General features: G+C 36.2%; 23 protein-coding genes and 5 long non-coding RNA genes across 59 annotated transcripts; 11 read left to right on the forward strand and 17 right to left on the reverse strand.

The window, feature by feature from the left end:
- Positions 1-340: 340 nt before the first annotated feature.
- Positions 341-14,924, reverse strand: LOC140032832 (uncharacterized). 5 transcript variants are annotated; one of them, XR_011836721.1, is made up of 4 exons: positions 13,706-14,924; positions 10,527-13,569; positions 2,289-2,997; positions 341-698 (listed from the first exon to the last, which is right to left on the reverse strand). It is a non-coding gene; the product is annotated as an uncharacterized lncRNA (long non-coding RNA). The 5 variants fall into 5 exon arrangements; XR_011836720.1 differs by lacking the exon at positions 341-698 and adding an exon at positions 1,427-1,850 and having other exon boundaries at positions 13,706-14,923; XR_011836723.1 differs by lacking the exon at positions 341-698 and having other exon boundaries at positions 1,427-2,582; positions 2,756-2,997; positions 13,706-14,919.
- A 2,904-nt stretch (positions 14,925-17,828) lies between these two features.
- On the reverse strand, positions 17,829-20,767 carry LOC113717615 (uncharacterized). The gene is made up of 4 exons (XM_027242381.2): positions 20,442-20,767; positions 19,482-19,940; positions 18,931-19,335; positions 17,829-18,241 (listed from the first exon to the last, which is right to left on the reverse strand). Exons 1-4 carry the CDS (start codon positions 20,760-20,762, stop codon positions 17,912-17,914), a joined length of 1,515 nt encoding a protein of 504 aa, XP_027098182.2. The 5' UTR covers positions 20,763-20,767; the 3' UTR covers positions 17,829-17,911.
- A 2,318-nt stretch (positions 20,768-23,085) lies between these two features.
- Positions 23,086-25,373, reverse strand: LOC113718822 (zinc finger CCCH domain-containing protein 15-like). Of its 2 annotated transcripts, none has more exons than XM_027243737.2 (3): positions 25,299-25,373; positions 24,454-25,153; positions 23,086-23,873 (listed from the first exon to the last, which is right to left on the reverse strand). In XM_027243737.2, exons 2-3 carry the CDS (start codon positions 25,120-25,122, stop codon positions 23,544-23,546), a joined length of 999 nt encoding a protein of 332 aa, XP_027099538.1. In that variant the 5' UTR covers positions 25,123-25,153; positions 25,299-25,373; the 3' UTR covers positions 23,086-23,543. The 2 variants fall into 2 exon arrangements, with proteins under 2 accessions (XP_027099538.1, XP_027099537.1); XM_027243736.2 differs by having other exon boundaries at positions 24,421-25,153.
- Positions 25,374-27,816: 2,443 nt separating this feature from the next.
- LOC113719623 (putative zinc finger protein At1g68190) lies at positions 27,817-33,529 on the reverse strand. 3 transcript variants are annotated; one of them, XM_027244872.2, is made up of 6 exons: positions 33,307-33,529; positions 32,120-32,721; positions 30,508-30,825; positions 29,306-29,533; positions 28,225-28,511; positions 27,817-28,145 (listed from the first exon to the last, which is right to left on the reverse strand). In XM_027244872.2, the coding sequence occupies exons 2-6, from the start codon at positions 32,636-32,638 to the stop codon at positions 28,019-28,021; spliced, it is 1,479 nt and encodes a 492-aa protein (XP_027100673.1). In that variant the 5' UTR covers positions 32,639-32,721; positions 33,307-33,529; the 3' UTR covers positions 27,817-28,018. The 3 variants fall into 3 exon arrangements, with proteins under 3 accessions (XP_027100673.1, XP_071929716.1, XP_027100672.1); XM_072073615.1 differs by having other exon boundaries at positions 32,120-33,219; XM_027244871.2 differs by having other exon boundaries at positions 32,959-33,529.
- Positions 33,530-35,461: 1,932 nt separating this feature from the next.
- Positions 35,462-39,656, forward strand: LOC140032830 (uncharacterized). Its single transcript, XM_072073611.1, has 5 exons — positions 35,462-35,594; positions 35,729-35,866; positions 36,188-36,264; positions 38,856-38,978; positions 39,252-39,656. The coding sequence occupies exons 1-5, from the start codon at positions 35,477-35,479 to the stop codon at positions 39,342-39,344; spliced, it is 549 nt and encodes a 182-aa protein (XP_071929712.1). The 5' UTR covers positions 35,462-35,476; the 3' UTR covers positions 39,345-39,656.
- A 3,755-nt stretch (positions 39,657-43,411) lies between these two features.
- On the forward strand, positions 43,412-44,251 carry LOC113718592 (mitogen-activated protein kinase kinase kinase 20-like). The gene has a single exon (XM_027243485.2). The coding sequence runs from the start codon at positions 43,412-43,414 to the stop codon at positions 44,249-44,251; it is 840 nt and encodes a 279-aa protein (XP_027099286.2).
- Positions 44,252-45,446: 1,195 nt separating this feature from the next.
- LOC113717833 (uncharacterized) lies at positions 45,447-48,977 on the reverse strand. Of its 3 annotated transcripts, XR_011836726.1 has the most exons (8): positions 48,741-48,977; positions 48,571-48,646; positions 48,417-48,478; positions 48,138-48,292; positions 47,432-47,672; positions 46,557-46,729; positions 45,896-45,988; positions 45,447-45,712 (listed from the first exon to the last, which is right to left on the reverse strand). XR_011836726.1 is itself a non-coding variant. In XM_027242650.2 (7 exons), the coding sequence occupies exons 1-6, from the start codon at positions 48,741-48,743 to the stop codon at positions 46,562-46,564; spliced, it is 705 nt and encodes a 234-aa protein (XP_027098451.1). In that variant the 5' UTR covers positions 48,744-48,977; the 3' UTR covers positions 45,447-45,712; position 46,561. The 3 variants fall into 3 exon arrangements, 2 of the variants coding, with proteins under 2 accessions (XP_027098451.1, XP_027098450.1); XM_027242650.2 differs by lacking the exon at positions 45,896-45,988 and having other exon boundaries at positions 46,561-46,729; XM_027242649.2 differs by lacking the exon at positions 45,896-45,988 and having other exon boundaries at positions 48,741-48,975.
- A 9,387-nt stretch (positions 48,978-58,364) lies between these two features.
- On the reverse strand, positions 58,365-67,360 carry LOC113719708 (amino-acid permease BAT1 homolog). Of its 3 annotated transcripts, none has more exons than XM_027244994.2 (8): positions 66,945-67,360; positions 65,844-66,104; positions 60,702-60,720; positions 60,368-60,587; positions 60,106-60,287; positions 59,344-59,633; positions 59,129-59,258; positions 58,365-58,862 (listed from the first exon to the last, which is right to left on the reverse strand). In XM_027244994.2, exons 1-8 carry the CDS (start codon positions 67,109-67,111, stop codon positions 58,515-58,517), a joined length of 1,617 nt encoding a protein of 538 aa, XP_027100795.1. In that variant the 5' UTR covers positions 67,112-67,360; the 3' UTR covers positions 58,365-58,514. The 3 variants fall into 3 exon arrangements, with proteins under 3 accessions (XP_027100795.1, XP_027100796.1, XP_027100797.1); XM_027244995.2 differs by lacking the exons at positions 65,844-66,104; positions 66,945-67,360 and adding exons at positions 61,497-61,757; positions 61,875-62,373; XM_027244996.2 differs by lacking the exons at positions 65,844-66,104; positions 66,945-67,360 and adding an exon at positions 61,875-62,379.
- A 16,046-nt stretch (positions 67,361-83,406) lies between these two features.
- On the reverse strand, positions 83,407-89,246 carry LOC113718254 (lipid phosphate phosphatase 2-like). Its single transcript, XM_027243170.2, has 8 exons — positions 89,099-89,246; positions 87,872-88,093; positions 87,649-87,736; positions 87,431-87,540; positions 87,262-87,355; positions 85,688-85,876; positions 85,533-85,592; positions 83,407-83,849 (listed from the first exon to the last, which is right to left on the reverse strand). The coding sequence occupies exons 2-8, from the start codon at positions 88,085-88,087 to the stop codon at positions 83,641-83,643; spliced, it is 966 nt and encodes a 321-aa protein (XP_027098971.1). The 5' UTR covers positions 88,088-88,093; positions 89,099-89,246; the 3' UTR covers positions 83,407-83,640.
- Positions 89,247-90,382: 1,136 nt separating this feature from the next.
- LOC113717559 (lipid phosphate phosphatase 2) lies at positions 90,383-95,473 on the reverse strand. Its single transcript, XM_027242306.2, has 9 exons — positions 94,751-95,473; positions 94,568-94,653; positions 93,297-93,521; positions 92,706-92,793; positions 92,421-92,530; positions 91,968-92,058; positions 91,680-91,868; positions 91,502-91,561; positions 90,383-90,824 (listed from the first exon to the last, which is right to left on the reverse strand). The coding sequence occupies exons 2-9, from the start codon at positions 94,616-94,618 to the stop codon at positions 90,625-90,627; spliced, it is 1,014 nt and encodes a 337-aa protein (XP_027098107.1). The 5' UTR covers positions 94,619-94,653; positions 94,751-95,473; the 3' UTR covers positions 90,383-90,624.
- Positions 95,474-118,742: 23,269 nt separating this feature from the next.
- LOC113719058 (uncharacterized) lies at positions 118,743-121,543 on the forward strand. The gene is made up of 2 exons (XM_027244055.2): positions 118,743-120,195; positions 120,422-121,543. Exons 1-2 carry the CDS (start codon positions 118,823-118,825, stop codon positions 121,269-121,271), a joined length of 2,223 nt encoding a protein of 740 aa, XP_027099856.1. The 5' UTR covers positions 118,743-118,822; the 3' UTR covers positions 121,272-121,543.
- Positions 121,544-126,969: 5,426 nt separating this feature from the next.
- Positions 126,970-133,231, reverse strand: LOC113719024 (elongator complex protein 2). Of its 3 annotated transcripts, XM_027244003.2 has the most exons (10): positions 132,884-133,231; positions 132,710-132,797; positions 132,449-132,534; positions 131,251-131,404; positions 130,679-130,839; positions 129,935-130,588; positions 129,160-129,481; positions 128,624-128,841; positions 127,640-127,817; positions 126,970-127,552 (listed from the first exon to the last, which is right to left on the reverse strand). In XM_027244003.2, the coding sequence occupies exons 1-10, from the start codon at positions 133,034-133,036 to the stop codon at positions 127,062-127,064; spliced, it is 2,505 nt and encodes an 834-aa protein (XP_027099804.2). In that variant the 5' UTR covers positions 133,037-133,231; the 3' UTR covers positions 126,970-127,061. The 3 variants fall into 3 exon arrangements, with proteins under 3 accessions (XP_027099804.2, XP_071929711.1, XP_071929710.1); XM_072073610.1 differs by lacking the exons at positions 132,710-132,797; positions 132,884-133,231 and having other exon boundaries at positions 131,251-131,423; positions 132,449-132,536; XM_072073609.1 differs by lacking the exons at positions 132,710-132,797; positions 132,884-133,231 and having other exon boundaries at positions 131,251-131,489.
- Positions 133,232-135,060: 1,829 nt separating this feature from the next.
- On the forward strand, positions 135,061-139,012 carry LOC113719028 (uncharacterized). 2 transcript variants are annotated; one of them, XR_003454714.2, is made up of 10 exons: positions 135,061-135,503; positions 135,628-135,705; positions 136,475-137,152; positions 137,287-137,389; positions 137,619-137,719; positions 137,810-137,984; positions 138,073-138,243; positions 138,323-138,423; positions 138,521-138,690; positions 138,802-139,012. XR_003454714.2 is itself a non-coding variant. In XM_027244007.2 (9 exons), the coding sequence occupies exons 1-9, from the start codon at positions 135,183-135,185 to the stop codon at positions 138,572-138,574; spliced, it is 1,782 nt and encodes a 593-aa protein (XP_027099808.2). In that variant the 5' UTR covers positions 135,061-135,182; the 3' UTR covers positions 138,575-139,012. The 2 variants fall into 2 exon arrangements, 1 of the variants encoding a protein (XP_027099808.2); XM_027244007.2 differs by having other exon boundaries at positions 138,521-139,012.
- Positions 139,013-139,217: 205 nt separating this feature from the next.
- LOC113719031 (uncharacterized) lies at positions 139,218-141,426 on the reverse strand. The gene is made up of 5 exons (XM_027244011.2): positions 140,763-141,426; positions 140,516-140,668; positions 140,350-140,424; positions 140,091-140,246; positions 139,218-139,576 (listed from the first exon to the last, which is right to left on the reverse strand). Exons 1-5 carry the CDS (start codon positions 141,231-141,233, stop codon positions 139,442-139,444), a joined length of 990 nt encoding a protein of 329 aa, XP_027099812.1. The 5' UTR covers positions 141,234-141,426; the 3' UTR covers positions 139,218-139,441.
- Positions 141,427-143,281: 1,855 nt separating this feature from the next.
- Positions 143,282-145,315, forward strand: LOC113719032 (auxin-responsive protein IAA32-like). Of its 2 annotated transcripts, none has more exons than XM_027244013.2 (4): positions 143,282-143,770; positions 144,200-144,436; positions 144,516-144,624; positions 144,797-145,315. In XM_027244013.2, exons 1-4 carry the CDS (start codon positions 143,626-143,628, stop codon positions 144,885-144,887), a joined length of 582 nt encoding a protein of 193 aa, XP_027099814.1. In that variant the 5' UTR covers positions 143,282-143,625; the 3' UTR covers positions 144,888-145,315. The 2 variants fall into 2 exon arrangements, with proteins under 2 accessions (XP_027099814.1, XP_027099813.1); XM_027244012.2 differs by having other exon boundaries at positions 143,288-143,770; positions 144,197-144,436.
- Positions 145,316-148,812: 3,497 nt separating this feature from the next.
- On the reverse strand, positions 148,813-151,547 carry LOC113719025 (receptor protein kinase-like protein ZAR1). Its single transcript, XM_027244004.2, has 2 exons — positions 149,939-151,547; positions 148,813-149,825 (listed from the first exon to the last, which is right to left on the reverse strand). Exons 1-2 carry the CDS (start codon positions 151,407-151,409, stop codon positions 149,155-149,157), a joined length of 2,142 nt encoding a protein of 713 aa, XP_027099805.1. The 5' UTR covers positions 151,410-151,547; the 3' UTR covers positions 148,813-149,154.
- Positions 151,548-156,262: 4,715 nt separating this feature from the next.
- On the forward strand, positions 156,263-156,628 carry LOC140032834 (uncharacterized). Its single transcript, XR_011836725.1, has 3 exons — positions 156,263-156,320; positions 156,420-156,492; positions 156,571-156,628. It is a non-coding gene; the product is annotated as an uncharacterized lncRNA (long non-coding RNA).
- A 2,124-nt stretch (positions 156,629-158,752) lies between these two features.
- LOC113718594 (uncharacterized) lies at positions 158,753-159,205 on the forward strand. The gene has a single exon (XM_027243488.1). It carries the CDS (start codon positions 158,753-158,755, stop codon positions 159,203-159,205), a length of 453 nt encoding a protein of 150 aa, XP_027099289.1.
- Positions 159,206-161,991: 2,786 nt separating this feature from the next.
- On the forward strand, positions 161,992-162,560 carry LOC113719035 (uncharacterized). Its single transcript, XR_011836724.1, has 3 exons — positions 161,992-162,075; positions 162,178-162,307; positions 162,409-162,560. It is a non-coding gene; the product is annotated as an uncharacterized lncRNA (long non-coding RNA).
- Positions 162,561-164,544: 1,984 nt separating this feature from the next.
- LOC113719030 (uncharacterized) lies at positions 164,545-169,505 on the forward strand. 3 transcript variants are annotated; one of them, XM_072073616.1, is made up of 12 exons: positions 164,732-164,868; positions 164,978-165,062; positions 165,360-165,425; positions 165,534-165,603; positions 165,701-165,761; positions 165,841-165,894; positions 166,681-166,837; positions 167,072-167,162; positions 167,452-167,561; positions 168,138-168,244; positions 168,925-169,035; positions 169,127-169,456. In XM_072073616.1, exons 3-12 carry the CDS (start codon positions 165,401-165,403, stop codon positions 169,241-169,243), a joined length of 903 nt encoding a protein of 300 aa, XP_071929717.1. In that variant the 5' UTR covers positions 164,732-164,868; positions 164,978-165,062; positions 165,360-165,400; the 3' UTR covers positions 169,244-169,456. The 3 variants fall into 3 exon arrangements, with proteins under 3 accessions (XP_027099810.1, XP_071929717.1, XP_071929718.1); XM_027244009.2 differs by lacking the exon at positions 165,360-165,425 and having other exon boundaries at positions 164,545-164,868; positions 169,127-169,505; XM_072073617.1 differs by lacking the exons at positions 164,732-164,868; positions 164,978-165,062 and having other exon boundaries at positions 165,259-165,425.
- A 97-nt stretch (positions 169,506-169,602) lies between these two features.
- Positions 169,603-170,020, reverse strand: LOC113719037 (uncharacterized). The gene is made up of 2 exons (XR_003454717.2): positions 169,883-170,020; positions 169,603-169,790 (listed from the first exon to the last, which is right to left on the reverse strand). It is a non-coding gene; the product is annotated as an uncharacterized lncRNA (long non-coding RNA).
- Positions 170,021-176,314: 6,294 nt separating this feature from the next.
- On the reverse strand, positions 176,315-199,193 carry LOC140032837 (uncharacterized). The gene is made up of 6 exons (XM_072073626.1): positions 198,196-199,193; positions 197,790-198,090; positions 196,286-197,696; positions 195,401-196,150; positions 187,382-188,114; positions 176,315-178,667 (listed from the first exon to the last, which is right to left on the reverse strand). Exons 1-6 carry the CDS (start codon positions 199,146-199,148, stop codon positions 176,315-176,317), a joined length of 6,501 nt encoding a protein of 2,166 aa, XP_071929727.1. The 5' UTR covers positions 199,149-199,193.
- Positions 199,194-202,577: 3,384 nt separating this feature from the next.
- LOC113719518 (reticulon-like protein B9) lies at positions 202,578-204,843 on the reverse strand. Its single transcript, XM_027244734.2, has 5 exons — positions 204,526-204,843; positions 203,587-203,767; positions 203,336-203,465; positions 203,147-203,216; positions 202,578-203,032 (listed from the first exon to the last, which is right to left on the reverse strand). Exons 1-5 carry the CDS (start codon positions 204,623-204,625, stop codon positions 202,863-202,865), a joined length of 651 nt encoding a protein of 216 aa, XP_027100535.1. The 5' UTR covers positions 204,626-204,843; the 3' UTR covers positions 202,578-202,862.
- Positions 204,844-209,939: 5,096 nt separating this feature from the next.
- LOC113717824 (non-specific lipid-transfer protein 2) lies at positions 209,940-210,580 on the forward strand. Its single transcript, XM_027242638.2, has one exon. It carries the CDS (start codon positions 210,031-210,033, stop codon positions 210,301-210,303), a length of 273 nt encoding a protein of 90 aa, XP_027098439.1. The 5' UTR covers positions 209,940-210,030; the 3' UTR covers positions 210,304-210,580.
- Positions 210,581-211,500: 920 nt separating this feature from the next.
- On the reverse strand, positions 211,501-214,717 carry LOC113719365 (uncharacterized). Its single transcript, XM_027244580.2, has 3 exons — positions 214,195-214,717; positions 213,882-214,087; positions 211,501-211,981 (listed from the first exon to the last, which is right to left on the reverse strand). Exons 1-3 carry the CDS (start codon positions 214,285-214,287, stop codon positions 211,693-211,695), a joined length of 588 nt encoding a protein of 195 aa, XP_027100381.1. The 5' UTR covers positions 214,288-214,717; the 3' UTR covers positions 211,501-211,692.
- A 3,406-nt stretch (positions 214,718-218,123) lies between these two features.
- Positions 218,124-228,292, reverse strand: LOC113719217 (pentatricopeptide repeat-containing protein At1g77360, mitochondrial-like). 15 transcript variants are annotated; one of them, XR_011836710.1, is made up of 10 exons: positions 227,928-228,292; positions 226,659-226,765; positions 225,737-225,846; positions 224,707-224,800; positions 224,552-224,583; positions 222,599-222,819; positions 220,679-222,514; positions 218,723-220,338; positions 218,421-218,474; positions 218,124-218,344 (listed from the first exon to the last, which is right to left on the reverse strand). XR_011836710.1 is itself a non-coding variant. In XM_072073612.1 (7 exons), exons 6-7 carry the CDS (start codon positions 220,715-220,717, stop codon positions 218,857-218,859), a joined length of 1,521 nt encoding a protein of 506 aa, XP_071929713.1. In that variant the 5' UTR covers positions 220,718-222,514; positions 222,599-222,819; positions 224,552-224,603; positions 224,707-224,800; positions 226,659-226,765; positions 227,928-228,292; the 3' UTR covers positions 218,651-218,856. The 15 variants fall into 15 exon arrangements, 1 of the variants encoding a protein (XP_071929713.1); XR_011836709.1 differs by having other exon boundaries at positions 224,552-224,603; XR_011836707.1 differs by lacking the exon at positions 225,737-225,846.
- A 21-nt stretch (positions 228,293-228,313) lies between these two features.
- On the forward strand, positions 228,314-231,723 carry LOC113719218 (uncharacterized). The gene is made up of 3 exons (XM_027244365.2): positions 228,314-228,726; positions 231,206-231,328; positions 231,433-231,723. Exons 1-3 carry the CDS (start codon positions 228,486-228,488, stop codon positions 231,456-231,458), a joined length of 390 nt encoding a protein of 129 aa, XP_027100166.1. The 5' UTR covers positions 228,314-228,485; the 3' UTR covers positions 231,459-231,723.
- A 944-nt stretch (positions 231,724-232,667) lies between these two features.
- LOC140032831 (uncharacterized) lies at positions 232,668-233,851 on the reverse strand. The gene is made up of 2 exons (XR_011836718.1): positions 233,145-233,851; positions 232,668-232,980 (listed from the first exon to the last, which is right to left on the reverse strand). It is a non-coding gene; the product is annotated as an uncharacterized lncRNA (long non-coding RNA).
- Positions 233,852-259,292: the final 25,441 nt, after the last annotated feature.

The raw sequence follows: 259,292 nt of genomic DNA on the forward strand, positions 1-259,292 counted from the left end.
TTAAGCGTCAAGTTTCGACAATGATGACAAAATAAATGTTAATAGAATGAGAATGCATGCAATACTGCCGCCGCGAACGGAGAAATAGCTCGTAGAGGGTTTTGTGAAGAAGATAGAGCAAAATTACTTACTGTATTCTTGATTTTGATCCGTTAGATCACCAAACCGCTGAGAGAGCTTTTAACGACTTATTTAGACCTTTGGATCATCGAATAAATATTTTGAGTTCTCGTGTTTTAGTAATTAAATGCTTTTGGGTGTATGGGTTCTCTTGTGTTTGAGTAATTAATAGTGTGTTTGGATTGCATTTTTCATGATTTTTCATGGAAAAATTACTGTAGCGATTTGATGTATGTGAGGGAAAAAGATAATAGGAAAATGTGATCACGAAAAATGACGTAAATGCTTTTGGGTCTAGAAACACTTTTTTAAAGCTTTTATACTCTGTTCATGGTGAAATTCTACTACTCTTCCTTCACTGCTCTGCTTTACGGTGAAATTCTACTCCTCTTTCGTGGTAAATCCCATAATCTGGCGTCTGTTCTCGTTGATCATAGTTTTCTAGAGAATGCAACTACATAAACAGCAATGCATTGCTCAGAGCATGATCAGCACAGCTTTGTGCTCTCCAAGAGATTAATCTTCCCCGATTTTCAATTGTTGAAGCCTTGCAGTGTATTTAATTTACCAGCAGCTACCTATGCAGACTCGTGCATGTTAAAAAGAATACATATGGTTACTTTATTATGCACTTTCCAGGAAAAGAAAGCGGCGTGCATTTAGAATAGGTACAAAAGTTAATATTATATTATTTTCTTTTGGTAGAATAGTTTCAAGATACTTGCTGCAAAATGTCCTTTGTGATGTGCTAATGCAAATGAAACACCTTGTTAAAATTCGTTTCTAAAAGAAAACAGAAATGCTTTATGATGGACTCACTTAAGAAGAATGCATATACTCCCAGACCAAGAACTTCGCAGTAAAGAATATTCTATTTGAAATCCATGTTACCTTGAAATCCTTAAACTAGGTAACCATTCCTGTGTATCTCTTTGATGCAGGTTTTGGTTCCCTAGGGTTGCATCAGAATTTGGTAATAGTATATGAGGATGTTAAAAAAATTTCGTGGTCATATTATTATTTTTCTTGGCCAAGTTTTAGCCTCCGGATGCAAGCCTAGAAGGCAGCTCCATCTTACAGGATCTTGATCTTCCAGGCCAGGCCAATCCAAGTGTTTCACATCTTGATAAACTATATGTGAACGTTGGAACACAATGCAAGAAAAAATTTATTTGAGTTAACTAATTTCATTCCAGATTGGGTCGTTTTGTGGTAATCTAATTGTTGAGAACCAAAACGTGTTATTGTCGTTAATCTTGGCTTAGATTTCCATTTCTGTCTTCCATCAAAACCAAAGCCAAATTCATTGACTGTGTTAAATAGTTTATTTTATTGTCTTCAAAAACAGATGAGAAAGGATTGCGGATTAACTGGATTCATATGCCCATTTGAGCATCAAGCTCAGGTTTACTGTTTGATATCGCTGCTGTTTTGCAAATTGGCTAGATAGGCCTATAGATAGCAGGTCAACTGATCCTAGAGACCCTCCCCCCCAAAACACCCACCAAAAAAAAAACCCAGTACCAAGCAGTAATGCTTCTATACCATTCAAAAAAAATACAAAAACCACCAAAATAAAGTTGACAAAATCTTTTATGGGGCTTCAGTTATTTTATGCAATCCTTGTAGTGCTCCTTTGATCTGATGAGAGATCACATCTAGAATCAGTAGAATGTAAGAGTTGCAACTTCCTCAATCATGGAGAGGAGGAGCCATTAGTCCCTGGTAGGCTGGTACAGGATATCATAAATCAATTCTGGAACAGTGCCTTTCTAAAAATTTTTGGAGATAAAAGATAGGACATATTGGTTTTTTTTTTTAATAATTTCTTTCTTGGTGCTACGATATCTAACTTATCTATTCCATGTTAAAATGAGCCAGGAGATTCCAATGTTCTGGGATGCAGAATTTTCATTATTATCCCTATACTCATGGTGGCAAGTCACATAAAAGATCATGTTTGGTTGCATGGTGAACACATTTCCAGATTTTAGAATGAGTATCCCCAAGATCCAAGCCTCCATAGCCCTTTTCGGCTAGATCCATGGCCAGGAAATATGATGATAAAAAAGTTTTGCATAAAACATATCTAAGCAGCATAAAACTACTCTACTAAGTAGTAATTGATCAGGGGACAAGAAGGCAGAGCAAAGAGAGACTACTACTACCTTATGACTTAGTAAGCAATTACTAAGTTCTGAATCCGAGAGAGATCTGAGCCTGAGAATAAGTTGTGGAAGAGGAGAATCCACAGGAAATCACTGGGATGGAAGACTGAGGCGGATCAAGATTTGATCGCTCAAAACATAAAATGACCAAAGATTTACCTCAAGTCTTCCCCAGTCTCCCACCCCACTAATTTCCTGAAGATTAAGCTCCCTTTCCCTCTCATTCCTCTTCTTGCGATACAAATATGATCATCGACTACTCTCTCTCTTTTTTTTCCTTTTCCTTTTCCTTTCCTGCACAGAATTTTATGAACAAGTGATGGGGTGTAGTAAGAGTAGAAAAAGGAAAGGAAGAAACTCTCGAAACCCATAGGAATGGGAGGACAGGGAAAGAAAAGCCGAATAAAAAACAAAAAGGATTATTCATATTCTAGTTTATTTTAGCTGCTTTTCTTGCCAAACCTCACATTTCCTCTGGATTTTCCAAGGCATCTTCCTTTCCTCCTACCCCTAATCACTTCTGCCGACTCGAGGCCAGAGGGGAATGCTTTGTCATATTCATTATCTGGAGGTGTCTGCAAAGTCCTTCACAAATCAGAGGCCCCCACCATTTCCATTGAATAATAGTCATTGTCGGCCGGCAGGTGTAAAGAAAGAGAGAAACCACGACGTGACTTCCATGTGCTGTCCTATTGTATTGCCTTGCTGCCTACCGAAGAAAAGCATCCAAGAATTGATAAAACCATTTTGTAAAATTATACTACTATGAGATTTATGGACATAATTCAAAATCATTCAACAATAAGTTTCTAACATTCCTCAACAAAAAAAATAGAAAATTAATATTAATTTCTCTTCATATCTGGTTTTTATGTCTTTTTCTTTTTCCTGTATTTATAAAATGCCAACGAAACTAACAAAAAAGGCATATATTCTAAAAAGGCTCATTGTCAAGGTGGTGGGGCAGCCTAAAAGCGCGTTGCGTAGCTTCAAGGCTGAAAAAAGTCGACCAAACAAATGGTGATGGAAAGGCCTGTGCGCACCTCGTGAGCTCCTGGTTCGTTGAATTAAATACACCGACGCAAGTCTGAGTCATCCGTCTAGATTCATTTGTACAGTCATTCAACCTCTAGTTTTACTTTCTTTTTTTTTAGTAATTATATAGATTTATCTTGTCTTGATTGTTTAAAGGGATAATTGCAGAAACCTCATGGGAGATTTCTAATACTAGCATTCACTGCCCTTGTGATTTAGAAAATAACACTTATCACTCTTGAACTTAAGGTTTGTGTTGCAGATTCAGTTCATGCCAGAAAAATTAACATTAAATTTTTTTTTTAAGGACTGAGATGAAAAATTTGTACCATATTTGCCTTCTATGCTGCTTGCCAAGTTATATTAACAGAGTAATGACAATATACGAAAAGCTATTAACAATTAGCAAAATTCAAGGGGTGTAAGTGCAATTGAATGAGATTTACCAACAATACATGAAACAACGTGGATACTAATGCTAGTTAAATGACTATATATCCAAGTTCTTGCAACAAAGTTTATAAAAAATATACGTTACTTTTAAATCTCTCTACTAGTAATATGAATAGCTATTGGTAGGGGTAACACAACTGTTTATGTTGTCAGCACCAATCATATACAAAATAAAATATCGCTCAACAATCAGCTAATTAATAGCATACTTAAACATCACTAAAAGTTACTGAGTATGAGATAAATCTAGTTACAAGTAATTAGAAGTGCATACTAATAAGATAAAATTGTCTTTAGTAAATGAAAGTACAGTAAATGTATTAGAACCACGTACTCAAACTACTGCTGCTGCTACTGATATTTCCAGATTATAGGGTTATAACCATATTAATGGGGTAGCAACTTGAGAAGTAGTAGTAGGCTGAACTAGAAAAGGTTTTGAAATAAAAATGACTTAAGCAGATATATTTGTGCAAGTTTTTTTTATACATACTTTAGTAAAAGCTCTAGAATTGCTTACTGGTCTTCCTCTATGTAGTTATATAAAAATAGACTTAAATTGTTTGGTTTGAAGAACATAATATATAATAAACATGTACGCCGTTTTTTCCTCTTAATTGGCACCGTTCCTTAGTTTGCTTACAATGGCTAATGATGCTAAAGCTCATAGGTAATCTAGTTTAATTAGTCACTCAATTTATAGACAAAAAATAATTTTTCTTTTCTAAAAGTCTTTCATTAAGTTTCTATAATTAGTTAGGGTATAAAAGTAAAATCATACAATTTATTGTTAGTAATAGGTCCAATTTCCTCCTAGGGGAGGTTAGTGCAATTTTAGAAATCATAGGGGAGATGAGTGCTAGTGTCAGAAACCTCAGGGGAGGTTTCTGCAATTATCCCTTGTTTACATATTGAAAATCTTCTTATATTCAGTGAAATCTTTTCATCCAATGGGCAAATTGAATTAGTTATATTTTTTTAGCTGCAAAGTTGTTTAAAGTATTCAAACATATTTGAGTTTTTTTTAGCTCGGGCTCTTTTAAACTCGACTTATTTATGTCATTTTGTTAAGCTCGAACTCAAATTTGAACTTGAAATTATTTTAATAAGCTAAACTCGAACACAATTTTTGACTCGTTACAATAAATTCAACTCAATAACTTGAAAGCTAAAAACTCAATTAAGCTCGACTCATTCAATAAGTCTTAAATTGTACCTTTAATATAATATAAGCTAGTCTAAGAGGAGTACCTTTAATACACTTTAAACTAGTCTTAGAGTACCACTAATATTATATGTAAGAATACATGCCTTGAACGTTGTATGTTTCGTCTTTCGAGACTTCTTTATTGTAACATGGTTTTTATTTTTATTTTTTTTAAAAAACCTACTAGGCTGTACAGAATTTTATGAACAAGTGATGGGTTGTAAGAGTAGAAAAAAGGAAAGGAAAAAACTCTAGAAATGCATAGGAATGGGAAGACTGGGAAAGAAAAGCGAAAAAAAAAAGGATTCAAATTCTAGTTTAGTTCAGTTGCTTTTCTTGGCATTCTTGCCAAACCTCCAAGGCTTCTTTCTTTTCTCCTACCCTTAATCACTTCTGCTGACTTGGGACCGGAAAGGAACACGTTGTTACTATGCATTATAGGGATAATTTCAAAAACATCCCTTGAGGTTTCAAATAATTTCACTTGGCTCCCTTCAGGTTTAAGAAATTACACTTACTTCCCCTGATATAGTAAAGTACCAAAGATACCCTTCACTTAGTAGACAATTCTCAATTTAAAGCAATAGATTTACAAAACCCAAAAAATTCTATTTTTCTATCTCTTGTCTACTTTTGCTCTTTTTTTTTTCTAGTTAATATACTACTATACCTTTTTTCGTTATCTTCAATTTTATGGATATTAGCAAATTGAAATTGCAAAATTAACAAAGGAAGCAAATTATGTGTCAAACTAGAAGGAAATGAAAAGACTGGCAGTAATAGAGAAATAAATAATAAAATTGATTATTGAAATAGGAAGAAGAAGCAAAGATGTGAAATTTGTTATATTTTGCTTGTTGTCAAGAAGCATATTTGTAAAATGTCAATAATTGCATAAGAATTTCTTTCATTGGACTATAAATTTTTTGCTATGATTTTATTGTGAATGTAGAATTTATTATCTACTTTTGAGATATTAATATTTTTAAGGTAATAAGAGAGTTGTAATGTTGGTTTTATGCTAGATTTACTTGTATTGAAAAGGTATTTGAGTGTTGAGATTTAATTTTAGAATATAAAATTAGTTGTCAATGATATGTGTGTGTGTTTGCCTATTTTTTGTATTTGTATTTTTTTTGTATGATAAACATTGATGCTGTATATGCAATTTGAGATCTTTTAGACAATTACTTAGATTTGGAACTTGTGATTGGATGGTTGCTAGAGATTAGGTTTGTCAATTTATGCAAAGTGTGGAAGAAAATGATTGAATATACTATGTTTTTCTTTTTTAGTTTTGTTAGAAAAGTGTCATTTAGGATTTTTGAGAGAAAATCTACTTTGTTGGACCTACATTGTTGTATATAAATATAAAAGTAGAGAAGGTCAATATAATTTTTAAAACTTGAGAGGAGCTCTCTGTAATTATTAAAAATCTTAGGAGTGATTTATGAAATTATCCCTTCATTATATAGAGATGCGTGCAAAGTGCATCATAAAGCAGAGGGCCCATCTGTCGTACCTTTGAATAGGAGTTTATTTGAAATAATTATTATAGCAAATTTTGTGATATGATATATATGAGATAAAAAATTAATTAAAAAATTAAAAAAAATATTAAAATTTGGGAAGTAAATTATTATTATTTTTTTCAATTCATCCCAATCCAAACACGCTAATCATCCCAATCCCAATCCAAAAAGAGAGAACCCACGATGTGACTTCCCCGTGCTATCCTATTGTATTGTCTTGCTGCCTGCAGAAGACAAGCATCCAAGAATTTTTTTTTTTGAAAATAATTACAATTGTGTAACCTATTTTATTTTAAACTACAAAGAAACGGAGTCCAAAGAGGCTTGTATTAGGAATTAGTATGTACACAAATCTTATTAGATCAAAAAGGATGCTTTGACATCATCCTTAAATTTTTTTTGTTGCAGCTAAATTTTGGACCCTCGCCTACAGCCAATCCAATCCACTGAGCCAAGCTCAGTGGTTAGAAAAACATCCAAGAATCGATAAAACCATTTTGTAAATTATACGAGAGTTATGGACATAATTCAAAATCATTTATCATTAAGTTTCTAACATTCATAAAAAAAATAAAAAAAAAGAAAGAAAGAAAGAAAGCAAGTTTCTAACACTTAACTCGAGCTAACATTCATTTCTCTTCATATCTGGGAAGATAGGTGTTTTAAGTCTAAATCAAATTATTTGATTTTTGCCTGGTTTTTAAGGCTGAAGTAATTAGTCTACCGGATGCTCATTCATCTTGAATTTTATAGGTTTCACTAAAGCAACAAAATTAAAGACATGTTAAAGTTGATTTGTGAAAGTTGCCATACAAAAGCTTAAAAAAAAAATGCCAAATTGGACCACATGTTTGTATGTCTTGGTAAATCCGTAAATGGTAACCTCAGGACCACATGGTTAGTAGCAATTAATTTTTTATGTGTTTAGTTGTATCTTTATTTTTTAAAATTTTTTGATTTTTTTTTTAGTTTGAGCAATTAGATTTATATTTTTATAATAAAATTTTAACTTTTTCAAGTTAAGTTGATGAAATTGTGAAGGTGGTGTTGTTGCTTATTATGGCATTGATGGAAGTTTGTTATTTAAATGGTTTGTCTTGAATATGAGTCAGACTCTTTGATGGACTTTTTTAAAGATTGTAAAAGAATTTCAATATTTATTTTATTTATTTTTGTGTTTTTATTTGTGATAATTGATGAACATTTGGATTGTATCTATTCATGTTTGTAATGAATTTATGAAAACTTGTGGTGAATTATGATATTTTAATTATGTTTATCATTCCAGGTTTTATGTATAACTTTTAGGAAATTTGTTATTATCTCAATTTAAATTTAGTTATGTTGGTGAATGCATTTTAAAAACTTAAATTATCACTAACCATGTTAAATTGGACATTAGGTGTCAAGTTCAAGTGTAGAATGAAAACCTGTGAAATACTTAACACTTAAGTTGCAAAAAAAAACAAAAAAACCAGAAAACAGGTGAACCGGCCGGGCGAACCGATCAGACTGCGAACTGGACCTCTCTCCGGTTGGCTGACCGGTTCGAGTTTAAAAACATTAATATGATGTATGTGCATTAAAAGCACGATGCGACTTCCCAGTGCTCTCTTACTGTTGGGGATGTAATCCAACCGAATTAGCCTCCAATATCTCGACTCGACTTGCAAGGAGGAGAGCTCGAGTTAAGGAGAGCTCGAGTTTCATTGCTCTTAGAACTTGAGCTTGACTCGCATGGATTCAAGTCAAAACGAACCTTATCGAGCTCGAGTCATAAAGATTTGAGGATTTCTTTTTTCTTGACAAATTTTAAGCCAAAAGATATTGTCGCCCTTCAAAAAATTTCAACCACTCTTATGAGTACAAGAGTAATTTCATAATAATAGTATATTAAAAAAATAAAATTTTAAAACTCGAAAAGGTTTGATGAACTTTTGAGTTTTGCTATCGAATACTTGAACTCGACTTATTTGGCCCGATCGAGCTACTCGAATTCAATCGAGTCGAGTTTTTGATCGCGTTACTCGCAAGCAACATGTGAATAGTTTGATTCGATTACAACTCTACTATTCTATTGTATTGTTGCCTATAGAAGAAAAGCATCCAAGAAGTGATAAACCATTTTGTAAATTATATGAGAGTTATGGACATAATTCAAAATCATTCATCAGTAAGTCTCTAACATTCCTCAAAAAAAAAAGTAAGTTTCTAACACTTAGTTTTATCAAGGTCGAACTCTAACTTAATATCGACGAGCTGCAAATCTAAAACTCAAACTCGAGCTCTCGAGCTTGAACTCGAGGGCAAGCAGCAGCAGCTGAAGCTCAAGTGGCTGAAGCTCAAGCACTTGAAGCTCGAGCACGAGCAGCTTGACCTCGAGTGCAAGCAGCTGCAGCTCCAGAATGAGCAGCTAAAGCTCGAGCTCGAGTGCTTAAATAAATAAAAAATTAAATGCTTCTGGGTCTATGAGTTCCCGTGTTTTAGTAATTAAATGCTTTTGGGTCTGGAAACAATTTTCTAAAGCTTTTATACTCTGTTTCATGGTGAAATTCTACTCTTCCTTCACTGCTCTACTTTGTGGTGAAATTCTACTCCTCTTTCGTGGTAAATCCCATAATCCGGCGTCTGTTCTCGTTGATCTTAGTTTTCTAGAGAATGCAACTACATAAACAGCAATGCATTGCCCAGAACATGATCAGCACAGCTTTGTGCTCTCCAAGAGATTAATCTTCCCCGATTTTCAATTGTTGAAGCCTTGCAGGGTATTTAATTTACCAGCAGATACCTATGTAGATTCATGCATGTTAAAAAGAATACATGGTTACTTTATTATGCATTTTCCAGGAAAGAAAGCGGCATCCGTTTAGAATAGGCACAAAAGTTAATTATTATTTTTTCTTTTGGTAAAATAGTTTCAAGATATACTAATGCAAATGAAACACCTCGTTAAAATTCGTTTCTAGAAGAAAACAGAAATGCTTTATGATGGACACACTTAAGAATGCATATATTCCCAGACCAAGAACTACGCAGTAAAGAATTTCCTATTTGAAATCCATGTTAGCTTGAAATCCTTAAACTAGGTAACCATTCCTGCGTATCTCTTTGATGCAGCTTTTGGTCCTCTAGGGTTGCATCAGAATTTGGTAATAGTATATGAGGATGTTAAAAAAATTTCGTGGTCATATAAACATTTAGTATAGTTAGGCAAGAATATGCATTTCCTGGGCAAGTTTTAGTCTCCGAATGCAAGACTAGAAAGCGTGTCCATCTTACAGGATCTTGATCTTCCAGACCATAAACTATTAATGCAAGAAAAATTTTATTTAATTAATTTCATTTGTGATTGGGTCGTTTTGTTGTAATCTAATTGTTAGATAACCAAATTTTCGAAGTGAAGCGTACAAACGTTGTTATTGTTGTTAATCTTGGCTTAGATTTCCATTTCTGTCTACCATCAAAATCAAAGCCAAATTCTTTGAATTTGTTAATAGTTCATTTTATTGCCTTCAAAAACGGACGAGAAAGAATTGCGGATTAACTGGATTTTGTCGTTTCATATGCCCATTTGATCATCAAGCTCGGGTTTACTGTTTGATATCGCTACTGTTCTGCAAATTGGCCAGATTAGCCTATGGCTAGCAGGTCAATTGGCTTAGATTTCTTTCTTGGTGCTACGGTATCTAACACATCTGTTTCATGTCTAATGAGCTAGGAGACTCCAATGTTCTGGGATGCAGATTTTCATTCTTATTCCTATACTCATGGTGGCAAGTCACATAAAAGATCATGTTTGGTTGCATGGTGAACACATTTCCAGATTTTAGGAGGAGTATCCCCAAGATCCAAGCCTCCATTGCCCTTTTCGGCTAGAACCATGGTCAGGAAATATGATGATGAGAAAGTTTTGCATAAAACATATCTAAGCAGCATAAATGATAAAACTACTACGCTAAGCAGTAATTGATCAAGTGACAAGAAGGCAGAGCAAAGAGAGACTACTACTACCTCATGACTTAGTAAGCAATTACTGAGTTCTGAATCCGAGACCGAGAGATCTGGGCCTGCAGAATAAGTTGTGGAAGAGGAGAATCCACAGGAAATCACCGGGATGGGAGGACTAGGGAAGACCAAGATTTGGTCCCTCAAAAACAAAAAATGACCAAAGATTTACCTCAAATCTTCCCCGGTCACCCATCCCACTAATTTCCTGCAGATTAAGCTCCCTTTCCCCCTCATTCCTCCTCTTGTCTTGCTATACAAATATGATCATCCACTGCTCTCTCCTTTTTTTTTTTTTTTTTCTTTTCCTTAATTTTCTGCACAGAATTTTATGAACAAGTGATGGGTTGTAGTAAGAGTAGAAAAAGGAAAGGAAGAAACTCTAGAAACCCATAGGAATGGGAGGACTGGGAAAGAAAAGCCGAAGAAAAACCAAGAAAAGATTCGCACTCTGTAGTTTAGTTGAGCTGCTTTTCTTACCAAACCTCCCATTTCCTCCGGATTTTCCAAGGCATCTTCCTTTTCTCCTACCCCTAATCACTTCTGCCGACCCGAGACCAGAGTGGAATGCTTTGTCACTATTCATTATATAGAGATGTCTGCAAAGTCCTTCACAAATCAGAGGCCCCCACCATTTCCATTGAATAATAGTCATTGTCGGCCGGCAGCTGGAAAGAGAGAAACCACGACGTGACTTCCATGTGCTGTCCTATTGTATTGCCTTGCTGCCTACCGAAGAAAAGCATCCAAGAATTGATAAACCCATTTTGTAAATTATACTACTATGAGATTTATGGGCATAATTCAAAATCATTCATCAATAAGTTTCTAACATTCCTCAACAGAAAAAAAAAAGAAAGAAAAATAATATTAATTTCTCTTCATATCTGGTTTTTTGTTTAAGTCTTTTTCCTTTTTCCAGTATTCATAAAATGCCAACGAAACTAATAACAAAAAAGGCATATATTCTAAAGGTGGTGGGGCAGCGTAAAAGCGCGTTGCGTAGCTTCGAGGCTGCAAAAAGTTGACCAGACAAATGGTAATGGAAAGACCCGTGCGCACCTCGTGAGCTCCTGGTTCGTTGAATTAAATACACCGACGCAAGTCTGAGTCATCCGTCTAGATTCATTTGTACATTCATTCAACCTCTAGTTTTACTATTTTTTTTTAGTAATTATATATAGATTTATCTTGTCTTGATTGTTTAAATTTTTATTTTGTTTAAATATTGAAAATCTTCTTATATTCCATGAAATCTTTTCATTCAATAGGCAAACTAAATTAGTTATATTTTTTTAGTTGCAAAGATGATCAGAGTATTCAAGCATATTTGAGTTTTTTCAGCTCGGGCTCTTTTAAATTCGACTTATTTATGTCATATTGTTAAGATCGAACTCAAATTTGAACTTGAGATAATTTTAATAAGTTAAACTCGAACACAATTTTTGACTCATTACAATAAGTTTAACTTGATAACTTGATGAATGGAACTGAAAAACTAAAAACTCAATTCAACTCGGCTCATTGAATAAGTCTTAGGGTCTGTTTGATAACATAAAAAAGTGTTGAATCTGAATTTTTCAGACATTCAGATGTTTTGAGTGTTTGATAAATGAAAATCTATTTGCTGAACTTGTTAAGTAGTTCTGAACTTGTGTGTATTTTTTTCAGCACAAGAATCCTAACTGAATGTTTAATTCTGATAGAAATCAATAGAATTACTTCAATTATCTTATCTTATCTATCAAATCTACCTTTGTTTGTTAATTATGTTCAAAATTCTTATCTAATTAAATAATCTAATATCCTCTATCTAATGATTTTCTATTTCTTTTTTCTCCCTTTTGAATGATTTTCACATCTTCTCTATACTCCTCATATAATATATTTCATCTTTTATATTAATTTGATTTAAAAATAAATATTATCATTTTCATACCTAACATTTTTAACTAATTAAATCATAGGTTCTATTTCTTTTTTGGATGAAAAGATATAAAGGCAAATTTATCAAATTTAACTTATTAAGCATTCAGTTATAAATGTTTATTAAACAGTATAAATAAGTTTAACATTAAAATTCAGACATTCATATATTTTTTTTCAGTACTTAAAATTCAGCAAATTAATTGTTTCAGTATTCAGATTTCAAAATTCAAAATTCAGACTTCAGAATTCAGATTCAGTACAGAACCTTAAATTGTACCTTTAATATAATACAAGCTAGTCTAAGAACAGTACCTTTAATACACTTTAAACTAGTCTTAGAGTACCATTAATATTATAAATTAGTGTCAGAATACGTGCCTTGAACGTTGCATGTTTTCGTTTTTCGAGACTTTTTTATTATTATTGTAACATAGTTTTTATTTGTATTTTTTTTTAAAAAAAAAACCTACTCGGCTGAATGAAAAATTATCTATCTCTTTATACATCTATTTAGTTTTATGTTTTGGCCTAGGTACAGGGCACTTTTTTCTTATGTTTGCTTCTAATTTTTTTTTAGTCTACGTTTGATACTTCATTTTGGTATTACTCAAGGACCATGCAAGAGGTAAATTGAACCTCTTGAATCACTACCTTTAATACAAATTACTCAAATATTACTGGGAGTTAAAATCACAAGACTTGGGTAAATACTCAAACTGGACTTTTTTTATTTTGCAGTTCATGATCTCATCTTTTTGCAGTCAACTCTGTTCATCTTGTTTTGGCTTTGTTCACAGGGGTGCTGTGGAAGGGTGTTTTTGGTTGATTTCATTACAAACCGGAAGAAATTTTTGTTTACTCTATCACATGGGATTTCTTCTTTTACCTCTACTCTATAAACCTCACGTGGTACTAGAGGAATATATATCACTCTTTGCCTTGGAAAAATTCAAAGCTCAAACAACTTTTTTGCCAGACGAATAACACAACTAAAATGAAAAACAAATTTCGAAGCTTTGAAGTTCACCAACTCAATGAATGAACTGAAATCATCTAACAGCCAATCAAGCATATCCTTTGATTTACTGGTCCCTGAAGAAGAACTCAAGTAACATGTAATCTGCAAAAAAAAAAAAGGAAAAAGGACAACCACAGCTCAAATCACATGGTTTATCTGACCATAAAATCATACTCTAGCATAAACATAGATCTGAATATAGAAAGGCAGAGATGATAAGATAACTGAAAGGTTTTACCATTGCAGAATATATGCAGAGCAACCTGAGATCTAAAAGAACAAGTTTGGGAAAGGGAGGGAACCCAAGAAATCACCGGCATGGGAGGCCTGGGAAAGGATATCATCTCCAACCTTCCAAATTTCTTTAACGCTTGGGCAAAAAAAAGTTAATTCAAGAAAACGGTTTTTTCAAGCGTATTCTTTCCAAGACCCCCACGCCAGCAATTTCTTGCAGAGATCCATCTGCCTTTCCCTCTTCGTCCTATCTTTCGACCATTGAACATATGTGAAGGGCATGAAGGGAACTGGAGAAACCTCAGGAAGAGACCATTGGGCTCGGGGGGGTTTGGTAACAGCCAATCTGTGCTATGAGTATTGCCTCCAAGGTTTAATATATAGCTGTAGCAGTTACCAATCCACCGACCCCCAAAAGCTTTTCCTCCACTTCCATCCTATCCAGTTCTTTCTAGATCTAGAGTGTGGTATACTTGGCTTTTTAGTACTGATTCGGATTGTAAGAAAGAAATGGTGGCTGAAGTTTGTTTGGTGCGGTCCTGGAGTAGGGTGGTCCAAAACCTACTCGGAAGTCTGGTACCAAATAAAAGAACAAAGGAGTCTAAAATAGCCGCCCACCGAGAAGAATTTTTTAGAAAAATGAAAATTAAGAAATATAATAATCGTATTGACATCGTATGGATCACGGGTATGGTTTTGGATCTCAAAAATCTTGTACTGCTCATGTTAGATGTTTCTAGTTGGATGAAAAGAACGCTCCTAAATAAATAAGGCCTCTCCTTACAATTCAACAACAACAGTGAAGAAATTATACAGTTCCATTCAAACTCATCAGTGTCAAAAGGGATGCAAATGATTTTCTGAAGAAGCTGCGGTATAACGTCTCAACAGGGTCACAGCCATACCCTTTTTTGGCTGTGAATTACTGAATTTATTAGTTTTAGAGTATGGTCTAATAACATTTAATACTTTTAACAAGCTGTGGTAAAACATCTGAGCACAGTGAACCCATATAATGAATGGACTTCCTGCTCGTTTGAGAGCCCAGAAAAAATGCTATTGGTGTGATGAGAAAGGTTTCTTTGAGAGCCTCTATTTCTTTCAATTGGGCTCAACGAAGTGCTCATATTTTCCAGCACCAATCTAAAGCCCACCAGCAAATCAACAATGCTGTCAAGCGGAAGTTAGCATATACTTCACTTTTGCTCAAGTCAAGTACAGAGATGTTCTTGACCCTTGGGAGATGCATTCAACTTGATTATTGCTACCTTTTTTTTTTTAATGGATAATATATAGTTCTCTTCTCTACATAGGCAAGCTTTTTAAATCCAACATTATATATACTTTTTGGCCTGTTTTACTTGTTTTATACTACTGAAATTCTTACCTCTCCTATCCTCCAGTTGTTTTAGACATCATTAGAAACAAACATCTACTTCGTAATTTTTTCCCCTCTTATTAATGCAGCTTGCCTTCCCCCAAAAAATGTCGTGATTTTCTACTGGCTTTCAAGATAGCCATCCAGAAAGAGACCCCTGATTTTTGTAAGAAAGTGGAGTCAAATGCATGTCAAAAGTACATATAACTTGTTTTGCTTTGTGACGGGTAATACAAGCGAAAATCAACCTTTCAGCGTTATTCGCTGGTTTCATTAGCTGGCCAGTCTCGATTTAATACTCCGCATTGGATTCTCTGCTTGAGTATCAATTGCAAGTTGCAAAGAAAAGTGAATCTTCTCTTTAGCTTCTGAGTAAGAACCGCAAGTCAGATCGATGCTCAGGGGAAACTCTTTTCCTTATCTTGATTTAGGACTCTCATATTTAATTATTTATCTTAAATAATTTGTATTTTCAACCTCAGAAAACCTCCCAACATATATCACTTTGCTTCCCTAAAAGGGGGAAGATGAAAAACGGGAAAGAACCAAAGAGAAACTGGAGAACAAAATAATTTTGGCCTTCATGATGATATCATGCCAATTGGACTGGACTCAGTTCTCTGAACCGGAGCTAACTATTGATCTTAGGTGAGAATCGAAAACAAATTCTGTCACCATGATTTTGGATAAATTCTTTCTCATCTCCGCTAATCTTCCACCATTTGGTACACAGAGTATTTTCTCCCTTCTGCCTATCCAAACTCGAAGGTCGAAGGCGTTTTGCGAGACAACAAAGCACCATTAAAGTAAATTGGAAAACTTTGAAGCCGAATTTTTCACTCAATTAACCAAACATATGCCTAACTCAAAATCGTTCACCAACTCAATATTTAACATGAAAAATCTGACGGCTAATCAAGCATCATTTGATTTACGGGTCCCCCAAGCAAAACGTAGAAGCGTATAATCTGCAAACATTAAAATAACTAAACCCCAAATCCAATGGTTTACCTGACCAGAAAATCAGCAGAAAATCAAATTTTTTTTTTTTTTGTAAATAATCAGCAGAAAATCATAACCTAGCACAAACATAAATCTGAATATAAATAGTCAGATGTTAAGATAACTGAAAGATTTTACCATATCTGCAGACCAGTCTGAGATCTAAAAGAACAAGGTTGGGAAAGGCAGGGATCCCAAGAAATCATCGGTATGGGTGGATTGGGAAAGGATACAATCTTCAACCCCTCAAAATTTTTTTGACTTTCTTTTTTTCTTTCTAAGCAAAGGGTTTTTGACTTTTTTCATGCATATCCTCTCCCACACACCCACACCAACAATTTCTTGCAAAAATCCATCTGCCTTTCCCTCTTCGTCCCATCTTTCGACCAGTTCACATATGTAAAGGGTATGAAGGGAATCGGAGAAACCTCAGGAAGGCCATTGGACTCGGTGGGCTTGGTAACACAGCCAATCTGTGCCACCAGTATTGTCTCCGAAGTTTAACAGACAGCAGCAGCTGTTGCCAACCCACAGATTTCCAAAAGCTTTCCCTAGCTATTCCTCCATTTCCATCCTATCCTATCCTTTCCTTTAATTTCTTTCTAGATCTAAAGTGGTGTCCTTTGGCTTTTTGGTACTGATTCTGATCGTGAGAAATGGCGGCTGAAGTTTATTAGTGAGGTCTTGGAGTAGTGGAGTGGAAAACCTACTGAGAGAGTCTGGTATTCTTCACACCATATAAATATAAATATAAATAAGAGGTCTGAATTAGCCCATTGGGTAGGAATCTTAACAATTTTGAAAGTGTCTATAGTCTTGCAGTGTACCATTCATAATCACCATAGCCAAAGCAGGCCCAAAGTTCCCCCAGCCTTAAAGCATACCTTGGGCTATTGGGGTGAATAAACCATTCTATAGTAGCCAGCTTGCAAAGCTGCCCAAGTTCTGCAGCGGATACTCCTCAAAATTAGATTGGAGCGTTACGACACTCTTCTCTGTTTCCTTAAACCAGGGGAAAATGTTGAAAAGCCCAAGTACCTTTAAACTATTTTTTGCAAGCGGCCTGTCCTTTCTTAACCTTCTATCAAATTCTGCTAATTCTGATCATCTTCAAAGTGACGTATCTAAAAGTTTCTTCCAAAAACATATAACGAAATCGAATACTTAGCCTGATAGTTGATACAAGAGAGGCAGAATGCATCTTAAAGGCTTTCATTTTTAAACTATCTATTTTGTGATTTTGGGTTTTCTGTGTCTGCAGTTAAAGTAATGCATCACCTTAGTTACTAATAGTATCAGATCAGACGCCGAGTCATTGAGCAATTCCTCTGTAACTTCATGAGTTCTCTAGTCATCACTCCTAATATTGTAAAACAGTGATAAAACGAGGTCCGTCACTAAAGTAAGCTCACATCTGGTTTACACCCTATCCAGAAAATGAAGAAGAACAAAACCAACGTAGAATGTCAAATATTTGCAATTTCAAGGAAATGCTTACATAGTTACATAGCCGTGTGCATATCACAATCCAAAAAGATCTCTATCATTTGCTTCTTATTGCTCCTTCGTTTCATGAACTAAAAACAACCACGTAAACAGTGCACACTAACTCATCAAAGGTGCACTGCCGAGAAATGTTACCTTTAATCTCCTTGACTACGGATCATACAGTTTTATTTTTAATCAAGCAGTTAGTATTATCACATCAGTGGACCTTAGCCTTATTGCCTATTAATCTTTTGCTTACTTTGAAGAACAAAAACACCGTTGCATACCAGCCAAGACTTCTGCAGTTGTCTAACATCATTGAGGGGAGTTATAATCATGGACCTAACGATTGAGTGGCTTTAGAGGCCTGATGTTCATGGATCTGATGAGCTTCTCCTCATCAGTGAGGGTGTGGCGGAAGTGGCATCGGTGTCCATAAGGGCAGTGATCACCGCTCAACACCATGCGGCATACCTCAGTCTTGTACCTTGGGTGGCGAAGTACAGGGCGCAGCTCCTTAATTCCATGAGCAAATTGGCAGTTCTCTCCATAGGGACATTCCCCGGTCTCTTGCCATTTGTTACACAACTCGGTTTTGAACATTCCCTGATTGTAGACCTCCAGCTCAACAGTTTGCTTCTCCTTTTCGCTTCCTGGAACGTACACCCTTTGCTGCACTCACACCATCAAACACGTTAGCTAACAATCATACGATCAGGGCATTGGCTAAAACTGGATGATGCTCAGCAAAAACACCAGACATTTCCTAGAGTCCTTCGTTTTGCCTTTAGTATAAAATATATTCCATGCAACAAACTTGGCAATCCCCAGTCTCATAAAGAAAGTAGTGGGAAAGCATAAACAAAATAAATCTCAAATGGAAATTAGCATTTGATGAATTCTAAAGAAAATAAACCTGGAAAAGAGATTCACCTTTGTATTGCGATAACAATTCACTTAACTGATCAAAACAACACTCAGTAAGTTTTCATGTCTCTTAGTGAAATCTAAACAGCTTCATCAAAATAATGAATTAACACATCGAGAAGTCAGGCCAAATGGTTTACAGATGCCCTCAATAAGACAATCAATGTCACCTAATATTAGAATATAGTATAAAAATTTCCTGAATTGAGGCAGTGTTAAGCACTTAAGCTTTAGTTCTGTAGACCTATTGACACAACCCTGTCAACATATCGACCACTATGATCACAGTGGACTTTCTGGTTTAACGAAAACAGAATCAGGGACAACTAATTAATGTACTACTGTACCCCAAATCCCAATTTAGCCAATAGAAATGTTTCAACAATTAACAAATTTACTTCTTTATAGCTGTATTTTTTATGGGATCCAGTTACCTTATATATCTGCCCTTCGCTGCTTCCACCAGTTTGAACAGTCTTCAATTTCCTATCAGACCGAACAGAGATACTTTTTGGCAAGGAAACCCGATTCACTTCATCATTCTCACTTCCTTCAGCCAGATCCGTATCCACCATAGTGTCCTGACTGGTATTCTCCCCAGCACCCTCCACATCATCTCCCCTGTTTCTCCTGTCTTCGTTAACCCCGTCCCCCAAACTCATCTTGTCCAATCCATGCAACACTGAACTCATATCAGAACCCGGACCAAGCCCCAGACCCGACAACTCAACAGACGCAGCATACTCCGAAGTTGCTCTCAGCAATAGGCTCAGTCGATTCGTCAACTCGGCATTGATCATTTTTAGACTGATATTCTCTTGGCCAGGGACGGAGCCAGAAATTTATTTTTGGGGGGCTGAAGTGTATTAAAAATTTTTTTTTGTGACGAAATAAATATATTTAATAAGTAAAATTTAGAATCAATAATTATAAAAATAATAAAAACATATAATTATACATACCCAAAAATTTGTTATTGATTAACATTTGAAGTATTGGTAGTTGTTGCACTCGAATAACGAAGAGGAGGCAATTGCATTCTGCGAGTCTTCATCCGTTGAAAACGCTGCAATATTTGCTCATTTTCAATTGTTGCAAAAATATCCTTCTCGATGTATACAACCAGACAGTCATTCATCCACTCGTCTCCCATTTTGTTGCGCAAATCAGTCTTGACAATATTCATTGCAGAAAATACTCTTTCAACAGAAGCAGTCGCAACTGGTAGAACTAATGCCAACTGGATCAGACGATAAACCAATGGAAAAACTGTATTTTTACCAGTTTTAACCATTTGTTGAGCAAGACTTCCCAAATCTCCAACTTCTGAAAATTGAGGATCGCGTTGCACATTATAAATATAATTTCGAAGTTGAGACTCAAGATATAAATAATCGTTACTTGAGAAGTCTTCAGGATATAAATCAGCAAGACGGAGTAGTTTCTGCACATTGAATTGAGAGAAAGAACTTTTTGGATCAAGACATGCTATGCAAATAAGGGGGAAAAAAACATCGATGGCTGCTGTAAGATAATTTTTTCCCCCACAATAAATCTCCATGTAAAATATTTTATCTTGTTCTCCTGCTCCAGCTTAGCCTATTATTTAGCAAGCAGTAATAAATGACGTTGAAGAATTGAAGATTATTCATCTACCACTATGTAAAACAACAAATACCACTACATATGCAACCTGGAAATCTTACACAAAGACAAAGATAGACCCAATCTCAACAACCTCTGAGAAAGAAAGGGAGGAGCGAGGGAAAGTGGGATCGGGAAGAAGGAAGGGGAAGTCAGATTAAATACATAGAAACATGTTGTTAGAGGGAATACTGTTGGCTTAGAAAACATTCTTGTACATGCTGGCCGCCGGAATCCCCTATATATAGGGGGTTTTCCGGCGGCTTGGGGGGGGGCTTAAGCCCCCACCAGCCCCCCCTTAAATCCGTGGCTGCTCTTGGCGCAACGCTTGTGCTTCCTTGGCGGTCTCTTCCATGTAAGAAAGCACCGTGTACTGGCGGTCTATGAGTTCCTGATGGTGGTGCAGGTCCGTTAACATGTCAGAGTGACGCAACCGTGACATCATCATCCTAATTTCCAGTTCCGACAGCCGGTAAGGGGCCAAGCCTATGTCACCGGGGTAATTTATGAATGGTAACGGTGGCGACGCTGGTGGTAGCGGAATGTTGTTGAAGCTCACGTCATTCCTCGCTGTTCTGCCACCTCTTTGCCCAGTTTTTGAGATTTCTTTCTCCATTTCCATGATTTCTCAACAGATTTCTATGAAATTTAGCTGCAGCAATTTTAAAAAAATGAATTTTCTTGGAAACTAAGTAATATATGTCACATGAACAGAAAAAATCCTACATACTAATGTTAGATGAAAAAATAGGAACAACTAATGCAATTGAACACAACCGGATCTCCGAGACGCTTATTCTGATTTTCCGCGTAATTATTGAGCAAATATGAATAAATGCATATAAGTTTATCTATATCTATAGTTAAAACCTGATTCTCGTGTCTCGCTATATTCTTCTCTGTAAAACTTAAGCATACGACCATAAGTAGGTATATGCATATTCATCTATGTGCATATTGCATAAATTCTGTTCATATTCATCTTCGAACGGAAAAGATTGCAAATTTCATTTAATTTCCTGGAAAGATCACGAAATTGAAGCTTCATTCGAGCTTCTGGTTAACATTAATGAATTTACAACGAAACATCGAAGATCATCCAAAAGCTAGAATTTACACATAAACAGCGTTCGATTGGAGTAATAAAAATGACGATTACGTATAGTCTAAATTAACTTAAAAAATTAGTTAAAGCTGAAATTAACAGGAGAATTAATCAACCAAAAGAACAGGAAATAAACTCAAAATTGAATTAATTACTACTTCTATAAACGAAGACCTCTAAGAAAAGAGTAATGAATTGATTAATTACCTGAAAACAAGAACAAAAATGAGTTAAGCAGCAGCGGAAGTGAACTTCAGCTGTATAGAGAGAAATGAGCGAGTTTTAGAGAGAGAAACTGAGTCTGGAAAATGGAACTGGAGAAGAAGGCAGAAAGGTTTTATAGTAGTAGTTGTGACTTGACAGGGGTAGTTTGGGAAAAGATGATGATATACACTAACTGCTTCGTTTGTTTTGCAGCTCTCTTCCAAGATTTGGTCTAAATTCCGCTCTTCAAAGGGTATAAAGGTAATTGTGACTATAGTGGAGTCGGTTACGTATTTGTCAAGGCCTGATCCCTGATAGGATTTTGAGCGGGAAAAGTGACGACTTAGGCATTATGAATGAGCTTGTCACGGGTATACCCTTGATGAACTGTTAATTTACGAAAATGTCATCATCCTACATGCGCTTGTTCCCCTTTTTCATTTCAGGGTATAACACTTATTCCACATTTCTACTCCACTAGTTTTTAAAACATTATTAGTAATTACAAAATTCTGTCTCTTTGATGTTAAAAGAAAATTTGGCAATATTCCTTTTCTCTTTGACATAATTTTATCATGAAAATGGCTATAAGTTTATAGTATGACAAAGAGTGTTAACAATCGATCACTTATTTAAACAAAAATTATATCTGCATGACTAAGAAAAATATGATTGTCAATTATGTTTTCGAGTACAAAAAACTCTAACTTGTTATCTTCAACTAGTGGGTGAGGCACTAATTAGTGAGGGAAAAATAAAAAGAAAAATATAGAATAACAAATTAGTTAGTTGCAGAAAAGGAATTAATTACAGAGTAGTGGGAATTTCTATATAAACGTGAAAGTATGAAGCATGAGTAGTAGATAAGTATAGTAGGAGCAATTATATGAATATGGGAGTAGGAAATACGAGATGGTTATACATTACTTCATCATGCCAAAATAAAATCGAAATAACAAATAATGACATCTTGTTTTAACACCAAACCCATTGCTCACGCATTATATATATAGAAAGTTATAGTGAATTATGAAGTAAAACAACGGTCCAATAGAGCCTTGACCAAGTGAGTTAAGTGACTTTTTCCGGTCTCTTTCCATGCTGCGGTTAGTGAGGGCTGTTTGATTGCTAATATCGCTTGTATTGAAAGCTTATAGTTGGTGATAGTTGGTTTAGGAGAGTTCATGTTTTGGGTCATTGGAATCTAACTTGATTAGGACATTCTTTCATTTGGTAGGGATGCCATGATGGATACTTGAGAGAGTTTGCTTCACTGCTACAACTTTAACTAACTAGTTCCACTCGTTTCCAATCAAAAGGATGTCATTTGTTTGATGAATGCCATGATCCTCACAACTTTGCCCAAAACAAAGGACTTGTTTTTGGTTGTTAAGCGACCTGGTTTTCTAGTATCTCTTACTTGAACCATTAACCGTATAATAATGTTTGATCTTCCTCCTCTTTTTACATCTAGGCCATTCTCTACACAAATTCCAAATGCACGTCAATAGTTTTTGGTAGATAGGAACGCGCCCATAAGATTACCTTGCTTTTCCATTTCAATCATAATCAACAGAAACTGATAGGTGAAGTTGTGAACTAGGGCAACAAATGAACAATGGACAATGTTTTACAATAAAGTTGAACTCCAGCCAATTGATTGCAAAAATCAGAAACGCTTATTACTTGGGGCATATTTAGATTACATGATGAAGTAGAGGAGCTTTTTTAACCTATCTTGCCATGCTTCTTCTATTTTATGGGCTAAGAAAGAATAATCTTTACTTGACAAATGCCAAAAGCCTATTTTTACAAACAGATAGACGAGAAAATAATACAGATCACCCAACTTGCCTAGAGACTGACTGTCATTCTGATGCTTTCAAGTTTCAGCTTCTAGCATATATTCTCTTTCACTTCTGATCCTGATGATACAGATACGCCGAGTGCTTCACTGTGCATTTATTTCCTTTTGCAATTTACTAATTAATGAATTATTTTAAGGATTATAAACAGCTCTTCACATTCATTTACATTTCCGTGATCAGTAAACCATTATCACCACGAGTTTGATAAACAATGAATAATCACAAGCTACCGATTTAGCACCTTGAGAGACCTTATGTTGATGGACCTGATGACTTTTTCCTGGTCAGTGAGAGTATGGCGGAAGTGGCAGCGATGTCCGTAAGGGCAGTGGTCACCATTCAGCACCATGCGACACACCTCTGTCTTGTACCGTGGGTGGCGAATTACAGGGCGAAGCTCCTGAATTCCATGAGCAAATTGGCAGTGGTCTCCATATGGGCATGCCCCAGTTTCTTGCCATTTGTTGCAGAGTTCAGTCTTGAACATGCCTTGATTGTAGACCTCCAGTTCAAGTGGCTGCTCTTCCTTTTTCCCTCCTCGCACGAAGACCTTATGCTACATTCATATTGTCACTGAAATACATCAGTTTACTAATTAAGAACCACCCTGCAGACAATAAGCAGTCGCGGTATATGATGGGGTCCTTTGTGCTCATGACCATGACATAAATCCTCATCATATGTGTAAAGAAAAAGAGGCAAACAAAACCAGTGCACCTATCTTTCACAAGTCCAAGAAGCAGAAAAAAGAGCTAAATTTTCTCTTGCACACGTTAAATTTGGACCACATAAGGCATAAAGAAGATTGCACATCGTCTTTGATAGCCATGTCCCCTAATACAAGGGAGAGATAACCAAGAAGGAACAAGAGAAAGATCAGAAAAGAAAAGCCAAAAGTATCTTACTGAAGCTCCCAAGTCCTAAGGAACTCGAGTAATGCAATTCAATTAATTAGCTCTAGTTAAGATTGATCTCTTGACCGCAGATGCTAATCCCAAGATTTAATTCGAGAGACTTGCAAGAATGGCAATAAGTAATTATCAAAGCATAGCAGAGTAGAGAAACGCTGGGATAAAATCAGTAAACCAGACAGCAAAATTTACCGTGTCATCCCAGATTTTGCTACGGTTCTGTACCTTATTTACCTTCCCGCCACCATTCCCACCAGGTTGAACCGGCTTCAAGTATCCAGTGGACCGAATCGATATGCTCTTGGGCAACAGAATCCTGCCCGGGGTCCCTTCCCCACTCCCTTCTACTCCACCAGATTCCATCACACTCGTCGGACTCGGACTGTCCCCATCAGCCGCCGGGCCACTCCAAACATTCCCCTCATTAACTCCAGCTCCATCCGCCAAACTCATCCTACTCAACCCATTCAACAAAGAATCCACATTCAAACCCGGGTCCACACCCGAGAACCCGAACGATGCGGCGTACTCCGACGTGGCTTTGATCAACAATCCCAACCGATTGGTCAACTCAGCATTGACCATTTTCAGATTAATGTTCTCTTGCCGGAGTGCTTGGGCTTGCTTGGCGGCCTCTTTCATGTAAGAAAGCACGGTGTTTTGGCGGTCCACGAGGTCCTGATGGTGGTGCAGGTCTGTTAGCAAATCAGATTGATGCAAGCGTGACGCCATCATTATTTCCTTTTCGTACGTCGTGAACTCTCCGCCGTCTGATTCGTAATTGAGAAATGACGGCGATGGTGATGGCGATCGGGAAATGTCGTTGTAGCTTAAGTTCCTCCTGATATTGCTTGTTCCTCCATGAACCGATGTTTTCGAGCTTTCTTTCTCCATCTTCCTCTCCCCCCTCTCTCTCTCTCTCTAGCTGCAGGATGAAGAAAACAGATTAAAATTTCCGAAAATTGCAATTTCCAGCAAATCATAAAGGAAATAATTGTGCTTAATTTTGAAGCCTACACATGTGGAGGCGGATTAAGTATTAGAGCGAGGAAGATTATTGGATGTATTACCTGATAAAAAACAGTAATTGGTTGAGGTTTTAGCTGGTCTAGAGAGAGAAAGGAGAACTGTAGAGAGAGAAACTGAGACTGGAAATTAATGGAGAAGATGATCAGAGAGACTTTTATAGATAAATGCTTCTGGTTTAAGGGGTAGTTTCGGAAATTTGCGCGACCGTTTAGTTTGTTACTTTGTTTCCCGCACTACTAACTAACTTTTGGGAAGGTTCAAAAAGAAAATGTAAAATCTGAGCTTTGGGTTCTTCTGACCGAATTTGCCCTTCATAAATTCGAGTCTTGCTGGAGTTTGTGAGGGTATTCCGGTAATTATGAGTTGATGCTTGTCAAGCCCTCTGTTGATGCCTTTATTTTTTTTCTCTCTTAAATATAAGAGTTGGATATCCCCAATACTGAGCTTTTGAATATTGAAATTCAAATAATTCAGTTGACGCCGTAAATATGAGAGTTGGATGTTCCTAACAATTTAATTTTTTGGTGTTAAGAGTCCTTGAAAATTCAAATCATAATCAAAACGATTTTGAGGGGCAAAATTTTCTTCTTGCAATGATAGAAAGGAATGACTTATGCTTAAAGGGTTATACTCTTCCCTTGAATTGATTCTTTTAAGTATTAAATTAGATTTCCGTTCTGATTCTTTTAGTTTGAACTTTTGCTAAAAATACCAATTCTAACATATTATTTTCATACAAAATTTTTAGGTTAGGTCATATTATCACATACTGAATTGATAGGGTTATGTGTCACTTTAGACCCAAAATGAATCCTAATCCCCGCCCAAACAAAAAATAAAGGTATCAAACCAAAATGGACCAAAAATATTTTCCTGTAGTATTTGTGACTTTTTCTTTTTTGCGGAAAGTGGATGAATTGAAAATTTTTTACTCATAATCTTCCACCTTACCATCCAATCTAATCCTACTATCTGTGACTCAGACACTCAATGCTGCTCAAATTTCCAGTATGTATAACAGTCAAATCAAAATGTCCCATTTTTTAGATCTCAAATCAACTTGCAAGCCTTCACACCCCAAAAAAAACCAAAAACAAAAAGAAAAAAGATCAGAACTCTTGCTCCGTAATTTCAATGCTGCATTTGCGGTTAGTGACACACTACTATTTGATAACTGTAGTTGCGTAGTTGAGAAGTTTTTTGTTTTTTTTTTTGTGGGGGAGGGGGGGGGGGGGTTATGGTGATGGTGGTGGTTTTGGGCGTTCCCAATTTCTCTGTCATTGGAAAATTCAATCTATTTTTATCTTGAAATTGATTAAGACATGTGTCATTTGGAAAGAGAATGTTGATGATGGCTTTGTAGTGTTTGCTTCTTTGTTACACCTTTTAACTAACTTGTTCCTCTAATATTCTTCCAATCAAAACTTAAATCATATACGTTTGGTAAAACCCATGATCCCACAATCCCACATTTGGCTTAAGCAATCACTTCTTTCTTGGTATGTCATAGCTGTTAAGCTTAGCTAGCAATGTATTACTTTTCACTGACCTTTACATTAAAGTTTTATCTTCCTTCCCTTTCTGTTAGACTATCTCAACAATCAAGTGTCTAATTTAGTCACAGATCTATGTTGATTTTGCATCTATGGTATTTCCATTTCAGTATGATATACAAGTTGATTAGTTTCTTGAAATCCAGGAATAAGGGCAAGATGAATATGGCCTCCTCTCAGCACATACAATTGGCTGTCTCTTGTGAGATGCACTTCAAACTACAGATTTTATAGTTGTAATTAGATAACTTAATCAAAATGGTTATCAATTTCCTTTTCTTGTCTTTCCAGTTTGCTCCTTGTCCTTTTCTTGATGGCCATTCCAAGACCAGCAGACAAAGAACTGTGACAATGTCTACGTATTGAATTTACATGAGACCATAAACAGGGCACTTAAACAGATGAGTATAATGCCTGCAGGATCAGATTTTCTTCAGGTGAAACTTATACTGGATAGCTCTAATACCTATGAAGTGGGATAAGGATGTGCAACCTCAACCAACAGCAGAGCAGAATGGGTACTAGGTCACTATCTGAACTGTAAATTCATCAGTGTTTTAATAGTTATCAAATCAACAGTCTATGGATCACAAAAGTTCAGGCATCCACTACACAAACTGCAGGGCTTCTATTACCGTTAAAAGAATTGAAACTTCCATGCTAGAAGCAGCTTCCACGCATCCCAAAATTGTTTATCTCATAGAATTAAGAAATCATCAAACAACTGTACTTTCTCAGGATTTTCTTTTTATTCTTGTATCGCCTGTGCGGTCGATCTGACAGAGGGAAGGTTATTTTGCACACCTGTTTTTTCTGCTTTTTTTCATCTTGTATTTTATTGCGAAAAGTACTCTCTTGATATCTTTGCACCAAACGAAAGACTAGTACTGTCACAATTTGCTTTCTTTAACAAATGGGCTAATAGTTCTTGATCTACACAAGGAATCAAGTCAAACATCATTCAGGAAATAATTTGCAGCAGGAGTAAACTGCAATAACAATTGGGTACAGGAAAGCTGAAATATTAGATATATGTCATGTTCTGTGAGGACATAATTACAGGCTTTACAAGTTTAAGATTGCGGAAATATCGGGGATGCAGGCAAGCAAATTCAAACAATGTGTCAAACATTCTTGTGTTGCTCCGAGAAATGCAAAGAGTAAAACGTCAGGGCATCTTGAAAATGGACACGCAAAAATTTAGTTCTTCAGAAGCTCCGACTAAAATTCACAGAATCAGATTCACATCCACGTATCTTCACAAATTGATCCCTCACCAGTTTTTTAACATCAGATTTAGCTTTTCGAGGTGAATACCGAGATTGCTTGTCCACACTTCAGGTGAAGAAAATGTAGTCAGTAACCAAAAACAAAAGAAAGAGGTAGAGAGATGGCAAGAAAGAGCAAGGCTTACCTTCGTGCCTTCTTCTTTTCTTTATATCTTGTCATGTTATTTTCTTTACATTCTAATTGTGCATTCTCCAAATCAGACAAGTTGCTGGAAAGTTGTTGTCTCTTAAAACTGGAACACGGTTCACTGTCCACACATTCAGCACTGAGCCTTGAAAGAGAAAGGGACAATGCTGAATAAGACGGTTGAATTGAAGGATGTTCCTTGGTTGTAGTGAAGTCAGAAGAGCCAACATCATTGTCAACATTGGCTGAATAAGAGATGCAAACTGAAGAAGATGCTGAGACATCCTGTAATGGATAAAGAGAGGCAAGGAGGAAAAAATTAAAAATGAAAAAAAAAGGATTAGCATCCACTCCGGTCTTCGACCTTCGGCCCCAGAATACCTGATGACTAGATCAATACAATGGATACTGCTCAAACAATCATTTGCATATACTAAAAAAATATGATTGTGCCTGTCTGATTGTGTTCATTCAATTCTACAGCTCTAAGAAATACACATTTTCTTTTTGTTTTTCTTTGATATTGTACTTTTTTCAACCCTCACAAAGTTCTGTACAACTTCAAATCGACTGCACATAAATGCTTTGACAGCATGTATTGACAAATGATTTTTACTGTAAGCGGCTTTCTTGTCACTGACTTATCTTCATTATTGTCGCTAATTTTCATTTATTACATCTATATGCAGCTTAGACACGTAGCCATATCTGTAATTGTTCTGCTCATTATTTCTTACATTCATTATCTGAATAACATAATCTTTCTTTTTTTTGACTCTCAAAACACTCTTAAGTTGTATATAATTTCATCCTCTTTGGACTTTACAAGGTGTACTTTTCTGTATGTCAGCCTGGGGGAAGGAGAAGCATCGCAGAGTACAAAAAAGGTGGGCTATTACTTTAAATGAAAGAAAATTTCAACTGTCAAGTAGCATATCTAGTCTTCAAGATGTATTCTTGATAATTTTGTTACCAGGGAATAATCCTAAATGAACTATTTCCATATCACTGGAGTTTCTATATTCTGATTCTGTAAGGAGGATACGCTGATAATGAGTCCAGACAAAAATAATTTGTACCTCAACTGATCGTTCATAACCATTGTCTGATTTATTAATAGACATATCCTTCTCTACAGAGGAGCATGTCGTATAATTGTCATCAAGCAGAGCTCTAGCTAGCTCTTGCTCGCCTCCAAAGAGCTCTTCGATGTTTTTGAATGTTGAATCCACATCAGGCATGGTAAAATCATCAGAACATCCTAGCTCATCACAAACTCCTAGGTCTTGCATATTTTGAGTCCAAAGCTGCAAATTTTAAGTTTAAGAAAATGTACATGGCGTTTGAAGAATAAACATGTAATTCATTGACAATTAGCATCATGCTTTTGATACTGTTGTATCATACTCATTAACAAACTTAGTAACTAAACAGAAGTATGAATTGCATTTTGGCATCATTAAATTTGTTGAAATGGAAAATCAAGAACCATAAGTTCAGCAACATTCAGTTGTCATTTGGATGGACAAAAAATTTGCGGGAAAATGCTTATCATATAAAACTAAAAGAAAACTTTGGATCAGCTTTGTGGTGCCTGGACATCCATTTGAACTTCGTGTCCCAAATGAAACACTAGTATGGCATTTAGTTCCACAAATAAGTGACATACTAACAAGGTCATCATGAATAACTGAAGGTGGTATATGATTATGTTCAGAAGCTGTGATATAGGTAATAAGCCACCAAATCTGTCTCATCATGCAGCAGGAGAAAGGGAAGGCATTATTGGAGGTAAATAAGCTACTAAATCTGTCTCATCCTATAGCAGGAGAAAGAAAAGGGAAGGATGGGAGGGAAACTAGAGTAGAATGAGAAAGTACTATGCTATGAAGAATGCAAACTAACGATTTTCAAGAACTGTATTAGGTTATAAATCTGATTCTGGCACTTAAAAATATTAAAAAGAAGAATACATTAACTGGTCTTGCTTACCTTAAATTTCTTAGTTTGCAATGTGTAGTAACTTAATTTTCCTAAAACTAGGACATGTTGATTTACAAAAGGTTTTTCTTATTTTATAAGAAAAAAAGTATTGATGTGTAAGAAGGACCGCATTTTATCGGAAATAACTGAGAATATCCTTCTCTGTGGTATAGTAAAAAGAGGCACTCCAGTGCACATTAGTGTGGAGTGCGCATTAGTTCCATCATGTTGAATTCATATATGAAACTGAATTTACTTCTTAAGTCATCTTAATGACTCGAAAGAAAGATAAAAAAACCTGGCCACTCTGTACTGGACTTTTACACTGCCAGAAGGAGTCCCCGTCCATCTGTGAGAAAGCAAGTTGAAAAGGTTCAGTAGTTGGATTCTCGTGATGACTGCCGTGAAGATCAGAACCAAGATCAAGAGCATGCTGCAAATGTTGATCAAGATTTTCATGCATCTTCCTTTTTGCGTCGAACTTAAATGAAGACATATCAATTTCCCCTTGGCTTCTCATAAAAGAAAATTTTCCATCTCCCTGAGTCAGTTGAAGCCTTTTTAAGTCATTAATCTGTTCCAGTACATGGAAAATATTCTTCCTGTGGACAGCAGCCTGCAAAGTTACACATGTAAGTAATCAATCAGCCTACATTCCTTCATCAATCCTTAGAAACAACATGTATAAAGCTTATGTTATCTTATATTAGCGTACCAAGCTCTCAAAAGTTTGAAGAAGGATAATGGTAAACCAACAGCAAGAAACAGATATTATCTACAATGGAGTGGTTAATGTTGACAGCACTAATCTTATAATGTTAATCAAACTCTACTAAGGCAAACCATGGTATAACTTCGACCAAAAGCTAGGAATAAGTAATTTATTTGGAACCTGAATCATTTCAGCAGGATGCATAAAATAGATGTTATGGCATAACTGAAGTAAGATGTACCTGTTTTCCAAATAAAATTTGAGCAGGATAAAAAAGACAACTACAAATTGATCATACTGAAGTAGTTATACTTGTTATCTCATGGTTCACTTAGGAACTTTCTCAGAGATACCACATAAATGTTTCAATAATCAGTTCATACAAATCTCGAGCATTGGTTGGGGTCCAATCTAACCTGGTAAAGATGCATGTAAGATGCATCTTTGTGTGGTACAGAGTAGTGAAGCGTGGACAGCAATTATATTTAGTGATATTGCTGGTTGCACCACTCCTTTTTCTTTAGGAAAATTTCTTTCCTGTGTCTCTTTTCTCTCCAAGCTAAATAAAACCTCTTGGTTTGCATCCCCTTAATGTTACTCTTTTAGCAGGTAGAATGATTTCAGAAACCATACAGTCCACAAACAATGAAGAATACTGCAAAGGGCTTGAGAATGACCCCAGCAGCTGCACCATGAAGGAGAAGAAATTTGTTTGGGGAGCAAAGGTAATGAAATGCTTGCTCAGGCGTAGTGAATGACAACCATTTGACATAATTGAATCAGCTGTTTCTTTGCTACGTGTTACTTTTTGAACTAGGCAACAGAGAGGTCATTTCATTGTTGAAGTACCATTAGAGGCATAAAAATAATTGCAAATCATAGATCATGCATACTGCAAAATCAAACCATAAATTCAGGAAAAGTATGAGAGGAGAAAAAGCATCTCCTTTTGCAGCAGAAGATAGTGACAACAATTGACATGACATCAGATGTAGGAGTGAACCATCTTCTTTAGACTTTGCCCCTTCCTGGTTATCAAATAGGCTAGTAAATTGTATGAAAATGGTCACTATGTACTTTTCTCTTCAACAAATAAGAAAGCTGTGCAAACTGAACTCAACATGAAATGCCTAAATGCCAGTAACAAGTTCAAGGACCTAAATTGACATGAGCTTCTATTCACAGTTGCCGCATATACCTTAGTGTCTTTGCCTCTTGATCGGACTTTGGGTAACTTACTGGTGGTGGAAGCCACATCAAATACTGATGAAATGCCTGCCACTGAGCAAGACTGTCTTGAATTGTTGAAAGTGAGCACCCCTGTACTTACCGCTGCACTTGACGTGGGAAGAGATTGATATTCAGATTTACTATCATTATCCAATTCATTCAAGTCAAGACCCCAGAGTGCCGCAAAATCTTTAGCAGAAGGGCATCCTGTATAACAACTCATCAGTTTTCTCTGGTGTTGCGAAGAGAGATCATGTTGGTTGCGGTCACAAGCGCGGCACATAAACATCTGATGATCTGAACACTGAACATAAGATGGGCGGTATCTGCACGACTCACAAACAATGGCGCGTGTATGCCGGTTGGAAAGAGCATTAGCTGAATGAACCTTGGCATCACAGGATAGGCAAAGATGTGCTGCATCTGCCTTACAGTACACAATTGGTCTTAGGATCAAACAGAATTCACAAGTTTTTTCCATCTCCATGTCACCAGGGGAACATAATACGAACAGCTAACCGTTCACATGCATTCAAGTCCAAGATAAACAGAATTCTGCAGGAATTCCTCCTAGATCCAACCCCAACCAGCAATCAAAAGCGACAAAACAGCATAAGAAAGTCAAATTTTCATTTCATATCTTACCAGACACTAATTTCATCCTTCCATCAAACGTTTAACAGGCGAAACATAACTCAAAAGACTATAGGATATAAATTGCCACCGAGAGATAGGAAAGAAAGAAATGCCATGCAAACAGAGCTAGATCGAACTTAAGGTCACTGGTGAAGGATTAAAGTATTATACCTTTGCAGAATCAAGATAAACTCACGATTTTATCAGGATATTACTTTAGACTCCAAGTCATTAAGTACCACAGCAGTCTACTGCTCAAATTCCATATCAGAATCAAGTGAATTTCACCAAAACACTACCTCCTCTTTCCATCTTTGATCAAATACTACTAATTGCAAATGGGATTTGCTTGAAAACAACGGAAACAACTCGATTAGCTTGACTGGTTCAACTTCACTCAAGAAAGAGCTGCTAAACTTGACTTGCTATAAACTAAAATGAAAGGGCAAAAACTTTCAGGAAATTCCACAATCAACAACTTGAGTCTTGAGCATTAACTGTAACCAACCATTAACTAACCTCAACTTGCTCCTCAAGCAGTTGGACTCTCCTGAATCAGAGCGGAAAACCCTTTTTTGTCAGCTGACAGAAACGAAAAAAGAGAGAAAACAGTTGAGCAGAAGTCACAGGAATTAGCATGTGTAGCAGAATTCATTCATCATCAGCAATAGCTTTGAGCTTTGAGTTTTCTTTTTCTCTCTCTTTTTTTTTTTTTTTGGTTAACTTGTTGTCAACTTGTCATCATATCATAACATTTGTTATCTACTTTTTATGGGTGGGTTCTCTATCTTGAACTTTTTGGTATGACGTGGCAGTTCAAGGGAGCAGGCTGTCCTACGTGGACAGAGACACGTAAGCTATGTGTGGCCCCACTTGCGTTATCTCTGTTGCATGTTAAGTTCCTCGTGTGATCCAACAGTTGGTTCCTCAAACCAATGAAAAGGCGACACGTTAGTGCGCAGGTTAGAGATGACGGCTGCTAATAAATATGGAAAACTAACCTTAACGAGTTAAGGGAAGCTTCGTGTCCGAGGAAGTGGGACTTTTTTTTTTTTTTTTTTTTGGGTGGAAAGTGAATGATTTTTATTTTATTTTTATGTTTCCTTATATTTTATTTACTGAAATCAAATGTGATGTGGATATACAATGCCACGTACTCGATTGAAAATCCTTGATTCTTGTCTTAATTTTGATGACTTGTACTTTCACAAGTGAATTTAGGATAATAACGTTTGCATTGACAACTGTTTCAAAATATATTATAAAATTATCTATTGAAAATTTTAAATCACTTTGAATACAACATAAATTTATAATAGTTTTTTATGGACCAACACATCAGCGTTTGTTTGGATTGATCATTATTTCCCCAATTTTATTTGCTTACATCATCATTACAATTTCCAATACATCTTTTTATCTTCTCAATTACCTTTTTATCTCACATACATCAGGTCACAAAAAGTGCTACAGTAAAAATATCTCAAATAACTTACAATTCAAACAAACCTATTCTTGAATTGTAAAAATGTTTTCAATTTCAATATTTGGTCCATCTAGGCTATTAATTGCTTTTCCTCCTCCTTACAGCCCATTAAATTGACCATTTCAATTCTTACAGACCATTTTTGGAAAAAAGAATTTTTTTTTACGGTCCATTATTTTCCTATTGCTTCTTTTCTGCATCCAAATATCCAATACCTCGCTGTAACTCAAAAAATTTAAAAAAAAATCTTTTCGATTACTCCCCGACCCCAAAAAAAAAAAAGAACTTGAGAATGTGCATGAGATCACCTAGGTGGGAATCGATCAAATCTACATATGTTGCATATGATTGGACTTTAGTATACTTTGTTAATGTTATTTGGCTATGATACCTAATTTCTTGATGTTGGACAACTTAAAGTACTCTAGTTTTATGGAACATGGATAAAGCCCCACACTACGTGTAGATAAAACCGCCTGAATCCCCATTTGATAGAAGAAATAAGAACTAGCCGACAAACAAAATTCACGAACTTGCTCTATGGCGAAGCATTAAAACGGATGCGATTTTAGATGAAAATTTGGTTGGAAGAGTATCATTTCCTCCATAAAATTGATCTGAAGATTTTTATTACAGGTAAAGGACTTGGAATAATGCAGACAAACAACAATGGTGAAGAAAAGCGTATTTTTCTTTTCATCAAATTAAGTAGAGTTAATATCAGTGTAACATAGTTTTGATTATCTCATGAAAATTTTAAATGGTATACCTGTTATTTTTTATGGGTTACCCAATTCTAAATTCGTTTATACCATCAAATACACTCATATTTTCAAAATAGCCCTACCCTTGTGATTGAAATTCAAAGAACATTTTCGTTCTAAACTCATTCTTATACAGTGTAAGGATAAGGATAAGGATATTATGTTTGCATAGTTCTTCACACAAAATAAGAGAGAGACACAAAACCTAGACGTTCTAAACGGCCCTTTAGAAATTGAAACTTGGGCTCACTTGCAGCTATTGCCCAACGAGAAGACCATGGGCCAGTCTACGTGTTATTAGAACATCTGCATTGGACTTAAACGTGATAAATCTGCGGACACCATGCTCCAGGGTCTATATATTTCTCAATAGTCCTTCACGCAGAAGCCATTGCTTCGAATCCCAGCCGTCTCTCACTTCTTCCGTTCAACCCTCCCCATGCAGGGTCTGCAGCTTCAATGTCCTCCTGTTGCTCCACCTCCTCTTCCTCTTGCTTTGAGGAGGACGGCATCCAATTACCATGCTTTTGTTTCATTCGCATCTATTCGAAACTCAGGTATTGGATTCCAAGTATTGCTTCGAGCTATATGCTTTAGAATTCGCTTCCGTCTTTTTTTTTTTTCAAAAAAAAAATTTCTCCTATTATGGACAGTTATCTTTCTTTTTTTTTTTTTTTTTTGGTTTTCTTAGCCCTGCCGGTGCCTCGTACTTGGATTAAATCCACCACCCGCCGTTCTCTGTATGTCATTCGTGGTCGTGGTGTTCTAACTACCCTCAGTTCAGGAAGCTCTTGTCTACCTTGTGACTCAGGGAACTCCTCCCCGTCTGGTACGTCTAGGTTTGCTAGTGTAAACTGCTTCAACATAATAACTAGCATTATATCCTGTGCTAGGGAATTACAAATAGTTAAAAGAATGCAAAATTTTTTGAGCAAAATAAAAAAAAAATAATTTGGAATAAAGTATTTAGCAATTTTAGTATCATAGAAAACTATCTAAAATCTTTACAATTATATGCAATTCAGTGATTAATTTATGATAGGAACCCTTCTGGAGATGTAGACTGGTAAATAGTATATAGTATGGATATTAATAATAACAATCATATATTTTTTTAAATACGGTTAATGTACATGTCACCCTTTTGAAGGTGAAATCGAGCTGGATCGGACAACTAAGATTTACGAATTTTTATTGCCAAAATTGGACGGTTTTGTATCACACATGGTAAGTGTCTTGCCTTTATTCTCATTCGTATTTTTATGGCCTTTTTATGGTTATGTAATTTATTTTCTATGCTGTCAAAATTAAAGTACTCTAACTAGCATTCTAAAGCTTTAATAACATAAGACAAAGTTGTAAAAAATTACAAGCAATTTTGCTTTTTTGCAAAAATTATTTTAGAATTCGAGTAAAAAATAGTTTGATTCGGTGTTGAAATAAGAAAATATAGTAAAAGTTCACAAATATAAATCCCTTCAAAGTTAGATGGTAAGAAAAATAATGAATTAGAATAAGAAAAAATTCTTACAAAAAAGGAATAGTTGTTTAAGAAATTAATACTTGAAGATTGAAAATATAATAAAATATTTCTAAAAAATAAAAAAAAAACTTGCCTCGGAGTAAAGGATTTGGGATATCAGAGAAACAAAAGTGCGATACAATAATATTTCAGATTGTGTTTATACAATGTCTATTTGATTTTTTCTTTTATTGATGTATTTACCTTAGTAGGGCAAGAGGCCGGTATGCCTTAGGAAAGATTTAAAGAGGAATGTCAAAGAAGATGATTAATCAATTGCTAAATCACATTTAGAGGGACAAGATTAGTGAAAATTTGTTAAAAAAGTATAGAAATAATTGTTTAAGTCATTAATACCTAAAAATTGAAAACATAATAAAAAAATCTCTAAAAAAATAATAATAAGACTTGCGCGCCCCGGAGTAAAGGATTTTGGAGGTCATAGAAACAAAGCTCTCTAAAACAAATTGTGTTTATACAATGGTAGTTTGTCTTGTTACTGGATGTAATACCTTAGTCAATAGAGCAAGAGGTTGGTATAACTTAGTAAAGTTATATAAAGACGAGTGTTAAAGGTAGTGATTAATTAATTGATACTAACATCCATAGGGACAAAATGAGTGAAATTTTGTTAAGTTATTATAAATAGATATACTTAAACCTGGCTTTTAAAAAGTTTTGGGGGGCTCCTGCCCCTCTTTGCCCTCCCTTGTCTGCGTACACCTACTATGACCTTAGATTCCTAAGACTTTTTGGGAATCGGATTGTATATTTGGTCTTCATTATGGAAGGTAGGGTTATGGGTAAGACAAAAATAGTGATGATACATCATTGATACTGAAATTGTAAAGGCTCTAACATTTTTTTTTTTAAATTTCATTTTAAACTAATAGTTCATAAGAACTAATTGCATCTACATTCTAGTTCTATTCGTTCGTTTAATATCTCTTTGGTTTCATTGACGTAATGAATATCCTTACTAGTCTATATTTCTGTCTTTTGTAAAGTTCTAGATTCTAGAATCATGAGATATATAATGATCTAGAATAGAAATAAGGAAAATATTTTGTGATGAGTTTTCAATTTCTTTTCTACTAGGTAATCTATGCATAGGGATATAAAATACTAGGTCTGTTTATGAAGTTTTAAAATAGAAATTAGTAGTAATTTTGAAGCATGAATTATTCATAGGGAACATACGCATTAATCACACGATACCATTAGTTGTTAAACAGTTAGGATTACAATTGAATTTTTACATATACGTATCCTATAATATTTTAGTATCAGAATTCTGATGATATGTATAGTATGATGTAATATTTGATCTGCTCTACATTTTATGGATTGAAATTTTTGTTATCTGCATTCTCAGATATCCAAGATATCGGATATCTGCACTTAGCAGTTCGGGTGGGCTGGATATCCGTATCCGAGAAAAATTAGAGCACGTGTATTCAATACATGTGGCAAACAGAACCCCATATGCTTAATAAATTTGGCTTTCATGTGGTCTGAAATTATCTCTTCAACAATTATTTCTTCCAACTGCATTCATTGCTAATGATGATGCAGTTGGAGTCAAAGTGTAATAGACAATAGAAGTCATGACTTGTTCCTAGTGCAGATGGTACAATTAATAGCCATGCTTTGTAGAATCCATAAATATTTCTTAAAGACGTAGATTGAAAGAACTGAGAAGCTCGATTTTGAGAAATTTTGGAGCCTTGAGAAATTAATGAGATGATAGAGAGTTTCAAGAGGTCAAAAAGTGAATAGTGATGGAGTTGTGTGGTGGTGATTGGTAAGACATGGAAGCGTGAAATGGAGGAGTGTTCGATTGGATCATGTTTTTTATTCAAAAAATCAATTTGATCAAATGTCCAAATTTTTTTCCCCCACAATGCTTTTTGTTAAAATAAATTATCAGAGGGAAAGTGGGTAAAATATTAAACGGGAAGTTATCGAAGGAAAGTAAAAAGTATAATAGATTAAAAAAAAAAAGCTACGATATGATTACTTTTGAATAGATGTATTAATGTATCATTTTGGAATTCATAAGATTTGTCATTCAAACCCTTTTTTTTTTTTGTATTTTTTTGGAATTCATAATTTTTTTAGCATATTACTGTTGCTTGCATGCAAATTGTAAATGTGTTATTATTTTGTTTAAGCAATGTGGCTTTTGTAAATAAGCATTACTTGGTAAAAGTTGGAAGTGTAAAAAAAAAAAAAAAGAAAGAAAAATGTTGGGGCTTGGTTAGTATATCACTTATATCATGTCTTTGGATTTCAGGTTACGACTTGTTTCATACTTTTAGCAGTTTGGTTCTATTTGCGAATTGGGCTGCCCCTTCCATTTGTCCCTATAGGAATCGTGAAGCTTGCTTATATACTCCACTATATTCCAACAATGATGGTATGCATATTTTTATTTTAATTATTGTGATTAGCAGCAAGCTATCATATTTAATAATGATTAACCTTTTTTAATAGTGATTATGTAAAATTTTTTTAGCATATTACTGTTGTTTGTCATGTCATAGAGGATGGATGACATTTTAATAAAAATTACAAGCATGAGCATGAATTAATTTGGCTGAATAATATTGTGTGGTTGGCTAATTTTGTTTGATTTTGAATCAATAATAAAAATTTGCTTGATTTTGTCTTGGTCTTTTTTGGTTTGCAGGGACTTTTGACCTATGTAGTGGTTGATAATGCTTATGCTCAGCACCTGAAGAAAAAACAAAGGACAAGGAATAAGAAGAGGGGAAGCACCTGAAGAATAAGAAAGGATAAGGAATAAGGAGAGGGGAAGCTTACCAACTAGTTTTGTCTTTGTCGCTTTATGTTGGCATGGCATAGTTGACTTGGATTTAGTTAATCTTCATAATCTCCCATTTTTTTTGCAAAAATTCGTTTTGATATGGTATGTGCAGGTGTTATTTTTCAAAAGATATGTTGACTTCGATCATCTTTTAGGGGATTTCACGAGAATTGTTTCTTCAATGTAATGACTTGCACGGTAGTTTCTAGGAATAGATAATTTCCCAAGGTCTTGTTCAAAGCTGAAGAAGACCATTTAGGTTTTGTACTCTTGAATGGGGTTTTGCTTCATGGGATTTTCGTCAATTTCTTCTTTAATATGAAGGCATTATGGTGAATGTGATTGGTGGATACAAAGGCTTTGTGGTACTGGAATACTAGATTCGTGTACTTCTTCATCATTTATCCGTACCAACTTAATTTCTTCAGTGACGGATGTTATGCAGGACACAGTGGAGTTTTGAAAAGCTCTAGTTGTTCTGCAGTTGTAATGAACGCATATCATTTTGCATGATATTTGATAGGAAGGTGCTGCTTTTTGCTTCCTGCAAACAACAAATTTTAATTTCTTTAAATTATGGTCCATGGGCAGACTTTAGATTACGGTTCATGGTAGTAACTTTAATCAGCGCAAAGATCTTCCATATCAGCCGTTTTCAAGTCTTCTTGTTATAGAATTGCAGGTCACTATGAAATTTGTGTATATTTGATGGATTTAACTGTACTCAATTGCCTTTTTGCCTGACAGAATATCTTTTTTCAAAGAGCAAGCATGATGTTGAAAATTTTAAATTCTATTATTCTGTTTTACTTTTTTTTTGAGCATTTCGAGTACGACTTAACTGCTGTTGGCTTTGTGCATCAGTAAAGTCTATACATGGCCATACTCATTAATGATATTTCACTTCAGTTTTTCATAATTTGTTTCATAGAGTGATGATGGTAGATGCAAGAAGCTGATTGAACATCATGATCAAAATTGTATCGGCAAGCATTTCTTTTGTTGACACTACTACAATGGATCTGTGTTTCCGGTAGTGGCAATTAAGCTTTCAACTTTTTGATTCACCTTGAAGTCATCTTGCAATTGTGGCAATTAATCTGTTTATATAGTCCCCTTTTATTCCCTTGACCCAAGTAAAACTAGAGGTGTCAAAATGAGTGACTCGAGCGAGTTTGGACTGATCATAATTGGGTAACAGGTATAATTGGGCCAATACATTTATACCCATTTTTTATCCATTCAATAAATGGATCAAAATTAGTCAATTTATTCATATCCATACGTCCAATTACTTATTTATGACTCACTTGAGATTATACTTATCTTTAAAATTATTTTGCATGTTTTTTGACAAGAAGTAACGACGTTTTATTGTTATTAGATTACTAGAAAACTCATATTTATCTGCTTAACATTCATTGAAAATTAAGTTTAAATACATAATTATTTTTAAATAGATATAAATGGATGAATCGAGTCAATTCACTACCAACCAATTAAATGGGTTTAATTAGATACCCATTTAGACCCATTCAAAATTTATCCAAATTCACTTATTAGTGAGCAAATTTGGGCGAATTAACATCATTAGACAATAGGTTGACACCTCTGGTTAAAACCGACGATGAATGAGAAAGCATAATAATCAGACTATGCAGTTACCGATTAGAAATCATTCCTACAATTTTGTGATGAGAAGAGTTCACTTGTAAAAAGAGCAGCTATCAGAACATGAGATACCACCATAAGTGTACAATTCAATAGTTCCTTCAGCTCTGAGATACCACCATAAGTGTACAATTCAGTTCCAGTAGAAATTTTTCTGCAGGGTAGCTAGCAGAAAGTTGATGTTAATGAGCAAATACAATTTTTACCTAATAGAGTACATTAGACAGTGCTAGACTTGGCACAAAGAACTGGTTCAAAGAAGAGGATGGTTTACCTAATTATCGAAAGTATGACTTTGCTTTTAATTGTTGGTAATTTACGAAGTACTTACTTTTGTATATTCATTACATCACTTGCCTAGTTATTTACACAATCATAGCCCACTTGAGGATTATGGCAACTTCGATCACGTTACATTACAAGGTTGCTCGATGTCAGTCATGGTTCAGCAATGATATTCAAAAGTAGAAACTGAAAGTCTGAAATTAATAAATTTCTAAGTCTCAAAGTCTCGAGGGTGGCATTATATCACCAGATAGCTGACAAACTTTAATGTTGAGTACTGCACATTCTGTTCATGACCAATCGCGTCCACTTTATTATTATTATTGGATTACCATGGCCGAAATTTGGAACATGTCCATTAAATTAGTTTTTTTTTTAAAACCCCCAAAAGGCATCTTTTTTTTTAATTTTTTTCCCAAAAAGCGCCCTTAAACTATATATTAGTCATCAAGTGGAAGATTTGACATTAGTTTTGAATATTGAGAAGCCAATGCAGTTTTTTTCTCCTATGATATGGGTAGTTTAATTGTTTTTAATTAGAGGTGGCAACAGTCAAACGATGGACTTGAGTTTAATCGATCTAGAGCTCTTACTTATCATACTCCGTTATCGAGTCGAACTCAACTCTGAAGTATTCTACTTGAAAGCTTGTCAAACATTATGTATATAATCAACAGCCGTTGGAGCTGTTGGTCAGCCTCACCTAGTAGACCAAAATTCGAACCTGATTGTCGGGTTTGGAGGTAGGGTTGGGAGGATTAAGGAAGGGTAAAGGTTGAAAAGAAAAAGCTTTATATATACAAATTTTTAATTTTTTATACTTGTTAACGTACCTAAAGGTCTGTACTCTTAGGACAAATTAGCTGTTCGTCATTTGAACTCAAGCAACTCGACTTGAGATTGGCCTCACTCTCGATCTCAATTTGCAACTTCAATAAATTCGAGCTCAATCTTGAGCTCTACACATTTTATATGAGTTGACGTGGGACTTTCAAATTAGATGTTCATCGAGTTCGAGTTGAAAGAAACTAATATTTGGATTCGATTTGACTTTTTAGCATCCCAAACTTTAACCAATTGTTTACACTTATTCTTATTTAGGTTAGAATTATTTAAAAACTCCGCTTAAAACTATCTACATGTTTTCGGCTTTGTCCTCCTGATTGTTGAATGTAAGAAGCAATCCACATCCCAAGGCTTTCAAAGTTGCCCATGCAATCATAAATTCGTATGATTTCATTGTCTAACATGCATATGTTACAAGAGTAGCATGCGTAAAAAAGAAATTTAAATTGGCTTTAAAAAATTGTTACAAGAGAAATATAAGTATAAACCATAATGAGATTAATGTTCTGGCCATATATATAGGAAAACAAAATGGCCAAATAAAAGGGCCAGAATCTAAAAGGACCATGCATAGGCCTAAAATAAACTTGGGTTTTACAATTTGAAAAACGATTGCCAATTGCGTCAATGATTTTCTTTTTCTTTTTAAATTTGTTTGGGGTGGAAAATCAAATTTAAACATGTCATATACAGATAAGCTTCATCCCCAAAATAATTTTCGACCTATTTCGACTAGGAAAAGGAGAAGATAGAAGGATAAAAAATTTCCTGACCGTTATTCAAGTTGGCCACTGCCTTGGAATCACTGACCACCCTCCGCTTATATACATCATCAGGTATGGAATGAACCCTATTGCGTAATCTTGTTGCCGCAGATATAAACCATCTTCTAGTTCTTGACCTAAGATCCACGCAGCTAAATACCATCTTTTCTGTTTCTTTCTACTTTCTTCGTCTAGGAAAACAACTCAGGGTTTCAGCAAGCAATCGTAGCTTAAAAAGTAACCTAAAGAGTCATGAAAGTGAAGCTAAGGATTCGGGGATATCAAGAACCCGACAACCAAGTTCAAGAAACTGTTCATCAAAGAGTCATGGAGAATACATACGGACATGGGGTTGCATGGAGGAGAGGTCCGATGCTAGGGAAAGGAAGTTTTGGCTCTGTATATCTGGCAACTGCAAAGAATCCATCAATCCATTATAGGTGCCTTCCGTTGGTCATGGCTGTGAAATCAGCAGAGGTTTCGGTTTCAAGTTCGCTTCAGAAGGAGAGAGAAGTATTAAGTTATCTCAGTGGCTGTCCGGATATCATTCAGTGCGTCGGCGATGAAACAACAATCGGCAGCGATGGCAGAATGGTTTACAACTTGCTGTTGGAGTATGGTTCTGGTGGGACGCTTGCAGATAGGATCAAGAAATCGGGCTACAGGGGATTGCCCTTACGCGAGGTAAGGTGTTTTACTAAATCTATTCTTAAAGGGTTAAGTTACATTCATGAAGTTGGTTTCGTACATTGTGATTTGAAACCTGAAAATATCTTGCTTGTGCCCAAATCAAGAAAAACAAATACAGAATTTATTGCGAAAATTTGTGATTTCGGGCTTGCTAGAAGAGTTCAGAAGAGCAAGAAGAGGAAACTAGAGCGCTACTTTAATGGCACTCCTATGTATCTGTCGCCTGAGGCCGTGAGGGATGGTGTGCAAGGAACCCCTTGTGATATCTGGTCACTTGGATGTGTTGTGCTGGAGATGTTAACTGGAAAGCCTGCATGGGATGAAGGGATGGATGAGGAGAGTGCCTTGAACAAGATTGGTAAAGGGACTGCAGTTCCTAAAAAACCAAGAAATTTGTGCCAAAGTGCCAAGAGTTTTCTCAACTGTTGTCTCAAAAGAATGGTTAAGGGTAGACTGTCGGCTAAAACATTGTTACACCATCCATTCGTGAACGGATTGAACGATGATGATGATGATTATGATTATGATAATGATAATGGAGTGCATGAAGAAGAAGATATTGATGATATGGATGAAGATTGCAGCTGTTTATCTGCAGAGCACTGAGCAGACGTCTCCTATCAGTTGGGAGATAATCCAATGGTGATTGATGGGAATAGCTAAAAGAATTGTATTGCACTTGATTGCATGAGGAACAAAGTTGGAGTGTACAGTACAGATTCCACATGTAGTCAAGTACTTGAAAGTTGTGTATAGCTAAAAGAATTGTATTGCAGATTATGACAAGTTCTTGTAGGCAACAATCGGAGTACTGTTTACAAACCGAACATAAAGTATAAAGATTGTAGATTTGGTTTGATCCATTGAATCATCATAACCTGCACATTATAAACACGCAGATGAATGAAATATTGAAAGGTTTATTTAGTTAATTATATTGACTATTGTTTAGTGCTCAAGGTTTTTCACTTGTCTTGCCTTTAAATCACAGTTTTTGTCTTTTCGAATGTTCATAGTTCATTATACTAGTTCATCTGGCAATGGTTTATGAATATGCCCGTAGGGGCTCTCTTTCAAGAGAAGGTGCAGAGGAGGTCAAAAGTGAAAATTTTCATACACGTTCGTAGGAAGTTTAATTTGTTTTAATCTGAAATAGCAGTTACTTACTTCAATTTAGATTGAAATCAGCAAAAAATCAATCGCACGATTCTGCATTTTTATCTTGTCTATAATCTCATCCGCCAGGCAAACTCCTTACCGTCCGCCAGATGTTGCCTAAAAAGATCATGCTTACCATAGAGAGAGGGACAGAGGGAGGAATGGTTTGATAAAGAAATCATGCTTCGTAGTTTGTAGGAAACGAAGGGATGAAACATGAAAGAGAAACTTCGTTTGAAACGTTTGAAAATCAGAAAACAAAAGCTCCAAAAAAAAAAAAAAGAGTAGAAATTTATACGAAAGTTGAATGAATCAAAAGCTAACTAAAACAAGACGGTTTTTAAGCGTTTTGTTTTCAGCTGTTTACTATGTTCCTATTGGCCCGTGTTTGGTTAGTTGTATGATTGGTGTACAATCTAGCTGAAAATATTGATGAGGCTTTCAGAACGTTGCTCAAACGGCAGCTCTAAATTGATGAGGCTTTCAGGACATTAAGTTTATCATCAAAATGCACTATAACCGAGAAAAAAAAATGAAGCAATATCTTTCCCAAAGTGATGGGATCAAGTTTGGCGACGACGGAGGAAGACAGAGTACAACATTCCTCTTGCAATATTGCATGTCAATGAACTAGCGCTGCATATGCTCAAAACAAAAGTCTAAATTCATTTGCACTTAGAAACTGATACGCGATCAACAATCTTTCATCAAGTAGGATGAAACAAACAAAATAGTGGAGATGTTTGACCACAAAAGAATCAAACCTCTGAAAGCTACCTTCGCCAATCAAAGTTTTCTCTAAGATTTCAGTCATTTCCTAAGAGAAATTCTTTACTATACAGTTGCAGACAAAAGGAAAGTTCCATGAAGCAAAAAGGTCTTCAACACCGAAGTCAGTCTGCCACCACCCTGAAATAGGAAAAGAAAGATTACAATTTCATGACAAAAGCAAGAGGAAGAAGGGAAAAGGGGAGAGTTGGTAGTCGCTAAGACTAAGGATGTCAACAGTAACAAAGGTCCAAAAGTGATAAGATGGGCTTTCTGGTCTGTAATGTAACTGTTGGGGAGAAGGTAAAGCAAAGAAAAGAAGACCTTTAGCATCATGAAATTGCAGAGAGAGCTCTATGTCATTTCTACAAATTTGCTATTTTCACCTTTGGAATCCATCCAGATTGTTTCAAACTTCTATTAAGAGATGCGCAAACACGTAAATCAGCAAACACATTTTGCAGCAGGATATAGCAGCAATTCTTGAACTGGGACATACTGGGTGAAGTTAAACTTCAGCTTTCCCAACTTTCTATAATTATTATAGCAACAGTGTGGACGTTAGTCCTGCCTCTTCTTGTAAAAGTAAAATCCCAACAAAATGACCAACTAATGCTGGCATGAAGGCGGTTGACTAGTAATATCAATGGGTCTGAAAGTATTCATTGCCGTTGCGAATCTATAATAACTGTTTAACTTCTCTAGCTGGTAAAAATTTTGACAGCTTCTGGATATGTATAGCATTTTGCTTTACACATGAGCAAGCCAAGCATTAACAGATATAATATTCCAGTAGCTGCATGAGACAAGCCAAAGACAGCTCATTTCCCCTACAAGTTCCAATAGTGATTGCTCTCTCATGTAGACTTAACAGTTTCAGGTCTGTTCGACACAATCATTTTTGTCCATAAACTCTCCTTTGGTTTTCCCCCTTGATAATGAAGCTAAAATAGATAGACTAGAGCATCTGGTGAAAGACAATTACCTACATCATTTTCTTTTCACATACACCTCAATGATGTCATTCTCCTCCATTTCAAGCCCAGCAGGGGTGGCAGTAGGACTAATTTTATCTCCATCAAAACAAAAAACTAGATTCTGCAAATCAAGCTTGACCTTTTCAGCATACATCTTGAAGAGTCTCTCAAATTTATCATCCTACAAAAATGAAGAGATTCTTGATTACAAATCATGAACAAACAAGTACCATTGGATATCATAGAAGAGAATATTTTACAGTTGTTTGTCATCATTGACATTCCAAAAGAAGCCTTTTGACACCCAAGTTTGTGAAGGGCTATCCATCAATCCATATAAGTTGTACTTCTGAAAGGACCATACTACTGCGCCAAAAGATGAAAGGAAAAAGAAGCAGTAGACAATCAAGTAGGACATGGTCTTGCGGATTGAAGAGATTTTCCATACTGAGTGCAAGGCCTAAGTTAGTGATAGATAAGGTAGATCCCACCCAGGATGGTTGGCCGAACTAAGATTTAGCAGTTCTGCTATATTGTGAAAGAGTTTCTTGCCTGCGACAAAGATTGATCTACTTGATATTCCTAATTGAAACTGGAGCTGTTACTGAATTTACTTTTCAGAAATTCTCAAGTATAAAAGTACTTTTACCTGTTATCCAGAGACTTGGCAATTTCCAAAATTCCAATTTTTAGGAATAAATAACATAGAGCTGATTTTTCTTCTTTATACTTATGCTCAACAGTTGAGCTCCCAAGTAGATTAAAGTCCAGACATACAAAATCTTTCAGATCTTATCTAGTCATATATCACCATATCTATGTGTTACCAGGCTAACGAGTTTCACAAACTTGTACTGCAAAACAATTGCAAGCGATTGAATACCATGAAAACTCTAAATTGCTTGGGTCCATCCTTGTCCTGGATCGTAATAACTATCTTTGCTCTCTCCTGGCAAGTATCTGATGGCTGTTCTGCAACACCTCTTGTAGGAGATTGTGATGATGCATTAAAGTGGCTTTTCATAGATTCTGCAGCAGCAAACTCTTGTCTCACAGATTCCTCAACAGCTTTCAATGCATCCTTTGCTGATTGGGCTAGCGAAGCCAATTCCTGCCTTTTCAGCCTACAAGTGAAAAAAAATCACACACTATTAGAAACCCAAAGACAGCAAAATAACAGGATAACTTAATTGTTGAACACAATTGGAGATTTTCCTTCTGTTAGTCCACTACATTTGATATCTTCCTCTGCTTCAGCTTTGACATTCAAAATAACCATACAATCTCATTTTCTGATTAGCAAATAAATTACTAAACAACATTAATAGGCAGCCATCACGACTACTGAAGGATAAATTCATTACCTACCAAATTTAAAAGTAAGAACTACTTATAGCAAGAACATGGCTCCCTAACCAGAAATATTCTGATAAGCAAAAACCTGAACTTTTCATGACAATTAAATTAAAGCATTCTTTAAGAGAAACCTCCAAAGCTTTCACGAGAATTGACAAACATTGAAATTACACAGGCTAAACAACAAATATATCAAGAAAAGAATACAAGAGCACAAGAAGATAGAAAACTACCTCAGCTCCTTTATGGTAGAATCTTCATTGAGCTTTGATGTATCATTGGTCATTTTAGGTGGAGGAGGCAACCAGTCTTCTTCTTCTTCTTCTTCTTCATTTTCATCACAATCAATTACTTGAACCACTTTCCCCTTATTATCATTCTCTTCGACCTATCCAATTCAAAATTACCATAAAAAACCCACCTCAGAGTATATTTAATTCAATCAATAATTCACGAGTACAGAAAGAACCAATCTTTAACACCTAAAGTTCAATAAAAGACTAGAAACTTACAGCAGAATCAGCTGTTTTTCGCTTTTTCTTACAACCCACTGGGGGAGCGTCCAAAGGATCATCTATTAATTCAAAATGAAAGTAATAAAACAAAATCAGTCAACAAAGAATAAAAGCCCAAAAAATAAAAGAGAGACCAAGAAAAAGAGCATACCATCAACAATGACGACGTTGAAGGGCTGAACGCGCCTATAATCGAAAAGGGGTTCTAGTTCTTCCATAGAATCAGCCTAAAAACATCAAAAAATGAAAATTAAAAGGTCGAATTCAAAAACCCACAACTTATATGTTGGATAAAATGGGGGGAATTGATTTTATTCTTACCATCGATGGAATTTGAATCGGGATTGCCTATTTATCCTGTCTACTTTTTCGGCGCTTTTCGTTTTCTCGTTCAAATTTGTATTACAAAAATGGAAAAAAATCACGACGGGTGCGCGGATTTGGGCCAGGGTAGCCTTTAAGGTAATTCTCAATGGGCTTCTGGATTTCTACATTATTCAATTTTATAACCCTCTCCTTTCTCATAATTACTCTGCTTCCTCTAGAGTTAGAATGAATGTACTAGGAAGTAGGAAGCCTCCCTTCTTATGAATTTGGTCTATTAAGGGTACTTTTCAGATACCTTATATTGGAAAAGGCCTTTGATGGAAACCTAATAGAGTTAATAGGATAGTAAAATGAAGATAGGTATGGGGAAATGGATTATTGTGCTAATCAGCAAGAGAGAAAATATGAAAGTTTTTGAACTTCTTGAAAGTTTAAAAAGCATTTTAGTGGTATACCAAACTATTAAAAGCTGTTAGTAACTTATTATTAGTATATTGGAGCATCCAGTTGCTAACATTATTGTCAATGAAATTGAGTAAATTATTATGCCAATTTATTGTAGAGAAAAGCTCCACAGTGAAAATTTTACACATCATTATTTTGATATTTTCAAATAGATTAGCTCCGCCTTCTTTGAGTTGGCAGAATTGATGAGTTTTAATGAGCATGTTGCTTATTTCAATTTTTGAATTAGAATGTACTTGAGAAAGATTGAAAAGTATTACAAGATGTAGTTGGAGGATGGTAGTTATTTGGTATAAATATGTAGAAAATATTTATCATGGTATGTATCCCTTTCTTTGTACAAACTAACTCAAGTGATGTTTGGTTGATCAATATTTGCTCAAGGAATGGTTTCAAATTCAATCACGTCAAATACATGATGTGTGTTTGACATGAGTCGGATGAGTTAACAGGAATGATAAGTCTCTTCTATGGGTTTACTGATTAACTGCACTAGAAAGTCATCTTAAGTTATTCAGTTTAATCTAAAAATGAGAAGGAAAAAATGTATGACACCATCTTAGTATTAAAAAAAATAATAAAAAAAAACTTCTCTACTTTATTACTATTGCTCTTTCGTTGGCTCACCACTGCCCTCCAGCGCTCTTTTGCCACTCACCTCTTTTTTCACCTTTTTTTATCGATTTGATCTTTCACCTCATCCTTTATAGATGTATCTGTGTATCTCAGTATTGAAAATTAATTTTTGTGATGGGGTAGCATGGTGATAGTTTTGGCATGACAAAAATAAAAGAGCCACAACTAATTAAGATGGGATAATTCCTCAAAGAAATATGTTCATAAGTAAATAACATGATAAGAGAATATTTTCATGCATTTGTTGAAATTATTGTATGGAGAATTGACAAATTGTATCTGATTTCGATTGAAACTAGAGGTCTTTTAGATTTGGGGATTGTTATTGTATTTAAGGAAATACAATAATTGTTTGGATAGTTTGGAAACCCATTGTTTATGCTGTTTGGAAAATGTTTTGGTAATCAGTAGCCGCCGGTGTTTGCCAGTAGTAGTGGAGGATACGTGGCTCAGGAACGAGAGAGAGAGAAGGTGAGTGAGTGAGAGAGAGAGAAAGCAAAAAGAAAATACATCACACTATAACTATTCCTATTACTAACACTATTTGGTTTTCATCAAAATCCATTTCCATTAACTAGTTTATTACACTGATGGTAATAATAATAATAATGATTATGAAATTCATACCAAACAGCAATTCAATAACTATGGCAAGACTTTGGAATGCGTCGTAATTTGAAATGTGAAGTACAAATATGAAAAGGTTCTGAATGAAAAAAGAAAATGAATAAAAATGGAAAACTAAGAGAATTGAGACGGGCTTTAATAGCCCTTAATGATATTTTTGGACTTCAATCTTGATTTGGGTTACAATCTAATTACTTTCGTGAGTTGAGTCCAATAGTTAATATATCACATTGAGATAACAAAATAGGCTAATTTTTTATATATTGTCAATGTATGATTTTTTTTCCACTAGTAGATTTAGATCATGTTATAAAATATGAATTCAAACTTTAAATTCAAATCATGTACATATGACATATATCCAACTGTTAGTGTAAAGAAAAATTACTACACTATCAGCGTATAATAGGGTTGAAAACGAGTCGAGTCGAATTGAATTTTAACTTAATCAAGTCGAGTCTCGATTTAGTTTTATCAAACTCAAACTCCAACTCGAGCTTGACAAGCTCTTGATGTAGCAGCTCGAGTTCAAGCTCGATTCAAATTCGAGTCGAGTTCAGGCTCGAGCTCGAGATTAAAAAATATAAAAAATAATTATTTTATTTTTTAAAATGAATAAACTAATATTTTTGCTTAACAAATAATATATATATTAGGGATATATATATATGCTTACTATTAAAATAAGTATATATATATATAATCGAGTCGACTCCCGAATTAACCAGTTGAATATTTTTAAACTCGAACTCAAGTCCAGCTTTGATTCGAGCCGCTCGCGAGTAGCTGGATTCATTTGCAGCCATAGTGCATAATCCAATGAAGTAACGGAAGAGTTTTGATTAGTGCTTGTCAGGTTGTGCTATGTGCAATGTGATATCATTCCTTATTCTACAATTAAAGTTTACCATATTAACATGGTAACTTAATCATCTAAACTGGTCCACAAAATTTTTTTTCGGTTTACCATATTTGCATGTCGTTCTTGTATTCAACATGGTAACTTAATCATCTAAATTGGTCCACAAAATTATTATCCAGGGCCACATTACCATAAAAAGGTACAATTAAAAATATGCGGTCTAATTTGAGTAATAAAACATTCAAACACAATGGAGATGCAAAATGCCTAAAAAATACGGTTCAATTAAATATTTATGAGATGAAATTTTTGACGTGGCACTACTATTCCCATTTTGTGACCATGATTAAAACTTTTACTTAGACTTTAATTGATTTAGGTGTTCTATCACAAAAACTAAAAAAAAATTACAAAAATAGCAAGTATAACTCAAAACAAGTGAAAACTATAGCTACAATTTTTTTCTTTATTGGTAAAATAAATAGGCATTGTAACATTATAAGTTTATAACCATAAAAATAATTTTGATTTCACCAAATTTATTAAAAAAAGTGCTTATATATACTTACAAATACACACACAAGCACACACGCATATTTATAAGGTGATATTTTTATCTATTTGAAAAATTATTATAGAAACTAAGATCTATTTGCTCCAAAAACATCCATCTTTAAAGATGGAAAACCTCTACCATTATATTGGCTTTATGAAAACCCTCTAAGAATTAGGGTTATAATACGTCTCAAATTCAAGAGAATGTTGGAAAAATTCTTAATGACATGTCAATATTCTCAATTTGCTTTTCATAAATGGAAAACCCAAAGAAAGCTTGCTAGCATTGTCGAAAATGGTATATCTTTTTGGTCCAAAAATATGTAATTTTATATAGAGAAAATCTCTTAAATCATTTTTTCTTGACAAGACCTTCCAACAGTTAGGGTTACAAGGCATCTCAAGTTAAAAAGAATTCTACAACAATAATTAATGATGTTTTGATATTCTCAATATGCTTTTAGTAAATGAAAAGTCTTTTTTACTTTTCAAACTAGAGAAAGCTTAACAATTCCATTTTTTTTAGCGGAGAAAATGTGAGATTTAAGAGACTGGGAGGGAGAGAGAAATTGGAATCTATGACCTTTAAATTTTAAAACCTTAACCTTTATCACTAGACCAAAGTCCTCTTGACTTAGCAGTTCCAGTTCTTCATTTGATAAACCAATTATTTCAACATGGGAGAATAAATAAGGGAGACGAACTAAAGTTCACTTTTATAAATATTAAAATAGCAAAATCCATATTTGATTGCCGATTTTTAAGAGAGGTATCAAAATGAATTAGAGTACTAGTTATTTCGAAAGAACAATTAAAAAATAATATCAAGAAACAAAGTTTTTTTTATATAAAATCATTTATAGCAACTAGAAAAAAGTATATGTATATTGCATTTCATATTTCATGCATTGACTGCATAGGGTATGAATTATTTTAGCCTTTTGTGAAAACATGAAAGAAATGAACAAGTAACCGATAACAAACGATTAAGTTCTGATACACAAGATAGTATGAACCTACGCCTTGATGTTATATTCTTCGAGAGTTTTAACTATTTTGATTAATTACTTAATGTGTAGTGATGTTTCATGATGCAGCAACAATCTACGAAAAGAATAATAACCATGCAGAAATAAGGATTTTTTTTTTCTCTAAACAAAAAAAATTATGTTTCTTTATATTATAAGACATCTTTCAACATGCCATGAAGGCTGAAAAACAGGCTATTGTTGATGTGAAGAAAGATTTACAAGTAATTTAACTTTAGACAGAAAATATGGATATTCATGATGCTGTATTTTCTTGCTATGATAATTTCACTTCGTAATTTTGGAAATGATATTGAAAGAAACACAACTTCCTGTGTTACTTATCTATAATCTCTTTCTAAATCAAATTAAAGGAAATATATAGGCACTACAAATCATGTTCCAGAAGTTCATGTCATGTACAATAGTCAGTAAAACTTGTACTAGACGAACATGTACAACAACATTTTTGAATACACCAAGGGATATATGAAAACGTGAAAAGGTCAAAAAATAGTGGGTAGTCCAATTGGTTAAAAAACATTACAAAAGTAATCAAATACATTCCCTTCCTTTGGGCAATTTGTAAATTTTCGAAGAAATAATGAAGAGAAAAGTAAATTGCAGACTACAATTTCATATACAAACATCATACACATGTGTATGATAGCTAATGAATTCCACTCTCTCTTTTCTTATTTGGACCTTCCTTCATCATAATTGTATGGGGCCACAGCAGTAAATCTCCTATCTGGCTGCTGGAGAAATACCTACAAGATCACATTTATCTAAAAGATTTTGAGTTTTGTACATTTTTGTCTATTCTCTTTTTTTTTTTTAGCTTCAATTGTATGCACATGTTGAGGTCTTGGGTGCTTGGTCTAGGCCCTGGACGTCTGTATATCATTGCCCTTAAGAGTATATCAGCATAGGAATGCTCAAGTATACATTCCCATTCATATATCTTTAATCTTTTATCTCTATCCATCTCATTTTTGTAATCTCAACCAACTTCTTCTTTCTTTTCTGTTTGTTATTAAAGTCCATTTTCAGAGTTATAAAATTGTTTTCGTTCCATTTCCTGAGCTGTTCGCTTCTTCTGAAAAAAAAAGAATGGATGTTAGTAGTCCTGGAGGTGGTCTCATTCCAAAGGCAGCTAAGGGTCTTCAAATTTTGTTGGTTGATGATGATACAGATTGTCTCGCAAACATGTCATCTGTGCTTCGAGAACACTCCTACGAAGGTCAATCTTTATGAAATTTCTCTATATTTGTAACCCCTCTTTTTTTTTTCCATTTAATTATTTGCATATCTTTAATAATTCTCCTCTGAACTTAGTCTATCTACCACAGGCCTCAACAAATTTATAGAAAAAGAACTTGATTGTTTTGTGGGTTTATGTATTCTTTTTGCTTGTTTATTGGTGGTACATTTTTTTTCGATCTTCTTTAATGCTAGGCTTCAAATGAAATAGGCTTTTGTGTGGACTAGTTGCTGTTGAACGAGGACCGAGGGGATTGATGCTGGTTTCCTAGATTTTTCATTGATTTTTTTGCACTACTAGAAATGGTATCTTAAGATGATTTTAATCATGTTACTTAAAAAATCATACATGTTTTATTCCTTTAGATGAAGCCTTTGATCTCTTAAATTCGGAACTTTAAAATTCCAATGCCAAATAAAGAGTAAAAACTTCAGTCCATTTATTCTGCAGGTTTAACTTTAGAAATATCGAGTGCTAGTTCAATTTTAGAAAATCAAATTTGTTTAAATAAATTGATCAACATTTATTTATAAGAACTAGTTTTGAGATGAGTTTATCTTTATGAAGCTTCTGCTAAAAAATTTAAGTATGAAAAAAAAATGAAAATAATTCGATTATGGACTGCATATCTTGGTTTAGAAAACAGCTCTCATAGGAAAACTTAAGGCTTCTCTTTAGACGTAATCCTATACAAATCTCTAAGATTGCATTTCCAAAACTGCTTCTTTTTTTTTAAAAAAAAGAAAAAAAAATTTTGGGTCTAGAAACAGACTGCCAGTCTTTTCAAACTTTTTTCTTTTGGACAATTGTCTCCACTGTGTCCAAATTGGTCCAATATTTTTTATAAATATTCATCATTACAGTAATTAATTCACTAATTCTAATTTGACTTTGCTTCTTTCATAGTGAGATAGACCTGAGTATCTACTGTTATCCCCACTATGTCCAAATCTATCATATAAATAGTTACGTACAAAAAAATTACTATTCATTACGTCAATTGATCTAATATTTTCATGCAAATTTAATTTTTCTAGTTCTTTTATGACTTGAATTTTGACTAACCTTGTTCATTTTACCTTACTAGTTACCACCACGAAATGGGCAATAATTGCACTATCCTTAATCCGGCAAAGAAGATCCTTCTTTGATCTTGTGATTACTGAAATGGACATGCCTGGGTTCGATGGCTTCACAATGCTCAATCAAATTTTGCTTATCAAGAAAGACATTCCCGTCATTTGTAAGTTTGAACACTCGATACTTCTGGTTTCAAATCTATACATGCATTGATGTAACAATTTTCTTTTTTTTTGTTTTTGGGGGGGTCTAGTGATGTCTTCAAATAGAGATGCAGACATGGCCAAGAAAGCCCTTGATGAAGGGGCATGTTTTTTCTTCTTTAAGCCAGTGCACACTCCAGATTTGATCACAGTTTGGCAGCATGTGTTTCGCAAGAGAGGCAACAGAAAAGGGCTCTTGAAGGAGGTTGAGGATAATGGAGATCGAACAGCTCAAACCGAGAGACCTAGTGGTGTTAATGAAGAAAATGTTGCAGACCAACCCTTAATCCGTGACCCAAGGAAAGGCAAGGCTCCTTGTTCAGATGATGATGGTCATGGAAGCAAAAGGCCAAAGAATGTGGGCGATGATGCAAGGCAGGCTAACAAGGATAAACTGATAATAGGTGGTAATGATAAACAAGCCAGAGATAAAGATGTTGGCAAAAGAAAGAAAATGGAGAAAAGAAAGAAAAGAAAATATCGTAAGAAGAGTAGCAGGTCTGCAGAGAAACAGCCACGCCTGGTTTGGACGCCTGAGCTGCATGAAATTTTCTTGAATGCAATTGCTGCATTGGGTGAACGCGGTAATAATTCTCTCCCAAACTTCTCATTCAATTGCTATCAGCATCATGTTCTTTTACCCTTATATTACCTGCATTCATACACCAAAATATTAGATAGTTGCTCTCATGCATTCATGAACATGAACATAGTTATTGAAAAATTCAAAGCACATGAATTCACATGCTTATGAATTTTTAGACAATTACATGGACTTTCTCTTTTGAATTTAGAACATTTGCGATTATTCTTTTTTTGGTTACCTTTCCTAATTCAGATGCTCATCCGACGGCAATACAGAAGGAGATGGACATTCCAGAATTGTCACATCGCCACATTGCCAGTCATTTACAGGTAAAATAATCTTTGGTCAGCTAGTGAAAGTGCTAGCATTTTTGCTTGACTCAGTTATTGTTTCTTTCTTTTTTTTAATTAATGAGTTGAATAATTAAGTGTTGCTGTAAAAGCTAGAAAAGAATTTTTTTTTTTTTTTTTTGGTTTTTGGCTTAATTACAATTAGATTGGTTGATATCATCATTGATTCATTACCATTCATGCAATCGTCTTAGAGGCTGTCTAAATTTGTTAGGAATGTAAGAGTCTTGCCCATTTTTAACTTGCTATAGCTAGCTATTCTTGCTGTTCATAATTCTGAAGTTCCACATTTATTATTTCTTGGTTTTGAATTTCTATATAGTAATCCTTTCACCCATATCGTTCACTTTTATAATTTTTTTCTACTATTTTCTTTTTTTGTCCAGAAACACAGGAAGCATATAAATAAAGCAAGAGAAGTATTGGTTAGAAATCCACCTATTTTTGAACCCAACGTGAGTAGATATCCATCCCTGAGTGAGAGAAAAAAACCATCTTTCTTTGAATCCAATATGACTAGATATCTAACCCCTCAACCTACAACCATGAGGACGAGAAAAATACCTAGTATTTTCGACACCCTGATGGGAACAAATCCAACTGAACATAGTCAAAGCCCCTATACTCCTAGTTTTGCTCCTTCTCAATTTACACACCCAAAAACTTACCTTAGTGAGGGCACAGCTTATAACCAAATGGACGCACTCAATCAGCTGCTTGCTAATCCCAGTAACAACCCGCCAATGACCAGCAATCATCAAAATTCATATGCAAATTTTGGAAATCAAGAATCTTCCCAATTGAACCATGTTCAGTACTCAGCTGATCAGGGCAAAGGAAAACAAGTTTTGTCTTCCTTTGGAGGATATAATGACAATCATGTTGCTCCAGCTGATGATTTATGCAAGACCAACGTGGATGCTCTGATTGAAGCAATTAAAAAGGAATTGGCAGATGCTCTTGGAGCTGATGCCAATTTGCGTCAAGATATGAAGTTCTTGGCCAGGTACAATAATGTTGTTCCTCAACAAAGCTCACACCAAACACCATCCGAGGTGTTTTCTGCAGCTTGTAAAGACTTATTGGCACCAGCAGAGACAGATTTCGACATTGGGGAACAGATGACTTACACTTATAAAGATCTTGCAATGATTTTGAATGACTTGAATGCTGGTAGTGAAGGCATTTCACGGTCAAGCTCAGACCAAGAACCGCCCGTGGAGTTTTCTACAGCTTGTGAAGACTTGGCACCAGCAGAGACAGATTTCGACATTGGGGAACAGATGACTTACCGTTATGAAGATGTTGCAATGATTTTGGATGACTCGAGTGTTGGTAATGGAAACAAAACAGGATCAAGCTCAGAGTCCCCAGACCCGCCATTGCCAGACAATGTTGCTGATGACGATCATGATTTCACTGAACGGCTCAACATAGAAGATTTTTCTGAGCTTTTTGAAATCTTTCCAGACATTCAAGATGGAGCTCCTTAGTTGGGCTTGCTTCTGAATTAAACGAGAAGAATAGCTGGCTATCTTTTAGTTTGTTTTTAAGACATTAGAAGAAGTCTAAGTTCTAAACATTGAGCAAAATATAGAAATGGACCTTTATCCAATGGAGAGTTGCATTGAAGTATGGTTTATAATGATTTATAGGAAAGATGCCATCTTTTGTTCGAAAAGTATAGGAAATGACGCAGAACACCTTCTCAAAAACAATATCTAAAAGGTGAAAAAAATAAGATACTACTGGTATACCGTTCGTGTGTGCCTTTTGTTTGATCTACCAGACCAACAACAAAAACATCGGAATGAAATTGATGACAACAACAGTCATTGCAACGGTTTTCACGATTTTGAGTGCTAGGCATACGTCTGAAAATGTTAACAAGAAAAAGATACATGCGAAGCTTATTGCTTGGACCTTTGTTCGTTTAAGATGAGATGTGCTCAATGCCCAAAATGAGAAAATTCTACGACACCTTAGATTACAATTTAATGATACCAATCTTGGTCGAAGTAAGAATAAAGTTGCAATAATCAAGAAAAGGAACTTCCTATATGATATTATACCTTTCATGTACAGGAACTAGTTATACATCCATGGCCTATTTTAGTCGTCTATATTGGTTATAGGGCCTTTAAACCAATACCTAGCACTAAAGACCCAAGCAGTGACAGTAAGAATAAATAGGCCACCAACAGCAACTGGCGTATAGTTGAGAGTTTGATCGGTAACGGGATAGGCAACGGGCAAGGAGAACAGCACAGAGATGGTTGCAACCCACACCACAGCAATCCAACCAACAAGGACCCCAAAACTTCCCAAATTGAAAGGCCCTGGGGTGAAAGATTTTCGTGCCAAAGTCACCCTAAAGAAGATAGGTAGGGCATAGGCAATGTACAGTCCAATAGTTGCTATGGATACCATGGCCTGAAATGCGACCAAGCTCCCAAGAGACTGCCCAAAAAAAAAAAAATGTAGAGCGTGCGATATTCAGTTAAAGGAATGATGAATAAAAACGAACAGTGGGTGCTCATCTTAATTGGTAATAGCTAAAGTAAATGCACATATGCAAGTAAACTCACACTGCATTTTAAAGGTTCTTAAAATTCAATAGAAAGAGAATTTGCACTTCATTTTAAAGATTCTTAAAATCTGACGTGCACTCAAAGTCTTGTGGTTCCCCTGGTCTACAGGAAAATGCAGAAAAGAGAGGTTCATACCGTAAGTGCCATGCAGAATGCAATAAAAGCTGAAAGCCAAACTGCATTTATGGGAACCTCTTGCTTGTTTACTTTGTGCCACAAGGATGACAAAGGCATAGCTCCATCCCTTGAGAATGCATAGGCCATCCTGAGAATGTATATCAATTTGACCGTTAATGGAAATCTTGCTACACATGAAGAAACCAGCAGAAAAAATTAAAAAGAATGGTTACCTTGAATTGCTAGTTATTGAGCTCATGCCGCAGAAAAATATGGCAACAGCAACAATACACAAGCACACAATTCCACCAGCTCCACTCCCATATCTACTTTTGAACACTTGGTAGAAAATTTCAGCGATGGCATAACCACCAGCATCATTGTCCTTGCTCAAAAGATTTGGGATGTTCGTAACTGAAAATGTGATACCAAGTATATAACCCCATCCAACAATTATAGATATCCCGATGGAACTTATTATTCCCTTAGGGCCATTCTTATCTGCACTCTTGGTTTCCTCTGACTAGCAGCAGAAGTAATAATGTAAGAGAAATTATCTAACAAAATTTGTTTGGTTAAGAATAAGATAAATGACTTAAAAACTGGAGAACAAGCTCTCAAAATGTGAGATCTGAATTTCTTGCAGAGCACATAGCAGATAAGCTAGATGCCTAGATGATTAATCGAAAATGAAACCAAATATCTGGTAATCAGTTTTGTAATCTAAAGTACCTTTTAGCTGCTGGTTGCTCAATTGTTCCATTCTGATATGAATGTTGTTCTTACATCAGACAGTGCTAGTATATGAGCATGACAGTACTTAATCCTTGAGATTCTTTATCTCATAGATTTTATTTAAGAATGTGATAGCATAATCAAACTCCAGAAAGGATAAGGGCAATACATAGAGATAGATGTAATTTTTATTGTATTTGCGTCATCAAAGTCCCAACACAAAAAATGAATAAGCGCAATAAATTAGAGATGAAACTTACCATGTGGGCAGATGCATCATACCCAGTCAGCGTATACTGGCTCATAAGAAGCCCGAGTATAAATATGTACAATTTACTGTTGACGCCTACCCCATTTTCAGTGTTGAAATGAGTAAACACAAACTTAGCACTGGCTCTTTCAGTTGCAACTGTAGGAATCACAATCATGAGTATAAAGACTCCTGAAACCAAAAGAGTATCTTGTAAGACAATCAGGTGAGAATTGAAACGGACTTATAGAACAGTTTTGTCGTCAGTCTACCTAGTACATTCCATGCAGCAGCAAGCTGTCCAAAGAATGATAACCACGAGATAGGAAGACTGTTTAAGACAGCATGTGAGAGCAAAATTGCAGCATGGATGGCAATAACTACATACTTAGAGGCCTCATATCCCCCTCCAGAGGTTCCACCAGTACTCAGAAGGATGATCACCTGAATCAGCTGTGCAAGTGAAAAATCCACGCTTGTTGTAACTGCCCACTGGAAAGAGAAATTTCTTTACTAGTTAAACATAATTGTGGTGTCACCAAGCATGAAGAGGATTGACAGAAATAGAGTGAAGAATCTTGAACTGCAGACTAAAAGTTTAAATACCTGACCAACAATGTTGAACCTGTAAAGCCAAAACAAGAAAAACAAAAAATAAGTACTCAGCCTCTACCAATGGATTTATAGCAAGACATAGCTGGCGATAGTTTATCAAACAGATTGCTGCCTATAGAAACCAAACTCTACATAGTAAGAGGGTGATCCAGATGAAGATGGTCCATTATGCCACTACCCAAGAACTCAGAGAAAATGGAGTACAAGAACTTCGTCTTGATTCATTCGAGCAAAAACTAAATGACCAATATAATAGGCTTCTCAGAACTATATAAGTTAACTACACATCACCAGAATCTCATCCATTTATGGCAAAACACCAAACGTCCACAAAAGTCAGTAATTCATGAAATTTCTTATAATAGTACTTTTTGCAAAGGTAGGACAGCATCGTGTATTTAAGTAAAATTTACTTCAGTTACAGAAGAAATGAAGTCCAATAATGGAACTAAAGCAAAAGGTGAGCTTATAGAACTAACACCTTACATGGGAAACAATGTCTAGGTCCAAATTTCATCTGTTCCTAAAATTGCTAATCTTATGGAAGATAAATTCTAACGTCTAACTTTCAAAGAACAATACAAGACCAACGAAACATAGGCAACTAATTGGCGCTGACCTCAAAAAAATTTTAAAAAAATACCAACTGTTATAAATAGGTTGGGCTCCCTGAATTGCAAATTGAAATAAATGACAGCCACTGGTAGACCCCTAGCAATTGAAACAGAGAAGAATACCCTCAATTAAATGTCATTAATTATTCAAACAAGCAAGATTTTCAATTACCAGCCAGTGATCCAGGATGCAAAGGGTGCCCAACTAGGGCCAGCAAGCTTAGCACTCCAATAATAGAGTCCTCCAGAAGTAGGATAAGAAGAACATATCTCAGCCATGGATAATCCCACAACCATAGTAAAACAACCAGCAATTATCCATCCATACACCAAAGAAACAGGCCCACCAAAATTCAACCCCGTATTATACAGTGTAGTCACACCAGTCAACACTGATATAATTGAAAATGAAAATGCAAAATTCGAAAAAACCCTGCACCAAAAAATCCCAAAAAAAAAACACAAGAACCAAAACAAAAAATATCAAATACCCACATCAGAAATCAGATAAAAAACAATATTCCGAATGAGTTATGGATTGAATAATTACGAGAGGTCTCGCTTGAGTTCTTGCTTGTATCCTAGCTCATGCAAGCGTGCATGGCCTGAATCAATGGATGATGTGCCATTGCTTTGTTGAACACGTTGTGGAAGCACTTCGCTCTTATCTTCACGATTCCACACCATTTTTTTGAAATTCAAGTGATCAAAGAGAGAGATGAGGGAGGTGTGTACTCTTATTCAAGATATGAAACCTTGAATTGTGCTTTAGTTATCAATACACACCCTTTTATCTCTCTCTTTCTGTCCGAGTAGCTGAGAGTTTTCTTGAGAACTTCCAGCTACTGTTTGTTCATGGAAATGATGATGGATTTAATATAGATTCCGTGAGAGGAATATTCACTGAACCATCATCAAAACCGTGCTTTTTCCTCTGCGGACACTTTTCGGAATCAAAACCGTGCTTAATTAGTCTGTTGGGGGTAATTATTTTGGTGGAGGAAGCAAATGTGATGGTCAACCAAAGCTGTGGGAAAGTCAAAGAGACAACTGGGGTTAGTTGGGTTGCCTTTTCTTTATTAATTTATTTTCTTGATTTTGTGATATATATTTTTTTATTTTTTCAGATTTATGGGAAAGAGAAATAAAGGAATCTCTTATTGAGATGAGCACTTTAAAAAATTGGCTTTTGCTCAGCATACCAAAGATTAGGTAATCGTACCATCTCTTAGGCCATCCTAAGGACAATTGATCGATTTGTACATTGCTTTTGACAGTGACTAATTTGGGGTTGCGGTCCCGGGATGCGAAGGAGGGGGGGGGGGGGGGAAGGGATATTTTAATGACAATAGATATTTTATTGGGTTACGTTGAATTTAATTTTATTTATAAAAATTATATTTATATAAAATAAAAAAAGATTAAAAATATATTTACGAAGAATGTCATAATTTTTTTGTCGAAGAAAACTACAATCGAAGTAAGTTACCATTTCTTTTGCAATCGCTGACTTAATTATTCTAAACAATTTGAATTTTAAAAGCTTGAAATGTTGATGAGATTATACCATTTCTCTTATATGAATGACAACGGTACCGACGACATATTTTTCTTCTTGACATGGTAAGATTTTCAGGGGAAAAAAAAGGTTTTCTCACCTCATTTTACTTCATAAGATCTAAACTAAAATCTTAAATTATTTAAATACAAAAGAAACGAGTCAAGAAGAAACATGTGAACACCGTGTAGTCATTTTACATTACAGGTGTGTAGGACAGAAAACGATGAAATGGTAGGGAGCAAATGTGGCAGCTTGAGAAGAAGAAAACAAAACAAATAGCGAGAAGAACAAAAGGAGGAGAAAAGACAAATTTGTGTAGCTCATCCTAAATGCTAAATTTATGTGACAAAAGAAGCAAGGAACAAATAGAGTTCATATCATAGTCATTGTTAGTCTTTTATTTTTTTTTTTGGTCGACATGATAACTTTTAATTTAGACCTACTCCTACGTTACAACAAGGGAAAGGATTGGATTCCAAGGAACCGATGAAAAATTCAGAGGAGACTAAATCGCTATCGGATCAGACGGATGTCATTGCACTCGCTGATAAATTTTTTCAGAAAATCCTGCAGAAGAATGCAAGTCAAGAAATTTGATCTCTTGATCTACATCCAATGAGAGCTTTAAACCTCTTCTAGTGGCCAACTACTCTATAAATAGTTGGTACAGTCATTGTAAGTCGATTCTCTTCTTTTCAATGTTCAAAACAAAGTTAAAATTGTCGAAGACTTGAGAGCCGTTTAGGTTTTATGGCCGGAACTGGGCAGCAGAGTGATTTGCATTACAATTTTTGCATGTGAACAAATCAACTGAGAATCTAATATTCAAATGGAAAAAGATGAAGAACCAAAGAATGCGGCTACTGCATCTCACGTGCGAAAATGTGGCCTCCAAGAAATCCAGTAAATGGCTTGATTGTGTTTGGATAGGTATTACTATTGAGTAAATCTTAAATTCAAATGAGTTGTCAATATATTCACAGTGATTGTGTATACACTGTTATTGTATAAATGATTAATTTATTGTTAATTTTTAAGAAATTATTTGCTTACATCACAAATATATTTTTTAATACACATTTTGATCTTTTCAATTACCTTTTATTTTACATATATCACATCACGAAAAGTGTTATAATAATTATTCCAAATAGTATTTCAAATTTGTCATTTGTTGCAATAAACTAGGTACTCCAGAAAATATTCCCAAAAAAAATAATAACATAGAATGAGCAAACGTGCAAGTATTTTTTTGCTCAAATTTCATACATATAAAATTATCTTTATGTTGTTAGTCATGAAAATAAAATGGAAAGGGTTAAATCCTAAATATGTTTTCTACCTTTCATTTTTTCTTAAAGAAACGTTAAGAACCTAACATCATGCATGTGGATACTTACAATTTCTTTTTTTTTTTAATTATCTTTTTGGATTAAATTCCATTCTTTTGGAGCAAGGTGTTTCAATATTTTGACTAAGCTGAAAAGCAAATATAGATTTACTATTTTTTTTATTCTTATAAAAGTGCAAGATAATATTAGTGCTATTATCTCAAATCGCAATCGGACCAAGGCAACCCATCATATCCAATGTTGTTGCTAACCATTATGGTCCGTAAACAGACTGAAATATTGCGAAAACAGCACCGACTAATTTGAACCGAAAAATGATTGGAGAATTGTCCATTGACCCAGACCCATACAAGAAAACAATCCTTCTAATTGGTATTATTGCATCTAAAGTCTACAAACGCTGCAGTTTTACTTGAATTAATTGGCGATTGCGTAACTAACCGATTAGCTAGCTGATTATTTCAAGTTATACACCAGCTCTTTTTTTTTTCTTCTTATTTTGTCTTATTAATGGGGCTTGCTATGGGTCAAGTAATGTGGACAACAAATCATTTATTTTGGGTAGAAAAATTGTCAGAATTCAGTCCGCTTCAATTCTGAAAGCGATCCTGCTCAAACAGTTTATGAAGTTGAATTTCTTTCTCTAAATATTTTATCTAGACAAGGACGAAAGAATGAATCAAATTACTTGATATTCGAAACGAACTTGGTCCTGTTAAAACTAGTTTGAACTTTATTTTTCAACTAATCAAACTAAACACGAATAGTATTTCGTGTTCGATAAAATTTGAAAGTAGACTATGAACTCAGCTCAATTAGCTTAAAGATTGAAACTTGAAAATTAAGTGAAAAAAACTCAAAACTAATTAATGCGAGATCGGCTTGATAAAAGGTTGTCGAGAGTTTGGCTCGGTTTCGAAGTTGTTAAAATAAACAGAGAAATTTGAACAATGGAGTGTTCTACTTTATTAGACTCATTCACACTTCTATCTAGCCATAGTCCTAAAAAACTCAAATTCTTCATGGAAATAAATTTGGAGAGAATTAATTTCTTGTTAACAGCCAAAGTTCTCTTTCAATTGAGGCTTAGGGTGGCAACGGGTGGAGTTGAGTTTGAACACTAATCTATTCGAACTCGATCTTGAAGTATATTTGTTTGAGTTTGACAAACCTTCAATTTCGAAACTCGAGCACGACTAGTGAGAAGTATGAAGTGTCTGAGATCAAGTTCAAAAAGTCACTTGCTCAAGTTCAAGTTACTCGAGTTCAAGTGATAAAAAATGTAATTTGTTATAAGAAAATAGGTTCTGTTTATGAGCTACTTGATTTGTTTGCCACTGCTAATAAAATAGCTATTGCTTTCAACACTTGGATTCGAACTTTAGGTGAACTTTACCTAGGGCCCGAGGTTCATGAAAATCAATTCGAATATGGGCCCAATAGCAGCAGATATATTCGTTGAGACACAATGCAGATTATCAATTAAGGACAAAGGTTTCAACAATCTACACAGCGTCAAAATGCAAAAAATATTTGTGTTAATATGATTTTGCGGAAGCACAAAAATAAGAAGACAAACAATACTGATGGTAGTTTGATTACGTACCAGCCAGTGAGCCAAGATGCGAATGGGCTCCATCCGTTACCACAGAGTATAGCACTCCAAAAATATAGCCCAGCAGAAGTCGGGTAAGCAGAGCAGATCTCAGCCATTGACAGGCCCACAATCATCGTCATTAAACTAACAATAGGCCACCCGTAAACCATAGCAATGGGCCCACCAAACGACAGGCCCTGATTGTATAGTGTTGTTATTCCCGTCATGACTGATAATATTGAAAAAGTGACCGAAAAATTGGCCAGGAACCTTCATACACCAAAAACACAATAATGAAAACGAAAATTTACAAGTCATTGATCTTCATAAAATTTACTAAACCAGGTAGTTAGAACTGGCGTTTATTTTCTTTTCTTTTGAAGTAGAAAAATGTCGTTAATGTAAAAATCATAAGACTTGTAGAATTGACCCCATATAAAGTAACAGTAGTATCTAAAATAAACACTCATTAGGTACACCGAATATTCACATATGTTCAGTGCCCTCCTAAAATGTCCCTCCAAGAATGCTGTGAGTGTGTTTGGATAGGATATTATTTGGGATAATTTTTTGAAAAAAATACTATAACATTTTTTTAACGTGATGTATGTGAACTAAAAAGATGGTTCAAGGTATGTATATGATATAAGCAAATAAAATTATACAAAGAATAAAATTCTCTCTCAAAAAACAAGGAAATGTAATTGTTTTTGGTCCATTTGATACTAAATAGTACAATAAAAATATCTAACAAAAGATTACTCCCTGCCCCCCTGAAGTGGAGTCAAATCATAGATTACTGATTTAACGAAAGAATTAATGAATTGGAAGACAATAGCATAAACAAAACTTGAAGGGTTGCCTTTTCTTTTGCAAATTTCTTTTTCAACAACTGTTCAAAATAGATACCATGTTTCCTATGAAATAAACAAGTTTTAGTGGACCAACGTGTCTTGTTTATCTGAACCATCCAAGGTGCTTCCCTTCTTTATCACAATTAACCAAGTAAACCTTTAGATTCCACTAGCTAGATTGTCATGCAATGTTGCAGTGATGAAGTAAATTAAGGTGGATTTCAAGAACTTTGAAGCAGAAATATATGCTGCTTACGAAAGGCCACGGCCGAGCTCTTGCTTGTATCCCAGCTGCTTCAACCGCGTTGAATCCTCAGAAATACGATCAATACCAACGTTTTCAGCGTCAAATTCACCAAGCGGATAATAGAGACCAGCTGCTTGATTGCCATTATGCAATCTTGATTCATCAGCAAATTCCATTCTGCAAATAAATCCCAAGTGTCAACACAAGCCCTCTTCAGCTATCCTATGGCAGATGCCACTTCTGTTATACTTCCGGATATCTAAGAGTCTAAAGCGTAGCAACCTAATCTGATTTGTTGGTTTCTTTTACTCTTTTATGGTGTCTGAGAAGAAAACTAAAGGAGGTTGAAGAAGGGTGAGGAGTGAAGAGTTGTGGCAAAGCTATAAATTCAGAGTTGAGATTTTTGCTTATTTATTAAGCATGCAATGATTCGTGCACGCAAGAGGGGAAATGAGGCAATTATATGCGTAGAAAGGCTTGGGTGATTACATTTGCATGATGTGACAGCTGCCTAAAAATTGACAACATGGGACGAAGTTCTTGAAGCCCACATGAAAATATCAAGCAAGTACTAGATTTTGATTGGGATTCTGTTGAATACTTTTCTGATTGAGAATATTCATCTGGCTAGTTAAGGCAAATGTGTGACTTGGTGCATGTGATATGCAGTAAATTGAGAAGGATTTTCGAATTTGCTCGGACAAGAAAAGTTCAAGAAGATGAGAAAATATAAGCAATATTAGTGTTTGAGACCAAGGGTTAATTAATGTGCCTAAAGGCCTTAAACTAGGCTACTAGATGATTTGAAGAATTAATAATTGACGATTCAAAAATGATTGACAAATCCCATTAATATATATGGATTATTCAGCAAAGGAAAGGAAAATGAAAGGGAAAAAACAAATTATATGGATCTCCTATACTGCCGAATCGCGGAACGAGGAGCTATTAGGCTGAAATTGGGCATTCTCGATATGGGCTCCGGTTCTCCCACATTGATTTTCAATGGTCTAGCATATGCAGGTATATCATGGTAACGGCAAATATTGACGTTGTTAGCTTACTGAAAATGCATATCAATCTATCTCGTAATGGAAAATTTTACATTTACACACAAAAAATGTGCATTTTGCATTCGGTTAAATTATTGTGAAATTACTACATTACCTTTGTTGGCATCGAGAAATTTTGACCATATGACCTCAAAATAATCAATCAAAACCATCAAATATTTGTCTTTCTTGCATGAATCAAATTATTTTTAGTTAGATCTTCATAAAGGGAAGGTTAATTAGGAAGAGTGTATAGATGTAAAGAAGAGTAATAATTGTTAATGTGTCCGAATTTTAGAAAGAAAAGGTTAATTAGGAAAAGTGTAAAATTGTAAGGAAGAGTAATAATTGTTAATGTGCACATATATATGGTAGGTTAGATGGAATTTAGGTGTATTAGCGAAGATGTTGGTTAGAAAAAAACTATGAAGAAAACCCTTCTTTTTATATGGGGTTTCAATTAATTGCGGTATCATCTCAAAAATATCTTATTAGGTTATTTTTTTGGTACTGGGAGAGATACATTTGAGTCTAAATCAACGCATTATTGAATAGAATCCCCTAACTAACTAAAACAAAGCCAAACTCACTAAGGTTAAAAAAAATCATTAAGGTTTTTCCTTTATTATTTGAGTAGCTTTACTTAGAATCTTTTCTCTCGAGGGCATACAAGAGCCCTTCCTCTCTTCTTCCACTTAGGTTTTTATTTTCTTTTCTTAGGTTTGTTAAACAAGTAACCTATAGGCACATATTGGGACTTAATTGTTACCTTTTTGAAAAGATTAAGTTAAATCAAGAAAGCATCTAAATGTAACAAGCACAATAAATGTAAATTTGAAATGTGTAAATGGTAATCACCAAATTTAAGTGCACTAATCATCCATCAGTGCCTAATTTCTTTCTTTTTCATTCCTTGTGCAATTGATAGCTTTTATATGGCAATATTATTTCCATAACTTGTGGTGCTACCCGTAAACTACCCTAACTTACACTTTAAATAAGGGCATCAAAGCATTGAGATTCACCTTTGCCTTCTCTGCAACACCTTTGCTTTCTTGCTAATTTGACTCAACAATGGGTAACTTGTTTTGCAAGAAGACAGGTGAAGGGAACGGGGACAATGGTTGTTTGACGTGTTTTGGAGTGCAGCAGCCTATGGAGACAATTCGTGTTGAGAAAGAGCTTAGAATGAAATCCACGATCACACACCGTTTTCCTGCGGGTTCCAACACCAGTTATGGCCGTTTTCCCACGGGTTACAACAACAATTATGGTTCACAAAGTAGATATGTAAACACCTAAACTCGGACAACATGGCTTGATAAGTACTTTGGTCAGATTAGTTGCTTTAACAGTCTAGTATTGCGTGAGAATTATCTATTCTTAATTATCACTATGTTACTTGGTTTGTTAGGGAAGGATTAATATTAAGGTTTAATAGTTGTTTTACTTTTGTTCTTTGTCTCCTCATAAGTCATGGACTTATATTGTGTTGGCAAAGCCTTTTGACTATGAATATTTGGGATATGGATTATTTTCTTAAAGTTGATTAGCGATCCTTGGAGTTATATTATGCGAATGGCTTGATTCCCTTGAAGTTGATATTTTGTGTTAAAAATCTGGTGAATTGCTAGACTGCTTGGGAGGCTGATCATCCCTAATCTTTATTCTTGTTAGGGTGTTCTCTCTTTTTTTTTTTTTTTTTGGGTTCTTGTTTGAATGATAAAGAAGGTTAATAAAATTGTGTACAACACAACGTAAACACACACGTAGTAAGCAGACTTCGACAAGGCCAACTTTACAAAAAAAAATTGAATAAAATGAATCGCTCAAATATCAAGTCAGTTTATTAGATATGACCGACCTTTGATGCAGTAATTGGTGACAAAGAATTGGCAAAATTTGAATACGAATTGGTTGGTATTTTGCAACTCTTTTGGCTCCATTCTTAACATGGGGAAACCTCTTGGTGCGTGTCATTGGACCAATATATGCTTCATGAAACTTTACTACCAACTTCAAAGGTGTTCTAATGTTGGAAACCGAATTGTGAACGTTCTTGATTTCAAATTCGTTTTTTTTACTTCTTTGGCTCCCCAGACGAGCAATTTTCAGCTTCCTCTTCATTTTAATTGCATCTTCGAGTCTTTGATATCTCTTTCTCCACAAATACCTCTTTAATCCATCAAAGCATCCCAAAGGAAGAATATCCACTTAGTGTTTTGGTTGAGAAAGAGAGAGAGACCCGGAAAGTTGTGTTGCATGAAGATTAATTTGAATAGGGCACTATATAATCTGATAAATGTCAACCAAAATAAAAAGTTTGACAAAGAAAATGTCAAAATTGGCATGGAATTGAATCTAGTATGTACCTATGCTGAGTTCAATATTATTATAGCATAACTAAATATTGACGGATTCCAACTCAAGTTACCTATGTTGCTGCTGATTCAGGAAACGGGCTAGCCAGAAATTATACACAAAACAAAAGAGGCAAATAGGAAAAATAAACAAAATTACTAGCCGGGCTTATTTTAGTTCAGATCAATGAGAATGGTGCTTGTAACTTTTGCTATAACTATGAGTCAAAATTTGAATCGGTACAGAAAAATAAAAAAGAAACACATTTGACATTTTCAACTTTTACAAACCGCAAAAGGTGAAAAAAAAATTTTTTGGTCAAGGCATCTTGACAAAAATTTTTAAATAGAGAAGAATAGGATAAGCTATGCTTATTCTTACGGTCCTTCTTGAGGACTAGATAACCTATGACAGTTGGTATGGGTACTCAAAACCCCATTAAATTGAACTGTATCAACATCCATTATTAGAAATATTGGATCATCATGGCCTATTGAATGAATTGATGATTTTATATTTATTTGGTAATCGCAGTTATTTTAGTCATTTAGTTCAACATTTGTGCATGATTTATGTAGTTTAAAAAGGGTGAGGGAACTTTAAAGAGTAAGATTCGACCTTCTGATTGAATGTTCTAATTCATTTGTAATACCTGTTTCTACCCATACCCATGCATGAAAATATATACATTGCATTATCTCCAATGCTCAATAAATTACGTCTATCTAGCTAGGTGGATTAAGAGTTTAAGATGGTTATGAAACCCGGAATGCAAGAAATGTTATTCTCAAAAAAAAAGGGGATGCAATAAACCTGTATAAGTTGTTACATAAAATTGGACATCAGTTACAAGGGAAGCATAAGTTAGACACTAGTTAAACCCAAGAAACCCATGCCATTTGAGTCCTTAGGGTGAATTTGCAAACTGCGGCAAGTTCGTCTCCTTTTGATCACTAGTTAAACCCAAGAAACCCTCTGAACATGTTTGGGACTTCTTTGCATTTGGTTACCAAAGGTGTAGCCTTAATTGTTTTCAACATTCTGGAATAGGCCGAGGCAGTAATTTACGGTTTTTCAAAAAAGCATGTCCTATTTTAGAAATTTTTCTCCTTTTTGTAAAGCACGAAAACTTCGTTCAAGTACTGTATTTTATTTTTCATTTGTTATTGTCAAATTACGATTAAGATTCCTCAAATCAAGTGAATGAAAATTCTAGATTGATTGGAAATGATGGTCATGATTTTGGAGATTATTAACAACAAGGGTATGTTTCCATGTGTAAATTATAGCACGTAGACTTGTTTTGCTTGCTTGTTTTACAACCTTATAAAATATTAATTAATATTTTATACACTGACAGTATATATACTTTCATCATTAGATATATGACACATAATCTAAATTTGAATTTAAAACCTAAATTTTATATGAGTTAATCTTATATACACTGATAGTGTATATAAGATTATAAAATCTTATCAGTGTTGAATGAATGACAATTATATAAAATTTGAATTTGAATTTGAAATTCAACTTTTGTACACATGTCATGAATCAAACGGTGATAGTGTATATACACTTTCAGTATAGAAATGATTAATCCATTTTGTATATATGTCGTGCATCCAACTGTGATAGTGTATACATCGTCAGTATATATAATATTTACTCATAAAATATTGTTAAAGTTCTCAATCCATGACTAAGAATTGAGAGAACATAAAACTGAATTTCTGTTAACCTCCCCAAAGACTTGTAACTCACACTTCTGCCATATATAGTTTTTGGTTTTCCTTTTTTATCCCTTGTTTGAAAGATGTAGTTAGCCGACCGATCTTTTTGTATCCTTATTTTTATTCAGGGTGCAATTCACGAAAGAATCTCCTAATTCTCATTCTTGAAATAAGGGATTGAAAAGAGATTTCCTCAACATTTTCTGCGCATGAGCAATGGGTAGAGCAACATGTTGTTAAAGAATTTATGTTTTGGGGGGGGGGGGAATGCTCATTTCTGAATTTGCAATTTATTGTAATCTAACACTTGTACAATTTGGTTAGGCAAGAATTGCTCGGATGTTAGCCTAAATTGTCCGATTATTAAAAAATATGGACAAAATTATACTGTTGGCTAAATTATCTTATGTGCAAGCCAAATTAGCTCATGTCCAATATTTATATGCATTGATGCATAAAATAAAGGTCACAGATATAGAAACAACAACAACCAAACACGAGGCAGCTACAATAACATGACTATGGTTCTTTTGAATGAGATACTTACCAATAGTAGGGTTAGGAACAAGGCACAGGTAAATATTGACCTTATCTGCCATTTCCCCCACTTCAGCTTCATTGGTTTCACAAGATGACCTGCCAAATTTGCCAAGAGGACAACCACAAGACAGCAGAACACATACAATCCCCACGGTGTCAAGGGTTCGGAGAAAGAAGCTACAGGAGGATTTGTAAAAATCCCAAATGTCGTCCTCATGGATTGGGTTTGATAGGCCAACCTTTGGTAGACATAGAGGACAGGAGGCAAATGACGATGCCGTGGGAGATAGAAATAGGGAGGATGGAACAAGGTAACGGGCGGGGGCAGAGGCGGACCGGGGACAGGACGACTGAACTACTTACGACCACCATGGAGGATTACGGCTTGCGTTGTGATTTTCTCCTCTAATTAAGAATATGTTTTGATTTTTATGTTTTTTTTTTTTTTTATTTTCCCTTCATTTATATTTAGCTTTGCCTCCCTGAACTTAGGCCCTTGTAACACTTTACCTTCCAACCTCCAAATATATACATTTCACCCCTTATGGTCAACTTTTTGATTGGGTTGAAATGAAGTTATATTTTTCATGACCAAAATATTCCTGCCTAATTCTTAAACACACATAATAATTGTAACAAAATAAATACCTATTTCTTTAATAGTTGTTAAATGCATCTAAATACAATTACACTATCCATTTCAAATTTTTTAGCAGTAAAATGAATTAGATAATTCACCAAAAAAAGCCTAAGAAATTCAATGTATTTATCTCAACACTCATAGCAATACTTATTTTAAATGAAATAAAATTAATTAGTGCATTTAGAATGAAATAATTTTGCTTTATTCTTTTATTGTAGCATTTTTTATTGTGTTTTGTATGAGATAAAAATGATTAAAAATAAAAATTTATTGAAAAATGTATTTAGAAAATTTTTAGCTTTTTTAAATATACTATTCAAATAAAATAAAAAGCAAGATGTGATGCAGTATAAAATTACCAAATAGCATCTTATTGACTCGTGAAAATCTTGTGACAGTTGCAAATTAAATGAAAATTATCAAAAATAATCCGTTTACAATTTAAAGGAAGAAAGATAAGTGATGGAAAACTTGTACAGATGTTTTAGGAATTTTTAAATTCTTTTTTTCTCCACAATACAATTTTTCAATTCTTTGGTATTATACCATCTTTTATTTTTAATTTTTTAAATCATGTAACTTTGTGCTTTGTCTAATAAGATGTTTCATATTCCGATTAAAAGTATAATATTAGTATATAATTATTATGTAAGGGAATTAATGTGATTTTGTTAAAATTTTGGATGGAGAATTCATCATTGACGACTAGCCAATGAAAAGGATAAAGTATGTTTAGGGGGGTAAAGTGTTATAAAGGGTTGAATTTAGGGGGGCAAACTGTAATTAATCCTTATATTTATTTATCTATTATCTATTATTATATAATATAATGATGTTGCTTCCTTTTTATAATTTCTAATTTACCCTTCACCTAAAGTCATATCATCATATTTACTTATAATCATTTCAAGTTCTTTGGTTTTGTTAAGTGGCCTCATCAACATTTATGTTTCTGTTAAGCAGTAATTAAGATATAGGAGTTTAGAATCCATAAAGAGCTATTTAGGGTGGTGCTTTCCGAATTTGTGTGATTGATGGCTTCAACGTATTATGGAGGAGTTTGGTGTGAAAACGGAAATTGGAAATCCCAGCAAGAATGCTCTCTGGTTGATATATATATAGACTTGGTCTCCTCATTTCTTTACCATTTTGTGCTTGCTGCTGCATGAATTTGACTATATAACACTCATAAAAAGCAGACTTTGAAGTGTTATCTAATTACTACAGTATTCCTTAGTTGCTTTTTTTTTCTTAGCTTCTTGGAACACTATTGAACATTTCGTTTTTTGATGTTTCCGTCGACTCTCAATAGGAATGTGAATTAGTCCTCAAGTGGCCGCCATATTCTCTTTAGTTCACAAAAGTACTCAACAATTGCCCCAGTAAGCTGGCCTGAGTTAAATTTGAACATATAGTCTGAATCAGTACTTGACTGTAAAAGGGCAATAAAGAACTCAGTTGCCGGCAAATATGAGGAAAAGTTTATTATAGTTGATGGGGCTTCATTCCTTCTCAAGGATGATACGATTTACAAGAACTGTAGAGAAGAATAAAGGCTGCATCTTTAGGTGCATTCACGAGGAGTGAAATAGTACAAACAATGAATTAAACTTGGAGAGTAGGGGATTGAAAAGAAGAGTTACTCGTTCATGCAAGACTCTGAATGCCATCGATCCAATGTCATGGCGTAGACAGTCAAGAATAAAAGATGAGGAGAAAATAATTGATTATTCACCATCAAAGACAATTTGATCAGTAAAGTTCTGGGATGAGGGATGATTGCTGATCACGTGTAGAAACCACTCTTTTGTAGATTTCCACCACAGCTCGACTGTCAACCATTTCATTGGTTGGTCCCGACACCATTGGAATTGGTTTGCATTTTGCAGCTCTTTTGGCTTCATTGCTAACATGGTCAATTCTTTTGGTGCCTGCCAAACGTATCATTGCATCCATATATGCTTCATGAAGCCTTGCTACCAGCTTCACGGGTGTAATAATCTTGAACCTGAATTTCTCAACTTTCTTGATCTTCACTTCCTTTTGGCTGTTTCTCTTGCTCCCTAGCCTTGCAATCTTCAGCTTCCTTTTCATCTTAATTGAATCATCCAATCTTTGGTATCTCCTCCTCCTCCAGCACCTCTTTAATCCGTCCAAGTATCCAAAAGGAAGGATATCCATTTTCCTTTTTTTTTCGAATGTGTGTACTAGAACGTGTTTTTGTGAGCTAGATAGAAAAGGAATTCTTGTGTTACATGAAGATTAATTTGATCAGGGCTATATATAGTTGTGATAAACCCAAGTTTGACCACCGAAAGAGATCGTGGAGAATGACTGGAAGTTAGTGTATGGTATGCTAAGTCAAATATTTGTATATTCGTGCTCTGGACGTACCTAATTATTGACTAATTCCTACTTATATTGCCTACAAATTAATTATTGTGCAAAATTTGAATTGATATCAATGAGAATGATTCACGGTTGCTGAATCAGCACTAGTCAAAATTTTGCTACTTTGACATACCCCAGACTATACTATTAATGTTGAAAGCGAAAGTATAGAACTGAAAATGTACAAAGTGGACTAATTCGTCACTCAAGATGTAGTCAAGACTTTAAATCTCCTTAACATTTTTTATTGAGTAAAAAGTTCCTTGGGCCTTCCCATAGAATAGATTCCCCCCTCCCTCGCCCCCGTAGGAATGGGAGTAAGAGTAGGCTAGACATGTGCCGTAACGACAAAAAAAAAAAACAAAGAACTGAACTTGGAAATTCTTCTGTACAAGGTATCCTTATGAGACCTTCTAAACTAATTGCACATGAAAAATATTTTATACCTGATGCATATAGCCAAAAAAAAAAAAAAAATTTTGAGAGATACACGAGAAACAAGCTGAGCAGCCTGATGCTGAATATTGTGGGACTTGATAGCCTACACAAAGAACGAAGCAAAAATGCCTCGGCATATTTCAGAATCTTTAAGCAATGAACACTTTTAAGACAAGTAAATCTTACTGTTCATGAGTGTATATCCAAAGGAGTCCTAAATAACGCTTTCTTTTTTGGATTAATCTTCTATACAATGACAGTGTATATACTTTTATCATTGGATGCATGACACATAATTCAAAGTTTGCATATATATTATGCATCCAGTCGTATGAATAGATATACTGTCAGTGTATATAAAATTTACTCGTCTTTTTGCCTTTCCTCTTCTTAGATATCTTTTGCTCAAATGTTTCATGTTTGACTTCTTTAGGAAGAATTATTTATGAGCCTTTTTTTTTATTCTACCTCCTACCAAGATGTTCATAAATCATAATTGGCTGTAAACATCATTCATTGAACAAATCAAACTCGAAACTCTCTTTTCCCAACAGGGATTTCATCATAAACCTTAAATTTGTCAAGTAGACTGATTTACTGAAGAAATTCATGCAACAAAAATGCCAGTCTCACCCTTGGTGGTGCTTGGCTGTTATATTTATTTTGTTAGGCTACCTGACAAAATACTACTCTTCTAATATATCCTCGGGCAATTCGTGCATCAACCATATATGCCACCCTTACTTTAATGCTGCTGACCAACTATTAGGCTACCCGACAAGTGCTTCTGGCCAAAGCACTGTTTTTGTCGAATAAGTCATCTTAAATCTCAATCTTCTCATGCTTTATAGTTAAAATTGCACTGCATCAAATTGTCCCATGATTTTTCTTTTCTACAGATTATGCGCCTGATCTGACAATCTGAGTGAGCCCCAATGGCAAGAAATCCTATGGTAATTACTGCTTCTAGTCATGCCTTGATATTGACTTGTGCCTTTCTAGTTTGTAGCATTGGAAAGCTTTGGTGCTTGGTTGTATACTAATTTGAATAGAACAATCACAAAAAGAGAAAGTGACCCCGTGATTGTTAGAATACATTATTGTTAGTGATTGCCCAATTGTCGCTTTAGTTTCTTTGGCAGAATATGATTTGATTGTGGAAGATTTTATCAGGCTCAATATTTATTATGTAAATTTTTCCTTCCAGAAAATAAATTTTTTAAAAAAAAGTAAAATCGCCATGTGTATTAAATTCTAAATACGAGCCCTAAAGGCCACCTAAAAATTTTTTGAAAAAATTAAAGGCAAATGATATTTGCACTCCAAAATAATTCTCTCGCATTCTACTTCCTTTCACGTAATAACATGTTAGAGTAGATTGTTAGGAAGTATTCTTAAAATGCAAATATCACTTGCCTTATTGAAAATGTTGATTTACACCTATTAAGCTTCATAATTACACTCGGAGGAGTGAACGAAAAGACTTAGAAAGAATCCGAAAGGGCAAAAGGAAGTCTAATGCAGTTAAACTAATATGAGTTATTAAATCATTGTATAAAGCGTGGAGAAAATAAAAATTATAAGAAAAAGTTAACTAGGATAGCTTATATATTATATATATAATTACAATAATACAGCGCTTGCGGAGTTAACTTGATGTTAATTTGATATTAACTTTATTCATTAATCCTTAATTATCAAGATAACTACCAATTGACATAACTATCAAAATAATTATCAATTCATTGAAAAAAAATTCATAAAAATTAATTTATTCTTAAATCGCACGTACATGAGTGTACCTTTAACACTAGTATATGTAATTGCACGTTGCTAGCTTGGAACGGTTCACAAATCGTTAACGGGCTGTTTTCGAGATGTCCCCTTTTTCTCTTTTTCACTTCCTATTTTTATTTCTTTTTTTGGTGCTGGGGGAATGACTCTTATGAGTATTGAAGTTTGAGCTGTGTATATGAAAGAGGCTTCTTTCTCCATTGAAGTACCCAAATTCAAAGGCATTGTCCCGAAGAACTCTACGACCATCTACATCATCAATTGATGTTGATATTCATCAAAAGCATCTATCATCAAACTAATTCTAAGCCAAAGCCGAGCATTGGTAATAATCACACAGCAGACAAAGTCAAACATTGCTAGTGCTCTAACGAAGAAAATAAGGAACCTGATTCATTGTATCGCTTCCAGACATATCTATCTGTATGACTGTATCTGTTGTGACTCTACACTTCTACACTCTTGGCTTTTTTTTAGTCTTTTTTTTTTTTGTTTTCAGGATCATTAGCATCTTACATCTACCATCTAACCTAAATTCAGTATCTTCTCCCCCGCTCCAAGTCATCCAGGATTGAGCTTGTAACCTGGGTAATGACTTCCGATGTTTCCACTGCTTGGTCGGGTCGACTGTATACCGTCCCACTTTCAGCTTGTCGCACGGTAAGACTGTTCATGGCATTTGATTCAGACTGACCACCGTTTCGTGACTCGGACAACATCTGGAAATATGCGTGAGGTCCCCAACCTGTAAATCCAATATGAAACGTCTTTTATGAACAAATCTCACATCATAAAAGTACTTCGGGACAACTTCCCTGCCTTCAAATCACAATATGCCTGAATGTGTATATCAGGAATGATTACTTTTGAAACACCAACAGCTAGAGTAGCAAAAGAAGACCGACGTCTACCAACAAGACGTGATGTAAACAAAAAAATGAACTTAAAGCACCAGTCTGTGCATCATCTATGCAACCAAGTGCAACCAAAATGAAGGTAATGGGAAAAACTAATAGAAAGAAAACACAGACAAGAAGAAAGACAATGACAGTGTGGCATACAATATCACAGGATTAGGTGAATAACCAAATAGAATTGGCAATTAAGCGTTTGGACCGCTCAAGAATTGTCATGAACAAGCACAGATGAGACAAGAGCCACAATCCTGGGGAATGGATTAAAACGGGCTGTGGCCTGTCGAAGAAAATAATGGCCAAAAAAAAAAAAAAGAATTTTGTCACAACATGTAAGAGATCGGAAGGATCTGATAGATAAAGCCAAGGTAGCATGTCACCACTCAGGATCCCAGCGAAGCAGAAGCATAACCGTTGCTAAATCCACAATAACAGCATACAGGGAAAGGTGGGCCAAAGTGACCGTCAAGGTGAAACATCAAAATGGGAGTCGTAACTAACTAAAACTCAATATATCGATCTAATAGGCCTCAAAGCAATCTGCCATTTTTGACAGAGGGCCTTTCATTATATGCCAAAGGACATTTGTCCAGCCAGGACCCAGAAAATGCATGAGCAGCAAAAATCCGAGATAAGCATTGTTCATGTCAATTGTCAAGTCCATGAAAATTTTGTAACACATTTTTACTTGGCCATTCTTAACTTCCAATCTGGTGTTATATATTTTGAAAATCTAGAAAAGAAAATTGAAAGGTCCAAATTCAAGTAGAAAAACTACTAGGTGACAATATCCATCTTGAAAATACAAACTTTACTGTCTGTCTTGTTTCCTTCCTCTATATTCCTAATAATCGCAAACTGAATACAACATAATTGTTAGTAGGGGTGCAAACGAATCGAGCCCCTCGCGAGCGGCTCGATTCAAGCTCGACTCGAGCTCGATCAATATCGAGCTCGAGCTCAAAACGTTAAGTTCGTTAGCTCGCGAGCTCGAGTATATATATATTTATTTTTTTTATTTTTACGCGAGCTCGAGTATATATATATTTATTTTTTTATTTTTATTTTTAATAGTAAAATTACATAAATATCCTTAATATTTTATTATTTATTAAGAAAAAAATTATTTTATTTATTTTTTATTTTTTTCGAGCTCGAGCTTGAAAATTACCAGCTCGTCGAGCTCGAGCTCGAGTTCGAGTTCAATGACATTAAGTCAAGGCTCGACTCGATAAGGCCAAAACTCGACTCGGCTCGGCTCGTTTGCAGCCCTAATTGTTAGCATCAGAGACAAATGATCTCGTGATAGCATAGATTGAGTACTCGTTCATGCAAGACTCTGAATGCCATCGATCCAATGTCATGGCGTAGACAGTCAAGAATAAAAGATGAGGAGAAAATAATTGATTATTCACCATCAAAGACAATTTGATCAGTAAAGTTCTGGGATGAGGGATGATTGCTGATCACGTGTAGAAACCACTCTTTTGTAGATTTCCACCACAGCTCGACTGTCAACCATTTCATTGGTTGGTCCCGACACCATTGGAATTGGTTTGCATTTTGCAGCTCTTTTGGCTTCATTGCTAACATGGTCAATTCTTTTGGTGCCTGCCAAACGTATCATTGCATCCATATATGCTTCATGAAGCCTTGCTACCAGCTTCACGGGTGTAATAATCTTGAACCTGAATTTCTCAACTTTCTTGATCTTCACTTCCTTTTGGCTGTTTCTCTTGCTCCCTAGCCTTGCAATCTTCAGCTTCCTTTTCATCTTAATTGAATCATCCAATCTTTGGTATCTCCTCCTCCTCCAGCACCTCTTTAATCCGTCCAAGTATCCAAAAGGAAGGATATCCATTTTCCTTTTTTTTTCGAATGTGTGTACTAGAACGTGTTTTTGTGAGCTAGATAGAAAAGGAATTCTTGTGTTACATGAAGATTAATTTGATCAGGGCTATATATAGTTGTGATAAACCCAAGTTTGACCACCGAAAGAGATCGTGGAGAATGACTGGAAGTTAGTGTATGGTATGCTAAGTCAAATATTTGTATATTCGTGCTCTGGACGTACCTAATTATTGACTAATTCCTACTTATATTGCCTACAAATTAATTATTGTGCAAAATTTGAATTGATATCAATGAGAATGATTCACGGTTGCTGAATCAGCACTAGTCAAAATTTTGCTACTTTGACATACCCCAGACTATACTATTAATGTTGAAAGCGAAAGTATAGAACTGAAAATGTACAAAGTGGACTAATTCGTCACTCAAGATGTAGTCAAGACTTTAAATCTCCTTAACATTTTTTATTGAGTAAAAAGTTCCTTGGGCCTTCCCATAGAATAGATTCCCCCCTCCCTCGCCCCCGTAGGAATGGGAGTAAGAGTAGGCTAGACATGTGCCGTAACGACAAAAAAAAAAAACAAAGAACTGAACTTGGAAATTCTTCTGTACAAGGTATCCTTATGAGACCTTCTAAACTAATTGCACATGAAAAATATTTTATACCTGATGCATATAGCCAAAAAAAAAAAAAAAATTTTGAGAGATACACGAGAAACAAGCTGAGCAGCCTGATGCTGAATATTGTGGGACTTGATAGCCTACACAAAGAACGAAGCAAAAATGCCTCGGCATATTTCAGAATCTTTAAGCAATGAACACTTTTAAGACAAGTAAATCTTACTGTTCATGAGTGTATATCCAAAGGAGTCCTAAATAACGCTTTCTTTTTTGGATTAATCTTCTATACAATGACAGTGTATATACTTTTATCATTGGATGCATGACACATAATTCAAAGTTTGCATATATATTATGCATCCAGTCGTATGAATAGATATACTGTCAGTGTATATAAAATTTACTCGTCTTTTTGCCTTTCCTCTTCTTAGATATCTTTTGCTCAAATGTTTCATGTTTGACTTCTTTAGGAAGAATTATTTATGAGCCTTTTTTTTTATTCTACCTCCTACCAAGATGTTCATAAATCATAATTGGCTGTAAACATCATTCATTGAACAAATCAAACTCGAAACTCTCTTTTCCCAACAGGGATTTCATCATAAACCTTAAATTTGTCAAGTAGACTGATTTACTGAAGAAATTCATGCAACAAAAATGCCAGTCTCACCCTTGGTGGTGCTTGGCTGTTATATTTATTTTGTTAGGCTACCTGACAAAATACTACTCTTCTAATATATCCTCGGGCAATTCGTGCATCAACCATATATGCCACCCTTACTTTAATGCTGCTGACCAACTATTAGGCTACCCGACAAGTGCTTCTGGCCAAAGCACTGTTTTTGTCGAATAAGTCATCTTAAATCTCAATCTTCTCATGCTTTATAGTTAAAATTGCACTGCATCAAATTGTCCCATGATTTTTCTTTTCTACAGATTATGCGCCTGATCTGACAATCTGAGTGAGCCCCAATGGCAAGAAATCCTATGGTAATTACTGCTTCTAGTCATGCCTTGATATTGACTTGTGCCTTTCTAGTTTGTAGCATTGGAAAGCTTTGGTGCTTGGTTGTATACTAATTTGAATAGAACAATCACAAAAAGAGAAAGTGACCCCGTGATTGTTAGAATACATTATTGTTAGTGATTGCCCAATTGTCGCTTTAGTTTCTTTGGCAGAATATGATTTGATTGTGGAAGATTTTATCAGGCTCAATATTTATTATGTAAATTTTTCCTTCCAGAAAATAAATTTTTTAAAAAAAAGTAAAATCGCCATGTGTATTAAATTCTAAATACGAGCCCTAAAGGCCACCTAAAAATTTTTTGAAAAAATTAAAGGCAAATGATATTTGCACTCCAAAATAATTCTCTCGCATTCTACTTCCTTTCACGTAATAACATGTTAGAGTAGATTGTTAGGAAGTATTCTTAAAATGCAAATATCACTTGCCTTATTGAAAATGTTGATTTACACCTATTAAGCTTCATAATTACACTCGGAGGAGTGAACGAAAAGACTTAGAAAGAATCCGAAAGGGCAAAAGGAAGTCTAATGCAGTTAAACTAATATGAGTTATTAAATCATTGTATAAAGCGTGGAGAAAATAAAAATTATAAGAAAAAGTTAACTAGGATAGCTTATATATTATATATATAATTACAATAATACAGCGCTTGCGGAGTTAACTTGATGTTAATTTGATATTAACTTTATTCATTAATCCTTAATTATCAAGATAACTACCAATTGACATAACTATCAAAATAATTATCAATTCATTGAAAAAAAATTCATAAAAATTAATTTATTCTTAAATCGCACGTACATGAGTGTACCTTTAACACTAGTATATGTAATTGCACGTTGCTAGCTTGGAACGGTTCACAAATCGTTAACGGGCTGTTTTCGAGATGTCCCCTTTTTCTCTTTTTCACTTCCTATTTTTATTTCTTTTTTTGGTGCTGGGGGAATGACTCTTATGAGTATTGAAGTTTGAGCTGTGTATATGAAAGAGGCTTCTTTCTCCATTGAAGTACCCAAATTCAAAGGCATTGTCCCGAAGAACTCTACGACCATCTACATCATCAATTGATGTTGATATTCATCAAAAGCATCTATCATCAAACTAATTCTAAGCCAAAGCCGAGCATTGGTAATAATCACACAGCAGACAAAGTCAAACATTGCTAGTGCTCTAACGAAGAAAATAAGGAACCTGATTCATTGTATCGCTTCCAGACATATCTATCTGTATGACTGTATCTGTTGTGACTCTACACTTCTACACTCTTGGCTTTTTTTTAGTCTTTTTTTTTTTTGTTTTCAGGATCATTAGCATCTTACATCTACCATCTAACCTAAATTCAGTATCTTCTCCCCCGCTCCAAGTCATCCAGGATTGAGCTTGTAACCTGGGTAATGACTTCCGATGTTTCCACTGCTTGGTCGGGTCGACTGTATACCGTCCCACTTTCAGCTTGTCGCACGGTAAGACTGTTCATGGCATTTGATTCAGACTGACCACCGTTTCGTGACTCGGACAACATCTGGAAATATGCGTGAGGTCCCCAACCTGTAAATCCAATATGAAACGTCTTTTATGAACAAATCTCACATCATAAAAGTACTTCGGGACAACTTCCCTGCCTTCAAATCACAATATGCCTGAATGTGTATATCAGGAATGATTACTTTTGAAACACCAACAGCTAGAGTAGCAAAAGAAGACCGACGTCTACCAACAAGACGTGATGTAAACAAAAAAATGAACTTAAAGCACCAGTCTGTGCATCATCTATGCAACCAAGTGCAACCAAAATGAAGGTAATGGGAAAAACTAATAGAAAGAAAACACAGACAAGAAGAAAGACAATGACAGTGTGGCATACAATATCACAGGATTAGGTGAATAACCAAATAGAATTGGCAATTAAGCGTTTGGACCGCTCAAGAATTGTCATGAACAAGCACAGATGAGACAAGAGCCACAATCCTGGGGAATGGATTAAAACGGGCTGTGGCCTGTCGAAGAAAATAATGGCCAAAAAAAAAAAAAAGAATTTTGTCACAACATGTAAGAGATCGGAAGGATCTGATAGATAAAGCCAAGGTAGCATGTCACCACTCAGGATCCCAGCGAAGCAGAAGCATAACCGTTGCTAAATCCACAATAACAGCATACAGGGAAAGGTGGGCCAAAGTGACCGTCAAGGTGAAACATCAAAATGGGAGTCGTAACTAACTAAAACTCAATATATCGATCTAATAGGCCTCAAAGCAATCTGCCATTTTTGACAGAGGGCCTTTCATTATATGCCAAAGGACATTTGTCCAGCCAGGACCCAGAAAATGCATGAGCAGCAAAAATCCGAGATAAGCATTGTTCATGTCAATTGTCAAGTCCATGAAAATTTTGTAACACATTTTTACTTGGCCATTCTTAACTTCCAATCTGGTGTTATATATTTTGAAAATCTAGAAAAGAAAATTGAAAGGTCCAAATTCAAGTAGAAAAACTACTAGGTGACAATATCCATCTTGAAAATACAAACTTTACTGTCTGTCTTGTTTCCTTCCTCTATATTCCTAATAATCGCAAACTGAATACAACATAATTGTTAGTAGGGGTGCAAACGAATCGAGCCCCTCGCGAGCGGCTCGATTCAAGCTCGACTCGAGCTCGATCAATATCGAGCTCGAGCTCAAAACGTTAAGTTCGTTAGCTCGCGAGCTCGAGTATATATATATTTATTTTTTTTATTTTTACGCGAGCTCGAGTATATATATATTTATTTTTTTATTTTTATTTTTAATAGTAAAATTACATAAATATCCTTAATATTTTATTATTTATTAAGAAAAAAATTATTTTATTTATTTTTTATTTTTTTCGAGCTCGAGCTTGAAAATTACCAGCTCGTCGAGCTCGAGCTCGAGTTCGAGTTCAATGACATTAAGTCAAGGCTCGACTCGATAAGGCCAAAACTCGACTCGGCTCGGCTCGTTTGCAGCCCTAATTGTTAGCATCAGAGACAAATGATCTCGTGATAGCATAGATTGAGTACAAATAGGCTGACAAAAAGATGAAGAGGTTCTTCTCAATCTAGTATTTTCTTTTATTTTCTTAGATGCATGTAAGTTACAATAAGATTGAAAATGTTTCAATAACAACACATCACATACAAAGCATGAGAAAGCACAAATATCAAAGTGCCCTTTTTTATTAATGAAAGTAAGAAAGGAACATAGAGGATACCATCTATATCATATGGTGGTGGAAAAAATTGCAGGTAACAGAATGAAGCAACTGTAATTCCTGCACAGAAAATGACAGACAGAAAAAGAGATAAACATACACAGTAGTGAAAAGCACAGTAAAGAACCATGAATATAGATTGCTTTGATGTTGACCTAAAAGACCTCCAGCAAATACATCCTGCCAATGGTGCCAATAATCATCAACTCGAGAAACTCCGACTAATGCTGCAAGAAGTAATGGCAGGAAAACGATGCAGAGCTTCGCGATATGGCCCTGTCGATCAAATGCTCTAAGTTTCCCTGACAAATACAATGCCAGGAAACCAAGACCAGCAAAGGACCCTAAAATGTGAAACCAAAACCACAAAAGGTAGTTATTTAAAAAACTTCAATCCGTCACATGCCACCAATCATCCTCCACACTAATCATCCTCAATAAAGAAAAGTGTCAACATCTATGTGCCTAAAGTATCTGCTTTCTAACTGGAATACAAAATTAGACCATCAGAACTACATATTATATAGATAAATGAAATCCGGTACTTACTGCTTTACTACTTACTGGGACATTATACAGGTATATATACCAAAAACACCAGATAGACTTTCATGAATTGCACATACAGAAACTACAACATATTCCAGCCAACTCATCCTCAGAGATCCAATTGAGTCATATTAAGAGACACATAGAACCTCTAAAGAACACTGACGGTAAATGAAGATTAAGACAGTAAGCAAAGAGCAAAAATAATTAGTGTCCCCTGCTCTAAAAGTTTTGAAATCTTCCAATACAAGAAATGCACATTAAAAAAAGTACATTCTTGGTCTTTGTATGAGCATTGTCATGCTAATTTATGGATCAAATCTTCTGAAAAGAAATCAGACATCATTTGGCTGGGTTTTCCCAATATCAACAATGAAAAGCAAGTCTAAGGGACTTCTTTGCCATTTCATGAAAACTGATGATCAGCGATCATTTTTCATCTTACGATCGATAACTATTTGAGAGCATTGCATTTGTCCCAGTTAAATAACGTGACTCGTGCAGGTAGTAAAGTCTTCATTATGACCATCAGATATGTTACACCATAAAGAACGTAAAGAAGAATTATGCATTATGCCTCTTACACTTTTTTAGGCAAAAAAAAAAATGTAAAGACTTGAGGACTCATTAAATGCAGTCATAATAATCCTTTAGAAGTTAACAAAATCAAAACAATTGAAAAATGAAAATCACAAAAAAGGCCTTATACTTTATTTTTAAAACAGCAGTAACACCCAAAAATTGCTTCAAGAAATCACCTTTAGGCTACTAAAACAAGCATGCACTTTTCGGAATTATGACATACAACAGGTTGCCAAACCACAAAATATAGATCAAAATGAAGAAGTATCTACAATCTGAAGGTTGCTCAAAGGGCCAATGATTATTATGTGATAATGCAGTTTGTTTTTATGTTTTGAACTTGTTAATCGAAGAAAAAGTAAATCATGCGGACAGCCAATTGTACATTCAATGTGATAACATAGGTCACTCGATACAATTAAGTCAATGAAACATTGTTAAAGAGAGTGAACTCTAAAATCATTACAGCACCACAAGAGGAAAAACCATAAGCATACATAAACACCAACATGTTAAAATTATCAGAATCCAAGGACATGGCAAACCAGAAATTAATGATAAAGAAAACATCCATACTACATGAAATTTCAGAACGTACAAGAAGTGTGACCACTGGGGAAACTTTTGTGCCCTTCTTTAATGACACTCTTGAGTCCAGTGCATCGGACATCGCCTGTGATAGGATGAAACACCTGGAAATGTGCATATTTAGCCAATTGTAAAAAATAAGACATCAAGGTAAATAAAGACATTTCATCAGCACTTACCCCTTTTCCATCAGGGAAACATCGCCAAAAGAAATCAGGACGAGGCCGCCCAACAGCATCTTTTATGGCATCAGTTATAACTGCTGTGATCAGAACAGAAAACAAAAGACCTGGATATGCAAAAACAGTTAATCAACATTAAATTGGTTAGAGACCTGTTGATGGAATAATTACAAATGAGAAACAGAAAGGGAATACTCCAGGGACAAGAAAATTACCCAAAACACCTTGGTGCAGATCATAGACATTCTTTCTAATGAAATAAAATACAATGATCACAATAAGAGGCATTATGATTGCAATGATCTGTTCAACATGGGAAAAAGGTATAATTGAGTATTAGAAGTGCACCATATAAATGTCAAGTTGAACGAAAACCATAAAATCTATCTGGATAAAATAAGCTTTTATAGGGATCATATTCTAAACAAAGAAACATACCGGGACAGCCCAGAGAGGGATAGTATTATCTTTCAATGGGTATTTCAGATCCGTCATCATATCGGCACCAACAAAACGGTGGAATGGCTCTATCACATTTAACCCTATCTCTATTGCCACCAGCAGCAAAAGAATTAGCCAATCACGCATGTGAAACCTAGCTACTTGAGCTCCATGGGTTCGAATTGTTTGAGCACCCAACTGAATTTCTGGCATCTTTCACTAATGAACAGATATAAAATACTTATTAGTTGCAATTGAACAAAACGTAACTCTCCAAAAAGTTTGCAAGTGATAACTAAAATGTAAAACATTATGTATAAGTTTCAAATTACTACACCCTTAATAATCAACATGCACTAGGAGTTACAATCACCACTGGCTAGAATTTAAGACCTAGATGGCAGATTATCATCTAATTAAGAGCTTCAAATGACTATACATCCCCTGTCAGAGTACTCTACGCACAAAATCAAGATAACAGTCTCTGCCTAAGCAAGAACCAAGAATCTCAAGGACTTGTGCATTTTGATCAAGTAAACAACGGACAACAAACACATGGAAAAAGGGTTTTGATAACAACATACTATCCTAGGATGCCTATTCCCTATCTCACCTGAAAAAGCTACTTCCTAGCTTCTAAACCTTAATACAGCCTCGTAGTTAGACATAATGCTTTAAAAAACCACGCCTTTGCAAGCAAACCTTGACACTGCTAGTAAAATTGCATGATATTACAAACACTAACATAAGTCATAGAATTGGAAGATATAATATACGAATCCAAAAAAAAAAAAAATACTAGTTCTTTACCACTTAAATTTCAACAAAAGTAAAACTACAAATATTTCATTGCTTACTACAAATTATTACATTTTGCTCAATCAACTTATGCACGATTGTTTCTCATCATTTGCTAACTGTTTCTACACAATGAAACCACAAAAAATAAGAAAAAAAAAAGATATAAATGAGTGAGAATTTCAAGTTACTTTCGATCATTTGTATAGATTTTTATCACTAACAGGAAAAAAGAAAGTAAATAAACAGCATTTTCCTAATTCCGAATTTCAAGAGAAATGTAACAAGCATGAATTATACCAAATACATTGCACGGTATATATCTGCAAAATGCCGAACCTTTTGCTATTTCTAATGATAATTTCAAACTAATTAAAACGCAAAAAAAAAAATGAAGGTACGTAAATAATCAGAACTCGAAGTTACCTCAAAAAATGCGACAAAATGTCACCGTTTGCTTGTGCTCGAGTCAGAAAGCCAGTGCGTGACTGTGTGTGATTTTTGAAACGCTTCACTACTGAGTACTGAGTTGAGAGAGAGTGTGAGCTTTCAACTTCTTTTTTTTTTTAACTCTAATTTTTCCTTGTTTTTGGATAAGGAGAGGGTATTAATTTAGTAAAGTTAAAAACCAAAAAAAAAAAAAAAACAGAAATAATCAATTACTACTACGGAAGCTGCGGCCAGGGGGTTTCTTCAATTCTTCTCAAGTCAAAAGGCAAAGAAGAATGTCCAGCTGATGGTGACAGAAAGCGTAGGGAATTTTGATTGTTTTATACTGGAAGCAAAACAAAAAAGCATATGAATTATTATGCTGCTATGTCCCTTACTTTTTGGATAATTACATCTGTTTCTCATGTTCGTTTTCGACATTACACTAACATCCCTTTGCCTTTTTATATTTATGAAATTCTCGTTTATGGTTTTAGATAAGTCCTAATAACAACTTTTAACATAATTAATTACTTTTGTGAAAGCACAATGTTCAATCACAACAAGTGTTAATGTTGATCTTCAATTTTATCAAAAATTCTTGTTTGTTGTTTTAGATAAGTTTTGATAACAATTTTTAACATGATTAATTATTTTCATGAAAGCACGTGTTTATACCGCACGTGACTTATAAGCTTAATTGGTATTTATTAATTAATCGGGCACTGTCAATTATCGATAACTTTTTATTTCCCTTGGAAAGGCAAATAGTTATAGATTATGACTACTAAAAAATTTTCGCACCTTCAAAACCTTGACGAACTATACCTTTGAAGACAATTTCCATGCTTTCAAGCTTTCGGCTGGAACCTGAAAGTACCAAGCGACAGACAAGCCCAACAGCTGTATTTTACCCAATTAATTAATTTAATCAATCCAAATTCTCTATCTTTTAATTACTTTTTTGTTTGGATTAGTTGATAGCAGTATAAGATAATAACTTGAATGTCCTTTCTTGCATATGTGAGTTGTTAACCATGTGGGAAGGCATAGAACTAGAGGCACAGTTTCATGATACTTGGAGTTGGCATTAATTACAGGTAATACCCATCAGTCCCCACATGGAACCAGAATTCGAACAAATTATTGTTCAACAAAAGTAACAGGAGTTGATGAATGTTTGTCCTGAGACCAAGTATTGAGTTTTTGCTTACAGTGCAGAGATGGTAACACAAATCAAACAAAGAATATGATCATGTGTACAGATAATTTAGCCAAGAATGCTAAAAACCATACTGCATTTCTAGCTTTACAACAGCAGTCAAGAATTCAGGATGAACAAGTTCCAACAAGTGCATGCAGATATACAACCTAAACATTCACAAGAAGTTAAAGCTACAGAAACATACATGGAGCTGCAAAGACAGGACTTTTGAGTAAAAGTGTAGCAAGTGAACTAGCTTGCTTGTATTCAAACTAACTAGAACCCAAAAACTTGGAGAAAGGGAATTGCATATGAAGGTCTAATTTCTGCCCTGCTCCAGATCAATCGTATGTAAGTTTGGATCTTGTTCTTTAGATGGATTTTGACTTAAGCTTTGTCGATCCACAACTTGCACCTCCATGCTTTGCGTATTGAATACAGGAGGTGGAGGAGATAAGTGTGATGGATTTGTACGGGACGACTCATCCACAGCTCGGAAATATGCATAAGTTCCCCATCCTGTAATCAGCATACACCCGGGCAAACAATTAGATACCTCAAAGTGACATTCGAGGAAAATAGAGAAAATGATCTGGCAGCATTGTAGCAGAAATTCCCTAAAAGAAAGACATGTCAATCCAAGAAGCTTCTCTTTTAGATTGCAAAATAAACAAAACAATATAGTGCATTCCTTAGCGGAGGATGCAGCTGCATAAACACCTAGTGCAAGAAAGGTCAACAAAAATCTTTAGAATTTCTAAATCCTAGAGCTGTTCCATATAAAATCAGCTTGCAATTCCTAGTACGGCAAAATTTTAGAAATAGAGCGTATATTTAAGTCAGCCGTTGCTTTAAATGTTAGTTTATATAAAGCTTTGGCCATTGTGAACTCTTGCAAATGTAGCCAACACTAGAGCAAGTTAATTCTTTCTTTCTCCTAACTACTCGTGTTCGTGGAATTTCACCATCTGTAGCCAAGAAAATGTTGACTTGATCACCTTAAAGTAGCTATAAAGCCATTTTACACAATGTCTGCAGTTGAATAATTGTCCACATATTTTCTCAAACAAACAGAAACACCCTGAGTTATAGGAAGATACTATGTTATTCCTGGTGTTTATGTGAAGCAGTGTATTGCAAGTAAAAAAATCTATTTAATGCATAAAAGCAGTTGAAAGCACAAACAAACGCGTTACCTTGTAGGTGATATGGAGGTGGAAAGAACTGCAGATAGCAAAAGAATGCAACTACAAGGCCTGAAAAAGTAAATCACATAGAATCCAAGTCATTCCCACCAGTTTTTTTTTTTTGTTTTTGGGGGGGAAGCAGAAACTTATTGGCCTTTTTAATACCACAAGGCACTGGAAAACAAACCTATGAGACCTCCAGTAAACACATCTTGCCAATGGTGCCAGTAGTCATCCACACGAGAAACGGCAACAAGAGCTGCAGCAAGAAGGGGAAGAAAGACAATGCACAGTTTTGCAACATGCCCTTTACGATCAAATGCTTTAATTTTTCCTGCTAAGTACAACGACAGGAAGCCCAGACCTGCAAAAGACCCTGCAAACCATTCTACTTAAGAAGGTGCACTGCTAAGAATTTTCAAATGTCAGTCTTCCTTATTTTTCCAAATTTATATCAGGTAAATCAAGTCCTTACATGAAGTGTGGCCACTAGGGAAACTCTTATGTCCTTCCCTAATATCGCCTGGGTCACCATGGCAAATTACATTGCCCCATTTATCATATTTCTGGGGGAAAAAGTGGAAATATCAATCAAGTATCCTACTGAAATCGGATATTGAATTACAAAATTAAAATACTAAACTTCTTGGAATATCTTTTACTCTGATCATAGCACAGAAACATATTCAACAAGACTAAAGAATATTGGAAAAGAAAAGGTACTATAATAGTGAAGTTGAGAATTTACATTGATAAAAAGTTTAAACTAGCCATTCCAATGTACTATCCATTCTAGACACACATATTTGAGGTGGAATATAAGAACAGAAACTAGCAGTGCATTGCCCGTGCAAAAGTTAGATCATCATGACAAGTAATCTATTGAAGAAGCCTTTTGAGTAAATCTCATAAACAAAGATGTGATTACTTGTGCTCCGTCTGGAAAACACCGCCAGAAGAAGTCCGGTCGAGGTCGGCCTGTTGCATCTTTTATTGCATCGGTGATTACAGCAGTTATTAGAACAGCAAATAACAGCCCTGCAATTAGCCAATAAAAATGCTTTTCTTTGATGAAGAAATAGATACAGTTGGCAAAACAAAGGAGACTAACAAAGTCACAGGAAGGAAGAGAGCGTAGAACCATAGAAGTGAATAATGTTCCATCAATTTTTTAGGAAGTGAAAGAAACAAGAAAACTTGAAAACGTCATTACCGAGGATACTGTGGTGCAGATCATAAACATCTCTCCTGCGAAGATAGATGACAAGAAAAATGGCAATAGGCAGCAACACTGCATACAACTGATTTAACAAAGACAAACATTTGCATTAGTTCCACTGGCAAAGAGATGAGAAACTACTTGTCACATAAAACAAGCCTTGCTACCAATCAAAACCAAACAATTTGTTCTAGGGCTTATCTAAATGCACGAATTAGCAACATAGGCTATCTAAAATAAGATATAGTGTGGTAATGCTAATTTAGTGCAATGTACTAGCTGATTAAGGACATAAGAATCTTTTAAAAAGCAGAATTTTCAAGACTAAGAGCATCATCCAGAACTCCTGATATGCTAATACTCATTTTTACTAAGACTTCTGCAGAACTAGAAAAAAATACACTTCTTAAAAGATCGGCACATTTTGGTGAACAATTTTCCTGATATTTTAATACTTATTTTTACTAAGACTTCTGCAGAATCAGAAAAAAGTACACCTCTTAAAACATCGGCACATTTTGGTGAATAATTTCCTTATCATATTCACGTCCCATAATTAAATACGCAGGCTGATCAGATACTCACAGGAACAGCCCATATAGGGACTGTGTTTTCCTTCATGGGGTACTTAAGATCAGTCAACATATCCTGCCCGACAAAGCGATAGAACGGGTGTATGATATTTAGAACAATCTCCAATATGATGAGCAGCAACAATATAAGCCAATCATGCTTGTGGCTCTTTGCAACCGTAGCTCCATGAGACTTTATGGTATGTGTGCATCCAAGCTGAGCCTCACCTTCTCTGCCCTGTTTGATATTGTATGATCAATTAAAAGTGTATTAATAAAGAACAGCAAGTTAACAAATAAAGATGCCAGAAAGCAAAATTAGCAAATAGAGCCTACATATCTTTTTAGTTTAGAACTTTTTTTTCATCATATTTCAAGTGATAACCTCAAAGAAATTATTAAAGCTGCAATACAGCTCATACAGTTAAAGATCAGAATGCTAATGAACACAGCATTAGATCATAATCACTCCAAGGATGATGTCTAGGCAGTTGAATTAAAGCTTTCACTCCCGCATTCTTATTCTTAAGTCACGGCTTTGAGCAGCATCGAACTACAACATAAAATTCGCATAAATCCCTAAAACATGCATGAGATTCAAGGCTGTGCCAGGACAACATTAGAGAATGTTGCTCGAGTTGTGTTCCAAAGACAAGGTTATTCGTGGAAGCATATATAATTCGACAGTGAAAAAATAAACTAGCCTTCATTTGAAACTGTCCTACTAAGCGGTAACATGCCCAGCTTCAAATTACCCCGACCATTTCCACGTAAATATTCCAAAAACAAGTTCTTCTAACGAGAAACAATTTTCATCCTTCTCTGCTGACCAAATTTGCTGTTTAACTAAACTTCCTCCACTGACTAGGAGATATTCACCAAATGTAAAGTATAACCGAAGCAGCATTCCAAAATTTGATAACATACCATTCTCTTCTCTCTCTGTGAACACATTCCAAAAGTAGCACTCTAATTCTGAGTATGTACAACTCACACTGTCCTAGTAGATGATCCATAAATAGGATTAAAAATTTAAAACTTACACTTAATTCTTTTTATTAAGTAATTATTTAAATGTCTTCCGCCGGGGAAAAAGGACAACTTTTGGAATATCCACGTATTCCAAGAAGAAAGACAGGTCTATGAATATAGTCAACGCCTTATCTGCATATATATATATAAGCAAATCTCCAGAAGAAAATGCTTTGTTGGCATAATTTTGATCTCATTAGGAAAAAGAACCCAAAAAATTTTTGGAAGAGAAAAAGAGAAGGACAAACAAACCTGTAACAAACTCCCAATTGAACCAAAGGATATCACATTTCTCCAAGCCATGACGAACCCCAGAAGCCTACAGATTCTGAGAATCTCTGCAAGAATTCAGACACACACAAACGTAGAGTCAGATTGCAAATCTGCTAGCAACTTTGCTTTTAAGGTAACAGAGACTGTAAAACAAGTACTCACATGAGGAAAGAGACAAAATTCTATCCCTGAATGTTTAATGAATCAAAAACAAGAGAGCAAAAAGCTTTCAAGGATCTAAAGCGATTATAAGGCAATAAGCAAAATAGTTAGTGCTCTATTTCCTTTTGGCAGATATTTTTTTGGTGGGGCGATCAAGAAACTGTTCTAATGGGACCCAAACAGCGAACCAACAAAAATTTCTGTTTCCAACTGATAATTATGTTGAAAACTTGAAACAGTTGGAACACAACAATCTTAGTTGAGAATTGAGATAAGAATGAAAGAGAATTTAAAGGAAATGAATTTAGCGGGCTACTGGGGTAAGAGGGGAGGATACTATAAAAGCGAGAGCTTTTTGATTATCTGATAATGTCAAACTGATCTCAGCCGTTGCGTCTGTTGAAGCTGAACTCAAAATTTGCACGACGGTTTGATTTTTGATTTCGAATGAGGAGAAACTGTTTCTTTTTTTTTAATTTCTTTTATTGAGAAGACGACGTCGTGGCATGATTTGAAAAATATTAAGACATATAGATGACGAGGATCTTTGACTAGAAAAGGAAAAAAGTTCAGAATTACTACTTTTTTTGGGAAGAAAAAAAGGGAATAAAAGAGCTTGGACTTTGTATGAGAATTTGGGGCAATGCTTTCGCGGAAAGGGGGTCTGCTGAGAAACCGATGCAGGCTTTTTCTTGGAAGGATTGATGTGTGTGTGTTGAAGCTCAACTGGGGAAGGCAGATATCCGAAATCATTTATTTTGGTCTTATGAGCAATTGGATCGTTACTTACGCGGCTAAAGTAAGCATTTAATGGACATTTGGTGTAGGATGAACTAGCTACATTCACACCACTCTATTTCAAATTTATATATTGATGCATTAATGCTTTAGCTAAGTTTTTATATCACCGTGCCCACGGTGTTGGTCCAGTGGTAGCAGCGATCTCTTGGAATACAAAGATTCTGGGATCGAAACTGTTCCTGAAGCATTCTGTGATTCATTCAGGTAAATGTTGCGTCGCAGTGTTGCCCTCCGATTTGGTGTGTTAGCTCGGGTCCAAAGGGTTTGGATCGAAATATGTTCTAGATTACTAAAAAAAAGAAAAAAAAGGTTTGTATCACCCATAATGAAGGTGTGAAGCTATATAAAGTATGGATATAGAATGCAAGAATCTAAAATAATGTTTTAAATTTAAATATTGGTCAGATATTTGAGTAAAAGTAAGTACTATAAAAAGTTTGATCTTAAATAACTTTTCTTTAGTGTAAGTGAAAGATTTTAAATCTTGAACCTCTAATATACAGTCTCTCATCCCGTATCATTCAAATTCATATCTCCCCTAATCTGAACAATTTATTTCTATGTGAAGCTGCTTTTATTTTTCGTTTTTGGCTAATAACTTGAGATCTTAATGCTTGGCAAAAAAGTCAGAGAGAGTATTTTATCGAAAAAAGATTTGTTCTTGACAACTAATACATTGCGAGCGACTTATTTGACTAATAACAAGTAATGATTAAGAAAGTTGATATGATGGATTAGCTAGCAAACAAAGGCAGAAAGAAAAGGAAATAGGAATCGAGGCACTAGAATAAGCAACAAGATTAGTCATAACTCTCGATTAAACAACCCGTATGGTAAACCTGCACACCGAGTTTATTGGGCATCTTCAAATGGTCACTCTTGACATAAATGGAGCATGAAGACTTGAAGAGTCCAAGACCTGGTCTTATTTCCACACAGAAAAATGTCGTGTGGATGACTAGCTAGTTTGAGAATTTCTTGCACCGTGTTTGGCGCAGAATTATCAAGTCACAAACCAATGCAAATTTCAGTCTGAACTTCCAGGTGAGAATCAAATTTACCTTCGTTGAAAAGGGTGGCTCTTGGTGTATTTTAAAGAATTACTTCGTTTCCAAGCTAGCTGGTAGTTGGTCAAGACTTGAGCCTGTTTTTGTCTTTAACAAGTTTTTCCTAGACTCTTTCGTTTACAAAAATCTGAACCAACCAACTATTCGTGCAGTGCTTCAACGAACACCCTACAAATAACCCAGAAACTTAAGTGGAAAAAAGAACAACATGCTTGGAAGTTGGAGAGAAATAGAACAAAAGCTTTAAAAATTAGTGAAAGAAAGAGAAGGGGAAAAAAGAGAAAAGAAAAAGAAAACATCTGAAGATTTTCACATTATATTTTTCTCGCTAAGAATGATCATATGAGTGGAGGTAATTTGTGATTTTCATTTCTTAACCTTGGGAAGATGAACCATTGGGTTTCACAAACAAAAGTTGATTCTCTCATTTCTCTTTTTCCTCTTCCCGCTCGCATGTCAAAACTGCTAAACACTTTTTCTTTTTCTTTTTTTTTTTTAGAAAATGTTTACCGACACGTTATTAGAATTAATTCATTTTTAGAATGAAAACAAAAAGGTGCATTTGCTCTCAAGAAAACTTCAGAAGCAAAGTATTGTACTTGAGGGTGACGCTTTCATTTGCTACTGAAGAAGATTTACTTGAGGGTGGCGCTTTCATATGGGGTGTGTTTGTATTTTGAAAAATTGTTACGTTTTGCGTGGACACATTTTTCAATCATTTTTTTACCTCACATATATTAAATTGCTATAACATTTTTTTTATAAAAAGTTCAAAAAAATACAATCCAAACTAAACCTTATTAGTACTTTGGGGAACTCTACGAGTGATATCAAAGCTATGATGAAGTATTCTACTTCAGTCGCGATTGCACGGGTGGATAAAAGGGCAAATAAATTTTCTTTTTCATAAATGAGGGATTTTGAATTTAAAATTTTTTATTTATAATTCATTCACCTTATCATTCAACTCAACTCTTTCCCAAAAGAGTAAATACAGTTGCTCACGATCTTGTAAAAAAGCCTAGTTTTTAACAAGTGAGACGGAGTTGGATGGCTGATCCACCTTACTTTGTAAGTTACCCCAGGCAGGCTGATTTTCAGTCTAGTCATTGATAATATTTCTTGTTTTCTCAAAAAAGAAAGAAAAAAAAAAAAAAAGATGAGTGCTAAAGATGGTGACCATCAGGTGCCAAGTTAGCAAGACACTTGTACCCCAAAAAAAGAAAAAGTAAATAACAATGAAGAAGGATCTGCCGACACTTTTAACATTTGGCAGTCCAAAAATTTAGTCAAAATCCATCAATCAATTAGAACGATCACTGCATTGGTTAAAGCCTCAGCTGGGTTCAGCTGATTGCTTTGTCAACTTATTTCGACCTGTAGAGCGAAGCTATGCAGAAGTAACATGTACCTTTATGTACAAAAACCTCAATGCAATAGGATTTTCATCTTTTATTTGGTCATTTGCGTTAGCAAAATAAACAAAACCTCGGAAAAATTAGGTCGAAATGGCCCAAATGGCATACACTCCATAAGTACTTCAAAGTTAGGAATCTGTCTTCATGCATTGGAAACTATTCAATCATTGTTTTACGATTTCAGGTGAAGAAAAATTCTTGTCGGCGCATTTTGTGCTGGCTAAACTTGTTCTGTTAACTTCTATCTTCCTTCTTCGGAGAGAATTCTATTGATGACTCAAATACTCGAGATACAAGTGGAGCCAACCTTAATTTGTATTGCAGGCAATATATTTCTATCAGCAGCATCTATATCCATCATATTATTAGTTGATTTTTTAACAGTGTTCTACGGTGTTTGACTTCTCCGGAGACACCACAAAACTTAATCAAAGCATCTTAAAGTTGGATGATGGCCTAGCAATTGTCCCAAAAAATCTACGGTTTAGATTCAACCAATAATACAAATTTTGAAAATATATGGTCATGGTCACGACACGTAATTCTGATCTAACTGACATGTACAACCCCACGTGAACAGTATAGTTGGTTATAACATGACTGTTACTAAGGCGTACAAATAGAAATAATCGTTAGTGGTGGCACATGCCCCCGCTACCCCCAAATAATCCTACTATTATCCAAGTAATTTTCAGAATTTTTTAGTTGTGCCCTATTATGCTCCATGCAATTATGAGAAATTTTCAATTATGCTGCTATTATGTTGTTTAGAAGTAAACGTAAATATAATTACTTTTATAACTCAATGAAAATGAAATGTTACACAATTCAAAACAATGGCTTCCTACATCAATAAAATGAATTTTGTTAATTTTTTCAACAAAAATAAAAATATAGAGTGGTTGTGATGCTTAGTTAAAATAAAGTAAGTCTAATTTTTTTCTAATAAAATGGAGGTGACTTTCTTAATAAAACAAGAAATTTTATGTTCTTACGTGATTTCATGTGATACCACTCATTAAATGAAGATTTTTATTTCGGTACGAAACAATTATTTTGCAAGCCTAATAATTACTCCAACGTCAATCAAAGAGTTTCACATGAACATACAAGGAACCCACTAAATAGATATGTCAATATTGTTGGTACGTACTGCTTTAAGTAAAGATAATGAAAAAATTTTGATAAGTATTAATTTTTGCCCCCACTAACGATTATTTCTGCCTCTGCTACTGATTGAAATGCCACCAACTTACAAGTTCTGGCTCTCGTATTCTTTGAAGTTATCAGCATCCATAAGAAAAGATTTCTGATGGGACTTACAGGGCACAGCCCACCATGTTGTGCAACACAAAATCAAAACAATCTCCACGTGATCCATTAATCCAAGAATTAGGTGTGCGATGACAAATTAATTTACTGCAATTCAACGTTCTACTTCTTTTTTCCCCCCACGGGGTGGGGGGGGGGGGGGGGGGTTGCTCAAATAAGATTCTATGCTATTACGGGTTGAAATCTTTAATAATAAACTGCTATAATTCATTCATCTGTACAAGCAAAATTTATTATCTTCTGTTAGGTATCAATGAGTTCATGATCAAGAGTGTTGAAAGCAGTTTTATGTTAATCTTACTAAGAAGGGATGAACCTATGTGAGGCACGTTTACAGTTGCCGATGATTTTAATTGGTTGAGCAGTGCCATACCGACCATTTTTCCTAATGAATTACTGCAGGTGACTACTTACCACAATCATAAATTTTGTGACACACCAACGCTACTTCTCCCTTCATTCCTTTTGATTCATTTGGAGTTTTACTCTCCTCTGCAAATTTGGTTGGTTTGGGAGGTAGGAATAGGAAGCTTTGTTAGCTTACCAATAAAATTAGGCACAGGCCTGAGATAAGAACTACTTACTTCTTCCTTGCTTAAAACAAGTTTGGCATATACAACACAGCAATGCTACAGTAATACACAAATAAAAAATAAACTCAAAAACACTAAAAACAATCTCATCTACAGTAAAAGTTTTTCACTTACGTTGTTATAGTAAAATATTTTAAAAACACCCCAAAAACAACTAATTCAAACGGAACCATAGTTTTTGAAGCTTTTGAGCATTAAGTGGCATCCGCTTTACACTTTATAGTCTTTTAAGTGTATACCAATAACTAAACTAATCAGAAAAAACATATAACCATCAAGGGGAAAAAAAGACTGATTTTTTTTTTTTGTTGGTTCCTTCCTTCAAGAAAGAAGAACTTTTCCACCCCCTCATGATGGGGAACAAATTATCTTTCATTTCATGGGGCTTTTTTTGGGTCAAAAGTACATTTTCTGAGTTCAAGTTCGTTTGACTTCTTCTTCTTCTTTTCTTCTCTCTTTCCCCCTAAAAGTTAAATATCAGCCAAGATTGGTGGTAGGATTTTTATTGCATTAGATATTGAAAGTTATCAAATTTTTGGGGCTGAAATTTACAAAAAAAAAAAAGAAGGAAAATTTTTTTGGGGCTGAGCTGAAATTCGACTTCTTTGTTCATATTTCTGACTAACAATTTGTTTTCCAACTAGTCAGCGATTTCTAAAATGAGGTATTTTTTAAGTTTAAGCAGAACAGGCTCATCTGGGGACAGGCCTTCAAACTTAAACTTGGCCCACTTTGATACCTTTTTATTGGTCCACAAAGGCCCGCAATAGAGTCAAAAATCCATTTGTGGCATTCTTTTGAATCTTTGAGTTCCTCTTTGCAAATTGATTTCCAATTGCACTCCATTAAGAAGATATCTAGACAATGAAGCTCAGAAATTATATGAGTGCATAAGCGTGTCTCTAATAATCATAGTCGCGATCGTTTAAGAGTCTTTGTTAGAAATGATTGAAATGTGCGTAAGACGTGTTCATCAAAACCTAACTTACCTAGGGCTCTGTTTGGATTGTAAATTATTTGAGATATTTTTACTGTAGTACTTTTTGTGATGTAATGTATGTGAGATAAAAAGGTAATTGGAAAAATAAAAAAAGGTGTGTTGAAAATTGTAATGGTGATGTAAGCAAATAAATTTTGACAAATAATCCTCTATCCAAACAAACCCTAGTTTAACTAGATGACCGCATAATCGCTAATTCGATTTTCAATCTTTCTTTTTATCCCCTTCTTCTTTACAAGTGTTGAAGTATTCTTTTTTTTTTTTGTCAAAAGTGTTGAAGTATTCTCTCGAGCCAAAAGCATATAGTATAAAATGTCTGAATACAGTTGTATTGTCAACATTTCATGTGTCCTTGAAATAAACTTCGAGTCGAGAAGGTAAATTGATCATTTGAAGTATATTTACGTTTTAAAACACCACTTAAATTAAATGTTAAAGTAAAAAGTCATCTCATCTTTCTGCGCCCAACAAGAAACGCTTACCTGGGAAAAATAAAAATTTTCTAACAGAGTTGACAAGAAAACTATAAGTTGTCCATCAGCCACTTCTCTAGAGTCAAAGATAATTCCCAACACTTATCTATAAAGATATTCGGCCTCTTTCTCTAAGTCCGAAGTCCTATTTATATCCGCCACATAATTTGTAGATGAACATGCTGTTCTATTGCCGAGAAACTGAACCCCAAAAAAAACAAAAAAAAAAAAAATCAGAAACATATGCTGGGAATATTTGGTTTATCTGGTTATCTTCCACCTCTGAAAGGTCCCTGCAATATCCTGAGCTCCATCATTCACATCCAACCAAGTGCACGTATGATACAACGATACAAGATGCTAGTGCTGATAAACGGCTTGACAGAAAATTGGCATTCTTTTTCAACTCGAAGGAATCTGATTTCGTCAGCCAGAGTACTTTTCCCTCAACTTTGCATTTGCGCCTACCTATTCATAAAGCTCTTCCTGTCGGAAAGAAAGAATCTTGTTGGGTTCAACATCTCAAAATAGGAGCAGCTTATCAATATCAGCCCATCATCTTTCTCAGGATATGTATATATAATTTGCTTCAGTGCCAATGTGCCATGTGGTCAGGGATTTATGTGGATTTGGTAGAGTCTCTTCTATTGGACAATTGACATTGGATTCTCCGTATAATAACTCAACAAGAACTCACCAAAAAGAAAGAGATATCTTGAATATTGACTATCCATTAATTTGCCACAACGAGATGAAATGAGAGTTAGTCTAAAGATTATGGTGGTCCTCAAATCTGGAAACGAATAGAATGTTTTAATAAAGATGCCGAATTCAGTTTTTACGTAAAGCTAGTTGAAAACAAAATTCTGACTTGCAACAAAGGTAGATTGGTCAACTCGCTTTAGTCTTTGCCCAAAAAAAATGCGTTAATAGTCAAATACAAACTGCGGAGCAACATTAGACGTTGAGCCTTTAAACATTAGAAGGTGAGAGAAGAAAAAAGAGGATTGGATAATCGAACTAAGAACATTAATGTATGAATTTTTTTTTTTTTTAAGCAATCGTTTCTTTATTTTACATATATCAAATGGCAACAGTACAATTTTTTTTTTTTTTTTACAAAAACTTCGGAAAATAGACGGATTTTAAGATTAATCAACTAATGTTCCTTATAGCTAATTAATCTGGGTCATTCAGACAAGAAAAGGTTTTGTACTCTCAAAAGCCTTCCTTTTGTTGTTCAAATTTAGTGGGCATGCAAATCAAAAAGGCAATTAACTACATGGGAATTAGAAGAACACCTTTGAAGCAGTGCAATGAAAAAAAAAATTCTACGGTACCTTCTCAAGTTTAAAAAAAGGAGTGACATGTCGGATTAAGGTGAAGAACTTGCCAAATTGGCAAGAAAAGCTGAAGAAAAACAGAAAAGCTGGCAAGGGTGTCCGCAGCTGTGACATGGAAGATTGGAGTAGAACCCAAGATAGAGATAGATGGTGCAGCAGGCAATGATTCACTTGACATAATTTTGACGACAGTTGGGGTTCTTCAAAGTTGAAACCTGAAAACAGAATGCTCAAATTCCTAAGAAGGAAGGACAATTAGCTGTTTCTTTTCTTTTCTGGCTTCTAAAGTGGTTTGTGTCTCCGAGGAGGGCCATTAGCTGTTTCCATTTTTCTAAACGAGGAATTGAGTGGGTTCCACCGGTTGCACGGCCTTCACCTTCTTTCCCGCCGGCTCGCCGCTCGCAAGTCGCAATTTCCATTGCATTTTTTGGTGTGCCAATTATCTTCTGACTTCTGAAGTTCAATTTTATTGATTGGATAATATCTCTTTCGCTACAAATTGTTTGTCACATTTCGAGATTCAACATTTTAAAAATATTGGTTTGACGGTGATATTGATGAGTTTATTTTTAAAATTACTTTCAAAAAATTAAATTTTAAATTTGAATTTAATATGAAATATATATAAAGAGGAGGATAACAATGCAAAAAAAAAAGTGATCAAAAGCAATTTTGATTTTAGTAAGATAACAAATATTTTTGGAACAATACTTTCATCATCCTAAATTGTAATTCACTTTCCAATTAAATACTAGTATGGTTAACTTTTACCTTCTTTGAAATGCCCGTATTTAATGTAAGTTGTTACTTAGTATAACCAAATTTATTTAATGAAGGTTGTTATTGAATGATGCAACTTTCCATCAATATTATTGCTGCAATTAATGTAAGCTAATTAGTCATACTCCATTTCACGTAAGGATATTAGTAAATTAACCAACTTTTCTTAAATTATGTGAAAATAAAAATCATATTATCAAAATAAGACGAAGAGAGTATAAATGAAAATTGCCAGATTTTTGTTTGAGATATGGTGACCAGGAGATTTATCAATTAAAGGAATGAGATACAAATAAGGAAGCATGGAGGAAATTTAATTTATGTTTTTAGTGATGCAAGAGTAAGCTCTGGAATGAGCTTATATTTATTTTTCTTTTTTAAAAAGAGATGGAATCATTTGTTTGACTAAAATGGGCTTCTTGAAAACTTTTAATTAGTTGTGACACTTTAACCAAAATCATAAGAGGGTTATATATAAGTTTTTAAATTATAAAGGAATTATATGGTGAAGTACTAAACTATAAGGGATAAAAGGTAATTTAGCCAATGTAGTTCATTCCCATGCAAATCAAAAAAGGATTGTGATTCTATTGATTGTTCGATTAGAGATAAACTTGAATAAAATGAGTAGATTTATCAGCGTATCAACTTGAATATATTGTCCAACACGTAATCAATGTAGGCCACCTACAAGAAACTAGAGCTTTGCAGATGCAATATGAGGCAAGGTTTCCACATTCGTGAACGAATAGCATAAATTTTCAATTTTTTTCCCTTAAGGATGATTTATGAATGTTGTGTGTATTTTATCAATTTCGATATATGAAAAAAAAGTGTTACTTGTCTTCCATCATGTATTAAAGCAGTCAGCAAATTGACAAATCAGCATGTCATCTATTAAGTTTGTTTTACTTCTAATTTAGCCAATTTAACTACACCCCTTAAACATGGAGTTCAAATTTTCATTATCTAAGTCTAAAAAACTTGATCAGGGTTCATTTTTATATCTATAGAAGATTCATTTGTAAAAAAAACTATTTTCTTTCCCTTCTCTCTATAACTCTTCCATTAAGATCTTTTTCATCTCTCTCATTGGAGAGAGACCAAATCTGGTCTTTCCCCGTGGAAAAAAGTACTTTTTATAGTTTTTAGTTTCTTTTATTCAAATAAAAAATCTCATAAGGTTTCCTAATGAGAGATTCTTCTCTCCTAAGATCTCCTAGTGAGAGTTTCTTCTCTCTTAGATTGTTCTAGTGAGAGTTTTATTTTCTTATGGGTTTTTTCTTGTGAGAATCTTTTAGGTTTCTATCTTTGTAAATTTGAGATTTTGTAGATCTAGAATCTAGTTTCTCAGATCTGCAATTTCTCTATTATTGTCATATTTAAATTTCTCTTTGAACTTGAATTAGTTTTAAATAGATCTGATTGTTAGCAGACATGCACCGATATATTGGACTATAGTGATACATTCGGATGAAAAATATATCGGATTTGTATTATTTTTTTAGATTTGTTATATTTATTGATTTCAGATTTATACGTATTTGTGTCATATTTATTTGATGTATTTTCTACAATTAATGCAGATTTGTTTGAATAAAATGATCTTTTCTATCAAAAAAATCTGAAAAACTTGATCGATTAAATTGTTTCTTAATGAAGAACCAGATTAAATAATGGAATTTGTTTTAAAACATACAATTTTCTAAACTTTTTATTCAGGTACCATTTGGATTGAGGGAATGAGATGGAAAGGAAAGGAGAGGAATTTGAGAGATTTAATTTTTATTGTTTGGATTGAGTTTTGAGAAGGGTAAGAAAAGGATGGGGAGGAAAATGATATAATTGTTTTATTGAGTTATGGTTTCTTTTCCTTTCATATTTAATCCAAATAAGATTGATAAAAACTAATTTTTCTCTATTTTCCTTTCATGTCTTTTACACTGGTATTCTTTCCTTTCCTCTCCCTTCCTTTCTTTCAATCCAAATGAGGCCTCAAATTATATAGGGGTCACATTCACTCAAAACTCCAAGATTACTTAAATAAACATGACATTACGTTATTGATTTTAAGTTAGCTAGATGGATGATTTCACCTTCGCACATAGAATTTGACTAGCAATTTCCAAAATATATGTCCTTTTCTGGCTATATTCTAATTCTTTTTGTTTCCCCCATGCTTGAATATAAAACACCTCTAATAATTTGACACGACTGCTCCTTGCCAATTTTACAAATCCCTCCTCCATAAGCGTTAAAACATGTTCGTCTTAATCTCCATTACCTCAGTTTTTTGCATGACCTCACACGCTTTTCCTCTCATCCCATGATCCATTATGTGTAATCAGCTGTAATTAACCAAAAGGGACCTAAACAATTATGTGAAATAAGTTCAGATTTATAGCTCTACGATGATAATAAGCAAGTAGCTTATTAGCTTGATTACTTTGTTTAAGTGGATGGACTAAGCGAATTTGGACAAACTACTTTTTCGTCAGCACCAGCACAGTTCTCTATCGTCTCATCCTCGAGTCAAATGCAAAATTAGTGGCCTATCTTATCCTAAGGATGAGAAAGAATTTGCCCAAAAAACAAAATTGATAAGACATAAAATTCAAGGCCCACCAATGTTTGTTTCCTGGGTTTGTTATTTACTCTTTTTGAGATTTGAATGCACACGTTTGGTAATGGAAGAAGGACAACAATTGGGCAACACTTTATCAAAAAATGGAAAAATGAATTGGACCAACAGTCCTAATATAGTAAATATTTTGCTAGCAGCCTGGCTGGTTAGCACTCTGCTATTTCAGGGAGAATTTTAAAACAAGGTACTCCAAAAAAAAGGGGAAAAAATAATAGGACGTTTGATTTGTGATCTTTTCTTATGTAATTTGGAGCAAGCAAAAGAATTTGTAATCTATCCTTAATTCTTCAAAAAAAAAAAAAAGAAAAAAAGAAGAGGAATACAGACAAGAATGAGGAACCGGAAGACGGATATTTATGCAAGAGGGTGGTGGGCCTAAGAAATATTACTTTTCATGGAAATACTTGTACTAGTTCAAAACTGCAATAAAGAAATAATGAACATGTACTCAAAAAATCTGACTTTCTGGGGCCATAATGAACTGCAATAGAGTTATTGATCTATTGGTACTTATTTTCAAGAATATGGGACGCCGCGGGCGCTAATGTTGGTCTCCATGCCAGCCTGTTGAAAACAATAGATTAAAGTATTTGAGGATGAAGATGAATAAATGTTCAATATTAGTATAGTACTTTTTTTTCTTTTATACTCTTCCAATTACTATAATGTATGATGGCCCCTGTGATGAAAGTCAACCATAATTGGCTAAGATGTAGGTGCAAATGCAATGAATGTACACACTACTACTGATAGTGCGTACACTATTATGATTGAATGGGCAACATATAAATAAATTTTAAATTTTAAATTTAAATTCAAATGAATTATCATGCATCAACAGCGATAATGTACACAATAAAGATTAATCCATTAAATTATAAAAATTTTGAAGTCCAATGGAAATTAAAGCAATGGATACTGTCTTTTCTGATCAAGACATAAAAAAAAATCTTAAAAACAAAAGATCAATCGTGATTCCAACTCACTTTTTTTTGATGATTCAAACTCATAACCTCTCAATCAATCAATCGTAAAGTTTAAGCGTTTTACCGACTAGATAGCACTTCATCGTCAAAACTTACAACACACCTTGGTTAACCATTCTATAGCGTCCTATGACAGCTCTAGGAAAGCAAGTGTATTAATTGTGTTCCATGAATTCAAGAATCGCTAACCGCTTTAACTTGAAACTCTACTTTTCAAGATAATTTGCCTTTTTTCCAAAAACATCTATTAGCTACCAGCCTGTTAACACCACCATTATCTGGGAAGGTGTCATTTCATCTTGGGTAAATTATTAGTTGTTAAAGAGGCTTTCGCCTAGGTAAACTCTGTCCATTTCTGTCACAATCAAATACTTTGTAATTAACGGTGACTGTAATTTACAAGAATGTCATCATGTTGCATGATGAAATGAGTTGTCTAACGAGGTACTGGGACCATTATCCGTGGAAAAATAGCTTAGGCTCGAGAGTTGCTGTACTCGGTAAAAACTACAGGACAACAACTTTTGATCATCTGCTGGATGCAAATGAATTATCCCACTAGAAAATGGAATCAGTTTGTCCAAAACAAATGGTAATAAATAAATAAAACGTAGATATGCAGGAATCAGAGGGTTTTTCTTCAGTTCAGCTATGGCCTGCTTGAAAGTCTTGAAATCAACATTTTAGAAATTTTTGAAAGAATCCTTGAGTTTTTAGCCTTGTTAGACTCTTTGAACAAAACCCTTAAATGAAAAAAGAAGAAGAAGAAGAATTGACTTTCAAAGGATCTTCAAGTTATGCTAACGAACGGAATCTAATGTGAACAAATATTAGGAACGCCAGATGTCTTAAGGATTCCTTCTTGTTGAAAATAAAAACAATGAGTCCTAACTCCTAAGTTCTTTTATGTTGGACAGAATTTTCTTCAGCACTGGCATTAAATTATACACCTAAGATGCAATCCACAATTCCTGAAAATACTTTCGTGGAGTTCTAAAGATTTCTGTTATTTCTTAATATCTTAAAGTGTTAAAATTCCAAGCCAAAACTGATTTTTTTTTTTTTTGAAACATGTTTGAAACAAATCTCGTATGGTTTCTTGTTTATGAATGTCTCTACATATCTGAGATGCAATCCAAATGGGCCCTTATGTATTTGGAGAAGATCTCCATAGCAAAGTTAAAAATCACGTTAGTTTTTAAGAAGCCTTCTTAGTATAACGTACACATCAAGGTACATTCTTAGTCTATAAACTAGGAATGAAATTTTTATTTTTAGTTCTTTCATAATTGAGCATTGAACCAAATAATTTCTTTTATGCAAACTCACACATATTTCATAGGCCATTACATTTAATTTATGTAGATATGAGCATTGTATGATCATCGTGCAGCATTCTTCTCGATAGTGTGTTTGGATAAGATGTGATATATATGAAATAAAAAAGTGATTGAAAAATGTATTTATGATGCGAACACATAAATTTGTGTAAATAATTTGCTATCCAAATACAGATTTCTTACTGAGAAAATATTTAACAATTTGACCCACATTATTTAAACGAGACAGGAAATGTATGACAATTCTTTTTGTCATAATTATTTCACAAAAGCCAATTTAAATTTGTTATTAAATTCACGCATGCTTAGTAAATCTTATTGGCCTCTTCTTTGAAAAAGTGAAAGCCCTAAAATAAAAACGTTAGATAAGTCGAAGACTTTGAAGTTTTTCAAACACGTTTTACATAAATTTTATGTTAAAATAAACTCTAATTAAGCATTAGCAAAGCAGAAATGATTTTCCAATGAAACCTCATATTCCATTTCATCCTCTTTTATGTTTTATGATCCATGGGGAGGGGATTGTTAGAGGATAAAAGCGAAGTCCAAAACCTCTTTATCTAGTTAGTGTAATAGAAAAATTAAAGAAATACATTGAATAGACAAAAAAAAGGACAATAAATATAAATGCGAATATTTAATGTACCTGTTAGCAAATCCTTGTCGCATAAATATTTTTAATTATGAGAACACACAATTTAATCTTATACAAAAGAAATAAAAATTAAAAGTTTTGGGTTACTTTATCTGAATTCTTTTGTCTAGTCTATCACCTTATTCATTTATATGTATGAGAATGATATTGGACATTCGATAAAAGGGAATTTAAGTGTTGGTTTTTAAAAATGTCTTATTAGTATTCCTTAGAAAAACCCATGTACGAATCATACTCCATCTTTCTTCTAGTTGGAACTCAATTGAAAAGATTTAGAAAAATCTTTCCTTCCCTCATTTAGTGGATAGAAATAAGTCTCGGCTGAAATATTCAGTGGGGGGAAAACAAAAATCTCTCTTCTTAATAAGTATCTACTAGGAAAATTACATCAATTCAATCATGTTGCATTAAACCTATTAAAATTTATTCTCTCTCACTATGAGAGCCCTTTTCTCTCTACTCTAGAGAGAGAACTCTCCCCCCTGTGGGAGTCGTGCTTCGTTAACAACTTTTCAAAAAATTCCGCATCTCAAAATAACAGATCTTCTTCATCGAATCGTCTTTCCTTTTTTGGCATCCTTTCCATTTTGGTCACTTCGATTAAATCTATCATTCTTCTGTAGCATTAGTCCTTCCTTTTCAGTTGATAGCCATATAATTCATTAGTCTGTTCGCCGGTGGTTTTCTTCACTTTCGCCGTGGAGATTTCCTCTTTACATTTGGTCTTTGTGTCTTCTGTTTGTCTGGTGTTTTTTCAGGTTCTCAGCTCGATCGATCTAGGGGAATAGCTGTGTGGTCTAGGAGGCGAGGCTTGGAAGGGTGGAAAACGGTGACGGTTTCTGGAGCTGAGCTGGCTCTGCAACAATCTGGAATTGGTGGCAGGGTGGACTGTGGAATCTTCGAAGATGGAGCACATTGAAGAGGTAATGAGGAAATTTACTTTATCTGAGAATTAGAGGGAGGGAGTTTTCTTGGGAAATGAGGATTTGGAAAAAGGCGTGAAGGAGTGCAGATTGAGTCTGATAGGGAGAGTTTGGGGGGAAAAAACTGCTAATATATCTGGCATGAGGAGTTTTGCTACTAATGTGTGGCCTCAGTTGAAAAACATAAAAATTACTGAGATTAAGGTAAATATGTTTCAGTTTGTTTTTGAGTCCAGGAAGGATATTGACATAGTGCTTAGCAAAAGACCTTGGATCTACGATGGCCAGCCTTTGGTTTTACTGGAATGGCAGGTGGATTTAGAGGAAAAGGAGAAGGAGTTTAGTAGGACTTTAGTGTGGGTCCAAATCTGGAATCTACCACTTCACTGGGTAACCAAGGAAGCTGGGCGTAAAATAGGTGGAATATTTGCAGGAGTAAGGGAGGTCATTGTTCCTCAGGGAGGGGGTAAGGAAGGCAAACACCTTAAAATTTTAGCTGATATAAACCTTAAGGAGCCTCTGCCTAGAGGTACTATGGTAAAAAGTAATGGAGGAACTAGATGGATTGAATTTAAGTATGAAAAATGCCCTGATTTTTGCTTCTGTTGTGGCTTGATTGGGCATAATGAGCGAATTTGTAATAGGAAAGAGGTTAAAGTGGATAGGGAGAACCAGTATGGCAACTGGCTTCGAGCCAGTTTTCCTAGGAGTCCAAGGAGGAAAGGCAGGAATGAGGGGGATCAGGGATCATCAGGGAATGAGAGGTATAGAGATCAGAGTTCAGAGTTCAGATGGGGAAACAGGGGGTCTGCTGTATCCTTTGCTCACCTATACTAAAGAATTTCATAGGGGACAGGGGAATCCAGATTTTAAACCCAACGAGAAGGAGAATTGGGGAACAACAGTTAGGGGGGGCCAAGGAGACGAGTGGAGTGGGGGGCAGCAGGGAGAGGGGAATGGTAAGGTTGTGGTAGGAGGGCAAAGGGGTGTGCATGGAGGGCAGGTTCCTGAGGTGGTAAAGGAGGTGGCGGAAGTAGTTACGGGAGGGGACTCGCTGATACTCAAGGCAGAGGATGAAGGGAGTGTAGAGGGGGGAGGGAATGGTAAGGACAAGAAGTGGGTTGATAGTGAGAACAACCACTGTGTGCACGAGGGTGGGAGTGTGAAGGTGGGGGATAAGGTTGGGAGGGAAGATCAGAAGGAAGGCCAGGATTATAAAGCTAGCAAAGGGAAGCATAGGGTCAGCAAGACCTGGAAAAGGCTGGTGCAAGAGGTGAGTAAAAGGAAGCCTCTGTCTGAGATTGCAGTTGTACAGAATGACACGAAGATAGGGAAGAGAAGACAGGGAATAGGTGGGGGTGAGCTGGACAGGAATCAGAGGGAGGATGAGGGTAAGAAGAAAGCCAGGCTGGATGCAGGGATTGAGGATGAGGTGATGCTGACTGAGGTGGTGGAGTCCTCCCTTAATGGGGCTCCCACCCCTCAATGAGAGTTCTGGTGTGGAACTGTCGAGATGTGGGGAGCCCCTTGACAGTTCCCCAACTTAAGGAACTGGTACATGTCCACTCTCCATCTCTGATATTCTTATCAGAGACAAAAAAGAAAAAGACCTTTATAAATAGTGTTAAGCAATGGGTAAGGTTTGATGAGCTGTTTGTAGTAGACCCTGTGGGGATTGCAGGTGGTTTAGCTGTAATATGGAAGAGGGATATTCAGGTGAAAAGTATTCTGTTTACTAGTTTTACTATAGAATTACTTATAGGGGATCAGGGAGGTGGTAGGGATTGGTGGTGTGTGTGTGCCTACACCAGTTCAGATGATAGGATTAGGGAGCAGCAATGGAGGGTGCTAGAGAGGAGAACGCATATTTGGGGTGATTGCTGGGCATTAATGGGAGACTTGAATGACATCACATCTAATGGGGAGAAGTGGGGGGGTAGAATCAGGCCTGCCAGCAGTTTTGACTGTTTCACTGGTTTCATTAATAGGACTGGTCTGATAGATATTGGTTTTGAGGGAGTGCCGTGGACCTGGTGTAATAATAGGGACAATGAAGGATTGATTAAGGAAAGGATTGATAGAGTGATGGGTACTAAGCAGTGGTGTGGAAACTTTGAAAAGGCTAAAGTTACTCATACTGAAACTGAAGCCTCTGATCATTGTGCCTTGGTCCTAGATTTGACTCCTGTAGACGTACCAAGGAAGAAGAGATTTGTCTTTGATAAGAGGTGGATTATGCAGGAGGGGGTTGGGGAGGTGATCAAGGAGGCATGGGGGAAGGAGCAGCAGGGGTCTAGGTTGTATAGAATGAAGAACAAAATTAAGCAAGTTCGTATGAATCTTCTGCATTGGAGCAAACAACTTAATCTGAACTCAAAGAAGCAGATAGAGCAGATCAAAAAGGAAATTAAAGAGGTAAGGGAAAGTCAGGACAGAGAGGATAGAACAAAGCTTATAGGACTAAAGAGGAAGCTGGTGGAGGCTTACAAGAGAGAGGAGGTGTATTGGAGTCAGAAGGCAAGAGTCAAATGGCTCCAAGAGGGTGACAAAAACACTAGCTTTTTCCATGCTAGTGTTATGAGTAGGAGGAAGCAGAATAGGATTAATGGGCTGAAAAGGAGAAGTGGGGAGTGGTGTAGGAATGAGGAGGAGGTGAGGGAGGAAATAGTGGACTATTTCCAGCAGTTATTCACTTCTGATGATCCAACTGACTTCAGTGCTATTTTGGAGGAGATTCCACAGTCTATAACTGCAGAAATGAACAGAAAGTTGACAAGGCCAGTCTCGGACCAAGAAATCAGTCATGCTGTTAATTCCATGCATCCAAGTAAGTCTCCTGGTCCAGATGGTATGCCCCCTATCTTTTTTCAAAAATTTTGGCATGTTGTCAAAAGTGATGTTATTAGCGCAGTTCAAAGCTTTTTTCATTCTGGTCATATCCTAAAGTCTATCAATGAGACTTTGATTACCCTTATCCCTAAAATTGATTCACCTAATCTGATTACTGAGTTTAGACCTATCAGTTTGTGTAATGTCACTTACAAGATTATCTCAAAAGTTCTTGTCAATAGATTTAAAACTGTGCTAGACTGCTGCATTAGCTCCTCTCAGTCTGCCTTTGTGCCTAACAGGCAGATTCTGGATAATGTAATAGTGGCACATGAGAGTATTCATTTCTTAAATAATAGGAGAACTGGCAAAGATGGTTATATGGCTGTCAAGCTTGATATGTCTAAGGCTTATGATAGGGTTGAGTGGGTGTTTTTGGATAAGATGATGCAAAAAATGGGGTTCTGTCCAGTTTGGATTCAGTGGATTTTGGAATGCATTACTAGTGTCACGTATTCTGTGAATGTTAATGGGGAAAAAAAGGGGTTTATCAAGCCTGCTAGAGGCTTAAGGCAGGGGGATCCTCTATCCCCCTACCTTTTTCTGATATGTGCAGAAGGATTTTCTGCTCTGCTCAGAAAGGCTAATAGACAAGGCAAGATGTCTGGAATGAAGATTGCTAATGAAGCTCCTAGCTTGTCTCACCTTTTCTTTGCAGATGATTCACTAATTTTCTGCAGAGCTAAGGCTGGGGAGGCTGTGCAGCTTATGCAGGTGCTGGAAGAGTATGGGCGAGCTTCTGGTCAGCTGATCAACAAAGACAAATCCTCCATCTTTTTTAGCAAGAATGTCAAAGGAAGGAGGAAGGAGGAGGTGCTTAGGGAGCTGGAAGGCATGAGGGAGGTTCATCAGAGCAAGTATCTTGGGCTTCCTATGGTTATAGGAAGATCCAAGAGACAAGTATTCGAGTTCATTAGACAGAAAGCAGTTAAAAGACTGGGGGGATGGAAGGAAAAACTTCTCAGTCAAGCAGGCAAGGAGACTCTATTGAAGTCTGTCATTTTAGCTCTTCCTGCATATGTGATGTCTTGTTGTAGATTGCCAAAGGCATTGTGCCAGAATGTGTGTTCTGAAATGGCTAAATTCTGGTGGGGACAGATAAAGGATGAGAAGAAAATTCACTGGATAAAATGGAGTAGAATGACAGATTTAAAAGCTGAAGGGGGCCTGGGATTTAGAGATTTGCAGGATTTCAACTTAGCATTATTGGGGAAACAGCTATGGAGAATTTTGATGCAGCCTAATTTGCTGATGAGTAGAGTTTTGAAAGCAAGGTACTTTGGTAGGAAATCTATATGGGATATACATCCAAAAGGCTCAGATTCTTGGTGCTGGAAGAGCCTATTGAGTGCCAGGGAAGTGTTAGAGGCAGGACTTAGGAGGAGGGTGGGAGATGGGGAATCTATTAAAATCTGGGAAGATAGGTGGATACCAGGGGTAGAGGATGGGAAGATAAGATCTCAGAGGAAGGTTGATAGTAAGATCCAGAGGGTGAGTGAATTGATCAGGGATGGCCAGTGGGATAGGGAGCTGTTGAGGCTGGAATTTGAGGAGCAGGACTGGTTGCAAATACTTAGGATACCACTGAGCTTGGGGAAGGTAATGGATAGGTTCTATTGGGCAGGAGCAAGTTCTGGTGTGTATTCTGTAAAGACGGGCTATAAACTGATCAAGGACTTGAAGAGGAAACAGTGTCAGCATGGAGGCCCTTCTGAACCAAGTAGTAGTAGGATGTTCAAGTCTCAAAACTGGAGCTTTTTGTGGGGGTTGAGCATGCCTAACAAACTTAAACACTTCATTTGGAAATGTTTGCAAGGAATATTGCCAACTAATGCATTGGTAAAGGGAAAATGTGGTAAGGGGGATTACGTGTGCAAGTGCTGTGGTAATAGCTCTGAGACATTAGAGCATATGTTGTTTCTGTGCTGTAACGCTAGAGCAATCTGGAAGGTGGCACCATTGAGGTGGGATGGTTTGGAGGAGTTTAGGAATAATTTTTGGCTCTGGTGGGAAGAGCTTAGGGGGGCAGTGGTTCGAGAGCAAGGGAGGGAACACATAACTCTCACGGTTAACATTTTGTGGCAGATTTGGAAATCTAGGAATAATATACAGTTCAACAATAGGAGCAGTGAGCCTCTAGGGGTGGTTAATAAGGCATTAAGGGAATGGAATGAGTTCCAGCTGGCACAAGAGGGAGGGGCAAAACATGTTAATTTGGCAATGGGTGAGCAGGTGAAGGGTAGGAGATGGGAAGTACCGCAAGCTGGCTGGATCAAGCTCAATACTGATGCAGCTTTGGACCAGAAATGCAACAAGGCAGGTGATAGGGCATAATTTGTTGTTAATTTTATGATTAATTTCCCTCTTTGTCCTTGCCAAATATTGTTTTAATTGTTGAAATGTACATATATTTGGTATTTGGCCCTAATTACAGGAAGTGGAGCAAACAAGTGCTAAAAAGGAGACTTTATTGAGAAAAACACTCCACACATGGGAAGTTCTAAAAAGAAATACAAGCCGGGCTCCACAGGATGCTACAAAAAGGGGATTTCCTATCTTTATGCTGAAAATGGTGGACTTGTACTAGGAGTCTTACGGGAAACTAAAAACAAGGACTTTGGCAAAACTCCAATTCTTTTGGCCCTTGGACTCTCAATTCAGTGGGGACCACTAGAGATAGCATTAGACTTTCTTTTGGCTTTAAAAAGGGAGAAACGTACAGGAGGTTTTCGAATCAATAGTTTTAGCTTAGTTTTTAGCATAGTTTAGTTTTATTCTTTCTTGGTTTCTCTTATGGCCTGGACCTCAATTAAATTACGTGGAGATTTTCTCATGAGGCGTGGCTAAGTTTCTCATCTAGTCGAGGAACAACAAAGGACTTGGTTCTACTAAATTTGTGAGATCGAATTAGTTTTTATTTATTTCCTATTATCTTCTGGTATTCGTCTATCTTCTGCTTTATGTTCATATGGTTGTTTTATTATTCGATTATCCAGGGCCCGGATTCTAGATTAATTCAATAACCTGAAGCCAATTAGGGTAGCTAAATCCGTAATTGTTTAATTATTCTAAACTGGTGGCAACTGGCATGATTGGGTTTGTGTCAGGGAGATAGGCAGGCTAACTTAAAGAGACCCTCGTAGCGTGTTGATTGGTTAGAATTAGGCTCTTCTAATTATTCATGCACTTAGGGAATTGAACTTCTATGGTCGTACCTAGGGTTATTTCCTGATTAGAGAAATAGTCAACGGTCGTACCTTGGCTATCGACAAATTGAGGAAGAGTTGGTTGTTTATCGCGTGTATGACAACTATAACTAATTTATCAGATAGTAACTGGAATAATCCTTGCATCTGTGATCGAATTAAGTGAACCATCTCCGAAATTGTCTCTTGACTAGAGTTCGTCCATTATTATTTTTATTGTGATAATTAGTTATTTGAGTTGTAGTTATTTTATTTTATTTTAATTTATCCCAAGTAATTTAGTTACTATCATTTTCAAAAAACCCCCCATATCTGGAACTTGAGAAGAAATTAGATTATCCCCAGTCCCTGTGGATTCGACCATGCTTACCGCTTTATACAGAATTTGTATTTTATTTAAGCAGGTATTTATTATTGCACAGGTTCGACACCCTGTCAGCAGGATGGGGTATAGTTGCCAGAAATAGTTTAGGGGAATTGGTTGGCTCTTGGGCGAGACCAAAGGAAGGTTGTGCTGAGGCGCAGGTGGAGGAAGCTCTAGCAATACTAGAAGCTATGGTTATAGCTAAACGAATGGGATGGAGGAAAGTGGTGCTGGAATCGGATTGCAAGATAGTTGTGGACAAAATCAATGCAAAGGAGGAGGTAGCCAGTATAGCCACAATTCAGTTGGATATCTGGAGGTTGATGAAAGATTTTTATAAATGTTGCTGTTCCTTTACTAGAAGGAGCAACAACTATGTAAGTCATTACTTAGCAAAGTTTGCTATAACTCTAATTGATGTAGCTGAATGGAAGTCTAGCTTCCCAGCGTGGTTGCTTGAGTTAGTTCAAGCGGATGTACAGGAGCAGTTGCTCTGATTTGGGACCTGGTTTTGTTTAATGCAATGTTATCGTTTGGAAAAAAAAAAAAATCATGTTGCATTAATTTAATTCATTCTTGTCCAAGAATATGAATCGATTAACATTCACCCGACTGAGGATTAGGAATACTGAAAACTAGTTTTTGCTGGAGTGACAATAAAAAAGAAAATTTGAACTGCTACAAAAGGACACCAAATGGAAAGTTGAATCAAATGGAACTTTGCTCAACAGATATCGCCAGAATTTGTTTCAGATATTTGGCCTTTACAGATCCTTTAGCCACACTTGTTCAAGCAATCAATCTCTTTAAAAATAAGAAAGAAATAAAAGGAAATATACACCAACAAGTGTAACCAACCAACCATACCAAACTGACAAAGCCAAAACTCCATTGAATTGTAGCTTTACTGCATTTTCAACTTTTGGACGATGATACATTGCTACTAGTGCCCTTTTTGAAAGATAGACTAGCCTATCAATGATACACTAGCCACCAAAAAACAACTAAATCCCTCTTTGAATTATGGGTCGTCGATTCGAACTCCATCTGCAATGAAAAAAATTTAAAGAAGGTGCTAGAATATTCCTTTAATCTAGTCAGAATATTTTATCTACTAACCCCTTATATACATTCTCTTTAAACTTCCCTTCCTCTAAATTAGGATAAATTAGGCTTTATTTGAACTGTATTTTTCTGAATTTTTTATAAAAAATTATTATAATGATTAGATATATATAAGATAAAAAAATAATTAAAAAATATATACATAATAAAAAAATTACAATTCAAACACACCCTTAGATTATAGAAATGTCGCGTTGTCGTAAAAAAAAAAAAGACAATAATGTAGATGATGACCAGAGCTCATGACTTGGCAGTGACCCAAAGTGACCACAATTTACACAGACGCGCACGCTTTGATACCTCAGGCACCCAATCGCCCATCTAGCTGTCAACCCACATGCCTCCCACAGTTACAGCTTTCAAGTCCTTGCCAATACCATCCTCATCAAATTCAAATAATAATAATAATAATAATAATAATGAGGAGAGCAATTTAAAATTTAGCAAAAAAAAAAAAGGGCAAAAAACTCCAAACACTCCCTCCAATAAAGAAAAACCCACTTTCAAATTGCGACCGTTCATAATGAGGTGAGATACATTGGATCTTTTTAAAAAAAAAAATAAAAAGAAGAGGATAATTCTCACCAATTCTTTTTTAGGAGTTTAATATATATCCACGTAGAAACTTATCTAATAAGGCAAAATGGAAATGAATTTATGGAATCTCAGTAATAAATAGAAATGATGATCATCTATGACCTTAACCTGTGCATATCAGAAAAATGTCAAAATCTCAATCATTAAAAATAAAAAACTGTTTAAGAAGATGCTCTCCTCATTTTACCCCCTCCCTCTTGACCTTCTTTTCACCCATGCAAATCGAGGAGAAAAATCACTGCATAAAAATCCAAACCAAAAACAGAAAACATTTATTAGTAATTCCTTTTGATTAAAGCAATCTTTTTTCACTGGAGTGTACAGTTACTAAAATAATCTTAAAATAGTGAAAAGGGTAAGAATAAAGGTTAATTTTTTAAGAATCCCAATACAACTATTTGGAAATGAACAGCTGGAATTGTATACCGTGGAAATATAGAGAATAACTTATAAAGAACATCCTACTCTTCCATTGCACGCCCCCTTCTCTCTCCCATTTTCACTCACTCTCTCTCCAACCCTCTTTTCCCCTCCAAATGGAGCCCCCACCACTTTCTGCTCCACCCATCGCCACCGGAGCACCACCAGCTCCTCCACAAACTACCACCGTCACTAGCTATGCCGATTCAGTTGAGTCCTCTCCTCGCTCCCGAAACACAGACTCCTGGGATGAACCCCCATATGGCCCCACAGCCACTACGAACACCAACACCACTGCCGCTCATCCCACATCCACCGCAACCGCCGCCGCAAAGCTCCGGTTCATGTGTAGCTACGGCGGACACATAGTTCCCCGCCCACACGACAAGTCACTCTGCTATGTCGGCGGCGATACCCGAATCATCCTCGTCGACAGGCAAACCACCCTCTCCGACCTCTGCCTCCGCCTATCTAAAACCCTCCTCTCCGGGAAATCATTTTCGCTCAAGTACCAACTCCCAAATGAAGACCTCGACTCCCTCATCTCCGTCACAACCGATGAAGACCTCGAGAACATGGTGGATGAATACGACCGCCTCAATTCTTCCGCCAATCCGGCTTCCAAAACCTCCCGTCTTCGTCTGTTCATATTTCCGTGCAATTTAGACTCAGAAACGTCGTCCTCCATTGAATCCCTACTGGAAAATAGTTCGAAATCGAACGAGTGGTTTTTCAATGCTCTAAATTGGAATACCACCGCATCGTGTAAAGTACGCGGATTCTCCGAAACCTCGTCGGTTAATTGTTTGCTGGGTTTGGATGATGCCGCTGCAAGCGTGGAAAATCATTCAGCTGTCAAAGATGTAGGTGACGCCCAGCTGGATGCATCGTTGAGTGGCAAAAGTGAAGGTGGGAGAAGTGGAAAAGGAATTAATAATAATAATAACAATAATTTAACCAGTAATGTTACTAATAATAGTAATGTTGGGCAAGATGTGCACTCGGTGCCGGATTCTCCGATGCTGGAAACGTCGTCGTCTTTTGGGTCGACGTCGTCGTCGCCGTCGATGGCGAATTTGCCGCCGATAAAGGTTCACTCGGAGGAGGGGATTAATCAAAAAGGGGTGGTGGGGTTGGGAATTGAGGAGCAGTTTTCTCAATTGAATGTTGGGGTTGGGTTGAATAATGTCCAGAAGCAGGAGGAAGGGGGTTTTGTGGCGGGGGTGGCGACTGTGCCTCCGGCGGTGGCTGCGCCGGGAACGGTGCTTTCCGGATTGCCGGTAATGGTTGGTGGAGAGTATCCCAACAGGGTTATTTCGGACGATGAGAGATCGGAGCAGGGCGTGCCTGTTGGGTTCAGAAAGGCACCTCAGGTACAACAATACCAGCAGCAAGTACCTCAGTTACAGCCGCAGCCGCAGACTACCCAGTTTCAACAGAGTAAAGCAATTGGTGTTGTTGATTTGCCTTCACCGGATTCAGTCTCAAGGTACCCCAATTTTCTACTAAATTCCACAAAAGTAGTAATCTTTTGCGTCTAAGTATGCTGTTATATGTATCCTGCAGATTTTGTGCAAAGTTACTTCTGTTATTATGTGGTGGAATTAGTTTATACGTGAGCTGTTAAGGAAATTTGTGCTCTTGGTATTGTTATGATGATTATTTTTGCAGTGACAATTATCTGAATGGGGATGTTGGTGATTTGATTTGTGCAGTGATGGTAGCGTTACAAATCCATTGTCTCGGCAGAAGCCAATGATGCATCATGAACCGATGGTACAAATTCAACCTGGAAATGGTAGAAATCCATGTAATCAGATTGATCTTAAAGCTGGTGATTTCAATGGCAGAGTTCCGATGCCACAGCATTTACAGGACTCTGGTTATGTATTGCAAAGTCAATTTGATCAATATCAACAATTGCATCAACAGCAGCAATTTGTTCCTACCAGTAATCAATACATGCACCATCATCCTGGGGCAGTGCCAATGTATTATTACTCCATTTACCCTCCTCAGCAGTTAGGTCATACTCCTGGATTGGAGCATCAGTACCCATTACATTTCATGCCTTCTAGACAACCCCAAGCTTATAATTTGCCTCTGCAGCAACCAAGCTATAGTGAGCCTACACCTAGCGCCCCTTCTAGCCGACCCCAAACACCTCCTGCTGCTATGGTGCCTCCAACTGCTTTCAACCCTGCTTCAAATGCTACTACTGCTTCTAAACCTGAAATGACTGCAGGTGTGTACAGAACACCTGCTCCTGCTGCACCACATATGGTACAGGTCCCTTCCAGCCAAACTCCACAATATGCTGGCTATTCTCAGATTCATCATCCTTCACAATCAATTGCACCTTCTTCAGCTGCCACTGGCAATTATTCTTATGAATTTGCTGATCCTACGCATGCACAAATATATTATACTCAGCCTCTGGCTCCCCAGCTGGCTTCTGCCCAGTATCAAACGATGACATCAGCCGCTCAAGTGAAGTTTTCTGAAGCTTCTGCGCAGCTACCCACAGAGAGCATCAAACAACAAGTTAGAACAACTCAGCCGTGATAGGTGAGTTGGGCGTGGAGGAACAATTTTGCAGTGACGGGATTGGTTTATCAGGACATCTTTTTCAATTATAGTTTGCTTGTCAATTTATTGGTTGTGGTTTGTATTTGTGATAGTTGATATGAAACTCCTGATTTATTTTTTTCTTAATTTTCTTGGATGCTGTTTGTTCTTGTCGATAAAGATGGAAGTGATCAGAAATTTATACTGTAAAAGCTCAAACTCCTACATTGCTGTTCAGTCTATATATAATTAAAGAATAAATTGTAAGATATGGATTGGCAGATTTTTTTGAGATGTTTGTTGTAAATATTGATGATTATAGATACTGGTTCCTTGCTCTTTTCCTACTTATGCACATGAAATGGACACCGCGAGTGTGCCATCTTGCTCTTGGCTTTTGAAATATACTTTGTATGGCAAAAACTTTCTATTGGTATGACGCAACAGAGTGGAAGTCCAGGACTCAACTATTAGCTGGTTAAATCCATTATGACAGTTTGTAAGACCACAAATTGTGCGAAATAGAAAAATTAGGCTTTATCTCCAGTGCTTAAGATACTGAAATCTTTCCTCAAACGAAATGAAACACAAGCAGGGCAGCTTCCCAGGTCATGAGATTCCAAGACACTTCTGTCTGCTGTGTTTCTAATTTACCTGGTTCTGGCTTTCTTGATATGGTAAATTTGCCAGATCATGCTTATTGTGGTTTAGCTTGCGAGTTTTGGATCAATATGCATCCTTTCTTTGGTTAATTTCTGTGTGTTTTGAAGTTTGATTGAGAGGTAAAAGCTCACTTTCTCATGATGAATTGGGTGGTAAGGGCCTAAGGGGAGGGAGTTCGGAACTTCTTACACCCAAAAAAAAAAAAAAATGGAGAGAGAGGGAAAGAAGAAAAACCCTTTTCAGGATGAAAATGTGAAACCCCCTCCGGATGCGTGGAGTTTTGCTTGAAGCTCCAAAGCAGCTTATTCTCATCTCAATCTATGAGCTCTTTTTTCTTTTTTATTTTTTTAATGAAATATTTAATTTCAAATTTATTAACTCGGTAGATTTCTGTCTTATCTTGTGGAATTTTGTGAGAGATAAACCCATTAGTCATAATCAACTCAAAACAAGTTTTTCTGCATTTAATATTCCATATTAGTCAGTAGGCGGGTCAACAAGTTAGTTTATTGTCGTTTTTTTCCCTCTTAACAAATCACTGGTTTTTTTTTAAATTAATAATAAATTACAGGTTTGTTCTTGAGTTGGTGTCTTTGCATCAATGCATCAGCCTTTATATTACACTTGCAACAAAAGTGATGGCATGCTTTACTCTTGCCTCATTTCCCAACTTTCCTTGGCTTTCTTTTTGACTTGTTTTAATCTTAGAAGAATTCTTTGATTCTAGGGAGAATTGCAATTCTGATCACTAATGTTTGGCCTGTGTGTCAAATTGATCCCTAATATTTTAATCAAAACAAATTTAACTTCCCGTTTGGATTGTTATTTTTTGAAGTTTTTTTTAATATAAAAATGTATTGGAACTGTTTGATATATGTGAAATAAAAAGATAATTAACAAATATATTCACGCAAATAGTAGAAATTTGTTGAAAAAAAATGGCTTTTCAAACAAGACTCGTGACAAGAAACAATAATTTATTGCGAACTAGATTTATATTGACCGAAACATTGAGAACCAATTTGGCAACATTGGACACTAAAATTGCAATTCTTCCTCTACTCTAAACTTCAAATGTACACTAATCCTTCATTTTTATTCTTAAAGGGGTACCTTTCCGACAACGAGAAGTAAAAAGCCAGAAGATAGGGATACACTTAACGTATGTGTCCCTTTTTTTTTTTTTTTTTTTTTCAATCCTAGTAATTAGTAAAGGTTTTAAATTTTGTATTAACAATAAATATTGTTGCATAAAAATGTGATATGTGATCATCATTTTATAAATCATCCTTTAAAGAATTTTGTTTGGAAAAAGTTGGGATAGTCAGGCAGCTATTTAACGACTAATGTTTCGTAACGTTTCTGATTTTTTAAGAAATTTGGTTTGCCTATTTAGGATTGTGAATTCAAAATAGGCTAAAAAAAGGTAGGATTGTCAATATTCTGACGGCTAGTTGTCTGTCAAATTATATAATGTCTTTGAAATGTTTCAGACTTCAAAAAAGGCAGCGATTTGATATATTTCTTGGCACACCACATGTCTTTATTGCGAAAATATTGATGTTCTTTGGTACTTTAAAAGGACCATTATTATGGTATAAAATATAAATAATGATGGACAAAAAAAAAGGAGATCTTGGTAATTTGAAACTAAATAAAAAGCCAATTTACAATTTTCATTACTTTAAGTATCGTTGGAACTTTCTCAAATTTTAAAAGGTAAAGTTCTATGTCCCTTCCACCATATATAATCATTTTCAGATTATATTTAATGAAATGCTTTTATTTAACAAAACTAAATAAAGAAAAATTTTAGTGTATAACACAGAGTTTTATTTCATAATGTTTTTAAGACCCGTATGAGGTTACGGTGCATTTATATTAAAAAAAAAAAGTACTTTTAAGCGCTAAAAGTACTTATAAAATATTTGATAAATACTTGTGTCCGAAGTAATTTTTTATATGTCAGTACTGTGATGTAATCTCAAACGAAATGAGGCCTTGACAATCCATCGTATGGCTCGCATGAACTTTGCCGTCATTAGCGGAACATGTCATCCTTCCCTGATTACAAAAAATTGTACTGCTAATACGCCCACGGCTTTCCACTCTTCTTGTTTCCTACCTCTTTCTTTCACGCTCTGGTGCCAATAGAGCAAGTTGATGCCATTTCCTGTTAATTCTTGGCCGCTATATCATGATCCTCAATCCCAATTCACATGTCCACCAGAATCCATGCCTTTCTTGAAGAGCATCAAGGGGCTATTCATTATGCAACGATTTCCCATCACTGGTTCTCATGTGACTTTACAGAAACAAAGTGCTTTTCAATCTGTGTTTAATGCTTTGTATTATTGTTGTTGTAATTACGTGTTCAGAACAGATTAAAATATGATTAGAGTGTACGAGGTTTAGGTAAATTTAATGAAGATTAGGTGGCTAACTCTGATGGAAATGATATTATAAATCATCCTGAAAATCTATGGCTGCCATGCATTACGCATCATGCATGCCAAACCTGAGAAAATTCTTAGTGCCTGGTGAATCCTCATCTAGTCACAGCCAACGCTATTTATTTTGTCCTTGTTTTGACGCCATTTACTTGTCCCAAGTTCTCTATTACTGACAATAGGCTGAAGTAGGATGGCTGCCTTGTAATTGCGAATATTCAAATCTTGTTGCTGCCTTTGTTTGTATTATTTCCTTTTGGAAGCATCGCTGATTCAAGGCCAGGGCTGGATTTTGGAGCACTTGTTTCTGCATAAATTTTAGTGTGATCAATGAGTAACACGATAAAAGAACTAATAAGGCCATGATAGCTCAATCTCCACCTGACCTAGCTGTTCTTGCTTAGAACAACTCAAGGGAATGGAAACAAAGCAACTTACTTTTAGTAATCTTCAATATCATAATCTGTCAATAATATTAGAAAAGGAAAAAAGAGAAGAATTGTAGGAAGTGTGTGCATAGCTAAACTTTTTCAAATAGTATTTCGCTTGCATCACTTACTGTATTATCTACTTTCGATTGTGATTGATAAGACTGAAACCTTTTGACAGATTTCTTTTATTTTCCAGTAGAACTTAGTAAAACATATACTATCTTGCTTACATAAGGAGTAGTCCATCTAAATTTCCTTTCATTTATTTGATTGGTTCCGTTCATTTCCTAGCAAAAGCCATGAAATAAAAATTTCCTTTTGGTTTTAACATTATATTTACTTAAACCATTCCAAATTTTCCATCTCTCCTCCACAATCTTTAGTTGTACCACGTCCATTTTTGTTCGGATTGTCATTTTTAGAATTTTTTTTTTAAAAAAACATATATTATAATGATTTGATATATATAAAATAAAATAAAAAAGTGATTGAAAATTTTGTTCTATAATACACGCAAAATCTTGACCAAGCAAAAAACAACAATCCAAGGCAACAACAACTTCAATCTAACTGAGACTGGTCACAGGCAATGGTCACTTTTCCAACTAGGAAAAAACGTAATCCATTACCTAGGGTGGAGGCAACATGGTAACAAAGGATAGCGAGTGCCTCGTACTTAACAATCTTGATGCATCCACGCTTGGGTGTTATTATATCTGCAACATGCAGACACATCTCATGTGTAAAATACTGCCAACCAAGGATACAAGAAAACAAAGGACGACCCACTTTTCTATTTAGTATTTGGGATCAGTGCCTGTATGGGTTGTGGGGCTACATATTGAAGGGCATAGGAATATGGGATCAAAACCTAGGTGGGTTCAATCAATCTCGATCAACGAGGCAATCAAAAAGATTAATCACCTCAGGAATGTTTTTTAATTTTCAAATGGGCTGAGGCGAACGTATGAAGTGGGAGGTTAAAACTACTCAGGTCTGATTAAACTGGTTGGTAATAGGCATTATTGTCTGATTTTTTGGCCTGTAGGGCCTGAATTTTTCGTCCCTTTGTTTCCTTTGTCAACGCAGGCTTCCAACTAGAGTTAAAATACTCAGCGTTTGGAGCTTTTACTTTTGAGTTGATGCTGAAATATATCCTAGTAGCATGACAAGATCATCAGTTCATATTAGAGACTGAATTGGAAAAATATATGGAGTTCTTTTGTTTACTTTTGAAATTAATAGATAATAAAGTCTGCACTGGGCTATTTTCTTTTTTCTTATTTGATGGTTTATATGGCATGGGGACATGGTGGCGCTTTGTACATTTTTCCCACCTAAATTTGGTCCCAGCATTCAATCAAAATAATTATTTTTTGGGTAAGAAAATTTCAAATTGCTGATATTTTAAAGTTCAGATATCGCTTTCTAACTTCAAATTTTCTTGTTAGTGGAAAAAATGACTTCTTCTAGAGAGCAAGGCTCAAAATCGCTTTGATTGGAGCAGCTCAAGAAAATAGCATGGCTCCAGTAGAGCAAGAAACCCAAGTAGCAGAGACGTGATTCCCACTACCAAAGCAAATCAGGGCCTCAGGACCACTTCCAACAATTGACAAACAATTCAGTCATTCTCCTACATTGCTGCTGGTCAAAATATGCACTGTTTTTGACACCTAACATCAATGGAAACTGACTTCACGGAACATTGGCTGCTGTTTAAAGTGCATAGTACCGTAGTCTCCATCGCCCTTTCTTGACTAAGCAAATCTTGCTTTCTACTCAATAAACCGAATGCAAGTTTGTGACCACCCTACAAGGGCAAATGATAAAGCAATCATCATCATCATCAATAAGCTCATGAAAAAGTGTGACTCTCATGAAGGATCTTCATCCACTTGTATCTGTACTTGTCAAGAATCCTTGTGCTATGCTGCCGACAAAGATTTTAGGATTTACAAGAAAGAAAAAACACAAATGGACGGGTGAAGATCTGTTAAATATAGCACCAAAGATCTTTGAGCAGCATTTGCAAAGGACCAGCTGTAAGCTCAGATATTTGAAATGAACATCGACAAGCAAACAAATTTTCATGATCCTATGTTTATATGTGATTCTACTCGACCGTTTAGAAGACAAGGTTGGCATGAAAAATTACCAAAATCTTAAAAAAAATATATATATATACACTCAAATATAATTTGCAAACAGACAACAGATATACAGTTGGATGTCTTGTCATATTCCTAAAGAAAATCTATATTGAACACTCTTACACAATGGTCAGCTCCACAAGATGCAAGCTGAATGACCTTAGAATCTGGAATTTTTTCAGAATGTCTCCATGTTAACCGGTTAACCGGGGAAGCATGGCACAAGAAAGGATCAAACTGAACAACACAAGTTGCATTTGGCACCATTAAATTCCCATTGTCAGACCTTTCACAAGAAAGACTCCACAATTCGATCAACCCGCTTTCCATTCCTACAGCAAGAAATCCATGATTGCTCTGGCGACCAAGGCCTACCCAGGATAGTGCAGTGACACTGCTCTTGAAAGATGGCAGCGTCATAAGCTGCTTAATGGTAGATGCATTCTCCACTGCCCAGATCTTGACGGTCTTATCCCTAGAACCTGTGGCAAATTCATGACCAAACGGGTTCCATGAACATGCCCATATTATTCTTTTGTGCGCCTCCTGCCTCACCATCAGCTCATGATTAATTTCATCTGCTCCTGGAAAATCCAAGACATGTCAAAAGATGTCTATGGGGAACAACAAAACAGCTAACAGATATGATAACATAAGCTAAGAAAGTATACCAGCATCTTTGATTGAGAAAACAGAGAAGTGGCGATCCCTAGAGACTACCAAAAGATATTTGTCATCATGAGAGAACTCCATTTGTGTCACTGTTAAACTGTGAGAATGCAACCGGCCAACGGACTTCCAAGAACCAACTTGCCAAAGCCACACTTCTGCCACTGATGCTGATTGAGCCTACAACAGACGAGTGTAAAGCCATGTACAAGTGCAGGTAACTCCACCATGCAATCCCCACCCAAAGAAAATGGAAGACAGAAGAAGTGATCAACAAAATAATTGGCAACCACAATTATCAAACACATAATATCCGAATGAAGATACACAAAATTACACCTCATGGTTTATGTCGTGGTTATGGCATTACTGTTCATACAATCATGCAAACAAGACATGGTGTGCTCCATGTATGCTGCACCAGCTTAAAAAACCACTGCTCTCAAATCTCAAAGCCTTGTGGTACATCCACTAATCATCTACACATTATTTTTCAGGAAAATGGCATCCCAATTAGAAGTATATTTCCAATAAATCAAGATAGTTGCGGCACTTTTACTGCATAGAATACAGAGAATGCCACAGTCAATTTTTGTGCAGAATGGCAATGTCACTTTAAATTTAAAAACTTTAAAATGGAAAAGAAACTGCTTAAAATGGATAGAATGGTCCCAATAGAGATTCAAATGGGTTCAGAAATCTTCACTTGCTACTACACATGGGATAAGCACAGGAATGCGTATCCTAGGTGATTTCTCTAGTCAAGCCACATGACTTGGAAGATTTTCTCTTGGTTGACAAATGGAGTGAGGAACAAAGCGCTTGTGTAACCTGAGACTGGGTTCATTTAAAATACACACGCACACACATATGTATGTATATGTGTATATATATACGTGTATTTATAAAAAGGATGCATATATATACGTGTATATATATACATGAAGCTATCATTTGTAATTGCAAGTAAAAAATATTTTACAAACCTTGCAAGATGAAGCAACAAGTTTTCCACTGTGATCACAACACAAAGAGTATAATTCATTCCCGTGACCATATAGCTTGTGGGACTCTGGCCATAGTGTGTTCCACGCTAGCTGTTCTTCAATAGGTGGTTCTGTAAATTCAACTGGAACAGCTTCTGGGACAGTTTCTAGTGTGTCTAGACCATCAGTATTACTTCTGTTGGTTGTCTCGGGTGAAACTGAAAGGAAGCAGCTCTCACATTATTCCGAATTCTATTATAGAAATTGTTTTAGATCTTACAAGAAAAAATTGCGCTGTCAGATGCCAACCTTCCCAAACAAAGTAAAGACACAAGAAAACAATGGGCCCAGAACCCCAAAAAAAAAGAATATGAAAGGAGTCCACTGGACCATCCATTAAGAAAAATAAACTGAAAATGCAGGTTCAGTGAGAAAGAAGGATGGACCAAATGCTCAAAAGATGCAGCATAACAAGTATCTTTTATCAATCTTTGTCAGGACAAAAAGATAAACATAAGAAATGAGATCAAGCTCACCTTGACTGTAAATGGGTTTCTGTGACAGCCCCAAAGCAGACATATTTGCACCCAAAATCTGCACTTCAGCTTGAAGATCATCAAGCAAACTGGAGTCTCCTGAGGTTGCATGCCTTAAAGTTCTTAAAAAGGACAGTGGTGCTTCAAAAACTCTAGCAACTTTCTCCTCAGCCCCACTTACAAACCGATGGTTCCCTTTTCCTTGGATAATGGTAACACAGTTTATATCATGGCCATGAACTTGAGGCCGCGCAATTTCATGCCAATTGTCTTCATTTTCTAAACAAGAGTTTTTAGGCCAAGGTGCGTATATTCTACTCGTCTGTGAAATTAAAAGCTTGTAAGAGAAATTTCTAACCTGAATATGCAGCAGAAAGCAGGGAAAATAAAGAATGGAAAGTTATGTGTGCAAGGTTTTGTTTAATCTGACTCAAAGATTCTGAAGTGCATTTACTGTATAATCATTTGTTGGTTCATTTACCCAGGGATGTGCAACTTTTAGCAGCATGCATTTTTACAAGCTAACATAAACAAACCAAGTCATTTTCCAATTACATTACTGCACTGTTATTGATCTGCAAGTGTTAGCATATAATACTACTATAGCACACGAAAAAATAAGCTTGCACAGAACTTTCTTCTCTGTGAAACAAGAGGTCAACTTAATCACCAAATTATGTGGATATCTCAGGAAAACACATGCATGCATGCTCAGACATGGAAAGAGAAGAGAGAGAGAGAGATTCTTGAGACACCAAATTGGGAAACTGATTACCTGATCATGACTTCCAGACAATATGTACTCCCCCTGTCTAGCCCACGCAATGTCGGACACTGCAGCAAAATGTCCAGAGGGAACTTTCTGAGGCTTCCAATCATCAGAAGCAACACCAACATCTTTCCATAGATGGAAAGATCCACCATATCCATGAGCCAAAATTGAATCTGCTTTTGGGCTCCAATGCCCTCCATAAAATCCTAAAGCACAATGACTTAGTTCCCCAACAGTTACCACATTGATCCAGATACCAGTAGTCTTTTCAGGTTTCCAGATCATCATTGTCTTATCCATGGATGCCGATAGTAAGCTTTGAGGTTGATAACATTCATTGCCATTGATGATGGATGGAGGCTGCCATTCCACGGAGTACACCCAATCGTCATGGCCAATGAGCAGAGATTCCATAGAAACCTGATACGAGTTTGAGCCAGCCACAAACACTGGACCTTTGATGTAGGAAGCCAAGCTGATTTCTTCTTTCTTAGTATCCAAAGAATCATGGAAAGCTATCTTCCATATGCGAATACCTTTGTCTTGAGACGAAGTTACAAGTAAAATAAACGTTTCACCAATTCCAAGTATAGGTAAGGAGAAATCCAAACTCCGTATCCAGTCAGTATGTCCTTTCAACTGGCAGGCAGGAACAAACTGGCACAAATAACAAATAAGAAACAAAGAACCTAACTGATAACACAAATTGAAAAGTTTAAAAGCATAGGTATGTCAAGCACTACATACTTTTCCAGTCCTCTGACCACAATACAGATGAATCTTGTTATCCAATCCCCCCATAGCCAAAGCTAGATGTCCAGAATTTCCAGGCAACTCTGCTAGTGAAAGAGCGACCATAGACTTTGAACCAATAGAAAGGGTTTCCACACATGATAATTTACAGTCACCTGCACAGAGAAATTGAATAACTACCAAATGTGAATTAACTACAGATTAATAAGTCACAACATAACACTATGCTGGTGATGCATTGACATAGAATGAACTATATAAAGATCGTTCCCTTGCTCTATCTGAAAAACTAAAAGTATAGGTAACATATTCTCACATATGACAAAAATGTGACATCAAATTCTGTTTGAGATTACTAGTACAAGGTAAATTTCTTATCCTCTTCACACCAAAGAGTGGAAACACATAGAAAATCAATATAAAGAAATTGACTAATTAAAAGAATGCAGGAAAGTGAATGAAGACAGCTGAAACATTAAGAGAAGTTATCTCCACATGACTAGAATAATAATCGATCCAAAAATTCAAAGCATGGACATGAAACAGTTCAGATAGCTATTGCTCACCTTCACTAGTGCATGGAAACACCAACTCCCAGACATTCACAGTGCCATCTGAGGAGGTTGATGCAAATACTGCATCTTTCTGTGACATCATGATCCCACAGATACAAGTAACACCTTTTATATGTGGTTGTGGTACTTGTAACACATGCCTCCACTGTCAACAAGATTACCAGCTAAGATAACAGGGTAATAACTCGGGAGTGTGAGCTTCCAATAAAATCATCAGCAGAAGAGCCAGTCTAAATGATCCAACTAAGAAATATTTCAATATTAAGAAAATGGAGGGAAGCATAACTCTTATAGCTGGACACTGACGGTGCAATGAAGTGGAACTAAACTAGCCTCACACATACACTAGAATAGCATGAATTGGTGGCTGATGATCATAATACCTAAAAATCTCAACAATTTTTCCCATTTTGAGATAGATTCTCCAATCAATTCCCACTACTAAAATAGCAGGAGGGGCAAAGAAGAAAGAAGAAAAAAAAAAGAATTTTCTTGTTGCACTTCTTCAACCTTTTCCGGCGAATTGTATTCACTTGTTTACTTCAGGCGAATAAACTGTTTTACTCATTTTACTTACATCTTAGGTGAACTGGAAGGGAGTGTATTCATGTCAAGCAGCAATAGGTAGTAGGGAAACCTTTTACATGTTCTAAGACTTATCCTTTCTCCTTCCACTAAATTTCTACCCTCTTTATCTTTTTTCATGATTCAAAACAGGTTAGGCATATTAAGTTTCAGGTATCAAGCTTAGACAAATGCTTGCTTCAGGTTTTCTTTTTTCTTTCCATTTTGCTCTTCACTGCCATGTATAAGTATGCACATCAAAATCACCATAATTATTTTCATTACCCGGCCTGGCCCCTAAAGGAAAGATCATTTAATGAAAAATTGAAATAGAAAAAGTTTGCAGGATTCAATATTTTACAAGCATTGAGATGACACCATTCCAATAACTGTTTCCTTCCCTACTCACTTATAACTCCAGTTGAAGCAACATGATCAACATTCATCATTGTAGAAGAAAGACCAAACAGAATGTCGTAAACATCTAGTCATAGCTGGTGGTACACTTAATTACCACTGCATCTTATGTTTTAAGAAGAATTAAATGTCAAGATGTCCTACTTTACACAAATGCTTATAGATAGGCTTCACCAAATAGCAGATTCAACCGATAGTTGAAAATTACCTTCTTATCCAAAATAGTATATTCCCACAAAATAATGACACCATCAGCATCTCCAGATAGCAGATAGTGTCTTTCCATCTCAACAGCTGTAAACACAAAACTCTTATTAATTACCCAGTAAACTCAAATAACATCTAAAATAACCAAACATCTTACAACAAATGCAGCTTCAGAGCTATTACTTTTCAGGGCCATTGAATTAAAACTGGAAAACTCAAGCCAGGCAATGCTGACTTGCGCCACATGGTAAAAAGATTGTACCTTTATAAGCAAACTTTGCATTGGGAAGCCAGTAAGTGCAGTTGACTGATGCCTTGTGACCAGGAAGTGTAGTTAAAATCTGGGCAATCTGGCCCAAAAAAAAAAGAATACTTGAATCCCCAATTCCATATAAAAATATTCATGAAATTTCTTGAAAGAGAAAAAAGGAAGAACCTTGGGGCATAAGATGGCAACAGCGTTTTGAGAACCGAAAGCAACTAAATCACAGGCACCCCATGAAACGTTGTTAACTATTCTGTTACAACCTGCTCCAATGAATACTCTCTCCACTTTTACTTGCTGCATCCCATCACTCTTTGATCCCATGTTTTCCTTTTAATTCTTTATTTACTTCAAAACCATTCAAAGCACTGAGGGAAGAAGTGAGTAGAATGTTGCGGGGGTTTTGGAGGGTTTAACAACTGGAAGAAGTGAGTTTCAGGCGCTTGCAGGGGAACCCGGAAAGGGCGCAGAGGACTAGAGGAGAAAGGAAGGTTAGTTGTGGATGGGCTGTCCTGTCTCCACTTAAGAGCCCATAAAACCCAAATCATTGACCTGTCTATCTTCTTTTGCTATGTCCACTTTATGGTTTGGGTTGTAGTATCGAATTGGTTGGGTTACAAGCCCACGCTCAAGGAGCGGTTCTATTTTATTTTATTTTTTGATTATGATAATATTTTTATAACTTAATATATTCTATAAGAGATATAGATTAGACCAAAGAAGCACTTTAATACTTTATTTGAATTTTTTTCACTGTAGAGATTCGAATTCCCTACCTACAGTCCAAAGAGGACTCCCGACCTACAGTCCAAAGAGAAACTTTAATCTTTTTGGTAGTTATTGAGTGCTCCGTGGTTCTCAAGAGGTGATTTTTACTTATTACTTTATTGTTTGTGATTAATTGGTCAACAACACCAAAAATACTAAATGTTGTAACGCTACCACAAACTTACAAACTTGAGGACTTCAATAAAGAGTTTCCCTCAAAAAAAAAAAGGAAAAAGAAAGAAAGTTGAAGCTTAAAAGTATATACTATCGTTTTGGAGCTTTTGTACTAGGTTCTAATCCTTTTTTCTTTTCTTTTTTTTTTTGTCGAAACGATAGATGTTCTATAACCTAATCTAGCCTAGTCTAAGGGGAAGGGGAGGGGGTTCGATGTGAGTACAGACTCCATCGATGAAAGGTCAATTAAGACCGCCACAAATTGTGGCAAATTTGTGGGAGGCAGGGATTGAACCCCTGACCTCCAGCATCACCTTTAATGGTGATGACCACTGGACCAAATGGCCAGTGGCTACTAGGTTCTAATCCCATTAATCTCAAAAATAACTTCAACTCATGTTCATTGAAAGAGGTAAACACTCTGCTCAAGTCAATTAGCTAAAAAGCTGCATTCATATGGCTTGAAAATGGAATTAGTTACTAAATTAGTTCTTTGAGAACTGGTTTGATGGTTTTTTTTTATTCCTCAATTCATTAAAATTTGAAATTTATTTTCTTTAACTTGTCAAATTTAGTTTATCACTATTACTATATTGGTTGAGAAGTATATCACAGAATGAAGTCTTAAAATGCCCCTGCTTGTTACTAAAACAAATCAATTGGCTCATATTGTAAGGACAAATTAAACTTGAATAGTGAATACAATAAGTCACCCCCTCGTCCCAAATCTTTTTTATTTTCTCTCTGTTTTTTTTTTTTTTTTGGTAACAATTGAAATTCCTAGAGCCTAAATAACTTGTGGGAATGGTAAAGCGCAATCAACAGTTCGAATGAATGGGACCAAACGAAATCTTAAAATGGATGATTCTCAAATGAAGGATTTATATCGAATCTTTAGTAATGCAAATCCCTCATGACACGTGTATTCTAAAGCAACCTTGGCTTTTGCATCCATTTGACCCGACCCGTGCTCTTTTCTTTTCCTTTTTCTTCTTTGTTTTTTTTTTTTTTTCGATTGTCTTCTCTACTCCTACTCCTACTCTATCTACGGGGAGACTCAACTGAACCTATGAGGACCGATGGGAACAGAACCACCACCGGACCAGACGGGTGCGCTACGCACCCGTCTGAATTTGAAGCAGAGCCACAAGAGTAGCATATTTGGTGGGAGGTAAGGTTTGAACCCTTGCCTCCCACCCTACCAAAGCCTTAAAGGCTTGGTGGTGGCCACCACCGGCCTAAGAGCTGGTGGTTTTTTTTTTTTTTTTTTTTTTTTTTCGACACAGGGGTATTCGGGTCAATTCTTACGGGGTTCGATTAATTTCCTGCGATCCGGGCCCGGCGTCCCAACCCGGCCCGAACACGTTAAGAGCTGGTGGTTAAGCTAGTGTTTCTTTTTCTTCTTTGAACTTTCCTTTTTTTTTTATTCCTTCCGCAAAATCCGGCATTCAATCATCATGAAATTCATACAAGTACTTCTATTCTTGTTCCTTTTTTTATTCTTTGGGACAAGGGAAAAAAATATACCATGACGATTTTAGCTCAATCAGATATCCGTTCAGCCATGCATTTCGCCACCGCTTTCCGCCACCCTTCCACCGGTTTCAACCTTTCTCGTGCTATCATTTTCCGTCAGTCTCCTCCGCTGCCGTTGCGGAGGTTGGCCATCAGAGTCAAAGCCTTCTCAACCGACACCGACAAGAGCAGCAGCTCCACCGGTGCTTCGAGCACCGGCGTCGGAAAGCTTCCTGAAAAGCCGCCGATTTGCACCGCCGATGAGCTTCACTATGTAACCGTTAAGAATTCTCAATGGAGACTTGCTCTCTGGCGCTACTCTCCTCCCCCTCAGGTCCACAAAAATTATTTATCTTGTTAGAAGAAAAAAATTTATTACCTCCATTTTTGAAAAGAATACTCTATTGAGAAATTGTGATTGGAAATGTCATTGATTAGCTGAATTTGAAAAATGACAGGCGCCAAGGAGGAATCATCCGTTGCTACTGTTGTCAGGTGTGGGGACTAATGCAATTGGATATGATCTCTCCCCCGGGGTTAGTTAGTTAATTTAATCAGTCATTTTTGCTCCTTTTATCATCTACATTACCAATTTAATCCATCTTGTTATTAAGTATTAAACATCATGTCATCCTTTCCTTTCAGATACTCTTTCTAAATGAATTTGATGCTTTCTAAACATAAATTCATGAGTTGAGAGCTTAAGAAACATGCCAAGTTGGGTTGAATTTCTAGTGGTTGGATTTTGTTATCATCAATGCCTTTTTAAGACCCGAGACTTCTTTTCGTTTCCTCAACATGCTATATAAAGGGTTCTGAGAGTTTAACCCCGGCACTTTTGACACCTGCTAACTTGGAATGGGAGAAACTGAAGATGGAGAAATGAATTTGTGAGTTAGAGCTTAAAATACATGCCAATTTCAGTACTTCATTGTGGTTGGACTTCATCTACGGTACACCTGGTGACTTGAAATGGGAGGAGCTGAAGTTGACTGTAAGTTGGATTAGCTTGACGAAAACATATATACAAGAGAAGTCTTGGATCCATTCAGTATAAAGAGCTGAGATGCCAAATATAATCAATATAAATGTCTTTTTATTGAAAGTATTTACTTGTATAAAGGTGCTATCTCAGGAAATCAGTTTTTCAAAATTATTTTATTCTATGCACTAAAAAAAAAAAGTTATAGATTTTAAAGATAACTTCGTATACTGTGTCTTGGGCGTGAGGGTGTTTAATACTCTCAATTTGGCTTCTGAGATTGAAAAAGATTATCAATCTTGATCTTCCTACTGATTTTGCAGTCTTCATTTGCCCGTTACATGTGTGGGCAAGGATTTGACACATGGATCCTTGAAGTTCGTGGTGCGGGTTTGAGCATGCAGGAGTCAGATGCCAAAGACATTGAGAAGTCGGCTTATGCTATATCTGAAGAAATGGAAGCAGCAGCTGAGGGTGCAACTAATGGTGCACCCTCTGCAGTGCAGAAGTCAACTGTTAACCAAAATAAGTCAGCAGAATCTAAGGTTTCTGCAGTTAATGAAGATGTTTTGGGGATTCCTACAGCATGGGATGAATCAAAATTGGTGGCAAAACTAACAGAGACTTTTATCAGTTTGTCAGAAAGATTCTCTGGCTTTCTCAATGAAAGTCAGTCAAGAATTATGTCTGCTAAATTATTTGATCAGATATCTAAATTATTAGAAGATTCTTTTCTATTTGAACGCTATAATGAGGTAAGGGGGAAACTGTTGAATTTACTAGAAACCAGACAGAGTTCTGCAGTTGCTGGCCAAATAAGAGATTTAAGTCAGAAGCTAGTGAATATTGTAGAAGAGGGACAGCGTTCTGTTTCGCCTCAGTTATATGATCTACAAGAGCGTCTTGCAACAACTATAGAAGATTTCCAGAAACAACTAGACTTGATTGTCAAGTACGATTGGGACTTTGATCATTACCTGGAAGAGGATGTCCCTGTGGTGGTGAGGTGACATTTGCCCTTTATCATAATGTATGAGATATTAACAACTTATAAGTTTTCTCTTCAGATTAAGTGGGCAAATTATGGTGAATCTTCTTTGTGGCAATTTACTGTCATCTTTGTTGATACATGTAGATGGAATATATAAGGGCCCAAAGTGGATCTCGGGATGGAAAATTGCTTGCAATTGGACATTCAATGGGGGGCATCTTGTTGTATGCCATGCTATCAAGATGTGGTAAGACTCAAATGTTGTTTTCATGTTAAATTGATGTCTTAAGGTATAAAAGTTGTTCTATGCTGTAAGTTGGACAGCTCCTAGCATCCTCTCATTTTGTTATTAATTATTTGTTTTAATTTTATATATTGTTTTAAATTCACATACTTATGTCTGCTCAATAGAAAATTGGAGTCGAAGTATAGATGCTTGAGTTTTCCTGTCTAAGTCATATGGTTCAATTTTTAAGCCTTCGAGGGAAGGGAGTCTGGATTGGCTGCTACTGTTACGTTGGCCTCTTCACTTGATTACACAACTTCTAAGTCATCGCTCAAACTACTACTACCCCTTGTAAGTTGAACATGATTCTTGGCCTATTCCTTCATTTATGTTACTGCATTCCACTGTGAAATGCAACTAAAAGAAATGAATTTGGTGCAGGCTGATCCCGCTCAGATTCTAAATGTGCCTGTCGTTCCATTAGGAGCATTACTTTCTGCTGCTTATCCTCTCTCATCTAGTCCTCCTTATGTCTTGTCTTGGCTTGTGGATCTGATATCAGCCCCGGACATGATGCATCCAGAGTTGTTAAAGAAGTTAGTGTTGAACAACTTCTGTGAGTATAGATGTCTATCCTACTGCTACAGTGGTTGGTTATCACTTCTTCATTTATACGTGACACTGTCATGTCATAATATTGCCAGGCACAATACCTGCTAAACTTCTGTTGCAACTGACGACTGCTTTTCGGGAGGGAGGACTACGTGACAGAAGTGGTAATTTTTTTTACAAGGAACATCTTCATAAGTGCGATGTCCCTGTCTTAGCTATTGCAGGAGATCGTGACCTGATTTGCCCGCCTGAGGCTGTTTATGGTATGTATTTCTAGGTCTTGACGTATGGATATACTCTTTTCCTATGATATGAAACTTTTCTTACAATCGACTTGATCAGAGACCGTGAAACTGCTTCCTGAGAACTTGGTAAGCTACAAAGTATTTGGGGAGCAGGATGGCCAGCATTATGCTCATTATGACTTAGTAGGAGGAAGAACGGTAACTAGTTATAAGCTTTCCTTGTTCCACCTTCTTGGTTATCAAAAAGAACTTATTTGCATTTCATAATGGCTCATGTTTTTGCTATTATGTCCAGGCCGCGGAAGAAGTCTATCCGTGTATAATCGAATTTTTAAGCCATCATGACTAAACCCCAAAATTCTTTTGCCGGGCTGCAATTGTCTTACTTCATGGGTATAATGAACCTCTTGTACTCCTGTGTCGGCTGTAGTGTGCTTTGGTGATGATGAAAGATTAAAATTGCTGGTAAGTCTATTAAGAAGCCGTACAAGTTTATCTGCAACGGTATTGAGTTATACATGTTTCTGATACCATTCCATTGTCAAGAATCTTATTAGTGGTTCTTTTATTTTATAGGAAATCCATTGTTGTAGGTATTTAGCTTATGCTCAACCACTCTTGGAAGCCTGAGCAGAAGTCCTGGCTTCGAGTGGCAATCTGTTGTTTCATTTATTCTGTAGTTATTCTGTATTTTTTTTGCCTTCATCCCTTCTTTTTTGTGGGGATAATGGGTCATGATGAGTAAAAACTTTACCAGGCAATAAAAAAAAATTGCAGGTTGATTTAATTTATTGCTGAAACAAGTTAACATGATCTGTCTTTTGTAAATTACCTGCTCGTCATGTATTGGGGAGAGTTGTGTTGCTGGATGTGATTTGATTTGTACACAATTCGCAGCGCCTTCTTAAAGATATGTATACGGCTCTCATAAATTTGGAGTTTCAATTGATCAACTGTTTTGGAGTAAAGCTATCTCTCTGCCCGTCTTGAACTTTCAAGGGAAATCACGAAATCAAGTACTTGTGCTTTAAAACGTAAGTAGGAAATACATGGGAAAATAAAATTCCAAGCACGGACATTAAAAGGACTTGTGCTTGCCTATGCATATTTGACATGGCATATCGGATACATTTCTGCCTAAAATTGGAGAAATTGATTTCAGTGTATATGAGAACCGAAGTTTGATAAGTGAGGCTGGAAAACAATACTGATCGCTTCATTTGTCAGCAATGGGTGCGATTTTGCACACAGGGCATTGGTTCTTCTGCTTAAGCCACTGCTTTATGCAATCAATGTGGTGGCAGTGTCCACAGCCAAGTCGCCCAACATCATCCTTAGCCTTGCATTCCTCCTGCAATTGGAGAATTGTTTCATTCATAAGCATCTCCAAAATAATCTGGTAAACTGTAGTCTGAAAGAGCTAGTGTAATGTGATCAATACAAAAGCCCCATAATTTCTCAACTAATTTTGCTTGTTTTTTGTTGGTTATCTTGAGTTTAGCAATCTTAATTACTTGAGTTATGACGGGCTTATAGAAAAAGCGACCCAACTCTTCCATGTGATTTGAGCCAAAGTCACCGCATTCCCTTGGGTTTACATAAATTTTGGGTATTCAAGAAGTCATCTAGACTGTGTTTAAAGCCTTAGAATGCATAAGATTCTTACTGGAAGAAGATCTACTGATTGGAGACCATTGATGTCGCCAAGGTAGCTTAGCTCTGCAAAAGTTCCTGTTTAATACTCTTTTTTTTTTTTTTGTGTTTTTAAGCATTATGGCATAAGATTTCAATTCGCAAGGCATTCTAATTGCTTTGTTGGCTTGGAGCCATAAAATGTTTGTGAGAGGGTGAGATTGATGACTAACTTGACAAATGGTACACCTCCAGCCTTCGTCCAACGACATCAGCAATGGTGCAGACTCGAAATCAGATGGCTCAAGTATAGTTAAGCAGCTGAATATGTCTTCTTCACTCAAACCTCTGCCTACATATCCAATTTCATCGCTCAATTCAAGCAGTTCCTGCAGTAGCAATCAAGAAAGTAGTTTAAGATGCCTGTGTTCAATAATGCAATGTGAACTGGAAAAGCTTTTCAGACACAATCCCAGACCAGAAACTAAATACCTCATATGACATCCTATCAAGATTGAGTCTCCAGTCCATGTATTGATCTAAACTTCTTTCAAAGAGTGCAAATACCTAGAAGACATGATTAGAATACGGATCAGAGCTTTGAGCTGAAAATGTGAAGCAATTATCAGAAGGAACTTGAAACATCTGTCTGTTATACCTCTATGAATCCTCTATGAGAATATTGACCCAATTGATGATAGTGTCTAGCATTGAATGAATGGTCTCTGGAGAATATAGAATTTGAGGGTCCTTGTGAAGATGAAGCAGAGAAATGCTGGATGTTTCTAGTTCTCCTAGCTACACGGGAATGCTAAAAAAGACACAGCAATTCAAGATGTATCATAAAACAAGCACCAAACTTTTCTTGGCTGCCAATAATGATGAATTTTCAGTAAATGCTAAACCTGTACATGCGTTGTCCTCTGAGTGGTCATGCTTGGTCTAGGAACAACATCAGAAGCAAAACTGATCCCTGGAGGAGTACAGCATATATCAGGAACATCAACAGCAACATTATCAGGAATCCTGGCTTTACTAGGCGGTCTATTCCCCAGGTTCTTCCTCCTCCTTTTCTCAGTCTCCCAATCAGCTGCAGACCGGATGATTGTCGATTCTGATACCCGAGTTGAAGTCCCTTTACAACCCAGTCCTCCAAGCCTTGCCAACAAAAACATTTTCTTGGGCTTTTGGCTGATCAAAGGTTCTCTAGATTCAGTCGTACCATTTCTGCTAGGTGATTTAGAACGCTGCAGATCAGGAAAGTTGGGGCTCTGAATGGAACAATGAAATTGAGAATGGTTAAAATCTGAGGCTGCATTTGGTTTCTTTCTCGTTGGCTTCCTGGCCTTAGGCTCTTCAACTATTGAAGGGGTCATGCTTGGGCATACAAGAGGCTAAAGTGCAAATTTTCACAGAAAAATAAGATCAAAGTAGATCATCTATTACAGCCCTGCAAGTTTATTGCAATATCAGTAGCTGAAGGGGGTTGAACGAAAATATTCTCACAAGTCACAACACGGTTGTCAATAATATGCAACGTTCTGAAGTATCCATCATCTTGTTTTTGTTTTGTTTGTTACAAACAAAATTTTTGCTGTTTTTTTAGTACTTCTCCTGTATATTCTTTCGTACTATTTGCCTGCTAATTGTGCTGTCAATAATTGTTTGAACTCGTACACCTAACACTGGAATATATTGAAGCGACACCAAATGTGAGGCATTACATTCTTTTGAAAAAAATTACTTCTCCCTTGGCTTTTCTAAAATCAAGCTGGCCTTGGTCACTCATCTCATTTTCTCTTCTTTTGTATCTCTTAATTGTTAAATTTCATTTGTCTACTAACTCAGCTTCTGTTTAGGAATATCACTCAAGCCCAGTGTACTTGTCTAGGGAAGAAAGGCAAAAAGAGAAAATTTAACTGAACGAATTGGGAAAAAAAACCGGGGAAAGAAAAATTTGGTAATTTCTCCCTCATCTTATTTGGGAGTTTAAGCAAGTAAAAACTTCTATAAGATGTAAAGTATTATTGTCGGTTTTCTTCAAGAGAGATCTTTCATAGTCACATTTCCATTTTTTATTTTTGTGGTTTTGGGTGGCTGGCGGTGTGGGTTGTGGGGCATCTAGTCCCATTTGAACTAATTTTGGCTGTTTTCAATGGGGACATTGATGGATCAAGCCATTTGTTTGCAACTTCTTGAGGAAACATAAGAAGATAAATGGTTGGTAAGGACCAAAAGAGCATAAAACGAGAGAAGCCAAAGTGCATTTCTTCTTGCCTTGCAAAATTACGTGCTTGTAAAACATGTTGCCTATCATGTTGCTCTACTACAAGTAGTCCCTAAGACAATGCAGATGCTTTTGATCAGTGTTTGGAGACACAAATGTCAGGTCAAATGTGGGAGCACAGATGCATCTTCATTTTCAATACTCCCTTAGAGTATGGCATGAAAAGATTGTGATCGGGTTAGGACAAAAAACCATATGTTTTCCTTGATGTATAGCACTTTAACAATCTCCTAGCTGTCAGCATCGAAGTTCCTTCAGATAGGAGTTGAATTCCTTGCAGAGATCACTATTCTACTGTAAGATAATCTCTAGAAGAACCCGAATATTTGGCCATTGGAGTTGAATATTCGTGTTTAAGATAGTTCAATGTAAGTGAAAAGCTGCAATTGAAATAACAGTGCATCGTGCTGGACACTTTGGCAGGGATAAAACTCTTTTGCGTTAGAATACCAGCAGTTATTTTGGCCTTGTTCAGGAAAAGTTATTTTGGCCTAAAATGACTCAAGCGGAAGAATACCAGCAGTCTCTTTTGCGTTTTTTATGAGCAATTCTTGTTCTTTTCATTTGTTTGATTCTTTAGAAATCAAGTTTTGATTTCAATCCCTAGTCATGAAATTAAATTTCGGAATCAATCCATTGTCAATCTTAGTTGGAGCAAAGTCGGTTCCTTTTATCATGCAGTTAGCAATAGTATTGCCGCAGCCCAAAAATCTTTGGTGTGGCCAGCTATTAGTCTGAAAACATTTTCGTGAAAAATAAAACCTCACTCTGTAGGCTGCTGCATCACGTATGTTTTGACTGCTTGATCAATTCTCATACGAAAGAAGTTGCGGATCTAAATTGCTGCTGCAGAATATTAGTGATACATGTTTTGACTGCTAGATAAATTTTCCCAGAAAAAACATTCTGGATCCTAAATTGCTGCTGCAGAATATATAGTAATGAAATTAACATGATACTAGTTGAGGCTACTGGAATTCTGGAAAAAGTAAAACATAATCGTAACGTAATGTTTGCACCATTTTGTGGGATTGATTAATCTTCTTGTGCAAGTAGTAGGTATCATGACATGCAGATACCATTCTGAGCTACCCGAATACTGACACAGAATCATGCTCGATTGCCAGCAAAGATCTCAGGCGTACTGTAGAGATGCAAAATCCAAACTTGCCCTTGATGGGATCTTCTGGCCCATCCTATCCCATCCCTTGTTCTTCTGTTCTTTTCCTAACTTCTTGAATTCTTCCATGTTATGAATGGCAGAATACATAACTACATAACTACCACTAAATGATTAGTGATGGGATAAAGGCTTTCTTGTCTTCCATGTCCCCACTTGAGCTTGCATTTCTGATGCCTGGTTTATTGCTTTGTCACCAGGTGTTTATGTCACATACACTTATAAAATGGAAAGTCATAGTCTAATGCTGTAGCAAACCCACTTTATCACTTATTCTGAGATAGTCATTTCTGCTGAATCAATGGATTCAAATGCATCAAATTACCATCTAAATCATGCAACTCTCCCCCAAGTTTATTACCAGGGGAAGGAGGCTGACAATATCATTGACTTGGGCCTTAGCCTAAGAGTTTTGCAGCCAGAGTCTTATCATCCATCTCCTCATGGTAATAGTATATAACCTTTCATAGAAGTAGGTTTATTGCTATCACTATACTCTACAAACTAGTCAAAAGAGTCATGTTATGATGAAGCAATTGACATGTCTGCAGTAGAAAGCATATGAAAGTTGTCATTTCAAAGAAGTAAAGCGTCAGTGATGACTGAGTCTGGAACGAATTGTTAATACAAGGTTTAGTTCATCACTATTTTCATACCCCTAGGAGTTTTGGTGTGGACTGATGTAGTTTGGTACCCTCTGATGCAAAATTTCCAATCCAAAACCACCACAGCATCTCAGTAATGTATATTTTCAGCATGCAACTTTTGATTGTTTTGCTGGTAATGTTACAATATACATGAAACTAGGCAATTACCAACTACAGCAACACAATATTACTGAACAGTATTATGTTTGCTATTGCCGTAAACAGCAGATGACTTTGATGTCCTGATAGACTGGCACCAGCTGCATCCCCGGATGAAAAATTCAAAGACTGATTATCCACAAAATATGGTGGGAAATCATGATGATGAAACTGAGGGAGTTCAAAGCAAGGAGCGTTGGTCATATGTGAAAGTTAACATGGATGGAGTAATAGTTGGCAGGAAAATCTGCATCCTTGACCATATGGGCTACTCTGATCTTGCACTTCAACTAGAAGAAATGTTCGGTATAGTCTAACAATCTTCAACTGCTTTTTATTATTATTATTATTTTTAAGATTCAGCGAAAGTTTTCTTATTTTCCAGGGAAACAGTCTGTGTATGGTCTGCGACTGTTCCAATCCAACTCGGAATATTCCCTGCTATATAGGGACAGAGATGAGCATTGGAGGACTGTTGACGATGTTCCTTGGAAGTAAGTTCTGTTGTCAATGAACATGGCCATTAAGCTATGAACTTCCCCTTTTCTGTCAGTACTAATTTATCTCAATTCCCATCATTTTTATAGTTCGATCAGATCAAACTAATGTATGATTAAGCATAGCAATCATATGATCCCTGACGCTCATTCTGATGATTCTCAACAGTAATTTTGTAGAAAGTGTCAAGAGGCTGAGAATTGTGCGGAAGGATGAAGCATTTAGTCCCTCTTCATCAGCATTGCTTAATTCTCTCTAACACTGAGTCTTAACAAATAGTGTGGACTAAGACAAGTTTAGGATCCACCTGCTACAACCTCAACTAAACTATTCTGGTTCTCCCTCAATGATTATCAACTTAGCAAGCTTGATCTTCTGAGTTGTTGCTTGCATTGTATTTCTTTGTATGATTTATTCTTCACCAAAATGGATTACTCAGTGACAAGCTGATGGATTGGAAACCTTTGTTTGGCTGAGAACTCTATAATTCTCGTTTATCACCATTTAGATTTGGTTGGCTATAAGATACTACTGTCTCACCAATACAGTGGAGTGACAGTTTTATCCCAAATGCTGTTGCAGAATCATTTACCCACAGAAACAGCAGTAATTCATTGTTCATTTTCAAAGTCAAAACTACAGATATCATTCTGAAGAGTGATTTCCGAACCCTTCACATGTCTTGAATTGAGGATCTTGTTAACAATTACCAGCATATATTCTAAGGCAGAGAAGACAATTGCAAAATACTTTCTCTGTTTTCATCAAGTAGTTTAGAAAACTGCAACCTTTGACTAGTGAATGCCGGATCTATTGGAGATTGTGTAGATTTTATACCTATGTGTTAGTACTATTATAGGGCGAATATTTGTTCTAAAAGCTACAAGTGCTAAAGGACAACTGTATCAACCCAATAAGCCACGATATGCCCCCCAAAAAGGAAGAACACTACAACCCCTGATCCTAGCTTCTTCTTCTTTTTTTTTTTTTTTTTTTTTTTTTTTAGTTTTTTGCTTAAATTTCTTTTTATGCCAAGTCTATCCATAATAGTGGTCTAGTTGGAAGATTACGAAAAAAAAAATTATGCGTTCTAAAATTACAACTTTCAACTCTTAGCTGGCTTACTGGGTCCTATATATATATATGTACTCTTGTATATTCCCATACATGCATTTTCCAAAGGGGTAATTTCAGAAACCTCCCTCGAGGTTTCTAACAATTTCATCTAGTACTTTTGAGGTTTTCAATATTACACTTACCTCCCTTGATCCTATAAAATGACTATAATAAACTTAATATATTAATATTTTTCATGCAATTAAATAATACGCTCCTAATCTTGTGCATAGAAATGCACCACACAATTAAATAGTCAATGGAAACAAAAACAAGATCACTTATAGAATAACTAATTATGTCCTAAACATAATTCTAACATATTACAAATTAATTTTAGCTTGGCTTGAAAGATCTAAAGATGAATAGAAAAAGATATAAGTTGAAGATTTAAATATAACAGGCATGAATTGGTACTCCGATATTTGAGGGATGAGATGTTATATTAATATAGTTAGTGAAATTTTTTAAGTTTAACAGTACTGATTTTTTTTTCTTTTGTGACTTAGATTGAGATTTTAGAATTTAAGCACTAATGGCAGCGGTGGTCATGATGATAATGGCACTAATTTGAAATGTACGAATATGAAAGTTTAAAATAATAGAGATGAAAGCGGAAAGTGGGTTTGAGATTTTGTGCATATTTCATACTTTTTTTTATAGAATTTTATAAGAAGGTAAAAGGAACTTCACAATTTCATGAGGGCAATTTGGGTTATTCATTCAAAATTTTGACCATTGAATAGTTTTTTTTAACCAAAATGGTAAATTCAAGGGAGATATGTGTAATTTTTAAAACTTTAGGGGTACTAAATGAAATTGTTAGAAACCTCAAGGGAGGTTTCTGAAATTATCCCTTTTCCAAATTTCAATCTCCAGTAGTGCCCAACTTTCCAGTCTATTCATTGAGCATGAATGACGGCCCATCATCACCACAAATTGTTGAAAAACAATTCTCAGCTCGTGATGCTGACTGCATGGAATTGACCAGAAAAATCCCAAAACGACAACCTCATCTCCTTTAAAGTCAAAATAATCCAATCAATGGAAATAACAGGCTGGACTCCTTAAAATCTTGAATACTCGCAGGACCCATTTCTTTATTCATCCAACTCGGACCACTGCCTATATTGTCCCACTTCTTCCATGCGGATGACTTGCAAATTTCCGTCCTCCATCCATAAAGGCACTTACCAACTGTATATTCTTCCATTGATGATCTCTTAAGTCTACATTCTGAATTGGACTAGGAGAAAAGGATTGCAAAGAGTTGAATACATAATATCCAATTTATTCCGTGAATTTATGTACGACAGTGTAAGTATTAATACCCTTTTCACATGTACAAATTCTTCGTGTTTACTCATAAAGGAGAAGCTCCCATTTCATGTCTTGCACTATTTAGTTCTTATATTTTAAATAAGATTGCAAAAGCAAGCTTTTTTTTTTTTTTTTTTATCTTCTCAGGATTTGAGTAATGTTCATCTCAGGACCATGAAACGTCTATTGAAGTATGGATTGAATCTTACAAGTGTAGATGCTCGACTTTAGCTGCAGATCATGATGGTGTCCCCAAACCATAGAGCCTACTCATGCCTTAACATGCTCATGCTCATTTGTAAAGGGACATCCAAGTGTCTTGTCCCTTTGCACCGACTTCACTCTTAGGCCAAATGCATCCCTTGCATAGTTATAATCCAATAAAACAGATACAACAATGATTCATCAATGTACAATATCTGGAAAGGTGAAGTTGGTAGATTGAAGAATAGGTTCCAATCTTGGTAACTATGATTTAAGTATAGCTGAAATTCATGAAACCAACTTTCTGTGTCAAGGTGAAGTTGGTAGATTGAAGAATAAGTTCCAATCTTAGAAACTATGATTTAAGTATTGCTGAAATTCCTGGAACCAACTTCTGTGTCCCAAAAGTGTAGTTACAACCGTATTTAATTAATTGTAACCCTACATAACTCAAGTATGAGGACAACGGACCTCTTTTGGGAGGCTTACTTTCGATTGATTGAAAAGTTGATAAAAAAAAATACAAGTCGAGATTTTTTTTTTTTTTTTTTAAAAAAAAGTGAACATGAAATGCGGATTAGGGGTGCTATTGAGTCGATTCGAGCTCAAGTATCATTATACTCGAGTTCAAACTCGATTAATACTAGTGCTATTCGAGGTTGAACTCGAACGAGTACGTAACATTAAACTTGAGGCAAACTCGAGAGTTGTAATTAAGTTCGAACTCGACTTGATTGAACTTGAGAATATTGCGAGTGTTTTTGAGCTCGAGCTATTCGAGTTCAAGTTTGATTTTTTGCTAAGACATGAACCCATAATAATAATTTCATAATTAAAAATTATATGTATTTTATAAATAATACAACTACTCAATTAAACTCATTGAGCACTCAAGTACTAAATTCTTATGTTCGGACTCAGACTCGCTATATAAATCGAGCAGATCGAACTCAAGCACAAACTCGAACTTTGTTTGACTGAGTTCATGCCGAGTATTTGACCAAGTTGCTCGCCCACACCCCTAATACAGATTAAGCTCACTTAGATTTAAAGATTATTTTTGGAGTTTCCAATATGTCACCAAAAGAAAGTTGATTAACTTGGAATTATACGATTTATGTACCCAAAAAAAAATAAAAAATTCGGCTAACACTTTTCCAATTCGCCAAGTCTCAAATAGAAGTATAACGCGAACCCAAATTAGCATATATACAATTAATTCCTTTTAAAATAAGAAAGTGTCTCCAAAAAAACAAAGTAATTGGCAGGCCCCCATCTGCTTAAAGGAAACATCCATTGATCAGACTATCATATTAATCCACTCACGAGGCATGTTGAACAATTCAGTTACACCAACATAGGGCCACCCTTTCATACCCAAAAAAATGCAAAAGCATGTAGACGGCCACATTTTCCAGCTGTACATTAGCGGCCAATAGTGCACTGAGTAATTTTGTATGATTTGTGCATGTTAAGTGCCATTTTTTGAACCCTATTGAACTTGTTAACATGGAAGAGAAAGAACTTTAATGCAGGAGAGGGACTACGAAAAGACAAAAGGTCTGCAATAAGAGCATGAGACAACATTCTTTGGGCAAATGCACACGTGAAAGATACAACTACTAAAATCTTTCAGTCTATGCCAGATCCACCCACATTTCGTCCCTTTCAACTGAAAGAATGTGAAGCTTGCATTTTGCATATTACACGAGAACCTACAGTAGGATATGAGGCAATAGTACAGGACATTCCAATTCCTCTAGATTGTGGTTTGACAATTTCTCCCATAATGTCAACAAATGGAGCCTAACTTTTGCAAGTTTGAGGTAAGGAAAAAAAAGAATATCACTCGGAACAAATTACATTCACAAAATTTTACATTATTCTCATTCAGAAGACACAGGTAATCTTTCCAAAGTGTCAAAGACATGCCTCATTGATGGTCTTCTATCAGGACTAGTTTGTATGCATGCCATTGCAATCTTCAGAACCGCGATCATCTCCTCTTCTTTGTCAGCATCGTCAGCTAAAAAGGGATCTAAAACATCGGATAGAGGTTTTTTCTCTTCAATGCATAGCTGCATCCAGTGAACAATGTCTATTTCAGAGGTGCCTACCTGCACTAGAGGTGATTTTCCAGTAATCATTTCCAGCAGTATCACGCCATATGAGTAGACATCCCACTTCTGTGATGGCTTGACCACTTTCAGTGACTCCGGGGCTTGGTAAAAGGACCCAATACTTGCAGCGGAAGCAACTGTGCCAACTTCCGAAGGTGCACTCCCTTGTTGCCTTTGTTGTGGCTTCTCTGAGATCATTCGACTTGACTGCAGGGTTGGGGATCCTCCGGCAATGTTAGCAAGACGTCCAAGTCCAAAATCAGAAATTTTAGGTTCCATATTTTGACCAAGCAAGATATTAGATGGTTTGAGATCTCCATGGACATACTTCTTGGGACTATACTCATGCAGATAAACCAAGCCTTTTGCAATTCCTTTCATTATCTTCAAGCGCATAGACCACGACAGAGGAGTAAAGGATACCATTCCAGGCTTTCCTGGGAACAAAGTTCACATATGAAGAATTTGAAGACAAGATGAGCAACACTGTTAAGAAGAAATATTGAAAAATAAGAATAATTCGCTCCGAGTTGTGAAGTGTTAAACTTACCATGAATTGCAGCAGTAAGGTTTCCATTTGGAATGTAATCATATATCAGTAGCTTCTCATCCACAGACCAATAATAGGCTCGGAGGGTTACTATATTAGGATGCTTTAGCTTTCCAATTGCTTCAACTTCAGTCTGAAATTCTTTAAATCTTTGTGAACCACCTTCACCAAGTCTTCTCACTGCTAAAACATGCCCATCTTCAAGCACGACCTTATATACAATGCCAATACCACTCTTGCCTAGCACAAATGCAGATGCCTTTAGAAGCTCGTCTAGATCAAATGCCACCTGAGTGTCAAGTGGCACTAGATCATACTGCTCCACATTTTCTGATAAAGTTTCTGATTCATCCTTCCTAAAGCATAAACACTCCTTCCCTCGCTTGCCTCCCTTCTCAAAACCATAGCCATCAACCCTCCTTTTGCCACAAGGACACATCTTTGAATAACAATACGAAAACAGCAAGCCAACCATGCAAATTCCAATCACATCACACACAACAATTGCAATTACAGCACTTTTACTGAGCCCTCTTCCTCTGCTACCATTCTCATCCGTCCTTTGTGGAGGGTAGTTATTAGGCAAGGAAGGATATGAAGATGGCGAACTTGGTCCACTGTCTGAACAAGGATCTTTCAATGGAGGGCCACAAAGGCCAGGGTTTCCAATAAAAGCAGTTGGCCCTCTGTTAATTAGAGCACCATTTTGTGGAATAGGACCACTTAATTTATTATAGGTGAGATCAATATAAACCTTCTCAGGAAGATTACCTAAGCTAGGAGGGATTGAGCCATCAAACATATTATGAGACAAATCAACAGTTCCTTGTAAATTAGTTAAATTTCCAAGATCACTAGGAATTGAACCGCTAAAGTTGTTATATGCAAGATCAAGTTTTTCCAACAACACCAAATTAGTCCCAAATCCATGAGGCAAAGGACCAGTATGATTATTGTGACTAAGGTCAAGGAAACTCAATCTTTTACATTGAACAAAAGAATCAGGCAGTGACCCATTAAAGAAATTCTCAGACAAACCTAGAGTTTGAAGGTAACTAAGCTTCCCTATTTCAGACGGTATCGGCCCAGAAAAGAAATTCCCAAAAAGAACCAAACTTTTCAGCCCCTGAGCTGCAAAGAGCTCACCAGGTAAGCTGCCAAATAACTTGTTATTCCTTAAATTTACGTGTCTAAGCTCAGGTAAAGATCCAAGAGAAGAAGAAAGAAACCCAGTGAGTTTCTTCTTAGGAATGCTAACAGAAACAACTTTCTGGTCTTTGCATGTTATACCATTCCAAGAACAGGGGGTTTCATCAGAATGGTTCCAACTGTTCATGGACCCTTCAGGGTCTTGCTGAATGGCATTCTTGAATGACATAAGCGCAAATCCTTCATTGTTCAAACACCCCACAAAACCATGAAAACTAAATAGACTTAAAATGAACAAAATTACAGTACTATTATCTAACATTTCCAAGAAAAGTGACCGTTGGAAATGTGTAAAAAAGGATGTGTTTTAAAGGGCTTACCTTTGTACACCAGGAAATCGAGTTGTTGCAGAGAAAGCTTAGAGAAGAACTGGGACTTGAGAGAACGTGAAGGAGAGAAAGAAAGGTCTGACAGGAAGTACTACTATTGAGAGCAGAAAAAAGAGTGATGGAGAAAGGTAAAGTTGGTTTCAGCTAGCAGAAGAAAAGAACAGGCAATATTATTGATTCTTTAGGGGGAAAATGAAAAATGGGAAACAAACGAAAGAGAAGGTTGGTGAGAGAATCTAAGCAAACAAAAATGAAAACGGAGTAAAGTTTTGTATAACTATTGAGGATGTATATTATTGCAAGTCAATAATGTATGGCTATATTTGGAGAGTGACATTTTCCCTTTTTTTTTTTGGGAATGGTTATAGTTTAGCATTAGGCCGCTCCCAAAAGCAAAAGTTCTTTGCACGAGCTCATCACGTATTCAATAATCAATACTCTACATGTATAAAGCATTTAATGTTTTTCCATGCACACAATCCAATAATCAATACTTTACATACAAATGCTTTCGGGGATGATTCTTTTCTTTTAAAGATCAATAGTGAGATTTCTCTTAACTTTTTTTTTTTTTTATGACTTCAACTTAGAACATATCAATTACAAGTGAAATACATTACCAATTAAACTCCATTTCATTATCAAACGGAAACGATACATCCCTATGGACAAATGAATTATATATAGTCTATTACTAGTACACATGCATGTAGTTGTATCTTTCTGTATTTTTACTTTGAACATCATTTTGTGAATTTGTGTATGCAATCAAACTGACATTTGTGTGTGTGTGTGTGTGTGTGTTTTTTTTTCTTACATTAGATGAAATGTCTTTAAAAAGAAGGCAAATTTCAATCAGGTTTAGCCCAGAAGTAAACAACGTTAGCATGGAGTAAAAGAAACATTTGACAGTCTGGATTTGTGTTAAAACAAAAAAGTCCCAGTCCCCTAGGACCGTTGAGGGAGGACATTGTGCAATGAGTACAGTTAATATTAAATTCACCAGGGAACTCCTTCCCAGTAGTTGCTTTGGTTCCTATAATCAACCAACCTTTTTGACTGCAAATGGTCCAATGAATTCAATATCAAAACATGCTAATCTAAGCCAGCTGCGCTTAGATTACCACATAATAGAGTATTAGTATTCCTAGTCCTAAAGCTGTCCCAAAATTGTACAGCAGTGCCCACCGCAGGTGAGAACCAATAGTGACTTTTCCTGCTATGCCTGTGACATCCTTGTCCCTCTATCTGTAGTACAGTAGCTGGGGTGCAATGAGAGCCACTACAATTATCAGTGAAAATTACACCTATATAGTTTAGATATTAAAGCAATAAATGTAGGTATGAAAATAATAAGTGTAGACATGAATTATAATTTTTGAACACAAATTTCAACAAATATGAATTTTTTTTTTTTTTTTGTGTTTTTGTATGCAATTGTACTAGCATACGGCTCCAGAGATAGTCTAGTGGTAAAACAGGCTTTTGGACTGAATAAAGTTCGAGGTTCGAATTTTTCCTTAATCTTGAATCTCTCTTGTCTAACTTGGGTGCATCGTGGGAGGTCGCGGCGTATCTCCTAATTTGATGTATCGGCTCAGATCTTAAGTGGCTCGAGTCAAGGTATATTCTAAATAAAAAAAATTGTATTAGCATACATTTATTACTTTAGTGCCTATATTTGTTTGGCTAGTATTTATTTCTACAGGGCTAAAACAAGAAAGTGGGGATGCATTGACTGACATGTGGGCTAAGAATGAAAGTAGCCGTTTGTCATGATGAGTAGCTGAGAATTTTTAGATAGGGAAGTAGAATATAAAATAATTAAAGAAATCACACCATTTAAAGATCATTTAATTATTCTTCGTGGCCCAGAGAGTAAATAAAAGTTATTCTTTGCTGTTAAGAAAAATAAAATTGTGTTTCTTTTTCCCCTCATAACTCAATCTATAATTATCAATTCGTGATTATTACGCTGTACCATTGAAAGCTACCAGAGGACCAATTCAAAGCCGTTGCAGGAATGGGATGATGATGCCAAGGACTCAAGAATGAGCTTTTGAATAAGGATATTCTATCTTGTAGCTCCAATAACGAAAGAAACCATCCATTATCATGCAAAGAATGCGTCCATAAAGGGTTTCTTTTTTTGGGTCAAAATAAAACTATTATATCTTTTAGGGAATGTACACTTAATGCTGAATTTATAATGTAGTAATCCATACGAATAAATTTTATACTGACATTTGTATCCATGATATATGTGTATATGTTGAATTTTAAATTCAAAATTTGTATAGTTATTATTCATCTAAGTATTGATCGTGTATACATTGTCAGTATATAAAAAAAAAATTAATTCATCATTTTTTTTTGAAACCGATAATTTTCTTTTCGTTTGTCAGAAAGATTCAAGCCACTTGATCAACATCACCAAATTAATTTCCTTTACAATATGGTAACTAAATTAATTTACTAAAGTGCTACAATTCTTACACTGAAGAGTACCAACTATATATATATTTTTTTGGCTGTGAAATAATCAACACATCGGCAGATAAATATGGTGGAATCTGGAAAGGTAAACCAAACAACTAACAGAGCCCAGAAGACGACTTGAATTAATCCTTTTCAGACAAGCGTGATTGGAGGCGGTCTACACTCTTTTAAAAAAAGTGTTGAAGATTGCTCAACTCCGCCGAAGAAATCACCAGGCAAAAGCAAAAAATGTCCAACTATCAAAGTATATCGACACAGACATTTGGACCAGACAAAACTCCCGTAAATAACGAATCTGGACTTGGACTTTGGAAACCTGATCGTACTGTTTTTAGTTTGAGTTTCTCGGAAGCAAAAAGATTTATGACCTAAGAACAAGAGGGAATTCCCCCCCTCCTTTTTTTTTTTTTAACCTTTTTACTCTTTCTTAACTAAAGTTTTCAAAAGATGAAGCTTTACATATTACTCCTATGGTTTTGACTCCATTTGCTTGTGGATTATGACTCACAAAAAGATTTATGACCTAAGAACAAGAGGGAATTTCCCCCCTTTTTTTAAACCTTTTTACTCTCTCTTAACTAAGTTTACAAAAGATGAAGCTTTACATCCTAATCCTAACTATATATAAGAAGCACTTGCACTTCTATGTGTGTGTGTATAGATATATATATGTATTATATCCATGTATAAGAAGCCTTGTTCTCATTTCACTCTTTGTACTTCAAGCTCTTGTATGTTGCTTTCTCCTTACTCTTGTACTATACATATATAGTACTGTTTGATCCCACTATCCATTTGGAATTGTTAGTGCATTTGTTTATTTACGTTATTACCTTTTGTAGATGCTTTGTTGTGGCTGCAGCCTTAGAATTGCATGCTCTTTATAGCCATTTTGTATGGATTTGACCAAGGTTCAGCACTTACAACTTTAGCGGGTTGTGAAATTACTCACGTGGACAAGCATCTTGGTTGTTATATGGATAATGTTATGATAACAATGTGCATTATAGTAATTCCACACTAAATTAAGCAGAACTAATTATTGGAAGGCCGTGTACTACAACTTTCATCTTCAACATGCACCGCTCTATTTTGTATGCTGTTATGCACTGCTTTTAGCTTTCAGCTTCAGCCTGTGTTTTGCTCCTCTGGTTTCTCAGTGCTTCCATTGCCGGTATCATTCAATTTGCACTTTATTTCAAATGTTCATTTCCCCTTGGATCGTTTGCTTTCATGCATCTCTCAAGTCTTTCTTGCTTTGTCATTCATATTGCATTAGTTTCTGTTCGCACTTTTGTGCTTATGAGCTATAGCATTTGCTTGCATTTCTTATGAAATCTTCGTATGAATGAAGTTAACAGGTTTTTTGCCCATAGTAATAGTTAGTTGCAAACCAAAAATGCTATTTGTTTGATCGAAGGAGTATGTTTTACTTTTGGAGGCCTGCTTAGCATATACCAGTTGGAATATGCTCTTATTTCTTTTTTGTGTTTCTTTCATAGCAGCGGAACGTTTGCTTACCTGCTGTTTTTGGTTACCTCAGTGAGTATTTCAGTCCTTTTTCACTTTTATTGTTGCATATTGCGTTTGCATGGTTATTTTTCATGTTCATCAGTAGGTGCAGACTCCAAGTTAATGCTCGCCTTTCATTTTGTTTTCTGCTTTTTGGTTGGCTTATTGTCATTTTATGCATCAAACTTACCTATGAGCCTATCTAGACTAAGCATAAGTGAAGAAGATGTTGAAAATAGAAAGGCTAGGAAACTTAGGCAGAATGAACAAGCAAGAAATAGGTATGCTATGCTCTCTCTCTGCTGAAGAAAAAGAAATTCGACGTGCAAAACAAAAGAGAGGCTTATCATAGAAGAAAACAGACGAACTTGGTTTCTGTTGGTGCTCCTGATCAACTAAATGAGGTGGTCAGCTCTTGCGTGCTACGGCCATTGCCCATTGGACAACCAGACAATTCTCAAAGTCATGAGAAATTGAAAAACAATATATCTCAGAATTCTCCACTTATCACACAGGTATCCAATGATTGCATTTTTCTTGGTATTATTTTCCGTTGTATAATAAATCACACTTTATATTACTTTTAATTTAATGTGTTTTGTACCTGTATAAGGATCAAAGTCAAAGAAATCAACTTCTCAAAGATGTACACGATCTGCTGCTTCAGTAACTCCTGGTTTGTCTTCACTCAATTTATGCAATAGTTTAGATAGCAGTGTTAGCTGCCATCACGACTAACAGTATGCTTTGCTGTCTTTCTCCTATTACAGGTGAGCCTCCAATCTGCAGCGAGCGTTATAAGTATCTTTATGAATCTTTACAGCATGTATCAGGTAATTTTCTCATGCTTTATAATGCCTTCAGTGATGTTTCCACTTTATCCTATAGTGATGCAGATATTCAAATGTAACCAAGCATTTGCTTTTTATCAGGACTGCCAAGCTTTGTTTTGTGACAATCATGTTGCGAAACACTCTTCAGGTCATGTGAATCATCAGCCAACAGGTATTACTAAGCTTTTGCAGTACCAAAGTTTTCTTCGTTAACAATATATGTGCACTTACTTTGCCAATTACTTTGTAGCAAATACTGGTGAACATAGCCGGCCTCATAATTCGAGAAGCAGAAAGGCTGCAGGAAGAAAAGGTTGTTCTAGCTTTACTAGCCTTCTTAGTAAGGCTTTATTAAATTTATTGTCAGTAAATGAATTTAATGGCAATTTTATCTATGCTGATATTTTATGTTTAATTTGTAGGGAAACATGCATTCATTGGAACAGAAGCTTTAGAATTCATACCTACTGCTTCTGATACTTTGCCATCACAGGCTGACTGCAGGTATTGCGGAGCCAAGAAGTTTTATTCTGAAACTGCAAGCTTTTGGTGCTCTGATGGAGATGATGTATTGCATCAAAATGGGCTACCTGATGTCCTTATTGAACTCTACACTGGACACACTGAAGAAGCAGTGTACTTTCGAACACATGTCAGAACATACAACTGCTTGTTTGCTTTTAGCTTCGTTTGGTGTCCACTATGACAAGGAACTCTGCAAAAGGACTAATGGAATATACACTTTCAAACTGCAAGGACAAACGTATCATTTTTTTAACGACTTGATGCCACACGGTGGTTCCTGAATGTACTTACAGCTATATTTCCATGATACAGATCATGAGCTTCGCAACAGGCTTGCAGTTTCTGAAAAGCTTACTGAGAGTATTGTTGTTAAAATTATGGATATGATGAAGGCTAATCCTTATGCATGCTTCTTTCGTAGCCTCAGAAATGTTCCTAACTTAGATTCCTGTCAGATTGTTCTAAAGACACACTGCGACAGCGATCAAAGAGTCTTCAATGAGCCTAGTGTATCTCAAGTTGCCGCTTTGTGGGTTGAAGGAGACGAATCAAATAGTGGATATGCTAGACACATTCAAGTTTACACTAAAGATGGACAGCCACGACGAGTGCAATATTACTACGGATGTTATGACGCATTGCAGTACCCATTGCTGTTTGCATTTGGAGAAACAGGATGGCATCCAGGCATTAAAAGATCTGAAAGACAAAATCCCAAAAAATGCAGAAGAAAAGAAAGAAAGAATGCAAATCTGCTGATGAAATGATTAATATGGAAGAACAAGGTTAGCAAAATTACATATTTGCATTATGAACTACATGAATTAGTATCTTTACTTTATAGATTGAAATGCTTTACCCTTACTGCTACTCATATATCAGTTCACTTTTTATTTTTAATGGCCAGCTTCCAGACCATTTGACTGCTCAAATGAATATGTTTCTTGGTTCTTGTTCAGAAGATATGCTGATTCAATGGTTCTTGTTCAGAAATTTGGCCGGCCTGATATATTCATTACCATGACCTGCAATCCTTCATGGCTAGAGATAAAACTAACATATGTTATCCACTGATGAAGCTCATAACAGACCAGATCTTCTATCTCGAGTATTTCATTCAAAGCTTCCAAGTTCTGAAAGATGAATTATTCAAAAAGCAAATTTTTGGAGCTGTTGCTGCTTACACCTATGTTATCAAGTTTCAGAAACGAGGCCTGCCACATGTACATATGCTTATCATCCTTCAACCAGCATCAAAGTTGTACACCACTGAGGCACATGACAAGATTTTTTCTGCTGAGATTCCTGACGAAAATCAAAACAGACCACCATTCAATATGGTGAGAAAGCACATGATGCACGGACCTTGTGGCCATAAAAATCCCAATAATGTCTGCAGGGATGGTTCACCAGTCAGAAAGTGCAATAAGAATTATCCTAAACGGTGGGCTGAAAAAACATCGCATGGAGATAGTTCGTAACCTACATACAAGAGAAGGAAGAATGGTCGAAAAGTTATCATTCGAGATCACCAGCTAGACAATAGATGTGTTGTACCTTACAACCCATACCTATTGGCCAAATTTGATTGTCGCATTAACGTTGAACTTTGTTCAAGTGTTAAAGCTGTCAAATACATTTATAAATACATACATAAGGGTCATGACAGAATTCACTTTTGCATTAATGCTGATCGTGCTGCTGCCTCTTCTGCTCCATCAGTATCTGCTAGCTCAACTACTTCAGCCACTCCTTCAGTGTCTGATCCGGTGGATGAAATCAAAGATTACCAGACAGGCAGATGGGTTTGTGCTGTTGAAGCAATGTGGCGTATCTATCTTCTTCCTCTAAGTGAAATGCATCCATCAGTCATTCATTTATAAGTTCACTTAGAGAACTTCCAATCGATGAGCTTCACAGAAGATCAAGATTTACATGAGCTTTTAAGTAATCCTTTTGCGAAGAGAACCATGCTTACTGAATTTTTTCGCACGAATTCAACTCATGATTTAGCCAAGAGCCTGAAGTGCACTTATAAAGAATTCCCTGAACATTTTTTTTGGTATCCTGGATCAAAAGCATGGTCACCTCGAAAACAGAAAGACACAATTGGAAGATTAGTCACAGTTAATCCAATTGAAGGCGAACGTTACTGTCTCCGTTTATTGCTGCTGAATGTCAGAGGGCCGACTTCATTTAACGACTTGAAAACTGTTAATGGCGTCTTAGTTGATACTTTCAAAGAAGCTGCAGTTCTTCGAGGCTATTTTCAGTCAGACAACAGTCAGGAACAATGCTTACAAGAGGCTGCAGTATACCACATGCCATATACTTTTAAGACGTCTATTTGCCACTCTTAGTTTTCTCGCCTCCAGAAAATGCAAGGCATTTATGGCTAAAATTTCAACAATATATGTCAGAAGATTATCAGAGAGCAGGGAACTTAACGGACAAGGAAATTGAAGCAAAAGTGTTACAACAAATCAACAATTTCCTTAGAATCAATGGGTAAGAACATCAACTCCTATGCATTAGTGCCCAGAATACTCAAGTTTGATGGCCTGACAAAAGATACCAGAGATACTCTTAGTGAATTGAACATTACAGTCTCAGAAATTGATTCAGCTTCAGTTTCTCAACTTAATACTGACCAAAGAACTGCATTCAATACCATACTTGAAGCTGCCTACGTCAATAAACGAGGCTGCTTTTTCCTAGATGGACCTGGTGGCACCCAAAAAACATTTTTATATAAAGCTTTACTCGCTGATGTAAGATCAAAAGGCTTTATAGTGCTTGCTACAGCTTCTTGTGGAGTGGCTGCCTTGATTTTACCTAGAGGAAGGACAGCACATTCAAGATTCAAAGTACCTATCGATTTAAGTGCTGAAAATATGTGCAAAATCAGCAAACAAATTGCACTTGCTGACCTCCTGCGACAAGCAAAATTAATCATCTGGGATGAAGCACCAATGACACACAAAACTGCTATTGAAGGAGTAGACAAGATGTTCAAGGACATTATGAGTTCAACAGAGCTCTTTGGATCGAAGGTTATAGTATTAGGAGGTGACTTCAGACAAGTACTTCCAGTGGTAACAAAAGGATCAAAAGCAGACTTTATTCAGGCAAGCATTGTAAATTCCTACATTCGGCCACACTTGCAAAAGTTACGGCTCACACAAAAACATGAGGGCGATATCAGATCCTGACTTTACCAGTTATCTGCGACGCATTGGTAATGGAGCTGAACCTTGCATTGATAAGAACAACATCAGAATTCCACGACCTTTACTTCTACCATACAAGACTGAAGAAGAATCTGTTAGTGCTTTAATTAAATGTGTTTCCTGACCTAAATGCCTTCACTGTTCATTACTTTTCTCTAGTGAACAGGACTTTACTAACAAGAAGAAATGACTTCATCGACGAGCTGAATGAAACACTAACAGAGACGTTTCCAGGACATGCTTGTCAATATATCAGCAGAGACAAAGCACCTGAATTAGTGAACAAACAATGTTCGAAGATTTCTTTAACAGCTTGACTCCTACTGGATTCCCGCCTTATAAATTAACTTTGAAACCAAACTCACCAATCATTCTGCTTAGAAATATAGATCCTCCAGGAGGTCTTTGCAATGGCACAAGACTTATATGTAAATCTTTAAAGCCTAATATTATACATGCCATCATTAGCACAGGCGAACATATAGGCAAAGAAGTCTTTCTGCATAGAATCTCTCTTTTCGAGTTGAGAATGACCCTGATTGCCCTATTTCTTTTGAGCGTCATCAGTTCCCTGTTAGATTATGCTTTGCAATGACTATAAATAAATCTCAAGGTCAAACATTAGATTTTGTTGGTATTTATTTACGTGAGCCTGTGTTCTCACATGGACAGATATATGTAGCAATCTCAAGAGCTAAAAACAATAAAGCTGTGAAAATACTCATAAGACCATCAGTTTTTGATACAAATACAGATGATTCGACAGAAAATGTTGTTTATACAGAAATCCTAGAATTAGCATTAGCATGATATCTTATATGAGTAGCTGCTTTTCCATACAGTCTGATCATCAATGCAGAAAATATAGTATTCATGATGCATGCAAGTCTTTCAGTTATTTCTTACACTGTGCAATATATATTCATATCACTTTCACAGATGGGAACAAACTTCACTGCAATTAATAAAATACTTCCTGGCATGAAAGACTGGACCTGTAAAGTTCAAGTCATTCAGAAGCATAGGATTCAGGTGTCGAAAGCTGGCAACAGATATCAAAAGTTGCTCCTCATGGATGATCAGGTAATACCATATTCGAATACTTACAACGTGAAAACTTCAGTACTAATACATCTTTAATTCACCTCATTCAACTCTCAACGACAGGGAACAAAGCTTGAAGCTCTTATCTATAACTCAGACATTGAGTTCTTTAGAGCTTTATTTCAGTTATATAACAAATACCTCGTCTCAAATGCAAAAGTGAAGTTTGCCTCAGCAGACTACCGTTCAACTGAAAAGGAATGCAACTGGATCATAGACAATTCAACAGTTGTTCAGCTTGTGACTGATACCGATTCACTAATGATTACTCCAGTGCTTAACTTCACTGATTTCAAAAAGTTTCGTCAGTACATAGATATCCAATCTGAAATAGGTAAATCGTACTGCATTTCTACAATAGTGAAACATTTTACTGTTCACAGAGACTGACACGCAGAATTTCCTTTCTTTCACAAAAAAATAGATGTCCTGGCAGCTGCTATTCAAGTGCAACCAAGAAATAACAGAGGAACCACACCTCTGAGAAACATAATTGTGATCGATCAAGGGTAATACTTTCAAAATGCATGCAAAATCGCATCATTATTGCAGAACTAATCATAAGTATGAATGCATGTAATAACCATAACCTCTATATAGCTGCATACCAACGATCCTAACTTTATGGGGAGCTTACGAGCTAAATGAAGGACAGGCTATTGCAGATATCATTGATTCACAGCCAATTATTGCAGCATTGAAAGTTAAGGTTTCCTCTTATCATAGTAAGAATCGACACTATCGATCACCTCACTTACTTGGAATTCAAAATTTACACAATAATATGTACCCTTTAATTACTGTCTTTCATTTGCAGCTGTGAACCTCAGCACAAAGCCAGGAAGTGCGATTCTCATTAATCCTCCAATTGAACAAGCAGCAACAATAAAGTCATGGTACTTGTTATACTTACTACTCCATTTTAAATTCTGCTATTATTATGCACCCATTAATAGTCATCATACTTGTTATACTTACTACTCCAGTTTTAATTCCAGGATTCAAGACAACCGTGCAAAAATTGAACAGATGTTGCTTGAAAAAACTTATGAGAATCGTGCCGTCCTCTTGCCAATGCCACCTATTGAAGAGCTCACATCAATAAGAGACTTCTTGAACTTGCCCCTGGTACCACAATCACATTACCTATCTAATCTTCATCACAGTACTCAAATCTTTATCTTGCTGCTCTAATTAGAAGTCTAAAAACATATATATCAAAATTGCAGCAAAAATCCTGTTGGTTACAAGGCACACCAACTCTGCTAGATAAAAGTCAAAAGCTCTGATATAATGCATGTCCTGGATGCCATAAATCTCTTCGGATGTCTCCACAGCACTTAATTATTTGCACTTCATGCCAGAGACAGATTAGAGTCGAGCCAAGGTAATCAGTTCATTACATCAACAATTTTATTCAACTTTGAAACTTGAATCTCAGTAGAACAGGGACCACCACAGTCCCTTTGCCTTGTGTTATTACCCTCTATACATGCTCTGTTGTGGCTATAGCATTAGAGTTGCATGCTCTTTATAGTCAGTTTGTATCGATTTATACTGCTGCTCACATACATCTGCTTATTAATAATTTGCTTCTCTTATGAAACAGGTGTAGATTAACTGTTAACTTTGCTAACTGCTCTGGCTCAATGACATTGGATCTATATGGACAAGATGCCGAGCAACTACTGCCATTCACTATAGCAGAAATTCAAGACCAAGAGGAACAAGTAAGCAACACATCCACTAATTAATACGTTGAAATATATATTACTCTCATAACATACAAAACCAACCAACTAATAGCTTCTCAGTTTCAAATACATGTTACTATAAAAAACATATTAATCTACTTCATTATTTCAGGGTTCCCTTGACTATAAAGCAATAGAGGAAAGCATTAACAGCTCCATGATTGTTTGCTTCGTCAAAAAGACCGAAAAATCATTTGCATCATCCTCCACTGAAAAGTATACAGCCATTATAGCGCACAAGCTGAACTTGGGAGAAATTGAAGCCAGAGGACTGCCACCAATATATACTGATGCAGAGAGTTCAACAGCAGCAGAAACAGCAGCAATGCATGCTAAATCGACAACAGCACCAACTGAAAACACTACAAATTCATCTGGAGATCATGACAACAAACTTGAGGCAGAACGCCTCGCTACACTGAAAATAACAGAAAGCCCTACCAAGAAACAAAAGACCACTGCTGAAAAAGTGAAGGAAAAAGACGCCATGGCCTAACAGAATTAATAGCCACTAATTCCTTCACCATTTTTCCAGCCAGCACACTTTTGCAGATTCAATGGATCTAAACTCCGGCTCTTAAGCCATAGTTTTTGCAATGTATGTTTTGCAGATTCACTGATGTCCACTGAAGTTCTTAACTGCCAACTTTTGACATCCGCCAACAATAGATATAAAATACTTTTGCTATCATAACAATGTCATCCTATTAACCAACACTCAAATTTTGTTACCTTCCCAAATTCACTCATCTCAGCTACACCTCTTCTAACAACATGAATTTCCTCATTCTTATTAAATGTTTCCTGATTCTTATTAAATGTAATCCAAAACTTTCCACCTCAATTTCTTAACAAAATCAACCTTTACATATATACACAGGCACCATCGTCCGCGCATCGCGCGGAAACCCCCCCCAACTATGACTCCATTTGCTAGCAAATCTACTCTACGTAAACAGAAATGCACTGACGATGACCACGACGACGACAACATCACACATATAACATACATATATATATATATATATCTTCGTGGCACATAAGGGAGTAGAACCCAAGAAATGTATGTGGTTCTGGTACATTCACAAGGGGGCAAAATTCATTGTGTGCGCTATCGAAATAAAGAAGAATCAAACCATATTTTTATTTTCTTTAAAAAAACATATTTTCATTCTAGAAAACTGACCATATTTTAGTCAAGCAAGAGTTTGACTCCATCCATCTAAAAAAAGATGATATTGAGTAAAAAAAAAGGTTGAGTTGGCAAGAAATGTTTCAATCATTAGAATTATTGATATCAAACCCAAAATTTCACTTTTCAAAATAAGACTTTTTTTTTAAAGGATTTTATTTTTCTTTTTTTTTTTGAATACGATAAATTTTATCTTACATCTATTCCCACTTTATTTTAATATAAGAAATTTTTTTCGTAGAGAGATAGCGAGAGCATCCAAACCTGAAATACTAGGCCCAATAGCAATTACCCAACATCTGGGTCAGAAGCCCAATCCCAAGAAACACCACCGGCAACGACGTCGCATTGAACAAATCAACACAGAAACGGCGAGGGGTAGCGTGAGAAATGGGCATCCCCACGTACAAAAAATAAAATAAAGTAAAAATGGCATCCCAAATTCCCCACGCGCGGAGTGAAGATTGTGAAATTAGTGAGTGAGGTCAAGCAGTCAACAAACTTCCCCGTCATATCTGGGCTTCCGATACTAAAACGACATCGTCTGGACGAGTATGACGGACGGCTCCATGCGAGCTCTCGTAGGATCCATACACTCTTGTCCTACTCAGGCCGTTCTCTACATCGCCGGCGGCGCCTCGCAGGCGTTAGGGTTGTTGTTGTCGGTCCCCGGAGCATCAAATACGGTACTGGAAGCCGTAGTTCCGTATTCTGGAATGTCCATGATTCAATTGCTCGGCAAGGTCAATTTCATAATGATCCCACTTAATATCTACTTTTATCATCTCCATTTCTCAGAGTTTAGTTCTATAAGTATTTGGTAGTATTTGATTACTTGTTGTGAATGAACAGGTTCCAGCTCAATTCGCTAGTGCCAAGACGGCGGAGGAAATGGCACTCTTGGCTTATAATAGAGCTTTAAAGCTTTCTAAACCAGGTTCTATTTCCGAAATGAATTTTGTATTTTTTTTCTTTTTTTCTACGTTCGGTATATTCAAATTTCTAAAGTTTCTGTATAATATAATAAGCGACAAGATGCTGACACTGGTGGTCTGGAAAGTCCAGGAACATAGGAGGTTGTATCTGTCAATCGAGCTCAATTGCTCAAGCTCCATTGGTCATAATGGGCCAACCAACTTCACTTTTGAACAGTCTTACCCTCAAATTTTACGTACGGAGTTCTAGTAATATATTCTGTTGTTGTCATTCTTGCCAATTTATGTTAATGATGCAGGCAGTTTTTTCCTTGTTGTGCTGAAAGGCTTTAGTAGTTAGATGACTTTCCTGGATGCGTCTGCAGGTCTACCTGGGGCTATTTTGTTTTCTTTTTCTTGATTCGTAGCGTTGTTCTTGAATTATCAATCATTTGTTATATTGGTGATGCATCTTGGTTTCAATGATTAAATAGGTTCTCCTGTTCTGGGAGTCGGTTTTACTGGTTCTCTAGCTAGCACACGCCCCAAACTAGGAGATCATAGGTATCTTACAGGATGCAGTTTCTTTTTTGTTAGAAGAATGAACTTTTTTGTCTTGCATAGGTTAGAAACCTGAACTCCGGCCTTGCCTCATTTATAGGTTTCACTTGTCAACTAGAACATCTGACCAGCTTTGGGTATCAACGGTTACTCTGTCAAAGGTACTGCAAGATTAACTTTGCTTTTCCTTCTGGGAGGTAACTTCCTCAAAACATTCAACTGGGCTAATGAATAATTTAGGGTTTGCGCACTCGTGAGCAAGAAGAAACAGTCTCAAGCCAGTTCTTACTCAAGGTGAGTGAAAGTTTTTTAAGTTGAAAGTTGCACATTTAATTCTTTTGTGATTTTTCAGGAGTAATGTGCTGAGTAAGGTCTGAAAGAGGTGTTGGTGCTGGTCGTCTGATATTTTAGAAATGTGATTTGAGTAGTATCTAAGTTGTTAGCACCAATAAAAGTGCTTTTTAAAAAGTTGAAGATGCTTGACTACAGAAAATTTGGTATAATAATGTCTTATCAGATGCCATTTACTAGTACGGGCCATATCTGATGGGACGACTTGACTGTGGGTGTGAAAGTATTTTCTAAAGCTGCTTTTGGTTCTTTATTAGAATTGGAATTGCATCATATGCAAAGTAAACTTCTATAGAGACAGTTTTTTTTTTCTGTTGGACAACCAAACATAGCCTAGGATTACATTTCACCGTTTACCTATAGGTGCTTAGTGATTTCATCTTATTGCTTCAAAGAAGTGAGTGTAAAAAGTCATGTTAAGAGAACTTTGATACAAATCAAAATTTTCTTCTGCACAAGTCTCAGTGGATGTGCTTGATAGATATATATATTATGACCTAAAAGCAGTTTTATCCATGGCATGGCCTCAGGTGCTGCTGGCGTACATTCAGTAGAATTGCCTAGAAATGGAATTTTCATATCCACACTTTGTTAAAATTTTTGGTCCAGTTTTTCCAAGAACTTTACACTCCATAATTATCCTGACTGATTGGTTCATTAATTCTCATTTGGTCAAAATTGAGTCTCTGTCACTTTATGTAATTGAAAAATTTTATGATGTACTTATAGGGAATTGCCAAGGCTTGCAAGGTTGAGGCAACCTATGTTTCTGAGCTAAATGAATCTGAAGTTCCTGATGAATATGAAAGCAAATTTGATGAAGATCAAGAATTAGAGCAAGTTATAAATGGACAGATTTGCTTTAAGGTCTATCCCTTTTCAAGTGGTATGATTTGAACTGTTAGAAATAGTCTTAGCAATGTGGATTGTCCACCACAATTTCCCCATTGCACTTGGGTTATAAAAGCCTCATCTGTTTGAAACATTTACTAACAGTTGAGGTTGCATTTTGGTGGCTGGTGAAATTGGGTGGAGAATCTACATTGTATCTTCAAATTGTATAATTTCCACTAAGTGATCTACTTTCTAGACCGCTGTTGTGAAGTAAAACATTTTGCAGATATTGCTAATACGAAACGGAAGATTATTCTATCTGGTTCCTTTAATCCTTTACATGAAGGTCACCTAAAGCTCTTGGATGTTGCAATTAGGTAAATCTGTCTATTCTTGCAACTGTCCAGTTCCAATATTGTGACTCATGGTAATATGATTACATTATAGAAGATCTTTTTCAGAAGGCAAGTCCAGTCATAAAACGAACAGCATTAGATGGAGGTTCAATGTCACGTGAAACAGCATGAAGTGCTTCCAGTTTTTGTCAGTTCATTTAGACATAAATGAGATGATATTGTCTTAGGATAGTTCCGTGCGCAACCGTATCACTATTAGGTTTATGTCCTATTGTTTCTGATGTTTACATAATTTATTTTATATATGCAGCATATGTGGGGATGGATACCCGTGCTTTGAATTGTCCGCCATAAATGCTGATAAACCTCCTTTGACAGTATCTCAAATCAAAGAACGTGTCAAACAGTTTGAAAGAGTTGGTAAGTCTGGATCGTTTGGTTTCTATACTTAAGTTCAGAATCAATGCTGTGTGTGCATTTGAAACCATCTGACAAATTTTCCTTCTAAAATGAATCACCTTCTGAAGATTAAACTTTTATTATGGAAATTGGTAGTTGATGTCAAAGCCTTTTGTGTCTCCCTATAATTGAACCTTGGAATAGTGGTTTTCATTATGACTAAATTTGAAGCCTGTGTGCATGTGCATGCAGGAATATGGCAGTGGATAATAGCTTGATTACACCAGGCTTAGGCACAAGGAACATTAGCTTTGTCATGGAATTGGTTAGGGTTGAAAGTATCTTAAATTGATTTGCTGAATTTGGTTCTCCCGTTACATGGATCCAAAGTTGTTCTGTTAGTATTTGTAGATTTGTCATTTGAATGCTTCTGAAATCCCCACCCAGGTTGGGGGGGTGCAAAAAGGAAATTTTCTTTTCCAAGTGTTTTGGAATTTGTCAGAATACTTTCTTTGTAGGGATCACTGGGCTACACCGTTGCCATATTTTTACATTACTTATTAAATGGATGCTAATTGCTTTCATATGTGCATTCAGGAAAAACAGTCATAGTATCTAATCAGCCATATTTTTACAAGAAAGCAGAGTTCTTTCCTGGCAGTGCTTTTGTCATTGGTGCAGATACAGCAGTGAGATTAATCGATGTAAGGACCTTTAATATATAGCAGGAGTCTGTGAAATTTACTATGTAGCCTTGTCCTTTCCGTTACTGGTTTCTTTACTGTATTTTGGGTGTTCAATAGTTTATGTAGTTCAATACCTTTTTTTTTTTTTTTCAAGCAACTATTTAGGTTGTATGTCATCATTGCAGCTTTAGTTGTTATTTTGGTTCCAATTGTGTATCTGAGTCTTATCCTTACCAGTATATCTAGTTTTTATCTACCGGTTGATTTAACTTCCTCAATTTGGTTTTCTACTTTTATCTTTTGATTTACCTTCCTCAATTTAGTTTTTATTTTGGTTCCAAGTGTGTACCTGATTCTTATGCTTACCAGTATATCTAGTTGTTATCCTCAATTTGGTTTTCTACTTATGTTTATCATTTTTCTGGTTACAATCATAAGCTCTCTCTCTCTCTCTCTTCTTGGTAATAGGATAGATATATTTTTTCTTATCTTGTGGTGCGGAATATGTTTTAATAAGTGGCAAACTTTCTGGAGTAGCTCTCTCTCTCTCTCTCACGCGCGCGCGCAAAATAGAATAGTGATCTTGTTATGCTAATAAATTCTGGTGTCTGTGGATTTTAATTTTGCATGCAGTAATGTGTTTCTGTGAAAGTTTGCAATTTCTTTTGCCTTAATGTTTGGAAGTTGCTGATTTTCAGCCGAAATACTATGGGAACGATTATGCAAAGATGTTGGAGATACTCATCGGGTGCAAAAACACTGGATGTGTTTTCCTTGTTGCTGGCCGAAACGTAGATGGTGTTTTCAAGGTTAGATTACATTTCAAAAAACCTTTCCATACCCTGGAGTTATTGTGATGACTCGTCTTATAAACTTGTACCCTTTCGCGGTCTCTCTTAGGTACTTGAGGATTTTGACGTACCAGAGGAACTGAAAGGCCTGTTCATTTCCATACCAGCAGATACATTCCGCCTGGACATTTCATCAACTGAAATTAGGAGAAGTCGAGGAATGTGAGAATTCTTGTCGCGTAAATTTTTACCCACAGCTATATCTTGGCTTGTGCCTGTTTAAAATATTTATTGTATCTAGAAATGATGAAGGACTACACAGTCTCATTGTACCCCAAATTGTTCAAATAAGCTGGATAGTGTGTGAAGAAAGAGTAGGAAAGTAATAGAATTAACACCTAAAGAAATTTACAGCTGAGAAGAATCCTTGTAAACTCAAGTCTTACGTTCTGTACTTGTATGCAAGATCCATGGTGGTGTTTGGGAAATGTCTCTTGGCCTGTTGAGTTCTTATTCCAGGTCAAAGTTCAAACATGGGAACTGCCTATGATATGCCTTATGCCTGTTTAGTAAGACCCAATTCGCTGATGTACAATCAGAACGCCATTAAAATAGAGCTTTCAAATACTAAAATAGAGGCCAACAGCCAAGAGGCTGTTGAAAAATCCTTGCCTCCCACCAAACTTGCCACTTAACTGTGGCTGCACCTCCGGGTGAATTGTTGTCTATCTTTTGACATCTATTGATAGTAGGCTGTTATTACAACTCCTGAACTGCAAAACCGAACAATTTGTACCCCTAACAAACAAAAAAGAGAAAAAAAAAAAAAGGAGGAATCGATTACTACTTTAGTTTAGTTTCATACCCTTTGTTTTTCGTCATCTCTAGTTTGGTTTTTCTCCCGATTCACAACTGAAAAGAATCAGCAGATCAGGTAGGTGATAAGAAGTCAGAGAGCAGCACGGTGATCAACCACCACATGCAGCGCTGCAACCTGCACCACATGCAGCCCCGCGGGCATCAGTTTGGGTAGCAGAAGAAGCCTTGTCTCTGGTTGCACCACCTCCACAGGAGAGGATAACGGCTAAGATGAAAGACGAACTGAGGAACGCCACCCACAAAACCCAAACTACACTTCCTAAGCCCCCAAAGTTTTGTCCGTCCCAGATTCCTCCTCCTCCTCCTCCTCCTGCCTTGAGTCCTCTGACCATCTCTTGGTACACACTTAAGCTCTGTCTTCGTTGGAATCAGCACTTCCACAAGTCTTTCAGACTACTCATCTTATCTACTGCAAAAATTGACTTTTATAGACACAGGCTCCTTATCACGCCATACATAGAAACTGGAAAAACGAGGATAGGGACAGAAAAAGGACAAAACCGCAGCAGAATCTAAAGTTTTCACACGCATTTTTGGACAATGCTTACGAAAATGTGTATCCCTATCACAGAACTAGATAATCCGAATGAAATTGGTCAGAGTTTGACCTTCTTGCTTTTCTAAAGCATTCATAAGCACAAGACGACTTTCCCAGTCTACTGACTGCGATTCTTCATAATAATTTCTTTTGAACAAAATATATTTATAATAATATCTGACTTCAAAGTCGAAACTTCGGAATCAGTGGACCGCATTTGGAATTTGAGTTTGTCAGTGCATTCCGAGTCACCTTCAAGTTTGTTTGGATAAGAGTTTATTTGGATGATTTATTTGAGATAATTACTGTAGCACTTTTTACGATATGATGTATGTAAGATAAAAAAGTGATTGAAATTTGTAAAATAAATTATTTTACTTCAAATCTTGTTTGTCCAAACGTCTTTGTGTTAATTATAGACCGATAAAAAGCCATATAAATAGCCAGATGAGAATTCATGATAAAATTTGGATTCTGGGAAAAACAATAATCTATGTTTGAATTTGGATTAAAGTTATGACTCTGGTGTATCTGAGACCATTTATGTTTTCTATTTTGCCCACAAAAGGAAAGTACTATATATTTAGTACCATGAAAAAACAGCAAGGTTGTGTTTAGATTGCAATTTTCTGAAGTTTTTGTAGAACATATACCGTAGCGATTTGATATATATAAGATAAGAAGATGATTGAAAAATGTGTTCACAAAAAACGTAGAGATTTTTTTTTTTTTTTTTTTTTTGTAAAAAATCCCTTTCTAAACAAGGCATAAAGTTAAAAAAGTTAATCGTACCTATTACTGAAAATTTTAACTTGAAATTTATCTCTTATCTTAATCTTTAAAAAAATTGTGAAAACCATATTGGAGGTTAATATAACTTGAAATGCTAGATATTTTTTTCATGCGTAGGCCAAAAGAAACAGCGACGTGTTGAGGACTGTCGTTGGAAAATTAGCAGGTCCTGTCTACTTGCTTGCTATACTTTCTCCCCTGATGCGTTTATAGATAGAAAGGGTTCGATGGGAGCAAGAATTTTAAGGAACATCTAGAGCTTTTTGGATCCGTTTGGTTAGTATTATTTGAAACAAAAGAATTCAAATATTATTCGGCTTGTATCATAAACATAATTTTTAATTATTTTTTTATCTTATATGTATCACATTACAAAAAGTGCTACCGTATAATTTTAAAGCCCTCTTCCAAAAAATGAATAAATATATAAATAAAATACTCCCACAATTCCATTGGGAATGTCATGTTTTTCATTGTGGAATGTCCCAAAATGTTTGCCACATCATTAGAAAACTCAACTAGGACCTCAGTCCAAAGAGCTGACCGATTCAACAGGTTACTAGTCCAATCGTGGGTTGGCCAATTCAACTACTAAGTGCATTACATAGTATAATAATACATTTTGAATTATAAAAATATTATAATTTTTAATTTGAAGGTTCAATCAACAATTTTTTTTCTGATTTGAACGGTTGAACCGCTGGGTTGTTCACTGGTCAATGGATTTATTACTTATCCGGTCTAACTTGAAAACCAATCCAATTAGGTGGCCGATTCACCAGTTTGAACGGTTGAACCGTCAGGTCTAGCCGAAATTTGTAACTATGGTTTGTTATTTTACCAAAGTCAAAGTTATTTTTTATCTCTTTTTTCAAGATTGTCCCCATCTTTATCTATATTTCATACTAAATTGAAATTTGAATTTTAAATTCTTGAAAGCAACTTTAAAAACAAATCTACTAACATTGCCATCAAACTATTATTCTTAATAAGTTAAAATCCCGAAATGCGACAAATAATTTGGGACGGAGGAAGTAATTAGCTTTGGGCCTGCATATGGAACCTGCGGAGTTGGCTTTGGGCTAATAATTAGCTCTAGCCTACATCTGTAACCCAGACTTATAATGGACATAGTTGAGAGGTTTCTGAAGAGATTTTGAAAGCAACAATGGGATATACAGGCCCAAAGGAAGTATATTGGCCAACAACTATTCTGTTTTGTTAATACTCGAGATTAAGACCTTGTGACAGGTCGTCAGCCTGTGCAATAATAATAATAAAAATAGAACCTAGCTACCACCAAAAGCAGTCAATAATTAATCCTAGGTACTGGAGCAGGGACTCTAGGTGTGCAATGGGTTACTTGATTCACCCTATTCCCGAAGAGTTTGCTTAACCCGATATACCAGAATTCATTAATTGACAAAAATTACTAAATAGTAGACAGTGGCAAGTAGGGTCGTCTCCTCAGGGACTGGAGATATCTGTCTCTTTCAAAGTCCAATTGATAAAGGGGGATTTCACCGGAATGCAACTAAAAACAATTAAACAATTTAACTAAAAATGAATAAATAACTAGCGCAAATATAGCAGGAATTTAATCAGGAATAAATAAATTCTAGTCAAGGATACAACTACTCAGGCACAGTCCATTTATCCGATCATTGATGCAGGAGAGGTTCACTTAATGTATTAATAGGCTAGTTATAGTCTGACAACCAATTTTTCCTTAAGTTATAGGTGACCAAGGTACGACCATTAATCACCCCTAACCAGAAAAGTACTCCTAGGTACGACCGTAGGAATTAATTTTCTAATTGCATTAATAACCAGAAAAACCTAGCCCTAATCAATAACACGCTACGAGGGTTATTTAAATTAGATTGCACATTCCTCTAATGTGTAAACACACCAGTTGCCACTAATATTAATCAATCAAACAATTACGGATTTAATTGACTAAATTGGCACGAGATTAATAAATCAAGTTGAACATCGGGCCCTTGACATCCAATTAATAAAATAATCCCATGAAAATTAAATCAGACAACATGCAAATATTAATAGATAAAGGAACACGTGAAAACTAATTAGATCTCACAGATTTTCGGGACTGCGCCGTCGAGTTGACCCTTGACTAGATGAAAGACTTAGCCACGCCGCATAATTAAATCACCACACGAGTTAATAAATTGCGAAGGCATCGTTTTGTACTAAGAAATAAGGAATGAAGGAGGTTTTCCCCGTTGGGGAATATTGTCAAGCACCTGGCGTGTGTCAGAGGCCAGTCCAAGGAAAAGAAAGAAAAAAACTAAACTAAAGACTAGGCTAAAAAGCTAAACTAAAAGCGGTCCCTCGCCTCTGTACGTTAGCTCCCTATTTAAAGCCAAAGGAAAGATATCCAGTGGTCCCCACCAATTGGACACAAGCTGCCGAATTCATCTCCTTGTTTTGAGCCTCTGCGCGGTCCCCACCAATTGGCCACAAGCTGCCGAATTACTTCTTGTTCCTAAGGCTTTGTACGTTGCCTTTACTAGCTCTTGTAGCTCTTGTGGTCCCAGCCAATTGAGGCTTTCTGCTGGAGTCTCCCAAATTTGCATCCAAAAGTCCCTCTTTTTGTAGTTATCTGCTCCACTCCTGGAATTGGGTCCAGATATCAAATATGAGTAAATATCAGCAATTAACACAATATTTGTCCGGGATAGAAGGGGAAATTAATAATAAAATTACTAACAAATTATACCCTATCAATTCCCCCCACACCTAAATCATGCTTGCCCTCAAGCATGGGAAAAGTGGACAGACCCAAAAATCATATATCGGTCATCACTCTAATCTACCACATTGCCAAGAGATTCAAGAGAAAATCATATGTCGGGCACTAGTAGTTAAAATCCGAGAAACATCCCCCCAGTTAGCCTCTACCGCACACTCCTTCAATTTCCAAATTAACTAGTCTAAGGAAAAGGAATGACACACAGCATTTATCAGCTAATGGTCCAAATATTCACACAAGTCCCCATATTGAGTCCATAAACCAGCAAGCTTCCCTATTATGTATTCTCTCTTCTTTTTTTTTTTTCCTTTTTTTTTCTTTTTTTTTTTTTAAAGCACATAATAATATTTGACACACGAAAACTTAGTCTCTAGCCGCCGGAGCCTTTTGACGCGAACTCCAACATTTTTAGATGAAGGAGCCCGGTTACTCAGCTCCTACCGCTATGCAACCACGTACTCATATTAAGTACCACCTTTTGACGCGAGAATCGACACTTTTAGGTACAGATTTCCGGTTACTCGGTAGTAGCCAATAGAGGAGTACAGTCAAGCTTATTCACAGCTAATCAAAGCAGAAACGCAAAATAACAGCGCTAACAACTAAACATAGGGGCAGCTCGCCTCATTATTGCCAAACATGGAGAACTGGAGTCAATATTGGACCAGTTCACATTAAAATGCCAACAGTCATTCCCAATGCTTAGAAAAGTTAACACGGAAATCAAAAGAACCAAGCAGTCCGATATTCACCAAGGAGACATCTCGAATCCAACCACACTAACCCGATACATTATACTTAAAAAGAACTTGGCAAAAGTAGAACTAGAGTCAATAAACCAAATAATTTTTTTGTTTTGTTTTGTTTTTTTTTTTTGGTTTTTTTTTTGGTTTTTTTTTTTTTGTTTACTAAATTGTCACATAGGATTAAAACTAGAATTAATAGTCACAAAGAAAGAAAAATAAACAACTAGAATTAAAACTAAAAACTAATAAAACTAGAAACTATTAAAAACTAAGAACTAAAACTGAAAACTAAAAATTACTAAGAAATAAAAACTACTAAAAACGGAAAACACCAGCACCACTTTAGACCCATTCCCCCCACACCTATAGGACACATTGTCCTCAATGTGACAAATAGAAAGCAAAAGTGAGAGGGAAAAGGACCAAACTTCCCTGAAATCGGGTCAAAACAGTAGCGGCGCGCGACTCCAGCGTGGATGGCGGCGGCTCGGGTGGATGGCGGACGCGGACTGGGCAGCGGCGGCGGCGCTCGCGTCGGCGTGCTGGCAGCTTGGGCTGGTGTGGCCTTGGGAGGCAGCGGCGTGCTGGCAGATGGGAGAAAGGGATGGCGCGGCTGAGCTCAGTAGCTGCACGTGAGGGAGATGGCGGCGACGATGGATCTGCTGGGTGAGAGGGGGAATGGGTCTACTGGTTGCGGCGGCTGCTACGCGCGGTTGTGGGTCGGCTGCGGTGAGAAAGAGCTGGTGGGTCGGCGGCGCAGGCTTGTGGCGACTGGTGGAGCTCGATGCGAGGGGGACAGCGGCGGCGGTGGCAGTAAATGGAAGCGTGGCGGCATGCGCAGAGAGCAGGGGAGCAGCAAAACAGCGGAGAAGAAAGAAAAAGGGAAAGAAAGAAGAAGAAAGAAAGAAAAAGAAAGGAAAGAAAGAGAAGAAAAGAAGGAAAAAAAAAAAAGAAATTTTTTTTTATTTTTAATTTATTATTACTAATATTATTATATATATATTTTATTTATTTATTTTTTTTTATTTTTATTCTTTTTTTTTGTTTTGTTATTATTTGAATAACTGAAATAATAATAATAGTTTTTCTATATTTTTTTCATTTTTTTTATTTGAATCCTTACCTTTCCCGCGAACGTGACGCGGGCACGTCATAAGGCCAAGAGAGCTCCCAGAAGTTTCAGAATTTTCTGATCGTGAGCATCCTGCACATCACCACGCGGGCACGTCATGATGGCAGGAGAGCTCCCAGAATTTTCAGAAATTCCTGATCGTGAACGTCCTGCACATCACCACGCGGGCACGTCATGATGGCAGGAGAGCTCCCAGAAGTTTCAGAATTTCCTGATCGTGAGCATCCTGCACATCACCACGCGGGCACGTCATAACTGAAGGTCGCCTACAAACCAGCAAAAACGAAAACTAACACCCAAAATCAGTCAAGTTGAAGGAAAACAGATTCAAACAATGACAGGAAACCAATAAACAATTAAAAGAAACAATTGGGTTGCCTCCCAATGAGCGCTTTTCTTTAATGTCTTTGGCTAGACATTGTCCAAAAATTTCCTTAAACTAAGCAAGTAGGATCCTCCAAGTGCATCACCTCCACCCGTTCAGTTGGAGCCCCTTCATAATACGGTTTGAGACGATGACCATTCACTACAAATTTCTTCTCAACTTTCAAACTTTGGATCTCGACTGCACCATAATGGAAGACATTAGTCACAACAAAAGGGCCAATCCAACGAGAACGTAATTTACCTGGAAATAACTGCAATTTGGAGTGGTATAGCAGAACTTTTTGCCCACACTCGAAAGTCTTCCTTGAGATCTGTTGGTCATGAAAAATTTTATTTTTCTCCTTATAAATTACCGCATTCTCATAAGCTTCATTGCGAATCTCCTCCAACTCCTGTAATTGTAACTTCCTGTGGATTCCGCCCTCCTCAATATCCATATTGCATTGCTTAACTGCCCAAAATGCTTTATGCTCGAACTCTACTGGAAGATGACACGGCTTACCAAATACCAACCTATAGGGAGACATCCCTATAGGTGTCTTGTATGCCGTCCGATAGGCCCAAAGTGCGTCCTCCAACCTGTGGCTCCAATCTTTCCTATCAGGGCGCACCATTTTCTCCAAGATGGACTTAATCTCCCGATTCGACACCTCCGCTTGACCATTGGTCTGAGGGTGGTATGACGTTGAGACCCTGTGGAGTACACCATACTTGCGAAACAACGCAGCTATGGTTTTGTTGCAAAAGTGCGTTCCCCTGTCACTGACAATAGCTCTTGGCATTCCAAATCGCACAAAAATATTAGACCTGATAAAATCTGCAACCACTTTCGAGTCATTAGTTCGAGTGGCCTTAGCCTCCACCCATTTAGACACATAATCAACTGCCAGCAAAATATACAGAAAATCAAATGAAGTAGGAAAAGGCCCCATGAAATCTATACCCCAGACATCAAAAATTTCTACAAAAATCATCGGGACTTGGGGCATATGATCTTTACGGGCTATATTACCTACCCTTTGACAGCGATCACATGACTTACAAAACACATAGGCATTCTTAAACAATGAAGGCCAATAAAATCCACTTTCTAAAACCTTATGAGCAGTTCTCTTGGGTCCAAAATGACCTCCACAGGCAAAAGTATGACAAAAAGTTAAAATCGATTGAAATTCCATTTCACTTACACATCTCCTCATCACCTGATCTGCACATCTCTTCCATAAGTATGGGTCATCCCAGATGAAATACTTGGCGTCGCTCTTCAATTTATCCCTCTTCGATTTTTGCCAACCTGCAGGAAAATTACCAGTTACCAAATAATTGACTAAATCAGCATACCAAGGCAACTGAGAATTTAAAGAAAATAAGTGCTCTTCAGGGAATGCATCCCTCAATGGTTCATTATCATCTCCAACGGGTATACGACTCAGATGGTCAGCTACTAAATTCTCTGAGCCTCTTTTATCCCTTATTTCCAGGTCAAATTCCTGTAGTAGCAATATCCACCTGATGAGCCTCGGTTTTGCATCTTTCTTGGTCATCAGGTACCTTAATGCTGCATGATCAGAAAATACAATCACTTTAGCACCTAACAGATATGACCTGAACTTTTCTAGAGCAAAAATTACTGCAAGAAGCTCCTTCTCAGTGGTGGAGTAATTCAACTGGGCTCCATTCAATGCTCGGGATGCATAGTAGATGACGTGAGCTGCCTTCCCTACTCTTTGCCCCAGTACAGCCCCAACAGCATGATCACTGGCATCGCACATGATCTCAAATGGCAACCTCCAATCGGGGGGCTGGATGATTGGGGGTGAAGTCAACAATTCCTTCAGCTTGTCAAAGGCTCTCTCACACTTGTCATCAAACTCGAAGGCTACATCCTTTTGCAAGAGTTGGAACAACGGGGCCCCAATTTTTGAAAAATCCTTGATGAACCTTCGATAAAAACCTGCATGCCCAAGAAAAGAACGCACCTCCCGCACATTTGCGGGGTAAGGTAATGCAGAAATAACGTCTATTTTAGCTCTGTCAACTTCAATGCCCTTAGATGATACAATATGACCCAGGACTATCCCGTGTTCAACCATAAAATGACATTTTTCCCAATTAAGCACGAGATTAGTCTCTATACACCTTATCAGGATCAATTTCAGGTTATCTAGACACGTATCAAAACTATCACCATATACACTGAAATCATCCATGAAAACTTCAATAATTTTCTCCACATATTCAGAAAAAATACTTACCATACATCGTTGGAAAGTCGCAGGTGCATTGCACAACCCAAATGGCATTCGTCTGTAGGCAAAGGTCCCGAACGAGCACGTGAAGGTTGTCTTCTCTTGATCCTCTGGGGCAATTGCTATCTGAAAGTATCCTGAAAATCCATCCAAAAAGCAATAATAAGCCTTACCAGCTAAACGTTCAACCATTTGGTCAATGAAAGGGAGAGGGAAGTGGTCCTTTTTAGTGACGGCGTTCAGCCTACGGTAGTCTATACACTGCCTCCATCCAGTGGGTTTGCGCACTGGCACGAGCTCACCCGTTTGGTTGGCTTCTACCGTTACTCCTGCCTTCTTCGGGACTACCTGAACCGGACTCACCCAAGGGCTATCAGATATTGCAAAGATGATCCCCACATCTAGCAGTTTTAGAATCTCTTTCTTTACAACTTCCATCATGAGGGGGTTGAGCCTTCTTTGAGCCTGCCTAACAGGTTTGGCATCGTCTTCTAGCCTAATCCGGTGCATACAGATGGCCGGGCTTATCCCCTTAATGTCTGCGATTGTCCAGCCTATCGCCTCTTTATGCTCCCGAAGGACTCGGATCAATTTCTCTTCCTGGATTTTTGACAGTGCCGACGAGATAATCACCGGGAGTGTCTCATTATCACCCAAATATGCATATCTCAGGTGCTCTGGTAGAGGTTTCAACTCCAGTACAGGTGCCTGCACCACAGATGGCAATACCCTCTGATGAGGCTCGGGAGTAAAAATAGGTAAGACTTCATACCTTTTCCTGGTGGTCTGCAATGAGTGTAATGCACCTATTGTGCATTTTAAATCCTCACTCCACTCCACCTGAGGAGTTGTCTCCAACTCGAGGTGCTTGGTTAAAGCCACCTCCAACTCATCCCTGCCATCAGTTTCAAACACTTCCTGCACTACAGGATCAATAGCACTCACAGAGAAAACTGAGCTAAAGTTGGAGTTCGAGGGGTATTTCATAGTATCAAAAATATTAAAATGCACAATTTCCCCATCAAACTCCATGGACAAGGTACCCTTATTAACATCAATTTTCGTCTGTGCAGTGCTCATAAAAGGTCTACCCAATAACAAAGGTGAGGGATCAGGGGAGTGATCATCATCCATATCCAGTACATAAAAATCAGCTGGAAACACCAAATCATTAACTTTTACCAATACATCTTCAACCAACCCATCAGGATATGCATTAGTTCGGTCAGCTAATTGAATGATAATTCCAGTTTCTTTTAATGGACCTAATTTTAGAGAAGCATAGATAGACTTAGGCATGACATTAATTGATGCTCCCAGATCCAACATGGCCCTTCTGATCACAGTATTACCTATCCTACAGGGAATAGTAAACATACCTGGGTCCCCGCACTTTGGTGGGAGCTTTCTCTGCAGGACCGCTGACACATTCTCCCCAACAATAACCCGTTCATCTCCTCTCAATCGCCTTCGGTTGACACACAAGTCCCTTAGGAACTTGGCATATTTTGGTACTTGTTTGATGGCGTCTAAGAGGGGGATATTTATCTCAACCTTGCGAAAAACCTCCAAGATTTCCCTCTTCTTATCCTGCTTCTTTGATTTTTCCAACCTGCTAGGAAAAGGAGGCGGGTTAGTCCTAACTGTAATTGTTGGGTCAGGAAGTACCTGTGGATCTGCACCATTGCTGTCCTCCCTTTCGAGCTCACTTTCGATCTTCTCTTCATCCTTGTCCTTGGGGATCACAGGCTCAGGCCCTTGAACTTCCTTGCCACTCCTCAAGGTCATGGCGCTCACATTCTTCGGGTTCAACTCAGGTTGAGATGGCAATTTACCTTGATTTTGGGCATCCAAGCGGTTGATTGTTGTGGCCAGTTGACTTATCTGATTCCTTATGTCCTGCATTTCGGAGTCCGTCCTTTGCTGATGTTGCATAATGGTTGCCTCCGTCCTTTGCTGATTTTGCATAATAGTTGCCTCTGTCCTTTGCTGATTTTGCGCCATGGTTGTCATCATTTGTTTCATCATCTCCTCCATAGATGAACCGGATTGAGGGGGCGGAGGTGGTCGGGGTTGGTATTGCTGCTGGTACCCTGGTGGCTTATTTGGCACAAAGCTAGACTGCCTGTTCGGTGTAAAGTTGGGTTGCCTATTCCCTCCATAACTGAGGTTGGGATGATCTCTCCACCCGGGGTTGTAGGTGCTTGAGTAAGGGTCGTACTGCTTCCTTGGCGCGGGCGCGTGGTCAGCCATGTTCACCTGTTCTGCAGTTTCTTCCTGAATCATTGGGCACATGTCTGCAGAGTGGCCTATACCAGTGCAAATCCCGCATACCCTGGCTTGTGATGCATTTCTCACAGCCTGTTGCCTAACAAAAGCAGTCAACTCATTTAGCTGCTGCTGCACAGAGGGTGTCTCTATCTCATTCACCCTACGTATTGGAACATCCTCTCTTGTACTGAATTGCTGTGAGTTCTCTGCCATCCCCTCTATTAACTCCCGTGCTTCCTGAGGGGTTTTGTTCACCAGTGCCCCTCCACTTGCAGCATCAATGATGCTCCTGTCTCTAAAAATGAGTCTCTCATAAAAATATTGTATGATCAACTGCTCACTTATTTGGTGTTAGGGGCACCTGCGCAACAAGTTCTTATACAGTTCCCAATACTCGTAAAGTGACTCCCCTGGATGCTGTTTGATCCCACAAATTTCTTTCCTTAGACTTGCAGCCCTGGATGCAGGAAAATATTTATCCAAAAATTTTTTCATCAATTGGCCCCACGTGGTGATGCTACCTGGTGACAGGTAGTACAGCCAGTCCTTCGCAGAATCTTTCAAGGAGAAGGGGAATGCCCTCATTTTTATCTGCTCTTCTGTGATTTCCGGGGGTTTCATACTGTTGCAAACAACATCAAACTCCTGCAGATGCTTATACGGCTCTTCACCTGGTAAACCATGAAAAGAGGGTAAAAGCTGAATCAGACCAGATTTTAGTTCAAATGGAATGTTGTCATTTAAAGCGGGGAAAGTAATGCACAAAGGCTGCTGAGTTAAATCAGGAGCAGCCAACTCCCTTAATGTTTGTGCATTAGCCATGGTTCCTTCCTCCTGGTCAGAGTCACTTGAAGTGTCACCAAACGAATCTGTTGGTTCAACTTCTGACTCGGGTCTTTGAGATGTAGCCCTGGAGTGCTCTTCTCTGAGTTGTCTGGTTTCCTTTCTCGTTCTACGCGCGGTCTTCTCTATCTCGTGGTCAAAAATCAAATCACCTGTACGAGAAGATCGAGGCATACACTAGAAGAAGACCAGAAAATTAGGACAAAATTGAATTTAAAAAGAAACAAATAATAACGCCAGTCCCCGGCAACGGCGCCAAAAATTGACAGGTCGTCAGCCTGTGCAATAATAATAATAAAAATAGAACCTATCTACCACCAAAAGCAGTCAATAATTAATCCTAGGTACTGGAGCAGGGACTCTAGGTGTGCAATGGGTTACTTGATTCACCCTATTCCCGAAGAGTTTGCTTAACCCGATATACCAGAATTCATTAATTGACAAAAATTACTAAATAGTAGACAGTGGCAAGTAGGGTCGTCTCCTCAGGGACTGGAGATATCTGTCTCTTTCAAAGTCCAATTGATAAAGGGGGATTTCACCGGAATGCAACTAAAAACAATTAAACAATTTAACTAAAAATGAATAAATAACTAGCGCAAATATAGCAGGAATTTAATCAGGAATAAATAAATTCTAGTCAAGGATACAACTACTCAGGCACAGTCCATTTATCCGATCATTGATGCAGGAGAGGTTCACTTAATGTATTAATAGGCTAGTTATAGTCTGACAACCAATTTTTCCTTAAGTTATAGGTGACCAAGGTACGACCATTAATCACCCCTAACCAGAAAAGTACTCCTAGGTACGACCGTAGGAATTAATTTTCTAATTGCATTAATAACCAGAAAAACCTAGCCCTAATCAATAACACGCTACGAGGGTTATTTAAATTAGATTGCACATTCCTCTAATGTGTAAACACACCAGTTGCCACTAATATTAATCAATCAAACAATTACGGATTTAATTGACTAAATTGGCACGAGATTAATAAATCAAGTTGAACATCGGGCCCTTGACATCCAATTAATAAAATAATCCCATGAAAATTAAATCAGACAACATGCAAATATTAATAGATAAAGGAACACGTGAAAACTAATTAGATCTCACAGATTTTCGGGACTGCGCCGTCGAGTTGACCCTTGACTAGATGAAAGACTTAGCCACGCCGCATAATTAAATCACCACACGAGTTAATAAATTGCGAAGGCATCGTTTTGTACTAAGAAATAAGGAATGAAGGAGGTTTTCCCCGTTGGGGAATATTGTCAAGCACCTGGCGTGTGTCAGAGGCCAGTCCAAGGAAAAGAAAGAAAAAAACTAAACTAAAGACTAGGCTAAAAAGCTAAACTAAAAGCGGTCCCTCGCCTCTGTACGTTAGCTCCCTATTTAAAGCCAAAGGAAAGATATCCAGTGGTCCCCACCAATTGGACACAAGCTGCCGAATTCATCTCCTTGTTTTGAGCCTCTGCGCGGTCCCCACCAATTGGCCACAAGCTGCCGAATTACTTCTTGTTCCTAAGGCTTTGTACGTTGCCTTTACTAGCTCTTGTAGCTCTTGTGGTCCCAGCCAATTGAGGCTTTCTGCTGGAGTCTCCCAAATTTGCATCCAAAAGTCCCTCTTTTTGTAGTTATCTGCTCCACTCCTGGAATTGGGTCCAGATATCAAATATGAGTAAATATCAGCAATTAACACAATATTTGTCCGGGATAGAAGGGGAAATTAATAATAAAATTACTAACAAATTATACCCTATCAATTCCCCCCACACCTAAATCATGCTTGCCCTCAAGCATGGGAAAAGTGGACAGACCCAAAAATCATATATCGGTCATCACTCTAATCTACCACATTGCCAAGAGATTCAAGAGAAAATCATATGTCGGGCACTAGTAGTTAAAATCCGAGAAACATCCCCCCAGTTAGCCTCTACCGCACACTCCTTCAATTTCCAAATTAACTAGTCTAAGGAAAAGGAATGACACACAGCATTTATCAGCTAATGGTCCAAATATTCACACAAGTCCCCATATTGAGTCCATAAACCAGCAAGCTTCCCTATTATGTATTCTCTCTTCTTTTTTTTTTTTCCTTTTTTTTTCTTTTTTTTTTTTTAAAGCACATAATAATATTTGACACACGAAAACTTAGTCTCTAGCCGCCGGAGCCTTTTGACGCGAACTCCAACATTTTTAGATGAAGGAGCCCGGTTACTCAGCTCCTACCGCTATGCAACCACGTACTCATATTAAGTACCACCTTTTGACGCGAGAATCGACACTTTTAGGTACAGATTTCCGGTTACTCGGTAGTAGCCAATAGAGGAGTACAGTCAAGCTTATTCACAGCTAATCAAAGCAGAAACGCAAAATAACAGCGCTAACAACTAAACATAGGGGCAGCTCGCCTCATTATTGCCAAACATGGAGAACTGGAGTCAATATTGGACCAGTTCACATTAAAATGCCAACAGTCATTCCCAATGCTTAGAAAAGTTAACACGGAAATCAAAAGAACCAAGCAGTCCGATATTCACCAAGGAGACATCTCGAATCCAACCACACTAACCCGATACATTATACTTAAAAAGAACTTGGCAAAAGTAGAACTAGAGTCAATAAACCAAATAATTTTTTTGTTTTGTTTTGTTTTTTTTTTTTGGTTTTTTTTTTGGTTTTTTTTTTTTTGTTTACTAAATTGTCACATAGGATTAAAACTAGAATTAATAGTCACAAAGAAAGAAAAATAAACAACTAGAATTAAAACTAAAAACTAATAAAACTAGAAACTATTAAAAACTAAGAACTAAAACTGAAAACTAAAAATTACTAAGAAATAAAAACTACTAAAAACGGAAAACACCAGCACCACTTTAGACCCATTCCCCCCACACCTATAGGACACATTGTCCTCAATGTGACAAATAGAAAGCAAAAGTGAGAGGGAAAAGGACCAAACTTCCCTGAAATCGGGTCAAAACAGTAGCGGCGCGCGACTCCAGCGTGGATGGCGGCGGCTCGGGTGGATGGCGGACGCGGACTGGGCAGCGGCGGCGGCGCTCGCGTCGGCGTGCTGGCAGCTTGGGCTGGTGTGGCCTTGGGAGGCAGCGGCGTGCTGGCAGATGGGAGAAAGGGATGGCGCGGCTGAGCTCAGTAGCTGCACGTGAGGGAGATGGCGGCGACGATGGATCTGCTGGGTGAGAGGGGGAATGGGTCTACTGGTTGCGGCGGCTGCTACGCGCGGTTGTGGGTCGGCTGCGGTGAGAAAGAGCTGGTGGGTCGGCGGCGCAGGCTTGTGGCGACTGGTGGAGCTCGATGCGAGGGGGACAGCGGCGGCGGTGGCAGTAAATGGAAGCGTGGCGGCATGCGCAGAGAGCAGGGGAGCAGCAAAACAGCGGAGAAGAAAGAAAAAGGGAAAGAAAGAAGAAGAAAGAAAGAAAAAGAAAGGAAAGAAAGAGAAGAAAAGAAGGAAAAAAAAAAAAGAAATTTTTTTTTATTTTTAATTTATTATTACTAATATTATTATATATATATTTTATTTATTTATTTTTTTTTATTTTTATTCTTTTTTTTTGTTTTGTTATTATTTGAATAACTGAAATAATAATAATAGTTTTTCTATATTTTTTTCATTTTTTTTATTTGAATCCTTACCTTTCCCGCGAACGTGACGCGGGCACGTCATAAGGCCAAGAGAGCTCCCAGAAGTTTCAGAATTTTCTGATCGTGAGCATCCTGCACATCACCACGCGGGCACGTCATGATGGCAGGAGAGCTCCCAGAATTTTCAGAAATTCCTGATCGTGAACGTCCTGCACATCACCACGCGGGCACGTCATGATGGCAGGAGAGCTCCCAGAAGTTTCAGAATTTCCTGATCGTGAGCATCCTGCACATCACCACGCGGGCACGTCATAACTGAAGGTCGCCTACAAACCAGCAAAAACGAAAACTAACACCCAAAATCAGTCAAGTTGAAGGAAAACAGATTCAAACAATGACAGGAAACCAATAAACAATTAAAAGAAACAATTGGGTTGCCTCCCAATGAGCGCTTTTCTTTAATGTCTTTGGCTAGACATTGTCCAAAAATTTCCTTAAACTAAGCAAGTAGGATCCTCCAAGTGCATCACCTCCACCCGTTCAGTTGGAGCCCCTTCATAATACGGTTTGAGACGATGACCATTCACTACAAATTTCTTCTCAACTTTCAAACTTTGGATCTCGACTGCACCATAATGGAAGACATTAGTCACAACAAAAGGGCCAATCCAACGAGAACGTAATTTACCTGGAAATAACTGCAATTTGGAGTGGTATAGCAGAACTTTTTGCCCACACTCGAAAGTCTTCCTTGAGATCTGTTGGTCATGAAAAATTTTATTTTTCTCCTTATAAATTACCGCATTCTCATAAGCTTCATTGCGAATCTCCTCCAACTCCTGTAATTGTAACTTCCTGTGGATTCCGCCCTCCTCAATATCCATATTGCATTGCTTAACTGCCCAAAATGCTTTATGCTCGAACTCTACTGGAAGATGACACGGCTTACCAAATACCAACCTATAGGGAGACATCCCTATAGGTGTCTTGTATGCCGTCCGATAGGCCCAAAGTGCGTCCTCCAACCTGTGGCTCCAATCTTTCCTATCAGGGCGCACCATTTTCTCCAAGATGGACTTAATCTCCCGATTCGACACCTCCGCTTGACCATTGGTCTGAGGGTGGTATGACGTTGAGACCCTGTGGAGTACACCATACTTGCGAAACAACGCAGCTATGGTTTTGTTGCAAAAGTGCGTTCCCCTGTCACTGACAATAGCTCTTGGCATTCCAAATCGCACAAAAATATTAGACCTGATAAAATCTGCAACCACTTTCGAGTCATTAGTTCGAGTGGCCTTAGCCTCCACCCATTTAGACACATAATCAACTGCCAGCAAAATATACAGAAAATCAAATGAAGTAGGAAAAGGCCCCATGAAATCTATACCCCAGACATCAAAAATTTCTACAAAAATCATCGGGACTTGGGGCATATGATCTTTACGGGCTATATTACCTACCCTTTGACAGCGATCACATGACTTACAAAACACATAGGCATCCTTAAACAATGAAGGCCAATAAAATCCACTTTCTAAAACCTTATGAGCAGTTCTCTTGGGTCCAAAATGACCTCCACAGGCAAAAGTATGACAAAAAGTTAAAATCGATTGAAATTCCATTTCACTTACACATCTCCTCATCACCTGATCTGCACATCTCTTCCATAAGTATGGGTCATCCCAGATGAAATACTTGGCGTCGCTCTTCAATTTATCCCTCTTCGATTTTTGCCAACCTGCAGGAAAATTACCAGTTACCAAATAATTGACTAAATCAGCATACCAAGGCAACTGAGAATTTAAAGAAAATAAGTGCTCTTCAGGGAATGCATCCCTCAATGGTTCATTATCATCTCCAACGGGTATACGACTCAGATGGTCAGCTACTAAATTCTCTGAGCCTCTTTTATCCCTTATTTCCAGGTCAAATTCCTGTAGTAGCAATATCCACCTGATGAGCCTCGGTTTTGCATCTTTCTTGGTCATCAGGTACCTTAATGCTGCATGATCAGAAAATACAATCACTTTAGCACCTAACAGATATGACCTGAACTTTTCTAGAGCAAAAATTACTGCAAGAAGCTCCTTCTCAGTGGTGGAGTAATTCAACTGGGCTCCATTCAATGCTCGGGATGCATAGTAGATGACGTGAGCTGCCTTCCCTACTCTTTGCCCCAGTACAGCCCCAACAGCATGATCACTGGCATCGCACATGATCTCAAATGGCAACCTCCAATCGGGGGGCTGGATGATTGGGGGTGAAGTCAACAATTCCTTCAGCTTGTCAAAGGCTCTCTCACACTTGTCATCAAACTCGAAGGCTACATCCTTTTGCAAGAGTTGGAACAACGGGGCCCCAATTTTTGAAAAATCCTTGATGAACCTTCGATAAAAACCTGCATGCCCAAGAAAAGAACGCACCTCCCGCACATTTGCGGGGTAAGGTAATGCAGAAATAACGTCTATTTTAGCTCTGTCAACTTCAATGCCCTTAGATGATACAATATGACCCAGGACTATCCCGTGTTCAACCATAAAATGACATTTTTCCCAATTAAGCACGAGATTAGTCTCTATACACCTTATCAGGATCAATTTCAGGTTATCTAGACACGTATCAAAACTATCACCATATACACTGAAATCATCCATGAAAACTTCAATAATTTTCTCCACATATTCAGAAAAAATACTTACCATACATCGTTGGAAAGTCGCAGGTGCATTGCACAACCCAAATGGCATTCGTCTGTAGGCAAAGGTCCCGAACGAGCACGTGAAGGTTGTCTTCTCTTGATCCTCTGGGGCAATTGCTATCTGAAAGTATCCTGAAAATCCATCCAAAAAGCAATAATAAGCCTTACCAGCTAAACGTTCAACCATTTGGTCAATGAAAGGGAGAGGGAAGTGGTCCTTTTTAGTGACGGCGTTCAGCCTACGGTAGTCTATACACTGCCTCCATCCAGTGGGTTTGCGCACTGGCACGAGCTCACCCGTTTGGTTGGCTTCTACCGTTACTCCTGCCTTCTTCGGGACTACCTGAACCGGACTCACCCAAGGGCTATCAGATATTGCAAAGATGATCCCCACATCTAGCAGTTTTAGAATCTCTTTCTTTACAACTTCCATCATGAGGGGGTTGAGCCTTCTTTGAGCCTGCCTAACAGGTTTGGCATCGTCTTCTAGCCTAATCCGGTGCATACAGATGGCCGGGCTTATCCCCTTAATGTCTGCGATTGTCCAGCCTATCGCCTCTTTATGCTCCCGAAGGACTCGGATCAATTTCTCTTCCTGGATTTTTGACAGTGCCGACGAGATAATCACCGGGAGTGTCTCATTATCACCCAAATATGCATATCTCAGGTGCTCTGGTAGAGGTTTCAACTCCAGTACAGGTGCCTGCACCACAGATGGCAATACCCTCTGATGAGGCTCGGGAGTAAAAATAGGTAAGACTTCATACCTTTTCCTGGTGGTCTGCAATGAGTGTAATGCACCTATTGTGCATTTTAAATCCTCACTCCACTCCACCTGAGGAGTTGTCTCCAACTCGAGGTGCTTGGTTAAAGCCACCTCCAACTCATCCCTGCCATCAGTTTCAAACACTTCCTGCACTACAGGATCAATAGCACTCACAGAGAAAACTGAGCTAAAGTTGGAGTTCGAGGGGTATTTCATAGTATCAAAAATATTAAAATGCACAATTTCCCCATCAAACTCCATGGACAAGGTACCCTTATTAACATCAATTTTCGTCTGTGCAGTGCTCATAAAAGGTCTACCCAATAACAAAGGTGAGGGATCAGGGGAGTGATCATCATCCATATCCAGTACATAAAAATCAGCTGGAAACACCAAATCATTAACTTTTACCAATACATCTTCAACCAACCCATCAGGATATGCATTAGTTCGGTCAGCTAATTGAATGATAATTCCAGTTTCTTTTAATGGACCTAATTTTAGAGAAGCATAGATAGACTTAGGCATGACATTAATTGATGCTCCCAGATCCAACATGGCCCTTCTGATCACAGTATTACCTATCCTACAGGGAATAGTAAACATACCTGGGTCCCCGCACTTTGGTGGGAGCTTTCTCTGCAGGACCGCTGACACATTCTCCCCAACAATAACCCGTTCATCTCCTCTCAATCGCCTTCGGTTGACACACAAGTCCCTTAGGAACTTGGCATATTTTGGTACTTGTTTGATGGCGTCTAAGAGGGGGATATTTATCTCAACCTTGCGAAAAACCTCCAAGATTTCCCTCTTCTTATCCTGCTTCTTTGATTTTTCCAACCTGCTAGGAAAAGGAGGCGGGTTAGTCCTAACTGTAATTGTTGGGTCAGGAAGTACCTGTGGATCTGCACCATTGCTGTCCTCCCTTTCGAGCTCACTTTCGATCTTCTCTTCATCCTTGTCCTTGGGGATCACAGGCTCAGGCCCTTGAACTTCCTTGCCACTCCTCAAGGTCATGGCGCTCACATTCTTCGGGTTCAACTCAGGTTGAGATGGCAATTTACCTTGATTTTGGGCATCCAAGCGGTTGATTGTTGTGGCCAGTTGACTTATCTGATTCCTTATGTCCTGCATTTCGGAGTCCGTCCTTTGCTGATGTTGCATAATGGTTGCCTCCGTCCTTTGCTGATTTTGCATAATAGTTGCCTCTGTCCTTTGCTGATTTTGCGCCATGGTTGTCATCATTTGTTTCATCATCTCCTCCATAGATGAACCGGATTGAGGGGGCGGAGGTGGTCGGGGTTGGTATTGCTGCTGGTACCCTGGTGGCTTATTTGGCACAAAGCTAGACTGCCTGTTCGGTGTAAAGTTGGGTTGCCTATTCCCTCCATAACTGAGGTTGGGATGATCTCTCCACCCGGGGTTGTAGGTGCTTGAGTAAGGGTCGTACTGCTTCCTTGGCGCGGGCGCGTGGTCAGCCATGTTCACCTGTTCTGCAGTTTCTTCCTGAATCATTGGGCACATGTCTGCAGAGTGGCCTATACCAGTGCAAATCCCGCATACCCTGGCTTGTGATGCATTTCTCACAGCCTGTTGCCTAACAAAAGCAGTCAACTCATTTAGCTGCTGCTGCACAGAGGGTGTCTCTATCTCATTCACCCTACGTATTGGAACATCCTCTCTTGTACTGAATTGCTGTGAGTTCTCTGCCATCCCCTCTATTAACTCCCGTGCTTCCTGAGGGGTTTTGTTCACCAGTGCCCCTCCACTTGCAGCATCAATGATGCTCCTGTCTCTAAAAATGAGTCTCTCATAAAAATATTGTATGATCAACTGCTCACTTATTTGGTGTTAGGGGCACCTGCGCAACAAGTTCTTATACAGTTCCCAATACTCGTAAAGTGACTCCCCTGGATGCTGTTTGATCCCACAAATTTCTTTCCTTAGACTTGCAGCCCTGGATGCAGGAAAATATTTATCCAAAAATTTTTTCATCAATTGGCCCCACGTGGTGATGCTACCTGGTGACAGGTAGTACAGCCAGTCCTTCGCAGAATCTTTCAAGGAGAAGGGGAATGCCCTCATTTTTATCTGCTCTTCTGTGATTTCCGGGGGTTTCATACTGTTGCAAACAACATCAAACTCCTGCAGATGCTTATACGGCTCTTCACCTGGTAAACCATGAAAAGAGGGTAAAAGCTGAATCAGACCAGATTTTAGTTCAAATGGAATGTTGTCATTTAAAGCGGGGAAAGTAATGCACAAAGGCTGCTGAGTTAAATCAGGAGCAGCCAACTCCCTTAATGTTTGTGCATTAGCCATGGTTCCTTCCTCCTGGTCAGAGTCACTTGAAGTGTCACCAAACGAATCTGTTGGTTCAACTTCTGACTCGGGTCTTTGAGATGTAGCCCTGGAGTGCTCTTCTCTGAGTTGTCTGGTTTCCTTTCTCGTTCTACGCGCGGTCTTCTCTATCTCGTGGTCAAAAATCAAATCACCTGTACGAGAAGATCGAGGCATACACTAGAAGAAGACCAGAAAATTAGGACAAAATTGAATTTAAAAAGAAACAAATAATAACGCCAGTCCCCGGCAACGGCGCCAAAAATTGACAGGTCGTCAGCCTGTGCAATAATAATAATAAAAATAGAACCTATCTACCACCAAAAGCAGTCAATAATTAATCCTAGGTACTGGAGCAGGGACTCTAGGTGTGCAATGGGTTACTTGATTCACCCTATTCCCGAAGAGTTTGCTTAACCCGATATACCAGAATTCATTAATTGACAAAAATTACTAAATAGTAGACAGTGGCAAGTAGGGTCGTCTCCTCAGGGACTGGAGATATCTGTCTCTTTCAAAGTCCAATTGATAAAGGGGGATTTCACCGGAATGCAACTAAAAACAATTAAACAATTTAACTAAAAATGAATAAATAACTAGCGCAAATATAGCAGGAATTTAATCAGGAATAAATAAATTCTAGTCAAGGATACAACTACTCAGGCACAGTCCATTTATCCGATCATTGATGCAGGAGAGGTTCACTTAATGTATTAATAGGCTAGTTATAGTCTGACAACCAATTTTTCCTTAAGTTATAGGTGACCAAGGTACGACCATTAATCACCCCTAACCAGAAAAGTACTCCTAGGTACGACCGTAGGAATTAATTTTCTAATTGCATTAATAACCAGAAAAACCTAGCCCTAATCAATAACACGCTACGAGGGTTATTTAAATTAGATTGCACATTCCTCTAATGTGTAAACACACCAGTTGCCACTAATATTAATCAATCAAACAATTACGGATTTAATTGACTAAATTGGCACGAGATTAATAAATCAAGTTGAACATCGGGCCCTTGACATCCAATTAATAAAATAATCCCATGAAAATTAAATCAGACAACATGCAAATATTAATAGATAAAGGAACACGTGAAAACTAATTAGATCTCACAGATTTTCGGGACTGCGCCGTCGAGTTGACCCTTGACTAGATGAAAGACTTAGCCACGCCGCATAATTAAATCACCACACGAGTTAATAAATTGCGAAGGCATCGTTTTGTACTAAGAAATAAGGAATGAAGGAGGTTTTCCCCGTTGGGGAATATTGTCAAGCACCTGGCGTGTGTCAGAGGCCAGTCCAAGGAAAAGAAAGAAAAAAACTAAACTAAAGACTAGGCTAAAAAGCTAAACTAAAAGCGGTCCCTCGCCTCTGTACGTTAGCTCCCTATTTAAAGCCAAAGGAAAGATATCCAGTGGTCCCCACCAATTGGACACAAGCTGCCGAATTCATCTCCTTGTTTTGAGCCTCTGCGCGGTCCCCACCAATTGGCCACAAGCTGCCGAATTACTTCTTGTTCCTAAGGCTTTGTACGTTGCCTTTACTAGCTCTTGTAGCTCTTGTGGTCCCAGCCAATTGAGGCTTTCTGCTGGAGTCTCCCAAATTTGCATCCAAAAGTCCCTCTTTTTGTAGTTATCTGCTCCACTCCTGGAATTGGGTCCAGATATCAAATATGAGTAAATATCAGCAATTAACACAATATTTGTCCGGGATAGAAGGGGAAATTAATAATAAAATTACTAACAAATTATACCCTATCAATTCCCCCCACACCTAAATCATGCTTGCCCTCAAGCATGGGAAAAGTGGACAGACCCAAAAATCATATATCGGTCATCACTCTAATCTACCACATTGCCAAGAGATTCAAGAGAAAATCATATGTCGGGCACTAGTAGTTAAAATCCGAGAAACATCCCCCCAGTTAGCCTCTACCGCACACTCCTTCAATTTCCAAATTAACTAGTCTAAGGAAAAGGAATGACACACAGCATTTATCAGCTAATGGTCCAAATATTCACACAAGTCCCCATATTGAGTCCATAAACCAGCAAGCTTCCCTATTATGTATTCTCTCTTCTTTTTTTTTTTTCCTTTTTTTTTCTTTTTTTTTTTTTTAAAGCACATAATAATATTTGACACACGAAAACTTAGTCTCTAGCCGCCGGAGCCTTTTGACGCGAACTCCAACATTTTTAGATGAAGGAGCCCGGTTACTCAGCTCCTACCGCTATGCAACCACGTACTCATATTAAGTACCACCTTTTGACGCGAGAATCGACACTTTTAGGTACAGATTTCCGGTTACTCGGTAGTAGCCAATAGAGGAGTACAGTCAAGCTTATTCACAGCTAATCAAAGCAGAAACGCAAAATAACAGCGCTAACAACTAAACATAGGGGCAGCTCGCCTCATTATTGCCAAACATGGAGAACTGGAGTCAATATTGGACCAGTTCACATTAAAATGCCAACAGTCATTCCCAATGCTTAGAAAAGTTAACACGGAAATCAAAAGAACCAAGCAGTCCGATATTCACCAAGGAGACATCTCGAATCCAACCACACTAACCCGATACATTATACTTAAAAAGAACTTGGCAAAAGTAGAACTAGAGTCAATAAACCAAATAATTTTTTTGTTTTGTTTTGTTTTGTTTTTTTGGTTTTTTTTTTGGTTTTTTTTTTTTTGTTTACTAAATTGTCACATAGGATTAAAACTAGAATTAATAGTCACAAAGAAAGAAAAATAAACAACTAGAATTAAAACTAAAAACTAATAAAACTAGAAACTATTAAAAACTAAGAACTAAAACTGAAAACTAAAAATTACTAAGAAATAAAAACTACTAAAAACGGAAAACACCAGCACCACTTTAGACCCATTCCCCCCACACCTATAGGACACATTGTCCTCAATGTGACAAATAGAAAGCAAAAGTGAGAGGGAAAAGGACCAAACTTCCCTGAAATCGGGTCAAAACAGTAGCGGCGCGCGACTCCAGCGTGGATGGCGGCGGCTCGGGTGGATGGCGGACGCGGACTGGGCAGCGGCGGCGGCGCTCGCGTCGGCGTGCTGGCAGCTTGGGCTGGTGTGGCCTTGGGAGGCAGCGGCGTGCTGGCAGATGGGAGAAAGGGATGGCGCGGCTGAGCTCAGTAGCTGCACGTGAGGGAGATGGCGGCGACGATGGATCTGCTGGGTGAGAGGGGGAATGGGTCTACTGGTTGCGGCGGCTGCTACGCGCGGTTGTGGGTCGGCTGCGGTGAGAAAGAGCTGGTGGGTCGGCGGCGCAGGCTTGTGGCGACTGGTGGAGCTCGATGCGAGGGGGACAGCGGCGGCGGTGGCAGTAAATGGAAGCGTGGCGGCATGCGCAGAGAGCAGGGGAGCAGCAAAACAGCGGAGAAGAAAGAAAAAGGGAAAGAAAGAAGAAGAAAGAAAGAAAAAGAAAGGAAAGAAAGAGAAGAAAAGAAGGAAAAAAAAAAAAGAAATTTTTTTTTATTTTTAATTTATTATTACTAATATTATTATATATATATTTTATTTATTTTTTTTTTTTATTTTTATTCTTTTTTTTTGTTTTGTTATTATTTGAATAACTGAAATAATAATAATAGTTTTTCTATATTTTTTTCATTTTTTTTATTTGAATCCTTACCTTTCCCGCGAACGTGACGCGGGCACGTCATAAGGCCAAGAGAGCTCCCAGAAGTTTCAGAATTTTCTGATCGTGAGCATCCTGCACATCACCACGCGGGCACGTCATGATGGCAGGAGAGCTCCCAGAATTTTCAGAAATTCCTGATCGTGAACGTCCTGCACATCACCACGCGGGCACGTCATGATGGCAGGAGAGCTCCCAGAAGTTTCAGAATTTCCTGATCGTGAGCATCCTGCACATCACCACGCGGGCACGTCATAACTGAAGGTCGCCTACAAACCAGCAAAAACGAAAACTAACACCCAAAATCAGTCAAGTTGAAGGAAAACAGATTCAAACAATGACAGGAAACCAATAAACAATTAAAAGAAACAATTGGGTTGCCTCCCAATGAGCGCTTTTCTTTAATGTCTTTGGCTAGACATTGTCCAAAAATTTCCTTAAACTAAGCAAGTAGGATCCTCCAAGTGCATCACCTCCACCCGTTCAGTTGGAGCCCCTTCATAATACGGTTTGAGACGATGACCATTCACTACAAATTTCTTCTCAGCTTTCAAACTTTGGATCTCGACTGCACCATAATGGAAGACATTAGTCACAACAAAAGGGCCAATCCAACGAGAACGTAATTTACCTGGAAATAACTGCAATTTGGAGTGGTATAGCAGAACTTTTTGCCCACACTCGAAAGTCTTCCTTGAGATCTGTTGGTCATGAAAAATTTTATTTTTCTCCTTATAAATTACCGCATTCTCATAAGCTTCATTGCGAATCTCCTCCAACTCCTGTAATTGTAACTTCCTGTGGATTCCGCCCTCCTCAATATCCATATTGCATTGCTTAACTGCCCAAAATGCTTTATGCTCGAACTCTACTGGAAGATGACACGGCTTACCAAATACCAACCTATAGGGAGACATCCCTATAGGTGTCTTGTATGCCGTCCGATAGGCCCAAAGTGCGTCCTCCAACCTGTGGCTCCAATCTTTCCTATCAGGGCGCACCATTTTCTCCAAGATGGACTTAATCTCCCGATTCGACACCTCCGCTTGACCATTGGTCTGAGGGTGGTATGACGTTGAGACCCTGTGGAGTACACCATACTTGCGAAACAACGCAGCTATGGTTTTGTTGCAAAAGTGCGTTCCCCTGTCACTGACAATAGCTCTTGGCATTCCAAATCGCACAAAAATATTAGACCTGATAAAATCTGCAACCACTTTCGAGTCATTAGTTCGAGTGGCCTTAGCCTCCACCCATTTAGACACATAATCAACTGCCAGCAAAATATACAGAAAATCAAATGAAGTAGGAAAAGGCCCCATGAAATCTATACCCCAGACATCAAAAATTTCTACAAAAATCATCGGGACTTGGGGCATATGATCTTTACGGGCTATATTACCTACCCTTTGACAGCGATCACATGACTTACAAAACACATAGGCATCCTTAAACAATGAAGGCCAATAAAATCCACTTTCTAAAACCTTATGAGCAGTTCTCTTGGGTCCAAAATGACCTCCACAGGCAAAAGTATGACAAAAAGTTAAAATCGATTGAAATTCCATTTCACTTACACATCTCCTCATCACCTGATCTGCACATCTCTTCCATAAGTATGGGTCATCCCAGATGAAATACTTGGCGTCGCTCTTCAATTTATCCCTCTTCGATTTTTGCCAACCTGCAGGAAAATTACCAGTTACCAAATAATTGACTAAATCAGCATACCAAGGCAACTGAGAATTTAAAGAAAATAAGTGCTCTTCAGGGAATGCATCCCTCAATGGTTCATTATCATCTCCAACGGGTATACGACTCAGATGGTCAGCTACTAAATTCTCTGAGCCTCTTTTATCCCTTATTTCCAGGTCAAATTCCTGTAGTAGCAATATCCACCTGATGAGCCTCGGTTTTGCATCTTTCTTGGTCATCAGGTACCTTAATGCTGCATGATCAGAAAATACAATCACTTTAGCACCTAACAGATATGACCTGAACTTTTCTAGAGCAAAAATTACTGCAAGAAGCTCCTTCTCAGTGGTGGAGTAATTCAACTGGGCTCCATTCAATGCTCGGGATGCATAGTAGATGACGTGAGCTGCCTTCCCTACTCTTTGCCCCAGTACAGCCCCAACAGCATGATCACTGGCATCGCACATGATCTCAAATGGCAACCTCCAATCGGGGGGCTGGATGATTGGGGGTGAAGTCAACAATTCCTTCAGCTTGTCAAAGGCTCTCTCACACTTGTCATCAAACTCGAAGGCTACATCCTTTTGCAAGAGTTGGAACAACGGGGCCCCAATTTTTGAAAAATCCTTGATGAACCTTCGATAAAAACCTGCATGCCCAAGAAAAGAACGCACCTCCCGCACATTTGCGGGGTAAGGTAATGCAGAAATAACGTCTATTTTAGCTCTGTCAACTTCAATGCCCTTAGATGATACAATATGACCCAGGACTATCCCGTGTTCAACCATAAAATGACATTTTTCCCAATTAAGCACGAGATTAGTCTCTATACACCTTATCAGGATCAATTTCAGGTTATCTAGACACGTATCAAAACTATCACCATATACACTGAAATCATCCATGAAAACTTCAATAATTTTCTCCACATATTCAGAAAAAATACTTACCATACATCGTTGGAAAGTCGCAGGTGCATTGCACAACCCAAATGGCATTCGTCTGTAGGCAAAGGTCCCGAACGGGCACGTGAAGGTTGTCTTCTCTTGATCCTCTGGGGCAATTGCTATCTGAAAGTATCCTGAAAATCCATCCAAAAAGCAATAATAAGCCTTACCAGCTAAACGTTCAACCATTTGGTCAATGAAAGGGAGAGGGAAGTGGTCCTTTTTAGTGACGGCGTTCAGCCTACGGTAGTCTATACACTGCCTCCATCCAGTGGGTTTGCGCACTGGCACGAGCTCACCCGTTTGGTTGGCTTCTACCGTTACTCCTGCCTTCTTCGGGACTACCTGAACCGGACTCACCCAAGGGCTATCAGATATTGCAAAGATGATCCCCACATCTAGCAGTTTTAGAATCTCTTTCTTTACAACTTCCATCATGAGGGGGTTGAGCCTTCTTTGAGCCTGCCTAACAGGTTTGGCATCGTCTTCTAGCCTAATCCGGTGCATACAGATGGCCGGGCTTATCCCCTTAATGTCTGCGATTGTCCAGCCTATCGCCTCTTTATGCTCCCGAAGGACTCGGATCAATTTCTCTTCCTGGATTTTTGACAGTGCCGACGAGATAATCACCGGGAGTGTCTCATTATCACCCAAATATGCATATCTCAGGTGCTCTGGTAGAGGTTTCAACTCCAGTACAGGTGCCTGCACCACAGATGGCAATACCCTCTGATGAGGCTCGGGAGTAAAAATAGGTAAGACTTCATACCTTTTCCTGGTGGTCTGCAATGAGTGTAATGCACCTATTGTGCATTTTAAATCCTCACTCCACTCCACCTGAGGAGTTGTCTCCAACTCGAGGTGCTTGGTTAAAGCCACCTCCAACTCATCCCTGCCATCAGTTTCAAACACTTCCTGCACTACAGGATCAATAGCACTCACAGAGAAAACTGAGCTAAAGTTGGAGTTCGAGGGGTATTTCATAGTATCAAAAATATTAAAATGCACAATTTCCCCATCAAACTCCATGGACAAGGTACCCTTATTAACATCAATTTTCGTCTGTGCAGTGCTCATAAAAGGTCTACCCAATAACAAAGGTGAGGGATCAGGGGAGTGATCATCATCCATATCCAGTACATAAAAATCAGCTGGAAACACCAAATCATTAACTTTTACCAATACATCTTCAACCAACCCATCAGGATATGCATTAGTTCGGTCAGCTAATTGAATGATAATTCCAGTTTCTTTTAATGGACCTAATTTTAGAGAAGCATAGATAGACTTAGGCATGACATTAATTGATGCTCCCAGATCCAACATGGCCCTTCTGATCACAGTATTACCTATCCTACAGGGAATAGTAAACATACCTGGGTCCCCGCACTTTGGTGGGAGCTTTCTCTGCAGGACCGCTGACACATTCTCCCCAACAATAACCCGTTCATCTCCTCTCAATCGCCTTCGGTTGACACACAAGTCCCTTAGGAACTTGGCATATTTTGGTACTTGTTTGATGGCGTCTAAGAGGGGGATATTTATCTCAACCTTGCGAAAAACCTCCAAGATTTCCCTCTTCTTATCCTGCTTCTTTGATTTTTCCAACCTGCTAGGAAAAGGAGGCGGGTTAGTCCTAACTGTAATTGTTGGGTCAGGAAGTACCTGTGGATCTGCACCATTGCTGTCCTCCCTTTCGAGCTCACTTTCGATCTTCTCTTCATCCTTGTCCTTGGGGATCACAGGCTCAGGCCCTTGAACTTCCTTGCCACTCCTCAAGGTCATGGCGCTCACATTCTTCGGGTTCAACTCAGGTTGAGATGGCAATTTACCTTGATTTTGGGCATCCAAGCGGTTGATTGTTGTGGCCAGTTGACTTATCTGATTCCTTATGTCCTGCATTTCGGAGTCCGTCCTTTGCTGATGTTGCATAATGGTTGCCTCCGTCCTTTGCTGATTTTGCATAATAGTTGCCTCTGTCCTTTGCTGATTTTGCGCCATGGTTGTCATCATTTGTTTCATCATCTCCTCCATAGATGAACCGGATTGAGGGGGCGGAGGTGGTCGGGGTTGGTATTGCTGCTGGTACCCTGGTGGCTTATTTGGCACAAAGCTAGACTGCCTGTTCGGTGTAAAGTTGGGTTGCCTATTCCCTCCATAACTGAGGTTGGGATGATCTCTCCACCCGGGGTTGTAGGTGCTTGAGTAAGGGTCGTACTGCTTCCTTGGCGCGGGCGCGTGGTCAGCCATGTTCACCTGTTCTGCAGTTTCTTCCTGAATCATTGGGCACATGTCTGCAGAGTGGCCTATACCAGTGCAAATCCCGCATACCCTGGCTTGTGATGCATTTCTCACAGCCTGTTGCCTAACAAAAGCAGTCAACTCATTTAGCTGCTGCTGCACAGAGGGTGTCTCTATCTCATTCACCCTACGTATTGGAACATCCTCTCTTGTACTGAATTGCTGTGAGTTCTCTGCCATCCCCTCTATTAACTCCCGTGCTTCCTGAGGGGTTTTGTTCACCAGTGCCCCTCCACTTGCAGCATCAATGATGCTCCTGTCTCTAAAAATGAGTCTCTCATAAAAATATTGTATGATCAACTGCTCACTTATTTGGTGTTAGGGGCACCTGCGCAACAAGTTCTTATACAGTTCCCAATACTCGTAAAGTGACTCCCCTGGATGCTGTTTGATCCCACAAATTTCTTTCCTTAGACTTGCAGCCCTGGATGCAGGAAAATATTTATCCAAAAATTTTTTCATCAATTGGCCCCACGTGGTGATGCTACCTGGTGACAGGTAGTACAGCCAGTCCTTCGCAGAATCTTTCAAGGAGAAGGGGAATGCCCTCATTTTTATCTGCTCTTCTGTGATTTCCGGGGGTTTCATACTGTTGCAAACAACATCAAACTCCTGCAGATGCTTATACGGCTCTTCACCTGGTAAACCATGAAAAGAGGGTAAAAGCTGAATCAGACCAGATTTTAGTTCAAATGGAATGTTGTCATTTAAAGCGGGGAAAGTAATGCACAAAGGCTGCTGAGTTAAATCAGGAGCAGCCAACTCCCTTAATGTTTGTGCATTAGCCATGGTTCCTTCCTCCTGGTCAGAGTCACTTGAAGTGTCACCAAACGAATCTGTTGGTTCAACTTCTGACTCGGGTCTTTGAGATGTAGCCCTGGAGTGCTCTTCTCTGAGTTGTCTGGTTTCCTTTCTCGTTCTACGCGCGGTCTTCTCTATCTCGTGGTCAAAAATCAAATCACCTGTACGAGAAGATCGAGGCATACACTAGAAGAAGACCAGAAAATTAGGACAAAATTGAATTTAAAAAGAAACAAATAATAACGCCAGTCCCCGGCAACGGCGCCAAAAATTGACAGGTCGTCAGCCTGTGCAATAATAATAATAAAAATAGAACCTATCTACCACCAAAAGCAGTCAATAATTAATCCTAGGTACTGGAGCAGGGACTCTAGGTGTGCAATGGGTTACTTGATTCACCCTATTCCCGAAGAGTTTGCTTAACCCGATATACCAGAATTCATTAATTGACAAAAATTACTAAATAGTAGACAGTGGCAAGTAGGGTCGTCTCCTCAGGGACTGGAGATATCTGTCTCTTTCAAAGTCCAATTGATAAAGGGGGATTTCACCGGAATGCAACTAAAAACAATTAAACAATTTAACTAAAAATGAATAAATAACTAGCGCAAATATAGCAGGAATTTAATCAGGAATAAATAAATTCTAGTCAAGGATACAACTACTCAGGCACAGTCCATTTATCCGATCATTGATGCAGGAGAGGTTCACTTAATGTATTAATAGGCTAGTTATAGTCTGACAACCAATTTTTCCTTAAGTTATAGGTGACCAAGGTACGACCATTAATCACCCCTAACCAGAAAAGTACTCCTAGGTACGACCGTAGGAATTAATTTTCTAATTGCATTAATAACCAGAAAAACCTAGCCCTAATCAATAACACGCTACGAGGGTTATTTAAATTAGATTGCACATTCCTCTAATGTGTAAACACACCAGTTGCCACTAATATTAATCAATCAAACAATTACGGATTTAATTGACTAAATTGGCACGAGATTAATAAATCAAGTTGAACATCGGGCCCTTGACATCCAATTAATAAAATAATCCCATGAAAATTAAATCAGACAACATGCAAATATTAATAGATAAAGGAACACGTGAAAACTAATTAGATCTCACAGATTTTCGGGACTGCGCCGTCGAGTTGACCCTTGACTAGATGAAAGACTTAGCCACGCCGCATAATTAAATCACCACACGAGTTAATAAATTGCGAAGGCATCGTTTTGTACTAAGAAATAAGGAATGAAGGAGGTTTTCCCCGTTGGGGAATATTGTCAAGCACCTGGCGTGTGTCAGAGGCCAGTCCAAGGAAAAGAAAGAAAAAAACTAAACTAAAGACTAGGCTAAAAAGCTAAACTAAAAGCGGTCCCTCGCCTCTGTACGTTAGCTCCCTATTTAAAGCCAAAGGAAAGATATCCAGTGGTCCCCACCAATTGGACACAAGCTGCCGAATTCATCTCCTTGTTTTGAGCCTCTGCGCGGTCCCCACCAATTGGCCACAAGCTGCCGAATTACTTCTTGTTCCTAAGGCTTTGTACGTTGCCTTTACTAGCTCTTGTAGCTCTTGTGGTCCCAGCCAATTGAGGCTTTCTGCTGGAGTCTCCCAAATTTGCATCCAAAAGTCCCTCTTTTTGTAGTTATCTGCTCCACTCCTGGAATTGGGTCCAGATATCAAATATGAGTAAATATCAGCAATTAACACAATATTTGTCCGGGATAGAAGGGGAAATTAATAATAAAATTACTAATAAATTATACCCTATCACCTTGCAAATTGCAAGAAACACTGGTGATGGAATGCGATTGGTGGTGGTGTTATGGGCAAGTTGGGAATCAACTATCAAGCATCAGATGGATGTCTCATGCCTTAATGGTTGTGTGGGAACAGCATGTGCAATTTCATTTCAGTTTGGAAAATCATGTTCGTTGTATTTAGTAAACATATTCGGTCTTTTTCTTTTTTTTTTTTTTGTAAAAGAAAATTTGGTGAATTTGGCTTCACTCAACGCTACGGATCAAAGCATGTCCCAAGTACTGTATATCACTCATAGAAGTTATTCAAACACACAACATTTTATAAAAAAAGTAATTCGTTTTTACCATTTGAATCAACCGTCCATTTTGTTTTCTTCCCATCATTACCATGAAATTGACCTTGAAGCTAAAGTGCTAAACAGATAAACTCATACTCCTGACAGATCAAAGAAAATTAAGAATGAATACTTTACAGCTGTAAAAAGTTAATCATTATCCATCTTCTTTTGAAGAAGTAATTTTTCTTTTTTTACTTCAAATATGTCTTGCTGTCTAGGCAACATATCAAAGTGGTTATGAAATAGGGACAGGCAATTTCTTCACAAGTTAGTTTCCTGATTTTCTCCAACTTTAGTATCCCTTCTTCTGTTTCACTGGCCCTCTTGGAATCTTGCTAAGGATTTTTGAATCAAATTTCTTGTACAATTTCTTCATTTCCCTCTTCCCTTGGCTTGCGAGATGATCCACTTCATTTTGATGACGCTCATATAAAGCTGGTAAAGTTGCCAAGCTGAGAAAGCCTTCAAATCCCAGCAAAAAATAACAAAAGATGCCATGCATGATTAGTAACTTACATATGATGACACTAATACAACACTATTCCAACAACATCAACAGATTTTCATCAACCTTACCAATGTATAAGAAGTTCAAAGAGCTGAAAGAGCTTCCGATAATTGACAACATCCAGAGGAAAGTGATTGCCTGATTGGAAGTATACAAAAGAAAAGGAAGGTCAGAAGACAATGATAACACAATCAATTGGTGGAAAGACAAAATGAAGCCAGGCAGGATCCAAATGACAATTGAGCGAAGATGTATACCAGAAAAAATGTTTTTATATCTTTTCCAGATGAAATGTCATACAAATTTAACAATATCCAGTTGATTTTGGCAAACAGCCATCTGAATGTAGCTTCAGGCACTGTTATAGCATGCAAATCTGGGGGATTCCTGTAGAGCATTTGGAGACAGAAAGTTTGGCAATACAGCTCAGTTAAAACTTAAAGATGGCGAAACTAACTTGCAATATGAATTGGTAACGCAGTAGAGGTATTAGGAAAGAAAACAGTACCAATCAACTAATCCTGCCCCAGTGGACCAAATAAACATAATTAACATCATAATGATAGAGATGTGACATAGAAGAGTGATGAAATTGTATTCCACCACTTCAAAAAGGAGCCATATAATTGTGACGCCTATTAGGATGGTAGCAGATAACTTCTTGTTTTCCCACAGTAGTATGTCTGCAACTGCAATTGAAAATGCAAATGTCACATAAACACATCTTTCATGTGCCAAAACATGTACTTTTGACTCACTTCGTTCTTACAGCGTATTCCAATCTGGCAATCAAGAAGAGGTTTAATTTTAAGCCTCACACAAAGGACACTAATCATTCAAAAAAAAAAAAAAATGGTAGCATGTTCAAGTGTGACTGTTATTCAATGTAAACAACACTCGTCGGTGAAAGCAATTTTTCACTTCTGGCGAAACATGATTATGCTAATTGCCCTTTTCAATTTTGAGCTCCAGATGAGATAATTTAATTCAGTTCCTTATATTTCTGGAGAACAGGTGTAACGAACGGATTTTGAATTACAGGCATGTTCACATATGTAATTATTGGGAAATACTTTGTTATTTTTAAAACAATTTGAAATCATTTCTTTATTTCACATATATCACATTATTAATGCGCTTTAGCTTACAATGACAATACAGAATTCTTGAATTTCTTTGTAATAAGGCAAGATGGAGGAGATATTAAAACTTATGAAGCAAACCAGACAAGATTACCATAATATCCATGGGAATTATACGCAGGATATTATATGAAAAAAAAAACACTCTTAGGTTAGGTTGTCTGACATTTGAGAAATAATCTTATAGAGAAAGAAAACTATTTTGGAAAAGCAATACAAAAATTCGTTCGGTTTCGAAATAAAAGAATACATGGCATCAAAAGTTAAAATGGTAAAGAAGAACAAGATAAAAAGTTGAGAATCACCTTTTCCCCCTCCAAGGATCTGATGCAAGGATCTTTGACGACCAAACAATCTTATTGGAGATAGCGGCTGTTCATCTGAATCTGAGGATGAGCTCGACATGGCTAATCGATCTTCAAACAAAGTATGTCAAGAACAGTGCTAGCTATTCATATACTTTAGACCTTATACAGCATTGTCATATATATGCTGCAGTATGATTCTAATCTTAGCCACCAAGACACATTTGGCAAGTAAGAAAGGTATGGCTTTGGCATGGCTGAGAAGATAGCCTCCACTGCAGGGGCTCAGAACTTAATAAATTGATAGCTCATCTTCAATCCATTTTTAGTCTTCTTTTAATAGCTGAGAACTTTCTTGACTCATTTAAACATCCAAGTAAAGAAACCGGTCATGGATTCTCTGTGTTTCATTTGGTAGTTGGCAATGATCACATGAACAGAAAATATTATGGATTCTCAAAGGAAATATGCGGGAGTTAAAAATCTCTTGTACACTGCAAATTTGATGCTTAAGATATTTGTTAAGCTCTATGCACTTAGGGAACTTCTTGACTATTTCATACCTAGCAGAAATTAATCTTATTTTGTCACCATAATTGAGTACCGGATCCATACTAACAAGTGACCACGGTACACAAACAAAAAATCCAGAGTTGTGGGAACAACAAATACAATTGATAAACAAATTAATGACTAAGTAACTCATTTCAGTATTGTCTGATCCAATGATTAAAAGTAGATTGAGATCAAAAAATAAAATATCCTTCTCGAGCTTAACCTAAACTGCGGACACCCTTCCACCGGATTTCAACTAGACCAATTGAAGTATCATTGAACCGGGCTGCCTGCCGTGCTGTGGACGTTTACTTTGTTAGAGTCGCATTTGTCGGATTTTTTTCAAATTTTTTTGGCAATATTTTGAGGAATTAGTCCCTTTTTGGTTTTTCCTTTTTTTTTCTGATATGTATAATTTTACAAGTTTTTAGTCACCAAAAAAAAGGGTTAAAGAAAATGAAAAGGCAAATGGGATGATGCATCAAAAATAAAGAAAATTTTGACCATTTTGCAGAGAGAGCGATAGGCATGAGCAGCTATCATGATTGCGCTAGTCATGACTCACACCATCATCATTGTAGCACTCATGATTTTAAGGGCACGCAAATTCTTCCGTTCAAATAATCGCAGATTGAGCTTGTGCACCTTTAGGCACAGCAGAGCCGGAGTGGGATTTGGGGTGGCTTTTTCACAAGGAGGAAATCTTTGACCAGAATAGGAGCAATTAGAGTTATATTGCTTGCTATTAGCATCCTAATTAATCACAAAATCCATTTCATTGTGATTATATTACTAAACAATCATTGATACATCACTTTTGCATTGTTGATAGATGCTGGAAATCATTATAGCCTATAAACAGCCTCCTCCCTAGCCTTATCATTGCCAAAACCAATAAAAGCATGCATCATGATCTTAATGACATGATAGAACTGATTTAGAAAAGGACTTGAGCAAGGACCACAGGGATTAGAACAAAACAGCCCTCTTCATCATTTGCCAAGGCGAATCTATCAATGTTGGCAGGAGAATTCCACAGCAAAAGAGCCTCATATCCGAGGTACCTTTTCATATTTATGCTCCAATCTTCTGACAACTCCTGTATTGCACAAATGTATACGCTGAAAGAGCTCAAGCAATAGAAGTGGGCATGCAAGTACCTTGACCTAAGCTGTGTCGGTAGATCAAAAAAGAAAATTAATAAGAAATGAAGAAGAAAAAGTGCCACAGGCATTGCAGGAAACTGAGAGATTGAGAGGTTAACTTCTCCAAGATTTGAAAGGTTAATATGTATATTATAATTGCAAACTCAAATTTTTTTTTTTCATGAATAGGATTTGATAAATTTACACAGAAAATTCACTACTACACCATCCACTAATATGAACGTATACATTGATTGGGCCTGCCTCCTACTGGTTGAATTACAAATAATGCTAATGTTTCGAACCTTGCATTAGGGATAGAAGACGAAAACATCACAGGATTGACTGATGTTGCAAGTAAATTTTGCACTAAGCTTCAGTTCTTTGTTCAACTCCTCTAGATCCCATTTATCACAACCTTAAAGTACTGCTAAAGGAACTACTCCTGTAACAGAAGTGGTTTTTGTAGCCCATCATTTGCAATACTTCAATCATGTTCAAGACTTCACGTTCAAGAAATTGAAGGTCCTATTATAATTGTAATAAATTTTTCATGAACCAGGAGTTTAAAGGGCAACTGGACAAGGCAAAGACTACACATGTGATCTGAAATGGCGGAGCGAGCATGCCTCCCTTGCATCACATCACCGAAAAGGGCAAAACAACTTCAGTTCAGGGTTGGAAGGCCATCATTTCATTCATTTGCAGGCCATAATTTTGGGCCCTGTGGTCAAAATAAATACTATTATGGACATAGAATGCTACTGCATTTTTTTTTCTTTTACCTATATTCTGTCTTTTTTCTGCTAATTCCTCTTCGTGGTAGTACAATCTCTAATGATGATTTCTGTTCACGAACAGGGTTTGCCTAATTAAAAGTGCATTGCATTTCCAATTGTTTACAGTGTCAAATTTGACAGTATAGTTGAAGTCGGGAGACCCCATTTGGAGCTTGGAGTCTTGGACAAAGAACTAGTCATGTAGCTCCATCATGCAGGATAATAGAGGGGTAATATCATGATCTCATGAAGGACAATGTGAAAATGCAGGACACTTTAAAGAGTCACCCTTTTTGACTTTGTGAATTCTTTATCCTAAAGCCTTAAAGAGAAAAGCAGATAATCTTTTGATTTTCGATGATTTTACTGTCTTTTAAGTACCACTTTATTTTGCTGTACAAAGAAAGATAAATGAGGAGGATGGGGATAAAAGAGGGAGCCAAATAGTTAAAAGGACAAATTAAGTGCATTAGACTTTTACTTTTCCTATACCGATTTCACATCGACCCTTTCTTTTTGTTTATAAAGCTTTTCGTTTCTGAATAAAATACAAAGTTGTGAAAATATGTTGGTAAACTAATTTCCATCTTGTGGGTATAGCTGTAGTGGGGGAAAACAATAATGGTTGAGAATATGATTACCTGTTGAGTTGAGGCTGAGTACCTGGAAGAGAATAATGTGGAGAAAATGCTAGCCTGCATGCTTAGAAAGATTACCAATAAGAAGCAATCATTGACAGCACTTAAAAAAGTTGCAATTGATTTACCTATAACTGGACTGGATTTAAACTTTGGCTTGAACAAGTAATAGATTTTTTTTTGCTTGGATCAATGGATGTAATTCTCAATGCTATATATATATATATATATTCTTTTTTTTTCTTTTCTTTAGAAAGGGCTAGTTTTCTTCAAATTAATCATACTCTGTGAATGTCTAATTCCGTTGAAACAAGTAAGAATATCTCTATCCTTTTCTCATTTATTCATAGCATGAGGGTTTCTTTTTTGGTACAACATGATTTGTGTTTCAAGTTAATCGTAATACTTTAGAAAGTCAGTTTCTACATTAATTTATCAAACATGATAAAGTAGTCGGAAACAAAAGTAAAACGACATTATGAAGCCAATCAAAATAATCTACCGGGAAACATTGTGGTAAAATCAAATTTCATGTTTGCCAAATTAGATGTTTATTGTGCAATCTAGTATTACTTTTTTTTTTCCTTATTTTCCCCTCTCAAAGTTAACTAGATTCTAAATAGGGGTGGGCAAAATTATCCACTAACTCGAAAACCCGTCACATCCGATCCGATCCGATCCGAAAATTAAGATATCCGATTTTTATTATTTGATCGGATCAAAAGAGAGTTGGGTACCCGCTAAGATGCGGAGCAGGTTAGGATCACAGAATTAAAAACCCGCGGGTACCCGATCCGCCCCACATATATATTTTTTATTTTTATACACACACTATAAAATAATAAATTAGAACTAAATAAGTAATTTTATTGAACAAATTGCATTACAAATATGAGATACTATAGTTTATTTACAAGATTTATTTGTAGAGGTCATGATCTTTATAGAAAAAAGTTTAATTAATGCGGAACATATATATTAAAAATTGTGCTACTTATTTCAAACTTTTATTGATTTTGAATTCTTTAATTTTTTTCCTTTATCTTATATTCTCTTTACATGCTTGTTTCTTGGTGGAAAACCTTTTTTGTAAAATATAAAATTAAATTGGTATAAATCATTTTTTAAAAAAAAATTAAATGATAAATGGGACGGAACGGGTACCCGCTGACCCGACCCTGTCTCAGCGGGTACCCGATTATAGGATACCCGCTAATATGCGGGGCGAGTAAGGGTCAGAAAATGGCTGACCCGCAAGGTACGGGTCGAGTCAGCCAAATGGTGAATGGGGCAGGTACCCGACCCGCGCCCACCCCTAATTCTAAAATGAGCGTGCAAAAGGGAAAATTGACTGCTCATGAGACAAGAAAACATATTTTGTATCCATTTTCAAGCAAGAAAGCCCAAGGACAAGTCAAAAAGTAACATTTAATTAACTAGGGTCACTTTTTGGTATTTAAAATAACGAAAAACAAAAAACTAGGAGCTCCTTCTATATTTCTTTTGCGGGTCAAGGAATTAAAATTCAAATTCCTCTGTTAATGCTTTAGCTTTTTTATTTTATCAGTAGAAATGAGTTATGAGGTATAACTAGGGCTACAAACGAGCTAAATCGAGTCGAATATTGATCTAATCGAATCGAGTCTTGAATTAGTTTTATCAAACTCGAACTCGAGTTAGAACTCGACGAGCTGTCAATCTAAATCTCGAGCTCATGTTCGACTCAAATTCGAGTTGACTTCGAACTCGAAAAAATAAAAAATAATTATTTTATTTTTTAAAAAATAAATAAAATAATATATTTTTCTTAATAAATAATTAAAATTAAGGATATATTTGTAATTTTACGCGATCTGCTCGATTTGTTTGCAGTGCTAGGTATAATAATCTTCATACTGCAGCCCGAAACCCCTTCCCCTCAAAAGTCCAAACCCAAAAATAAATAAATTAATAATAAAAAAAGTAGTCTTGCACATATTCTGAATAATTAATTGAGAAACAGATAATTTTATGTCCTTTTTTTTAAAAAAAAAATTGATATATATGAAAACACATAACATGATGAAAACTTAAAAAAAAAAAAAAAAAAAAAAAACTCGTAAACGAAACAAAGAATAAGTGCTTACTTGCTATTAGAATTTTCTCATTTTAAGGATGACTAATGATTGTTGCATGGTGAATCAGTGATGAACTTTTTTAAAAGCATGAAATGTTTAAGCCTAAAGTTTTAGCATAGGTATGGGGTGAAAACTTTATCAATATCACCACCTCTTTTCAGCCATCTCCTTCCTCTATAAATTGAGGCAACAGCCAAATCCCACTTCATCCATCTCTCTCCATCTCCCAATCCCTCTCCCAAACCAGCAATTCTTCATCATCAAAAACATCATGAAGTACCTAGCATTCGTTGCAGTTCTTCTCTTGGTTCTTGGAGGGATTGAGAAAGCAAAAGCAGTGACTTGCAACCCTTTGCAGCTGAGCCCATGTGCAAACGCTATAACATCTTCATCTTCACCTACTGCAATCTGCTGTTCCAAGATAAAAGAACAGAGGCCATGCTTATGCAGCTACATGAGGAACCCTAATCTCAAGAAGTTCATCAGCTCTCCTAATGCCAGGAAGGTGGCCAACACTTGTGGCACTCCATTTCCTCAATGCTAAGAGTCCATTGATTATTTCTGTTTTTAGCATCTGGTCTTAGTTATATATATATATATATATATATTGAGTCTATTATGGTCATGTTTTGCATTATCTATTCCACCTAGCCTATGTTCTATCATCTCTGTATCACTGTGGAACTTGTGTGGCGAGTGATCAGTCTTTGGTGTCATAGTTATTATGGGAATGGGCGCTGTCGCAGTACAACCATGTTGTGCTTGCATTGGACTATGTTTTACTTTGCTTATTGTAATGAAGATTGAATAATTAACGCTAACTCTATCTACTATTTTGTTTACGCTCTTTTTTTTTTTATTAGTGAAGTGGTAATTGAAGGATAGAGGCGTCTATAGATTACATTGAGATACATGATCAACATATATAAACATACTGATTTCATGATGGTACATGGTCAACCATAATTGACAGATTAAAAATTTTGCAACAAAAGTTGCATGCGATGTAAATTTGAGTGAGCATTATAAACTTGTACTGTCATCTCGACTCACAAAAAAATATAAAGTCGCCCAAATTTCTAGTTTAAAATCATGTTATACCATTTGGTACGTAATAGTCTGCATATAAAATGCTTTAAGTAACAATAACAAATCAAATTACATTCATAATATAAGGAAAATTTTAATAATGATCCCTTAATTATTTGTTAACATCACTTCTTATAACTTTTTTTTACTCGTGCAAAATGATAAAAAATGCTCTTACTCTTCATTTGGGTTACAATTTCATTGAAAAGGGGTAGTTGTAAATTCAACGCAAAATGGGAATTTGACTAACTCACATGGTCAAAAAGGTCAAGAGAAGTGCCGTTGACAAATAAGAGAATGCAATTAACATCTCTCCATAATATTATACCAAGTCAACCTTATTAAGACTAAAAATTTTACAAAGTTTAATTTCATCATCGAATTAAATAAAGCTCATTCTTGTTTACGTAGGTTAAATGGATCGGGTCTAAGCCACTCCACACCAATTATCATTTTTAATAAAGAGCCATCTAATTTTCGAGATGGTTTGTAGGTGTGTCTTTCTTTCTTGCTCAAAATGGTCATTTAATTTTTGGGATTGTTTGTAGGTGTGTTCTTTCTTGCTCAAAATAGAAAACCATTTTTAGTGTTTTGCTCGGAGCTTTCTTAAATGATTCTGCAATTGATTTCTAAGGACAATGTCAGGGTAAGGTTCAGCTCACAAGAAGTCATTTTATCTACTAACATCAAACAAAGGAAAAACCTCTGAAGTGCAAACCTTTTCCTATAGATAGATACTTACTATAGATACATAGCTCATTTAGGGCCTTTCCAGACCTTCTAATTTTCATCAAAAACATACCCCAGAAACTATTGATACATAAGCACTACAACCAAACCATGATTAGACCTTCAATTCCTGTTGATTCTCCATATAATGGGATGTTGTCATTCCAAGTCCTTCACTGTTTTGCTTTTCCCATCCACCTGTATCTGCCTTGGCATGAGACCAGTAGTAGAAAATGGAGCCTATCATGGATAGCAAGGTCAATGCAGCCCCAGCAGCAAAAACACCTTTGCGAAGGGTAGCACAGGACAAGTCATTACCACCAAATATGCCTCGGTATTTAGTATGGTAAGCATTCCTAGCTGAGCCAGCCAGTAAGCATGCTTCGGCTCCCAAAAAGCTTACCCTGCCCATTTCTTTCAGTTATTAACGGGCAAGAAAAACAATAAAACACGTTGACACGCTTAGCTAATCCAAAGAATTTATGGAGTGAAGAATGTAGTAGTCACTATGAGGTGCCCTGATGAAATAATAAGGAGAAAGAAAGAAAGAACTGAATGAAACAAGAGTTTGAAAAATCATGTTATTTCAATCAGCAATATCACACGATAACCAAGCAGCTGCAAAGAAAGAACACTAAGGCAATGGAAAAGAACAGCAACTGCTCTCGCCAGCTCCATTTTGAACAAAATTAAGAGCTTCGAAGATCAAATTCTGTTTTGCAGGTGTGCCAAAAAAAAAAAAAAGGCTTAGCCGGGCCTGCAGAAATTATTGACTGAATGAAGCTTTATTGAATCCAAAAACACAAAAAAATGACGAAGAAGGGGAGAAACAAGAATCTCTACCCTCCAGAACAAAGGAAAAGAAGAACCAAAGAACAAGAGACAACTAGGGGAATGGCATAACAAAGGAAGCAATATATCATGCTTAATCAAAGCATGAAATTTCTGGATCTGACCAGTCAAATTATGAAGCAACCTTAGGGAATTAGTTTATACAAGTTCAGCGGAACCATCCAAAGTATACTTCAAGAGAATTGAGATCATAAATGTCATAAGAATTTTTATTTCTAGGAAATAGGTGACAGATAAGAAACGCCAAAAAATATCTTCACAAAATGTGAAAACAGGGTTCAGATTCCACCTTTAAACTTTTGGACATGCATAGAAACCAGGAAAAAGTGAAATAGCTCAACAAGAATCTCTAGAATTTTATCTTCTCACTCTGATCTAACTTCTGAATATGCATTAACTATTTTTGCCCCGTAATTTTATCCACATTACTTGGTTACCTATTACAGATATCTTATCTCAAACTAAACCAAGAAAGGTACACACGTTGGGATTTCAACGGGAGCAAGAATCAGGAAGCAAACAATGCTGATCAAATTTTGTTGAAAGACATCCAGCTTCATCCAAATTCACAAAATTTATCTACTAGAAAGTATAAGAATGGATGAAACCCTATTCTCGAACTACCACCCTCATTGACAGAAGAAAGGAGCAGATGGGCAAAATTACAACCACCTACGGGAATGCATGTCATACAAAGCCTGATTATCAAACCAAACCATCACAAGGAACGGCTGAAATTCCACATGCATTTCAAACCATACGTGACATGTGCAAAAGTTGAATAGATGGAACCATTAATTTTCTGTAGCAATGAAAAACATGTCATGACATGGAACGCATAACAGGACAGTTCCCAAACTTCTTCAGTTCCAAGTAAGGGCATGTTTATTTGATGAAACCTTTGCTCAAAATAATCTTATGGCCGATTGTGGAATGAGAAAACAATACATACCCTACCAGAAGATTTGCAATTTCTATGCCAGTTGATGCATGAATTCTACCATATAGGTATTGTACACATATTCAAAACATCACATACAAAATGCTCTAAGCAAAACTGCATACAATTATCCGCTAGAAACAGAACCTAAATGCTAAATGATGTCACAAGTTTATCCCAACAGAGAATTTGACCCCACCACAATGACAAATTATCTCCTAGCCCATCCTGCCTGATTAAGAATTTAAAAAACCAACAGCCAAACTCCAATTATTGCAAGTAAAAATATTTCGCATGCAGCTGTGCAGATCATTACTGGAATAGTTAGTGTTGAGAATTATTCTACCAACCAACTATCACCAGCCAACAGGGAGGTGGGGCCCAACTCCAACTCATAGACTCGCTGGAATCAACAATGCTCCACTCTCCCAGTGGCAAACGTAGTAAATCCAAAGCAGAAGACAAGGACATGATAGTAAATTGGAAAAAAAAAATAAACCAGGGATCATTACCAAGAAAAGATGAAGAAGAAAACAGCACAAGTAGTAGACCGTCCACCCATCATCCCTTTCCCAAAACACAAGCACTTAGTAACGCCGTTAAGCACCGTTTGACTAATTAACAGCAACCCAAACGCCGATAACCCGTAGACGGTCGAAGCATCCGTACCGTACACGCAGTAGGTCGTTTCATCGTACTTATCCGGCATAACATTAGCCTTATCGACCATTAAAAGCCAGGAAAAAAAAATTAGAACTTTAACTGAGTTTCCATAAAACAAAGAGAACCCAGATGCTATTTTTGGAAATGGGGTAAAGGGGTTACCGTGCTTCGACGCCGTTCAGCTCCGATAGCGAGAACGAAGGCTATGAGGTGAAGAGATGTTATAATTACCAAAATGGGGATGGAAACTCCCATTTTTTTCAGCTGTTATCTCCTACTAATTTCTCACGAACAAGAAGCAACGCACAGTCCTCAATAACTGGAACTTCTTTTCTTTTTTTGCTTTCTTTAGAAGTGTAATGTATGTATAATTGCACAAACTTCTTTTTTTTTTTGGGGTGAAGGGAATTGTTTGTGGGGCTACAGGTTTTGCGTTTTGGAATACGGAAACTTTTCTTTTTAGGTGGGATGCCTTTTTTTTCCCTTGTTTCGGCTCGGTGGGTGGGCGTTATAGTATATGGTTTGCTTTTTGGATGGATTCGTGAAAAAAATAACCAATGCAGCCTGCTGGCTTGAGGAAACTGAAATAATAAGGCTTGATGACGATAATTTATCAGGAATTTAGGAGAGAGGAAAGGTGTCGGTGAGGGGAACTCATGGGGCCCAGTTGTTTTTCATTTTTTTTTTTTTGGTGAGGTTTTGCTGGTTTCTGGCAGTATTAAGTAAAGTGTACTTTGTTTAAGTGGAAGGTGAATGTATGTGGAAATGGTTTGGCAATGCATGATTGGACCATGACATAGTTGATCTGTACTCGAAGACGACGACAGCTGCAGCAGTACTGATACTTTGACTTTAATGACTTTGATTGAATTTAGTTTCTGAGAGCCACCTATGGCATTAACATTTATTGTGTTTAGTTTGGCTACCGCGGTACCCATGCTAGCATGCTACTGTCCAGTTGTTCCCTTGTTTTCTTCCCTTGTTTAGTCCAAGTATTTTCGATGTTGCTATCGATGCACACAATTATGTACAGTAAAAGATGTATTCGAGGTTCGATTTAAAATTAGAAAGAAAAATTTGCTAAATAGCTACTTAGTTTAGACGATTGAATGGAGCCAGTTTAACCTTGAAGCCTTGATCTGTTCGTGGAGGATATCTTTCAATACTATTGTAAATCTCAGGGATATGGGTATCTTTGCTCTCTCGTAATGAACTTCTTCTTGGAGAACATATTAATTAAGATGAAAGCACAATTTGTTTGTTTTCCTTTTGTTTTTCATATCATTGTTGGCTAAGCCACTAAATGCCTAATCTTCTACATTCTTGCAACAGCACCACACTCTTATTTTATGTAAACGGACTTTTCAATCTGTAATGCTTTTTTATCCGGGGATTCACCCCGTGTAAATAAACATCATTGGCTGCTTTTGAAGGAAAGGAACTCAAAAGCATCATCCCTAGCTCAAAGTACAAAAAAAAAATTGAAAAGTAAGGACGAGAAATAAAAGGTAAAACAATATGCATGGCAAATTAGAACCAATCATGCAAATGAACCATGAAATGCAAAGGGATCATGCTAAGTATTTAACTAGCCATAGCCTGTAGATGTATTTCTACCTTCACAGAGTCAATTAACAAGAAGTTCATACATGTTATTATCACAGACCAAATCATATTTGAAAACTGAAATTTGATGAAAGCACATTTCACCATCTAAGCACTAATAGATCAGATCCTTGATGATTGATCAAGTTTTCTAATGCATCATGCCCTTCTTCTCTCCGAAGTACTCCTCCCATGCCAAAGCCTTTGGATGCCTCAAGTGTGATTTATATGATAGTTAGAGATGTTGAATTCGGCCGGCATAAACAAACTCTGACGCTCCCATCTGGTCCGATCGCTTCTGTACAAGTTGGGATAATCTGTGATGCTCCAAAAACATTTGGTACATCTCAATCTAACGTTATACGACCAAAAGAATCCATTCACTCTGTCATTGATGTACAAATAACACCATCTCATTGGGAAAGCGATTTGTGTGAAATTGTATATGAATCTTTCTCCTTTCCTCAGTTCATGCAAACCCGTATCGTTTTTTGACAACTTGCACATGTAATACACCGTCTTGTCACCATCATTGGCTATTGTAATCTCTATTGTTGGGAAAAAGAAATCACGGATTGATTCAAATATGGTCTTTCTGCGCCCTCCTTCATCGGGTTCTTGATCGTCTGAGGCATTGGCATTGAAGGAGAGGAGGAGGATGATGGCAACAATGGCAAATGCTGAATTATTCGCCATTGAAAAGCCAATGGGAGGGAGATGGTGCCCAGGAAGGCAGATGGGAATGTAATTAGTGGCGAATAAGATTGTAGTTTGATTTGCTTTGTGTGGCACAAATTATTTTGTGCTTGGATTCTCCTTGACTTGCTCATGCCTAAAGATAGCAAAGTCAAGGAAACTTGAAATACATTGGACTTTGATCTTAGTCCACTTTTTATTCTACCACTACTATAATAGGGAGGGACTTGTTGGTCCCTCTTGACGTTCAATTCTCCCTTTATCTAATAGAAAAGTCGATTACATATTGAAATGGTTTTCCAACCAACAAAAGGAAATTATTATTATGATTTACAATAATATAAGTATAATAAAAAAGGAGTTAACAGAAGTAATTAAAAATATTATGAAAGAGACAAAGGAGTTGGTTTAATACCAAAAAGGGGTAAAGGAAATAAAAAAGGTAAATCTAGTTTAAGTTTTATATGCTTCTTGCTTTCCTTTCTTTTTTCTTTGTGTCTTCATGAAATGAATAGACGTCAAGAAGCTTCCTGGTTCCCACGAATGGAACATACTTATATTCTTGAGTTTTTTTTTTCAAAAAGGAATTTACTCTTATCTTAGAATGAGCACAAAAATGATGCAAAGTGTTAATAGGTTTGTAACTACATCTATGTATAATTGTTATACATAACAAAAAAAAACATTATTAACATGCTTTTCTTTTTCAAAATAAAATTAATCAGAAGTTGGAAAATCTACTTCTTTAGTTTTTCAATAAAATTGGTACAAAAATCACAAACAAACCCTTGTACATAGATATAAAAAAAAATCAATTTCTAAAGGGCCGTTTAGCAACGTCTAGGTTTTGTGTGTCTCTTATTTTGTTTGAAGAATTACGCAAAAATAATATATATATATATGTATGAATAAATCTTATATACTATCACCGTTAGATCCATGACACATGTACAAAAATTGAATTTAAAATTTAAAATTTGCATAATTATCATTCATCCAACGCTGACAGTGTATACACTGTTAATGTCGGAAAGAATAATCCACATGTGTGTGTATTGTTTGCATATTTCAACAAACAGCAACATTTCAAATATTAGCCTTATCTTTAAAACACCAAAAATGTTATTTTTAACTATTTTTAAAAAATGTTATTGTTTTTAAAATCAATGTTGTAAATTGTTTCATTTCCTACATATACTACTATAAGAGTCGTTGTGGCTTCAACACCAAGGCCCATCATTCGTCTACCTATTCGGCTATTTCTGTGATTTGGAGATCATTAAGGTGTATGTTCTAAGCACTTTGCACACCTTTTGATGCTTTGGTAATGTGTTGATTTCTGTTTTTGCCCTTAACTGTTAGTTGTTCGGAAATCTTTCGCCCCATTTAGTTGTTCAATGATTGCTTTAGTTTGTTTGTGAATTGCATTTGTGAATCAGTTCGGTCCATTTGTAAAACCTTGGGCCGTACTTAGCTGTTTGGTGATTGCATCAGTGTTGTTAAACTTGGATGAGACCCTCCTAATCGAATGTAAAACGACTTTCTTTTCGAGTTGGTTAATAGTACAAAATTAATTTGGTAAAAAATCAATCAAAATCATCAAAATTCGACAAAACAATGACCTAGTTCGAGTACTTGACTCAATTTTCAAACTTTTCTTCCTTGTTTTCCCAAAATATAATTTAAGTTACCTAAATTATAAAATTTTCATTTATTAATAGGAATCAGAAAATACCACTAGGTATTTCATTTTCCAAAATGATATCTAAATCAAGAAGTTTTAATCCCTATTTTGTAGTTTAAAGTCTGCATGGTTGTCTACGTATTCATTTTTTTGCCAACCAATGCATTCCATATGCAGTGCTAAAAGTGGTTCTCAAAACTGTTTTTATACAAGTATCTTACAGTATTTGCTTCATGGAACTCAAATTTCGGTCCAAACCGTGGTGCGAACTACAGTCTCCGGCAAATGCCTAAATTGCAACTTCTGGAACATTTGGAAGGCAAGAACCTGGAAAAATGTAAACTTCAGAATACCTAAATATTCCTGAATCCGCAATATAATAAGTACAGCATAAAAAAGATACCTTTTCCTACCAGAAACCTGCCAGACCAACTCTTAACTAGTCTCATAGCCATAGCTACAGATAAGATGAAATGGCAAGAAAAGTTTGTTAGATATAATACTCAACAAAAGGAAGATGGATGGCAGATCATGTGTTGCAATCACATTAACAAATGCTCAAAATACTTGCTTTAAGGCAAAAAAAAAAATCATTTGTTGGATTTAGACAGGTGAGGTTGAAAGAGGGTCACGACAATGAAACAAGACAGTTCAATGATCAGTGAGAGATTCAAATTATAAGAATCCTGGAAAATAATAGATTACCGGTTAAATGCAGCACTTGCTTAAACAGGTAACAGGTGTCTTTTCCAACGCTTGGCATTGTAAATTTTCAAACTGCATGAATCTGGGTTCTTGATTCTTCATCTTAATTAACTGTCCCACAGAACTCCTGATTCTCAATCACATAAAGGCTCCTTAACCAAAAGGTTCATTTTTTCCAGAAGAAATTCAAGTACATCTTCTCTCCCTTCCTTCAGAAGCAGATTTCTTAACTTGCCAAAAGTCACTCTTCCTGGACGAATTCCATTCTCTATCATCTCTTCCATTAAGACACAAGCCCTAGAGGCATCCGCCTTGTCACATAATCCATTGATAAGGGCTGATATGGTATGCAGGCTAGGAACGAACCTTTTCTTTTTCATGTACTTCCATACCTTGAAAGCCCTCTCAAGCTCATCCCTATCGCAGAACATCTTTATCATCACTGTATAAGTGTCTGCATCTGGCTCACAAATTTTAATCATCCGACGAAAAACTTTAAGAGTTTCATCAGTCTCCCCACAGCCAATCAAACTGTTTAAGATGATGTTGCAAGTTCTTGAATTGGGAGTCACCTTTTTGCCCTCCATCTCATCCAAAACCCTGTAAGCATTCTGAAACTTGTTAACTTTGCAGAAAGCACTAATTAAGGCGTTATAGACAGCTACATCAGCCTCCACTCCACTACTTTCCATTTCAAGGAAGGTATCTACAGCATCTTCAATCCGATTGTCTATACCATATGTATGAACCAAAACACTGTATATAAATGATGTTGGCCTGCAACCACTGAATTCCATCTCCTTAACTATTTCAACCGCTTCATCAACCCTACCTGCTTTGCACAGGATATCAACCATAATCCCATAAGTCACAATGTCAGGATCACAGCCTGCCTCCACCATTTCTCTGTAAATTTCCCTTGCCTTGGGCAGATTGGGAGCTCTTCCCCATCCCTCAAGCAATATGCTATAAGTCTTTGAGTCAGGAACGAATTGACCTTTCATGTTATCAAAAATTTCCTGAGCCTTTCTCACATTTTTTGATTTGCATAAAGCGCTCAATAAGCCATTGAATGCTGCTAGATTTGGAGGCACATCATATTTTTTCATGATATTAAAGGTGTACACCGCCTCCTCCACCTTCTTTGCCCTAGCATACTTCCTCATAATGATACAAAATGTCTCAATATTAAGCATTTTCTTACTTCTCATTGCATTCACAAGATCCCACATCAACTGATACTGCCTTATCTTAGCTAAAGCCTCAATCATGGTGTGGTATGCTTTAACACTATGCTCATAATTACGCTGCTTGCCTGCCCAGTCAAAGAAACGGTAAGCCAGCACTCCAGCATTTTCAAATCTCTTGAGTACTTCCTCAGCAATTTCAGGGGAAACCCTTATCCCATTCTGGTCAAGCTCAGTATCAAGCCCAAGTTTCGGGCAAGACATCATAATCTTACATACCCTTTTTACCATATCTGAACTATCCTGCAAGGATTCTCTTGAACTGTACATTCTACACAAGATCACTCTTCGGAGACATAATTTACCAAGAAATTGCCTTAGCCTCATATTCCACCAGAGCAACTTAAGGGTTCCAAAACGCCTATCTGACTGAAAGATAAAAAAACAAAAACATCAGTTAGTCACACAGCTTATGCTCATATGCAGCAATTGCTTTATTTTCTTTTTCTTTATTAACATTTACAATCCTTTTTCTGTCTACTTAAGTGGGTCTGTGCAATTTCAGGCCATTAAACATTCTATGCTTGACCCAGCGGAAGGTGTCCTCATTCCAATCAAGTTGAGTCTTAAGGACACAAAAAAATTGAAAAATTTTGATAAAAAACAAAAGAAAAAGCTTTGAGAAATGGTTAACGACTGGTACATCCCAAGAACAGCTAGTTTGCTGGACAAAATAATCAAAATGGAAACTTTGAACAACAACGAATACCCAGTATGAGTTAAGCATTTCATCGAATGAGTGGTGCATAACTGACTTTGGGCAGTTCTTTTTCACTAGGCTTCTACCTGTTTACAAAGATACAGGTATCGCAACTCACATAAACACAGAACTGGATATCATATTCCTGTAATTTGATAGTGCTTCAATCAATTGAAAACAAAACATTGAATACCGTTTTTAAAATGAAAGCAATTCTTAAGCATAAAACAATTCATATTGACATAACTTTTTCTTGCAAGGTGCCGGGGTCACCAACCTAGGAGAGCCTTAGTTAAGTAACAAACTCGAAAGTACAACGTTTGCGTAACAAGAATTACGCTCTTTTTTTTTTGTGCGAATTGCACTCCTTTTTTCGAGTCAATTTTGTGGAAGAAATGATACTCTCAGCAAAGATTCAAGTCTGTAACAAACAAGGCCTAATACCGGATGGCGTTATCAACCTTTTGCACTTTTCTTTCTTTCATTTTTCTTTTTTACTCGCCTTTGTTTTGGACTAATCTTCCCAACAATATAAACTTTTTGGGTTTGGCCAACAGATACCAATGCAGGGTTACATTAATTTTGATTGTGTATTAAGTTAGGTGTGTTTTAAGTGTGTTAATAATTGATCATCAGACATTAATACATATTGTAAACCTTTATTCAAATTCTATTTTTGTCATTTTTGTAAAGGATAATTTCACAAACATCTCGGCTCCCTTCAAGTTTTATAAATTACATTGACCTTCCTTGTCACAATAAAATGGCTATAAATTACATTGACCTTTACTTAATAAATAATTCACAGTATAATGAAATGAGATTAAAAAAAGAAAAAGAAACATGACTTTTTGGCCTATCCTGTTTACAAGTTGCAGCTAATGACGATTCTCTCTTATTTACTGTCACTCCATTCTCATCCATCAACCTTTTTCTCCTATAACTCGCTCTCAAATTACCACCAACCATTGCCTATAACTAAGCCAATCACACCACAAGTAATCCCTCAAACTCGACTATATATTCTTATTTCTCCTTTCTTCACTTTGGAATTGCCAAATTACAAGTTTAATTGAGGGACTAGATTTGATCGTTGAAATAAAATCCGATATCATGGTCAAATTAATAGGAGATGACGAGGCACAAAATAATAATAAAATAAATAATACAATCATTGGCCAGAAGAGGAAGAGGGATTGAAATTGGTAAATTTATTTATTTGTCTATCATCCATTCAAAAAACTTTTTAAGATGTTAATAAGTACATTTATATTTCTTTTTATACTTGACAATTGTTGGTTATGGTTTCGTTATGGAAATAGAGTTTCTTCTTTGTATTTAAAATATTAATATGTTTGGAGATTTGATGGTAGGCTAGATTATTTTGTTTTGAAAAGGTGTGAGTATTGGGTTTGAAATTAGGGTGTGATTAATTGTAATAGAATTTTGATTTTTGGCAAAATGAATTTCTTGAAGATGTCTATAGTCATAATGATGCCTTCCGCTTCTTAAACTTGATTAAACCCATCCATGCCTAAAACTCATGTAGCAGGAGTTGAGCCACTTATATGAAATCAAACCATGGCATTCTATGTTGAAGATTATGCAAACATAGGAACAGCTGATTGTGAGTTTGACCATTCCATAAAACCATATGGTAAGAATATTTCTAAAGGATGGAACAAATCTTTAGAATTGAATGCATGTTTTGGGAAGCAAATTTATGACTATGATGATGGAATTGCTTGGGTTTAGAATTTGGAATTAGACTATTTGTTAGGCTAGTTTGTTAGTATAGTGTCTTCTCATCAAGTCTAGACAAGCTGGCCTGCTCGTGAATGCAGTCTACAAATATTAAAAAGAGGCATAAACATGAGTGATTATCAGTATAGCAACCAAGGAATGCACATTCCAAGTCAAAGCTATTACCTTGAGGCATAAGCAACCAGTTTAGTGCTTGGTAGCATAGTCAAAGAGAGCGTCCATGTCATCAAAATATTTGACTGTGAAGCGTAGAAAGGCATAGAGGCATAGCTCAAATTTCCATTTGTTTCGCAAGACAAGCATCTAATTCTCACGAATCAGATTGTTAATACAAATATGAACGTCACCCTTCTTGAAAACATTTATCCTTGATGTTTATTTCCCAACTGCAAATGCCATGATATAATTTAATTGTCATGTCATCCTGGGATTCAATTGAATCAAAAACAGTAGCTGAAATGTCCTATAAGAAAAAAAGAAAACATGACCTATGTCACTAAGAAATAAAGCTTTTGCCACTAAGTTTCAGGACTGCATGTTTAAAAATACGCATGGATTAAGGGCCATGGAAGACAGTAGACTGAAGGTGTATGAAAAAGGAGTTCATTAGGTGAGTTAAGGGTGATTCGGGGTGTTCAGGTAGTTAAAAAATTTTAGCCATGGGATTCATGATAACGGTGTTTATCTCAAGCTTGACAATGGTGGAAAGAGGAGGAGATCAAGTATAGGGCATTCAACTCCTAAAAACACACTTCTAATGAGAGATGAAACAAATATGCTGCTCATGAGTCCCTTGAAGGATAGGAAGCCTCATTCAACGAGGCTTCATCAATTGTATACTGAGACAGGAAAAATTATTACTCATGATGGAAACAGATTAAGATTGCTCCCGAAGAGCTATGGTGCTGATATTAGAAAATCCCATCAAATAGCCCAAAGCACAAGATAAGAACTTCAAAACTGGAAAAACAACTCAACCACTTGAGGCACAAGAGAAAAGCCAAAAGAAATTCAAAACTGGAAAACAACTTAACCAATGCAGGCAGGAAAACACCCCAAAAGAACCACCACACGAGACGAGAGAAAAACCATTTGTAAAAGGCAAAAAAAAAAAAGGAATCCTTGGCAAGAAGAAAAACAAATCATAAAAGAAGGAAAAAAGACAAGAACTTTTTACTGAGTAAAAAAGAAGAATTTTAGGGGCAGTTGTATAATTCAGCAGAAACTGCAAAGCAAGGCTAGCTTGTCAATCACAAATTAATCAGTGAAATAGATAAAAACAAAGAAAAGGAAAAATAACAATTTATCAAGAATTGTAGCTGAGCACCACAGGCATCAAAATGAAACTCGTCACACAAGTCTTTACTCAAAGGAGCATCCTGCAGCTAAACAAATAACAGAAATGACATAAGAAGATTCAGGAGAAGAATCACCAGACAAACCAAAAATCAGGACATTAGAAAAACAATTGAATCACTGCAACTTATTAGTCTAATTAAGTGTTGTCTTGAGATCTCAATGTTTATATGTCCGGAATGAGTAGAAGTATAAAATATCCAAAAATCTTTACTTGACACGAGAGCAAGAGATCATCATCAAGTATTTCCAAATGATTGCCTATGGTGGCCAATCTTCATGAGTCCAGAACAGAAAATGAGAAAACCTCCATAAAATGTACATCAAAAAGGCTAATGAGGGATTTAAACAGATTAAATTATCTTTTTTTGACAAATATATAAATATAGCCTACCAAACAGTGACAGGGAACACTATGGCCTCATAATGTGCTAAGGTTGTAAAAAAAACCTACTTAAAAACTGACAACCTATGTCACATTTTCTCCACCAAATAACAGAAAGATATTTAGAGAATCATGAAAAATTTTCAACACTTAAGACAATTAGAAGTAAGTCCTAGACCGTAAACTGGCACCTCAGCACAAAACAAAGACACAACTCAAAAGAATGTACAATCATCAAACAAACTACTCAACTAAAACAAGCCTAATTTGATCTTGAAACAGCTTGCCAAAAAAAAAAGACGGAGGACCCGGAGGGGGGAGGGGAGAGGGGATGAGAAGGCATACTATTTCCAATTGGGAGAGAGCTTCTTGCTTACTTGATGGTACAGAAGAATCTCATGTGCAAGTTCTGCCGGCTCAAAAAAATCCCTATGTTATTATAAAAGCTTTAACAATAAGAATAGAAATGCAACAATGAAGATGATGTTGGTTTTTTTTTTCCAACAAGTGACAATTTTAAACTATGCCATACCTCAAGTCACACAAAATAGTACACCATTCTGAGATGTTGTTGTTCCTCTCTTTGCCAACTTGCAGATGTAATCTTCAATCTATCCAATGTACACCTAACAAAAAGAAAAAAGAAAAACAAAGCAGTATGAAACACATATCTGTACATCTAGAAAAGTAGTTAAATAATGGCAGCTACCCCTCTTTCTTTCCCCGTCATTTGCCAAATTTGTAAAACTTTAGTCTAATGTATTGCAATGAGTACATTTGATTATATCCATTAGGAACACAATGATGCTTTGGATATTTGCTAAACTGATACAGGTCTCTGTAAATTGACATGTGAACTAACAACAAAAAACGAAATGTTCCAGGTACAAATGCTATTTGTTACTTTTAAAGTCAACTTCCAAGGATAAAATGGAAAATATGTTGCTGCTTGTTAACATTAAGATGATTTCATTGATTTCTCAAACATCCCATGATTAGATTCCATTTCATTTATAGAAAAAAAAATAAACGAACAAAAGAATGCAAGAGGTGCAGTTGTCAAAAATGATTGCTGTACACTTACATTTGCCATTATAGTAAGCAAGTTTTAGCCTACCTTGCTTATAGAATACTATCCTTACATTTCATTCATCTAGGATAACAAAAAATACTAATAACCTATAAGACTTGGAGCATGCTGTGTCCTTAAGGGAGGAAAAAGGAAAATCACCTTCACCTAACATCAGGGCTAGTAATTTACCACCTAATGGAAAGAAAACGTGTGAAAAAGATCTTGATCAAAAATATTGTACAATATAGGGATGCCCTCAGAACAATCAACTCTAGCAGCTGAAACCACATGCATGCGTTTGTACAAAGCCATACAGTGCTATAAATTGTAAATCTAATAGATTTTTTTAAGTAACCTATTCTGTTCTATACACACCAACTACATCAATTATCAATTGCCACTGCTGAGCGCTGAGAGTATTGACAGAAGCATATTTAAGTATGGTGCATGACACAACATGCAATTGATCTCATGAATCAGTACAGGTCACCTTAAAAACAAGCAAGAGGATTATAACAGAGAATTTCTAAGCATCGACATTCAAACTCCGTTTACACCAGATGCTTCATTCTCTGAGAATTTATCCACAGGATCTAACACCTAATGAGAGAGACAGCGAGTGGGTCAGTCATACAAAGAAAGTAGCAACTATTTGTTAGCCTGTGAGATATCAATTGATGTGATTCATAATACTACTCACAAAGTCCACGTTAATTCAACTTTAGTTGATTTGAAGAGATGAATAAAATTGAAAGGTAACTAACATCTTGCTTCTTCTTCTCTAACGACATCTCATATTGGCACCATTGACTAACCATTCACAAAGAAACCTGATAATACAACCATGCTTGTACTACCGCCTAACTCAATTGGAGTGATAATAATCAGAAGAATCTCATCATTAAGTATTCTGCAACAAGATAAAATGTAAAAAGCTGATATGGATACTCCTCAATCCGTCGCCTACCCAGATCATGCAAATGTCCCACCAAATTCCACTGCAGAAAGTTCCTCATTTCCACATATAATCATCAATTGTTCACATTCATAAATAATTCACACAACATAGCACCAGCTTATTTGATTTGAAATATCACACCGTTTTGTAATGTAGAGACCATGAGTAACCTCACATAAAAAAAAAAAAACAAAAATAAGAACCACAGACTGTAACATAGTAAGACCTAAAACCAGTATCAAGGTAAGTTAAAATTTCACCTCCCTATTCCTTGTCTAATCAAACATCAGCAGTAAACCTCCATTTTCTCAAGACATTAAAGAAATCTCCAAGTTCCCCCAAGGAAAATAGCAACTAAAACATACAAGCGTTGATGCACCCCTACACTACAAAAGAAAGCAATAGAGTGTAGAGCTTTTAACCCACAAAACAAAAGAGTGAGTGATATCTTTACCACTTCCAGGAATTGTTTGTTGAAACTGCAACAGCTGACTTCATCGTTTTGTGCTTGCCTTAGGTCCCATCCCCAAATAGTTTGTCACCAAGCCCATGATGCCAAACCTAGGTAAATTGGCAAATGCAGGGATAGGTATGCCAGCAGGGTTAGGTTACAATAAAGAACACACACTATAAACAATAACCTAAATAAAACTCAAAACAAAATTGAGACTCTATCACACAACAATACTATCTTGACTGATCAAATTTGCAAATTTAAACAACAGCACTCTCTGGCAAATGTTAATTACTGCAAAACCTGAGATACGTTATCAGTTATTAGCAACGCTACATCCTTTAACAACATTGCAAGGAGTATGAGAATCATCCTAAAATCACTTAGTATCCTTAATCAAGATATCAATGTAGATGCTGGGGATGCTAGGGACACTGATACCGAGTCTGAATTTCTAGCTACCTTTACCAAGATATTCATCACTTCCGGTTTTCATTCTATAATTCAGCATTTTAGTCATTTCGTAGTCCATCATGGGGAGACTAATAAACTTCATGGAGAACCGAAAGACGATATCAACAAATTTCACAATCCTGGCATCATTCATCTCTTATAGAAATAAAAATGACGAAGCTTTTGCTTTCCACCAAAAGGCATAAACTGATTGTTACCTAAACCATGAAAATCTGCAACCTTTAAGTCAGCCTGTGTCTAGTCACAAAACTTAATTATTTACACCTCAAAAGGAACTTATAAGAATTAGGAGTAAAACTAAGCTGCGCTGTCACACTTGCACCAAGACATTCCACAACCTCCAAGTAACTACTTACACAAACCCCAACAAACACATAAAATACCAAAGCAAAACATTCGCATGCAACAAGAAATAAGCAACTAAAACCATAAGCTGAAAACTATGTAGACCATATAACTCACTCTGACATAACAATTCACGCAGAAAACAGATTCCTCACATCAGTATCCCAGTTAGTAATTTCCCAACGCAAGAGCAAAATCCAGATGCTCCCCGTGAAATCTAAGATATTTAACACTTACTCCACTTCAGTTGCAACTTAAGCAACGAAACATATTTAAGTATCTTACAAATTCCCAGATTTATGTCTAACCCAAGAGTAGTTTCAAATTAGGGCACCAATAGCGATTAAACGCATTAATCTAAGCAAATAAAACATAGATACTTCAGAGCAGGAATGAGCCATTAATGATAATAATGAGAGGGAAAAGAGAAAGAGAGATGGAAATGCTTACATCATGGCCATGGATATCTGTTTGAAATCATGTTTTTCTTTTTGTGGGAAATGGAGAAGAATTGCCCAAAAAATTTCTAAAATTTAAGCGAGAATCAAGGAAACTTTAGCTTTGCGGTTGATCGGAGAAGGAGAGAAGAGGGGATTGACAACTTCTTTTTAGAGGAGAGGGTATAAGTGGGCTGGAGTTGCGGTGTGGAGGGATATGAGAGAATTTTTTGTTGGAATTCTGCCTAGCTGCGGCTGCGGTTTAGAGTTGAAAGGAAACAAAGGAAAAAGGAGGAAGAAATGGAGAGTGGGGAGAAGAAAGAAAGAAACACGTGTCCAACTCCTTAAATCTGATGGCCTTTAAAAATCACGAGCAACTCACGAGGGCCGACGAAAACCAAAAAGTACTTCAGAGTTAAAGAGCTCTTCGGCTCTTATTCTGTATGTGTTGAAAATCTGCGACACCATGCTCTAGGGTCTATATATTTCTCAACAGTCCTTCACGCAGAAGCCATTGCGTCTAATCCCATCCGTCTGTCACCTCTTCCGTTCAAGTGGTTCAACCCTCCCCATGCAGGGTCTGCAGCTTCAATATCTTCCTGTTGCTCCATCTCCTCCTCCTCTTGCTTTGAGGAGGAAGGCATCCAATTACCGTACTTGGATTAAATCCACCACCCTGCCGATGCCTCGTACTTGGATTAAATCCACCTCCCGCCGTTCTCTGTATGTCATTCGTGGTCGTGGTGCTCTAACTATCCCCAATTCAGGAAGCTCTTGTCCACCTAGTGACTCAGGGAACTCCTCACCGTCTGGTACGTCTAAATTTGCTAGTGTAAACTGCTTCAACATAATAACTAGCATTATATCCTGTGCTAGGGAATTACAAATAGTTAGAATAATTCAAAATTTTTTGAGCAAAACAAAAAAATAATAATAATTTTGGAATAAAGTATTTAGCAATTTGCAATTTAATTTTTGTATTTTGTACAACTCTTTGTAGTGTGGTAATATGTAGAAAAAGAATTTGATAGCGTTTTATTTGTTTTTTAAATTTTAAAGTGGTAATGAATGTGGTAGACAATAGAAACTATAGTGGATTTTGTAGAATTCTTCGTGATTTGAAAAGATAAATTACATGGTATGGACTAAATTTTAGAAGAAATTAAAAATAATTGTGGACTCTATAAAACTAGCAAGGAAAGCTTCTATAAGCTTTGAATAGGTGAATAGTATATAGTGTAGATATAGATATGTAAATATTAATTTATTTTTGTAGAATTGGAAGCAATCACTTTGAAAAGAAATTAAATTTCATGAAAAAATAAGATATACAAAATATATTTGCAATAGTGAAACTGATTGTTTTTGTATAATTTAAAAGCATGATGTCCTTGTTTAATCACTTTATAATAAGATAATTAGTACAACTCCTTATTTATATAAAAGGGTTGAGGAAAAAAAATTTATCACGTTTACATTTATAAGACTATGCATTGATGTTTACAAGTTTATTATGTTATTTGTTTAAATTTAGAATATCTTATATAGAAAAACATTTTTCAAATGACAACATATGCCATTTGTCATTTGCAACTGAGGATAAAAACATTTTTATCTAGGAAAATTTATTGATAAGTTTTTTTTCATTAAATTGATAAGTTAGCTTAACAAAATATTTTTCTCCCTGGAATATAGGGATAAACATTTGAACCAAACAAACTAATAACCGATATATAACATTAATTGAATTAATTAAAGAATAAAATAATTCAAAATCCTTTAAAAAATGACGCATGTCATATTATGATTGGAACCCTTCTGGAGATGTAGACTGGTAAATAGTATATAGTATCGATATTAATAATAACAATCATATTTTTTTTTTAAATACGGTTTATGTACATGTCACCCTTTTGAAGGTGAAACCGAGCTGGATCGGACAACTAAGGCTTTGCTTGGATTGCTATTTTCCGTAGAAAAATTTCGTCATTTTCCGTGAACACATTTCCCCATTACCTTTTTTCCTCACATACATCAAATCGCTACAGTAATTTTTCCATGAAAAATGACGGAAAATGCAATCCAAACGGGACCTAAGATTTACGAATTTGTATTGCCAAAATTGGAGGATTTTGTAACACACATGGTAAGTATCTTGCCTTTATTCTCATTTGTATTTTTATGGCCTTTTTATGGTTATGTAATTTATTTTCTATGCTGTCAAAATTAAAGTACTCTAACTAGCATTCTAATGCTTTAATAACATGAGACAAAGTTGTAAAAAATTACAAGCAATTTTGCTTTTTTGCAAAAATTATTTTAGAATTTGAGTAAAAAAAAGTTTGATTCGGTGTTGAAATAAGAAAATATAGTAAAAGTTCACAAATATAAATCCCTTCAAATTTAGATGGTAAGAAAAATAATGAATTAGAATAAGAAAAAAATTCTTACAAAAAAGGAATAGTTGTTTAAGAAATTAATACTTGAAGATTGAAAATATAATAAAATATTTCTAAAAAATAATAGTAAAACTTGCCTCGGAGTAAAGGATTTGGGAGATCATAGAAACAAAAGTCCGGTACAATAATATTTCAGATTGTGTTTATACAATGACTATTTGATTTTTTCTTTTATTGATGTATTTACCTTAGTAGGGCAAGAGGCTGGTATGCCTTAGGAAAGATTTAAAGAGGAATGTCAAAGAAGATGATTAATCAATTGATAAATCACATTTAGAGGGACAAGATTAGTGAAATTTTGTTAAAAATTTATAGAAATAATTGTTCAAGTCATTAATACCTAAAGATTGAAAACATAATAAAAAAATCTCTAAAAAAATAATAATAAGACTTGCCTCGGAGTAATGGATTTTGGAGGTCATAGAAACAAAGCTCTCTAAAACAATGGTAGTTTGTCTTGTTACTGATGTAATACCTTAGTCAATAGAGCAAGAGGTTGGTATAACTTAGTAAAGTTATATAAAGACGAGTGTTAAAGGTAGTGGTTAATTAATTGATACTAACATCTATCTATAGGGACAAAATGAGTGAAATTTTGTTAAGTTATTATAAATAGATATACTTAAAACTGGCTTTGAAAAAGTTTTGGGGGGCTCCTGCCCTCTCTGCCCTCCCTAGCTTGCGTACACCTACCTACTATGACCTTAGATTCCTAAGGCTTTTTGGGAATCGGATTGTACATTTGGTCTTCATTATGGAAGGTAGGGTTATGGGTAAGACATGTTGGGCTTGGACCTTTGTATATCACTTATATCATCTCTTTGGATTTCAGGTTACGACTTGTTTCATACTTTTAGCAGTTTGGTTCTATTTGCAAATGGGGCTGCCCCTTCCATTTGTCACTGTAGGAATAGTGAAGCTTACTTATATACTCCACTATATTCCAACAATGGCGGTATGTATATTTTTATTTTAATTATTGTGATTAGCAGGCTATCATATTTAATAATGATTAACCTTTTTTAACAGTGATTTTGTCTGGTCTTTTTTGGCTTGCAGGGAATTGTGACCTATGTACTGGTTAATTGTGCTTATGTTAAGCACCTGAAGAATAAGAAAGGGTAAGGAATAAAGAAGAGGGGAAGCTTACCAACCAGTTTCGTCTTTGTCGTTTATCCGGAAAAAGACGTATCAGAGTGACAGCTCTTCTTTATCCCTAGTCGATTAGGTCTTTCAACATGTTGCCCTTTGTGGTACTGGAATACTAGATTCATCTACTTCTTCATCTATTATCCTTACCAACTTTCTTCAGTGACGGATGTTATGCAGGACAGTGGAGTTTTGAACGCATATCTATCATTTTGCATGATATTTGATAGGAAGATGCTTTTCGCTTCCTACAAACAAAGTTTACTTTAAATTTTGGTCCATGGGCAAACTTTAGATTACGGTTCACGGTAACTTTAATCCGAGCAAAGATCCTCCATATCAACCATTTTCAAGAGATCTTGTGATTAATTTGTGTACCACCTCGCACGATATGACAGGGCATCAAAAAAATTCATTTACCAAGTTAAGGCGATGGTGGAAAGGGAAACATATCCACACATTTGAGAGGGCATATGTGCTCGTACCCATACATGAAAAGTAGGTTGTGCATCACTTTCTATTTAGTGGTGTCATTTCTTGAGTCGGTTGTTGCACATAAGTGGCTGTGTGCAGTGATCTTACATTGTGGTCTCTGCACTTTGATTTTCATCTCTTGATTAAGAATTTCTGACCTTCTAATATTAATGTATTTTGAGGTCCGGCATGCATTTATTTATTTCTTTTTGCTGCGTCTTCTGCTGGGAAGAAGGTAAATCTTTATCTCAACAAACAAACAGTTTTTCAGCTGTAATTAATTAGGTGAATGCTGCTTACAACAGTGAAATCACCTTGTTTGACTCGTACTTGCTGGTCATGGTTGATGGCACTATGAAGTCGAGACTGGGACATTTGTTTTCGTACATGTCAAAAAGAAAGCAGAAACTATTGAAGGATGGTTTATCATTGTTATATGCAGTGGTCATTACGGTGAAATGTAGAAATTGGAGACTTCTTATGCAAAGCAAGCATCTCTTAAGAGGCAATAGGCAATTCAAGTCCCTTTTTACAACAAAATGCTGGCTGAGGTAATCAGCATAGTTGCCTCATGTTGCATTGAGAGTGCAACCATCAAATTACGCATCCAAAATTGTGATGATTATCAGGTTTAAGTACATGAAAAATGAGTCAAAATCACAGCAAGAAAATGTAGGAACCTCAGCTGGGGAACTCCAAGTTCGATATATAGCTTTCCACGCTCGTATATATTAAGCCAGTGAAAAAGACAACACAATTAACAATTTTCAATTTTCTTTACCGCAAAATTATTACACCAGCAACGCTAAAATTGATTATTAATCTGGCAAACAAATCTACTGATACTGTAGCATCTCAATGGCCTAAATCTGGAAGAAATAATCAAGTCGCTCCAAGGTAGAGCACCTTATGCCATATCTCATATCCTTGTCAAGTTGTAACCGGTGAACGCCAGGGCCCTGTCAAATGATTTTGACTTGCAAACTCTCGACAACAAATTGACAAGTTAGAACAGCATTTCATAGAAATAGTACAAACTAGGAACTTCATCATAATACAAATGCTCGAGCTAGAAAGAGCTGGATTTGGAAAATTTTCGACACCATTGCATGGAAATTTGTAATAAGATACAGGCCTGAAACATTTACCTCCGCATGCAAGATAGTCAACGAACAAAGAACCATAGCTAGGCAAGGAAAAGGAAAGGGAGGGACCAACATGATATTATTGGCATGCCCGGAATTGGAAAGGATCTTAGTCCAAAGCCTCTGAAACCCTTGGCTCAAAAATAGAACAAATGGAGAAAAAAAAAAAAGAGAGAAAGTCCATGACCTCAGCTGAACAGGTCAGATCCATTCAAGGACAAGGAAAAGAAATGGAGGAACCACATGAAACCATGGGCATGCCTGGCCTCGGTAAGGATTCTCTCCATCCAATCTTCAAGATTAAAAAATTTAAGATCGAAAATTAAAAATAAAAATAAAAACCATAAAAAACCAACGCAAAAGCAAAAGATATAAACAAAGAAAGATAAAAAGGTTCCTTTCCAAGCCAGGCGATGCCCACAATTTCCTGCAGATCTAGCTCCGTTTCCACCTTACCCGTTTGTTGCTGAGCTCCAATATCACCCTCTGTACCATAAGTTCAGGTAAAAAAAAGGCTAAAAAATAACGAATTTACACCAAGTTTAATGAGCCGCTCCTTTTTCTTCCTTCTTTTTTTTTCCCCTCACTAGAAGAGAAAGTTAGCCTAAAGAAACTAGCAGCTGCAAGAGCCAAGAGGGGAGGACGGGCAGGGAAAAAAACCCTAAGAGAGAAGCACTGAATCGGGTCTAGCGACTTTCTGTTTCATCGTTCCACACCTTTTATAAACTTTTCCCCTCCAGAAGTCCAAAGACTGAGGACACGCTAAGGGGACCCTGCCGAACAACCCTAGCCCAGCCCAGCCCACCTTGCTTTCGCAAGTCACTCGGCCCAAAGAAGAAGTCATCGAATAGCGTGGGACACGCATGGCCTAAGCAAAGTCTACAATAACGAAGAGTTGGGTGCAACTGGTAAAATCACCCTTTTCTAGTGCAATTTGATAGATTATAATTATTATTATTATTATTTTGGTGGAGTGCAATATGACAGATTTACATGTAATACTCGAATACTTAGATTGTAAAGTATGAATGATTAAATTCAAATTGGACAAATTTGAAAGTCTAAAGTGTACGTGTTCAAAATTCAAAATTAAGGTGTTAAATGTTCAAAATAAACAAAGCGTTTTCGACATGGTATGGTGCTTTCTACCACGGTAGTATTACTTATTAGACTGATACATTTGACTTAAGTATTCAACACATTTTCCGTTTAATTCGTACACCATTATAGCTGCTGACCAGGTTGAAGTGGTCGGCAAAAGTAAGCATAAAGAAATCATAAATTGGCAAAAATTAAATTGAAGAAAGATTAAATTTACAAGTAACTCAATAAAGAGGTATCTGAAGACATATATCACGTCCTTCAAAAAAAAAAAAGAGACATGTATCACATGACAAAAGGGTTATGAATGGAGAGGTAAGGTTGTGTAGGGAGAAACTTCCACCATCATCATCTTCGAAGAAGACGGCCTCCCCATCGGACTAAGAATTAAGAAACTCAAGGCTAGAGGGGTTGGCTGCAAAATGTATCCAATAAATTGAAGTGAATATTGCTGGGAGGATTATTTAGCCACAAGAGAAAGAGGTGATTAAGGAGTGGCTGAGAAAAGACAATGAGGAGTTATATCTTTGTATTTGCCCATATTAAAAACTATTTTTAATTGTGTCATTATATAGTCTAATCAATATAAGTGTTTTGAGTTTAAGCATGTACACATTAGTATGAAGACCACTAGTACTACTAGTGATAAAGAGCACACTGAATTTGTGTGCAATTTGGAAATTTTATTTTTTATATAGAGAAATTGGCAAAATTTTAATAAACCAAAAAAAATGAACTTTGATATTTTAAAAGTTTTTTTCCAATGAATTTGGTAGTTTATAAAATGTTTGTGGGTAGTTATGGGTGAAAGTTAGTTGTGATTATATTAGTTGGCAATATGTAGGCAAATTTATTTTGGTCAAAGCATTAATGATTAGTTTAGCATACATGCTGAGTATTATGGACAGAAACTGCATTTTTTTTCAAAATTTTGGACCTATGTTATGTATCGATTTAAATTAGAACTTTTATTTTTATTTTTCCCATATTAGTTGATTAACGATTATTTAGTTTTACTATTCTTGTGATGTCATTTTCTAGTAAAATGGAGATGGTTTTGTCACTTGATCAGAAATTTTTATTTCTTTCTGCCTAAGAAAAGTTCAAGGTCAGAGTAGGATTGCAAACGATCCGAGTCGTGAGTCGAACTCGAGCTGGCTTGAGTCCAACTCGAGCTCGAACTCGCACTCAAAATATTAAGCTCGTTAGCTCGCGAGCTCGAATATATATATATATTTTTTATTTTAATAGTAAAATTATATATATATCCTTAATATTTTATTATTTATTAACAAAAAAATATTATTTTATTTATTTTTAAAAAAATAAAATAATTATTTTTTATTTTTTCGAGCTCGAACTCGAGTTTTAAATTGTCAGTTCGTCGAGTTCGAGTTCGAATTCGAATTCAATAAAACTAAGTCAAGACTCGGTTCGATTAGACCAAAATTCGATTCGACTCGGCTCGACTCGTTTACAGCCCTAGTCAGAAGTGATAACCGTAATATGTCTCTTATGTTACTTGAAAGAAAACTATTCTTTCATTAGTAAATTCAAGCATGTCACCTTGTATTATATTATATCCATGAAAATACATGCAATACTTTTTATTTGAAGAATGTTTGTTATCCTACTTTTAAAATAGACAATGAAGAGTTATATTTTGGTATTTGATCCAATTAAAAAAAATTATTTTTTACTGTGTTACTATATAGTCTAATCAATATGAGCATTTGAGTTCAATCATGTATACATTAGTGCTAATACCATTTAATACTACTAGTGATAAGGGTACGCTAAATTTGTGTGCAATTTTGAAAAATCACTTTTTATATAGAAGAAATTGTTATAAAATTTTAATAAACAAAAAAACTTTTTATCTTTTATTTTCGTAATATAAAATTACAAGCAATAAGCAAAATCAAACCACTCCATGAAAGGATACAGAATTCATGAATACTTATATATGTATTGTTTGTGTGTATAACAAATAAATGAGAGCCCAGAAAGTCTAGGAGAAATTAAAAATAAAAAAATAAATATCTAGCAAGAAATATTTAGAAAAACCAAAATGATTTCAAAGCACTGATATTATCAAAAAAAAATGGACAGCATATCAAAGCATTAATGTTAACTAATAGAGAAAATAGAACAAGGCAGCCAAAATTGGAATCTCAGAGACTAAAAATTTAAAAAAAGTTTCAAAATTTCAAAACAAAATAAATTACCGACATAAGATAAATACAATGAACATCTGACTCCTAATTTTAACCGAAGAAGAAAAAGGTAAAAACGTTTAGTAATGCAAAAGAAATACCTTCGAAAAAACTATTTGCAAGGTTCAATATCCTGTAGAAACAAAATCAAGCACCTGAAACAAGAAGTGCTACAGAAGCATGAGTTTATAAAGAAATGCCATGAAACGGAAATTAGAATCACTTTCCACAAAAATAATCACGAATAATCATCAATTTTGCAGATGTAGAATAGATGAAACAAAGGGGAAAAAGAAAACAACCCTTGTAGATATCCAAAACAGATTTCAAAACCAAATAGACCCGTAAAACCTTTAAAGTAAATCCAAAAAAAATGCGTGAAGTAGATGCCGATTGTTGATTGTCGACTGTCGATTGCGGAGGCAGGGCTTTGGGTAGTATGGTGCTAGGGACAAAAGGGTAGAAGAAAATAATGAAGAGACCTGGAATGATACAATGCAACAAAGAACTACGAAGGCAACGTACAACAGCCTAAATTACACAGATAAAATGACAAATCCAGAAGGCATAAAAGTTAAATGAATGTATGAAGAGGCAAAAAATAGGAAACTAAGAGAATAGAAATTGTCTTGAGTCAGGATGAAAGAAACGAAAATAATGAAACGGGAAAGAAGAGGCAAAATGGAAAGCATGGAAGTAAACCACAAAGCATAGGATGGAATAGTCAGTAGTATGATGAAGAGGAGAAAAGCGCAGCGAGGAATAAGAAAATCAGGCAGGCAACTCTTTCATTCAACAGGTACAGCGGACTTCTTATTTAAAACCACTTGACCTTTATGCCCTTTGTGTTACAATAGAAGCAATATGATGGTAATGCCAAGGTGAGAGAGCACACCTGACATATGACAATAAAAGTACGCTTTAGTGGTTGCTTAAAACTTAGGGTAAAATACAGTAAACCCCCTTGTAATTAGAGAAATGGACACGAAACCCCCTCATTATTTAAAAACACCTACTTAACCCCTCCTGTGCTTTGGATTTCTTTGAATTTTACCTGCTATCTGGTTGAAAAGTCGATAACAATATAAAATATCAAAAATACCCTCATTTATAATATCTCAAAAGGCACAGATGCAATTAGCAGATCTTAAGCGGTACTTCAGGTGTAGAGAGAGAAAGTGGATGAAACCCTAAACCAATAGCCAAGACCCACCACAATCGCTATCATCTTTCACGGCACCGATAAATATAGGATTTTTATGTGTAGCTCGCAGATGAAGAAGGCATTTCTGTGCAGATCGATCAAGGGTTACGAAGCATTAAGCATAGCAATTAACGAGGTAATCTCATATTTGAACCCTAAATTTACTTGTGTTGATTGGTTCGATGGCAGGCGTTTTTGTAGTATATTGCTAGGGATATTTTGAAACTTGGTAAAAAAAAATGGCAGTTTTGACTTAGACCCTGTTTGATAATCTAATTCACCACTTAAAAATAATGGATTCAGATCTCAATATATTTAAAGCGTTTGATAATAAAAAATTGAACATCTGAATTAATTAAGGGACACTTTATTTTCTAGGCAAAACTTGTTCTCAAAATTAAGTGATAAACTATTCACTTATCACTGATGTAATATACACTCAAATGTATTAGATTTAATACTTAACAATTCAACAATTTAATGGATTCAAATTTCAAATTTCAGATTTCAAACTTCAACTTTTAGATTTCAATTTTATTAAGCGCATCCTTAGTTAGAATATTGTCAACAATTTTTATCAAAAAAATTTATAAAAAATTGCTAAGTATGCAAAAAGTAGAAAAAATGGGTCTTTTTGGAGTAATAGAGACTATTGTAATCCATATTAGTATTGATTATGTTTATAGCCTTCTAGATAAGTGTGTTAATGTTGACTATGCTTTTTGAAACTGAAAATGTATGAAATATTGCTTGTCCTTCTCGATACATCTGAAAATGAAATTAGTAAATTTATCTCTATTACCTTGGTTTAGGTGTATAAGAATGGGAGATAATCTGTTTAAGACCATAAATATACACATGCATTATGGTGGACATTTCAAATGAAAATCAAGAATTAGATACACTGGCTTACATGTGAGGGTATTTTGTGGATGGGACCCTGATGAATTATCTCCATTTGAGTTTTAAAAGATGCATAATACAATTGAGTGCAGGGCAAGCAATATAAATTTCTGGTACTATATCCCCTTTCATGACCTTGATATTAGTGTTGTTAGTATTAAGGATGATACCAACATCGAGTTATTGATAACATATTAAGAGGGTTTTCAGAAATACACATATATGCTGAGAAAAAGCCTGAACCTACTGAAATTGTGTCTCCGAATGAAAAATTACTGTACAAGAGAATGGCTAGTGATGGTTTACTTGCACTTCCATATTATGACAATTGGTATGTTGAAATTGGTTCATCGACATCAAAGAAAGACAGTGATAACATTGACCCTACAGTTATTAGGAATAAGGATAATAATGATTTTTCACACATTAACTATAGAGAAAAGGGTATCTGTGATGAAAGGTCATCACAAATGGAGTCAGATTCAATTTTTATGGGACCACATAGAGAAAAAATAAATGAGTCAGCTAATAAGTCCAAGAGGAAGAAGACAACAAATGATAAAAAAGTTGAGTGGCAAAGAGTAAAATTTATTGCAAAGAAGTCAGTCAGACAATTATTTAAAAAGAAGGAGAAAGTTGATACAACTATAGAGGTCTAGCAGTCTCCCGAAAGAAATTCAGCAAAAGAAACAACATTTAGGATAGATCCAACAGAAGAAATAATTAATTTGAAGGGAGAGAAAATAGCTGATGAAGGTGGAGAAAAAGATGATGTCATACCAGACTATTAAGATTTTCCTGACTGACTAAGAGAATGAATAGAAGGGTCTGAGGATAATGACATATTTGCAAGTTTAAATGGTCAATAATTAATATAGACATCTATAAATCTAGGATCTGTAAATTCTATTGGAGTTGGTTTAGAGTAGCAACAAAAAAATATGCAAGCCAAAACTAAAAAACAAGCTGGTATAGATCAACAAAAGAAAATCAGCAGGCCCAATCTAGAAAACAAGCTGATTCAAAGCATCAACAACAACATCAGCAATCAAAATTGAGAAACAAGCAAAGAACTAGAACCATAAAAAGAGGAGTCAACCAACCCTAGGTATGGATGATAGTTACTATGTCAATGAGCAGGAAGAGGACTAGAGTGAGCCAGTAGTTAATGATGAAAACCTGTTTAACAAAGGGATAGGATTTGATGATGAAAGCATCCCTACCTATAGTTACTTCAATGCAAAATAAGAGTTTAGAAAAGAGTACTTTGAACTGAAGGTTGGACAAAAATTTACTAGCTTTTCTAAATTTAAGAAGGCTTTAGTGGAGTGAAAAATTGGGAAGGGATATGAGCACAAATACATTAGAAATGAAGGCTCTCAAATCACAGCTAAATATATAAAGAGATGCAATTGGAGAATTCATGCAAGCAGCATCAAGAGAATAAAAACTTTTATGATCAAAAGTCTTAAGGGAGAGCACTATTGTGATAGGGATTACAATAATAGACATGTCACTTCAACATATCTAAGTAAAAAATTTCAGGCTAAGGTGGGGGAGTGATCATAGTTGTAGTATTTTTGGCATAGTGAATGAAATAAGAATTGTTTATGTTAGATATTAGTGGGAAGAAAGCTGCCAGAAGCAAAAAGCATTAGAGGCACTTAGAAAAAATGACATGGATCAATACCATAGGTTTTGGTATTATGCATCCACTATAAAAAAGTCCAATCTTGATACTCATATTTTAGTGCAGATTGATAGGCGAAGTGTTAAGGAAAGAGTTACATTTCAAATGATATATTATGGATTATGTGCTTTGAAGAATGGTTTCTTAGAAGGCTGCAGACCTATCTTATGACTAAGTGGTTGTTTCCTAAAGAATTCTTTTGGAGATCAGCTGCTTACAGTTCTGGATAGGGATATTAATGAAAACATGTTTCCTATTTTCTTTGCTGTTGTTGAGCTAGAGAACTATGACAGATGGAACTAATGTTTGAGGAAATTAATCACCCAATTTGGAAGAGAAAATAAAGGAGTGGCTTACACTTTCATTTTGGGTAGGCAAAAAGGTTTTGTCCATGCAATTGAGGAGTTGTTCCTTAAATCAGAGCACAGATTCTACCTGAAACACATGTTCAAAAACTTCAAACAAAGATTCAAGAATCAAGACCTTAGAGACATGTTATGAAAAGGTACTACAACAGCAAACATGCCGAAGTATGAAGTTGGCCTAGCAAATCTTGAAAGGGTTGATCCAAAGGAAGGTGACAAGCTAACAGTTGCGAGATGGTTCAAACGGTTGCCTCCAAAGTTTTGGTTCAGAACCCACTTTAGTACTGCTTGAAGGAGTGATACGTGCGTTAACAACATGAGTGAGTCATGAAATAATTACATTCTAAAGGTTAGAGGCGAGCCAATAATAACAATGTTGGAGTTGATTCGGAGGAGATTAATGCAAAAGTTGGTAACCAAACGAGAAGGTATACTGAAATATAGTAGCACTTTATGTCCAAACATTCACGAGAAATTAGAGTAACTGAAGATAAAAGCAAGAAACTATGTCGCGATTTATGGAGGAAATGAGAATTTGGAAGTTGATGGCCATTGAAAGACTAATGTTGTCAATTTGGATATAAAGACATGTACCTGTGGTCATTTTCAACTTAGTGGGATTCCATGCGTGCATGCCGTTACTTGCATTCAAAGCAGAAAGTTAGAATTTGAGCAATTTGTTGATACTTGTTACCATAGAAAAGCATATTTAAGGGCCTACAACTTCACAATTGGTCATATTCCTTCGAAGCAGTTCTGGTTGGATAGCAAAATACAGTATTTGAACTCACCATTGGTGAAAAATAACCTGATAGGCCAAAGGAACAGAGGAAGAAGGGTACAGAAAAGCCTACAAATCAGCATAAAGCAAGTAAGAAGAGTTTGACCGTCCACTATGAATCTTGAATTAGCATATAATTCATTGTCACATGCCTGGATTAATTGTAAGCATGCGGATTTCAAATTTGTGCACATTATATTTCAGGATGAAATAAATTGAGTTTTTTATTCCAACAGTGCGCATTGGGTACACGTGATATTGTTGCATTGAATCCCTATTTACGTACAAATATTTTACATCTACACCGTATACTACGGTCCTATCGTATGTTATACATGTAGGATCCACTTCTTCCATCGAATGCACATTCCACGTGTTAGCACCAGTCTCAATTTTTTCCCACCGAACTGGGATCCTTCGCATCCTCTTTGGACTTCATCATGGTCTCCTTTAGGCCCTCGATTGTTCTAAAGAGTTGGTCGAACTCCTCGATGAATCTTTGACTGCCCATACGAAGTGCAAAATACATCCGTAGGAAAATGACGTTGTCCATGTCACAGTCCCTCATTACCCTGAACAATACTGCAACGTTTCTCACGTTTGCCATCTTTTTGATGGCATACTTGCATTCAATTTCATCTGCGCTTATAGCAATTCAAACCTCATGTATATTGGATAAGGAGGGTCCACATCACGGCCTACTCCAATTAAATCTTCGATTTTAGTTACATTTTTCTCTTTCTTCTCTTGACACGTGTCGCGATCTTAGTAGCAACAATGAGTTCGAGATTGAGCATGACACTAGTTTGTAAAATTTCTTTTGGCCGATATAAAAGATTTTTGGAGGATTTAGTGATCATCGCATCTTTTTACTAGTCAGCTAGTGCACAAATAACCATAACAATAACACAGTCACGTTACTAAAATAAATAAATAAATATAAATAAAGGGAAAATAAAAAAGAAAAAGGAAAACATAAAAATCAAAACATCACAATTAGGGTTTAATCCTAATTTTATATACACAATTCTTTTTATCTGTCCCTCCATTTTTGAGTTTTCATGATGGTTTTGACTAATTCACTCGTCCCATCACCGGCCTTTCTCTGCACCCGCCTTTAACCGTTGTATTCTTCCAACCTCTCCATTCCTATCTCCAGCGACCATCATTGTCCGCCTCCTCTCGTGCTATGTCTCCGTGGGGGCCAAAGGTTGGTCAATCAAACCCCATCTCCCAAGAAAACATTTGTCATTTTTGTAGAAAATCCTCCTACTCCTTGTTGTTGTTTCTGTAACTTGATTTTTAGTTTGGTATCTAATTCAAAGGAAGTATAGTCATGCTATTACAACTACCTCATGTTTGGTTATTGTTGTTTTTGTATCTGATGCGTATAAATATTGGACATAAGTTAATTTGGCTTACAAATAGTTGATTGTAAGTGATTTTTCTTATAAGATTTGGTGGCACTAGAAAATATAGATATTGAGCAAAACAAAGAAGGTAGTAATGGTGAGAATTTTGGCCTTTGGATTTTTGGATTGCATTACCCTAAACTTGCTGATAAAATATAAGCTAATAACAATTATAAATGTTTTCAAGATCCAAGAACATGAGTCTGATGACTATAACATTTCTAGTTGACACTCAAGCCATCTCCATTCTTCTTTTCCTTTGATAACATGTAAGGCCTAGGTTCTTCTTTTTGGGGGGAAAAATCTATGGGCCTCTGACTGAATGGAGTAAAAGTGTATGGTTTATTTGCTTTACGTATCACTATCCATCTAGAGTTTTAACCATAAACCAAAATACTGGGCTTCTTACATACATTATCACTCATTAGGTCCATATCTATATCTGAGGGCTTATCTTGTTCCTGAAATTCCAATGATCCATTCCATAATAAAAGAGCTACCTTGCATTTCCATTTACTCTTTTGTGTGTCGAATATGACAGGAAATTCTAATGCCATGACAAAACTAGAGAAAGTTTTGAACCTCTGACCTTTATGTTGCATTTCCTTAAGTTTTGAACCCTAGTTATCAACAGTTTAAGAGAATGGTTCTGGTAGCTATGGTTTATAGCATCTAGAAAGCAAAAAGTACACCAAGATTTCAGTTTTGACAACAGTTTACTATGGCAATTCTTAACTCCATTGTTTCCACAATTCAATATGGCACTTTCTTATGGAAGGAGCTAGTGGATTTACATCTTGTTGAAAGCAGACAATTCCCCAACCATAGTCATGCTATTTACATCGATGCGTATTTGTGTTGTTATTTCAAATTATTGTATGTTTACAGATTGTGCATTTTTTTGTTAAAAACAATAATGTATTAATAAAACTTGGTACTACAAAAGTTCTACAAATCTGGGCGACACTGTTTATTAAGGAATAGAGACATTCTTCAGCAAGGATTAACACTATTTATCATGAACTTTTCACAAGTAAATGAAAGAAGCAGAATAGTTGCGGTGACATTCTATTAAACCAAAAAGTTCTTCCCAAAAGAAAGCAATCGATTCTGACAAAGTATTATCACCTCTTCCTTGGCAGAGTTATGCTAAAAATATTATAGGCCTTGCCAACCAACAAAAAATATCAAAGCATGACATTAAATCCCCACATAAAAGTTTGTCAAGTCTAAATCACAAAAATACCATTACTATACTACTAATCGAGTCTACCAAACATAAAGCAAAAATTGTTTCGCCAGTAATTTGTGTATCACCATTGAGATTCACAAAATGGTTTGTTATTCTTCAACTGAAAAAAGTTAGCATCTCCAACTGATAGATTCCCTTTGTTTGATGCACATGAAAGCCAGTAGCAGAAGATTGAGAAGAGAATATTATTGGACCAAACCTTGTCTTTTGTGTCTATATGATAGAAATAATCATGAAAGTGTTAGGGTATGAACATGTTGTTGAACAAAACAAATAAAATCTATCATTGCTACAGAAATAAAAATATAAAAAACCTATATATCGAGACAAGTGGTGGTAGATGCACCATTATTTTCACACACAACACTTCTACTTTAAGAGTCAGTGGTCCACTACCAATCACAAAGATAATCTGAAGTTAATTAATTTTGTAGGAAAAACAAAACTAAAATAGAAAAATTGTTACACTTACATGATAAGTAGGTTGAATATGTGGTCGACTTATATATACTGCTTCCATAATCTGAAAATGCAAATTTGCTAAGTAAACTCTAAAAGATCATAATACAACTACAAAATTAAAGTGAATTATGGAGATTAAATACCTGATCAATAGGTATAAAGGATTTTCCTGTTGATAGACCTATACCGTTCCAGTTTTCAATTCCACTTAATGGCCCATAATTCACTGTTGCTCCCATGCCACCCCTACTTTCTCTATCATGGGCTGATTGTTTATCTCTTTCATAAGCATCAGATTGTCTACATCTTCCTATAACTTCCTTTGGAATTATTGTTCTAATACTACTTATGCCCCTAACTCTTCCAACTTCAGAATAAGTTGTTGAATTTTTCCCTGCATTCCTACCTCTTCTAACCCTACTAGAACTCCTTATAGTTCTACCTCCACCTCTATTACCCCTTATGCTTGTACCTCTTCGTTGCCCTCTCGACTATGCTACAGTAGTTGAACTATTTTGGTTTAAAGTTGCAGAGCTTGCACAACTATTAATTAATGACTCGACTTCCCTATCACCTTATAATAGGAAAAATTCAAATTAATGATAGTAATAATATTGCACAATCTCAAATGTAAAGAGTATTGAAACTTAATTGTGATTTGCTCTCAAATGTTTGTCGTCCATTAGATCTTTTTGGATATGGGCATGTCTTTATGGTGTGTCCTGCTTTTCCACAATTACTACAATGGTGCATAGTCCCTTTTCTTTTTACCCGTGCAATAGTGGTGCCACTTCATTCATCTGCAATAGTTCTTGTCAATCTTGTAGCATTAATACTCCCCTCTTTATCTGATCATCTCCTTCTTACCTTCTTAGGTCTTCCTGATCTTCTTCTTAGTTGTGGGGGCCTTGTTGGATCAGATTATGAGTCCACCCAATCCTTCTAATTTGGAACTGGCATAATCACATAACTATATGTTTTTTTGTAATTATATATACTATAATATGGGTGCACATAGTCAGCTGCTTCTTTGCCTCCAGAAACCAATGCAGTGCATGCATGAACACATGGTATACTTATTAAGTCCCACTCCTTGCACATGCATACATGTATGTTTGATAATTAAGATTTACAATCCACTTGCTATTGAAAAGAGTAATTTCCCATATTTCTTCATCAACTGGATGTGCTTCAAAGTCAACTATTTTGGACTTTATGACCTCTATTTTATCATGTATCCTTGGGCATATGTTGCCCTTAACCTTTGCTATCCATTCTCTTTTTTCTTGGAATTTGAACATCACCAATCTTCTAATATTCTCGAACATGGTTAGGATGGGCTCTTCTCTTGCACTTGATATGTACTGATTTAAGCACTCATTGATATTGTTACTAAGAAGATCACACTTGGACCTAGGACTGAATAATGATCTTGCCCACAACTCAGCAGGATTTGCACTTAGCCACTAACGTGCTTCATTATTCATCAATTGTAACTGTCTCATTTTACTCTTCCATTCATAAGTTAAGTATGCTCTTGTTGTACTACATAACACATCCCTAAGTGCTTTGTCGTTGAATCTTAATTTGAAATTTGTATATAGGTGTCGCACACAAAATCTATGTTCAACACCTAGGAACATGGTTTCAAAAGTTTCAACAAGTCCCTTGACAAAAGCACAAAATAAATGGATATAACATACTATGTTAATTTTTTTAGATAACATAATTAGTTTGATGTCATATCTTCTGCTTGTCTAAAATAAATATCCAACTGTTCTCTGCTGGAGTCCCAATATGGCATACAAGAATGTCTAAGAACCACGACCAACAATCTTTGCATTCAGATTCCATGCATGGAATAGGTAGTAGATATATCTGATTATTGTCATCCCTCCCACTAGCATACATCAAGTGGCCCTCAAATTTTTCCTTTAAGTGACATACATCAAGGCCAATTACAGGTCTGTATCCCTCAATAAACCCATATCTTTGAGCACTATACATCACGAACATCCTCTTAATTATAGGATTTCTTCTCAAGACCAATCTCTCAGCGCTAACAAATGCAACAGATCCAGAATTTGTATGCAAGATAGTGGCACAATAGTCTCTAATTCTCAAATATTGATCTTTGTATTCTCCCTGAATTTTTCAAGTGCCTTTTTCTTATCTCAACGAGCTTATGTAGTGGACATATAGACCCCAAACTTCCTCTTAATTGTTTTCTTAAATAACTCAATTTTTCAATTAGAATCATTAGCAATTTCATTAACAAAAATTTCGGACAGCCATCTAGCATTAGCGGCTTTGTTTTTATATGACAATGGGCACGTGTGTGGAGTACCCTTAATAAACTTTATCTGAAAATATTTTTCGCCTCTGAAGTAGCTAGCATATATTTTCCGTCTACACTCTCTAGCACATATAGCTGTAACTCTATCAGGATCATTTCCTGTAAAGTTAAGCTCAAATCCTTTCAAGATAGAGTACATCCTTGTAGCTTTTCTATAGACAGCAACTGAGGGAAACATACATTCAACAAAAATGTCAGGATTTTTCATTTCTTTCATTTCATTAAATTTAGGAAACTAAATTTCTTCTTCCTTATTAGAAGAATTTGTCGGAGCTTCTAAAACTTTATTATCACCAATATACTCATCTTTTAAAACTTTTTTTTTCTTTTGTAGCAGCCATACAACTCGTATACTCATCACTAATCAACTCAACATATGCAGCATACTCTCCTAAATTAATAGTAGAAAAATTAACATAATATTTCTCCTTACATGCATTTCCACATCCATCACTAAAAGTGTCACCATCTAAGAAATACTCGAGGTCAGAGCCATAATCAGTAGATTTTTCACTCACAACAATATATGTGCTATCAGAGTCACTACTAAAATGGCCATCATCAACATCATCATTTTGAAGGTTATCAATTTCTGGATTTGAAATTTCAATATTATGTACTTCAACATTACCACAATCACTGCCATCAGGTTCATCATTAGCATCTAGCCACATACCAGGATTAAAAGGAGACATGGCTATATCGCCAACAAATATAACAATTCGAGACTAATCCCTATACATACCAAACATTTCAAGCATTATGTCATCACTATCAATGAGCCTAAGTGTGTCATTTGGGAGTTTATAATATAGCTGCACGTTAATAGGAAGCTTAAAGCTTTTCAGAACATCCCTAATTTCTGACATTAATGTATAGTCTGCATCAACTTCGTTAATACAATCAACAGAACCCCCTATGTAGTCACTGGTAGTCATTATGAGTATTAACAAAAAAAAAATCAGTCAAGTACAAAAGTAATGGACTTTAAATAAGTCAATAACATGAAAGGGACCACTTTGTCAAAGTAAACAGATAACTTACTCGGACCACATGTATGGAACTCAAGGAACAAACTTGCAAGCCACATCAAAAATTTCACAAGGGTAAGCTTTCTAGTTGCTTTTTCTTTTCCCTAGTATTTCGAAATCTTTATATACAACCAAACAAAAAAAAAAGCTTTTCACACATATTTGAACACTACAAAGCATAATATTTATACTAACATGTCCTTTTTCATGACAAATGAACGATTTATGCATGCATCCTAAACCCTATTTGTACACCTTTAGATATTTTACTGATTATTAGCCACTTTGATAAAACCTTAATCTTACCCCAAATGATGGAGCCAAACCCACAGAATCTTCTTTCTTCTAAACCTTGCGTTGCTATTGCTTATGTTTTTTAGATTGACCAACAAAATGACAGGATTGCATTTGGAATTTGATTTTGGTTTTTGAGAGGAGATTTGGTGTGGTTTAGAGAAGATTACATAATTCTGAACTATTTCTTTTCTTATTTTTTTTAGGTCCCATATGAATTTCACATGCCAATTTTCCTTCCTACCAAGGTCAGAATAGGAACATTGCCCATTATTTTGGCCCCAAAAGGGTATTTTTGTTAGAATATGTAATTTCTAAGGATGACTCGGTCTTTTTACGAAATTTCATCTAATGGGATCAACGGAAAGCATCTTTGACTACCTATCAGTTGGGTAAAGTGTCTATTCTTTTGATTGAAGGGGGCAAAGTGCCATTACCCCCACTTTCAGGGAGGCAAAGTTTCATTAACCCTTTCTTTAACTACTCCACTCTCAGTATTACCACACCAAGTCCAAGGGACATCCTTATATCCTAAATCAATCAAGTCGTTCTTGTTAATAAACTCTTTAAATTCCTTGAAACTACTTTCTAGTCTTTTACTTCTCCTCGTTGGTTACAATATCATTCATGAATCCAACAATGATCCACCTATCCCCTCAAAGTTGTTTCCTCTTACTCAAATTATCCCACTGTTTCTTTTGTTCAAGGTAAAAATTTAGCATGTCTTTGATTTCTTCTTTTGGTCTGCCTAGTCTTCCATGTGATTGAGTTCTATGACCTATTCAGTTGCACTTGTTCCCTTCTTTCGCATAATTGGATCACTGAAAACCAATGATTGTTTGTTCTCTTCAAAAAAACCAAAATCGGGTAACTTTTACATGCTTATCAAATTGGATATAAGAACCAAAGTAATTAATTTCACGACCTTTGTTTTGGTTGAATGTAATCTTTTATTCCTGTTTTCATTTTTTTTTTGTTTTCAATTGCTAGTTGAGGTATCCTTTTCAATATGATAGTAAGACTTTTGAAAGAAAGCATCACTGATGGAATTTTGGTTATGATGATCCAACATTTTTTCAATATTGCCTTAATGATATTCGCTTTTATATTTTTCAAAAGTTTACGGTTTCATCTAATTGTTGGTCAAGAAAGTTGGGCTTGTGATAGAGGGTTTATGATAGTTATAGTAAATAAAAGGTCCTCCAAATTACCGTCATTAGTTAGTATGCTAGCATCTTGTAGTTAATATTCTTGTCAAGATTGTCTCTCTGATTATCGAATTCTTGTGTATATTAACTTCTAATTCATGTGCTCTTAGCAACTTTTAAGTGAGCAAAGTGTTCGAGTAAAAGTGAGATTCAATGTATTCTTCTTTGATCACCTTTTCTTGCACCATATTAGAAATTTTTTTTGCACCATATTAGATTTTTGTGATTTTTAAGATGTCTTGCTTCATGAGTTGCATTTGTAATGACTTGTATACTAATTCATGAGTTGCATCTCTAACGACTTGTATTTAATTTGTATTTTGAAATTTGAATTTATTTTTATCTTGAACTTTTAACAGTGCCTCATGCTGTGGAGGGACTATCCTGGTACAGAGGCTTGTTTTTATTGGGTGGCTTTGATTGTTTAGGCCATCCAATATTTTATTGATCACCCTACAAATTTTAGGGTATTTAGGATTCTCGTTTCTTTATGTGGGTGCATTCTTATTGTTTAGGATTTGGTTTGGGCATCCCCTTGAAGGAAGGCTTACCAGGGTGGCATATGAGGTACCAGCAGCTCTTGTCATACCATTCGCAGTCATTTTCAGAGCTGGTTTTGGAGTGATGGAGATGACGAGTAGATGCTGATACAAATGATGACAAGACTAACAAGAAGTACTAGCGATTTTATTTTAGTAAAGAACTAGATTGTAAACATGAGAGAGATGAGGACAAAACTGACAAGAATTAAATGTGTTTTTTTAGATAGAGTTATGGACGTTTTTAGATGGAGTTACGATGATTAATTAGGAACGTGGCAAAATAGTAGCTTAGTTGGAATGAGCTACTAATATAACTAGATTGGTGGAACATTGTGAATATTTTTGCTTGAGTACAGAGATGATGAATACACGCAAGTACATCTCCAAAAAAGTCATTCAAGAATAAACATTTGTTTTTTGATAAAATACAATTATTTGGCCAAGTTTTACAAGTTATTAACCAAAAATATAAACCAAAAGCAACTTTATATAGAAGTAAAGGACAAACTTTTTTATATTACTTGAATATCTGCCCAATATTTAAATTTGAAACATTATTTTAGACACTTTCATTCTATATTCATACCTTATATCGTTTTATACCTTCATTTTTAATAATACAAAATTTGATAATGCATTCATGCATCAAAATCTATTACTATATAATATAATCGTGTTTCTTCCCTTTTTTGTGATTCCTAATATACCTGTCACCTATTTTCCCTTCACCTAAAGTCCTATCATATCACCAATTCCGCAGTATACGGTTATTCCAAAGGAAAAGTCCTATCTTATCACCAATTCCTCCTTTTAAGTTATCCTATCACCAATTACTATAGTTATTAACTCCTCATCTATCTCAGCTGCTTGGCTTCACTTTCACTCTAAATTTCCTCCAAGAGACTCACAGAGGTTATGCTTCACCTTCTTCCGTCAATCCTTGGTTTTCCACTCTAAATTTCCTCCAAGAGACTCGCAGAGGTTATGCCAAAGAAAAAAGACAAACCAGTATTTCTCTCATCCTTTTTTGTCTCTTATAAATGCACTTAGACCCGCAATTTATAAATAACTCATATGTGCATATATTTAGTGATTATATCTTCACTTATGCAATTTTGTTCATAATGGAAATTTTGATCCTAAGTTTTTGGAGTTCGGCAATAATTGTGCATTTGACTTACTCTAAAATTTTAGAGTTTGATGACGATGATGATGACGACGAGGAGATAGAGAAGGAAGCATGGAACATAAATCAAATCATAAACATTGGTCTTATGGTATTGTTAAGGTTGCTGCTGTCTCATAGTTGGAGGTTGCAATTGTTTCCTTGTCACAGGAATTGTTAAAATTTTGAACTGGAAGGGCAGCCGCTGGCGAAAGGATTTGGTTGTTCCTCAATGTTAATTACGTAAATATTTCGAATAATTTTAGTAAGGTACTTATAGGTTTAGTTATGTGCAATTGAATTTGTAGGGATACTTGACCATATTATATGTTGAAACTAGTGGTGTTAAGATGTCTCTTAATGGGATGGCTATCGTTTCAATGATAGATTCAAAAACTTTTTTAGCTATACCTTATGACCCCAATGTAATACTTGATTTTCAGCCTTAAATAAGAGCATGTTTAGTGATGTTTTATCTCTAACAATTTTTGGGTTGCTGTTTCTCAATCTTTTTCTGATTTAGAATACAATGGGAACTTAATCATGCATATCCTTTCATTATAGAGTCAAAGTCTAAGGTTGAGGTAATATTGTCAAAGTGCAAGCTCTAAAAGTTTAACTTTTGTATGGTGCCAATTTTTTTGCAGAGTTTGAAAGAGTCGAGAAAGCAATTGTATTATCACAACTAGGTTTAAATCCTAAAGCAGACAGCCAAAGATTAATTACTTCGATTCCTCTGTAAGAAATCTATTTGTTTCTCCCTTGACCAATGAAAGTTATTGACCTAAAATTCATCTAGATGATAGTAGTCTATTCCCATATGACAACCACTTTAAGAAAGTGAAAGTTCTGTTACATCTCTTGACATAGAAAGTACATTGTCTCCTCAATAATATCTGATTAACATCTCCTGTGTTTGCAATAAGCAGACTGACTAAGGAGCATATACATGTGCGTTTCATGCATCCTTTTTTCCTTTTTGGTTATTTTGACAATTTCTGGTCTTAATATGATCATTCCTACCTTATACAGGCCTTATATATATATGAGATGTTTCTTTACGATAAATATTCCAAGATAGGTATATATGAGATGATAAGCTAATTTAGAGAATAGTCTCTAAAAATTCGTAAAATTTCAAGATTTATTTTTTTTAGGCCCATCAACAGGTATGTTGAATGAAAACTTATTTATGTTAAGCTACTCTTGACATCATGACATGTATATCAATAACAAAAACCACTTTTAAGTGTTTTGTCATTTCAAGATTTTTCTTTTGTTTTTTAATTTATAACTGTTTGTTCATTAGCTAAAAGACTTCAGGATTTATTGTTTGTTAAAAATTGTTAATAAAACTTTCCCATCAGAGGAGAATAAATAAAACTAAGGGCAAATCTAATGTATTCAACAAACCAAAATCTACCAACATAAAAAAGCATACATAAATCTTGATAACATAACAAAGATAACTTTTATGAAACAATTGCAGCACTCATGTAAAACTCAGACGAGCATCCTAGATTAGGGTGAAAATTTACCACAAAAAAATGTTTAATGGCTTTAAAATTAAAGTATAAATTATAGAAAACAAAAACATGAAACAAAGACAGTAATAGCAATTACATCTTTGATAATGAATAAATTTGTGATTGTTCACAACGAGATTACATAATTTTGATGATGAATATATGAAGATATGAGTGAGATGAGCCAAATTAACTTCGTTTTGTAAGTTGGATGTGATGTGTAAGAAAAGAATGCATCATGGTATCTAATTTCTTCCTTTATAATTAGACATGACACAATTTGAAAAGCATCTTTTAGTTTTTGAGAATGCATATACTAATCAAGGGTAAAAAATAGAAATCTAAATAATGCTATGGAGAGAAATATATTTAATGCCCATGGTAGTTATAGTTGAAGTGTACAATTAAACGACAAACTATACAAACATCACTTTCTATTCAAATTATTGATCAGGGTGGAGGATAAATGCTGTGAATTAGGCCTTAATTAGTTGTATGCTTTTACATATTTTCTCAGTAAACTTTATTTAATATGGTTTTCTATGTAAAAGTTTTGGATTAATCTTTTATATACTGATAGTGTATACACTCTTATCATTATTAAATGCATGACACATAATCTAAATTTGAATTTGAAATCTAAATTTTGCATATATGTGATATGTCTAACCACAATAGTGTATACACTCCCGATTTCTATCTCCCGCCGCCATCATCGTTCACCTCTCGTGCTGTGTCTCCGGGGGCCAAAGGTCAGCCTATCAAACCCCATCCCCTAAGAAGACATTTGTCATTTTTACAAAAAATCCCCCTTCAGCTTCCTCCTCCGAACCGTTGCCACCGTGGGGATGGTGTGTTTTATTTTCTTGTGGTTCTCCCTTGGGTACATGCGCCAAGTCATCTTGTTGTGGAACCAACGAAGCTAAAGTGGGAGAAATGGCGGATGAAAATAGCTTTTACCTGCTCCTTATTACTCACGCTGCTACAGATTATTCTTTTGCACCTTTTTCCGAACCACTGCCACTACCCTGGTGACAATGGACATTTTCATTTGTTGTTGTTTGTCTTTTGGCACATGCTGAAGTTTGCATTGTTCTAAAATCCAAGAAGATTCAGAATTGGGGAATAAAGCCAACGTTCATTCTACCTCATCTTGCTTACATTACTTCTAGTAAGTTAGGGATTTTTAGTTTGGCATGAATTTCTATTAACTAGTTTAAAAGTAGGGTTTGGAGAATAAAAAGATACATAAAATTGTCAAACTCTAATGCAAAAGGCTTAACTAGAGGGAGGATTGGATGGGTGGTAAGGTGGAAAGGATTGAACCTCCTATTTACAAAAAAAAAAAAAAAAAATTGTAGTAAAATAAAAGGCTCAAATACGCTAAACTAACAATTTTGTATTTGTGAAAGGGATTCTAAATAGTAATTTTGTATTTGTGTTGTTAAAAAAGGGCTCATCTAGTACCCTTAAAGTTTTTAATGTTACACTTACCTCCCTTAATCTTCTAAAATGATCATAATAATCTTAGCATATCAATATTTTTCATGAAATTAAATAATTTGCTTCTGATCTTGTGCATATAAATTCATTCACACAATTAGACGTGAAACGGAAACAAAAACAAGGTTTACTCATAGAACAACCAATTATGTCATAAACATAATTTTAAACATATTACAAATTAATTTTAGTTTTACTCGAAGGATCTAAAATTGAATAAAAGAAGATGCATGTTGAAAGTTTAAGAAAGATGGAGTTAGCGTTGTTACTCTAACATTTGAGGGATAGGGTGTTATATTAATGCAGTTGGTGAAATTTTTTTTGAATTTAATAGTGCCAATTTTTTTTCTTTTTGCTAGGTTGAGGTTTTAGAATTTAGGAACTGATGGTGATTATGATAATGGAGATAGTGATACTGATTTAAGATGTTGGAATATGGATGGTTTAGAATAATAGAGATAAAGATTGAAAGTGGGTTTATGATATTCTATATGTTCCAAAAAAATTTTAAAATTTTATGGGAAAGTAAAATGAACTTGACAATTTCATGAGAGCATTTTGGGTTACTCATTCAAAATTTTGACCACTAAAAAAGTTTATAATCTCGTACTTATTCAAACACGCAATTCTTGCTCTATCTACCTAGCTCTGTGCAAATCCTCTCATTCAACATATAAAATATGAAGGAACATATATTAAACAGCAACCTACATATTATTTAAATTAAATCAACCTAAAACTTTTTTCTTGGATACTATAGATTTTGTTGTAGTTTAAAATGTAAGCCTCTTAAAGACTAAGTTTATCCGTAAATATTTTTTGTTCCTAAAATGATACCCTAAAGGGAGGTATGTGTAATTTTTAAAATTTTAAGGGAATTAGGTGAAATTATTAAAAACCTCAAGGGAGGTTTTTGAAATTATCCCGAATTTTAGCTACAAATTCTTCTGCACCTCCTTCTGAACCACTACAGCGCTGGGGATGATAGACATTTTTAGTTGTTGTTCTTTTGCCTTTCGGTACATACTAAATTCACATTGTTGTGAAACCGCAAAAGGTTTAGAAGTGGGAAATGAAGCCAACTTTCATCTGCCTCGTGACTCGTCTTGCTAACCTTACTCCTGGTAAGTTAGGGATTTTTAGTTTGGCACTAATTTTCATTAACTAGCTTAAAATTAGGGTTTGTAGAATAAAAAGAAACGTAAAATTATCATACTCTAATAAAAAGGGCTCAACTAAGGGGGTAAGAATTTGGTTGAGAGGGTTTTGAGTAATCAACCAAATAGGACAAATCTACTGGTATTCATAATATTAGCCAAGGCTTATTCGGCCACTCTAGCGATGAGCAATTTGTTACTTAAGTGCTTGCTTAAAATATGAAAAACAGAATGTAAATTTACCTTTATAAAAAAATGACAGTTTTGCTTACCAATAAAAATGGTTATATATGTTGAGATTAAATTTCAAAAACTTAGAACCTGTTTAAATTGCTGTGTAATGATTTGATATACATGAGATAAAAAATAATTGAGAATATGTTTACAAAATACGTAAAAAAATTTTAATTAAAAATTACAATCCAAACAAAAGGGTACTTTTAAAACAGTGTGCAACGCCATAATTCTCGATGAAGTCACTTTGGTGATGTAAAACAGACATGCATCGTGATTTGTTGTCTTACAAATGATTAAAGACGAACAATGCTAATGTTTGATGATATCTGTTTCTTGATGAAGCTCCCAGAGGAATATGAGCGGTTTCTCCACCAATAATATATATATATATATATATATATATATATATATATATATATATATATATATCATCCCAAAATGGTCTTTTCTGAATAACTGTAAAATTTATAAACCTTTTTGGTATTATACTTCCAAATAATTCATCAAATTTGTATGGAAACATTAATCACTATGATATTGACATATAATACGTCACCTAATGAAAAGCTAACAACAATTCATGTCATAATTTCTCTACATTAGTGCGTACAATACCAACACGAATATAAAAGTTTAATAAATTTAGTATCTTATACTCAATAATGACAGTTAAAATTAATGTTAATGTAACATAATACCTTAAATGATTTAAGAGCTTTAACATAATCCTTTTTTTCTCCTTTACTTCCATGAAATTACTTTACAACTATTCCAGATTTAAGAGCTTCTAAGAAAATTTTCTCATGAACAACCTTTTTTGCCCTTTGTTTTTTCTTTACCAAGGTCCTTCTTCTCACATTGTGTACAACTGGTTTCTAATCATTATCAAGTTTTATCGATCACAAAATAATGCCATTTGATCTATTAATTGGCCTTATGTTATAATTACAAGTAACTGTTCATCATTAAAGAAATTTCCAACAGTTATTTTCGTTAATCAGTTATTAATAATTAATTGGTGCTCTAATTTTTCAATCGTTAGATATTAGTTTCTATAAGACATAATACCTTAGGGTATATGAGTAATTTCCTCCCATGTGACGTAAGTAATTGAATCACAATTCTACAAAGGAAGATAGGTGTAATTTTACAAATCTTAAGGGAGGCCAGTGAAATTATCTATGTGAATCCTTGAAAGTCCAAAAGTTTAGCTCCAAACCATGCCTAAACAAATGATTATTCCCGATTTGATTTATTTCAGCACCTACGGTCAAGCAACCTTCCAATATGATTCACCTTTGGGTCTTAATTGGAGCTGCCATCTCTAACAGCCAGCTCCTCGGGCCACAGAACCCAAAACAAAACAATAGCTCCGTCACAAGTGGCGGACCGGCCATTGAATAGAACGCATTGCATTTCAGCTTCAACAGCAGAACATTATTTTTAGGGATAATTTCAGAAACCTCCCCTGAGGTTTCTGACATTTACACTTACCTCCCCTGTGGTTTGAACAATTACACTGACCTCCCCTGAGGTTACTAATCCTTTACAAATTCAGTCCAAATGATTAAAATATTATTTTAGAGAGTGAAATTAGAATTTTGTACCTGATTTGTCCTTTGTACCACATGTCCAATGAATGGCAAAGTATTACAAATTAATTAACAATTAATAAACTTTAACGAGCGTAGTTTATAGGCAAATACGTATTGCCTATTTAAAGTACCAGTTCTTTACATGTATTTTATTTTCAAACATTTACTTTATCACAAATATTTATTCTCAAATACAGATTTGTATTTACTCTCAAATATTTAATTTTTGTTAAATACAAAACCTACCAGTTTTTCTTCCGTAGAAATATAAATATAATATTTTTTCAATTTTAGTTACAAATATTTATATATTTAACATAAATTAAATGATTCAGAATAAAATACTCATAAAGAACTAATACTTTACTCATGTAATGGATGAAAGCCATAAAAAATTAACATTTTATAGGCCATTTCTTTTTTTTTTAATTTTAATTTATATTAAATAGATAACCTATCGATTTTCTTTTTGCAAGAATATTATTGTAACACCTTTTAATTTTTAATTACAAATATTTATATATTTATTAGGGATAATTTCAGAAACCTCCCCTGAGGTTTTTGACATTTACACTTACCTCCCCTGTGGTTTGAAAAATTACACTGACCTCCCCTGAGGTTACTAATCCTTTACAAATTCAGTCCAAATGATTAAAATATTATTTTAGAGAGTGAAATTAGAATTTTGTACCTGATTTGTCCTTTGTACCACATGTCCAATGAATGGCAAAGTATTACAAATTAATTAACAATTAATAAACTTTAACGAGCGTAGTTTATAGGCAAATACGTATTGTCTATTTAAAGTACCAGCTCTTTACATGTATTTTACATTCAAACATTTACTTTATCACAAATATTTATTCTCAAATACAGATTTGTATTTACTCTCAAATATTTAATTTTTGTTAAATACAAAACCTACCAATTTTTCTTCCGTAGAAATATAAATATAATATTTTTTCAATTTTAGTTACAAATATTTATGTATTTAACATAAATTAAATGATTCAGAATAAAATACTCATAAAGAACTAATACTTTACTCATGTAATGGATGAAAGCCATAAAAAATTAACATTTTATAGGCCATTTCTTTTTTTTTTTTTAATTTTAATTTATATTAAATAGATAACCTATCGATTTTCTTTTTGCAAGAATATTATTGTAACACCTTTTAATTTTTAATTACAAATATTTATATATTTATTATAAATTAAATATTTAAAAATAAAATACCTGTAAAGAGACGGTACTTTAAATAAGTTATGCGTATTTGCCTATAAACTACACTCCTTACTTAAATCAATAAACTACACTCCTTAACTTAAATCAATAAACTATACTCCTTACTTTAAATAGTGTAGTTTATAGGCAAATACGCATATCCTATTTAAAGTATCGGCTCTTTACAGATATTTTATTTTCAAATATTTAATTTATGATAAATATATTAACATTTGTAATTAAAAATTAAAAAGTGTTACAGTAATATTCTTGCAAAAAAAATCAGTAGGTTATCTATTTAATATAAATTAAATATTTTTTAAAAATAAATGGCCTCATAAAATATTAATTTTTTATGGCTTTGATCCATTACATGAGTAAAGTATTGGCTCTTTATGGATATTTTATCCTGAATCATTTAATTTATGTTAAATACATAAATATTTATAACTAAAATTGAAAAAGTGTTATATTAATATTTCTACGGAAGAAAAACTGGTAGGTTTTGTGTTTAACAAAAATTAAATATTTGAGAGTAAATACAAATCTGTATTTGAGAATAAATATTTGTAATAAAGTAAATATTTGAAAGTAAAATACCCGTAAAGAGTTGATACTTTAAATATGTAATACGTATTTGCCTATAAACTACGCTTCTTAAAGTTTATTAATTGTTAATTAATTTGTAACACTTTATCATTCATTGGACATGTAACACAAAGCACAAATCAGGTACAAAATTCTAATTTCACTCTCTAAAATAATATTTTAATTATTTGGACTGAATTTGTAAAGGATTAGTAACCTCAGGGGAGATCAGTGTAATTGTTTAAACCACAGGGGAGGTAAGTGTAAATGTCAGAAACCTCAGGGGAGGTTTCTGAAATTATCCCTTATTTTTAAGTCACAAGCTAATTTTAAGCA

This window comes from Coffea arabica, unplaced genomic scaffold (genome assembly GCF_036785885.1).
Source record: "Coffea arabica cultivar ET-39 unplaced genomic scaffold, Coffea Arabica ET-39 HiFi ptg000200l, whole genome shotgun sequence".
Taxonomy (NCBI): domain Eukaryota; kingdom Viridiplantae; phylum Streptophyta; class Magnoliopsida; order Gentianales; family Rubiaceae; genus Coffea; species Coffea arabica.

Coding starts and splice junctions, on each gene's coding strand:
- LOC113717615 (XM_027242381.2), bottom strand. CDS start 20,762: ATGGAAATGGAGAAAGAAATCTCAAAAACTGGGCAAAGAGGTGGCAGA. Junction 19,336..19,481: donor CAACTACCAATACTTCAAAT/GTTAATCAATAA, acceptor CAAAAATAAATT/TCTGGCTCCGTCCCTGGCCA. Junction 18,242..18,930: donor GCGAAGGGCAGATATATAAG/GTAACTGGATCC, acceptor GTGTGAGTGCAG/CAAAGGGTGTACGTTCCAGG.
- LOC113718822 (XM_027243736.2), bottom strand. CDS start 25,122: ATGGAGAAAGAAAGCTCGAAAACATCGGTTCATGGAGGAACAAGCAAT. Junction 23,874..24,420: donor GCAAAATCTGGGATGACACG/GTAAATTTTGCT, acceptor ATATGAATGTAG/CATAAGGTCTTCGTGCGAGG.
- LOC113719623 (XM_027244872.2), bottom strand. CDS start 32,638: ATGGAGATGGAAAAAACTTGTGAATTCTGTTTGATCCTAAGACCAATT. Junction 28,512..29,305: donor GTTATGAACGATCAGTTGAG/GTACAAATTATT, acceptor TATCCATTACAG/GATGTCTCAGCATCTTCTTC. Junction 28,146..28,224: donor GAAAAGAAGAAGGCACGAAG/GTAAGCCTTGCT, acceptor CTTCACCTGAAG/TGTGGACAAGCAATCTCGGT.
- LOC140032830 (XM_072073611.1), top strand. CDS start 35,477: ATGCAGGGTCTGCAGCTTCAATGTCCTCCTGTTGCTCCACCTCCTCTT. Junction 35,595..35,728: donor CGCATCTATTCGAAACTCAG/GTATTGGATTCC, acceptor TGGTTTTCTTAG/CCCTGCCGGTGCCTCGTACT. Junction 36,265..38,855: donor ACGGTTTTGTATCACACATG/GTAAGTGTCTTG, acceptor TTTGGATTTCAG/GTTACGACTTGTTTCATACT.
- LOC113718592 (XM_027243485.2), top strand. CDS start 43,412: ATGGCTGTGAAATCAGCAGAGGTTTCGGTTTCAAGTTCGCTTCAGAAG.
- LOC113717833 (XM_027242650.2), bottom strand. Junction 48,479..48,570: donor CAACGTCGTCATTGTTGATG/GTATGCTCTTTT, acceptor TTGAATTAATAG/ATGATCCTTTGGACGCTCCC. Junction 46,730..47,431: donor AGCAATTTAGAGTTTTCATG/GTATTCAATCGC, acceptor TCATTTTTGTAG/GATGATAAATTTGAGAGACT.
- LOC113719708 (XM_027244994.2), bottom strand. CDS start 67,111: ATGGAATTTGCTGATGAATCAAGATTGCATAATGGCAATCAAGCAGCT. Junction 66,105..66,944: donor GAGCTCGGCCGTGGCCTTTC/GTAAGCAGCATA, acceptor TGGTGTATGAAG/GTTCCTGGCCAATTTTTCGG. Junction 60,288..60,367: donor TGCTGCATGGAATGTACTAG/GTAGACTGACGA, acceptor TTTTGGTTTCAG/GAGTCTTTATACTCATGATT.
- LOC113718254 (XM_027243170.2), bottom strand. CDS start 88,087: ATGCCAGAAATTCAGTTGGGTGCTCAAACAATTCGAACCCATGGAGCT. Junction 87,737..87,871: donor TCCCTCTCTGGGCTGTCCCG/GTATGTTTCTTT, acceptor CATGTTGAACAG/ATCATTGCAATCATAATGCC. Junction 85,593..85,687: donor ATTTGCTGGAGGTCTTTTAG/GTCAACATCAAA, acceptor TTTTCTGTGCAG/GAATTACAGTTGCTTCATTC.
- LOC113717559 (XM_027242306.2), bottom strand. CDS start 94,618: ATGGCTTGGAGAAATGTGATATCCTTTGGTTCAATTGGGAGTTTGTTA. Junction 93,522..94,567: donor CAATTGGGAGTTTGTTACAG/GTTTGTTTGTCC, acceptor AATATCAAACAG/GGCAGAGAAGGTGAGGCTCA. Junction 92,794..93,296: donor TCCCTATATGGGCTGTTCCT/GTGAGTATCTGA, acceptor TTGTTAAATCAG/TTGTATGCAGTGTTGCTGCC.
- LOC113719058 (XM_027244055.2), top strand. CDS start 118,823: ATGGAGCCCCCACCACTTTCTGCTCCACCCATCGCCACCGGAGCACCA. Junction 120,196..120,421: donor TCACCGGATTCAGTCTCAAG/GTACCCCAATTT, acceptor TGATTTGTGCAG/TGATGGTAGCGTTACAAATC.
- LOC113719024 (XM_027244003.2), bottom strand. CDS start 133,036: ATGGGATCAAAGAGTGATGGGATGCAGCAAGTAAAAGTGGAGAGAGTA. Junction 131,405..132,448: donor ATACTATTTTGGATAAGAAG/GTAATTTTCAAC, acceptor TCTTGTTGACAG/TGGAGGCATGTGTTACAAGT. Junction 128,842..129,159: donor GAAACCCATTTACAGTCAAG/GTGAGCTTGATC, acceptor GCTTCCTTTCAG/TTTCACCCGAGACAACCAAC.
- LOC113719028 (XM_027244007.2), top strand. CDS start 135,183: ATGACGATTTTAGCTCAATCAGATATCCGTTCAGCCATGCATTTCGCC. Junction 135,504..135,627: donor GCTACTCTCCTCCCCCTCAG/GTCCACAAAAAT, acceptor GAAAAATGACAG/GCGCCAAGGAGGAATCATCC. Junction 137,390..137,618: donor TGCCATGCTATCAAGATGTG/GTAAGACTCAAA, acceptor TCAATTTTTAAG/CCTTCGAGGGAAGGGAGTCT.
- LOC113719031 (XM_027244011.2), bottom strand. CDS start 141,233: ATGACCCCTTCAATAGTTGAAGAGCCTAAGGCCAGGAAGCCAACGAGA. Junction 140,425..140,515: donor CTCATAGAGGATTCATAGAG/GTATAACAGACA, acceptor CATGTCTTCTAG/GTATTTGCACTCTTTGAAAG. Junction 140,247..140,349: donor TTGATAGGATGTCATATGAG/GTATTTAGTTTC, acceptor TTGCTACTGCAG/GAACTGCTTGAATTGAGCGA.
- LOC113719032 (XM_027244012.2), top strand. CDS start 143,626: ATGGATTCAAATGCATCAAATTACCATCTAAATCATGCAACTCTCCCC. Junction 144,437..144,515: donor TCAACTAGAAGAAATGTTCG/GTATAGTCTAAC, acceptor CTTATTTTCCAG/GGAAACAGTCTGTGTATGGT. Junction 144,625..144,796: donor GTTGACGATGTTCCTTGGAA/GTAAGTTCTGTT, acceptor GATTCTCAACAG/TAATTTTGTAGAAAGTGTCA.
- LOC113719025 (XM_027244004.2), bottom strand. CDS start 151,409: ATGTTAGATAATAGTACTGTAATTTTGTTCATTTTAAGTCTATTTAGT. Junction 149,826..149,938: donor CCTTACTGCTGCAATTCATG/GTAAGTTTAACA, acceptor CTTTGTTCCCAG/GAAAGCCTGGAATGGTATCC.
- LOC113718594 (XM_027243488.1), top strand. CDS start 158,753: ATGAGCTTCACAGAAGATCAAGATTTACATGAGCTTTTAAGTAATCCT.
- LOC113719030 (XM_027244009.2), top strand. CDS start 164,680: ATGACGGACGGCTCCATGCGAGCTCTCGTAGGATCCATACACTCTTGT. Junction 165,762..165,840: donor CAACGGTTACTCTGTCAAAG/GTACTGCAAGAT, acceptor TGAATAATTTAG/GGTTTGCGCACTCGTGAGCA. Junction 167,562..168,137: donor CAAACAGTTTGAAAGAGTTG/GTAAGTCTGGAT, acceptor ATGTGCATTCAG/GAAAAACAGTCATAGTATCT.
- LOC140032837 (XM_072073626.1), bottom strand. CDS start 199,148: ATGACCTTGAGGAGTGGCAAGGAAGTTCAAGGGCCTGAGCCTGTGATC. Junction 197,697..197,789: donor ACCCCCTCATGATGGAAGTT/GTAAAGAAAGAG, acceptor GTAGTCCCGAAG/AAGGCAGGAGTAACGGTAGA. Junction 188,115..195,400: donor CTCAAGGAAGACTTTCGAGT/GTGGGCAAAAAG, acceptor TTGAACGTTTAG/CTGGTAAGGCTTATTATTGC.
- LOC113719518 (XM_027244734.2), bottom strand. CDS start 204,625: ATGTCGAGCTCATCCTCAGATTCAGATGAACAGCCGCTATCTCCAATA. Junction 203,768..204,525: donor GATCCTTGGAGGGGGAAAAG/GTGATTCTCAAC, acceptor TTTCAATTGCAG/TTGCAGACATACTACTGTGG. Junction 203,217..203,335: donor ATATAAAAACATTTTTTCTG/GTATACATCTTC, acceptor ACTTCCAATCAG/GCAATCACTTTCCTCTGGAT.
- LOC113717824 (XM_027242638.2), top strand. CDS start 210,031: ATGAAGTACCTAGCATTCGTTGCAGTTCTTCTCTTGGTTCTTGGAGGG.
- LOC113719365 (XM_027244580.2), bottom strand. CDS start 214,287: ATGGGAGTTTCCATCCCCATTTTGGTAATTATAACATCTCTTCACCTC. Junction 214,088..214,194: donor CTGAACGGCGTCGAAGCACG/GTAACCCCTTTA, acceptor ATGGTCGATAAG/GCTAATGTTATGCCGGATAA. Junction 211,982..213,881: donor TTCTTCTTCATCTTTTCTTG/GTAATGATCCCT, acceptor AGAAATGGGCAG/GGTAAGCTTTTTGGGAGCCG.
- LOC113719217 (XM_072073612.1), bottom strand. CDS start 220,717: ATGCACCACTCATTCGATGAAATGCTTAACTCATACTGG. Junction 220,339..220,678: donor AAATGCTTAACTCATACTGG/GTATTCGTTGTT, acceptor TTTATCTTTCAG/TCAGATAGGCGTTTTGGAAC.
- LOC113719218 (XM_027244365.2), top strand. CDS start 228,486: ATGCAGGGTCTGCAGCTTCAATATCTTCCTGTTGCTCCATCTCCTCCT. Junction 228,727..231,205: donor AGGGAACTCCTCACCGTCTG/GTACGTCTAAAT, acceptor TTTGGATTTCAG/GTTACGACTTGTTTCATACT. Junction 231,329..231,432: donor ACTATATTCCAACAATGGCG/GTATGTATATTT, acceptor TTTGGCTTGCAG/GGAATTGTGACCTATGTACT.